The sequence below is a fragment of the Arvicola amphibius genome, chromosome 5 (assembly GCF_903992535.2).
Source record: "Arvicola amphibius chromosome 5, mArvAmp1.2, whole genome shotgun sequence".
Lineage (NCBI taxonomy): Eukaryota > Metazoa > Chordata > Mammalia > Rodentia > Cricetidae > Arvicola > Arvicola amphibius.
Window position 1 is genome coordinate 22,138,342 of NC_052051.1, and position 268,887 is coordinate 22,407,228.

At 45.6% G+C, this 268,887-nt stretch overlaps 9 protein-coding genes across 39 annotated transcripts; 5 read left to right on the plus strand and 4 right to left on the minus strand.

Moving 5' to 3' along the window:
- Positions 1 to 1,959: 1,959 nt before the first annotated feature.
- Positions 1,960 to 37,533, plus strand: Rbm39 (RNA binding motif protein 39). Of its 6 annotated transcripts, XM_038332160.1 has the most exons (18): positions 1,960 to 2,263; positions 2,901 to 2,964; positions 3,190 to 3,262; positions 4,736 to 4,785; positions 8,136 to 8,207; positions 9,255 to 9,449; positions 12,877 to 12,930; positions 17,459 to 17,576; positions 19,706 to 19,858; positions 21,039 to 21,176; positions 21,526 to 21,591; positions 24,832 to 25,036; positions 25,179 to 25,256; positions 30,815 to 30,865; positions 34,287 to 34,368; positions 35,379 to 35,484; positions 36,418 to 36,496; positions 36,592 to 37,533. In XM_038332160.1, the coding sequence occupies exons 8-18, from the start codon at positions 17,514 to 17,516 to the stop codon at positions 36,690 to 36,692; spliced, it is 1,122 nt and encodes a 373-aa protein (XP_038188088.1). In that variant the 5' UTR covers positions 1,960 to 2,263; positions 2,901 to 2,964; positions 3,190 to 3,262; positions 4,736 to 4,785; positions 8,136 to 8,207; positions 9,255 to 9,449; positions 12,877 to 12,930; positions 17,459 to 17,513; the 3' UTR covers positions 36,693 to 37,533. The 6 variants fall into 6 exon arrangements, with proteins under 6 accessions (XP_038188088.1, XP_038188087.1, XP_038188083.1 ...); XM_038332159.1 differs by having other exon boundaries at positions 3,190 to 4,785; XM_038332155.1 differs by lacking the exons at positions 3,190 to 3,262; positions 8,136 to 8,207 and adding an exon at positions 12,714 to 12,779.
- A 2,651-nt stretch (positions 37,534 to 40,184) lies between these two features.
- Positions 40,185 to 41,860, minus strand: Romo1 (reactive oxygen species modulator 1). The gene is made up of 3 exons (XM_038331596.1): positions 41,672 to 41,860; positions 41,363 to 41,493; positions 40,185 to 40,371 (listed from the first exon to the last, which is right to left on the minus strand). The coding sequence occupies exons 2-3, from the start codon at positions 41,491 to 41,493 to the stop codon at positions 40,263 to 40,265; spliced, it is 240 nt and encodes a 79-aa protein (XP_038187524.1). The 5' UTR covers positions 41,672 to 41,860; the 3' UTR covers positions 40,185 to 40,262.
- On the plus strand, positions 41,754 to 64,485 carry Nfs1 (NFS1 cysteine desulfurase). The gene is made up of 13 exons (XM_038331595.2): positions 41,754 to 41,928; positions 42,474 to 42,553; positions 44,726 to 44,842; positions 46,334 to 46,417; positions 52,191 to 52,343; positions 54,773 to 54,866; positions 55,661 to 55,795; positions 58,889 to 59,046; positions 59,789 to 59,894; positions 60,506 to 60,587; positions 61,231 to 61,314; positions 62,608 to 62,697; positions 63,956 to 64,485. Exons 1-13 carry the CDS (start codon positions 41,811 to 41,813, stop codon positions 64,017 to 64,019), a joined length of 1,365 nt encoding a protein of 454 aa, XP_038187523.1. The 5' UTR covers positions 41,754 to 41,810; the 3' UTR covers positions 64,020 to 64,485.
- A 13,050-nt stretch (positions 64,486 to 77,535) lies between these two features.
- On the plus strand, positions 77,536 to 118,105 carry Cpne1 (copine 1). Of its 23 annotated transcripts, none has more exons than XM_038331763.1 (17): positions 77,551 to 77,702; positions 85,227 to 85,308; positions 111,589 to 111,717; positions 111,800 to 111,995; positions 112,091 to 112,165; positions 112,242 to 112,313; positions 112,418 to 112,498; positions 112,654 to 112,743; positions 112,848 to 112,934; positions 113,056 to 113,142; positions 113,244 to 113,303; positions 113,386 to 113,519; positions 113,618 to 113,672; positions 114,769 to 114,820; positions 116,454 to 116,587; positions 116,720 to 116,956; positions 117,106 to 118,105. In XM_038331763.1, exons 3-17 carry the CDS (start codon positions 111,692 to 111,694, stop codon positions 117,244 to 117,246), a joined length of 1,527 nt encoding a protein of 508 aa, XP_038187691.1. In that variant the 5' UTR covers positions 77,551 to 77,702; positions 85,227 to 85,308; positions 111,589 to 111,691; the 3' UTR covers positions 117,247 to 118,105. The 23 variants fall into 23 exon arrangements, with proteins under 23 accessions (XP_038187679.1, XP_038187691.1, XP_038187685.1 ...); XM_038331757.1 differs by having other exon boundaries at positions 111,816 to 111,995; XM_038331758.1 differs by having other exon boundaries at positions 85,259 to 85,308; positions 111,816 to 111,995.
- Positions 118,106 to 121,332: 3,227 nt separating this feature from the next.
- Spag4 (sperm associated antigen 4) lies at positions 121,333 to 125,621 on the minus strand. The gene is made up of 12 exons (XM_038331014.1): positions 125,204 to 125,621; positions 124,694 to 124,798; positions 124,400 to 124,466; positions 124,213 to 124,274; positions 123,966 to 124,009; positions 123,710 to 123,735; positions 123,485 to 123,593; positions 123,208 to 123,283; positions 122,990 to 123,105; positions 122,439 to 122,606; positions 121,620 to 121,709; positions 121,333 to 121,515 (listed from the first exon to the last, which is right to left on the minus strand). Exons 1-12 carry the CDS (start codon positions 125,511 to 125,513, stop codon positions 121,360 to 121,362), a joined length of 1,329 nt encoding a protein of 442 aa, XP_038186942.1. The 5' UTR covers positions 125,514 to 125,621; the 3' UTR covers positions 121,333 to 121,359.
- A 10,551-nt stretch (positions 125,622 to 136,172) lies between these two features.
- Positions 136,173 to 169,944, plus strand: LOC119815466 (fer-1-like protein 4). The gene is made up of 45 exons (XM_038331598.1): positions 136,173 to 136,251; positions 136,502 to 136,557; positions 136,903 to 136,991; positions 137,071 to 137,170; positions 140,226 to 140,317; positions 140,470 to 140,511; positions 140,916 to 141,077; positions 141,522 to 141,582; positions 141,686 to 141,817; positions 142,060 to 142,122; positions 142,298 to 142,382; positions 142,625 to 142,784; positions 142,896 to 143,079; positions 143,855 to 144,041; positions 144,481 to 144,845; positions 145,164 to 145,272; positions 145,465 to 145,639; positions 145,736 to 145,856; positions 146,365 to 146,465; positions 150,776 to 150,863; positions 150,940 to 151,056; positions 152,642 to 152,794; positions 153,744 to 153,897; positions 154,016 to 154,140; positions 154,465 to 154,599; positions 154,847 to 155,020; positions 155,782 to 155,898; positions 155,994 to 156,155; positions 160,653 to 160,854; positions 160,979 to 161,037; positions 161,121 to 161,249; positions 162,047 to 162,086; positions 162,383 to 162,483; positions 162,560 to 162,694; positions 162,948 to 163,064; positions 164,036 to 164,163; positions 164,321 to 164,491; positions 165,110 to 165,264; positions 165,907 to 166,067; positions 166,521 to 166,606; positions 168,326 to 168,424; positions 168,565 to 168,806; positions 169,221 to 169,498; positions 169,573 to 169,673; positions 169,752 to 169,944. Exons 1-45 carry the CDS (start codon positions 136,173 to 136,175, stop codon positions 169,942 to 169,944), a joined length of 5,985 nt encoding a protein of 1,994 aa, XP_038187526.1.
- Positions 169,945 to 171,574: 1,630 nt separating this feature from the next.
- On the minus strand, positions 171,575 to 182,776 carry Ergic3 (ERGIC and golgi 3). 2 transcript variants are annotated; one of them, XM_038331605.1, is made up of 13 exons: positions 182,616 to 182,776; positions 182,410 to 182,480; positions 182,214 to 182,301; positions 181,887 to 182,006; positions 180,572 to 180,665; positions 179,242 to 179,407; positions 179,090 to 179,147; positions 173,759 to 173,790; positions 172,973 to 173,069; positions 172,822 to 172,886; positions 172,135 to 172,271; positions 172,000 to 172,055; positions 171,575 to 171,775 (listed from the first exon to the last, which is right to left on the minus strand). In XM_038331605.1, the coding sequence occupies exons 1-13, from the start codon at positions 182,701 to 182,703 to the stop codon at positions 171,696 to 171,698; spliced, it is 1,152 nt and encodes a 383-aa protein (XP_038187533.1). In that variant the 5' UTR covers positions 182,704 to 182,776; the 3' UTR covers positions 171,575 to 171,695. The 2 variants fall into 2 exon arrangements, with proteins under 2 accessions (XP_038187533.1, XP_038187531.1); XM_038331603.1 differs by having other exon boundaries at positions 181,878 to 182,006.
- An 8,301-nt stretch (positions 182,777 to 191,077) lies between these two features.
- Positions 191,078 to 237,888, minus strand: Cep250 (centrosomal protein 250). 3 transcript variants are annotated; one of them, XM_038330398.1, is made up of 33 exons: positions 237,781 to 237,875; positions 231,067 to 231,349; positions 229,655 to 229,711; positions 228,691 to 228,773; positions 228,231 to 228,396; positions 227,397 to 227,503; positions 226,920 to 227,171; positions 224,877 to 224,973; positions 223,663 to 223,770; positions 223,002 to 223,160; positions 222,389 to 222,567; positions 221,718 to 221,900; positions 219,604 to 219,748; positions 218,321 to 218,467; positions 217,370 to 217,600; positions 216,034 to 216,227; positions 215,703 to 215,830; positions 215,339 to 215,508; positions 212,856 to 213,023; positions 212,331 to 212,465; positions 210,833 to 210,955; positions 208,847 to 208,980; positions 206,488 to 206,626; positions 205,446 to 205,788; positions 204,056 to 204,177; positions 202,694 to 202,814; positions 201,338 to 201,459; positions 198,133 to 200,733; positions 195,183 to 195,296; positions 194,872 to 195,021; positions 194,440 to 194,541; positions 193,558 to 193,620; positions 191,078 to 191,730 (listed from the first exon to the last, which is right to left on the minus strand). In XM_038330398.1, exons 2-33 carry the CDS (start codon positions 231,247 to 231,249, stop codon positions 191,467 to 191,469), a joined length of 7,290 nt encoding a protein of 2,429 aa, XP_038186326.1. In that variant the 5' UTR covers positions 231,250 to 231,349; positions 237,781 to 237,875; the 3' UTR covers positions 191,078 to 191,466. The 3 variants fall into 3 exon arrangements, with proteins under 3 accessions (XP_038186326.1, XP_038186327.1, XP_038186328.1); XM_038330399.1 differs by lacking the exon at positions 231,067 to 231,349 and having other exon boundaries at positions 237,781 to 237,888; XM_038330400.1 differs by lacking the exon at positions 231,067 to 231,349 and having other exon boundaries at positions 228,231 to 228,401.
- Positions 237,889 to 251,545: 13,657 nt separating this feature from the next.
- Gdf5 (growth differentiation factor 5) lies at positions 251,546 to 255,037 on the plus strand. Its single transcript, XM_038332166.1, has 2 exons — positions 251,546 to 252,158; positions 254,163 to 255,037. The coding sequence occupies exons 1-2, from the start codon at positions 251,546 to 251,548 to the stop codon at positions 255,035 to 255,037; spliced, it is 1,488 nt and encodes a 495-aa protein (XP_038188094.1).
- Positions 255,038 to 268,887: the final 13,850 nt, after the last annotated feature.

The window sequence follows — 268,887 nt, forward strand, 5'->3', positions numbered from 1 at the left end:
AGATGGGATTAGGGCCCTTTATAGGGTAAGAAGCTGGGAAGTGTAGTCTTTCAGTAGGAGCTATGGGGATCTCAGTATTCTACCATATCTAAAAGAGAAAGCCTCTCTCCTTTTCTCTCTCTCTATGAGATAAGATTTCTCTGTGTAGTCCTGGCTGTTGCGGAGCTTGCTCTGTAGACCCCACTGGCCCCGAACTCACAGATATTCTCCTGCCTCTGCCTCCCAAGTGCTGGGCCTCTTTATGGTTACATGTCCTCTAGGTCTTATTTGAGATAGGGCCTTACTATGCAGCTCTGACTGGCCTGGATCTTCCGATATAGAATAGGCTGACCTCTTGCTCAGAAAGGTCCCCCTGCCTCTGTTTCTTTTATTTTTTTTCTTTGTTCAAGACACGGTTTCTCTGTTTAACAACTCTCTGTCCTGGAACTAGCTCTTGTAGACCAGGCTGGCTTCGAACTCACAGAGATCTGCCTGCCTCTGCTTCTCAAGTGCTGGAATTATAGACATGTTCCATCAGGCATGCTAGGCAAGCAATATGACAACTGAGTTACATTGCTAGCCCCTAGAAATTTTCTTTTCTTTTTTTCACTATGTATACAGTGTACTGCCTGCAAGCTAGAAGGCGGCATCAGATCTCGTTATAGATGGTTGTCAGCCACCCTTGATTGCTGAGAATTGAACTCGGGACCTCTGGAAGTGCCAGTGCTCTTAATCTCTCAGCCATCTCCAGCGTCCTCCTAGAAGTTATTAATGATTAAAATATTTTTCCAGCATTTCAATCATCATATCATTTATTTTTCATCCTACTAAGAGCCTTCATTCATTTCATGGTGAGATCACCTGGATAGACATTCCCTGATAAACCTAGAATTCATATATGAACATTTGCAGCCTTGGTCACTGTCATGCTTCCCCTTGCTACTAATTACATTCTCCCTCCTTCCTTATGAGGAGGAAATGGGATATATACCGAGAGCTTAATTTACTTGCCCAAGGTCAGCTACACCAATCAAGGTGTCACATTTTGAATCTTTTATATCGGGTAGGTTTCAGGGCTGGTTTGATATTTAATTTTATTTTAAACATTTTCTTTTCTATGAAAGGGGAAAAAAAATCTTACAATGACCTCGCAGTTTGTCCTCTGCGACAGTATCACCCCCCAAAAAATTGGAAAAAAAACAAACAAAAGCCTAATAAACAACAAAAGCGATAAATTAACACGTGCACAGCCAAAATCCTAGAGAAAAGAAGGGATACTTTTAAAGTAACAAGCAATAGTGACACATGGCTCGACTTCATGCAGGGAGGGAGTCGAGAGCTACACAGTGGTGAGGGAAATAGTTTCTTCTATAACCTAGCCCACCCTCAGTTTCTAAGGGTGTTCCGAAGCTTCACCATCGAGGACGCATCTAACCAGTGACACCGAATGACAAGGCAATCGTACTTTTTATTCTTCTCCCACTTCCCTTGCTTATTCTCGTCTGCACGCGTTTTCACCATCAGTGAATTTGGAAACGAACGTCTTACCCTACAGCCTTATGTACTATATAATAGATTGCCTTATGGCGACCTTGACAGCCATCTGGGTGGGAGGCGGGTGTCTGGGGAGGTCGATTGTGAGGGGTCGGGGGAGGGGACATTTACACCCCGCGAGGAGACGACACCAGCCGGGGTAGACCGCAAAGCTCCACTCAGCAAAGCATTCTTCTAAAGATTGACAGACAGTGCACCAACTGTCTTTGCCGTAGAGACGGCGTAGCATCGCGAGATTTCGATGCACCTCTGGTGGGGGAGGAGAGGAAAGGGGGATGGGCTCCTCTGTGGCGCAATCATTGCACGAGATTGGGCTACGGTCGCCGAAGCCGTCTTGAGATCTCGCGATATTTCGTTTTTTCCAGTCTGGAACGCTGGGCAGTTTCTCGCGAGAGCCCGTGCTGAGGCTCCGGGAGACCCCGGGTGTTTGTGTGTGTGTATGTGTGTTGGTGAATGAGTACGGAGGAGCAGCGGCCGCCATTTCACGGAGCGAGCCGACGCTGTCGCAGGGGTGGATCCTGAGCTGCCAAAGCCGCTGCCCTGCTCTCCCGCGCGGGCTCCTTTAATCCCATTGTTTCTTTTAGATTCGCTTGGGCCTAGGCGCCCTCGGGGCCCGATATTCGGGTTGGGCGGTACCGCGGCCTGGGCCTAGGGGCTTAACAGTAGCACCGGCGGCGGCGGCAGCGGCAGACTTCCCGAGCCGAGCACAGGCGCGCGAAAGCCCGCACAGGTACGCGGCTTCGCGGACTGCCGTGGTCCGCTTTCCGGGGTCGGGTGGGCCGAGGTACCGAGGGCAGCTTGCTGTGGCTTTGAGCCGCGCGCGGGGGTGGGAGGCTCCTCGACAAGGTCGGTCTCAGACCCGTGGCTGTCTGTGCCTTTCATTTCTGGCAAGCGCACCGTGGCTATTTTGGTGGTGGCAAGGCCCTCCTTGGGGACATCGGGCAGATAAAGATCTGTCCTTTCGAGGCCGGGGCTGGTCGCGACCTCCCAACATGGCGCCTGTCGAATGCTACCTTGGTACACAACCCCTCCCAACAGAGGGAGTTTCCCTTTGCCGCTAAAATGGCAGCGCGGGTTTTGTGCGGAAGGAAGCCCTCAGCCTCATACTCTCGGGTTCGGTTTCGGGAGTTCAGAGGCGGCTTTTTGAGATCAGACATTGGGTTCTGATCGTGTGTTTGATGAAAGAAGCGTTTTACGCTTGCTTAGCCGAATCAAAACTGTATTAATGCGCATCGCACAGTTTTAGTCATTGTAGGGCTTTTTAAGGACTTTCCTTACAATTTGAATTTTGTAGGCCGAGGAATTTTTTTTTTTTTAAAGAACAACTGGAAGTTGTTTACTTACAGGACTGTCTTGTTCTTCCCTAGGCGTGTAGAGAAAATGGCAGACGATATTGATATTGAAGCAATGCTTGAGGCCCCTTACAAGAAGGTGAGAAAAACATGCCAGTGAGCTTTAATATATTTCTTAATTTAGCATTATTCACGAAACTACTGCTGAAATGTAAACTAACCTTCCCGGAGCCCTCTTGATTATCTTATCAGAGATGCATTACATGTAACTTACAAAAGTAAATATATGCTATTGATGTAATAATATTGTGCAGTAGTTTCACTTCAGCGTGATGAATAAATGCCCATCTATCTCTCTTTGTAGACTTGCCTAACGATATCTCACCTCTACTCCCATGAATTCACCTTTGATTCCAGTGTGAACTGTCAATCATAAGGTAGTAATTGAGTGACTTATCGCTGTACCGTGGTCCCCTAGGTAAAATGACTCAACTAAGAATTAACCAGCTTCAGTTTGGTATAGCAAAAAAGGTGAATGTAGTGGTTGGGAAAATAGCAGGGGTCCAAGAATAAATTATAACCAGTCCATGACAAGTAAATCATCTTACAAGTCTTTAAAGAAGAAATGGGTGAGATTAAAAATTTATTTTATAATAATAGATATAAGGCTGGTGATAGTAAAACTTAAAACCAGGCAGGTGTTGATCTGCTTTTCAGTTAATAATTACTAAAATTCTTGGATCCCTGAATAGAAATTAGCACAAAAACAAAACAAACAAAAAAACAACAAAAGGCAAGAGGCAGTGTCACATATTAGAGTCACTTGATGACTGTTTTACTGCTCTCCATAGTATTTTGTTTTTAATTAGGCCCTACCATAGTATTTCACACTAAAAACTACCAAGGAATTATTTTGGTTAGTAGTGCAATATGACAGTCAGTATCACAGTAAAAGTAAACGCCCTTCATTCTTTCACCAGTTGGTGGTGAAAATAGCAGTATGCATGCATTATCACTGGTATCACAAACCTTAAGCTTTGTAACTCAGCAGATATACTACTATAGCTGATGTGTTCAAACTTTGAAATAAACATTGCGCATAAACCGTTTAAAAATAATACATTTGTTTTCGAGTGTAGCACGACCATGTGGTTCCTTTTGGATGAAATCTGATAGTTTTAATTTAAATAGTGTAATTTTGTAATGCTAGACTCTTGAAGATGTATTTTCTGATTTTAATGTTTCTTGTCGTAGTTTAACATGGATGTAATTCCATGTAAACAGGTATGGAAGTAGGAAATGTTTAGGCTGGACTGGTGAATTATTAATTAACTTTTCTTGGGTTCTTGGGAGTCAACATTACTAAAGCAGTGTGAATCCCTGTTTGCTTCAGGGCGAGATGTGTGACAGAGGTGGCATCAAGCTCTTACAGTCCCAACCCTCCAACGGAAATGGGCGAAGATCTCAGGAATGGCATCGGTCACAGGAAATCGATAGTGGCTGGCTGCTAGCATGGCCACTTGGGGCTTAGGCAGAAATAGAGCCATGGTACCGACAAGAGGGACAATAGCACATGGAATAAAACTCAATGACTTCATGTTTCATAGAAATCATATTTAACCACTTCAACATTGTAACTCTGGATAACTTATTTAATATCTAAACAATGTAAGAAAGTAAATATGTTAATGTGGAAAGATTTTAATTTGTTTCTTGATGACTTAATTATTAGCAACAAAGTGGTTAAACGTATACCATCTAAATTTTTTTTATAGCCTTCCATGTTAAACTAAATAAGTAATTAGTTTTAAAATTGTCTTGTATTTTCTTATTCCTATTCCCTTTACCCTTTGACAACTTGAAATGTTACCACTTCGTCCTCATGATGTTCTTCTATCAACCTTGCTTAGGATGAGAACAAGTTGAGCAGTGCTAACGGCCACGAAGAACGTAGCAAAAAGTAAGTTTGAACAAGGAACCTGGGAGGGTGGGTTTCTGAACTTCATGTGGTGGAAATCTTATGTTCTTTTGCCTAAAGCATCAAACTATGGTTTTCTTCGCTTCTTAGAATACTGGTCATACCTTTTGGGATGAGAAAGTCCTTCAGTACATAAAACTGTGGACTTTGCGATGTAGACTTCAGGATATGGTTTCAGAAACCTCTGGACACTTTGCCCTCCAAGGATCCCATGATTCTCTTGAGTTCTATAATGTTTTAAATTTGGTAACTTCGGCTTAATTTTTGGAGACGTGAAAATCATTGAATAAAAGAGTTAGTTACATTAGAACAAAGATATTATCAAAATAATATCTAAGACCATGGAAAATACTGTTTACCTTCATTCACTAAAGGAATTGGCTATGAATTATTTCTGCTCCTTGCTGCTTAAAGGCCCTTTTGGTAGTAATAAAGGGGCATGCTTAGTATTTCTTCGTAAGATATTTTTTTCTTCGTTGTTTTGAGCCTTTTTATCTCTAGTGTATCTAAGGAGATCGTTAAGAATATGTAGTTTATTTGGGTTAGGTGAGTAACCTGAAATAAGAACTTGAAACTACAGACAGCACAGAATATAGTACATGAAAAGGTATATTAACAGTTTAAACAGGATCCAATTTATAAAGTTGGAGCCTGTCAGCTGTTGTGAAATTACCATTTAGCTCCAAGATTAGTGATTCTTTATATCATATGGTCATGTTACATGCATTAAGTTGTTCTAGCCCATGTTTATGATACCATACTGAAATACTTTGTTGTCATGACCCCATAATACATAATGAAAATGATGGTAAAATAGCCACTTACTTGACTCTGTTGCTATTTTCCTCCTGTGAGCTCGGGGTGCTTCATAATATCTACTTAGTCATCCTTACAACGTTGTTAGGGTAGGTTGATATAATTTCATAAAATAGATGAGAAAATGGTTCAGTGTGGATCACTTAGGCTTTGCTAAGCCAAAGTTTTATAATCTTAGTATGGTAGTAAGGGATTAATTTTAATATGTTGGTTGGGTGTGATGATGCCGGCTTACAAGTACGTCCTTAAGGTGAGGCAGGCTGATCATAAATTCAATGCCAGCCTGGATTTCATAGTGAGACCCAGTAGAAAATGCAAAAATAAATTAATGCTAAGGAGAAACAGGTCTAATTTGTGGAAATCTTTTTTTCTTGTACAAGATTAGGTGGACTCAGTAATGTTCCCTCCTAGTCAAAAGTGAATACAGAGAGCAAGTTGACAGGGCTTATCCCATGCATTTTTAACCTTTGCAAAAGAAACAATTCCCTAAAGTCTTGGCTTTGCAATTTTATGTTGAAAAGAAAATACTGGAACAGGATTCTAACAATTTACAAAAATCACTCACTTTAGAAGTGACTTAGTAACTAAGATTTTTATCGTAACTGTGCAAAGGATGAGGACAAGCTTGAATGCAAATCTTTTCACTGTCTTTAATGTCACTTCTTCCCACTAATGTCTTAAGATTGTACTCTTTTAATCCTGTAACTAAACTCATTAAGATCACCAAGCTTTTTTTTTGTTTTGTTTTGTTTTGTTTTTGTTTTTCGAGACAGGGTTTCCCTGTAGTTCCTTGTAGTTTCTAGAGCCTGTCCTGGAACTAGCTCTTGTAGACCAGGCTGGCCTCGAACTCAGAGATCCGCCTGCCTCTGCCTCCCGAGTGCTGGGATTAAAGGCGTGCGCCACCACCGCCCGGCTCAAGATTACCAAGCTTTCATGAGGAATTTAAGCATTATGCACTCTATAAGAGATAGTTTTTGTTGTTTCTTGTTTTTTATCTGTTGTATGTACAGTCAGTTGGACAATTTAACATAACTGTTTTAAAGACTTTCCTAAACACTTCAATTAGTAATATCTTCAGATTTTTCAAGGCTTCTTTAAAGATGATTTAAATTAGGCAGTTGCCTAATTTATTCACAAATTTTTTTATATTTTGATTTGAAGGAATGTGCCATTTAAACTAATTGAACATAAGAAAACTTTAAACGCTGGGTGAAATGCAAAACAAGTATTTACTCATTTTAAGATAATTTGTGTTAACCTAAGGTAGATGTCATTTTTGTATGTTTCATGCTAAAACCCTATTGAATTGAGATAACTTGCTGATAAGGTAGAATAAGAAACTGCACATTGTGACAAAGTTAGCTAAGTATGTAAACTGTTTAAACAATTGTAGCTGACTTGTAATACTCACTGTATCATATCCTAGTAGTAAAGGGATAAAAATTGGAAATAACAACCGGTTTGCCTATTTTCTGAAGAATTATAACACTGAGTTTTTCAAGGCCTCCAGTAAACTCTTTAGGTACTTGAGGTTGCTCCTCATAGAAGTATTTTTTTTCTGTGACCAGTTTTGCAGTCTCAAATCAAACTTCATTTTGTTAACGTCTTTAAAGAATCATTTAGAAAAGGATAACAGTAAAATGGCACAGTTAAAATATATTGGCTACTGTGGTGTGGATTATCAAATTTTGGAATAAATGACTTTTCTATTTTTTTTCTTATTTTCCAGAATACTTTGCATTTAAAATTTAGATCTTCTTACATGGAAGAGGTCAAATCCAGTTATAGCAAAACACCTTTACAGCAGAGGCCATATAACCAAAAAGTCCAAAGGCCCAGTGGACCATTTACTTCAATGATGTTCAGTACAATTTCCACTGCCACTAAAGACTTGGGAAAGTCTCATTTAAGTTGTAACAGGATTTGACTATTAGTATGGATTTTTTTAAAACATTTCTTTAGTTGATAAATGTTCTATAGCAGTATCTTGGTTTCTTGTAACACTAGTCTTTTGTCTGGGCTTTTATATTGAAGATGGTATTTTCTGCTATCTTAGTATGTTGTCTATTTACCTATCTGGGGTTGCCTTCAGATGTGGTTGGGGATTAGCAAGACATTGAGTTAAAATTAGCTCTCTGATTTATGTATTTATATTTTAAGCTCCTTTGGCAAAATAAGATTGGGGACATATGAGAGGTAAATAGGCAGATTGACTCTGCTGTGGGCTGTCTTTGAGCAGAGCAAAAACTTACTGTCCTTTTTTTTTTTCAGGGGAATTGAATTTTTACCTTGTCCCCTAATTTATCGGTAGGACTTAGGTTTTTAGCCATTCCAGAATTCTCTACTTTTATGAAATAGTGTCAGAATTGAAACATCAAAGTTGGAATGTTAATTGTTGCCCTTCTGAGCATTGGAGTTGGTTTGACTTCTATATAAATAATGAGTGTAGCCTAATTTTCTGTCATGTGCTACCTAGCATATTTCTGACAGTCAGGTGGATTATCTTGAAATTTTAGACAAAGTTTCTGCCTCCTTGGAAAGCTCTACATCTCCTTGTGATTGGAGTGTGGGTTTCAAGATTCCAGAAGGTGGGTGTCTTCATTTTCTATTTTCAATGCACTCTAAGATAACCTGCTTACAGGTTCTCTGAGGCATACCTCAGTTGTTCTTCTGCTAACTTTGTTTTGATACAGATTCAATAGCTAATTAATTTTCCTAATGATGTAGAGTTGTCAAAATGTTCAGACTTGAAACCACTTAAAAATGGATATTTTGGTGGAATAAATTTATTTCAAAATGTCTTTCATTTACATTGAAATATCTGAAGGCACCTCTAATTTGGGTGATGATAGAGATACAGATTTCAAGGTTTAATTATTAAACCAGTGGGTGAAGTACCATGAGGAACACAGAAATGAGTGGAAAGATAACTAATGGACTTTTTTACTTTCCAAGGAAGGTCAAGTTGTTTTAATTTCCTACAGGCTTGTATAAACTAGCTTAATAGGGCATTTTCCATTTTCACTATAGCTTTAAGTAGAAAGCTTCTATGGTCACAATACTCTGGGGTTCTAAAAGTGAATTTTATTGCATTCTTAGTATCCTTTATCATTGTAGTTTTGCCCATGAAAACTAAAATGCTATGTATATGTTTTGGAAGTTCAAAATATGCTTACATGTACATGACTTGAACTAAATTGCTGTATGGAAAAATTTACGTGACAATTACTATTTCTTAAAAGTGAACATACTGTAACTTTTATTACTATAACTTATAGATTACAGTAATGCTTTGTGGTCTGTTATGGAAATGGCAGATAAATCATGTCTGAAGTTCAGGCTTGGTTTTCTACTTACCAGCAAGTCCTGTCTCTTGTTTCAAGCTTTAGCTGCCTCAGGAGATGATTGCAAATTCTTCCTCTTAAACCTGTTTCTCAATTCTTTGGCAGTCTTCATTTAACATGAAGCAAAGGTTGGGGTCTTATGTGCCTACCTAGGGATTGTTTTTCCTAAATATGATTTTTTATGCCTTTGTACAGTGTGGTAAAAATACAAAAGGATAAACATTTTGACCATAAAAGGAAGTATATATTAGTATTTAAATCAGCATGATAATGATACTTTTTCCCCCTCAGGAGAAAAAAAAGCAAGAGCCGAAGTCGTAGTCATGAGCGAAAGAGAAGCAAAAGTAAGGAACGCAAGCGAAGTAGAGATAGAGAAAGGAAAAAGAGCAAAAGCCGTGAACGAAAGCGAAGTAGAAGCAAAGAAAGGAGACGAAGCCGCTCACGAAGTCGAGATAGAAGATTCCGAGGCCGCTACAGAAGTCCCTAGTATGTAACTGTAATTAGGACTTTTGTTAACTCTGGTTAGATAAGTTAACTGGAGGAATATGAATTGTAAGATTCTGTTTTTCAATAACATTTAAAGTGAAGGATATTGACATTGAAGCTTAGTAAGGAGAAAATACAATATGGGAACTGATTTATAAAACTTCAAAATTTACAACTCTTTCTGACCAACTAGCAATAATTTGCTTGCCAGTCCAAATTAAAAGAAAGCATTTGAGTGCTTGGTAGAGGAAAACCTAAAGTGTGTGAGCTATTAGAACACAAAATACATATCTAAATAAGGTTCATGAAGAAAATTGTCTGTGACTGGGAAGTTGAAATCCTTTATCAATTTGTATTCTCAATTTTTAGTCTCATTACTCTTTTTTTTTTAGTCTCATTACTCTTAATTATTATTTGTATTTAAGCTTTGTAGATTGTTAAAGAAATTTGCATGCCTTGTTTAAGGAAATTTAAGATAATTTCATTATGACTGTTAAAAATTCACCTGGGGCAAAAAAACAGATGACTCACTAGTTAAGAGCACTGATTTGCTCTTCCAGAGGACCCAGTTTCAATTCCCAGCACGAAGCTACATGGCAGCTTACAACATCAGTTCTAGGGCTTGTGACACCCTCACATAGACATACATGCAGGCAAAGCACCAGGGTTGAGGATTTAGCTCAGTGGTAGAGCATTAAGTACAAGGTCCTGGGTTCAGTCCTCAGCTTCACAGGGTTGGGGAAGAAAAAATAACAGAAAAGACCAAAAATAACTAACAAGGTAACTGGCAGGCAAAGCACCAATGCACATAAGAAAGAAATTCACATATATTTGGGGGGAAAATTGCATTTATAAGCAAGTATTGAAACAATTACAGTCCTTACTTAAGGGTTACCTAAGTCCTAAATTCTTTAAGCACAGCTTTGTAAACTACTTTTATAGTGTTTATGTTTGTATGAGGTGCCCAATGCAAGTGAGTTTAAGTGTCAGTGTAGGCCACAAGCATTGAACCACACAACCTCTGGAGCTGGAGTTAGAGGTATTTGTGAGCTTAGAACTCAAAGACAGTCCACTGAATCAGTCAGTTCCTAAGCTTTTGTTAAGGAATAAACTTGGGCTTAAACTAATCATGATAATTGTCAACAATATATTCAGAATCCTGGATTTTGTAAGATACCGTATTAACTTAAGATCTTTGAGTAGTTTAGGTTCTGACTATTTCATTTATGAATTTAGTATGTGTTTCTGTGGATGCTTCCCATGTTTCTAGGTTCTTCCTCGTTAATTATTTTATAGACTTTACATGGTGATAATGGAGCCACAGTGTTAATTCTGGATAATATATCAACAATATTACTGTTATTTTCTCATGATTTGCTCCACATCCTTTACGTAAGATTGCTAATTGTCTCACTAGGACGAACTAAATGGGTCCAGCTACCTTTAAGATTAGGATACTGTTGTAGAGTATGGATGGGTGGGTGTGGCCTGTGCCTGAAACTTACCCTGGTGTATTTAAATTTTTCTTGTGTTGGGTTCCAGTTGAACTGTTGAATCTATAATTGGACTATTTTATTTATAACTAAGGCAGAAACCTAGTCAGGATGGGCAGAAGCAGATTTTGTGAATTCTAGGACAACCTGATTTACATAGTGAATTTCTAGGCCAGCCAAGGGTGCATAGTGATACCCCAAATCCACAATACCTTTTTGTATTAGTTGTAGTAGAAGAAAGAAAATAGCTTCTTAAATTACACTTTTTATCGGGCTGGAGAGATGGTTGACTGGTTAAGAGCACTGACTATTCTTCCAGGAAACTGGAGTTCAATTCCCAGCACCATATGGCAGCTCACAACTCTGTAACTCCAAGATCGGACACACTCACAAGGACATACTACCAGACAGAACACCAATGAACATGAAATAAAAATAAATTATAAAAGTTAAATTTATATACTTAAATGATCATTAATCATTCCAGTAACTGTCTTACTATTAGGGCTTAGTGAGGCTGAGGAGGAGGCTCACAGCCAAGGCACAGTCAAAATTGATGTGAATTCTAAGTATGAACCCTATTTTTAAAAAATTATATTTTTAACTTTAGAAGGGCCAGATCAATTTTACATGAAACTGCTTAGTTATAGGCTGACAAAGTTTTTATTAAAACTATCCAAGTATTGATGACAGGCCCTTTCATTATTTTACCCAATGCCTGATGGTCCTTTGAGGACTATAATTACACACTAAGGAACATGTATATACCTTATGAAACCTTGAGTAATCTTTACCTTTATAAAGGTACAAAAAAATACTTGTAATTTGAATGAGTTACAATGAAATCCTCTTATTACAATGTTTTACAATATTAGTATCAGGTTAAGGGGGACAGATAATGTTTTGATACTGTTGTTTTTGAATAAATAAAATTCTCAAAATTTTCTAATGAGTGAATTAGCATTAAATTTCTATTAAAAGTGTGAGGCCAGCCTGGTGTATAGAATGAGCTGCAGGAAAGCAAAAATTAACAAATAAAAATAAGAATATATCATAAGTATTTTCTACAATAAAAAAATATAGTACATTAAATGTGCTGATATTCTCTTTAAGAATTATTACATGAGCTGGGTGTGGTAGCTCACATGCTTTAATCCTTGAATTTGGAAGGGACAGGTGGACCTCAGTGTTTTTAGACCAGCCAGGTCTTCAGAGCGAGGTCCAGGCAATCCAGGATTGTTAACACAGAAACCCTGTCTCAAAAAACAAAAAAAATACTTTGTATGGCTACAATGGCTCAGTAATTCAACACTAATCTGATCACTACCAGAAGTTGAGTCAGGAGGAGCAAGTGTTCTAAGTCATTCTTCCCTACATAATGTGTGTTTTTTTCATAAAGAACTGCATGGTAAACTGATGCTGCAATAAGAGTTCAGAGGCAATTTTTACTCTATTTTTATATTTTAAAGACTCAATCTTTATGATTATATGAAAAACTAACCTAAAGTAGATGTGATGAATTTTTTAGAATGAAAAATTTTTGAGGCTGTAACTTATGTTCTTGGCACCTCTAACTGGTCCAGGATAGATAAATATATATAAGGGCTACAGGTCTGGGATAAAGTTACAGATTTTTCTAATTGTTTCCTCTTTATAATTGAGGTAGAAAAGAAGCTGCCTAATCATTGTTAGACTTGCTGGAGAGCCCATAAACTTGATCATAGCAAGACCCTAAACCTGTAACTAGTGTAATTTTGTGTTTTCTTTTTAGCTCCGGACCAAAATTTAACAGTGCCATCCGAGGAAAGATTGGGTTGCCTCATAGCATCAAATTAAGGTTTTTAAACATACTTCTGAATTGCTTAAATTGTTTTTTAAGGAACTAATGAGATATTACTTGTTAGGGTAACTTGTGAAACTTTTTAACCTTACAGCAGAAGACGTTCCCGAAGCAAAAGTCCATTCAGAAAAGACAAGAGCCCTGTGAGGTAACTGTTGGCTTTTTTTCTCCTTTTAAATTTGTTATAATGTTTTGTAAACAACCAGAAACCCCACTTTTTAAACTTATGTATGTGATGATTTTGATCATGTTAAGTCTTAACTTCCTTTTGCCGTATTGGTAGCTTAAAAACAATGATTATGAACTGTTGCTCTGGTTTCAGTATCTTGTATTTATGCATGCATGCATGTATGTATGCTTAAGATTACTTCTCTGGCTGGGCATGCCTTTTAATGCCAGCACTGGGGAGGCGGAAGCAGGAAGATCTCTGAGAGTTTGAGACCAGCCTGGTTTACAAGAGCTAGTTCCAGGACAGGCTCCAAAGCTACAGAGAAACCCTGTCTCGAAAAACAAAACAAAAAGACAAGGTTTTGCTGTAGTTTTATTTTTTTTTTAAGGGAAGATATTCCTTTGTAGCCCTTGCACACTTGGAACTATGTATATTAGGCCTCTAACTAAAAAGAGATCTACTTGCCACTGCCACTCTTACTGCTGGAATTGAAGGTGTGTGCCACCATGCCCAACTATGTATATAGTGTTATGCCTGCACACCAGAAGAGGGCACCAGACTTCATTATGTGGTTGCTGGGAATTAAACTCAGGACCTGTAGAACAACAGCCAATGCTCTTAACCTCTGAGTCATCTCTCCAGCCTAGTCCCCTTGTTTTTGTGAGACTGGTTTTCTGTGTTTAACATTCCTGACTGTCCTGGAACTCACTCTGTAGACCAGGCTTGCCTGGAACTCAACAGATACCCGCTTGTCTCTTGCCTCCTAAGTGCATGGGTAACCACTGCCCAGTTGATATTGTGGTGATCTTAATGATGTGTTTACTTGTAAGAAAAACTTTATTCTTTGAATCTTAGACATTTTTAAAAAATATTTTATTTATTTATTATGTATACAATATTCTGTCAGTGTGTATGCCTGCAGGCCAGAAGAGGGCATCAGATCTCATTTCAGATGGCTGTGAGCCTCCATGTGGTTGCTGGGAATTGAACTCAGGACCTTTGGAAGAGCAGGCAATGCTCTTAACCACTGAGCCATCTCTCCAGCACGAATCTTAGACATTTTTGACCCTAATGGGTTTGAAATTACTTGTTGGACTGGAAGTGTAGCACAATTGTAGAGTACTTGAATAGCAGGATTTCCATCTACAGTTTTACAAACAAAACTCTTCATTGATATCTCAGGTGAAATTCAAGTCTTTTTTTTTTTTTTGGTTTTTGTTTTTGTTCTTCGAGACAGGGTTTCTCTGTGGCTTTGGAGCCTGTCCTGGAACTAGCTCTGTAGACCAGGCTGGTCTCGAACTCACAGAGATCCGCCTCCCTCTGCCTTCCGAGTGCTGGGATTAAAGGCATGCGCCACCATCGCCGGGCTCAAGTCTTTTTTAAATTAGTGCTTCCTAGTAGTGTACTGAGTGAACAAAAACATGTTTATGTTATGTATAATTATTTTTTAAATATATTTTTAAATTGTTTGTGTGTGAATATGTCTGTCCCTAAGAGATAAGAGTGTTTGGTGTGAGTCATCCAACATGATACCCGGGAAACAAAATTAGGCCTTTTAGAGAAGAGAGTTAGCTCTTTAGACTAATAGCCTTAAGAATTATGATTTTGTTTGTTTTACAAGATAGGATTTTTTGTCCTCAGATTCACAGAGATCCTCCCTGTCTCTGCCTCTTGAGGCAAGCTTTGTTAGAGCACAAACAAAATATCAATTTCCCCTTTTTTGTCTAAAATAATAGTTTATAACTAATAAAAGAGAAACTATATACAATAAGTATAATAACTATACAATACATAATTCAGCAATGTCTAGTCCATTAGCAAATGACAAATTCAGAAAAAAAACTCTAAATGATTATACCTAATTCACTTCCATTTATATATTTATTTTCTTTTTGTCATGGGTATCAGGTCCCATGGAACTGTAGTTATAAAAAGTTGTGAGCTCCCATGTGTATCTTAACCACTGCCTCTCTCTTTCTATTCTAACTTCAATTACCAAAACTGTCTCAATGTTTTTCAGCCTTATATGCTTTACATCTGTTTATTGAATTTCTTGAATCTATAAGAAAAACTATAAATATAAAGTCTTCAACTCCATCAAAGACCTGAGAAGGAGCCAGGCAGTGGTGGCGCACGCCTTTAATCCCAGCACTCGGGAAGCAGAGGCAGGCAGATCTCTGGGAGTTTGAGACCAGCCTGGTCTACAAGAGCTAGCTCCAGGACAGGCTCTAAAGCTTCAGAGAAACCCTGTCTCAAAAAACCAAAAAAAAAAAAAAAAAAGACCTGAGAAGGAAATAATATTAACTAAGTAAGCTGGAAATGCGAGCATGTGACTCCCAAAAAGTGTGAGATCGGCCAAAACAACTGGCTGCATGGAACCTAAGGTTCCTGTGCAGCGTTAGGCTATCCATCTTTGGCCTACAGGCCTAGCATATCTGACAAACTTTCTGTTAAGTAACATATTTTAAATGTCTACAGAATGAGTTCTAGGACAGTTTTCTACTTTGAGGAAACTCAAAAAAAGTTCTTTAACACAATAACTAATACCTTTAATCGTAGCACTTCCAAGGTTAAGGAATAAATTAAATATACTTATAAGTTCAATACCACACTGCTTGACAGAGGTACTACTCAGGAAGGTTTGTATGGTGAAACCCTGTCACAACAAGTAAAGCAGTAAGAAAAACAAAACCTACTCCGTGTTGTGGTGATATATACATGCCTTTAATTCCAGTACTCTGGAGTTTAAGGCGAGCCTGGTATACAGAGCGAGTTCCAGGGCAGGCATCAAAGCTTACAAAGAGAAACCCAGTCTTGACAATCAGGAGGAAAAAAAAAGGAGTAAGACAATGAAAGTTATATTTGTTTTATTTTATTTTCTTATTTGAGAATTTTTATTCATAGCAGTTAAATTCAAAGGTGCTTTATTTTTAATTTTTTTCCAACGAATGTTAAATCTCTTTTCATATTTGTTTAGGTAATTTCCTTCTTTGTTTTTTTTTTTTTTACAAAGAGTTTCTGTATGTATCACTGACTCTTCTGAAACTTGCTTTGTAGACCAGGCTGCCCTGGAATTCAAGATCCACCACTGCCTCTGCATACTAGACGGCTGGGGTTAAAGGATTTCTGGCATATGTCTGATATCTTTTCAGATGTCTGATCAGCTGTTTAATGTGGAGAGATGACCACTTTAATAATTAAGAACAATTCTTTGATGTTCTAGTATTATGCATACAGTGATGAGAGGGATTATTTGGTCAATTGAAAAAAGACATTTTGAAATTTTGTGGACATTTGTCTACATATAGAGTGTATTAAAACTGTACTTGGAAACTGTGACAACTAATGAAAAGTTTATTCTTTAATATTTAGAAGTTAATTTCTTGTTTTCCTGCATGTATGTGTTATGTGAACTATGTGATTGGTGTTCTCCAGAGGTTGAGTTTTTTCTGTATAGTGTGGAACTGGAGTTGTGAACTACCAAAGCAAGGTCAGGTCAGCAAATACCCTAAAATGCTGAGCCATCTCACCAGCCCCCTTCTTCCCTTTCATTGCTTTTTGAAACAGGTTTTCTGTGTAGCTCAGGTTGCCCTGCAACTTGCTATGTAGAACAAATTGGCCTTGAATTCAGATTTTTGCTTGCCTCTGGTTCTCAAGTGCTGAAATTAAAGGCTTGGCAGTACAGGACAAACTCCTTTTTTATAATTTTATTAAAGGTTTACATTAAAAATTACTTCAGAACCCAGGACACATTTTAGTGTGTGGCACTATCTCCTGGAGAGCATAAATTTTAAAAAAAAAGGTGGAAGATTGCATTAAAGTTTCAATGCACTGCATTAACGTGAGAGTTTGATGCAAGTCTAGAATGCTTGAAAGTCTATAAGCTGAGAGCTTGTAAAAGGAAGGTGAGATTTTCGAGATGAGGGCATAGAAAGATGACTTAACTGAGAAAAGAAAGAGCCTAATCGTTAGAGAAGATAGTTGAGTTTCTGGTATTTACTTGCTAGCTTACAACTATTTGTAATTAAGACTTGAGGAATCTGATCTCCATTTGGGATGAATTTAGTATAATTGTATAGACCTCAGCACACCACTGAAGATATAGACAGGTAAAATTATTTTTAAAAAATTTGAACTGTCAGTGGTTGTGGCGCTTGCCTTTTCATCACAGCACTTGGGAAACAGGCAGGTGGATCTCTGCGTTTGAGTCCAGCCTGTTCTGCAGACTGAGTTCCAGGACAGGTAGGGGGACACAAAGAAACCCTATCTCAGGAAAAAAAAAAAAGTTTAAAGAAATCTTTGGCTAAAAACAGGAGTTTGAATCTGGCAAGTGGTGGCTCAGGCCTTTAATCCCAGCATGTGGGATCTCTTTGATTTCAGGGTTTTTAGGGTTACACAGAGAAACCCTGTCCTGAAAAACAACAAAAATGGTAGTTTGAGGGTAACTGTGATAAATGAGATCCTTTCTTCAACTAACTTTAGCATTAATTCTGTATTCTTTTCTTAGGGAACCTATTGATAACCTAACTCCTGAGGAGAGGGATGCAAGGACAGTTTTCTGCATGCAGCTGGCAGCAAGAATTCGACCAAGGGATTTGGAAGAGTTTTTCTCTACAGTAGGAAAGGTAACTCCTCATTTAAAGACTGCAAGTTGGTAGAAGTCAGGGGTTTTAACCATTTCCAGCATTATATGTGGGCGTTGTGACACACACCTTAAATACCAATGTGTAAGGAGAATTCAAGGAAAACTGGGGTTTCATTGGCGCTGTTGGCTCATTCTTTAATCCTGGCACTCAGGAGCCAAAGGCAGGTGAGTGAGTCCCAGGGCCTATATAGAGGGTATATAGAGTGAGTTTTAGGACAGCTAGGGCTACAGAGGGAAATCCTATCTCAAAAAAAAAAAAAAAAAAGAAAAAAGTGAGCGTGTGTATCTGTTTTGCAGAATGATGTCACAAATTATTTAATTTTCTGTTTTGTTACTGTCTTATTAAATACATAAATATATCTCCTGAGGTCATTTAGTGGTCTTTGCATATATATAATTTTAGGACTGACCACTTAGTACTGGTAACCAATTAGGTCTTCATTTGAAGAAGACTGATTGTCTTCCTTCTCCACCTTGTGCTGTCTTGTTTAGGCTGCTGTATTGACATTTCCTGAATGCAGCCTCCCTGCCAACATATAGAAAAAAATACCTCAGAGAATGTTATGGTCGTCTAGCTCCTAAAAATCTTTATTACACATCTCTTCCATGAGGGTCCCTGTACCTTGCATGTGTTGTAGATGTATCTTTTCAGCCTGAGCACCTTCATGATTTAGTGGTGCTTTTTGAAATGGTCTTAATTTGATGCCGAAAAAATAGATGAAAGGTGAGGTCTAGCAACCCTTAGTGTTACAATTAATTTAAGTAAGGATAAATATGTATGATGTGGTTTGACATCCTGGCAATATTAGGTTATTTTCTTACATCTTTGGCCTCAAAAAGCCTTAGACAGTTGAGTAGCTTTACAGTACACCAATGAATTCTTTCCTATTAAGTCAGCTGTGAGGTCAATTAGACTGTTGTTAGCTGGTAAACCTCAGTTATAAAGTTCCACATTGCACCTTTTGGGAAATCTTCTGTTGATCATCATTGTGTTTTGTAGGTATCACAGCAGGTTAGGACTATTGATTGCTTTTCTCCCTTGGCAGTTTGTATAAGCATCTTCCAGTACTATGAGAGCTAGTCCTCAGGGACGAGGCTTCCAGGTCAGTTCCAGCTGAATTCCTCCAAGTCCTATTTCCATACATTATGCTTGTGTCATTAGCAGTAGGGGCTTACCTGCACATTTTGGAGTGTAGCCAAGGAAAAAGGCAATAGGTAATTTTGTACTATAATAATAGTAAGTAATTATAGATTGCTATAATAATAGTAAGAAGCCACTTAAGTTTGGAAGACTTAGTGCCTGGGTATCTGGATATGTGGTTTTGTAAGCCAATTCTAGTTAGCTACTGTGCTGCTTTAGGTCATTCTCAGAATACATGTTCTTTATATATGGTTCTACTTTGTGATTTAAGCTATGAGTATATTAAATGGATTAATATGAAAATTTCATATGTAAAAATGAAAATACTAGGGGTTTTCTGGGTGTGATTGAATTATATAATTCAGTATATTATATAATTACTATAACCGTGGCTACTATTGAGATAAAGGTAGGAGTATGTTTGAGGTTAGAGTTTCAGGAAAATCTATCAAAACACCAGGTTCATTCTTAATCCTTTTGGGTTAAAGCACTTAACAACAACCTGATGACACTGAGTCCATCCCTGTAGTTCATGATGAAAGGAGAGAACAGGATGGCTAAAGTTGTCCTGTAACTTACACACTTTGACTCTATGTCCCAAAGATAACATAATAAATTATCCATTAATTATTTTAGGAGCAAGTCTTGGATAATGTGCCCCTATTGAGGTAAAAAGGCTGTAAGTTTTAACATAAGATGGGCGTAAACATTGAAATCCTATCCGATTTTCTTAGTGTTCTATTTAAAGAAACGTGTCCTGTCTATGGTACTGAAATTTAATCTTTGCACTCTGGAGACAGGTATGCAGAGTTTTGTGAATTTAAGGCCAGCTAGGTCTGCAAAACAAGTTTAAGCCCAAGGGACATAAATTGAGACAGTGTTTCTGATGAAATAGTCTTTTATGTGTTGAAATAATTACGTGGTTTTTTTTAATACAAAATAATTAATTGTACTTCTTTTTACTTTAGGTTCGAGATGTAAGGATGATTTCTGATAGAAATTCAAGACGTTCCAAAGGAATTGCCTATGTGGAATTTGTTGATGTTAGCTCAGTGCCTCTAGCAATTGGATTAACTGGCCAACGTGTTTTAGGAGTGCCAATTATAGTACAGGCATCACAGGTAATTTCTTAATTTTTAGAGGTTGGTCATTGAGCTGCGTGTTGTGTATGTAGCACATGCGGCAATGTCAGCACTTTACGAGGGTTAGGCAGGAGAATTGTCATCAATTTTACAGAGCCTAATATATGATTCTTTATTCACCAAACCTATAAAATGGAATCCTCACATTAGACATGAATATTGCACATGTAGGACAAAACATCCACAACACATAATGAAGTTTTGAAAGGTCCTAAAATAGATCAAATAGCAATTATTTACTTACACGAATTAATGACATGGTTCTTCAAACATCTTATTTCTAAATTAGCCATGGTTTGTGATGGATGACACATTCAATTCTCAGATAAATTGATCTTGGGGTTTGTCTGACAATGAGTAATGAATGTCTTCAAATATTCACTGCACCAATCAAAATTGTGAATTGCAACATTTAACACATCAGCTACTGTGCAAAATTGAGTGTCTTGGCATATACCTCCATGTCACAGTATTTGCATTACAGGCACACGTTTGAGTTCAATACGTCGTATCACCACCCTTCATTTTAATTTTGTGCCAGTAATGACATTTACAGTGTGGTTTAGCTATCACCGTCATCTTTCCGTCATATAATTTTATGGTCCCAGACAAACTTTTTTTTTTCCTTCCCCCCCCCCCCCCCCCCCCCCCCCCCCCGAGACAGGGTTTCCCTGTAGTTTCTAGAGTCTGTTCTGGAACTAGCTCTTGTAGACCAGGCTGGCCTTGAACTCAGAGATCCGCCTGCCTCTGCCTCCCGAGTGCTGGGATTACAGGCATGCACCACCGCCACCCGGCCCCAGACAAACCTTTTTACCTGTAATTTAGTTTCCCTTTTCCCTTGTGCTTGGCAAATTGTTTCTGCAGATTTTCTCTATTTTTGAGTTTGGGGTTCAGTTTTTCTTATTCATAGACTTTAACTTTTTTGGTTTTTTCGAGACAGGGTTTCTCTGTGGCTTTGGAGCCTGTCCTGGAACTAGCTCTTGTAGACCAGGCAGGTCTCGAACTCACAGAGATCCGCCTGCCTCTGCCTCCCGAGTGCTGGGATTAAAGGCGTGCGCCACCACCGCCCGGCGGACTTTAACTTTTTAATCTTTATTCTTTGTCATTGACAGTGCCTGCTTTATATTAGTGTTTGACCATGGGTTTCACTTACTTACAGGCAGAAAAAAATCGAGCTGCTGCAATGGCTAACAATTTACAAAAGGGAAGTGCTGGACCTATGAGGCTTTATGTGGGATCATTACACTTTAACATAACTGAAGATATGCTTCGGGGGATCTTTGAGCCTTTTGGAAGGGTAAATTTTAGTACTTTTTTCTATCACTCTACAGATAGTATTTCCCTGCCAAAGTGGACTAATTCTGAAGAATTCTTATTCTTGGAGAAGTAGGAAGTTAAAAAAGACAATATCTCCTGAGTAAATTGGGAGCATGGGGACCTGGCAGGAGGGTAGGAGGCATTGAGGGAAGCAGAGAAAAATGTAAAGTTCAATAAATATCAATAAAAAAAATTAAAACATTATTTGTAAAGAACACTTGTAATATCTTCATTACTTTGGAATCTGCGGGTAAGGATACAGTATATTCTAGATTATAAAAACTATATCTTATGGAACATTTTTGCCTATTTATGCCTTTAAATTTCAGATTGAAAGTATTCAACTCATGATGGATAGTGAAACAGGTCGATCTAAGGGATATGGATTCATTACAGTAAGTAGTTGTCTTACAATATTTGCTGTGTATATGGGGTAGGGATTGTTGTAAGTATAAAAGAATCATTTGTATACCTGCATTTCTTAGTATATTGATTCTGATTGTATTATGCCTGTTTTGATCTTTGCATGTAAGTGTCTAGTGTTGTCAGATACACAATATAACTTGAGTATATATCTGTTTACTTTTGAGAGCTGGTCCCTCATTGTTACCCTGGCTTCTAGATGTAGGCCAGGCTGGCCTCAGAATAACAGAACTCTGCCTCCTAAGTTAAAGGCACACACTACTGTGTCAGGTTCCTTATGGATATTCTTACTGGTTAAAATGAAGATCCATGAAAATTTTAACTCAACCAAGTTAATGGGTTTTCTTACTACTTTAGCTTCAAGCCCTAGAATTTAGATATAAGGTACCACATCATCAGTGCCTCCCCACGCCCCCCTTGGTTTTTTGAGGCACAGGTACTCAGGAGGCAGAGTAAGTTCCTGACTGGTCTGATTTAAAGAGTGACTACCAGGAAAGCCAGGACTATACAGAAAAACCCTTTCTTTTAATAACCATATGTATAATTAAATGTAGTTAATATGTTATGTATAGTTTATATTGAATATACCTTTTTAATGTTATAAGGTTAAATGATGACTATTCATGGTATATTTTATAAATATTTTGTTTTTATATGTATTGTGTATAACTATATATATTTTATTCAAGTTATATGCATTCATGTGAACCAGTACAATGGTAATAATATTGCTGAAGGGGAAAGTCCTTCAAGATAGGACATGGGTTTTCTGGGCGTGACAATGCAGACAAGTCTCAGGGCATTAAATGTGGCAATGCAGTAAAGCTCAAAGACATTGTGTGTGGAAAAACATGGCATAATCATGGAAGCCATGGAGAAATTAATGTCTGAATTTGTGATTCAGTTAAGTAGCCACACAATTTAATGAAGGTAAAGCCAGGCAAATGTGACTGGTGAAAGAAATTTCACGACGTGGTATTGACCTTGCTTATAAGTGGGCTGCATAAGCCTGGTTCTGTTTTTATAGACTCACCAGTTAAAATATGGTTGAAGGGAGAAATAAAATAACATGAAAGACTGAAAACAATCTATGCAATTTGAGAATACTTTTTCCTTTGTTTCCCGTAACATTAATGTGGTAAAATAATTTGGTCTATAGACTTTATTATATTGTTTTGTTTTTGTTCTTTCGAGACGAGGTTTCTCAGTAGCCACTACTTGATCTCTATTTACAGGCCAGACTGGCTCTAACTCAGAGAGATCCACCTCCCACTTCCTCCAGTATGATGGGATTAAAGGCTGCCCGGCCTGTTTGTTGTATTAAAACTGATTAAGTTCTTAACCTAGTCTATTAACTCACTTTTTAATTTTCTTTTTATATATTTTTTGTTTCGATGTGAAGTATCTGTGTAGCCTTATAACTCCCTTTATATCAGTCTGGCTTTAAAGTCATACACATGGTTCAGCCTAGCAAGAATTAGTTTTTTGTGTGGGGGGGTTGTTTTTGGTCTTTTGGTTTTTCAAGACGGTTTCTTCTGTAGCTTTTGGAGACTGTCCCGGAACTAGCTCTTGTAAGGCCAGGTTGGCCTTGAATTCACAGAAATCCGCCTGCCTTTGCCTCCCAAGTGCTGGGATAATGGCGTGCGCCACTGCTGCCCGGCAAGCATTAGTATTTTAAAGGCATGTGCCACCACATTGGTTTTTTGCCTCAGGCAATATTCCATTCCACTGTTAGGTGCCTCATAGTGGAATAAGACTCTATTTCCCAGGTGCTGGTGTTAAAAACATGTGCTATGATTTCTGGCAACATTTGTTTTTTCATTCATCGTTGTTGTTGTATGCCATTTGTGTGCTTGGGGAGGCAAAAGGGTGTAAAATCACCTGTAGTGGGAATTATTTGATAGCTTTTGAGTCTATCATGGACCTTGCTCTGTAGACCAGGCTCCCATCAAATTCACTAAGATCTCCTGCCTCTGCCTCCCATGTGCTGAGATTAAAGGCTTGCACCAAGGCAGCCCAGCCTAGAGTTGGCATTTTAGGTGGTTTAAAGCAACTCACTGGTGATGCAAGGAACTGGACTCAGGTCTTTTGGAAGAGTAGTAGCCAGCATTCTTAACTCTTAACCCCTGATCCACATCTCCAGCCCCTTACTACATTTCTTAGTAGGAAAATGCCTTTGAATAGTCCTTAAGGCCTTTAAAATCATGAGATGGAAATAAAAAACCTGTTTTAAATCTGTTTAGAAGAGGCAGGGTACAGTACATTGAAAATGAATCTGGAGACAAAAGGACAGATGTGAAGGAAAAGGCAGCTTTGATCCATTTACTAGGTGCCTTTACTTGTTCTCCAGTCCGGCAGATTCTTCTACAAGTTCAGATAGATTTCTTTATATGCTGGTACACACCTTCATTTCTATCCATTGGGAGGCTGGGGGGATGTCTCAAAGAATTGGAGGCCACCTTAATATACAGGCCTTTTATATATATATATATAGCGACACATTGCCTAAAGGTCAAAACAGCCTTAAAAATACGCTTTTATTTCTAGCTATCTTGCATTTTAATTTGCAAATGCTTAATTTTACACTATTTTTATATACTTGTACTTTGTCATTGTTTTATATTAAATTCATGAAGTTAGCCATGTGATGGTAGCATACACCTTACCTCCCCGCACTTAGGGGGCAGAGGCAGTCTCAGTGAGTTCAAGGACACCCTCATCTACAAAGTAAGTTCTAGAATAACGTTACAAAGAAACCCTGTCTCAAAAAAGAGGCAAAAATGTATTTATGAAGTTACGACTCAAGGCTGGAGAGATGGATCAGTAGTTAAGAGCTCTGACTGTTCTTCCAGAGAACACAGCTTGCAACTGTCTATTAACCATGTACGCAGAATAGAAATCGCTATGTATCTAAAAACCCTAATTAGTATGATTAAAAGTAAAACAAACATGAATGACTATTGACCTATAATCTTTAATACCTGTATAACTTACCGATTAAGACTTTAAGAATATTAAGCAATCATTACATAACTCTGCAGTAAGGAAGACAATGACCTGAAAATGTAAACAATGTATAAATATCTTTATTAGAGGTCACTCTCACACATTCATACATTCATGCAGTATGCCAGTGCACTTAAAGGTACTATTTTGTCTGTAGTGATATATTGCAAATTAATCAGTTGTAAATTTCCTGTCGTTTATTCTAGTTTTCTGATTCAGAATGTGCCAAAAAAGCTTTGGAACAGCTTAATGGATTTGAACTGGCTGGGAGACCAATGAAAGTTGGTCACGTTACTGAACGAACTGATGCTTCTAGTGCTAGTTCATTTCTGGACAGTGATGAACTTGAAAGGACTGGAATTGATTTGGGAACAACTGGTCGTCTCCAATTAATGGCTAGACTTGCAGAAGGTAAGTTTTGCGTAGTGTTACTGGTTTTGCAGACTAGAACCATTTTGCTTATGCCTCTGAATTTGGCACATAGTGTAAATTCCTCAAATTGGGTTTCTCTGCTGTAACCTTGGTAAGAACTTGAAGATTCATTCTTTTACAGGTACAGGTTTGCAGATTCCACCAGCAGCACAGCAAGCATTACAAATGAGTGGCTCTTTGGCATTTGGTGCTGTGGCAGGTAGGAATTGAATCTTTTCTAATTTGAAATCATTTGTTTTTCACCTAATTCGAAATTATGCCAAATTTTTTGCATTTCAAAGGACTAACTGAGAATTCAATTCATTAAGTACTTCTACCATCTTAATGGTTACAAAAAAAGTATAGCTTTAGTAAAATTGTATACTAACCAGAGTGCCCTGTGTGATTATGGAAGCATCTCAAGTGTAGTTCAAATTGTTACTGTTAAGTTTTAGAAACTATCCATTGTTAAGAGGAAGCTTAGATTTTTTTTGTTACTTGTTTGCTCTTTTGTTTCTATGATTAAATACCCTGACAAGAGCAACTTAGGGAAAGGGGTGTGTGTTGTGTGCTCACAGTCATCTAATAACCCCAGTACATTCAAGAGAGCTATGTCTTCTGAAGTTTCCAGGCCACAGTTACACATGATGCACAGACATACGAATGGAGGCAACAGTCTTATAAACACAGAACTTAAATATTTTTAAGAGATTAACATTTTTGTAAATCTAGAACATAGAGTCATCTTTGATTTTTTTTTTTTTTTTTTTGGATATCTCATGGATAGAACTGCATGCAATCTATAAAAAGGACCCAGTAATACAACTTTGGGAAAATAAGGCAGCATTACCATGATTTCCAGGCCAACTTGGGATGCAGAATCAGACCCTGTTTTAAACACAAATGTTTTACTGATTCTAATTAATTAAAAGTATGGTGATCTGCGGCTGGAGAGATGGCTCAGAGGTTAGGGACACTAGCACTGATCGCTTTTCCATTTGTGTGAGATCTGGTGCTCTCTTCTGTGCTGCAGACAGAACACTGCATACATAATCAATTAATTTTTTAATAAAAGAAGTATGGTAATTTGTGTTCAAAGTTTTATAGAAAGGAAGGCTGTGTAAGATTTTGATCTAGTAATAGTCTGAATTTACATAGAGACCTTCGTGCTAGCTTAGTGAATCTGCTTAGATACATAGCTATCTAACACATTTTAAATTGCTATTATAAGAAAAAGGATAAGGGTTGGTGTTGATACGCGCCTATGACTCCAGCACTCAGCAGGTGGAGCCAGGGAGATCTCTGTAAATTAGAGGACATCCAAAGCTGTTAACAGAGGTACTGTGTCTCAAAAATACAAACTCAGACTAAACAAAGCAACAAATAATAGGTCTGGGGCTTGAAATTGCTCCTTAGTTTAAGAACTCTTAGTGCTCTTTTAATGGATCTTAGTGTAATTCCCAATGAGAATCATCCTTCTCTAGGGGAATCAGAAACATTTCCTTTGTAGGTACCTACAGATATCTACCCATAGATTTATACATATAGAGATATTTAAAAATAATTTAAGAAATGAAGTTAGTGATCTTTGTCTTCAAAATTTTTATGCACTGTATTTATACAGCGCCAATATAATTATGAGAAGGGAAAAGTAATCATTGAGACATTTTGTATGTGCTGTCATACACTCCCAACAAGCTGCTTCTTTTTTTGGAATTTTCTTTTCCTTTTTTAAAGTATTTATTATGTGTACAGCATTCCTTCCAAGTGTGCCCGCAAGCCAGAAGGGGGCGCCAGGTCTCTAGGGCTGTGAGCCACCATGTGGTTGAGGGAATTGAACTCAGGACCTCTGGAACAGCAGTCAGTGCTCTTAACCACTGAACCATCTCTCCAGCCCCAAACTTTTTTTCCCCCACAAGACAGCGTGGGAACGCTGACACACAGACACAACACAAATGGGTCGCGGAACCGCTCTGTGACAGAATCACACATACCACGGACCCGGACTTCGAACTCGGGGCCTTGCTGGCGCCAACGCCGCGCGCTTAAGAGGGTGAGCTATCGCCCAGCTCACTTTTTTTTTTTTTTTTTTTAAATATTCGAGACATGGTTTCTCTGTAGCTTTTGGTTCCTTTCCTTGAACTAGCTCTTGTGTGCCAGGCTAACCTCGGAACTCACAGAGATCCGCCTGCTTATGCCTCCCGATTGCTGGGATTACAGGCGTGTGCCACCACCTCTTGGCTCCAACAGGTTTCTTTTTTTCTTTTCTTTTTTTTTTTTTTTTTTTTCTTTCGGTTTTTCGAGACAGGGTTTCTCTGTGGCTTTGGAGCCTGTCCTGGAACTAACTCTTGTAGACCAGGCTGGTCTCGAAGTCCCAGAGATCCGCCTGCCTCTGCCTCCCGAGTGCTGGGATTAAAGGCGTGCGCCACCACCGCCCGGCTCCAACAGGTTTCTTTTGCCTGTGTTTTTGCTCTTGAATTTTCAAACATCCATTGGTGATTTTTTTTTCCTATATTGAATTAATAGTCATATAACACTGTTGCTGTTGTCTTTCCTACTTCTCTTTTTCTCTCTCTTTTTTTTTTTTTTTTTTGAGATTCATTTATTATGTATTCAGTGCTTTGGCTGCATGTATGCCTATAAGCCATAAGACAGTACTAGATTTCATATTAGATGTTTGTGAGTGAGCCACCATATTATTATTGGGAATTGACTCAGGACTTATGAGCAGCCATAGCTCTTATCCTCTGAGCCATCACTTCAGCCCACCAAACTGCTTTCTGTAATTGAAGTTAAATTTCAGAAATGCCCTGGAGTATGAATGTTAGGATCATTGTAACTCTTCGGTATGGTTGTGTCCTGAGGATTTCTGTTCATTTCCCTTAAGCACAGGGTGCAACTCAATTGCCTGATACCCTACCTTCCACCACCTCTACTAGTCTTATCTGGAGGCAACCACATCCACGTGCCTGAAATTCAAATTGACTTTTTCACATAGATAATGATAAATAATTCTTTTGAAAAATAGTAGCTGACCAAATGTGGCAGTGCTCTCCCAGTATTTGAGAGGTAAAGCAAACTGGTTTACATAGTTAGCTCTTAGATAGCAGTAACTGTTTAGAAAGATCCTTTCACCAAAAATAAAAGAAAATGGTTACTTCGTTGCTTCCATTCTTTTAAGGCCACATTTTCATGTGAAAAATAATGTTCAATCATGGTTTGGGTATTCCACTAGAGCAGGGGTTCTAAACTTTTTTTATTTCATCCCTTTAATACAGTTTGTCATGTTGTGTTGACCTAAAAAACTACTTTTTTGCTACTTCATTTCATAACTAATTTTTTCTGAAATGAATTGTAAATAACTACTTTTTGTGATAGTCTTAGGTGACCCAATTAAAATGATTGTCACACTACTAAAGGGTTCTTTCTCAACCTGGTGGTTGAGGACAATTGCCCTAGAGAGACTAGTGAGTAGTGAAACTCACTCCTTTATAGGATCAATAATAGTGTTAGGTTTGGCAAGTTCTTCTCAGTCCTATAATCTTCATATCTTTAAGTGAAGTTAGGGTTGTTATGAGTAGCCTCTCTTCAGAAAATGAGTTCCATTCCACCTTTGAAGTATTGCTTATGATGTCCAGAAGTCTATCATCAACCCTCAGGATAATATGTCCTAGTGATTATTAGTAAAATTTATAAGTCCTATTTCTGGGTAAATAATACATTATTTTGACCCTGGAGGCAATCGAAAAACACATGTTGCAAAGACATAAAGCCAGGAAAAATTACTCATACATATTTAATGAGAATTCACTTTGTGGGGTGGGGAGGCAGGGAAGTTTCATTTTGTTTTAGTTGTGTTTACTTATTTTGAGGTGAGATACTTAATCCACTGCCCATGTGTGGTGGCCAGAGGCCCATTTATCTGTTCTTGCTGTATCTTTCCACCATATATGTCTTTCAGAGACCCACCTGAGGGAGTCAGGATAGTGGCCTTCCTATTTATGAATGACTTGATTTCTCTGTCTAACATTCCTAGCTGTCCTGGAATTAGCGCTTGTAGATCAGGCTGGACTCGAACTCAGAGATCTGCCTGCCTTTGTCACCCGAGTGCTGGGGTTCAAGGCATGTGTTACCACTGTGTGGCTCTCATGTATGTGTTAGCATTATATTTAGGTTATCATTATTGAGACAGGATGTTACTGGATATCTGGTGGCCTTAATTGTTAACCTGTATCCACCAACTCAGAGCTGTCCTACTTGGTACTTAATAGCATTAATCTCTTACCTATTCATTTTACCCATTTTTTGTGGGAAAGGCAGTTGTATTTAAAGTAACTGATACTGGTTCTACATTAATATTTCTGAGTTCACTTGATGTATATACATTTCATCCCTTGCTCATTGATATGCTAATTTTTAGCTCAAAGGGCCCAGCTGTTTTAACTCACTAAATATGTAGTTTAGATTTCCTTACATACTTTATTTATTCTGGTCTTTTTTAAAAATATTTATTTATTATGTATACCATATCCTATCTGTGTGTACGCCTGCAGGCCAGAAGAGGGTGCCAGACCTCATTACAGATGGTTGTGAGCCACCATGTGGTTGCTGGGAATTGGACTCAGGACCTTTGGAAGATCAGGCAATGCTCTTAACCTCTGAGCCATCTCTCCAGCCCCTTATTCTGGTCTTTTTGCATTCCAAATAAAACTTAGGGGTGTATTAGCTATGGTAGCTTTGCAGAGATAAATTCTCTGTCTCTTGTTTTTCTTTTTTGCTTAAGACAGGGTCTCTCTATGATGTAGCCCTGTCTGTGAGGAAATTTCTTATATAGATCACCCTGTGTTCAAGAAGCCCACGACCTGTCTCTCCTCTGCTATTGCTGGTTTTTTTTTTATTATTATTATTTATTTATTTATTTATTATGTATACAATACTCTGTATGTATGCCTTCTGGCTAGAAGAGGGCACCAGACCCCATTACAGATGGTTGTGAGCCACCATGTGGTTGCTGGGAATTGAACTCAGGACCTTTGGAAGAGCAGGCAGTGCTCTTAACCTCTGAGCCATCTCTCCAGCCCCTATTGCTGGTTTTTAATGGCTTGGACCACACCAGCTAACTGCACGAATTTCATTCCCAACTCATACAGACTTTCTGTACATGTCATATTTGTTTAAAGAGGTTTCCTGTGTTGAAACAATAATTTTCACTGTAGCTGATCAAATTGATAGCCTGTGCTAAGAATCAATGGCAGATTGAATCTGAGAAGCTCTTAGATAAGTTCCACATTGTTTCAATGATGTTTTTTTCAGTTAATGCAAAATTGGAAAATTAGTGAACTGGAGCATAGCTATTAAATGTGTTTATTGTTACACTTACAGTTCTAATAAAACTTTCTGAAATAGGCTGATTACTACTAGTAAAATAAGTCTTATTTTTCAAGTACTTGGAATTGAATTCTCAATCAGGGTTTTTAACATATTTTCTGGCTGGTATGCTTCCCTTTCCCCATTTCCCATTATTCCTAGCCGTGGTATCATAATTGGAACACATATGACAGGAAGACTGTACATTGGAGGAGAGGTGAATCATTTTCTAGGATAAGAAGTAAAAGGCCCCAAAGCCTAGTCAATGAGGAATGGGGAAGGAGGTTTTGCTGCCAGGTTTTGCTAAGTTTATTCTAATAAACCCTGCTGTTGAAGTCCTCTTTTATTAATACTTTCCTGACATTTACCCTGTTAGTTGAGGCTCTTCATTGTTCCTGCACTGAGCTGTAGAATTCTCTTTTGTTATAGATTTGCAAACACGACTTTCCCAACAGACTGAAGGTGAGTTACTTATTTTTAACTTTTTTTTTTCTTTGAAATATAACTAAGTGTACAAAGAAAATTTGTTATGCTTGCTTGGATATAATTTTGCCATGTAATATAAGCTAGAAAAATCTAACACTGAATTTATAGTTAAAAAAGATGTCTGTGGATATTTTTAAATTTGAATTGCTTGAATGTTTAAGGCGCGAGCTTTAGGATCTTTTTTTGACCTCCGGTAGAGGACAGGCAACACTCAGTCCTTGATTTTTATAAAAATAAGACTGATAACTCAGTATTTCTTTCATGGTTTATCTAAGTATAAAGGTTACCTAAAAGAAAGTGACATATTTTCAATATTTTAGCAGACAAGCCTCAGAACATGGAATATGGGTCTTTTAAAGTCAAAATTGTATGACGTTAGATGTTTTATATTGTTATACTGATGGTTTGTCCTACTCTTCAAAGCAAGCCATGACTGAGACTCAAAATTGTTCTAAATTACGTGCATATTGAAATGATGGCAAGTAGACAGGTTTCATGTCTTATTTATGAAACCTACTTAATGACAGAAAAAAAGCTTCTTAGTGTGCCACCATTAGAGTAACATGTTTATTGTTTTATAATGATCCCATTTGAAAAAACATCTTATTTTTAGATAAGTATTAAGTGTATTTTAAGTTTTTTTAGGCAAATGCCACATTTGTAGTTACTGTTTTTTAAATGATTAACAGCTTGATCGAATGAAAATTTGCTTTCTTTGTGCTTCTGCATGCTGCTTAGTTTAAGCCAGAATGATCCTTTTGTAATTTCCTTGATCTGTATTAATAATAATCACTAGTTCCCTTTAGGTGTTTTCTTGAAGCTTTTTAGTTATGCGTACATTTATTTTTTTATTTTAGTAGATATGTTTTCACTGTGTAGCTCTAGCTCTGACTCTTCTAGAACTATGTATGTAGAACAGGCTGGTCTAAAACTCGAGGTCTGCTTTGACTTTGCCTGCTAGAGCCTGGCATTTTTAATCATATACAGTTTTTGTATGTTTTGTTTTTCAAAACGGTTACATTTTAACAACCCTTGCTGTTCAGAAGCTCAACCATTCTGTCCTTAAACTCAAAATGCCTTTCTCTGCCTCTTGATTGCTTGGATTAAAGGCTTGCACCACCAGCACGTTTTGTTTTTAGATGTATTATTTTGGGTTTCTTGAGCAGTTGAACTTTTAAATCCCAAGCTACTCCAGGTAATATTTGTTCATAGTGGGATATACTAGGAAAAGGTTTCTGAATTCTCTAAAGAAAAATCTTTTTTTTTTCTTTAAAGGACATACTGAAGAAGAAAAAAAACACCCTTATCCCCCACCCAAGACAGGGCTTATCTGTGTCCTGGAAGTCGTCCCCTCTGTTTAACTGGCTGTCCTCAATGCATCTGCCTATCTCTACATTCTGAATTCTCAGATCAAAGGCTTTTACTTCCACCACCATGCCCATTTAACACTGAAAAACAGAAAGAAAAAGAGCTAATTGTCGTCTAGGCCTTTCCTTTTACAACCATCTCCATTCTTTCCCGTTGGTCATAATGCTTTCTGTAGTGTTAGGATTAAAAGAGTGGAATAACATGCCTATCATTACGCAGGCATTCTTTAAATAGATACCCTGCAACTGCTCAGTGGTGGTTCAGACCTTTAGTCCCAGAACACAGGTGACAGAGCCAGGTGGATCTCAATGAGTGAGTTCTAGGACAGCCAGGGCTACACAGAGAAACCCTGTCTCAAAAAACATAACCATAAAGCACAAAATTAACAGATTAATTTTTTTAATGTGCTATTTCATGAGTAGCTGTATTGTTCAGTGCAATTTGTCTGATACGTCCATAGAGATTGTTTCAGTTATCTCGATTTCTTAATACATTATTTTATCCGTAGCTGTTTGTTGTTAATGCATTGGAATGGGATTTGGTCAGATAATGTGATTACGGTGAGTTCTGTAACAGCTGCTATATCTTTGGTAATTCTATACAAACTGTAGGGACACAAGACCTTGTCTCAACAGAAAACCATAACCTAAGGAACTCCAAATAGAAACCATTGCAACAATTAACTACAGCTATGTATGTTACAATGTCCAATATATTCAAACATATTCCAGTCATTACCATACATGAGTTGTTCTTTTTTATTATTTTTCTATGACAAAGCATTTAAAATCTTACTTTATTATGACATTTTTCCTTGGATACTTTTTTCTTACCTTTTAAGAGTAATCATATTAAGGTTGATGCATTGAATAGAAAGATGTATCAGAAAGATTATTCCTTGACGTAGAGCACTTTAGGCACTTATTTCAAGACCCATGTTTGGATTCCAGAATCTACATGGTAATTCACAATAGTATGAAGCAAGTGTCAGATTATCTCATGTGGCCTTCTTACCTGTGAGGTAAACAGGTATCTAGAGCCCTTGCACATAGACAGTGAGTCTCATATACATACATATATTGTGCCTTTGGGACTCCTGAGATGGTTGTGTTCAGAGAATTTATTTTTATGCATAAATCTAAAATACATACATTGCTCTTTTTAAAAAACAAAATTATATCTAAAAACAAAGAGAAAGAGTATTAATTAGTGATTTCAAATAACACCATTTTGTATCACTAACGAATAAAATGAATCTTCTATTTAACTTTTTTTCTTTCCTGGGTTTATTAAGGTTTTTTGTTTTAGCATAATTAATTTAGAGTACATATCTGTCCTCAATCCCTCATAGGATTTGTTTGGCTGGTTTGGATTGAGAAAGGGTCTCTCTCTGGTATTGTAGTCCAGGCTATCCTAGAATTTGTTTTGTAGCCTAAGAGACCCTCCTGCCAGTTTCACAAGTGGTGGGATGTTACTACCACTAATGCCCTGTTTAAATATGGGTTGTTGTTTTTTTTTTTTTTTTTTTTTTTCTTAGAAACAGAATTTCATATTTTTCTGTCTAGCATAGAACTTGCTATGTTGGCCTGGGTTGCTTTGAACTTCTGATTCTCCTTCCTCAGGCCAAGATTATAGATGACTCGTTAGTGCTTATGTTACGGATTAAACCCAGAGCTTCGTGTCTCCTAGTACTTAGCTCCAAAACCAGCTCCTTAAATTTTTCAGAAAAATTTTTGCATCTGTACCAATCTTGTGTCTGGACTGTTTTGTCTGTCTCATTCTCTAAATAATAAATATTTATAGACATGTTACCTATTATAAGTTAAGCTAATGATTACTTAGTGTAGTCATGCTTACCTTAACTGTTGTGTTAAGGTTAAATGGTAAGATGAGCAAATGTCTTATGTTGAAGAAGCTGATTATAAAATATCTCCTCCACATTTAGATAGGGTTCATTTTTGTTTTTAGTTAATTGTCAAGGGATAGTACATGTTTTCCAGGAAGCTGATTTTTCTTCTTCTTTTTTTAGCCTCAGCTTTAGCTGCAGCTGCATCTGTTCAACCACTTGCAACACAGTGTTTCCAACTTTCTAATATGTTTAACCCTCAAACGTAAGTATGCTTAGAATAGGATACATTGCCATTCGTAGTATTTATTTTTTTTTTTTTTTTGTTTTTGTTTTTCTAGAGTTTTTTTTTTTCATGGCCATTCGTAGTATTTAATTAATTGAAAAAGTATTACATTTGAATAGTTGACATTGTTTTGCGCATGGACACATAGTTTGAAATTTAAAGCTGTGACAATAGTAAAATATCTCCAGCCCTTCACTACTACTTAGTTGTATGTGTGTGCATTGTCTTACCCTATGTGTTTTATGAAGGTACTAGATTTCCTGGTAAGCTGCTGTACATGTGCCAGGCATTGAATCCCGGTTCTCTGGGAGGACACATAGTGTTCTTGATCACTGAGTTCTTTCTCTAATCCCTCTTCGGAGCTCTCTTTAAAAAGGAGGTCTTCTTAATCTCTGAGCTGTCTACTCCATTTTTTACTATTAGGATTTTTTTTTTCCTGTACTGGTCATGAATATAAGTGAGGGCTTTTGCTGATGATGGAGATTACCAGTACTCTTTTTTACTCTAACAGGGACTCAGTTTGGTTTTTTGTTTGTTTTGGTTTTGTTTGTAGGAATGATCTTTCTATGGCACTTATAATCTGTTCAGGTTATGAACTTGTGATCCCTCCTTGCTTTGATTTTATCTTTGTGCAGTACCTTTTATTTTGAAATTTTTTATTCACGTTAGAAAATAACTTTTAAAACTTTTATTAATATATAGTGTTAATAATCAAATACTTAAGTGTTTAGATGCTAAAATTCAACTTTTGGTTTTATTTTGGGGGGGGGGAGTATTTATTTTGTTTTCCAGACAGGGTTTCTCTGTGGTATAGACTTGGCTGTCCTGGAACTTACTTTGTAGACCAGGCTGGCCTTGAACTCATTCGCCTGCCTGACAGTCATATGGAGGAAGACCTAATGAATTCCTTTCTGGATTCTTGACCATACGCAAAGATACCACTCTTGGTACTTAAATATAACTTCATTATGTTTTGTCCTTTCTTACAGAGAAGAAGAAGTTGGATGGGATACAGAGATTAAAGATGATGTGATTGAAGAATGTAATAAACATGGAGGAGTTATTCATATTTATGTTGACAAAAATTCAGCTCAGGTATATTAATACTTTGTGGGTTTTTTTGTTTGTTTTTTTGGTTTTCTATGCAGGGTTTTCCTTGAAGTTCTGGCTGCCTAGTATTCACTATGTATAGTTAGTCCCAGCCCAACTTCGAACTAAATGCTGGGACTACAGGCATCCCCCACCACTGCCGGGCCTTATTTTGATGCTTTGAAGTAAACAGTTTGCGTATTTTGTTGTTGTTGTTTTTCATCTTATTCTTGACCCAGTTAGTGCATCTCATAGCCATTGTATTTCAGTAGTTTTTGTTGTGTGTGTGTTTTTTTAATGCATTGTTAATGCATAGATTTTTGTTATTTGGGTTACCCTCCCATGTGATTGTGCTTATTGTAGGCACACAGTGTGCTTCCCTAGTGGTTATTCTTGAAAGGAACTTGTATGTGCTAACTAAATACACCCCCCCCAAAAGAAAGGCAAGATAAAAAGAAATTTTAATGAGAGTTGTGTTATATATCAGTTTGTTTACAGCGGTTACCGTGGTTGGAACTGCCCCAGCTTTCTTTTCTTTTCTTTTTGGGTTTTTTTTTTTTGTTTGTTTGTTTGTTGTTTTTTGCGAAACAGGGTTTCCCTGTAGTTTCTAGAGCCTGTCCTGGACCTAGCTCTTGTAGACCGGGCTGGCCTCGAACTCAGAGATCCACCTGCCTCTGCCACCTGAGTGCTGGGATTAAAGGCGTGCGCCACCACCACCCGGCTACCCCAGCTTTCTTATTCTTTATTTAAAAATAAAAGAGGGATTTGGGGGGAATAGAAAGATATTTAAATCACGTTTTCTGAAACATCTGAAGTATTTGGTCATAAGCTATTTGAATGAATATGAAAAATTAAATTAAGCACTAAGTTGCAAACGTCTTGAATAAACATGAGACCTGTGTTCTATACAGTTTTTATTTTTTGTTTTTCTATTTTCAGGGCAATGTGTATGTGAAGTGCCCATCTATTGCTGCAGCTATTGCTGCTGTCAATGCATTGCATGGCAGGTGGTTTGCTGGTGAGTTACTGCTACAAAGACTTTATGTTGGATATCTAGTGATTAAGTAAAGTTGTCTTACTCAACTTTGCTTTTTTTTTTTTTTTTGTCTACAGGTAAAATGATAACAGCAGCGTATGTACCTCTTCCAACTTATCACAACCTCTTTCCTGATTCTATGACAGCAACACAACTACTGGTTCCAAGTAGACGATGAAGGAAGATATAGTCCCTTATGTATATAGCTTTTTTTTCCTTGAATTCATCTTGAGTTATCTTTTATTTAGATAAAAATAAAGAGGCAAGGGTCTACTGTCATTTGTATTCAACTCCTGTTATCTTGAAAAATAAAAATGTTAACAGGAATGCAGTGTGCTCATTCTCCCTAAGTAGCAAATCCTACTTTATGCAAAGCTCTTTGCTTGTTCTGCCGTTTTAAAATGTCCGTGTAGAAAATTACATTAATGCTCTGTAGTATAGCTCTAGGGGATCAAATGTGCTTTCTGTATAAAGGCAGACAGGTAATGTTTTAATGTTTCAGAAGCCTAAGTTTTTACACAGCAGTTACATTTCACATTATTTCATGTATTTGGCTCCTTGGTTCAGGAAAGGTTTCTGGAATACACATTTAGTGTGTGAAAAATCTAGGCAGCTAAGGGCTGTTTAGCATCTCACCTTGATCATTTGGCAAGAAGGGGATTTCAAATTATATTTGTTGATGGTAACTTTTCAATTAATGTATCTGTAAAAGTTTCTTTGTAAATACTGTGTGTCGGTGTGTCTTGAGATTCCAAACAAAATGATCCCTGCATTTCCTGAAGATGGTTGATGTAACAGTTTGAGCAAAGCTGTCTGAGCAAGTGATAGGAAATGCAGAAATAGGTTTTGTCTGGTTGCATATAATCTTTGCTCTTTTTAAGCTCTGTGAGCTCTGAAATATATTTTTGGGTTACTTCAGTGTGTTTGACAAGACAGCTTGATATTTCTATCAAACAAATGACTTTCATATTGCAACAATCTTTGTAAGAACCACTCAAATAAAATTCTCTGAAAAAGGACACAAGAAATTTTTCGTTCTTCAAATGTTTGTTACAAACTTGAGAATAGGCTGCCGAGGTTTTATTTTGTTTTCAAATTAGTTTCTCTGCATTATAGTTTAGGTTTACCACTATTTGAAGGTGGTACTGTCTCAGCCTGTGGATTGTTGAGAGCTGGTAGATATGTGTATCAACACACGTAGCCTGGTATTAACTTTCTTCATTCTTAGTATATAGTATTCTTAGCAATAGTATTTCCTAGTGAGGGAAATACTTTTCAACATCTTGGGCTTCTTGTCAGTCACCAAGGTATGTCCCTTTTGTTGAAGAAAAGCTGACCCTTGCTGATGCTCTGGAACAGCATTAAAATTTGTAACTAGGGAAAACATCTATTATACTTCTATTTTATAGATTTGATTGAGTTCTGTATTTTTCTAAGTCCTATAGAAATATTTATGCTTTATGGGTTAGCTTTGAGCTCCAGTGCCACTTTGCTTTGAGCTCTTAGATGTTGTATCTTATGTATGTGAACCCTACCTTTTTTTTTTTTTTTTTTTTTTTTGGTTTTTCAAGACAGGGTTTCTCTGCAGCTTTTTTTTTTTTTTAGAGCCTGTCCTGGACCTAGCTCTTGTAGACCAGGCTGGCCTCGAACTCACAGAGATCCGCCTGCCTCTGCCTCCCGAGTGCTGGGATTAAAGGCGTGCGCCACCACCGCCCGGCGAACCCTACCATTTTTGAAGGGCTGACAACACTGTCTCAACTAGGCTTCAGTCACCACACTTCTCCAAATGCTGGAACAGTCTTTATTATTTTGGGCTTAGCTTCGATCCAGGGTTTATTTGGAACAGCCCAGGCTGTCCTGAGACATGCTTTGTAGATCAGGTAGGCCTCTAATTTAGAGGTCTGTGTGCCTCTACTTCCTGAGTTGCTGGGATTAAAGGCCTGTTTCACCACAACTAGCCTTTTTTATTTTTAGGCAGGGCCTCCTGTAGTCTTGTCTTGGAGCATCTAACCTGTTTTTAAAAATAATTTTAATGCTACATGATTATTTGCCAGCATATCTCACATGCACCACATACATGCTTGGTACCTGCGGAGGTCCTCTGAAATTGGGGTTATGGGTGCCTGTGATTCACAAATTATGATTTTTCGGGACCGAAGTCAGGGCTTGTTAGAAGAAATTTTTTTCCTATTTTATGTAAATTGGTGTTTTGCCTACATGAATGTCTGGGACTGTTTCAAATTCTCTTAAGTGGAATTAGTTAAAAGCTGTCATGTGGGTGATGGAAAATGAGCCTGGGTCCACAGAAGTCTTACCTCTGCAGCTCTACAGTAAGCATTCTTAAGCACTGAGCTCTCCTACCCATCTTTTCATTTTCACAATAGGCAGTATGAATTCCAATGAATTTTCATAGCATGCCAATTCCTTTAAAGGTTAACTATTGGATAGTATTGAATCTGCTCTTTTACAAGTTAATTAGTATAGCAAGATCATCCAAGCTTGCCAATCAACATCTTTAATTGTAGATAAGGGAATGGAAGTAAAAGTTTCTTGAATAAATATATTCAGAACCTTTTGAAGTGTCCATTCTGAGTGAAATCCTTTAGGTATTTAACTGCAATTTCCCTCTTCAATAAGAAATCTATAGATGTGAGTCTTAATTTACTTTTCCATGTGCCCTCAAAACACATTTTTATCAAGCAAGTTCTGTTTGAAATATAGTTGAAGAGTAATCAAAAATCCTTAAAAACAGTCAAATTGTAGTTTCTTCACAGTGGGGTTGTGCTAATAAGCAGAATTTTATGAGGCTACATAATTAAAATGTTCAATGTTGAATTGAGGCTGGTTAGGAGATGGTGTAGGCAGTCAAGAAAACTGTTCAGTCGTTTTCATATCAGAAATGAAGCTGTAAAGATAAAACTCAATTTTTTTGTTAATAGGTCATTTTGCTGTTACCTTCTTCAAATTGTATACTTCTTTGTGCCATCAAGGGATTAATGTTTATGATATTTAATGCACTAAGTACACTGAGCTAGGATCTGTGAGAGTATTTCTATCTCAAGACATTATTCATGTAGCTTTGGAGCCTATCCTGCAACTATGGTAATGTGGACTAGGCTGGTCTCTTATTTTTTTGGGGGGGGGGGGGGGCGTGGTTCCTGACAGGGTTTCTCTGGCTTTGGAGCCTGTCCTGGAACTAGCTTTGTAGACCAGGCTGGTCTCGAACTCACAGAGATCTTCCTGCCTCTGCCTCCCGAGTGCTGGGATTAAAGGCGTGAGACACCATCGCCTGGCCTAGGCTGGCCTCTTAACTCACAAAGATCACCTTCCTCTGCCTACCAAGTGTTGTCATTAAAAACATGCACCATCACTATCCAGTTGGGAAACATCTCATTAGCTCAAATTTAAACATTTTTTTAACCAGTCTATCTAGTAATGGCTGCTCCCATTTACAGAGTGCTGGGATTAAATTTATGCCAATGATTCTGGCTAAACATTTCAGTATTAGTTATGCACTTGCATGTATTCAAGGTACACCATGTGCCTGGAGAGTCTAGATGATCCCAGGAAACTCGAGTTAAGTAACCATGTGGACACTGACCTCAGTAATCTCTTAAATCCTGGGTATATGCTTTCAAATGCTATATCTGAAGTAAAAATAGGCTGAGACTGAGAAGAAAAAACTTTTATTGTACAAGGGTCGAAATGGATGGCAAAGTATAGATGTAGCCGGCAATCACTGCCCTGATTAGCATCGTATGCCCATTCCGATGGCCATGAATGTCCCAAAGGTGCCGCCACTCTGCATCATGGTTTTCCCAATGCCGCCCATCAGTTCCCGACCCCGCATTCCGATCCTGAAGAAGCAAACAAGAAGGGGTCATGTAGGAATAAAAATACAGGAAAGATCTGAATTAACTTCCTCTATAATCAGTGTTGAAGTAGGTCAAGCATTAAAAGCGACAATCCCTTTACCTTATTTGTCTTCCCCCCCCCCCCCCCCCCCCCCCCCGAGACAGGGTTTCTCTGTAGCTTTGGAGCCTGTCCTGGAGCTAGCTCTTGTAGACCAGGCTGGTCTCGAACTCACAGAGATCTGCCTGCCTCTGACTCTTGAGTACTGGGATTAAAGGCATGTGACACCACAGCCTGGCATGTTTTATTTTTTGAGACAGGGCTCTGTAATTTTGAAGTCTGTCCTGGCACATCTGTACACCAGGCTGGCCTTGAACTCACAGATTCTTCTGCCTCTGCCTCCAGACTGTTTGGATTGAATGTGTGAGCCTGGTTTGTCATTCTTAAAATGTTACTCTTCACCCCCCATGGAGGAAAAGTAGTAATAGCTGTGTAAATTGTAAAGCAGTCATCATTACATTTATAAACTTTGTAACTAAACTATTTAGCAAGACATTTAGCTAGTACCGAATAAATAGTAACATATATATGTACATTATCCCAATGTGGAGATGACCTTTAGAACAACAGTATTATTTCAGAGGTAGAGCACTAGATTACAGAAGTTTATCCGGCTTTATCTCTACAACTTATTCTGAGGATAGTAAAGCGGCTCAACACGCAGTTGGAAGTTAAAATGCCATGCAACAATAACTATTGACGAAAGTATGGAAAGCATACTAATATGATTGGTTTTTCAAAAGTACAGCTAAAGTACTGTCCTCGACTACAGCTGAGGAAACTCTGCCTCTAACTTGCTTAAAGTAACTGAACTACAAAGGAGTCAGAAATCCATTCTGACTCTAGAGCTCAGATCCCCAAGCACCGTGCTTCCAACCACAACCAAGTGTGCTCTCGCGTCCGAGGGATCCAGGAAGTCCCACCCGCGACGCTCACCTGAGACAGGAGAAGGTGCCGAACAGCGCCCCGGCCGCCATGCCCACGGCGCAACCCATGACAAAGCCCATCTTCACACGGTCGAAGCAGCTGGGCTGGGACTGCCCGTAGGGACCCACGGCCACCGGCATCTGGGTGAGAGGGCTAGGATAGTGAGGGCCCGGCCGCCAGTCGCGGCGTCACCCAGCGGCTCACGGAAGGGCTCCGCAGGACCCAGGCCCGAAGCCAGCCCGTAGCACGACCCCACCCCCGTCCTCGCGGTCACGGATCCCGTACGCGCGACGCCGGGTCGCTCCGGCCCCACCTCACCTCGTTCGCCGCCGCGTTCGCTCGACTCTACGTCTCACACCGAAAGCTAGGCGGAGGGCGCTCGCCGCCCGTCCGATCGCTTCCGGAGCGCGGGGCAGTTACTTCCGGGAGCATGGGCTGAAGACTTGAAGCGCTGTGGATGGTGGGCTCTACTGCTGCCAGCATGCTGCGAGCCACTTGGAGGCGGGCGGCACGGGCTGCTGCCGCTGCGGCCCGGCCGAGGTTCACGGCGCCCACCCGGGGATTGCGCCTGCGCGGTACGCTCCCCTTCCGTTTAGGGCCCTTCTCCCTGGTTGTCCGAACCGGTTGCGTTGTTGCTGCTACGCACTGCATTGGTGCGGAGCTTGCCTGCCGGGGATCCATGTCCCAGACTCTAAACCTTCCCGTTGCTTACACACACATTTTCTCGGTACGGCCCTTACATCCTGCCACGTCTGAACCGGGGTCTCATCTTTCAGATCTCTCCCGGCCAACTGTTAAAGATGTTAGTCGAGGCTCCTCCTGCCTTGACCCTATTAAAGGAACCTGCGCTTTTCATTTATAAGCGTTTTTGCTATTTAGAGCGTATCCCACTCCGCTGGATCGTTTGAAGATTGCTCCCTATTGCCGCCGGCGTCTCTTCAGGAATCCTGAGTCTATAACTTTCCTCGATGTCTTTTACCGCGCGTTGTTTTCTTTTCCTTTGACAGTCGACCTCAACCTTCCTTAATTCACCTTAATTCACTGTCTTTTGTCGTGTGTACCTTGTGTCCACGGTTGCATCGTTTCTCATTTTGCCCCTCCACTCTGTTGTCCGTTGTAGATAACGCTCTCCTTTCGGCTGTACCCTCAGAGGCAGTGCTGCGACCTCTCTATATGGATGTGCAGGCTACAACGCCTCTGGTAAGGACTAAGGGCTAGATTTCTGTAGGATTGAGAACCATTAAATGTGCTAGAAAAGGGAACCAGGATCAGGAGTTTCGGTTTTAGATCACTAGAAAAGGCTTTTTTGGTTTTTGTTTTGTTTTGTTTTTTAGCTATTGACCTTGGTGTTGTAGTAAACAGTGAATGTTCAGGCCTTGGAGCTAGAGTTGTGGCACCCGGAGTTTAAGAGAGCTCAAGGCCAGCCTGGACCACCTAGAGAGCTCAAGGCCAGCCTGGACCACATAGAGAGCTCAAACCTATGTAAAAGTAAAAAGGAAGGGAGGAAGCAGGAAAGAAAAAAAGAATGCAGACAAACACACACACACGTGGGCTCTGGAATTAGCAGGACTACCCTGTAATAACTGTGAATCTGGTCAAGTGTTAAGTGAACTGAAAACATACTAGTCTAACACATGGTGAGCATGAAATAAAAGAAGTCACTCACCTGGATATGTCACTCAGCACTTGCCTGGAATGCAGGAAGCCCTCGGTTCAGTCCCCAGCACCACATAAAACTGAATTACTGTAATCCCAGCACTGGGGAGGCAAAGGCAGGAAGATTAGAATCTTAGGTCATATTTGGCTACCTCATCTGTCCGAGACTAGTCAGGAATCCACGAGATCCCAATTTATTTCTTTTATCTTACAAGTAAGTGCCTATGTTTGTGTGTCGCATGTATGCAGTGCCTGTGGAGGCCAGAAGAGGGCGTTGGATCACCTAGAACTATACTTATATAGGCCCTTGTGAGCTGCTATGTGAATGCTAGAAATTGAACCCGGGTCCTCTGGAAGAGCAGCCATTGCTGCTGAAAGAACTTTGGAAGAGCAGCCATAGCTGAGTGGTTTCTCAGCTTTCTCTCTTGAATCTGAGACTCTTGTTTAAAAAAAAAAAAAAAGCCTAGTAATTTGGTGCTAAGTTGATATCCTGCTAGCTATGGCCCAGTCTCTTTTTTGGTTTGGTTTGGTTGGGTTTTTTGTTTTGTTTTATTTTTGTTTTTGTTGTTTTGGGTTTTTTGGTTTGGGTTTGGGTTTTTTATTTTTGTGGGGGGGTGAGGCGTTGATTTGGGGAGATAGAGTTTCTCTGTAACCGCTCTGGCTGTCCTGGAACTCACTTTATAGACCAGGCTGGTCTTGAACTCACAGTTCTGCCTCTGTCTTCTGAGTGCCAGAATTAAAGGCATGTGCCACTACACCCAGCCCAATTCCATTATGAATACAAATTTTCATCCATGTGTGCGGAAGGATATTTGCCTGATTCCATCAAATGCCAACTCTGGCTTTATTTATGTATTTATTATTTCCTGACATAGGATTTCTCTGTGTAGCCTTGTCTGTCCTAAAGCTTGATCTATGGACCAGGCTGGACTCAGAGATCTGCCTGCCTCTGCCTCATAAATGCAGGGATGAAAGGCATGTGCCATCACTGCTGTGATTTATTTATTTTTTTTTAAGACAAAGTCTCTTCAATGTCAGCCTGGTCTACAAAGCACATTCCAAGACAGCTAGGACTGTTATACAGAGAAACCCTGTCTCAAACAAACAGACAAGACAGTGTCTCACTGTGCAGCGGTCCTGACTTCCCTTGAACTCCCTTTGTAGATCAGGCTGACTTCAAACTCACAGAGATCCTGTTGCCTCTGCCTCTTGAGTTCTGGATTAAAAGTTTATGCTACCACACTGGCAAGTACACAGCCTTTTGTAACTCATTTCATGGCAGGAATGGCGTCATCTGTAGCAACAGTTGTAAGAACAGGACTGGGTGGGATGGGAATATAAATGGTGGAGCACTTGCTCAGCATGCGCCCAGCCTTTGGGATTAAAGGCCTGCACATCATACCCAGCAGCAGGATTACAAATTTAAAGCCAGATTGAACTACATAAGACCCTGTCTTTCAATCAATAAATAGAAGAAAAATTAAAGACAGCATTTGTAAACTGCTTGAGGGGTTGGTAGAGCAGTGGGATTTCAGGTGGTTTTGAAGTGGGGGTATTTCAGGTTAATACTTGATTCGTATGTGGGAGGGTGGAAGAAGCCAGGCAGCATCTGAAGGACTGGAAACATACCGAGCGAGGTGAGCAGTGATCAGTGGATGGAGCAGGTTCTGAGTTCACTATGGGCTCAAGAAGACTGACCGGTTCTCTTGTATTCAGGATCCCAGGGTACTCGATGCCATGCTCCCATACCTTGTGAACTACTACGGGAACCCACATTCTCGGACTCATGCGTATGGCTGGGAGAGCGAGGCAGCCATGGAACATGCTCGCCAGGTTAGCACAACAGACTGAGGCGTTTGGGAGTCAGGTTCGGTGGCCTGTGGGAGGCATTCTTTCTTAGGAAATGGTTTTATTTCTGAGAGATTCAGAGAATAGCTTTGGAGTTTGATTGCAGGTATTTAATTACTTCTCATTCACTAGGTAAAGTACCTCAGGCGAATCATCTCATTTCTCTAAGCCTTGAGATCCTCACCATCAAGTGGAAGGTGAAATGGTTCATACTTGTAAGGTTATAGGGTGAATTACATGAGACAGTGGTGGTAAAGGTTAACAGTCATCCGGAGCTCAAAAAGTACTTGATTCAGTAAATACATTTTAAAAATGCATTTCATAGCCGGGCGGTGGTGGCGCATGCCTTTAATCGCAGCATTTGGAAAGCGGAGATAGGCGGATCTCTGTGAGTTTGAGGCTAGCTGTGGCCTACAGAGTGAATTCCAGGACTGACCCCATAGCTACTGGAAAACCCTGTCTCAAAAAAGGAAACAAAACAAAAAACAAAAAGAGTACATTTCTTGGGACAGTGTGATGCCAGCATAGGTACTTTAACCTGGTGACTTAAGTTTTATCCCCCAAAACCCACATACTGTGGCATGAATGTCCCAAACCAAATTTACTATTAAAAATATTTATTTTTTTCATTTATGCATACGGATGTTTTGATTGTGTGTGTTTGTACTATGTATGAACCTGGTACCTGCAAAGGCCATTGGAGGCTGTCAGATCCCTGGGAACTGTAAGTTAACGATGGTTGTGAATCACCATATGGATGCTGGGAACGGAAACTGGGTCCTCTGGAAGAGCGGCAAGTAACTTGATGCCTGTGCCATTTTTTCCAGTTCTTCACTTGACATTTTGTTAGAATTTTTTTGTTGGTTTTGTTTTTGGGTTTTTTCCTTTTTTTTTTTTTTGGTTTTTCGAGACAGGGTTTCTCTGCAGCTTTTTTAGAGCCTGTCCTGGAACTAGCTCTTGTAGACCAGGCTGGCCTCGAACTCACAGAGATCCGCCTGCCTCTGCCTCCCGAGTGCTGGGATTAAAGGCGTGAGCCACCACCGCCCGGCTTGTTTTTGGTTTTTTTTGTAATAAGATCTGTGTAACAGCTCTGGCTGTCCTGGAACTCACTCTGTGGTCCAGGCTGGCCTCAAACTCATGGCCGCTATCTTACCTCAGTTTTCTAAGTGCTGGGATTTCAGGTGTGCACCATCATACCTGGTATATGTAGCACTGGGAATGAGCCCAGGGCTTCATAATATCAGGCAAGCACTCTACCGCCTGAGTTACATTTGCCATTCTCACTAGCCTGTCCTAGAATGGAGAAAGCTAGCATACTGGAGCTGTAACAGTCAGTTCCTTGTTTTGCCTGCGTCTGACCTGGTCGGCAGGTGGAACGCAGTAGAACGCGTGCTGCAGAACCCAGTTCTAGCTGTGTCTGCAGCCCCACTCCTGCCCCGCAACTCACGCTGTGTATCTTTGGCTCTTGGTTTACAGCAAGTAGCATCTCTGATCGGAGCAGATCCTCGAGAGATCATTTTTACTAGTGGAGCGACTGAGTCCAACAACATAGCGATTAAGGTAAGAGAAGGGGGTGAGAGCGTTGTATAGTGGAGTACTTCCAGCATGTGAGGCACATTTGGGAAGATGAGGGACAGGAGGAAACAGAAGGGAGACAGAAACTATCTATGAGCTTTCTTGAGTTTAGAGATTAGTGCTTCTCTATCATTTGGACTCATAGATGTATTTTTTTCCAACTACCCACTCATTCTTATTTCTTCTGCCTTTAAAAACAATTGTAGCCAGGCAATGGTAGCGCACACTTTTAATCCTAGTACTTGGCAGAGGCAGGCAGATCTATCTCTGTGAGTTTGATTCCATCTTCCTCTACAGAGCTAGTTCCAGGACAACTATGGCTGTTACACAAAGAAACCTTGTCACAAAAAAACCAAAAAAAGAAAAAAGAACTGTTTTGGAGTCATCAGACAACTTTGTAGAGCCTGAAATCTCCTTCCACCTTTTCTCAGGTTCTGAGTATCAAATTTAAGTCACTAGGCAAGTACCTTTGCCTCCTGAGGAGTCGTGCGAGCTGTTCTTCAGCCCTTTGCGTCTGTCTTGTCTTTTATCCTATTGGTCTGAGCTCAGTGTGGCAGTGGATAGAAAAGGAGGTAGCTCTTAGACCAGTAACTATTTGTTTTTTTAGATTGTTCGTCCTTTTAAAAAAAAAAAAAGTGGAATGCAGTAAGCGTCTTAGTTTCTGTTGCCATGGTAAAACACCGTGACTGAGGGCGGCTTGGAGGGAAGGTCCTTGATGAGGGGAAGTCAGGGAAAGAGCTCAGGGCAGGAACTGAAGTAGACGCCATGGAGGGGCGCTGCTTACAGCTTCTTCCCCCCAGCTCACTCAGCCTGCTTCTGGCCCAGGGGTAGCTCCACCCACAGTGTGTTAGGCCCTCCGCATTAATCATTAATAAAGCAAAGTGCCTCACAAATTAGCTACAGGCAGTCTGACGGAGGCATTTTTTTTTTTCAGTTAGGTTGCTGTTCTCAGGTGACTTTAGCTTGTTTTGGGTTGACAAAAGCTCGCAGGGATTAGTTCGCTCTCACTCACCTGATCAAGGCCACCAGCTTTCCCTTTTCTTTCTGATTAGATCTGTTTACAAAATTCCTCTGCATTTTGAGTACTTGTTGCTTTGGTATCTTCTGTGCCTTTCATTTGGCCTTGGTCTTTTGGTTTCAGTCTTTCTGGATTTGGGGCATGCAGATGCTTTGTGCAAGTGTCTCACTCTTTTTTTTGTTTGTTTTTTTGTTTTTCGAGACAGGGTTTCTCTGTGGCTTTGGAGCCTGTCCTGGAGCTAGCTCTGTAGACCAGGCTGGTCTCAAACTCACAGAGATCCTCCTGCCTCTGCCTCCCGAGTGCTGGGATTAAAGGCGTGCGCCACCACCGCCCAGCTAAGTGTCTCACTCTTAATAGTCGTAGTGATCTTTCATACAACGTAATGTAATCACGTTTTACTTAGATCTAGCAAATTTATTTGTCTATTTTTTTTTCTTATTTATTTAGTTTTTGGTGTTGGACAGCTAGACTCTCAAGCTTGCTAAAGTCAGCTGTATCACTTGTATTACTGCTACGTTTACTATTCGGATATCCTGCCTCTCTTTTTTAATTTTTTTTTTTTTTGACACTGTGTAGTTCTGGCTTACCCAGAACTTGCTTTGTAGACTAGGCTGGCCATGAACTCTGAGAGATCTGCCTGCTTCTGCATCCTGAGTGCTGGGATTAAAGGCATGTGCCACTGTACCAGGCTTTTCTGATATGAAAAAAGTGTTTTATTTTAACTTTGTGTGTCTGTGTGTGGGTATGTTCATGGGAATGCAGTGTCCTCAGAGGCCAGAGGCATTAGATCCTTCTGGAACAATTATAGATGATTGTGAGCCTCCCAGTATGTGTGTTGGGAGCCAAACTGAGTCTTCTACAGGAGTGGTATTCTCTCTTAACCACGAGCTATCTCTTCAGCCCTCATTTTCATCATTTTAAATTTTTTAGTTTTTGAAAAATAATTTGTGCACCTGATAATATTAATGTCTCTTTTTTAAGGATTTATTATTTTCTTAAAACTTTCTGTGGGGGGAGGTTTGGAGAGATGGCTCAATGGTTAAGAGCACTGACTGCTCTTTCAGAGGACTCATGTTCAATTCCCAGCACCCATATGACAGATCACAACTGTCTATAACTCTAGTTCCAGGGGAGCTAACACCCAATTAGAGCTTGGTGGTAGTGCTGCATGCCTTTAATCCCAACACTTGGAAGGCAGAGGCAGGTGGTTTAAGTCCAACCTTGTCTACAGAGTGAGTTCCAGGACTGCCAAGAGTACACAGAGAAGCCCTGTCTCAAATACAAAAAAACAAATTAAAAAGAAAAATTTTTATGTCTGAACATTTTCCTTCCATGTATGTCTGTGCACCCTGTGCATGCTTGCTGTCTAAGGTTTGTCAGAAGAGTGTTGGATCCCCTGGGACTGGAATTACAGATGGTTGTGAGCAGTCGTGTGATTCTAGGAATTGAACCAGGTCCTCTGCAAGAGCAAGTGCTCTTAGCTACCAGCCAACTTTCTAGCCCCTTATTTATCTTTCTAAAATATATTTTTATTTTATGTGTGTGGGTGTTTTTGCTTGCATGTATGTCTGTGTACCACAAGTGTGGCATGCCTCTGGAGGGCAGAGGAGGGTATTAGACCCCTTGGGACAAGAATTATAAATAGTTGTGAGCTACCATGCAGATGTTTGGAACTGCACCTAGGTTCTCTGGAAGGGCAGCCAGTTGAGACATGGTTTCTCTGGGTATCCTCTGTAGTATCCTAGAACTCGCTCTATAAACCAGGCTGGATTCGAACTCAGAAATCTATCTGCCTCTACCTCCTGAGTGGTGAGATTAAAGACTTCTGGCCCCAATTTTTATTTTTTGTGTATATAAGTGTTTTGTCTGCATGCATGACATGTGTGCCTGATACCTGTGGAAGCCAAAGAAAATGTTGGATCCCCTGGAACTGGAGTTAAAGATGGTTGTAAACTTCCAGGAAGGTGTTGAGAACTGAACAAGGGTCCTTTGCAAGAACACCAATTTCTCCATCCCTAAGATTTAAATTTTTTAAATTGATTTTTAAATCAGCATACCAAGTAATGGGTTTTTTTTTTTTTCAAGTAATGGGTTTTATTACGGCATTTTCTTTTTCTTTTTTAATATTTATTTTATTTTTTATGAATACAATATTCTGTGTGTGTGTGTGCCTGACCCCATTGCAGATGGTTGTGAGCCACCATGTGGTTGTTGGGAATTGAACTCAGGACCTTTGGAAGAGCAGGCAATGATCTTAACCTCTGAGCCATCTCTCTAGCCCCTTATTATGGCATTTTCATACACATATCCCACTTTACTGTAGTCTGTTTCTTCGTCTCCCGCGTTACCCTTCCTCCGTTACCCTGCTCCATCCTTGCTGGTCCCTTTGGCCATCCTCACAAGCTCTCCTTTCTCTTTCATGTCATCTGTATTTGCTACCTTTTCTTGCTCCCTTCCTCCCCTCGCCACCTAGATTGTCTCTCCAGCCGGGAGACGCTCAGTGGTTAGTGTACTTGTTGTGCAAGCTCAGAGCACAGGTAAATCGGGATAATAGTGTGTGTGCCTCACTGGGAGGTGAAGACAGGAGGCGCTCCAGGGGCTTGCAGGTCAGAACAAGCAGCAAAGAGGCCGTGCCTCCAGTAGAGTGGAAGGTGAGGACTGACACTAGAGGCCGTCCCAGGACTTCCAGACACACGTTCTTGTCCTCATGCCATGAGCATACACACGTCGTGAATCCAGACAGACACATATATACAAAGATCGCTTTTCCCTTTTCATGGCACCTTTTCTACCTTTGTGACTTAGAAACACACACACGTCTATATTCACACACACGCACGTGTAAATTCATATTCCACTTAAGAGAGAACATGTTATTTGTGTTTTTTAATTAATTGATTAATTTGAGTGTGTGCGTGCATGTGCCACAGTGCACATGTTGAGGTCAGAGAATAACTTGTGGTAGATGGTTCCATCATGGGCTCCAGGGATGAACTCAGGCTGCCTTATGGTGACTGCTCTTCCCTGCTGAACTGACTTACTGGCCCAGAATTTGTTTCTGTATTTGACTTATGTTTCTTAACATAATGATTTCTGATTTCATTCATTTTTCTGATAATGTCATTATTTTATTTTTCATTATGTCTGAATTAAATGCCATTGTGTATGTACCACATTTTCTTTATCTGTTCATCTGTTGATGGATATTTAGGCTGGTTCCATTTCTTAACTATTATAAATAAGTCAGCAAAACTGGGTTTGATGATACACAGCATTAATCCTAGCACTCAGGAGGCAGAGACAGGTGGATCTTTGTGAGTTCAAAGCCAGCCTGGTCTACAGAGCGAGTTCCAGGACAGGCTCCAAAGCTACACAGAGAAACTCTGTCTCGAAAAACAAAAACAAACAAAAATTCCTGAATGGTATTAGGGATTGAACCCTCAAACATACACTATTCAATAAGAACATCTCTCAAATAAAAACAGAAGAGACATCCAAACTTATCAGTGTTCATGTTGTAAAACAGATACATAAGAAACATGGAAAAGACTCCTCAACTATGGAATCAAATGGCACTGAAATAGCTTCAACACCAGAAGTGAAGATTTAAAGAACAATTTACTAGTGAAAGTCATCACCCTACATGGTCAGGCCATGGGGCAGCCTCGGGTGTCACCCTCATGAACACCAGCCGGATTGAGACAGGGTTTCTCATTGCATAGGCGCTCACTAGCTGAGCTGTTCCACCTGGCTGGTGGTCACTGGGGATCTCCTGTCTCTGCTTCCCCAGAAATGGGATGACAAGAAAGAACACTGGGCTCTAGGATAGAACCCAGCTCATTTATTTAAACTTCAAAAAAAAAAAAACCTTATTTATTTTTTAGTTTATGTGTATTTTGCCTACATGCTTATGTGTAGCACATACATGCCTCGTGCCCTCTGAGCCCCAGGAGGGTGTCGGGTGCCCTGTCAAGGACAGTAGTGAGTCACCAGTGGATGCTGAGTCCAGAATCCAGGTTCTCCGTAAGAGCCATCGCTCCATCCTCACAGGTCCTTATATCTTTAGCATGATCGAGGCCTTTTAGCAGACTCTCACAGAAAGACTTTTTTTTTTTTTTTTTTTTTTTTTTTTTTTGGTTTTTCGAGACAGGGTTTCCCTGTAGTTTCTAGAGCCTGTCCTGGAACTAGCTCTTGTAGACCAGGCTGGCCTTGAACTCAGAGATCCGCCTGCCTCTGCCTCCCAACAGAAAGACTTTTATAAATAGGATTCAGGGTAGGCAGTGGTAGTGCTTGCCTTTAATACCAGCACGCGGGAGTCAGAGACAGGTGGATCTCTGTGAGTTTGAGGCCAGTGTGGTCTATGGAGCGAGTTTTCTTTCTTTCTTTTTTTTTAAATTATTATTTTCCTCAAAGAAAACAAATTATCTTTTTTAATTTTACATACCTATTCCAGTTCCCACTCCCACCCCTCCTCTCATTCCATTTACCTACTCCCTGCCTGAACCCCCCCCTCCCAATCCACTCCTCAGAGAGGGTAAGGTATGTGCTTTGGGGAAGGTCCAAGGCCTATATCTAGGCACGGAGCTAGTTTTCTAGGACAGGCTCCAAAGCTACAGAGAAACCTGTCTCAGAAAACCCGTAACAACAACAAAACAAACAAACAAAAACCAAAACAAAAAATAAGATTCATATCATTGCTACCTCTGTATATTGTCCTTTTTGTAATTATCATTTTTTTAGGGAGTGGCAAGGTTCTACAGGTCACGGAAAAAGCACGTGGTCACCACCCAGACTGAACACAAATGTGTGCTGGATTCCTGCCGCTCACTGGAAGCTGAGGGCTTTCGGGTCACATACCTGCCAGTGCAGAAGAGTGGGATCATTGACTTAAAGGTAGGAGTCCTACGCTAGGCATGAGGGACAGAACTGGAGTAACCCTGTAAGTCTGTCTCCAGCCTTGGGTGGAGCCTCAAAGTTGAGCTAATGGTGAGAATGGAGCATGGAACAGACCTGCAGAGAAGGAGATTATGTTCTCTTGAGTGTGTACTGCTCTTCTCTGGAAAACTTGCCTCTCAGCTCTTTTGGTGATCCTGTTGTCTGAGAGCTACTGGACATGAGTGTAGGATGTCAGGGAGTCACACCACAGATGAGCTCTGGACATGAGTGTAGGATGTCAGGGAGTCACACCACAGATGAGCTCTGGACATGAGTGTAGGATGTCAGGGAGTCACACCACAGATGAGCTCTGGACATGAGTGTAGGATGTCAGGGAGTCACACCACAGATGAGCTCTGGACATGAGTGTAGGATGTCAGGGAGTCACACCACAGATGAGCTCTGGCCTCATCCTTCCCTGCACTGGTTATTTGTGTTGACCTATAAAGGAAGCATGGTGATTGGTGATGTGGCTCAGTGGTAGAATTTTTTTTTTTAACTTTTTTTAAAGCAGGGTTTCTCTGTGTGGCCCTGGCTGTTCTGGAACTAGTACTGTAGGCCAGGGTGACCTCGAAATCACAAAGATCTGCCTGCCTCTGCCTCCAGAGTGCTGGGTTTAAAGACACATGCCACCACCATCCGGCTAGAATTCTTGCACAATATGCACAGGCTGTAGGCTTGATCCCCACAACTGCAAAAACAAACACATTAGTGTAGATTAGATACAGGGGAATTTGCCCTTAAACTCAGCACTCTGGAGGCTCAGAGAAGAGGATCACCAGAGTTTGAGGTGACTAGACTCCAGAGTGAGCCCCGTCTACAAATAACAGGCTTGAATATGTGCTTCTGTCCTGTTTCCATGTCGTGTGCACGCCGTGGTCACACTGCTCTTACTGTAGCAGCTCGGTAGCAGCTTGAAAACGGGGTTTGTTTATTTGGTCTAGTTAAGATCTCATGTAAGCTTTAAGCTTTTTCTTTATTCTTTTTTTCTTTGAGACAGTGTCTTGAGAATCTCAGGCTGGCTTCAGGTGACCATGTAGCCATGGATGATTTTGAACTCCTGATCGTCTTGCCTCAACCTGTTAAGAGTTGGCATTATAATCATGGGCTACAATACCTACTCAACTAACCTTTCTTTTTTAAGATTTATTTTATGAGTGTGTAGGTGTTACAGATGGTTGTGAGCCATCGTGTGGATGCTGAGCCTTGGACTCGTGTCCTCTACAGCCGCATCAATTGCTATTGACCACTGGGCCATCTCTTCAGTCTAGTTTTCTTTTTTTTTTTTTTTAAGATTTATTTATTTATTTATTTATGTATACAGTATTCTGCCTGCATATATGCTTGCAGGCTAGAAGAGGGCACCAGATCTTATTACAGATGGTTGTGAGCCACCATGTGGTTGCTGGGAATTGAACTCAGGACCTTTGCAAGAGCAGGCAGTGCTCTTAACCACTGAGCCATCTCTCCAGCCCCATGTCTATAGTTTTCTATTTTATTAATTTGTTTATTTTTAGATTTTATATGTTTATTATGTATACAGTATTCTGCCTATATGCCGGAAGAGGGTATCAGATCTCATTATAGATGATTGTGAGCTACCATGTGATTTCTGGGAATTGAACTCAAATCCTCTGAAAGAGCATGAGATAGGGTTTCACTGCTGCCAAGGCTGGCATTGATCTCCTGTTCTTCCTGTCCCTACCTCCTAAGCTCTAGGATTATAGACATGTGTTACCATGCCCAGCCATTTTCTAACTTCTATTTTTTGTTGTTGTTTTTGTTTTTTGAGACATGGGTTTCTCTGTAGTTTTGGAGCCTGTCCTGAAACTCTCTCTGTAGACCAGGCTGGCCTCAAACTCACAGAGATCCGCCTGCCTCTGCCTTCTGAGTGCTGGGATTAAAGGTGTGCACCGCCACCACCCAGATAACTTCTACTTTTTGTGTATGGGTGTTTTGCCTGCATGCATATCTGTGTACCATCTGTGTGCCTGATGCCTGTGGAGGCTGGAAGAAAGTATTCAATCCCCTGGAACTGGAGTTACAGAGAGCTGTGATCCTCCATGGTGTGCTCGGAACTGGATGAGTCCTCTAGAGCAAAAGTGTTCTTCACTGCCGAGCCATGTCTCCAGTCCCTTGTGCTGTCATTTGTTGTTGTTCTTGGTTTTGTTTTGTTTTTTTTAAACTGATATTACTAGGGATTAAACTCAGTGCCTCCCACATGCTAGGCAAGCACTGAGCTACATCCCAAACCCCCTATTATTTAATATTTAAGTGTTCAGATAGGGTTATAGTGAAAGGCCCCTTTTCTAGACTTAAGGTTGTCTGCTTTCTTATTCATGTAGTTCTCTTGGCATCATATACACTCCTTACTCCTACCTTCTTAGGAACTAGAGGCTGCCATTCAGCCAGATACCAGCCTGGTATCAGTTATGACTGTGAACAATGAGATTGGAGTAAAGCAACCGATTGCAGAAATAGGTGAGTATAATGAATGGGTTGCCCTTACCATCCCTGGGGTCCACGTAAGGGCAGGGACAGACAGTTAGAAGATGACAGCCAAGCGGACCAGGGAAGAGCTTCTGTGCCGTGCTGACTGCATGCTAGATAACATGGCTACTAGTTGAGTCTTTAGGATGTAGTCGAGTGCCCTTCATGTTTGTGTTTTGTTTTGTTTTTTCAGGACAGGGTTTCTCTGTAGCTTTGGAGCCTGTCCTAGAACTTGCTTTGTAGACCAGGCTGGCCTCGAACTCACAGAGATCCACCTGCCTCCCAAATGCTGGGATTAAAGGTGTACACCACCACTATCCAGCCTGTTTTTCAATTTTATTTCATATTTTTGCCCCAAATAACAAAACAATAAGAAAAGACCATCTGTCCTTTTTCCCTTTAGAATGTTCTTTATCCCCATTTAGAGTTTACCTTGTAATCTCTATGCAAATTAGCAAAAATATCCACTAATCTTTCCTTCTTTTAAGTAAGAAAGGATTTAAAGGTGATATTGTATCCCCATAGTAAATGAGATGGTATGAAGGATCTTGGGCATCAACATAGCATGTGTGTTTGTGGTTTGTTATTTTGCCCTTGATCTATAGAGTCATAGAAGAGAGACTGGGAGTTGGCAGGTATCAGGCGAGGCACAGAGAGGGGAAAGGGGAGGTGGAAAGGCAGAGAGGGCTTACATATGCCTTAACAGTAGTCATTCATGGGACCTTGCAGGGCTGTTGCCAGCTTTACTTTCACTGTGCTATGGGTCTTTCTCTCTCATTCCTCAGGGAAGATTTGCAGTTCCAAAAAGGTGTATTTCCATACTGATGCAGCCCAGGCTGTTGGAAAGATCCCACTCGATGTCAACGATATGAAAATTGATCTCATGAGCATCAGCGGTCACAAACTCTATGGTCCTAAAGGTACCAGCCCCTGCCTCTTCCTTGAACTTCTCAGCAACCCCTTTGACCGACGCTCATCACAATCATTAGAGACTGTGATTGCTTTCCAAACAGGCTGTATATTCAGAATGGCCTGGAATGTGCAAGTATCATTCAGCAATAGCCCAAACACTTGCCTCTCCGTAGATGCTGTGTGCACAGTTGATCCCTCCACACTGTCCTTAAAAGGAATATAGATGATAATTTGCCTGAGGAAAACAGGATTCTGTTCATTCAATTTTCCCTAGACATCTGTAAGTAAAATAAGTAAAAACAACAGAACAGTTTCCATTAAATAGGCTGATATTCCTAGCTGCCCTACCATGCTGGCTACTAAGGGTTCCTACAGGATTCTAACTCATGGTCTTCTGAGCTGTTTTTGCAGACACCAACTTCTACTCCACTCCAAAATGCGGCTCGAGTGGGATCTCTTCTGTATCTACTCAGCCTCATCAGGGTCTTGTGATTTGGTCCCAGCTGCCTCTGAGTTTGCCTTCTTCCTTGCTCAGTGTCCTGAGTGCGGGGCTAGAGACGCATCTGCCATGCCATCCTTTGCGCAGCTGTTCTGTTGATTCTTAAGAACAGCCGTACTCTCCTCCCTCCACTCCTTTTTCTCTTTCTTTCTTTTTCTTTGGGATTAAAGGCATGTACTACCACCACCTGGCCCCTCTACTTCATTTTACCCAAATTATGTATGTTCTGATCTTGCTTTCTCACTTAACAAAACATCTTAAAATGAAATAAAATGTCAGATATGGAAATATAGTCCTCTAATTCCAATGTCCTGGATACAAGTAGATCTCTGTGTGTTCAAGGGCAGTCTGGTCTCCATAGTGAATTCCAGGCTAACCAGGTCTTTAGAATTAGACCCGTCTTTTTTTTTTTTCTTTTTTTCCCTCTTTTTTTTTTCAGTTTCTCAAGGCAGGGTTTCTCTGTGTAGCCCTGGCCATCCTGGAACTCTGATTCTGTAGACCAGGCTGGCCTCGAACTCACAGAGATCAGTCTTCCTCTGTCTCCCGAGTGCTGGGATTAAAGGCATACGCCACCACTGCCCGGTGAGAAAGTTTATTCTTGATTACCTATTCAGTTCTAGGTCACCTTAGAGTTCTTGAGACTCTGAAAATCAAACTGAAAGAAAAGGGAAAGTGTAGTGCAGAGTTGATAAGATCTTCCTCTCTTTCCTTCTCTTTCATCAGGATTTTGTACCTTTACCTAAGGCTGGCTCTGCCTTTCCAGTGCTGGTAATGTGGGCACATGCCACCAATCCTGATCTCACCAGATTCCTAACAATGTATTTTAGAGTTTTTACATGTCAGCATAAAAGAATGTCAGTCTTTCCTATAGCTGCTTGGTGTGTCATTGTATTGACATAGGATAAATTACATTATCCCAACAATTATTACTTAAGTTATTTGTTTTTTTTTTTAAGATTTATTTATTAGCTGGGCAGTGGTGGCACACGCCTTTAATCCCAGCACTCGGGAGGCAGAGGCAGGCGGATCTTTGTGAGTTCGAGCCTAGCCTGGTCTACAAGAGCTAGTTCCAGGACAGGCTCCCAAAGCTACAGAGAAACCCTGTCTTGAAAAACCAAAAAAAGATTTATTTATTTTATTTTTGTGTGTATGAGTGTTTTGCTTGAATGCATCTTAGTGTATTGTGTGGGTGCAATGGCATTGAATCCCCTGGAACTGGAGTTATAGCTGTGTGCGCTGCCATGGGGGGGGGGGTGTTGGGAACTGAACCTGGATCCTCTGCAAGAGCAACAAACCTTTGAGCCATCTCTCTAGCCGCTAGTGGGTGGTCATTGTCTCACCTGCTTCTCCTCATTCTTCTTCTTGAACTTTATTTTTTACATTTGGGTTTTGTGCATGTGTGATTATTTTTATTTTTAATTATATGTGTAGTCTGGTTTTTGCTCTTAAGAATAATCCTGGGGCCGGGCGGTGGTGGCGCACGCCTTTAATCCCAGCACTTGGGAGGCAGAGGCAGGCAGATCTCTGCGAGTTCGAGGCCAGCCTGGTCTACAAGAGCTAGTTCCAGGACAGGCTCTAAAACTACAGTGAAACCCTGTCTCGAAAAACCAAAAAAAAAAAAAAAAAAAAAAAAAAAGAATAATCCTGGGGCTGGAGAGATGGCTCAGCGGTTAAGAGCACTGGTTGCTCTTCCAGAACATCTGGGTTCAATTCTCAGCACCCACATGACAGCTCCTAACTGTCTGTAACTTCAGTTCCAGGGGATCTAACACTTTCTTTTTCTTTTGGTTTTTCGAGACAGGTTTCCCTGTAGTTTCTAGAGCCTGTCCTGGAACTAGCTCTTGTAGACCAGGCTGGCCTTGAACTCAGAAATCTGCCTGCCTCTGCCTCCCGAGTGCTGGGATTAAAGGCGTGCGCCACCACCGCCCGGCTAACACTTTCACAGACATACATGCAGGGAAAACATGAAGAGTCGTGAAATAAAAACAAATAAATTATTTAAAGGGGAAAAAAAGAATAATCCTGGGGCTGGAGAGATAGCTTAATGGTTAAGAGCACTGGCTGCTCGTCCAAAGGACCCTGGTTCAAGTCCCAGCACCCACATGGCAGTTCACACCTGTCTATATCTCTAGTTCCAGGGCTTCTGACCCCCTCACCCAGACATACCTGCAGGCAAAACACCAATTAACTTACATTTTTAAAAATTAATTAGAATAAAAAGAATCCTCTGTTGTGTGATAGGGAGTTGCTTAAAATAATCTTGGTTATTATTCCTGTGGTAACATAATTTATGTTAAATATTTTTGCTAAATAGTAGCTTTTTCCATTTTTTTTTCTTACTTTTTTTGTTTGTTTCTTTGATTTTTGAGACAAGGTTTCTTTGTGTAGCCCTGGCTGTCCTAGAACTTGCTCTGTAGACCAGGCTGGTCTCTGCCTCCTGAGTACTCGGATAAAAGGCGTGCACCACCACTGCCCAGCTCTTTTAATTTGTTTATTTAGGTAAAGTGAGCTGTAAAATTTGAAATAATATTTTAATTTCTTTAGAAAGTAATATTTTGTTTAATATGTGTCTCTCTTTTTTTCTAACAACTTCTTATTCAAGGGGTTGGTGCTATCTATATCCGGCGTAGGCCCCGGGTGCGTGTGGAGGCCCTACAGAGTGGCGGCGGGCAGGAGCGGGGTATGCGGTCTGGGACAGTGCCCACACCCTTGGTGGTGGGGCTGGGAGCTGCCTGTGAGTTGGCACAACAGGAGATGGAGGTAGGTACTGGAGAGAGCAGTAGTTCCCCCTCAGAATATCCCCTGGGCAGGAGCTCCCATTTAGAAACATCTCAGCGTTGCTGAGGCCAATCTCTGCTGGAAGAGGCGGTCTAAGGAAAGCCTGTCTTTGAGCCAGGTGTGGCATCTTTTCCTTGTAATCCTAGCTGCTTAGGAGCCTGAGGCAGGAGAATTTTCAGTTCAAGATTAGCCTGGACTCCGTAGCAAGACTCTGGATGAGAAGTGAAAGCAAAGGGCTGGGTCAGCAGTAGAGTGCTTCCCTGGGGTGCAAGGCTCAGTCCCCGTAAGGAAATCTGTGTGCATGGACACACGGTTAAATAAAACACCTGCCTTGGCAAGGTCCCGCAGCCCCTTGTTCTCAAGGAGGTGATTGAAAACCCACACATGCCCCTCTTGTACTTACCAGTCCATCTACAGGGTTTCTCTGTAGCTGTGGAGCTTGTAGACCAGGTTGGCCTCGAACTCAGAGATCCACCTGCCTCCTCCCGAGTGCTGGGATTAAAAGTGTGCACCACCACTGCCCGGCCAGCCCATCTTTCTCTGGGCTGTTGGAGCCTTGTGTTCAGCTCTCGCTCACCTTTTGAACACGCCTCCAATATATACCAAGCATTAGCAGGGCCTGTGTGGTGCACAGCCGTGCTGGGTAGAGAAGGGCTTCTGGAATTCCTTGTCGCTGAACTGGCTGGTGGGCACTGTACTTCCTTCTCTCCTGCCTGCTCTTTAGTACGACCACAAGAGAATCTCCAAGTTAGCAGAGCGGCTGGTACAGAAGATAATGAGCAGCCTTCCAGATGTGGTGATGAACGGGGACCCCAAACAGCACTACCCTGGTATGGATATGCCCTATCAATCTGTATTCTGTTTTCCTTCTTAAATTTTATTTATTATGTGTGCATGGGGGTTGCCTGCACAGTGCACTTGTGGAGGTCAGAGGGCAACTTTGTGGGGTCAGTTCTCTCATTCCACTCTTATATGGGTTAGAGAGATAGAACTCAGGTCATCAGGCTTGTGTAGCAAGGGTGTCACCTGCTGAGCCATCCTGGTGGCCCCTCCTCAGCCCCATTCTGGGTGTTTTTTTTGTTTTTTTTTTTTGGTTTTTCGAGACAGGGTTTCTTCTGTAGCTTTTGGAGCCTGTCCTGGAACTAGCTCTTGTAGCCCAGGTTGGCCTCGAAGTCACAGAGATCCGCCTGCCTCTGCCTCCCGAGTGCTGGGATTAAAGCTGTGCGCCACCGCCGCCCGGCTCTGGTTTTGTTTTTTAAAAATACTTTTTTTTTAGCTAAAAAAGTTTGTTTTGTTCGTTTGTTCTGTTCTGTTCTGTTTTTTGTCTGCACTCGCCTCTTTCACGCTAGGCACGTCTACCCCTGAGCTCTGTCTCCAGCTCTCAGGCTCCATGCTGGCAGAGGCTGAGACCCGAGCTATCATTGTGTTCTCTCTTCTCCAGGCTGTGTCAACCTCTCCTTTGCGTACGTGGAAGGGGAGAGTCTGCTGATGGCCCTCAAGGACGTCGCTTTGTCCTCAGGGAGGTGAGTTGAACCAGGTCGTTAGCTTGCCTGTTGAGTACCCTACATGTCACTGAGCTTCCTGACGGTGGTAAAGGTCACTTTTTAGCTACCAGCCATAGTCTGGCGTTCACCATTCTATCTGGTCTCTCTTGGAGGATTTTAAGACCTAGAATATGTATGTATCTTCTTTGTCTTGAGACAGGATCTCTCTATGTATCCCTGGCTGTCCTGAAACTCTCTGTGTAGACCAAGCTGTCCTCAGCCTCACATAGATACTCCTGCCTCTGCTTCCTGAGTGGTGGGATTAAAGGTGTGTGCCATTATGCCCGCCTAAAGATGTATGTGTCTTTACAGTGTTAAACAAACTGTTTGTAAGCCACCAGGGTTACACATTGTGTCTTCTGCTCTGGATGCAGAAGTTTCTCTGGCTCTTTTGTCAGATCAAGTGCATAGATCTGACGTGCTCTTTCACCTCTTGACAGTGTCCTTGCTCAAGAAAGTTATCTGCTATAGGTCCCAGAGGGGCTGGGTTTACATCCCAAGATGTACAGGGCATCATCAGGCCCCATGACATTCCTCTGTCCCTGTGGTGTGATTCCAGGGCCCTGGGAGGGGTGACCCTGGCTATGTCCTGTGGGCTAAAGGTTCATGTCTCCATCCTTAGTGCCTGCACTTCTGCATCGCTGGAACCCTCCTACGTCCTCAGAGCAATCGGCACTGACGAGGATTTAGCACACTCTTCTATCAGGTCCGTGCACCGCAGCTGCAGTGGGTGCCTGTGAGATAAGACATTGTCAGTGACAAAGGCCAGCCTTGAACTCTGTCCTCCATCTCCAGCTCCTGAGAGCTGAGATTACAAGTGTGTGCCCCCATGCCTGGTTTATGCATTTTGGAAAATCATACACGATAGGCAAGCATTCTTCCTCCTAAGCTATGCCCCTGACCCTTTCTTGAATATTGGTGAAGATGATGTCTGAGTCCCATGCTCAGATCCTCTGCCCACCAGGTCTGGAGTTAGTGTAGGAAACGTCTCAGTTGATTCTGATCCCCAGCTGTGCTCTAGGAAGCTTTTACCTAGAAGGTAGGTCTGTGCTCTTTTTTCCTCTTCTTTTGAGCCAGTAGCTTCCCCAGAGCCCAGCTGGTTTCCCACCCACTCTGCAGCTCGAGTATGACCTTGATTGTTCTGCCTCTGCCTCCCAAGCGCTGGAGTCACAGAAATCACCTCCACGCCTGTTTAATGAATCCCATGCCATTCATTAGCATACCAGAGCTGGCCCACTGTGAGCCCCGTCTCTCACCACTGGGGTACAAGGGATCTCCAAGACCCGATCACATGGATGGCCCTCTGCCAGTGTGACACAGATAGTGGCTGCAGAGCTGGCATGAGGGAGGGCATCTGCACGCAGGGCGTGAGAGGGACTCTCTAGTCCTGAGGAACAGAGCGGTAAAGATGAGTCAGAGCCCCTTCACTCTGGGTCCCAAGAGCACAGGTACTGGCTTTCCAGGTAATGGTGATTTTGGGCAGGGATTGTGTCTGGCTTAGCTATATTCCAAGTCTGGTTTTCAGGCTTATATGGACAAGGAAGGCTGTAACTGCTTACAAGGGCTGAAATGCGGGTTCCCAGTTCTGTGCTCGAACTGGTCAGAGGGTTACATATTCAATTAGCATCCTCCCCCCATCTTTTGCACAAAGAAAATCTACTCTGTCACTTGGACCACGGCCACTGTTAAGTATCACTCTTTTTTTTTTTTTTGGGTTTTCAAGACAGGGTTTCTCTGTAGCTTTGGAGCCTGTCCTGGAACTAGCTCTTATAGACCAGGATGGTCTTGAACTCACAGAGATCTACCTGCCTTTGCCTACCGAATGCAGGAATTGAACCCCAGACTTCTTGTGTGTTAGGCAAGCACTCTACCCACTGAACCAATGACATCCCTAGCTCTCTCTTTATCTGTTGTTTAGTAGGTCCTCAGTGAGTATTGGCCATAAAGAAAACCAAACCAACCCTGGGGTCAGGTAGAGAGCTCTTGTGTGTTCTCTTAGGTTCGGCATTGGCCGCTTCACTACTGAAGAGGAGGTGGACTACACTGTGGAGAAGTGCATTCATCATGTGAAACGCCTCCGGGATATGAGGTACGGGCTGCAGCAGACAGATGCTGCGGAGGAGCTGTACTGTCTCCTCTCTGTACGCCAGCTAGCTGCCGGAACCCAGGTTCAAGGAGGATGTAGATTTTACAAAAGAAGGAAGGAGAATTCCCTAGCTTCTTATTTTTCAGGGTTTTTTTTGTTTGTTTGTATTTTGAGACAGTGTTCCTTTGTATAGCCTTGGCTGTCCTGGAACTCTGTAGACCAGGCTGGCCTCAAACTCACAGGCATCAGACTCCCTCTGCCTCCTAAATGTTGGGATTAAGGATGTGCGACACCACCACCCGGATTGGAATGTTTTCAAATGCAGTCACAGTGCAGCCTTTAGTCCCAGAGGCAGGTGGATCTGTGTGAATTCAAGGTCAAGGTCAGCCTGGTCTAGTTCAGGATAGCCAGGACTGTTACACAGAAAAACCCTGTCTCAGAAAACAAAAAAACAAAATAAAATCCTAGGTTTTTATATATAGCACACAGATTGCTTGTCTAACATCAATAAAGGCCCTGGATTTGATCCCAATCATACAAATAACAAGGGAAGGGCTGGGGTTCAAAGCTAGGTGGCAGAGTGGTTGCCAAGAAAGCACAAAACCAAACCAGGAATCATGCATAGGTCTGTAATCACAGCCCTCAGGCTGCGGCAGGAAGATTATGAATGAAACCTTTTCTCAGAAAGAGAAACAAAGGATGGGCTTCAGTAAAACTGAAGAAAATTAACTGGGGAAACGGAAGCTGCAGAGTCCAATCGTTGGGTGTAGGGCTGTAACTCAGGAGAGGAGACCACTGAGTGTGGGTTTAATCTTCAGTGGCAAAAGCAAACAAAATTGCCGCTGTCACCGCTACCACCCTCAAACTCAATCTGGTTTTAAGAACATTATCCATTAGGGCACATCTGTCTTCCAAAATTTTGTAAATATTTTTTATTTTTTTCATAAAATGTAAATTTTACATAAAAATGGTATCCCTAATAAGCATACATATAAGCAACATTCTTAGCCACAGTCTTCTCGGTATCATTTCCTGTATAAGAGTGGTGCTCAGGCCTAATACCCAGACATTCTTTTGGGTTAAAGCCATGGGTGGTATCTTAAGTTAGGGAGAGGCTGGAAAAGGCTTGTTCGTCTCCTGTATTGGGGTTCACCAGGGCAAAGGCAGAGAAAACAAATTGTTGCTTAGGGCTTGAGTGCCTGTGTTGGCTGCTGCTTCTTGTCTGAGTCCTCACTCACTCAATGCCTCTTCTCTTTGGCAGTCCCCTCTGGGAGATGGTGCAGGATGGCATTGATCTCAAGAGCATCAAGTGGACCCAGCATTAGAAGAGTGGTTCCGTGACTTTGTGCTGACCTGGCTCTTCCTGCCTTACTGACCCGTGTACAACCAGGAACCTTGTTACATGCTGAGTGGTCCATGGTCAAACCAGAGTAGCGCTGTTGACTTTACCACAGAATGTTTTCAACTGAGAAATTCCAGGAAGTATCTTTCCTAGTCTCAACCTCTTCCTCCAAAGGAGTTCTTCTCTACTGTTGAGTGAGTGGAAGCCTGGAGATGCTGGCATGCTACTCCCCCTAGGCGTACCTGCTGTTGGGGAGGTAGCAGAACTGCAGAAGGCTCTGGATTCTGTGTCAGTGTGGATCGTCACTCTGCTCAGCTGGACTGGCACCAGTAGCAACTAGCATAAACAAACTTTATTTTAACCTTTTTTTGTGGCTTCAAAAGACATCTCTTTACATTGACTGCAGCCAAAACAAGTTTTATTAAAGGCTTGTTTGCTTTGTGTTCTCATCTTCCTTCCTTGCTTTTATTTTTTGTTTGTTTGTTTGTTTGTTTTTTGAGACAGGGTTTCTCTGTGTAACAGCCCTGGCTGTCCTGGAATTTTGTAGACAGGCTGTCCTCAAACTCACAGAGATCTGCCTGCCTCTGCCTCCCGAGTGCTGGGATTAAAGGTGTGCGCCACCACCGCCCAGCTCATCTTCCATTCTTTTGATTTAATGAAAATAGAAATATCCATTTGATTCTAATCATCTGTTTATTTCCTTAAAATATGTTAATTTGAAGATTGGAGAAATAAATCCCCCCCTCTTATTCTGTGAGTTTTTGAGACTCTGAGGGAGAGGAACTACTCTTGACAGCTGTGGACCCCTCCCCTGACCTGCATCCCGTGGATGGCTCATCCACTTGCATATCTTTTCTTGGATTTTCAGGACACACACTTCATTCTTGGTGTCGGGAATACATTGGTTAATAGGACCAGAAAGAACACTGCCCCGTGAGCTTTCACAGTAGAGGAGGGATGGGAAATCAGAAGTAAACAAAGGCTGTAACAGGTGTGACTGGGCTGTTCTGAGGAATGGCAGGAGAACTGTGGCAGTCCGTGTTCTAGGGAAGCTGTTCGGGGCTGTCCTAGGGTTTCTGTTACTGTGAAGAACCACCATGACCATGGCAACTCTTACAAAGAAAACATTTCATTGAAGTGGCTCGCTTACAGTTTCAGTGGTTCAGTCCATTCTTGACATGACAGGAAGCATGACGATGGGCAGGCAAGCATGGTGCTGGAGAGTTCTGGAGCTGAGCGTCCTGCATCAACTGAAAGCAGGAAGTGAATGCTATATTGGGGGTGGCTTGAGCTTCTGAGACCGCAAAGCCCATCTTCTAGTGACACACCTACTCCAACAAGGCCATGCCTCCTAATAGTGCCACTCCTGGTCAAGCTTGAGTCTATGAAGTCATTCCTGTTCAAACCACCACAGGGTCACATGTAAGCAAAATACTGTGAAGAGGGAGTGATAGCTCCTCAGAAAGGAACAGAAATAGCCTGAAATAGAAAACCCAAAGAATGCCGTGCAACTAGGGTAAATCATCTGTGTCTGAACTCAGGAGTAGATGTTCATAAACCCTAAAAAACAAAAGAAGGAATATGTGTTAGAATAGGGACCAGGTGGTGGTGGCGGTGATCCCAGCATTCAGGAGGCAGAGAGCCAGGCATTGTGAGTTTGAAACCAGCCTGACCTACAGAGCTAGTTCCAGAACAGCCAGGGCTACATAGAGAAACCCTGTCTTGAAAAACTAATATATAGTTTTTTATAGGGGCTGGTGAGGTGACTCAGCAGTTAAGAGCACTTGCTGTTGTTGCAGAGGACCCAGGTTCAAATCCCAGTGCCCACAGTTTACAAACATCTGTAACTCCAGTTCCATGAAAAAGTCTCTTAAAAACTGTTAGACTAGATTGCATGATTGTTTTTCCTGTAAATATAATGTTTATTCCCCCTTCTGTCATATTCCTGACTCTTTTACCAGCGTTACAAAAGGAAAAAGCAAGACCGAAATAATGAGAAACTAGAATCAGAGTCACTACTTTGTCAAGGGGGAAGCAAATCATCTAACAGCCATTAGCAAAGAGCACCCCAAGAAAAAGGCTGTGATATAAACAAGATTGCTAGAAAATTGCACCCATCCTTCTCATGCCTGTATAATGCGCTCCTGCATGGTGGAGAAACACATAGAACACTGTGGGAAGGGAAAATGTGTGTGATGGTAATTCTACCCGACTGCTGCGGAGTGGGGAGGACACATCTCTGGATCCTGGGGATGAGTACACTGTAATTTCTTTTTGGGATAGTGGATACTAGCAAAACTTTTGAAAATGTCTCTTAACAGGATTTCAAGCACGCCTTATAATCCCAGCACAAGGGAGGCAGAGGCAGGTGGATCTCTGTGAGTTCAAGGCAATCCTGATCTACATAGTGAGTTTCAGGACAGTCAGAGTTACACAGTGACTCTGTCTGTCTCATAAATGAATGAATGAATGATAAATAAATTAATTAAAAACATATCTTGGTAACAGTTGGATAGAAGCAATGTTCACTGCAGTGAGTCCACTCCCCTGGCAAGTCTCGCGTGAGAATATTCAGAAGATCTCTTAAACAACAAACCTATTTGTAGTGGTGGAGATGCTCTTCTGTCTGTGTGTGCATGGGACTGATAACCAGCCATTATCTTTGGAGGAAGTCCCAACGTTTTCTTATCTGACCTTCCTAAGTGTATGACCGCTTCTCTTTTTTACATTCTGACTCCATATTGCTCTTACCACCTTAAGTGCTACCATTAAGAGCAACCCCACATACATCATCGCTGTGGTCATCTGAAGCTCTCCACAGATGCCTCACGGTGTCTCTGGCCAAAAGTGAATGATGGAGGCCCTCGTCTCTGTCTGCTCAGTAGAGTTCGCCATCATCCTCCTGTTTAGTTTTCCCTTCTTCCCAAATCTGCTCATCCTTGAGAAGTGACTAATCAGTTTGGGTGTGGTGGCACACTAGGTCAGAGCATGCCCCAGAGACCAGGACTGACCAACTCAGCTGCCACCCAGGTCCACATCCAGGGCCTGGGGTTGGCCCACCCTAACATCTACCCCACGTATAACCCACTGGAGCGCATGAAGGGACTGGTCCTGGGGAATGATACTGAAAGGATCTTCATGACTTTGACAACAGCAGGATATTCAAGAGCCTTGGTAAAGGTCCCGTGGTGATGGTGTACCAGGAACCAGAGGCTTCCCATCAGACCAATGACTCATTGCAGTGAACATTGGCCAAATAAAACTGACTGGGCAAGAGTGTACTGAGTGGTACGCTAAGGCTCCCAGTATCACTAAGATGAACAGAGAGCTGTGGGAGAGTTGGGAATGGAGGAAGAGACAAGAGGTTTTTGTTTGTTTTGTTTTGTTTATTCGAGACAGGATTTCTCTCTGTAACAGTCCTAGCTGACCTGGAGCTAGCTCTTGTAGACCAGGCTGGTCTCGAACTCACAGAGATCTACCTGCCCCTGCCTCCCAAGTGCTGGGATTAAAGGCATGTGCCACATGGTCTGGCGAAGAGGATTTTTTGTTTGTTTTTGGTTTGATTTGATTTTTTTTTTTAATTTTCTTTTGGGTGGATGCTGCAAGGGGTGTAAGACAGATATAGGGGAACTGAGAAATGAGTGGAATTGGGGTAAATGATGTGAAATTCCCAAAGAATCAATAAAGGAATTATGTTAAACAAAAACCTCTTAGGAATTCCAGTGTGCACTGAAGACCAGCAAGTTCTCTAGAACCTCCCTGAGACTCTAGCCCCAGACTGAGCCTGCTAATGTTAATCCCACCAATCGAGAATAAGACCACCACCACAGTTTGAAGCCAAATTGGAAGCAAGTTTTAATTAAATACTGGCCAGGTGGATGGACTCTGGCCAGGTCCACACCTGGTTCCTGGGAAATGGCCTGGAATCACAGTTTGTAGAGGCTTAAGGAGGAAAACCCATGATTCGTTGCATTTCCCATCAGGTCCATTGCTGGGGCAAGCAGACATCCTGATGCACTGCCCTCCTGTGAACCTTCCGCCCACACGTGATTGAGCACATTGGTGCAGATGGATCAAGCACATTTGTTTAGAGAAAAGAAAAACAGGTGGCGTGTTATCTCCCATAAACAACAGCCTCCAGCATTTCAGGCGTTATCTGTTCTTGGGCAAGGGCCTTACAGATCAGAAGCATTTTGTTTCATAGATCTCTTAGGCATAATAATTAAAACTTAAAATGTAACTTTAGCTCTTACACTAAGACATTCAATTTCATGGATTCTTGGTTTTTCAGGGAGGTAGCATGAATTCTAGTTGGTCTTAATAATAAAAACCCAGAGTCAGAATAGGGGTTAATTAATGCTGAAGATCAGAGAAGCAGAGAGGCCAGCCACTAGAGATTTCTTTTACCTCTACCAGTGTTCAGACTGAAGGGTCTCCAGCAAACCTCAGACTGCATCTGTTTCCACCAAGCCTCAGACTTGCCTGAGCTCCTGTCTCCTTCCTCCTTATGTTCCTCTCCACCCAACCATATCACTCCTGTCTCTACCCGCCTAGTGCTGGGATTGAAGGCATGTGATCCCAACTGCTGGGATCACCTTTGTGTGAGCTATGTTTCTGTTTTAGACAGATTCAACCTCGTGAAGCCCGGGGTGACCTTGAAATAACAGAGATCCCTCTGGCTCTGGCTCTGGTTCTTGAGTGCTGGGATTAAAGGTGAGTGCCAACACCTTTAGTCTGGCTTCTAGTGGCTCAGCTCTGCACTCTGATTTTTAGGAAAGCTTTATTTTTTAAAACATAAAATATCACTACACAGAGAAAGTTACTGTACTAACTGGACCACAATCTGTGAGCAACTCTAATAAATCCCTCTTAATATATACATGTTCATTCTATTAGTTCTATTCCTTTATGAGAATGTTGCCTATTATAGAGACCTGTGTCAAAGCAAACAAGCAAATTAAACCTTTATAAGGTTAAGGATATATCTCAGTTGTAGAGCATTTTGGGCTCTGAGTTCAGTACCCAGTCCTGTAGAGAAAAAAAAAGAGGGGGGAGTCTTTTTATTTTGAGTGATTTTAATTGGGACATGAAGGTTATCACAGTACTCACAGCTCAGGGGCAGAGGCTGGCAATCTGAATTCAATGCCAACCTGGTCTACAGAGCAAGTTCTAAACCAGCCAGAACTACATGATGATACCTGTTATGCCCAGATCCCCCAAACCAACAAGGAGACCGAGTCTCATATGCAAAAGCAAAAAGCCTTTATTTTATACAAGTTTACAAACTTGGTCTCTCCACACGAACTGGAATAACTGGAGAGTCCCGAGCTCAGTTAGAGTTGGGTTTTTATAGTAGTAAAGGTGGAGGTGAGGGCTTTCTTCCTTCCTTTCTTTTTCTTTCTTTCTTTCTTTCTTTCTTTCTTTCTTTCTTTCTTTCTTTCTTTCTTTCTTTTTCAATATTTATTTTTATGTATGCAGTGTTCTGCCTGTATGTCTGTCTGCAGGCAAGAAGAGGGCACCAGATCCCATCATGGGTGGTAGTGAGCCACCATATGGTTAATGGGAACTGAACTCAGGACCTCTAGGAAGAACAGCCACTGCTCTTAACCCCTGAGCCATCTCTCCAGCCCCCTTAGGTGAGGGATTTTTAAGGTTCAGGACCCCTGATTGGCTGACATTTGTCTAGGGTGTCCTGGTGAGTGTGTGCTGGAGGGTGATCCTATCTACAGCGGTTGGAATGCTAGGCATTTCCTTTGGATGGTCTGTTCTTGGGTGGTGTTCAGGTAATCTCAGTTTATGATTCTTCCTGCAGCCAGGTTAAACTACTGTCTTACTCTGGCAGGTGATAATGTTTGGAAGTAAAGAACTTCCTTTGGGTGGTCTATTTCTATTTAGCTTATCCACGGCTGGCTCCTACCATACCTTGTCTCAGAACAACAGCAACAGAAACAGCTGGGTTGTGGTTGTGCAAGCCTTTAATACCAGCTATTGCAAAGCAAAGACAGGCAGATGTCAGTGGGTTCAAACCCAGCCTGGTTTACAAATTGAATTCCAGGCCAGCCAGGGCTACACTGTGAGTCTCTGTTTCAAACACCAGAACAAACTTTTTAAAATTTTATATAAAGCTATATGTGTGCACATGTGTGTGTGTGTGTGTGTGTGTGTGTGTGTGTGTATGTGTGTGGTTTAGCTAAGGTTCGCTTGTGGAGGTTAGAGGACAGTTTTGTAGAGTCAGTTCCTCTGGGTTCGTGATTGAACTCAGATCCAGGCTTTATGTACAGCTAGTGTTTTTACCTGCTAAACCATCTCACGGGCCCTGGTTCGCTATGTATGTATGTATGCATGTATGTATGTATGCATGTATGTACCTATCTATCTGTCTATTCTGTGATTAAAGGTGTGCACCACTGAAAGGAAAAGTATCATGGGGCTCAGGTTCCCCAAGACCAAGTTCTAAGACCAAAGGAGATTTATTTACCCCAGCGGGACAGAAGGCAGGGATAAGGAGATGAAGGAAGACCAAGAAGAGAAAGGGAACCAGGGAAAGGGGCCAGAGGTATTTGTCCCAGAGGACAAAGGATTGCCTCTGCAAAGAGAGGAGACAGAAGTAGCCCATAGGAAAATGGCAGTTTATAAAGGTACAAGAGGAAATCCCATGTTAGGATGAGGCATGTTAATTAGGTGCGCCAAAGGGGGATTTTGATTGCTGGAATTCAATACTTTGTTAGCTGGACTTGGTAGTCAGCCTCGCGGGGAGGGGTTGGCCAAATAAGGGAATGGACCTTGGGGGCTAGTTCATAGTAAGACAGGGAATTGGGGAGAAGGGCAAGGCCAGCCAAGCCATGTGCTCGAGTGAACCAGTGTCCCTTCGACCACTATCCACCACTATGTCTGGAGAGTGGTTGCTTCAGAATTTACTTGCATAAGATTTGACTTCATCTTCATGGTTGCAGACAAGCCCTTGACCAGCAGAACCATCCCCCACAACTCTCCTCTGGTTTTTTTTTTGTGTGTGTGTGTGAATATGTGTGGTGTTGTGTGTGTTTGTGTGTATTGTTTTGTTTTGTTTTTCGAGACAGGGTTTCTCTGTAACTTTGGAGCCTGTCCTAGAACTAGCTCTAGAGAGAGCTCTTGTAGACCAAGGCTGGTCTTTTTTTTTTTTAATATTTATTATGTATACAATATTCTGTCTGTGTGTATGTCTGCAGTCCAGAAGAGGGCACCAGACCTCATTACAGATGGTTGTGAGCCACCATGTGGTTGCCGGGAATTGAACTCAGGACCTTTGGAAGAGCAGGCAATGCTCTTAACCACTGAGACATCTCTCCAGCCTGACCAGGCTGGTTTTGAACTCAGAGAGATCCTCCTGCCTCCCAACTGCTGGGATTAAAGGCATGCACCACGACCGCCCAGCTCTCCTCTGGTTTTTAAAAGGAGATCTTGTTCTGTAGACGAGGATGGCCTCCAAGGTGCAACAGTCCTTTTTCTTGGGCTTTTCCCACAAGCTTGATTACATGAGTTTAGTTCCCAAAACCCAAGTCAAAAAGCCAGTGTGGTGGCTTAAGCCTTTCACCCCAGCACTGCAGAGGAGGAAAGAATAGGATCCCTTTGGCTTACAGACCAGCCAAAAAAGCAAAACTGGCAAACTCCTTCAGTGAACTGAGAGATTTGTCTTTAAAAATAAGGTAAAGAAGAACTAAGATACCTGATGCTATCTTCTGGCCTGCACACACATGAGCATATGCACACACACACACACACACACACACACACACGGTGTGGTGGGATATCTTAGTTGTAAAGTGACTACCTAAGTAAGCATGCCTGAAGTGCTGGGCTGAATCCCTATTCCCTTAGCATCTATAGCTATATATACACTATATATATAACTTATTAGTAGTTAATCACTTGCTATAATCGAACTTGTAGTCAAACTAGATATGTTTTCAAGGTCAAACAAAGATATATTTTAGATAGACAAGTCATCTTCAAACACTTCAGAGATCTATAGAATATGGCATTTAATATCTTTTAATAACCGAGGCTCTTCTTTATTTAAAGCATTATTAATTATACATGTTTTGCCTGTGTGTATGCTGCAGGCCAGAGGAGGCCACTACATCTCATTACAGGTGGCTGTGAGCCACCATGTGGTTGCTGGGAATTGAACTCAAGACGTCAGGAAGAGCAGCCTGTACTCTTAACCTCTGAGCCATCTCTCCAGCCCCCTAAATTGTTGTTGTTGTTCTTCTTCTTTTTATTTATTTATTTTTTGTTTGTTTTTCGAGACAGGGTTTCTCTGTAGCTTTGGAGAGCCTGTCCTGTCAACTATTGTAGACCAGGTTGGCTTCAAACTCACAGAGATCCATCTGCATCTGCCTCCTTAGTACTGGGATTAAAGGCATGTGCCACCACCGCCTGGCTAGGTTCTTACTTTTCTTGACAATAAGACATGTCTGTTCCTGGCAGCACCAATCTACTTTAGAGGAGATAATGGGCACTGAAGAAAATCTGCATGGAGTTTCCTTTCTCTGTAGCAATAGTAAACCACTGGGCAAGAAAATGCCCCAGCCTCAACTGCTAATATATGCTGTCCTGCCAGGTGGTGGTGGCGCACACTTTTAATCCCAGCACTCGGGAGGAAGAGACAGGTATATCTCTATGAGTTTGAGGCCAGCCTGGTCTACAAGAGCTATTTCCAGGACAGGACAGGCTCTAAAGCTGCAGAGAAACCTTATCTCAAACAAACAAACAAACAAACAAAAACTCAAAAACCAATATGCTGTCCGAGTTAGACTAGCAAGACACAAAATATCCTGCTTTACAGAAAAGTCTGTCAGATATTCTGGGCGTGTAGACCAAAGAAGGATGCCCCAACGTTGCAGAGGAACTTTTTGGTGACTGTCCATGCAGTCAGCTGTTTCTGTCATTACTCACATTTTTGGAAGTTGCTTGTTTGCACTTCCTTCTCACTCAGTTAATATTATTTCCTTCCTGGGTCTCTGAGGGAGTTGAAGATTAGATAGTTATAGTTAACCAGACGAAGAAAGCAGGTGATGAAAGAAAGTAAACTAGGGGGGCTGGAGAGATGGCTCAGTGGTTAAGAGCATTGCCTGCTCTTCCAAAGGTCCTGAGTTCAATTCCCAGCAACCACATGGTGGCTCACAACCATCTGTAATGAGGTCTGGTGCCCTCTTCTGGACTGCAGACATACATGCAGACAGACTATTGTATACATAATAAATAAATATTTTAAAAAAGAAAGTAAATTAGGTATAACACTTTGGATTTACCAAGATAGGATAGATATGGAATATTTTCTCTGAATTTGTCAAATACAAATGGACTAGACATGGTTGATGTTTTTATTGCCTGTATAATTTTAGACAAAAAGAGGAAGTATAGTGGCATTTCAATAAATAAAGCCTTATTTATTTATTGAAACTTAGGATCTGAGAGTAAAATAATCTCACTGTCAGCCTTATAGACCAGGTAATGGTAAAATACATCTTTAATCTCAGTAGTCACACTTGTTGCCATGGAAACTGGACGTTGCATGCCTTTAATCATGGTGGTGCACGCCTTTTATCGCAACTCTAGAGAGGATTATAAAACAGGAGGAAACAGCTCTCAACACACAATCTCATTCTAAGATTCCTGGAGGCAGGATCGCCATTTTGCTTCATTGTACACACATAAATACACACACACACACACACACACACACACACACACACACACACATATATATATATATATATATATATATATATATATGCTAGGTTTTGTTTCATTTTTTTTTTTTTTTGATGCAGGTCTGGCTGACATGGAACTTGCTATGTAGACCAAGCCTCTGCCTCCATGAGTGGTGTGTTTGGTATAAAGATGCACACATACATATGTATATGGAATGTGCAGCTTTATAGCTTTTATAATGCAGCTGTTATTTCAGTTTGCCAGTATAGGCGCATTTTGCCTAACGATGGGGTTGTGAGAATTTGGACTTGGATTTTTTTTTTGTTTTGTTTTTGGTTTTTTTTTGGTTTTTCGAGACAGGGTTTCTCTGTAGCATTAGAGGGATTTTTGTTTGTTTATTTGTTTGTTTTGTATTTTGAGTTTCTCTGTGTAGCTCTGGCTATTCGGAAACTCACTATGTAGACTGGGCAGGCCTCTGCCTCCTAAATACTGGGATTAAAGGGTGGTGTGCCTACAACACCCAATTTAGGCTCTGATTTTGTTAGTACATTGATGTTTCTCTTTCTGAGTGAAGACTAGATCCAAGACAGCAAGATTTTCATTAGTGTGTAGGATACAGGGCTGAGAATATAGCTCTGTGGCAGAATTTAGCACATGAAACCCAGTTCTTTTCATTTTTTTGTTTTGTTTTTGTTTTTTTGAGACAGGGTTTCTCTGCAGCTTTAGCGCCTGTCCTGGAGCTAGCTCTTGTAGACCAGGCTGGTCTCGAACTCTTTTCATTTTTTTAAAGACTTATTTAGGGCTGGAGAGATGGCTCAGTGGTTAAGAGCACTGCCTGCTCTTCCAAAGGTCCCAGCAACCACGTGGTGGCTCACAACCATCTGTAATGAAATCTGATTCCCTCTTCTGGCCTGCAGGCATACATGCAGGCAGAACATTGCATGTATAATAAACAAACAAACAAACAAACAAATCTTTTTTAAAAAGATTGATTCATTTACTATGTATACAGTGTATATATAATACACTTTTCGTTTTTTAAAAATGTATTTATTTCTTATTATGTATACAGTGTTCTGCCTGCATGCATGCCTCCAGGCCAGAAGAGGGCACCAAATCTCATTACAGATGGTGGTGAGCTGGCATGAGATTTCTGGGAATTGAACTCAGAACCTTTGGAAGATCAGGCAGTGCCATCTGAGCCCTCTCTCCAGCCTCCAGTCCCCAGCTTTTAAAGAAAAGATAGAAAGTACAAAGTTGGGTGTATCCATACATATCTTAACCCTAACACTTGGGAGTTTGAGGAAAAGGGATCAGAAATCCAAGGACATCTTGGACTGCATAGTTCCAGGCCAGCCTGAACTGCAGGAGATCCTGTGTCAAAAGAATTCAACACCCCACCCCCAAAAAAGAAGAAAAAAATATAGGATACAGTTAGGGAGAAGGGAAGTGAGTGATGAGGGTTGATGAGGACTATATCCATAGTAATCTGAGAAGAGTTTTTTTCTTTTTTTAAAAATTTACTTATTTATTATATATACAACATTCTTTCCATGTATGCCTGCATGCCAGAAGAGGGCACCAGATCTCATTACAGATGTTTGTGAGCCACCATGTGGTTGCTGGGAATTGAACTCAGGACCTCTGGAAGAGCAGCCAGTGCTCTTAACCTCTGACCCATCCTCTCCAGCCCAAGTTTTTTTTTTCTGTTACCAGATAATATTAAGATATATTTTGTGGGGGTTGGATAAATGGCTCAGTGGCTAAGAACAGTGGCTGCTCTTCCAGAGGACCCAGGTTCTGTTCCCAGCACCCCCATGGCAGCTCACAGCTATTTGTAACTCCAGTTCCAGGGATGTGACATCCTCACACAGGCATACATTTCGGCAAAAACACCAATCAATGCATATAAAAATAAAAAAAATTAAATTATTTTTTAAAAAGATGTATTTTATGGATAAATTAATCAAAGATTCCTGAACTGAAACTTCATTCACTTTTGTTTGTTTTGAAGCAAGGTCTCATGTAGCCCAGGATGGCCTCAGACTTCCTGTGCAATGGATGACAGGCATGAGAGAGAAAAGTGTTACGTTTTCACTTGTTTTGTGTGTGCGCACTTGTGTGTGCACCTTCCCGCCACAGTATATGTACGTCAGTCAGAGGACAGCTAGAAGGAATTGGTTCTCCCTCCACAAGGTTCCTAGGGATTAAACTCTGGTCATCAGCCTTTGCAGCAGGAGTCTCTCACCAGTTCTCCTGCCTCATCTCCTACATAATGGAGTCACAGGTGAGCACCACTACATCTAGTTATTTGGTGTCTGTGGCAAACCTAGAGCTTCGTGCAAGCTAGTCATGCATGCTACCATCTGCTAGATCCCCAGTCCCAGAAAAGATAATCTTTTTTTTTTTTTTTTTTTTTTTTTTTTTTTTTTTTTTTTTGGTTTTTTTTGAGACAGGCTTTCTCTGTAGTTTTGGAGCCTGTCTTGGAACTAGATCTTGTAGACCAGGCTGTCCTTGAACTCACAGAGATCTGCCTGCCTCTGCCTCCCGAGTGCTGGGATTAAAGGCCTGTGTCGCCACCGCCCAGCCAGAAAAATCTTAATACATAGCCCTGGCACTCTCTTTGTAGACTAGGGTGGCTTTGAACTTACAGACACACCTGCCTGCCTCTGCCTCTGATGTGCTGTGATTAAGGGTATGAGCCACCACACCTAGCCTCATATATATTTATATTCTTGAGACAGGGTCTGGGGCAACCCAGGACTACCTGTATAATCATATCACTGGGGATTATCTGGGCCACCATATTAAAAAAATAAGTTGAAATTTTTTTGTTTTTGTTTTTCGAGAAAGGGTTTTTCTGTGTAATAGCCTTGACTCTCCTGGTACTCTTTGTAGATCAGGCTGGCCTTGAATTCATAGTGATTCTGTCTCTGTCTCCTAAGTGCTGTGATTCAGAGTTGCAGCATCACGCTTGGTGGTCGAAATAATTTTTTTAAGTTTTTTATATTTGTTTAATTATGTATACAGTGTTGTGTCTGCATGTATACCTGCAGGCTAAAAGAGGACACCAGATTTCATTGAGGACGGTTGTGAGCCACCATGTGGTTGCTGGGAATTGAACTCAGGACTTCTGGAAGAGCAGCCTGTGTTCTTAACCACCACTGAGCCATCTCTCCAGCCCTTGAAATAATTTTTAACTTCTTTTTAGATTTATTTTATTTTTGTTAATGTCTGTGTGAGAAGGCATGTGCACACAAGTGCAGGAGCCCTGGGAGGTCAGAGGAAGGCCTCAGATCTTCTGTGCCTGGAGTTATAGGTGGGTTGTGAGCGTCCCAATGGGGCTCATCAAACTCAACTCCTCTGGAAGAGCATAAGAGCGCTCTTCACCACTGGGCCTTCTCTCCTGCCCCAAGGCCTAATATTTTCAATAGTTAAAACAAACAAACAAACAAACAAACAACAACAAAAACCCTCAAGCTTTTGTCGGCAGAGTCCCTAATTAAAGTTACAATTTTAGTCCGTTTCATCCAAGACAGTTCTGCAATGTAGGCACTGTTCCGCTTATTTCACAATGCTCAAAGAACTAAGGCAGTCTGCACAAAGCCCTGCAAAGAACCTTAAACACTAGCTTCAGGCCTGGCTAGGGAGCAAACGCCGCCACGGGAGATTAAAAGGCCCCCTTCACCACAACAACCTGAAGCGTCCGAGGTTTCCCCTACCCCCCCCCCAAAAAAAAAAACCTCAGCGCGCCTGCGTCTCCCACCGCGACGTCTGCGGCGCCCCGCCCACTCCTGGAACGCGGAGCGGCCGAGCGGGCGGGCGGCCATTTTGTGAGGCGGCATCGGAGGTGCTTGGCTGCAGTGGGCTCCGGGAAGCCGTTCGGGCTGGGGCTATCGGCCGCGGGGCTGAGGCACTCGCACGGGGGGTAACTCGGGTCTGGGTTCTGGTGCCGCGCAAGCTCTCCCCGGTAAGACTCCCGCAGCCCCGGAACGGGCGGGGCTGTGCGGGGCTCGAGCCGCCTCCTTGGTGCCCCGGGGCGGGGCCTTCCCAGGCCTCGGAGCCCGCGGCCGCGAGCGCCCTACACAAAGGGGTCTCTCCGAGGCTGCGGGGGTCCCGGGGTGCCGCTCACACTCTGTGGCCTCCGAGGATGCGAGAGGTGGAGCCGGCGTGCCGAAGTGGGGGACGTGGCGGTAGCGGGGACGCCCCGGTGGTCTTGAGAGGGCAATCGGCCAGCCCTGGGTGGCCCCGCGGCCTGCCACCCGGGCGAGGGGGGGGGGGTGCGATGAAAACGCCTGCACGCAGGATGAGAAGGTTTTCTGGGCTTCAAACGGGGCCGAGGTTTTAACTCCCGCCTCTGCTCCGAAGTAAAGAGGTTCCAGTGGCCTACGGCCAGCAAAAGGGGACTACGTTAGGGTCACCTAGGGGGGAAGCGCTCCTGGAAGGCCGGGAACCGGTCTCCTTCAGGACTTGAAGGTGCAGGGGCTTGCAGCGAACTGCTTCCTACGTCCAGCGCTGACTTGGGGCCTCCTAGGGAGTGTAGGGGATTCTGGAGCCGCCCCGTAGCTAAGGAGGAGGGGGTGAAGTCAAGAGAATTGTAGCAAGCATGGCAGGTCCTTGGTCCTCAAATAGGGAAGGGGCTGTTACCTGCTGCACCTTCCCTGCACCTTTGGGGAGGAGCCACAGCGAGGAGGAAGAGTGGCTGCCTTAGCTGTCTGGAGGTTGGTGGCGCTAGTTTGCAGCCTCGTGAAATAGGTGGGGGAAGGCCTTTTAGGAGCTGCAGGTTAGTGATGGGGGAGGGATAGAGTAAGGTAACGGGTTTGGGTGCCCGTTGGTAAGCGAGTGGGCTCGTGTGTGCATTTTATAGTGAAAAGTTTAAAGGACTCCTGTGTGTTCTACTCAGGGTTAATTCAGTGCAAAAGATTAATTCGTTCTGGTAGAAAGTGTATGTAGAGAATTCCAGGCTGTGTTGCAGCATTCTGAGTCCTAAAGCCTTCTTGACGCCTAGAGTCGCAGATGACTGTGTGTGTGCAGTTGGCAGGAATCGTCTTAATGGTCTTTAAGATTAAGTTGATGTCAGTCTTCATAATCTGGCGGGAAAAACTAGGATGGCAACTGAAGGGAGAGATTGAGTGGATTTCCTTCAGGCTTCTTGGATATGAAATGTAATTTTTGATGAATTTCAGTCTTAATAAAAATTGTTCGGGACCTTGGTAACCAGCGTATACTGCAAGTGTTAAAGAGCATTTGCAGTTGGAAAAAGTTCTACGAAAATATTTATTAAAATTAATAGAAATATAAAACTGATGTACTTGTTTTTAATATTTGTAATTTTTGTCGAGATGGAGACTTTTGGATTTGGCGGAAAGTGATTGTGTTTGGACATTTTTCTAAGGATATTAAAAGTTGGAAGAACTGTTCACATAACTATCTTAATGCAATTTTTGAAGGAAATGTTTGTGTTTAGGTGAGTTCACAAGGCTTAGTGTGTATTGGGTAGTTTATCAAAATGTGTTGCATTTTTATATCACCTTATGCTTGATTAAATGTTGGTCTGGGTTGTAATGCATAATTTCAATTTTATGTTCAAATCTGTCAGGTGAATATGTGATGCTTTAGAAACCACTGGTTATTGTTCTAGGCTTTTAGCAATACTCTCTAGGCTTCTTTTACTCTTTTGTGACATGTTGAATGTTTTGATTGACTGCATATTGAAAGTTTTGGACTTCTTGGTACTATTTTTAGGGATAAAAACTTCATTTTTATACTTGTGCTTTATACCGTGGGTCAGATACTAGAATCCAGTGCCAGCATTGATATAGTCTTATTCCGGTTTGCAGAAAGTCACGCCATTGTTTGATTTGTGGAAGTTTGATTGTTTTTTGTTTGTTCCTCATTGGCGATAGAATCTTGTTAGGTAGCTTAGGCTGACATTGAACTATTAAGCGTCTGGAGTCACTGGGACAGTAGTTGGGTGGCAATATTTAGTTTGAATAAATGATTTCTTCTGAAAATGTTAGTAATTAATTACACAATGTATACTCTTTGAAATCTCTCCCTAAAAATGCAGTGTCCAGTTTAATATCTAACTCATAACTTTTAGTTTTTAATTGTATGGGTGTTTTGCCTACATGTATGTCTTATGTTTCATGTTCATGCCTGCTGAACTCAGAGGCTATAAGAGCTGGTGCCAGATCCCGTGGAACTGGAGTTATAGATGGTTGCTGGGAATTGCACGTAGGTCCTTTGGAAAAGCAGCCTGTTCGGTCTCACCAGGCCTAGTCTACTTCTTTATTCTTAATGAATAAAACTCATAGAAATGAATGCTTGCTTAAAGTCTTAGGTTAGAGACTACACAGAAAAAAGAATTTCACTTAGTAGTTCTAGCGGTTTCACTACCAACCACCTATGTACCCTTTGGTTTGCTGAATTTTAAGTTTAAAGTCACAGTGGAAGTAGATGTGGTTAGTTAGGCTAGAAGCAATATTTTTGTTTTGAAATATAAATGAATTAAAAAGGACGTTTTTTGTTGGTATCAATAATAACAATATTAAAATCTTTTTGCCAGGAGGGACATCTTATTTCAAATGTCTTGATTTACTGCCTCTGAGTACTAAATAGGAAGTTCATGTGAAAATTTAGTATTGTACATTTTTATCAGTATCAGAAGATTGTATTAATAAGAATGGTCCCAGGATCTACAATGTGTTTTATTTGGTGATGGGGACAAACTCCAAGAGATGAAGTGTGGTTTCATGGTGTCTATGATGTGATTACACTGCTGATAACATTGTGCCCATTGTAATAGAAATTTTGTTGCTGGTCTCTGAGGTGAATATTTCAGGGGTTATTGGGATTTTTCTTTCTTTTGGATCTTAAGTATGTAGCTGCTTTACCCTGATTCCTGTAAAGATTGATGTCTGATGAAGAGTGGAAAAGCTGTAGTTTTAGTTTATACCTTTATAAACTTTTAGTTTATATTTTAGGAATGGAAATGTTTGCTGATGGACATTTTACCTTGAAGTTTCAAATAATTGGCATAGTTGGTAAATAAAGTTTATTTTGTCAAGCCGGGAAGTGATGGCACATGTCTTTAATCCCAGCCCTTGGGAGGCAGAAGCAGGTGGATTTCTGTGAGTTCGAGGCCAGCCCGGTCTACAAGAGCTAGTTCCAGGACAGGCACCAAAGCTACAGAGAAACCTTTCTCGAAAAAAAAAAGTTTATCTTTTCATAATATGCAAATGCTTATATTTATGTTTGTATCTGGTATTGACGCAACATCTGTTAGGAAATGAAGTGAAACAAGTGATACACTAAAGCTTGTTTTAGGTCTTAAACTATGTCAACGAGTCATTGGCAAACTGGGGTCAGTTTTCTTTTTGCCTATCCCTATACTTTATATGTATATAAAAATGTATATGTGGGACTGGAGAGATGGCTCAGTGGTTAAGAGCATTGCCTGCTCTTCCAAAGGTCCCGAGTTCAATTCCCAGCAACCACATGGTGGCTCACAACCATCTGTAATGGGGTCTGGTGCCCTCTTCTGGGCTGCAGACATATACACAGACAGAATAGTGTATACATAATAAATAATAAAAAAATGTGTATAAGAGTCTCTCTGTGTAGTCCAGACCAACCTCAAACTCTCAGTCTTTTCCACCTCCTAAGTGCCAGCATTGCATATGCACATTGTCTAGCTATGACACCTATTTTTATTTATCTTTTTTTGAGACAGGGTCACACAGTGTGGCCCTGGCTGTCCTGGAACTTCTGTAGACAAGGCTGGCTTCGAACTCTAGACATCCACCTGGCTCTGTCTCCGAGCTTTGGGATCAAAGGCACATACTGCCACATATGGTCTAATACTTTTTTTTGCATAAAATTTTTTTACTCATGTGCTTCCAAAGTTTACCAGAGTTTCAGGTGAGTAGGATAGATTTTTTTTTTTTTAGTTTCGGATCTTGTGTTCAATTAGGCACTAGCTGACATTTTAGCACATAGAAATAAGCAGACTCTTAGAAAACGGTGCTACCTCTGTTGTTTGTGGTCTTGGGGCTGGAGAGATAGTTCAGCGCTCTCTCTCTCTCTCTCTCTCTCTCTCTCTCTCTCTCTCTATATATATATATATATATATATATATATATATATATATATATATATTTCCAAAAGACCAGGGTCAATTCCCAGAACTTAAATGGTAACCCAGAGCCATATGTACCACCAGTTCCAGAGGATATGGCACCCTCTTCTGGTCTCTGCCAGTATTTTGTTCATGTGATGTAGGTATGTCTATACACATAAAATAATAGAAATAATTTTTTGAACTGATAAAAATAACTGGTCTTTACAAAGTGAGGAGTTGAAACAAAAGTGCCGCAGTTTTCAGTTTCCATTTGCCCTGTGAAGGACAAGCTGTGATAAAAAAGGTTCTGCAGTTTGTTATTTAGCCCTGTGGACAGTGTGGCGCACACCTTTCATCCCAGCACTCAGGAGGCAGAGGCAGGTGGAGCTCTGTGCGATTTGCGATTGAAGGCAGCCTGGTCTATAAAGTGAGTTCCAGGACTAAAAAAAAAAAAGCCCTGATGTGTATAATTCTCCTTGGTATATAGGGATGCTTCCGATATTGTGGAACTTGGATTACACAAATTGAACTACACATTTGCTGAGATCAGATGGGCTTTCAGCATTTCTTGATGTAATAAGAATTTTTCTTATTAAATTCTTGGAACCTTGTAGATATAGGGCCTTCCCTTTGGGCATAACTGGCTGACCTAAATTTATCCTTCTCTGGGTAGACATGGGATGTCTTGTGTCTGAAAGGGGAAAAAAAACATTAGAAACCTCAGTTCCCTACTATGTGGAAGATATGCCCCAGGCGCTCATACCTTGTGTTTTGTTCCTATTTTCTCCCCCCCCCCCCTCTTTTTGAGACAGGATTCTCATTATATCGTGATATTGTGCCTGGACTTGAATTCCCTATGCAGTCTATGCTGGCTTTGAACGCAGGATCCTAGCACTCTGTGGGCAGAGACAGGTGGATCTCTGTTTGAGGCCATCCTGGTCTACAGAGTGATCCAGGACATGCTCCACAGCCACACAGAGAAACCCTGTTTCCAAACCCCCCCCCCCTTTTTTTTTAATTTGTTTTTTTGGTGATAAAAATTACTACTATGGCTTACTTAATCTCAAATAATTTAGCAGTATCATTCAGATAAGTAGTTTTGTTGGTAATCTTAGTATGAGAGAATGGGTGGGGTTTTCTTATTCTCTGAAGTTAAAGATGGCTGTTTGAAACTGTGGTTCAGTGTATAAATCTGGAAGCATGAGGATCCTAGAGTTCATGTGCTCCTATGGGGAGATGGGTGGTAGAGACAGTCCTGGGAAGTTCACAGACCAGCTAGCCTGAAGTATTGCAGCTGAAAAAAAAAAGCCATTTCTCAAGGTGGAAGGCAAGTACTGAAACCCAAGATCTTTTGACACCCCCCAGACAGGGTTTCTCTGTGTAGCCCTGGCTGTCCTGGGACTAATTTACTCTGCTTCCCAAGTGCTGGGATTAAATGCGTGCACCACCACCGCCCAGCAGATTTTTTTAGCACTATTTTAAAAAATGGTGCACATGCTTTATAATTCCAGCATGGGATACAGGGTGAGACCTTTCCCCAAAACAGACTTTCAGTGGGTCTTGGTGGCACATACCTGTAATCTAGCACTTCAGTGGAGACAGGAGGATCAGCTACTTACTGAGTTTGAGACTAGGTTGAAGTAACTGAGACTTGTCCCCAAAACAAAATGAACAACTAGTGTATTCGAGCCAGAAGGATCACCAGTCTGATTTAAAAAGTAAAATAAAATAATAGGGCTGATAAGATGACTCAATTTATTTCCAAGCCTGATGATCTGAGTTCCAGCCCCAGGACCCACATGGTAGAAGGTGAGAACCAATTTTCAGAGTTGTGTAATTTTCACATGTGCACATATGTGCACACACATTAATGAATACTTACATACAGTAAATTGAGAAATTTGAAATGTTGAACTGAGAATAGAGCTCAGTGGTAGAGGGCTTGCCTAAAATATATTAGGTTTTATTCAGTCGAGGACTGCTTTCACCCTCTCCCCTCCAAAAAAGGTTAATTAAAAATATATTTTAAAATGATCCTCTTAAATATAATTAGGGGGCTGAAAAGAGGGCTCAGCACTGATTGCTCTTCTAGAGGATCTGGGTTTGATTTCCAGCACCCGAATAGCGGCTTACAGCTGTGTTTAGCACCAGTCTCGAAACCTGAAGCCCTCTTCTGGCCTCTAGGTGCCAGGCTTGCACATGGTGCACAGACATAAATACATAAGTACAGCCATACACATAAAAACATTGAATTAAAGAAGTACAGTCAATTGGTTGTATGTATTATTTGTGAATTGTTAGTAGCTTCACTAGTTTGGAAGAAATTATTCTGAAAGATAAGTACCCTTGGGGCTGGAGAGATGGCTCAGAGGTTAAGAGCATTGCCTGCTCTTCTAAAGGTCCTGAGTTCAATTCCCAGCAACCACATGGTGGCTCATAACCATCTATAATGGGGTCTGGTGCCCTCTTCTGGCCTGCAGGCAGGCATACACACAGACAGAATATTGTATACATAATAAATAAATATTTTAAAAAAAGATAAGTACCCTTCTACCCTGTCTGTGCTTTGAAAAGTCTTATTGTATTATTATATACTATGACATCTGCTGGAGAAATATTTTTGAGACGGAGTTGCTGTTGGCTTAGGTTGCACTTAGAACTCAGTATGTAGCCCAGGTTAGTCTCAGACTTAGTAGTGTTTTAGTCCTGCCTCCTGATGCTGAGGTTACAGATATGCTTTAGACAATTTTTTAAACAAGGTTTTTTGGAATTATGTTGAAAGAAATCTCATGTGTTGAATATAGTGGAATCAGTGCTCAGAGACAGAACTTGTATTTCAGTTGTTTTGTGTGATCTGTGATATTTTGATGCAAAGGTAATATATTTGAAAGAGTAATTGCAGTGGTTTCTGTGAGTATCCCTGACCTGATGACAGTTTGTCCAGGAATTGCTCTGTGTAAATTTGTGCTTTTTCATCAGATGTTGGATGAAAACTTAGGAAAATAAGTTGAGGTTGAACATATTAATAGACTTATGGAATTTTTCTGAATTATGAACATTAAGTGATAAAAAGCGATTACCATTTGAAGCTGAGCTTTAGTACTATTTTTATATTTATTTTTTGGCTATATGGCATATTTATATAAATACCTGATGACATAGTCTTGATAGAATGGTTCTTAGACTTGGAAGCAGTATCAAGTTAAAAATGTGTGAGTTTGGTATCTCTTTCCTAAAAAAAAAACCTATACATTCTTAGGCAGTACTCCAATGGTTTCATACTTACTCTCCTTCATAATGTACAGTTCAGTGTGGCCTGTGCGTGTTTTGTTTCCTGCATTGATTTTTGCCTCCATTTATTCTCTATTGCAGTCTAAAAGTTGGTTTTAATTGGTTGCCCACAGGATTGACTTGGCCTCTACTTCTTAAGAAAATACATCTCTTGTTTTACAAGGTAAGAGATTTTAAATAGGCTTATTTTATAGAAAATAAAATGAGATATCTTATTAAGAAATAAGAAAGTAGATGTAGTAACCTGTGTGCTTGTGTGTGTATGTGTGTGTTTACTTAGCAGCATATCTGAGGGAGAGGGTGGAATGAGTATTTGCTTCCTCTGAGAGTCTGTTTTATTTACATGGATGCATTTCTTATTACTAGACAGTAAGCTTCGCGCCCTCCCCTGTAGCATTATAGGTGGATGGTAAATACAATGCTTCTTGGTATGGTTATTAATATTCCCTAGAAATACAGGTATAGCTGTTAGGTGATAGTTTACAGAGTATGAATTTTAAACCTTAGCAATTGAATTTAACTTTTTGTTGAAGGGAACAAGCTAGACTCAAGTTTAGGTTAAAGTTTCCTGTCCTGCAGAGTAACAGATGCCACTTCATGCTTTTCAAAACCTAACAATGTTTCTTATCAGATAGCTTTACGAGCAAGTCTTGTACTCTGCTTGGTTTGATTCTCCAGCCCTTTTCCAGCTGGCAATTTTAGGCAGGTTATTAATAATTGAAATGTTTTTGTGGATGCATTGTACCGAAGACTTATTAATTAATCTCTTAATATGGTTTAGAAATTTACTGTGAATGTCTTTTAGGCTTGTGTTTAATCTGTGTTCTTGGGACCATCTCAAGTTCTCATCTTATTCTTTAATTGCAAACTGAAGTATCTGTTTCTCAGGTTTTGAATACCCAACTTCTGTATGATGTTTTCCCCATAGAAAGTGATGGAACATTTTATTTTGAAATTAAACAGAGTCCCATCACAATTTGCACTTAAATGTTTCATACTCAGTAAGAAATGTGAACTTGACTCAATTATTTGGAAGTGATCTGATAAACTTTCATATTGCCTACTAAATAGATAATCGAGAAAGTCTATTAGTGATATTTATTTCTTTTTTAGTTGTGTGTGTGCGCTTGCGTGTGCTGGTGCTCGCAGTGACACATAAGTGGAAGTCATAGGACAGCTTGCCAGAGTCAGTTGTCTCTTTCTACCATGTAGATCCCAGGGATCAAACTCAGGTTTTTACTCCCCGAGCCATATTACCAGCCCTCTTGTTAACTCTTGAGGTCCATACCTGAAAAGCTTTACTCACCCACCCGTTTTCAATGCTTTGTGATGGTCTTACAGAATATTTTCTCTCTGCTAGTCTATCATTCTTGATTAAATTCGAAGATTGCTTTTTATCTTTGTATAATTGTGTGAGAACTAGGGGAATAAGTCAGTTGGGGAAGTATTTGCTTAGCAAGCACAACTTGCTTAAATTCCCAGTATCACATAAACTGGGTATTAGGTAGCACATCCCAGCAATGAGGAGATGAAGGTAGGGGGATCCAGAAGTTCAGGGTCATCTGTTTATACAGCCAGTGTAAGAGACCCTATCTCAAAAAAGGAAGTCATACTTGCGTAGTCAAAGAGATGAGAGACCAGACAAACCAGTAAGCACGTTAAGGCAGAATTTGTCATCATTTCCTTGTGTCCTAAGATGCAAAGGTCAGTGACTCTTGACTGTCTACAAATAGAATGTGATTCTAAATATCTCATTTGATTATGTTTATTTGAGTTTTGAAATTTCTTCAGATATAGTAAACAGCGAGGTGGATTTTTTTGGTTTTGGTTGTTCAGAAAGTTTTAAAATAGGACATATAACCAGGAATGATGGTATACCTTTTGATCCCAGCACCTAGGAGGTAGAGGCAGAGGCAGGTGGATCTCTGTGAGATGGAGGACAGCCTGGTCTCCTTAAGGAGTTCCAGGTTTTCTGAGGCTACCTAGTAAGACCATATCTCAAAGTAAACAGAGAATATAAGAAGTGAGTGTGTGTGTGTAGAAACAAATAGGAGAAAAAACTATCTAAACCAAAGAATATATTTCTATTTTGTATAGTAATTATAATATTGTGATTCAATTAGATTTTATTACATTAAATTAGGGTTTGTACATTGAAGAATTACTTCCATTGGTTTGCATAAGCCTTAGAACTTATAGCAGGCAACCTTGTCCTTTCTAATGTTCTTACATGAGAAGTAATTAAACTAGATTTCATACAATTAAAATTTGCCTGAGGTCCCAGAACCAGTTTAGTAGGATTATATTTAAAACATGATTGATCACATTAGTTTGAAATTATCATTTTTCTAATCCCCAAATTTTGATTCCCATCCTTTTACTAAAGTAGAAAACATTAAAGCTTAAATGCAACCAGGCAGTAGTGGTGCATGCCTTTAATCCCAACATTCTAGAGGCAGAGGCAGGCAGATCTCTATGAGTTTGAGGCCAGCCTGTCTACAGAGTGAGTTCCAGGAGAGCTCCCAAAGCTACACAGAGAAACCCTGTCTTGAAAAACAAAACAAAACTAAAAAAACCAAAATATTGAAATGCTAATGCTACCAGGAGCCACAATGGCAACAGGAACAATCAGTCAATAAATGTTGAATGGAAAGAGGGACTGCTTTTGGTCCTAGGCCCCACTGCTAGCTTACACCTGAAATAGTCACACAGAAACTGTATTCATTTAAACGCTGCCTGGCCCATTAGTTTTAGCCTCTTATTGGCTAACTCTCACATCTTGATTCAACCCATATCTAGTAATCTATAACACCATGAGGTCGTCGCTTACTGGGAAAGATTCTAACCAGTGTCAGTCTCAGGCAGGAGCTTCATGGAGTCTCATTGTCTGTCCTTCATCCCAGCATTCACTTCTGTCTACTTGCCTACCTAGTGCTGCCCTATCAAAAGGCCAAGGCAGTTTCTTTATTCAGCCAATGAAAGCAACACATAGAAGAACCTCCTACACCAAATAAATATTTGAAAATCTTGAAACCAGATTCAAACTTGGGTGAAACTTTTAAAAATTATTTAAATAAAAATTTTTAAAAAGATTTAAATTACGTATGTCTTTGGCTTTGTACACATGAGTGCAGGTACTTGTGCAAGCCAGATGAATGAGAGCTCCTGGGGCTGAAGTTAAAAAGCAGCTATTCCTCCTTGGAACTGAACTCTGGTTCCTTAGAAGAGCAGTTTGAGCTGCTCAGCTATCTTTCTACCCCTATTTTAAATTTTTATTTTTATTTCCTATGTATGAATGGTTGCCTACGTATATGTATAAGCATCTGGAAAGGCCAGAAGAAGGAGATGAAACCCCTGAACTATGTGTTTGTGAGCTACTATACTACATAGATGCTGGGAATTAAACTTGGGTCCTTTGTAGGAACAAGTGATCTTAACCACTGAACCATCTCTCCAGTACCCTTATTATTATTTTGAAGCAGTTTCATGTAGCTCAGGCTGACCTTAAATTGGCTGTTTAGCCAAGTAGTCAAGTATGACTTTAAACCGATCCTCTTGTGACCAACTCCCATGCTATGATTGCAGGTATATGCCTCCATACTCAGTACCCGGTTAATGAGGTGATGGGACTGAACCAAAATCCTCATGGATGCCAAGCAAGCACTCTACCAACTAAGCTACATTTCCAGCCCATATTGTTACTACACTATTTTTTTTTTAATTTTTTATTTATTTATTTATTTATTTATTTATTTATTTATTTATTTTGGCTACAGTATCTCACTATTTAGCTCTGACTGTCCTGGAACTCACTGTAGACCAAGCTGGCCTCAGACTTAACAGATATCTGCTTGCCTCTGACTCCTGGATGCTAGGATTAAAAGTGTAGGACACCATAGCCAAATTTGTCTGCCTCTGCCTTCCAAGTGCTGCCCTATTACTATTAGTAAAGAATTATTTTATGTATATGAATATTTTGTTATGTATATATGTATACCGCATGTTCTGGTGCTCATGGAGGACAGAAGCAAGCATCAGATCTCCTGGAACTGAGTTAGATGTGGTTGTGAGGGTGCTGGGCCTCATTTTCTCTGCAAGAGCAGTGAGCACTCTTAACTGCTGATCCATTTCTCCAGCTGAACCTCATTATTATTATTTTAACAATTATTTACTTGTGCATGTGTGTCTAAGTTGATTCTCTCCCTTAATTCATCTCCTGGGGATGGAACTCAAGTCGTCAGTATTGGCAGCAAGCTGAGCCATCTCACTGAGCCCCTTTCCTATCCTCCTTTTATTTATTTTTTTGAGTCAGGTTTTGCTAGGAGATCAGTGAGTAACAAGAGATTCAATAGGAGTTGTTAAGTTGGGTCAGAGGCCCTAGTCGTGAATTGTACATTAATATGTAATCTATGATATTGCTTTGGGATTCAAGATCCTCTTGCCTCAACCTCTCAAGTACTGAGATAATTGCATTCACCACCATACTGAGCTTTTGGGAAATTGGGGATGGATCCCAGAACTTTATGAGTGCTAGGCAAACATTCTACCAACTGATTTTTTTTTTTTTTTTTTTTTTTTTTTTGTTTCTCTGAAACTGAATCTCACTATGAAGCCCCTCACTGGCCTGAAACTCTTATGTAGAGCAGAATGGCTTCAATCTCACAGAAATCTACTTCCCAAATGCTGGGATTAAAGGCAGATCCATCTGTCTGGTCCTAGGTGTTTGTTCGTTTGTTTTTTGGTTTTTCGAGACAGGGTTTCTCTGTGGCTTTAAAGCCTGTCCTGGAACTAGCTCTTGTAGACCAGGCTGGCCTCGAACTCACGGAGATCCGCCTGCCTCTGCCTCCCGAGTGCTGGGATTAAAGGCGTGCGCCACCACCGCCCGGCTTGTTCGTTTGTTTTTTAAAGATTTAAAGTTTTTTTTTGGTTTTTCGAGGCAGGGTTTCTTGGTAGCTATGGAGCCAGTCCTGGAACTCACTCTGTAGAATCAAATTAGCTTCAAACTCACAGAGGTCCTCCTGCTTCTGCCTTCTGAGTACTAGGATTAAAGGCATGTGCCACCACTGCCTGGCTTAAAATTGTTCAATGCAAAATTTGGTAGAATCACTGAACCTGAGATTTGGTTAAGTAGCCATGGTGAATACTGGTGTGATAGGTTCCACTTTATGGTAATAAATATAGGTTAACTCAGATTTTGGCTATTATATTTAGTATTTCTTTGGATTCTTAATATGTATTAACTTTGCTTATAGTAAATCCAGATAGTGTTTGTGCATGCATGCACACATGTATGTGTGTGTACACATGCACATATATAAGCCTGTATGTACAGGTAATTGCTGAAAGATAATGTTAGGTTTGTGCATGCATGCACACATGTATGTGTGTGTACACGTGCACATATATAAGCCTGTATGTACAGGTAATTGCTGAAAGATAATGTTAGGTACTCCATTGTTCCTTGCCTTATTCTTTTACTATACCTGGAACTAGACTGACAGTTGGGGATTCTAGGCAGTTTCAAATGTATACAGCCATACTTTGTGGATGCCGGGCTAGAACTCATCATGTTCTTAGAATTGTACGTACAGAAAGTGCTCTCTTACCCATTGAATAATCTCTGCAACCCCAGATAGTTCTTTGTTTTAATAAATATAAAACAAATTCAGGGGGCTGGAGAGATGGCTCAGTGGTTAAGAACACTGGCTGTTCTTCCAAAGGTCCTGAGTTCAATTCCCAGCAACCACATAGTGGCTCACAACCATCTGTAATGAGATCTGGCACCCTGCTCTGGAGGTACTGTTAGGTACATGGAGGCAGAATGTTGTATACATAATAAATAAATCTTAAAAAAAAACAAATTCAGTGTTTTACTACGAAATATGGAATCTGTTATCATTTGTGATTTCTGGTGTTAAGGATTGAACTCAAGGCCTTGTGAATGCTTTTCACATTTGAGATACGAACCTATTTTATTGTTAGGTGTTTGTAATCCAGGAACATTCCAGTTTTCTGTTTCTTTTGGGTTTGGAGATTGAGCCTTAAAGTTCTGATAACTATGAAATTGTAATGTTTTAAAGGAAGAGGCTAAATCAGTTTTAAGTATTAATTTTTGATGCATCCTTTGTATGATTTCCCCTCATAGATTTTTATGCATTTCTTCTAAATCTCACTGAAAGTTTAGTGCTCTGAATAATGTTTATGGTGACTTTATAGTTTTTTTGAATCTTTTGAGTCTTGGACTTGAGCCTCTTTATTGCAATTGTTCAAGATCTTTCAATGATTTAAATTAGAGACATTGTGATAGCTTGAGGGAATGTTTGTGGGATAATATGGTAGCTGGTCATTCTTGCAACTAAAAACTTTGTATAATAAAAAGGAGTCTGACATGGCCGTTGCCTTTTCTCATCTGCAGGTGTGTGTGGTTTCAGCGCAGCATGGCTGTGGTCATCCGCTTGCAAGGTCTCCCAATTGTGGCGGGGACCATGGACATTCGCCACTTCTTCTCTGGATTGACCATCCCTGATGGGGGCGTGCATATTGTAGGGGGTGAACTGGGTGAGGCTTTCATCGTTTTTGCCACTGATGAAGATGCAAGGCTTGGTATGATGCGCACAGGTGGTACAATTAAAGGGTCAAAAGTAACACTGTTATTGAGTAGTAAAACAGAAATGCAGAATATGATTGAACTGAGTCGTAGGCGTTTTGAAACTGCCAACTTAGATATACCACCAGCAAATGCTAGTAGATCAGGACCACCACCTAGCTCAGGGATGAGCAGCAGGGTAAACTTGCCAGCAACAGCACCCAACTTTAATAATCCTTCGCCAAGTGTAGTTACTGCTACCACTTCTGTTCATGAGAGCAGCAAAAACATACAGACATTTTCCACAGCCAGCATAGGAACTGCTCCTCCAAGTATGGGGACTTCGTTTGGGAGTCCAACATTCAGCTCGACCATTCCGAGTACAGCTTCTCCAATGAACACGGTCCCACCACCACCAATTCCTCCAATCCCAGCGATGCCATCTTTGCCACCGCTGCCATCCATTCCCCCAATACCAGTTCCTCCTCCAGTACCAACATTGCCTCCTGTGCCTCCTGTGCCTCCCATTCCCCCAGTCCCTTCTGTGCCACCTATTAACCCATTGCCACCCATGTCAGGCATGCCACCCTTGAATCCACCACCTGTGGCACCTCTACCTACTGGAATGAATGGCTCTGGAGCACCTATGAGTCTGAACAATAATCTGAACCCTGTGTTTCTGGGTCCATTAAATCCTGTTAACCCTATCCAGATGAACTCTCAAAGCAGCGTGAAGTCACTTCCCATCAACCCCGATGATCTGTATGTGAGTGTGCATGGAATGCCCTTTTCTGCGATGGAAAATGATGTCAGAGAGTTTTTCCACGGGCTTCGAGTTGATGCAGTACATTTGTTAAAAGATCACGTAGGTCGAAATAATGGGAATGGATTGGTTAAGTTTCTCTCACCTCAAGATACATTTGAAGCTTTGAAACGGAACAGAATGCTGATGATACAACGCTATGTGGAAGTCAGTCCTGCCACAGAGAGACAGTGGGTAGCTGCTGGAGGTCATATCACTTTTAAACAAAGTATGGGGTCTTCTGGACAAGCCCATCCCCCTCCACAGACACTTCCAAGGTCAAAATCGCCCAGTGGGCAGAAAAGGTCACGGTCAAGATCACCACATGAGGCTGGCTTTTGTGTTTACTTAAAAGGGCTACCATTTGAAGCAGAAAACAAACATGTCATTGATTTTTTTAAGAAGTTGGATATTGTGGAAGATAGTATTTATATAGCTTATGGACCCAATGGGAAAGCGACTGGTGAAGGCTTTGTTGAATTCAGGAATGATGCTGACTATAAGGCTGCACTGTGCCGTCATAAACAATACATGGGCAATCGCTTTATCCAAGTTCATCCAATTACTAAGAAAGGTATGCTAGAAAAGATAGATATGATTCGAAAACGACTTCAAAACTTCAGCTATGACCAGAGGGAAATAGTGTTAAATCCGGAGGGGGATGTCAATTCTGCCAAAGTCTGTGCCCATATAACAAACATTCCATTCAGCATTACCAAGATGGACGTTCTTCAGTTCCTAGAAGGAATCCCAGTGGATGAGAATGCTGTACATGTTCTTGTTGATAACAATGGGCAAGGTCTAGGGCAAGCACTGGTTCAGTTTAAAACAGAAGATGATGCTCGTAAATCTGAACACTTACACCGTAAAAAGCTGAATGGGAGAGAAGCTTTTGTTCATATAGTTACCCTAGAAGATATGCGAGAGATTGAGAAAAATCCCCCAGCCCAAGGAAAAAAGGGCTTAAAGATTCCTGTTCCAGGTAATCCTGCAGTTCCAGTGATGCCTAGTACAGGGATGCCTGCTGCTGGAATTCCCACTGCTGGAATACCCGGTGCTGGGATACCTGGTGCCGGAATGCCAGGTGCTGGAATGCCAGGTGCTGGAATGCCTAATGCGGGTATGCCCACTGCTGGAATGCCTGGTGCTGGGATGCCCAGCGCTGGAATACCTGGTGCCGGAATACCTGGTGCCGGAATACCCGGTCCCGCAATGCCCGGTCCAGCAATGCCCGGTCCAGCAATACCCGGTCCCGCAATGCCTGGTCCTGCAATGCCTGGTCCCGCAATACCCGGTCCCGCAATACCTGGTGCCGCAATACCTGGTCCTGCTATGCCCGGTGCTGGCATTCCCACTGCAGGAGGAGAAGAGCATGTCTTCTTGACTGTAGGATCGAAGGAGGCCAATAATGGGCCGCCATTTAACTTCCCTGGTAATTTTGGTGGGCCAAATGCCTTTGGACCACCACTTCCCCCTCCAGGATTAGGAGGTGCTTTTGGTGATGTTAGGCCTGTTATGCCTTCAGTTGGAAACAGTGGTTTGCCTGGCCTAGGACTGGAAGTTCCAGGTTTTGGAGGTGCACCAAATAATTTAAGTGGGCCGTCAGGATTTGGGGGGATCCCTCAGAATTTTGGAAATGGCCCTGGTAGTTTAAGTGCTCCTCCAGGTTTTGGAAGTGGACCCCCTGGTCTTGGAAACGTTCCTGGGCATTTGAGTGGGCCTCCAGCGTTTGGGCCTGGGCCTGGGCCTGGCCCAATACATATTGGGGGTCCCCCTGGCTTTGCAGCTAGCTCTGGAAAACCAGGACCTACAATAATTAAGGTGCAGAACATGCCCTTTACTGTTTCTATTGATGAAATTTTAGATTTCTTTTATGGTTATCAGGTAATCCCAGGTTCAGTATGTTTAAAATACAATGAAAAAGGTATGCCTACAGGTGAAGCCATGGTGGCCTTTGAATCGCGGGATGAAGCCACTGCTGCGGTCATTGACTTGAATGATAGGCCTATAGGTTCGAGAAAGGTAAAGCTTGTTTTAGGGTAGCCGTTAACATCAGTTCTTTAGGGTATATCTTGATGTTGCTGTGATTAATGCATCCAGATTGTTTTCCTAGTATTTCCAGGTTAGAACCTGTGGATTGTTTCTATTGCAGATAGATTGGTTTCTATAACACAGAGCATTGGTTGGCTGTTTACAGCCCACAGAATAAACATTGCAGTTTGTTACAGTAAAGCTATCTGGAGGGAACACCAAAAATAATTTGGGCATACCAGTAGAAACCATTTCTAAAACTTGTTGATCATATAAAGCTTATCAAGGAATCTAGATTGGCTTCTTTTATACCACATGGAATGAAGAAGATAGAAACAAGAGTAGAGCTCATGGAGGGTGCTCTTGCCAGTTGCTGACAACTAGAAGTTGGCTACTTTTGCAATTTGATTTAAAGTTGGGCATACTTGCTTTGTTATAGGGTCAAAGCTTTGTCTACAACCTACATTTTCTTTTAAAATTGAATAAAGTCTCTGTATCTGGATTCATTGTATGTACCTTTATTGCTTCTTGAGGGTTCTTGCTGTATAGATAGTCCTGCTTCAGATGTTGCCGCTATTTGCCTAATTGACTCACTTGTAATGAGTACAACGACTTCGTTGGTTTTTAATTAATTTCGAATATAAAAACTCCACACTTGGTTTGTGCTATATAACCCTGAACTTTGATTTCTAATGTCACACTTATGATTGTGTGGAATGACTTTTACCATAAAAATAAACTATGGAGTCCTCTACTGGCCTTTTTTGGTTTGACCGCTAAGTTTTATTAGTTTAGTAAGTTTAAAATTGTTTATATTGTTTGGATGGTAAGGGAAACCAGAAACTACTTTAGTAATCAGTGTTTAGGTGTTTGATTTGAAGTCCTTATTGTGATGGACTAATTTAGCAAATTGCTTTTGTCCCAATATTAGGTGACATTTGGAACAAAGGGGTCCATAAGAAAGAGCAGCCTATCTTGGAATTTAAAACTGAAGTTGAAGTTGGTAGTTTGTTAGCATTAGTGTTGTAGAATGTAAGATCCCTAAGGTGGACCGTAGGTTGGTGTGTGCTTAATTCTGTCAGCTTGGAGGCTTTTGGTGTAGTTGTTCGATCATGAGCCTGTTCACAAATATTCTTTATGCAGAGCACAGCTTTCAGAGGAGAGAACTGAGATGACTCCTTGCGTTTTCATTTTCTTTCCTTTTGGCAATCAGGGCACCAAAGTAGGGGATCACATAGACGTTGGTTGTCTAAATGTCCTTTTCATAAAAGTATTTGGTTCATCACATCTTATTCATTGACACTTAAGGCTCTCTAGGGGTTTTTCTTTATTTAAAATGCTTGAAAACTTATATTAACATAACATACAGAATTGAAGTTTAATGAATAATCATGGAAAATAAATTTAATCTTTCACAGACCTTGCTTTGGTTTGAAACACATCAACATTATTTACAAGTCTGCATTTGCTTTTAAAAAGAGACATTTCTTGTATATACATATATGTATATGTACACACACATATACATATATATCACACACATAAACCTATATGTCTGTCTATATGTAGTGCCTTTGTGGTGTTCTAGGGTAGTGGAACACTGAAATACAGTTTCGTCGTTAACGCTCAAGTTAAGAGTGGCAACAGTCCCTTGTGTGATTAAAGTGTGGAAAACCTATTCACTGCTATAGTCTTGGAGGGTGATAGTATGGAGTTTTTGTTTAGGGAATGGATTATGCAGACTTTGAAAAGAAGTGGCTGCATTGTGAATCACTTAGTAACTCACAGATACAATTTGACAGATAGATAACTGCCTCAAAAAGCAATATGTTTATATGTGATGTTTTTTGTTAAGTAATCATTTCTCATTCCAAAGACAGAATGTGAACACTTCAGAACTACTTGGGGCATCATCTTATTTCAACTCTGGTTATTTTCTCCATTGGAAAGCTGACTATCTTTTAGAAAAATTGGTTGTTGGAAGGTGACAATCTTTTATTCTTTCTCACAATTTATTTTGGTTGTATATTCCTACACATTTATTAAATATTTCATACACTCAATTGCACCTATTGTTATTTCTACATCTTAGATAAATGCTAAAAAGAAACTTGGATCTCACTGTTCATTAAATAAATTAAGAAAATAGTATTGGTATAGAAATTAGAAAACTGTGTTCTGCATTCGCTTGGGTCACAACAGTGCTTGTTGTGAAATGTAATTAAATGCTTTGCCCTCTGGAACTTCAATTTTTGTATCTTATGAGATTATTAACAGACCTAACTGATAAGTATATTGTTTTATCTTGTTCTGGGCATTGAAGTTTCAGTTTTTGTTTTAATAACCATGAAAATGTGTTTTATGAAACTTATTTATACCTCTCAACAGACAGATTTTCTCCAGAACTAGGTTTGGTATAGACTTGAATTTACATAATCTTTTCGTTTGTATGGCATGAAGGCTTTGTAAAGCTCTGCTCAAAGAGTGTTTGTAAACACTACCCAGGTATTCTCAATTTCACGTGTAAATTCTATTGTCTGTTTTCGGTGACTTTGATATTAATGGACGAGAATCTTTTTCATTAGGTTTGTTTTTTTCCTGAGTTCTATTGGTGTTTGTTTTTTTTTTCTTTTAAAGGATTAGCAAAATCTACAAATGTATTTTATAAATAAGCAAATTTGTAAATCTTCTTGAACTTCAGTGACAGATTTAGTTCATAAGCATAATTTGGAGGTGTTTTTTGTGATTATACTAGTTTGGATGTACAATTATTAGTGGCTGTTTTGGGTTTTGTTTTAATCCAACAGTTCCTGCATTAGGAAATATCAAACTTACTGATAGTAATACTCGGTATAGTTAAGGTCAGGTCAGTCTTGACCTGTTTGATGATAGGAGTTTGTGTATATATGGAAGTAAGCAAGCTCACCCATTTGGGGTGAAAATGGTCACCTTGCACAAAAATAAGGAAACACAAAAGCTTACTCAATCTCCATTTTGATGGATCTGTGATTGTACAAGTTTGTGAAAATAAAATACACTCAGTTTAAAAGCACTGGAAAAATGAGTTAAGAATGTGTAAAAAGACTCCTAGTCCATTTTGGGAAGAGATTCTGGTGGTGATCACTTTGAGTACTTTTCCCATTCACAATTGCCATGTGTAAATTTTTTCCTTCAGCTGTTTTATTGGCAGTTCTGTAGTCCAATTTAGAAACCAGTGCAGCCGAGAGGCTGTCATTGTGACACACCATGCCAGCACCTACTACTGTGGCATCGTTTAGCAGTTTTTCACTTATAAAGAAGAAGTCTTGGATACTGTTCAATAAACTTGTCACAAAATAAAGGCTGATGCTTTTAATGCTTTAACTGCACAAAGTACGTCTTTGAGCTGTAATACCGCTTTTTGGATTTTTGTGTTTAACAAATGACATATTTGTGCCTTTGGAAATGTGGATTTGGTTATTTTAGAGGTAAAAATTGTTGTGTGTTCTTGTCTAATGCTGAAGTATGGGAAGAAGAGGATGCCTTGGGATGGCAGGGAGGAAACTTGGTTCTAGGTCAAATCTGTGGTATCAGAATTTCATTTTATTGTGTGTGCTTTGCTAGCTAATGGCTTCGTTATGTGGATTTGGAAAACTTGAGGACCAGATACTCCTCACCAGGAGTCTCCAAGGGGTCTATGAACTCTCATTTTTAAATAATGGTTGCAATGGAAAAGTAAAAGAAATTCTCGGAGTAGATTCTTAATTTCACCTACTTAAAGCTTTGCTTTTGTATTTCTTTGTGGTGGGTTTAAAGCGGGGAAGAAAAGGGAGCCAAATCACTTGCTGCTTCGTGACATCGCTGTTCTGAGTTTCGTCCCTTTCATATTTGTTCAACTTACAGGAATTAGTAATGGAAGTTGTCATAGACGGCTGGTTTATTTTTTTAAAGGATGGGTTAGAGTTGCAAAAGCTAGTGGGCTGTTCCCTGCAACCAAAGTTCTTGGATAATACTTGTAATTTTTATCTTTATTACATAAGACTTTAGCTTGTATTTGAATTTTCTGTTGTTTAAGAAAGTCTGAGCAGACAGCCTACCACTGAGCTACAGTGTCCCACTTTAGATGAGCTTAGACTAATACATAATCCCAGGTAGCAACTGACTATTACAGAGCTAGGGTATCATTATACTGCGTAGGCTAACTTAGATGGGTTAAAGCACTCTTCGACCTCAGCTTTTGGAGTAACTGGACAACAGACATAGGCCACCTTGTCTGAGTCTTAAAAACTGATCAATGTTGAGTAAGCATTTGAAAGATGAAAGGGATCAGCCACCCCTACATACACAGTGTAGCTTTACCATCTGAAAGGGGTGGGCTCAGGAGAGGTCACTTCTGTAATTGTTTTCTGTTCTCTAACATTTTACACAAAAAAGCAAATCAGTTATGTGTATGTATGCCCAGCACTACTCTTCCCAAAATAGATTTTAGAAGACATGATAGGATCTAAATTTAGATCCTTTTTGGGATGGGGGCAAAGTTTCTCTGACTGTCCTGGAACTCTGTTTTATAGACCAGACTGGCCTCAAACTTAGAGATTACCCCCTGCCTCTGCCTCCCGAGTACTGGCATTAAAGTGTGTGCTACCACTCCTGGCTAAAGATTTTATTTTTTTTCATATAAATTCTGAAAGCTCATGAAGGCTTACTGTAAGATAGTTTGAAGAGTACTGTAATAGTACCTTTGCAGTAGGCACAGTTCAGTGAAGATCCTTATGTTCAGCAACATAAGTAAGTTCATCTATTAAATGGTAATTCTTAGTGTGTTCTTCTGGACTTATTTGTGGTGTTTTGAGCTACGTTGTATGTCTGAAAGTCTCAAAAGCATTAAGTATGGCTTTTCTGGATCAGCATAAGTCACAAACAATCGAGACAACATACTATTAAATATCAGCTTTGCTACTGAAGAGTCCAGGAGAAATGATCCTGATGTATGCAGTCCAGCCCCAGGTACAGGACAACACTTCAAAAACACTGAGGCTGTGTATTAGGGGAGAGAATCTCATTAACCAAGTTCTTTGATTTCTCTTGAGCTCCGGGACCTCTCTCCAAAGAAAGTCAGGACATAAAATTTAGCAGATGAGTTGTAGAGAAGTGGTGAATGGCAAGGCTGATATTGCTCCCCAGCTCCCTGTCAGACATCTACACTCTGGCCTAGGGAACAGTTAATTTTTGAGTCTCTTTCTCCTAAACTGAAAGGAGGAAGAACAAGTAGAGGCCTAGCAGCAGCCTAGCTCACCCACTGGCTGCCGTGATATTTCGGTCTTTCCCGGCACCTCCGGGTTTTCTTTTCCTACTCACATAGTAGATCATCTGGAGACCAGGTGAGGAGTCTCAGTAGAATGTAGTTTCCTGACAAGTAGAGAGTATTTACTTTGAACTTTTGATTGCTAAGGATGGTTATATGTGACCAAACAGTAACCACGTTGTGCTGCTACATACTAGCTGTTAAGTGGTTCACACTTAAGAAAGGCTAGTTGTTATACATGCTTCTAATCCCAGCACTCTGGATCAGCCTGGTTTACATAGTGACTTCAAACCAGGTAGGGCTACATAGTGCGACCTCATTTCAAGGGAGAAAAGAAAAAAAAATGGAGTCTTCTACATAACAAATTATTTGGCTACTGATTGCCTAAGGTCTTGCTCCTTTCTGAATTAGACCTCTCTCCCTTTTGCCACAATGATAGGTTGCAAATGGGGCCAGGTGGCTGACACAGCATCTGTTACTCCCTTCAGCCTTATGATCTATGGGACCGTCAATGCCTCTTGGCTATAAATTTGCTCAGGTGGCTATTTGCTACAGTAGATTCCTCTTTGTTCCTTTGATGGTGGAACTCAATTTCATATACTTAGATTTTCATGTAGCAATAGCTTGACCATATGTCATCCTAACACATTTTTGGGCCGTTGTGTGCTGAATGCAACAGGTCTTAATGGTGGGAAGACAAACAGAAAAATGCCTGTTTCTTAAGAGATTAGATTCTTAAATGCATACATATAAGTGCTTAGTCATACTTGGAACTGAATGTACCATAGGAACTGTGTAAAGGCTTTCCTGGCCAGTTCATAAAGATGGTCAGACAGTTAACACATGTGAAAATAATTTGTGGTTATACTATAGCTTCCACATTGGAAATTTTAGTTTTCCAGACAGGCGTTTTAGAGAAGAATCCTTAAGAACCTCCATATATTCCACCCAAGTGAATTGCTCCAGTGAGGAGTATGGAAACATGCTCTTCTTTGGTTTGCTGTGCTGCTCAACTTGTATGCACACTGGTGAGGCAGTGGTTTTTGGCAGTGCCCTTGTGATGCTCAGAGATGGTCTTGTATTACCTCACAACACCCCATGTATAACAGGCATTGAATATGTTATGTTGTAGCAGGGTAGGTTAGAGACAGAAATGACTACCGTTGAAGGTAGCTGCTGCAAGTCTCCTTTCTGAAGTGAATTTTACCACATGTTTGTTTGCCTTAGTGTTTACGTTTGCTGTTTCAAATTCACCCTTTGAGATCCTGTGAATGTGGGGTCCAGCAAATCCCCTGTTCCTGTTCCAGTAAAAAGGAGATTGTGGTGGATGCCCTTTGCCCCTATGTATAAGGCTAGTTAATAAAAGGCCATGGAGAAGAGGCCTTGGAGACACAATAGGAAGATTTTAGTAGTTACCTTGATCTAAGATTGGACTGAATTACAGGATGTGAATAGTGATATAGAACGGGACAGAGGAATCCCCTTTGGTACCATCAGTTCTTGTGATCCATGGCAAATGTGTCCTTTGGCCTCTGTTTATAAAAGGGGATTTAGATTACCTTGTCCAGTTATATAAGCGTCTATGAGTCTGTGAACCCAGCTACTCCATTTCTTTTGAAATCTGTTTCAGTTTGGCCCTAAAGAGAAGATAAAAGCATGGAACTAAAGTGATTTTGATTTAGCCTCTTTGTGACTCTTCCCTTTTCTGTGTGGTGGAAGCGCTATGTTGTCATTTAAGTTGTGAGTGCTCCATGAGCAAACAAGGAGCAGAAGTGCTACACCAAGACTCAGAGGCACACTTACTTATTTGTGAGCACTAAAGGAGAAAATACATGGTAGGCATCTCACCAAATGGGGGACCCTTATTGGTCACTAAGCCCCTAGAGGTACTGTCACGACTCCCATTTATTTATTATTGTTTTTTTAAAAATATTTATTATGTATACCGTATTCTCAGTATTCTATCTGCATGTATGCCTGCAAACCAGAAGAGGGCATCAGATCTCATTACAGATGGTTGTGAGCCACCATGTGGTTGCTGGGAATTGAACTCAGGACCTTTGGAAGAAGCCAGTGCTCTTAACCACTGAGCCATCTCTCCAGCCCCCTATTGTTTGTTTTTTGAGACAAGGTTTCTCTGTAGCTTTGGAGCTTAATCCTGGAACTAGCTCTTGCAGACCAGGCTGGCCTTGAACTCACAGAGATCCTGCCTCTGCCTCCCAAGTGTTGGGATTAAAGGCGCGGGCCACCACTCCCATTTTATAGATAGGGAAATCTAAGCAAAAAAAAAAAAAAAGGAGACTTAACTTGCCTGAGGCCCTACTGCTAGTTCTGTTTGGATAGAGGTTTTTCAATTTACTTTGTAGGCCGAGCTGGCTATAAAATAATCTTCCTCAGTGTTGGGATTACAGGTATGAACTTTGAACCTGTCTAACTATGAGTGGAATTTTCATGGATGCTCGATTACTTCATAGACAGCAAGTGTTGCCTATTTCTCCCGGATCTGTGGGAGGGGGACTGAAGTTGCTAGCAGTATGATGTGCCCCCAATCGGAAGGAGCCTCCCTTAATGCTCCATGATTTTAGTTCCCTAACTCCAAGTAAGCATGGAGAAACAAAAGCGCTACCTGCTAGCTGGTCCTCAGGTACTGACCAGGCAGGTTTTTTGAAGTGAGCAGATGAAGTTTGGTATAGGATGTGTTCAGAGTCTCTGGGTGAAGAGGAACTCAATGATAAGGTAGTTGAGTTCCTCCATAGCCAGTTCTCTCAGCTAGGCCTTATTTTTCTGTGAATGGTCTGGCACAGGTGAGATGTTGTTTGACTTTGGGGTAGTCATCACTGGTTTTTGAGTTGGATGAGTTTCTTTCAGACTTTTTTGGTCATCCCAGTACAAGGTGGGAAACTGCTGAATTTCCCCACTTAGGTTTTCTGTGTGGCACATAGGTTTCTTAGAAATACATGCTTCAAAAGGAATCTCACTTTAGAATTTTAATTTGTGAACAGTTTTACTAGTCCTAAGTCACATACAACTCAAGAATGCCACTTTATAGTAAGGATGAGGCACACCATTAATAACAGCACACGAGAGACTGAGGCAAGAGGGATCTAGAATAATAGGGCAGCCTGCTCTACAGACTGTCTTAAAAAGAAATTATTTGGTTCAGTTTGTGACCTATGAGAAATGTCTTTGGAGCTGCTGATTTAAATTTGGAGAATCCTGAAATAAGAGTTGCAGGGGTAAGGAAACAGCTGTCTTCTCCATATCCCTTGAGGATGTGAGAAGGGAAGAAAAGTGGTGGTGGGTATAGTCATGTTTGGTTGGTTCACGGGGATGGGCTATTCAGCGGGTGGTGGTGCTTCCTTTGGGAGCCTCTGGAGGATTTCCTGATTGGCCTCCAAAACTCGATCCAGCATCTGTGAGCTGCTCCATCTTGCCAAGGTAGGCAACAGAGGTGTGAGCTTGACTGAGTTGTCTGAAGGAAAATGCTGCTGCCGCTCACACTGACCTGCTTGTAGCCGCTGCCACCTGTACCATGACCTTGGAAGGAAGATAGGGATTGCAGGGTTGCCTGGTTAAGCTCTTGGGTTTGAAGAGGCTCATGTAACTCTTGAGCTTAAAGGACTCAGAAGTGAGTTTTAGCCGTCTGGTGCTTAGTTGCAGTAGAACCCAGGAGGAAAAAGTCTGTTCTTGGGTTTATGAAAAGCAGCTGGAGCCTGCTAATACAAGGAAAAGAACGTCATTAAAAAATGAAGGGCACATGATTTTTGTATTTGTGAAGAGACTCCCTATTTAGAGTGGTATGCAGAGAACTTGTCTCCCAAGGAAAAAACAGTTGAGTCTTAAGCATTTAGTCTTTCCTTAAACCTACCAGGCCCACCTGCTCACATAATCCTAGTCCACTACAGAGATGCCAGCTACACTCAAGTGTTTTGAGTTTCCGTTGTCTATAGGTTTGTGATGCTTAGCCAAGATATACTAGCAGAATTTGTGGCCTATAATTAAGCATTTGGGAGGTAGAGGTAGATAGATATGGGCCAACTTTGGCTTTCTTGTAAGTTAGAGGCCATTGTGGGGTATATCAGACCCTGCTGCATAAAGTTTTACAGTAGGCAAGGAGGTGGAGAGCCATCGGAAGAATGCAGTTGCCCATTGTAGGTTAGATACAGTTCCTCCAAAGAAGTTGAAGTGTTGCTGTTGGGGAGCTTGGAAAGATGGTGGTGGCTATCATGCTGATAATTCCAGCACAGGTCGTAAGTACTGTATATTAGGAAACTAGCACACATAGAACTAGTTCCCAACCCCCTTACAGCTGAGGAACCTAAGGTTTGATCATTTTGCCCAAACTATATAGGTAGGACACAATCTGGTACAATAGCGTCTGATGGGTAGGAAGAGGTGAGAACTATTCACTGTTGGGAGGTCCATACTTTTGTCTCTATCAGATTGGTAGTGAATATAAAAATGTCCTTTTCTCCCCCAGGAGAGAAGGGAGTTTTACTCTAATCCAGAAAGTTCTAGGCTAGGCACGAAAGCTCACACCTTTAATCCCAATCCTTGGGAAGCAAAGGCAGGAGGCTCTGCAAGTGTGAGGTTACAGGCTAGTCGGGGCCACACAATGAGATCCTGTCTCAAAAAACTAAGTTGTGAGGAGGACTTAGGAGTCCAAATATTTGTGTTCTAATCCTCCCTTAACCACAAGGCCACAGCCAAATCCTGCCTCTTCTCTGCCTGGGGTCACAATGTGGGTTAGATGGTCATGATGCTGCAAATATAAAAGTGAGATAGAGGTTTCATTTGTGTTGAGACACATTCTCTTTATGTGAGCCCAGGGTGGACTCAGACCTTCAATCCTCCTGCCTCTTCTGAACTTCAGTCATGCACTGCTTGGAGAATGCTGCCTTAAGTGAAGACATAGAACTGTACAGGGCTTAGAAAGCTCTGAGGCCTGCAGTGGGAGTAGAAAATATCAAAGAGTAAAAAGGAATGAGACCCCCTAGTGACCATGAACAAGGCAGAGAAAGATGGTGGGAGCTCTACCTTCTAGGTGTTCCCATCTGTAGCTCTGTACTAGTCCACTGGAAAGAGGAGAGCTGTCAGGGATCAGAAAACTCACCTCTCCTTCGATGGCTTTAGCATCAGACAGGTGAATTTAATTTCTGAAGGCCCTTGGCTTATCCTATAATTGAGCAGATCTAGGAAGCATAAGCCAAACCTCTTAAATAATAAACTCTCTTATTTTCCCGTACCAATTTACCTCACTGCAGTGTTTAAGGGGGTTGAAACGAAAGTCTGTGGTTGAAAATGTCACTATATGAAACGAGTCTGGGTAAAGTATGTAGCTGTTGACGGGCATGGTGGCAAGGCTGTAATCTCAGCACGCTGAAGCCAAAAGCAGGAAGATAGTGAATTTGAGGTCAACCTAACCCATCTGAAAAGATGCTCTCTCAAAACAAGTTCTGTGTAGTTGTTTAGGAATAATAAACCATGGTCAAATGCACCAGGAATTTTAACCACAGATTCCCAAACAGACTTAGAAGACTTGAAAAATTAATAACCCCATCAGTTACAGATAATTTAAAGGAAATTTGGCTCAAAAAGTATACTAGCTATCTGTTGGTTTGTGGTTTTCTCCTGTAATCCCAGTGCTTGAGATGAAGAATTGATAGTTGAGGCCAGGAAGGGCCACATAAATCATGTTGGATGGAGGCTGGCGAAGCAGCTTAGAGGAAGAGTGCTTGTGTTGTGTGTACAAGGCTCTGAGTTTTTGTTTCCCTATTCCTGAGACAGCCTCATGACCCAAGGTGACTGTAAACTAGTTTTCTGTCCTCTGCTCCCACATGATGGGATGGTAGACATGATTCTCAGTGAAAACTGCAAATTCTTTTTTTTAAATTCATTTATTTTATATACAACATTCCTTCAGAAGAGGGCACCAGATCTCATTACAGATGGCTGTGAGCTACCATGTGGTTGCTGGGAATTGAACTCAGGACCTTTGGAAGAGCAGTCAGTGCTCTTAACCTCTGAGCTATTTCTCCAGCCCAAAACTGCAAATTCTTAAGTTTTTTTTTCTTTTTTCTTTTTTTTTTTTAAAATATTTATTTATTATGTATACAATAGTCTGTCTGTGTGCATGCCTGCAGCCCAGAAGAGGGCACCAGTCCCCATTACAGATGGTTGTGAGCCACCATGTGGTTGCTGGGAATTGAACTCAGGACCTTTGGAAGAGCAGGCAGTGCTCTTAACCTCTGAGCCATCTCTCCAGCCCAAGTTTTTTTTTCTTTTTCTTTTTTTCTACACAGCAATATTCCAATAAGAAAGAAAAGGGCATGTCTGTGAGAAGAAAAAAATAAAAATAGACAATCTTGGTTGCACAGGAAGCCCTGATGTTGAGACTGGAAGCAAGGCCAACTTAGTAACGTCACAGAGTTAAGCCCTATATGCTCCTTTGCACACAGTGGGCCCACGGTAACAAGGCTGGAATTAAGTGCAGACCCTTTGTGACCCAAGTGACCCTCTTCCTGGAGTTGCATGGTTTTTCTCAGTCAGTGCCCACTTCTCCCCAGGGAGGAAGAAGGACAGCAAAGATTAGGTTTTGCCTCTTCTTTTTTCTTTTTCATTTATTTTCCAAGATAGGGTTTCTCTGTGTAGCTTTCACTGTCCTGGAACTCACTTTGTAAACCAGGCTGGTCTTAAAGTCACATAATCCTTCTGCCTCTGCCAACACTCAGCAGTGCTGTTATTAAAGATGTGTGCCATGACCTTCGGCAGTTTTTGCCTATTTTAAAATTAATGAATAAAATCAATATATTTTATCCTCCAGATTTATCCAGATTTCAGTTATTAATAATTTGTTTTGTGCTGATTGATTTTTTTATAAACATAACTATCCATCATATTGATGCTAGCAGTGTTTCAAGTTTTAGGTTATAATAAGTAGAGCTGCTCTGAGCATTTTTAATCAAGCTTTGGACACAATGCTTTAATTTCTTCTGGGTTAGAACCTGCCAGTGGAATTGCACTTGGACAGGTATATATTTGACTTTCTGACAAACTTACCAGGCTGTTTCCCAGGGTGGCACATTTAATACTTTCACCATTTCCAAGAATCTTACATCCTTTGCCAACATTTAGCCTCGTTGGTCTTATATTTAGCCACTGATGGGTTTGTAACTATCCCATTGTAGGTTTTTTTTTGTCTTTTGTTTGGTTTTGGTTTTTTTGAGACATGGTTTCTCTGTGCAGCTCTGGCTGTCTTAGAACTAGCTCTGTAGACCAGGTTGGCCTTGAACTCACAGAGATCTGCCTGCCTCTGCTTCTGCCTCCCAAGTGCTGGGATAAAGGCTTGTGCCATCACTGCCTGGCCCCATTGTTTTATTTTGCATTTCTATAGTCATTTACAGTGTGGATCATTTCATAAGCTTATTTCTTATTTATGTTTTATAAAACATCTTCAGAACTTTTGCCTGTTTATTTAAATTGGTTTTCATTAAGGTAGAATTTTAGGAGCTGTGTATTGAAATTTTGTCTTATGGTTTGGTTTTTGTTTTAGTTTATTTTTAGTGTTGGGGGTTGAAACCAGAGATGTGTGTACAGTAGGCAAAACTCTGAGCTCATCACTAGGCAGCATCTTAGCCCTCCATGCTAAAATTTCACAATTCAGTTATTAAAAGCAGGAAGGGGAAGGTTTATTGCTATATATTAATTCAAATGAAAGGGGCCTGAAGTTAGGAGTTCCCATTGGTTCATCAGATAGCCAAGCAGCAGCTTTATGCATTGAGTACTAGTTCGGGGCAAATAGAGATGCTTTGTGATAGTTTGGAGGTGCCCACAATTGAATGGAAGGGGAGCGAAAGACAGTTCTCCTGCTGTTGTTTCAGCAATAATGCAGTTAGTGAATATTCACTGAGTGTCTAGTACCAGTAGGTGCCAGAGATACAAACAAAGTAGGCAGGGTTCCTGCTCTTACACAGTTTGCTGTCCAGGATAGAAACATGGCACAAAGGCCCTGAGATGGAGAATAGAATTGACACTGTGGATGTGGATTAGGAAGGGCAGCCCTGTAGGAACACGCTTGGGTGGCTAGATGCCTATTTACACATGGATTAAATCCCTGTGGGTCAGGGACCAAACTCAGGTATGTTGGCAAGCACCTTCACCCACTATGCATCTTGCCAGCCATGAATGTTGGTGGTTTGTGCATGTGTTTGCAGTGCCTGTGGAGGCCAGAAGAGGGCGCTGGAGTCTTTGAAGCAGGAGTCACAGGTGTCTGTGTGAACTGCCTGTGTGAACAGCGTAGGTCCTGGGAACTGAACTCTGGCCCTCTGGAAACACAAAGGGCTCTTAACCGGTGAGCCATCTCTCTTGTTCTTAAACTTAGGGTTTTTATATTAAATGATTTTATGTTGAATGTATTGGGAAGCTATCTCAGAGAAATGCCACTGTCTGGTTTTCATTTGGCTAATAAACACAAGTGGCTGTGTGGTTGCAGAAAGGCTGATAAGGAAACCACTACACTTAGCCAAAGATGATGACATTCTATGGGGCTAGAATTCCTAAGGGCAGTCACGTCAGACCAGAGCTGTGCATGAGAAGATGTTCATTAGGATATTGGTTCTCACGTTCTGTCTGTCCTAAAGGTGGGAGCTAAGGGAAGTGGCTAAGAAAGGCCTTAGAATTTGAGCTAGAGAGTGTAGGGTTAACTCTCCTGCACTACTACTCAACCCTATAGCAATTCTCCCTCAGGAGTAGAACAAAATAGTTGCTAGAGAATTTGGTGTTGAATCTAACGGCCATTGGCAGTTATACTGGGTTTGTTGTTGTTGACTGCAGAAATTGGCTAAGTGAGGCAGAACCAAAGAGGAGACACCTGTGAGGGTAAGAAATGTGATGGCTTGAAGTTCCTGAGCTGAAATAAAAGTATTGGGCTTAGAATTAGCGATACTCAAGGTTTGTTGGGGTTGGGTGTAAAGCTAATAAGCGCCTTCAAATGTTTAACATCAAGAACTATACAGAAGTGTATAGGTTATAATAACCCAGGCATGGTGACGCATGTCTATAATCCAAGCACTTACAAGGGAAAATAGGAGGATCTAGAATTTAAGGTCATTCTCACCTGCAAGTCCATTGGAGGCCAGCCTGGATTACATGAGACCGTGTCTCAAAATATAGAAGGGGGAGGGGAGAGTGTGCATACTGCTGTTTGCCTGTGTATATTACTATGTGTGAGTATTCCGATCTATTGAATATGCACTTCCCTGAGGAACATATGTTTCAAAGTGGGTTATACTCTTGCTGGCTTGATAATCTAGTGCTTTTTGTTGATGCAGACAGATGGTTCTTTTTGGTTGAGCCGCCATTCAGCATTCCTGTGTGTTTGGTAGTGAACCCGGCCTACCTGTACGGTTCAGCGTTCCTGTGTGTTTGGTAGTGAGCCTGGCACCACCTGGCTGATGTGCCTTTGTATTACCTTGAGTTTTGGGGTCTCTGTGGTGTTAACACAACAGTGAAATGAGTAACGAACACTGCTTCCGAGAACCTGAGGCGGCAGACAAGGAATTCAGATTACTGTGTGGTACAAAGCTGTGGTCTGTTGAACCCCTAAGGGAAAACTGGAAGTCTGCAGCCTCTTGCAGTAGCAACCTTAGAACGCTGGACCTGCCGATGAGAGTAGTTGCGGCTACCAACTGCTTCCAGACCTTAATCTCACAGCCAGATGGAATGTGGAGCCTGGGGAAGCAGGAGGCCTACCGGGTGGGAATGAGAGCACACACACTTGGCTTAGTTCACTACAGACTTTTGGATGGAGAGTAGTGGGATTTTCATCATTCATTTGAGCTCAAGTGCTGTGGGTGACTAAAAATAACCAATGTGGATATTCTGGGTGGGAGACTAAAGCTGGAGATGTAGCTCAGCAGCAGATGATTGCCTGGCATGCACAGGGCCCAGTCAGTTCCAATACCATAAAACAATGAACTGAAGACTTGGGGACCAACGTGAGATGATGCAGGTTGGGAGGAGGGGTGTGGAGGCTGGAGACATCCGAGGAAGTACTGCTAGGTAGGAAGCTGTGCTGCTGAAGCAAGTCCTGTGGGGAATTGTGTACAGCTGATATAGACGGTGCGTGTTGCCTGTGGATCATCATGGGCTATAGGAGGGACCACACTGTAGTCGCTCTGGCGATCCATGCAAGGTGGTGATGGAGGAGTAGATGGACTGGAGAGGTTTGGGCTGCTTGGATTTGGAGACAAGAGGCCAGTCAGTCTGAGACTTGGTTCTGGAAATGGCCTTTTGGGTTTCGTGCAACAAGCATATCTAGGTGCTTAGGATAGAGCAGTACACAAACAGATAAATTCTCCTTCGCACAGTTTACATTTGAGCGCTAGAGACTGACCATATAACTAAAATATGTCTAGTAAGTTGGGTACTAGTGTGACATTAGTGATGGAGCCTGTGATGTGTCCGTGGCGGGAAGGCTGGAATTTAGAGTGGGAAGACTCCCTACGTCACAGATGTGATGGCAAGTAGGAACCCCACAGAAGAGGGAACAGTCATGTGGCTGATAAAAACAGTATCCGGTGGGCCTGAGGAAGACAAAGGCCAGAACGAGCAAGCAGCATTGACAGCTCAGGTTAGATCATCCATCAGACCAGTGTGCAGCAAGTTCTACAAATGGTGGTTTAGAGTGTGACGTCAGGGAGGATTTTGTTGTTGACATTTTTATTTTAAATTACTGTATATGTGTCTATGGATTAAATGTATGGGCCAGAGGCTGGAGTTGTGGGCAGGTGTGAGCCACCCAGCATGGGTGCTGGGAATTGAACTCAGGTCCTCTACAAGAGCAAAGTATTCTCTTAACTGCTGAGGCACTTCTCAAGCTCTTTTGTTTGCTTTTGAATCAGGATCTCATGTAACCCAGGATGGCTTCCTACTCACTGTGTAGCTCAGGCTGACCTGGAACTCTTGTTCCTTCTGTTTGGTCTCCCGGAGATAGAATTACAGTGTGAGTCACAACTTTGCATTTTTTGTCTGTTTGAGTTTTGAGACAGGGCTTCACTTTGTAGCCATGGGTAGCCTGGAACTCTATGCTTTCTAAGGTGGCCCTTGGACTTAGAGAAGTCCTGCTTCTGCTCCCTGGGTGCTGTGATGACAGGCTGTGCCGCTATTCCTTCCATGACTGTTTTGTCTGGGTAAATTTGGTTGCTATATTAATAGCCTTCTGGGGTGGAGATGGGAAGCGGAAGTAGGGGTGGCACAGGTGACCAGCTAAAGAGACTATTGCTAGTTCTGGGCAATGGAAATAGCGGTTTAGACTGGATCGTGACATGGAGATGGCGAGGAGTAGACGTGAGCAGCTGCTTCGAGATTAGAAGTCAATGGAGGGGATCATTATCTGCAGAGGGTTTTGGGGAGCAGTATCTAGGTACTGACCCCACTGGAGGCTGTTGGGATTGAAATGCGGCCTAATTCTGACCTCAGGTCAGGCGCTAAGACCACAGATTGATTATGCTCTGCAGTGGTTAAGGCTCGATTCCAGGTCTGCACAGCTTTGTTGACATTAAAGCCACTTAGAATAAGGGTTAATTTGGAGCTAGAGTTTATGTCCCATGCTGTTGAACTTACTTAGGGTTCAGGGGTGTTGAAGCTGCCTGTGTAAAACCTGAGGTTTTCTCAGGCTGGGAATTAGAGTTAATGAAAGATGGAAGAGGCCCTGATGTCTGACCCAGCTCTTTTCCCCCAGATGGCCCACTGTGTGACCTTGGTTCAGCTGTCCATTTCCTGTGACCATCTCATTGACAAGGACATCGGCTCCAAATCTGACCCACTCTGTGTCCTTTTACAAGATGTGGGAGGGGGCACCTGGGCTGAGGTAAGATGGATCTTGAAGGTTAAGGTCATTGAGGGAGGGCAGGAGTATGTTTGGGGGTAACAGGTTTGTAACTGATGCTTAGTGGCCTCTTCTCACAGCTTTGCCGGACTGAGCGAGTCCGGAACTGCTCAAGCCCTGCGTTCTCCAAGACTCTGCAGGTTGAGTACCACTTTGAGACTGTCCAGAAGCTACGCTTTGGAATCTATGACATAGACAACAAGACACCAGAGCTGGGGGACGATGACTTCCTAGGGGGAGCTGAGTGTTCCCTAGGTCAGGTACGTAGGCAGGGCCAGGGAGCCCGGGTGTGCCAGCCAAGCAGGACCTCAGCCTGTCTGAGGTGCTGAAGCCTCTCTCACCTCATTTTTCCCAGATTGTGTCCAGTCGGACTCTGACTCTCCCCTTGATGTTGAAGCCAGGGAAGCCTGCCGGGCGGGGAACCATTACAGTAAGGAATAAACCCTGGATGGGGAGCAGCTTATGGAATGAATAATTCATGAGGTGATATTGTCCTCCCTACCTAGGTTTCAGCCCAGGAGGTAAAGGACAGCCGTGTAGTAACCATGGAGGTGGAAGCTAGGAACCTGGATAAGAAGGTGTGTCTGGAAAGAGGACCTGGGGATCCAAGAACTAAGGGGCTGAGGGCTGACACTGGCTGTCTTCCTGAGTCCTATAACTGGGGTCTGTTTGGCATCGGCAGGACTTCCTAGGAAAATCTGATCCATTCTTGGAGTTCTTCCGCCAAGGTGATGGAAAGTGGCACCTGGCATACAGATCTGAGGTGTGACTCCTGATATCGGTTGGGCTGGCATAGGAGAGAATCTCCAGGGTTTGTGATTAGCAGGCTTGGGAGCTGAGGGAGAAAGACTTCTGATGGGTAGGAGAGGGTGGGAGATCTTCATGGGCCAGGCCAGAGCTCATTACCCTCTACCCCAGGTAATCAAGAACAACCTGAACCCTACTTGGAAGCGCTTCTCAGTTCCTCTTCAGCATTTCTGTGGTGGGGACCCCGACACACCCATCCAGGTGAGGAGTTTACCTTAATAGACAGATGGAACAGATCCTGGGAAGGGACTTCTTGCTTGCCCTGTGTCTCTTTTATATACAGATCTCCCACCCCCACCCCCCAGGTACGCTGCTCAGACTATGACAGTGACGGGTCACATGATCTCATTGGTACCTTCCACACCACCTTGGCCCAACTTCAAGCAGTCCCAGTGAGTGTTGCCTGTTGACAGTGCCTCAGTGCCTAGACAGCTGCTGCCCAGAGGAAAGTCTGGAGAGTTCAGCTTCGGACCTTGGCTGACGATGCTGTGGCGGTTTCCTGTTTCTTACCAGGCTGAATTTGAATGTATCCACCCTGAGAAGCAGCAGAAAAAGAAAAGCTACAAGAACTCTGGAATTGTCTATGTCAAGACTTGCCAGGTAAGATGATAGACCATGTGACCCAGGCTCTGAGTTCTGAGTCTTGGACTCCATGATGCTAGCCCCTATTAGCCACAGCTTAACCCTGGTTTCATCTGCAGGTAGAAACAGAGTATTCCTTCCTGGACTATGTGATGGGAGGCTGCCAGATCAACTTTACTGTAAGTAAAGTTTGCATCCTGGGGCAGGTGAACGGGCCTTAGACTGAGGTAGTCTTTGCCTCCGTTCTTGCTCTCTTTCCAGGTGGGCGTGGACTTCACTGGCTCCAATGGAGACCCGTCCTCACCTGACTCCCTGCACTATCTGAGCCCATCAGGAGTCAATGAGTATCTGACAGCACTGTGGAGTGTGGGCAGTGTGGTTCAAGACTACGACTCGTGAGTTCCGGTTCTGGCTCCTCCCATGCCCTTTACGCATTTCAGCCTCCAGACTCAAAACCCTCACTGCCTCTTTTCTACTTCCCTGTCCTCCACAGAGACAAGCTGTTTCCAGCATTTGGATTTGGGGCCCAGGTACCCCCTAACTGGCAGGTAAGCCCTCTTTTTTTTCTCTATTCTTTTTTATATCAAGATCCTAACTTGAGAGTCTGTGGTAAATTTATGTATTGCTTGGTATCTAGCTTCAAGGAGAGATCCAGGGGTCCGTTCTTACAGGCAGGTACACAGCAAGTGCAGGGCCAGATTGCTTCTGTGGGACTCCTGCCATAGAGCTGGATGCCCTTGTTTGGATTTTGTAGTTTTGGGGCTTGAACCACGGGTGGGCCTTAAACATTCTAAACATGTACTCTATTGCACTTGGGTCGCTCAAGAGTATGCTATTTCTTGGCACAGAAGGGGCTGGGGTACCCGGAGAGATGGCCCAGCTGTTGAATCCTTGTTCTTCCAGAGGACCAAAGTTCAGTTCCTAACACCCACATTTACCTGTAACTCAACTTCAAAGGGCACCCAATTGCATTTTTCTAATGGCTTTGGGTATACACACAAACACACACAAATATAAATAAAAAATAAAATCTTAGCTGGGCATGGTAGTGTAGACCTTTATTTAGTCCCAGGGCTCAGGTGACAGAGGCAGGCCAATCTCTGTGAGTTCAAGGCCAGTCTGGTCTTCATAGTGAGTTCCAGAATAGCCAGAGATACACAGTGAAACCCTGTCTTCAAACAAAAACAAATAACATCTTTGCTGGGTGTTGTGACTCATCTTTTATCTCAGAATTTGGGAGGCAGGTGGCTCGGAGTTCAAGACCAGCCTGGTCTATATAGGCCCTATGAGGGGCTAAAACATGTTGTGTGTTGGGGGTGGGGTGATGACACTCGGGTTGCTAAAATGCAGGGGAGGTAGAAAAAGTCTCTTTCTTTTCTTTTTATTTTTTTTTTGGTGTGTGTTTGTTTGTTTGTTCAGGTTGATCTAAGTATATAGAGATCCTGGCACTCCTGTGCTGGGATTAAAAGTGTGCACTCCTATACTCAGCCTTTTTTGTTTTTCTCTTTTTCTGAAATAGGTCTCACTGTATACTTCAGGCTGGTTTAAAATTGAAACCTTCTAGTCTTAGTCTTAATCTCCTGTGGGTTAATAGTGGAGGTTTGTGACCACACCTGGCTGAGTCATTTTCATTCCTGTCCTCAGGTCTCACATGAATTTGCCTTGAACTTCAATCCCAGTAGTCCCTACTGCGCAGGTAATCCCCCATTCCACCCCTGAGGAGTGAGCTTCTGTGGGTAGAGAAGACTGGGAGAGAGGAGTGGAGGTTAGAACTAGCCCGGTGGAGTCAATTCACCTTATTACTGAGATGATTTGGGGCAAGTTCTTACCGATGTGTGCTTTGGTTTTAAAATATAAGTAAAATTTTATGTGCCTACTGGCAAAGCCCTATATTCCCAGCTACTCGGGAGGCTGCGGCAAGAGAATCAAAAGTTCAAAGCCTGCCTGGGCAACTTGGTCTCCAATGAAAGCATGGAAAAAGCCTGGGTAGCCTACCATTGACCTGACTGTGCTAAGGATAGAGTCCAGAGCCTTATGTATACGAGTAAGCACTCTACCACCAGCCACATTCCTAGTTTAGGGAGATGTTTTATGTGAATGTCCCAAGTTTTTTCATAAAGACCCAAAATCTGGGGCTGGAGAGATGGCTCAGCAGTTAAGAGCACTGACTGCTCTTCCAGAGGACCTGAGTTCAATTCCCAGCACCCACATGGCAGCTCACAGTTGTCTGTAACTCCAGTTCCAGGGGATCTGACATCCTCACATCAAAACCCCAATGCACATAAATAAATCTTCAAAAAAATGTATCTAAAAAAAAGATCCAAGATTTGGGTCTTCCCAGCACTTCCATGAGAGCACCTAGTTAACTTGAAAAATTTGACTTGACCTCATCTGATCATCTTACTTATGTTTATTATTCTTTTTTGAGACAGGGTTTCTCTGTAGCTTTGGAACCTGTCCTGGAACTAGATCTTATCGACCAGGCTGGTCTCAAAGTCACAGAGATCCACCTGCCTCTGCCTCCCAAACTACTTTTTTTTTTCCTCTTCTTGAGACAGTATCTCTCTGTACCCTGGCTGGGATGGCCTAGAGCTATGTAAGCTAGCCTCAAATTTGTGACCCAAGCCAGGCATGTCACTAGGCTTGCACACCAAGCTCCTTTACCTGCCGAGTGAGCCCTCTTGCTGGCTCTCTTGACACTCATAGTAATCTTCAGTTCCAAAGTACTAACACAACCAGGCTAAACTACTTCCCCAGTTCAGAAAATAACTGTTTTTTTTTTTGTTTGTTTGTTTTTTTTTTTTTTTTTTTTTTGGTTTTTCGAGACAGGGTTTCTCTGCAGCTTTAGAGCCTGTCCTGGAGCTAGCTCTTGTAGACCAGGCTGGTCTCGAACTCACAGAGATCCGCCTGCCTCTGCCTCCCAAGTGCTGGGATTAAAGGCGTGTGCCACCACCGCCCGGCCCTGTTTTGTTTTTTTAAGTCAGTTTCTTTGTGTAGCCCTGACTGTCCTGGAGCTCACCCTGTAGACCAGGCTGGACTCCAACTCAAGATTCACCTGTTTCTGCCTCCCTGGGGCTGGGTTCAAAGGTGTGCACCACCACCGCCCAGTCAGACAATAACTCTCATTTGGGGAGCTAATTAATTCAAGTATTCTACCAAGTCCTCTTCACCCTTTAGTTTCATCTGTTGGATAGAGCTGTCCTGGTTGGCAAGGATGACACACTTCCAGGTTTCTACATCTGGGCCTAGACGGGAAGATTTCAGGTCTGACTTAATCCTATGAGGTCTAAGGTCTACAACTTCATAGAATTTTCTAATGTTCCTCGTAGGCATCCAGGGTATTGTAGATGCCTACCGTCAAGCATTGCCCCAAGTTCGTCTCTATGGCCCTACCAACTTTGCACCCATCATCAACCACGTGGCTAGGTTTGCAGCCCAGGCTGCACAACAGAGGACTGCCTCGGTAAGAGCGAGCTGTGGGTAGCTGTGGCACCAGGGTGGCGAGGAGTGTGTAATGAGGGCATCTAGTCAGGGACTGTGTGCCTGGGAGGGCTTGGGGAAGAGAATTTGCCTCAGTTTATTATCTTGTCTCTAGCAATACTTCGTGCTATTGCTTTTGACTGATGGCGCTGTGACAGACGTGGAGGCCACATGCGAGGCTGTGGTGCAAGCCTCACAGCTGCCCATGTCCGTGATCATTGTGGGCGTGGGCGGTGCTGACTTTGAGGTCATGGAACAACTGGATGCTGATGGTGGCCCTCTTCGTACACGCCGTGGAGAAGCAGCTGCTCGTGACATAGTGCAGTTTGTGCCTTATCGACGATTTCAGAATGTGAGTAGGGGAGGAATTTGCAGGGTGGTGAAAGTGGGGTTGAGGCCCGGTAAATAAAGCCTTTTCATCAAAGTCTGGCAAGGTTGAATTTTGGGTAAGATGTAGAGACTTACAGGCTCTCATTGACTTTGTCTTTCTTCTCCTGACAGGCTCCACGGGAGACATTAGCACAGACTGTACTTGCAGAAGTACCTACTCAGCTGGTTTCCTACTTCAGAGCCCAAGGTTGGGCCCCATTGAAGGCACCTCCAGCTCTAGCCAAGGGCCCTGCACAGCCCCCCCAGGCATAGGTTCCCTTGGAGAATAGGCTATGGTCAGTCTATTTCAGCCTTTAGCCCACTCAGTCCTTTAGGTGGACCAACCCTGCACATTTTTCCCACTTTATAGCTGATACATTTATACTTGCTTCTGCTATTGCTGCTCTTGACCAATCTACCTTCCCTGGACCCATCTCATTCAGGAAAGACTAGTATAAAGATCACCCCTTTCTCGGGGTTACACACTGGTATACTTTGCTTACTTTGATCCGAGTCTTTGTTGACCTTGGCCTTGTTGAGTGAAAGTCTGATAACCCTATCCAAGCAATTGGGTCTAATCACCCCAGAGACAAACTTTGAAAACCAAAGTTGGTATATAAAGTAAGCATGTGGTTGTCCCGTCTTCTGGGTGTAGCTGAGCTGGGAACATGGACGAGATGGACGGTGTTGGAGGTGGCGAAGCTGAGAGTGAGGGCGACTAGACCTCCTGTTGTTTGGGGACTCGTGTCACCAGGCTGGCCTGTCCCTACAGCCTCTCACCTCCATCTCCCGAGTGCTAGGATTATAAGCTTAATAGCTTTTTATATTATTCGAGATTTAACATATTTATTTTGTAAAAACTTCATAGGAGGGACACGTCTTAACCACATTGCCCAGGCTGACTTCAGACTCTTTGGACTCAAGAGATCCTCCTTCCTTAGCTTATGGAGTAGATGAAACTATGGTACATTTGGTGCCTGGTTTAGAAAAACCAGGAACTTTTAAGTGCAGAATTAAAATTTCACTCAATCTGCCAGTCAGTCATGGTTGTGTACAACTTGAATCCCAGCACCCAGGAAGCAGAGGTATTTTAAAATTTGTTTTCTAATCTAAGTAAAACATTGTTTAAAAACTGGGTGTGGTGACATATACATTTAATCCCAGCACTCAGGAGGCAGAGGCAGGTGGATCTTTTGAGTTTGAGGTCAGCTTGTTCTACAGAGCAAGTTCCAGGACAGTAAGAGAAACCCTGTGTCCAAAAAAAAAAAAAAAAAAAAAAGGAAAAAATGGTTTCGAATCTCTGTGAGTTCGAGACCAGCCTGGTCTACAAGAGCTAGTTCCAGGACAGGCTCCAAAGCTACAGAGAAACCCTGTCTCGAAAAACCAAAAAAAAAAAAAAAAAAAATGGTTTCGAATATCAATATCACATAAAAATAGTTGCCTGGGCAAGTGGTGCACACCTTTAAACTCAGCGCTCGCGAGGCAGTGGTACTCGAATCTTTTTGAGTTGAGGCCAACCTGGTCTACAAAGCGAGCTCCAGGACTGTTACAGAGAAACCCTCTCTCTGGGCAAGGGAGGGGGGAGATAATGGGAACAGTGATTGGTGGCTCATGGCTGTAATGTCAAAATTGGAAGTCAGGGGCAGGTGGATGGCTGTGGGTTTGATGTGGACTCATACTATACTATGAGTTTCAGATCAGACAAAAAACCTTAAAATAACACATATACTATTTGTATCTGGTTTGCAGGACGCCTTGTCTCCTTTTCCAAGTCTGTGTTAGTCACCTTCCCCAGATCTCACATTTTTAGCTTGAATTTATTTCCATCCCTACATATGGCTAGGTATTATTCCTACGCTGACTTTACTCGCAGTAGCCTCTTCATGGGCTATGTGTGTCAGAGTCTTCATTCTGTTGTTCTTTTCAGCATGTCCAAAGTATTTTCCCCTCAACTGTTACTGTTTCATATTTTTATATACAATATGAAAGTTTTATTTTTATATATGCTAATCTGCTTTTAATAAATGTATTCGTTTATCAATAAATACTCCCTCAGTGGCTACTTTTGTTTTGTTTTTTGGTGCTGGGAATTGTGCCTAGAGCCTAAATCATGCTAGAGTTGGGCTCTACCACTTAGCTTATCTTTGGTAGGAGCTGTAGAGTTAAGGACATCTTCTGCTACGTAAGACCCTGTTTAAGCTGGGTGGTGGTGGCACACGCCTTTAATCCCAGCACTTGGGAGGCAGAGGCAGGTGGATCTCTGTGAGTTTGAGGCCAGCCTGGTCTACAAGAGCTAGCTCCAGGACAGGCTCCAAAGCTACAGAGAAACCCTGTCTCAAAAAAACAAAACAAAAAACAAAAAAAAAAAAGGACCCTGTTTTAAAAAAAAAAAACATAGAGAACCTTGTAAGATTGCTCATTGGATTAAGTGCTTGCTGTGCAAGCCTAACAACCTGAATTCTATTTATAGGATCCATGTAAAGGTGGAAGGAGAAAATTAACTCTACAAAGTTTTCCTCAGACCTCCATACTAGAGTGGTATGCACACCCAACATACATGTATGAAAAGTATGAACAGAAGCTTAATGAGGTGGTTCATATCTACAGTCCTAGCACTGGAGTGCCTGAGGCAGGAGTATTGCCTTGAACTTTATGAATTTTATGCTATCCTGGGCTACATAGTGAGTTCTAGACCAGCCTTAGATTGGGAGGAAAATGTATGAAAAGTCTTAAGGATTTTGCTTCCTGTGGTTAAACTGTCCTCTGTGTGTACTGAGAACTGAAACCAGGGCCATGGGTCTTGCAGACTAGGCAAACTGATGCTCTGCTAGCTCTGTCAGTCCACCTGTCCCTGCCTCCCAAGTGCTGAATTAGAGGTGTGCACTACCATGCCCAGTCTGGGTGTTTCTCTTTTCAACAGTCTATGTAGCACTGAATCAACTGGGCTCAAACTCATAGAAATCCTCCTATTTTTGCCTCCTGAGTGCCAAAATTAAAGGCATCTGGGCACCACCATGGCCAGTTCTTAGTTCTATCTGTAACCTTCATTTTAATTTGTTTCTAGTACATTTATTTTGTATGTTCCATGGTACACATGGATGTCAAAAACCAACTGTGGGGCTTGGCTAGCTGTTATGGGTCCCAGAGACCGAATCCAGGTCCTAAGGCTTGGTGGCAAGCCCCTTTCATCCACTTGAGTCATCCTAATGACCCTTAATTGTTTTTATTACATTTAAAATTTTTGTGTGAAAGTGCTACAGCATATGGAGGTCATAGGGTAACTTTGTGGAGTTCTCTTCTTCCACCATGTGGGCCCCAGGGATTAAGTTCTGATTGCCAGACGTGGTGGGCTTCCCTTGCTGAGACATCTCACCAGCCCTAACCTTAGCTTTTGTTGTTTAACTTTTGAGCGTTTTGCCTGCTTGAGTGTACACATGTACCTCGTGCCTGAGAATGCTCTAAGAGGAACCACCTTCCCTAGAACTGGAGTTACATTAGGTAGCAAGCCACCGTGTGGTTGCTGCGAATCAAACTCAGGTTCTCTGGAAGGGTAGCCAGTGCTCTTATCCACTGAGCCATCTCTCCAGCCCCCAAACCTTAGTTTTTCAGAATACTTGGTATGGGCACATATGTCTTCCAATGACAAAATACATCACCCTAATTTAAATAGGTGGATAAGTGTTCTGCCTCACCTGTCAGTAGGAAGGATCCCAACAGCCAAGATAAATAATGCTGCTCTTTGCTCATGCGAGTCTCTTTTCTCCACCCTTAGGAACTCTAATTATTTGACTGCCTGTTTGCACTTACCCACCACCCTGGCCAGTTCTTTTAGCCATTACAGTGAAGACTGTTAGATCTGATGAACATCAATCACATGACCTACACCTAAGGTCCTAGAACTGACCAGCTGCATGAAGGATACCAAGCATAGGTCAGCTTTGCTCAAAAGGTTTCCTAGAAATTTCCAGATCTTAGCTTTCCAGTGTTTGCCAGAGGAGAGTTTCCCTCTAAATCTATATGTAACAAGAACTGAGGACATTTCCAGGAATTAGGGGTAGGGACTGAGCATAAGATGGCTCCAGCTGCCGAGAGCTCTGCAGTTGGAGACGGAGCCTCTTGAGGGAGGCCCCGAGTAGGAGTGGAGCGAGTTGCTGCCTGAGTTTCCTTCCCTGTGGAGGATCAAGCTGATCGTGTACAGTGCGGAATGTCCACAGCACTGTCTCTTGCACATGGCAGACACTGTAGGCATCACCTGCTGCTACTGTGTGACTCTGGACCATACTGACCTGCCATAGGCAACCAGGGCTTGCCCCCAAAGGTGACCTCCCAGCACTGATGCACTTTTCTTTAGCACAAATCTCAATTCTCCTCCAAACATCAGCATTTTTAATTGGGTCCCCCAGTGACCCCTGTGGCATTGTCTGCCCACTCTGAGATCCGCACACCGTGGGCACGGACTCGATATAAGCATGTGAAACGGGGATGGCCCCAGTTGCTTCGAATCTGAATCTTCACCTTGGGGAAGGCTGATGGAGGGTCATTCTGGGGAGACAAACGGATCATGCCAACAACTGCTATCAAGACTGTTCTTCCCACCAATGTCCACTACCCCATCTTAGCGCTCTCACCCCTGGAGGTAAACACACCTGTAGGTGGAAAGTTTGAATTTCAGATTTCTGCACATCAAAGATGAATTTTCCCAAGAACACTTCTGTCTGATCATCAGCGTGGAGCCCCTGGAGGGGAAAGAGTGTATGAGGGAACAGTGAGGTACAGAGGAAGCAGGGGACAGCTTTGTTCAGCGTCATCTACACATCCAGCTACCTGTGCTCTGGTTCATGCTCTAACATAGCATGTGTAGTGTGGAATGTAACAGCCAGGATAGCCTAGCACCAGGGATGCTAAGCCAGGAGTTAGTTTTAAGGTCAACCTGGGCTGCACAGAAGGCCCTGTTTTAAGCAAATCAACCAGGCTACTAGAAAGTTGTTAGCAGGGCAGGAAAGATGGCTCTTGCCAAGGACCCAGCTTGAGTTCCCAGCACCCACATGGCTGCTCCCAGTTCTTATCTCCAGTTCAGAGAATCTACCACTATCTTCTGACTTTCTGGGGCACTAGGCATGCATGTGATGCACATACTTACATACAGGCAAAACCACTCGTACTTAAATCTTTTTTAAGAAGTAATGTGATTGAGCTTGTAATCACTCCTTTTACAGCACGATCATTCCCTTTAGATGGGAGGAAACAACAGTACTTCATAGGTTTTGCAGAAGCAATGAATATGTATAGAGCTTTGAAAGCCAAGCCTACTTCCTGTCTGGATATGGTGATGCTCATTACAGCCTGTAGCAGCCGTGTGTGTCCAGTTTACAGATGAGCAAACAATGACATGCACTGGCAATAGTTCTCACCAGTCTAGGGTTTCCTAAGCAGACGCTCCACCTCCTGGTCCCTGCCCCACTCACAAAGACTGCAAAGTCCCGGGGTGCACTGCTGGCTCCTCCAGTGTGTGCCACGGTGGGTGGAGGATGCTGTAGGGTGATGTCACTTAGCTGCACATGACCTGGCAGTCGGATCACCACCTGACCTTGGTCACCTTCAAAGGCCCAGCAGTTTCCAGGGAACACATCTGGCTGCAGGGGTTTGGACAGACCATCAGAACACATGACAAACCTGAGACCAGACAGTACTGGGAACTGGAGGAAATTGAGCTGCAGAGCAAGACCCTGTCCTAGGGCTGCTGCTCAGCCCAGAGCTCTGCCTTCTTCTGCTCTGGTTCTTGCCTATCCACGTGAGGCAATGCTGAGTCCCCAGCACTTAAGAGTTCTCTTCAGTTTAACGCCATCCTTGGCTTGGCAGGAACCTTCCCACACCCATGCCAGCCCCTGCCCCGAGTGGGGCACCTTCTGAAGCCAAACTGACCTCAGCTCCAGTCCTCTCTCCACCAAGTTGATTTTTGCCCTCTCCCGGCTCTTGCCCATTGGCACCATCCCCAGCACCCTGGTCCCAGGCCCACCTCCAGTATGACTGAGGGTGGGCGAGCATAGTTCCAGAAGCTCAAGCGATTCCAGAAGTAGGCAGTGTTGGTGTCTTCATAGTCACTGGATGTCTTCTCCAGGTCGATAGAGGCTCCTGGGCGGGCAGAAGTCACTTTTTTAGGGACTCCCAGGCTTTCTCATCAACACAATTATCTAGGTCCCAGAGTCTGCTTCTTTCCATGTATCTACGTCTTACCCACAGAGCTCAGTGCATAGTCGGGTTTCTGCACGAAGTCCTCATTCAGCCTCTGGAACACAAGCTTGGCCACTCTCTAAAGGCAGAGGGTGGAACAGGAGGGTTGCAGGCTAGTTTACAGTGGCCCTGCTTCTCAGTAACCCAATATTCAGAGGCCTTAAAGGCCTTGGGAAAGAGTCCCCACAGTGGGTATCTGGGGTGAAGATTTGTCTCAGGACATAGGATGTGCCAGTTCCAACCGCAGCCCTGCCCCCGAGTCCCCGTGGAGGGGACTCACCTCACTGTGGGCTGCTCGCACGCTGGACACCTCCTTGTGAAGTTTATTCAGCTCCTTCTGCAGCTGCTGGAGCTGCTGGCTCTGGGAGTGCACGCGCTGGTGGTATTGGCTGGATTGGGGAGGCAGGTGCCATGAGTTAGCTACCCATCCCTGTGCATGCCTTTCTGAAGGCCCCCAAAGAGATTTGCAGAGCTGCCCAGCTCCCACCCCAACTCCCTCTTTCACCTTAGAGTCAGCAACTCCTTAGGCTCCTGTTGAGGGAGGGGCGAATAAGCAACCTTCTTCTCCCAAGTCAGCAAGGTGTGGCTAGACTCCCAGGACCTCCCTTTTTGAGAATTACTACCCTTTCTACCCTTTCCCTCCCATTCTGGGTTGGCCTCTGGGGATTGTGCTCAATGCTTCCTACACTGCCCCTCCCAGCAGCCCAGTGATGCCCTCCTCACAACCTCCACCCCGCCTGGAGACAGTCTCTCCAACTCACATTCTCCAAAGTGGGGACCAGGTACAGGAGACCCCACCAGAATACTAGAAAAAGAGAACGGGGCATCTGCTGATATAAGGGAACCAGGAGGAAAGCAAGGGAGTTTGGGGCTGGGGCTGTAGAAGGACTGACAGTGAGACGAGACCAAGCGGGGTCACTAGAGTGGGCCGAGGGGCACAGGGACATGTGAGCTTAATTTGGCTGCAAACCTGCAGAGCTGGGGCCCCAGGGAGTCGAAGCTCCTCACCTGCCAGAAAGATGCTCAGGAGCGAAAAAGAACCGAACAGGAAGCGGATGGAGCAGACTTCCCTGAAGAACCAGGATGGAAGCCTGAGACCCTAACCCAGCCTAGCCTCGACCCCAGGGTTCTAGCCTTGGTGGGGCCCAGCCCTGCTGCCCTTCCCTGAGCCATCCCTGCCCATTCTTCCTCTGACCTGTACACACTGACCAGCGCGTCTCCTACCACTGATAACAATATGCTCAGCACCTGAAAGAGGAGGCCTGGGGACGGGGACAGGAGAAACCTCTCAGAGATGGCAAGCTGTGTGGGTGAGGTGGTGCAGGTTCAGAAAGGCTCGGGAAGGGCCAGGGGCAAGGTCCTGGGGCTCAGGAGGTGAGGGTGGGCTGGGAAAACGAGCCGAGGCTGGACACTTGGGCTCGGGCTTGGGCAGGAGAACTGGGGTTCCGAGTGCCAGGTTTGAGAGAATGGGGGCTGTCCTGGCTCGTACTCAGGAAGCTCTTGGACACCTGCGTGGGGGGCATCTCCTGCCTCAGATCCAGGGCCGGGAGTAGGTTGAGCTGCTCCTCCAAGACTGCAGGAGATTCACCCGGTTCTGCGGGAGCCCAGGGCTCCATTGAGGTCTTGGGCACCGCAGTCCCGCACTTCCCCCGGGGCCCGGGCGCAGGCTCTTGAACCTAGTGCTAAAAAGCTGGGCAGCCTCTCTAACAGGCCTCAGTCCCGCCGCACCCCCATGCCTGAGTCTCGCTGCGGCGGGAGTCGGGTCCAGGTTGCCACTCACGCCGGCGCTGCGGTGCCTCCTCAGCCATGCCCAGTCACAGGATCGCCTCCGCCCCCTCCCGGGACCGGCCATGGCACCGTGCCCCGCCCCTCAGGGACTCGCGTGGAGCGCGCCCACATCAGGGGCGAGATCGGAACTGCACCCTGGTCCGCGCCGGGCCCCGCCCCGCCCCGCGAGCCCGCCCCGCCCTCTCGACCCCGGGATCGACCCCGCCCGCACCCGAGGCCCCGCCCCTCACGGTTGCCGCGCCACAGGCGGTCTGGCCATTGTGGCTCCGAGGCGCAGGCTTCGGCCGAGAGCTTCCTGCCCAGGTGTCTCCTCCTGGCACTCCTGGGTTTATGGCGGGCTCACCACAGCTCGAGCCCCGGGCCCTTCTGCCCTCGGGCTGCTCGAGCTCCGGCCCAGCGGACCGGCGCCCATTGCTGTCCCCCGAAGTCACGCTGTGGGAACTACTGCTGTTCTCGCTGTATATGTCGGGTGCGGGATTGGGAGAGGATGCGGCCGAGCCTGAGCGGGGGCTCCGCCGCATCCTGCCCTGGGGCTTCCCAGGGGAAACTGAAGTCGCCGCAGCCAAAGCCCTCGTTCCTCCCTCCGCTGCCGCGCGCCACGGGGTCAGATCCTGCCTGAGCCCCGAGCGGCGCGGCCGACTCTGCTGCGCGCTGCTGCCCGCTGCTGCCCGCTGCTGCCGTCACAGAGGAGCCGTGTCACACAGCCGCGTGACGTCACTGGGAGCCGAGCGGGCGCCGGCTTTTTTTTTTTTTTTTTTTTTTTTTTTATGGCTTCGTGTAGTGGGGCGGACGTTGATGTCTGCTATCTTACATCTCTCCACCTTCTGTTTTGACATAGGGTCTCTTTTAGTGAACCCGGGCTCACCATTTTTTTTTAAGCCAGGGCCTGCAAGACCCCATGGTTCCTCTTTTTTTAAAAAAACAAAAAAAATTATTATGTATACAACATTCTCTCTGTGTGTATGCCTGCAGGCCAGAAGAGGGCACCAGACCCCATTACAGATGGTTGTGAGCCACCATGTGGTTGCTGGGAATTGAACTCAGGACCTCCGGAAGAACAGTCAGTGCTCTTAACCTCTGAGCCATCTCTCCAGCCCCCCATGGTTCCTCTTGTGTCTGCTCCCCCAGAACTTTTGATTGCAGGCATGGGGATAGCAACTCCGACACTCATGTTTAGGCAACAAGCCATGTCAGGCCAGGCAGTGGCTGCACACGCCTTTAATCCCAGCACTTGAGAGGCAGAGGCAGGCGAATCTCTGTGAGTTCGAGGCCAGCCTGGTCTACAAGAGCTAGTTCCAGGACAGGCTCCAAAGCTACAGAGAAACCCTGTTGGGGGGGCAACCATGTCAGCCCCTTCCCTTTGTTTTTTGAGCCAAACCAGCAAGTCCTAAGGACTGTGCTGTGTTCACCTCCCCAGATTTACAGACAGGCCCCTGAGCTCTGGCCTAGCTTTTTGCTGAGTGCTAAGTCTCTGCACTTGGGTCCTCAGGCCTCTACAGTAAGCACTTCGTTGACTGTGCCATCTCTGCAATCCTTTGTGAATTTTGAACATGAGTCTTGACTATATCTCTGGCTGGCCTGGTACTGGCTATGTAGCCCAAGATGACCCCAAATCAGGAGGCTAATACTCCTGACTCGGTCTCCCAAGTGCCTGAATTACAGGCATTTCATTATCTCCATCATTTCCAGCTACAGTGTTAACTTCTGAGGATTTTTGTTTGTTTTTTGAGACAAGTTTTCTCTGTGTAACCCTGACTGTCCTTGAACTCTGTCTGTTGTCTAGGACTCAGAGTTCCACCTGCCTCTGCCTCCAGAGTGCAAGATTCATGACGTGTCACCACCACTAGCAAGAGTGGGGATTTTATACACACACATACACACATATATATATATATATATATATATATATATATATATATATATATATATATATATATAATGTTTTGTTCACTCCTATATCCTCCAGCACCTAGATAGGTCTAGCCTATAATGAGTGCCCAGTATTTAGGAATATTTAGTAAATATTAAGAAGGAGCAGAGCATCACTCAACACATTAAAAAATTACTATGTTGGGGCTGGAGAGATGGCTCAGAGGTTGGGAGCATTGCCTGCTCTTCCAAAGGTCCTGAGTTCAATTCCCAGCAACCACATGGTGGCTCACAACCATCTGTAGTGGGGTCTGGTGCCCTCTTCTGGCCTGCAGGAATACACACAGACAGAATATTGTATACATAATAAATAAATAAATTTAAAAATTACTATGTTTTAATCACCTGTCTTTATTTTTTTTAAAGATTTATTTATTCATTATGTATACAGCATTCTGCCTTGATGTATGCCCGCACACCAGAGGAGGGCGCCAGATCTCAGTACAGATGGTTGTGAGCCACCATGTGGTTGCTGGGAATTGAACTCAGGACCTTTGGAAGAGCAGCCAGTGCTCTTAACCTCTGAGCCATCTCTCCAGCCCTGTCTTTATTTTTTAAACAATCTCACTGTGCAGTCAAAGCTGGTCTAGTGCTCAGATCTGTGCTCTCTCTCTGTCTCTCTCTCTGTCTCTCTCTCTCTCTCTCTCTCTCGTGTGTGTGTGTGTGTGTGTGTGTGTGTGTGTGTGTGTGTGACCCAGGAATCAAATTCAGGTCTTCAGGCTTGGCAGCAAGTGCCTTTGCCCACTGAGCCATCTTGCTGTTCTAGAATGTACATTTTAAACAATTACATGCTCTATCCTAATTAAGGTCCACACTAGGAAAAGTAATAGAGTGCTATCTGCACCATTTACACAAGGCGTCCAACAGGTCCAGAGAGGGTTTTAAAAGGATTTACTTCACTGAGACCATGTTGCTAGCACAGGACTTTAATCCTAGCATGATAGGGGCAGAAGTGGGAGGATCTCTCAGTTCTGAATTCAAGGACAATCTGGTCTACATAAGGAGCCTCAGGACAGCCAGGGCTATATAGTGATACCCTGTCTCAAAGACAAAAACAAAACAAAACAACAAAAAACCCACAACAACAAAAACAGAATTCTAAAATCCTGCATCCCAGTCCAATATTTTTTGTCAGCCACATCACATCTTACTTAGAATGTTAGCCAGCTTGTGGAAGTTCTTAGAGAGGCTGAGGTAGGAAGACAGTCTAATATGTTTAGCTGTGGTCCAGCTCAAAGGAGGTGCATGTACCAGACTAGAGAGGTGATGCTAATATGCTTGATTAGATTCCACAGAGCCCTGGAGGAAAGAGGAGGATCAAGGATTCTGATCTCAGACATGCAATCCCCATCTGATCCTGCCCTGTACTCTGTTTTGAGAGCTCCTTTGAGTTCCAGTTTATCTGACAGAGGTGAGCCCCTCCTTAGTGTGAAAGTATTGTGACATCTAACTTGACTCTTAAAAAGAGAGCAACCTTGGACCACCTTGACCGACAATACAAAGGGAGGTTTTCCATGCTCGGCACTGGAGTTTTTGGTAGTCTTTGGATCTTGAGAGAAGCTTATTACCCCATGTGGCATAACTCCATATATATATACATACACACACACATATATAGTTCACTTTTTTGAGGGAATTTTCAAGACAGGATTTCTCTGTTTAACAACCCTAGCTGTCCTGGAACTAGTGCTGCAGACCAGGCTGGCCTCAAACTCACAGGGATCCTTCTGTCTCTGTCTCCTTAGTGCTGGGATTAAAGACGTGCACCACTACCACCCGGCTGTACACTTTATTTTTGAGACAGGGTCTCACATTGTAGCTCTGGCTGGCCTGGAGCCTGTTATATATACCAGGACGGCCGCACACTCCACAGAGATCCAACCCTCTTCTACCTCCTGAGTACTGGGATTAAAGTGTGCACCACCACCAACCAGCTGGGCTGAACTGCAAAGACAAAGTAGAGAGAACAAACTGGAAATGGGGCAAGGCTCTAAATTCTCAAAGCTTGGCTTGAAGTGACATACTTCTTCCAACAAGACCACACCTCCTAAGCCTCCACAAACAGTGCCATCAACTCTGCACTCAGTGTGTAAAGCTGAGGTATGGGGAGTGTTTCTCATTCAAGCAATAATAAGCTATTGCTGTGTCCTGGTATAGGAGGTCCTTCTGTCTGTGTGTTGTTTTCATTAATGAATAAAGAAACTGCCTTGGCCTGTTGATAGGGCAGAACTTAGGTAGGCGGGGAAGAGGGAACTGAATGCTGGGAGAAAGGAGGCAGAGTCAGAGAACCGTCATGGAGCTGCCAGAGATAGGACGCTGTGAACTTTGCTGGTAAGCCACTGCTACATGGCAATACACAGGTGAATAGAAATGGGTTAGATTAATATGTAAGAATTAGCCAATAAGAAGTTAGAGCTAATGGGCCAAGCAGTGATTTAATGAATACAGTTTCTGTGTGATGATTTCAGTAGTAAGTTAGCTGGGTGGCTGGGATGAACAAGCAGCTCTCTCCTCCCTGCGACAGTGGCCCTCGGTTGCCTCCCAGAACTTGAAGGTAAGATTCTATTGCTGCAAACACCATATGCTTTGCATGCAGAACTTGGAAGAATCGAGCTGTAACTTTCCCAGAAGGCCCCTCCTTACAGCCTAGCTCTCATAGTATCACAGTTATTATATGGGGAGATGGGATGTAACAATCAATATATCTACTTTTACAGTCTATCCATCTGTAAAGCCAATGAACCCGAACAATGACCAGCTGGTGAAATGTTCCCAATAGCACAGTAGCAGCACTATTATCTCAAGGGTCACCAATAGCTATTCAATTGGACTGAAGGCCGGCTCAGTAGGAGGGAGTTCATGTCAGGTGTAAACGTGGCCAACTCTATGTGGCTGAAGGGGTTATAGACCCTAGAGGGGAATCTAAGGTTACCATTCTTCTCAGTCAACAAAGTTTCTAATTGTATTCTAAGTGCTGATACCCGTAGGGAAGTGCAGCTCTCACTCCTCGCCAAAGCAGCTTCTTTTTGCAGCACACAGAGGCTACCACAGAGATCCACAACTGGCCAAAATCCAGAGAATGAGTGACAATGTATTGTCAGCCCCAAGGTTATATCTGTGTCGGGGACACAGAGGTCCTTGTGCTCACAGGTAAGCAGTAAGGGAACCAGGAATGTTTTTTTTTTAAATATTTATTTATTTATTATGTATACAATATTCTGTCTGTGTTTATGTCTGCAGGCCAGAAGAGGGCACCAGACCCCATTACAGATGGTTGTGAGCCACCATGTGGTTGCTGGGAACTGAACTCAGGACCTTTGGAAGAGCAGGCAATGCTCTTAACTTCTGAGCCATCTCTCCAGCCCCCGGGAACCAGGAATGTTAAACGTGGGGTTGTCTCTCAAAGGAAGAGATGTATAACCTGCTTCCCACCCAGAAGACTGGGACTGGGTGTGCTTTATAGCCTGGTGACTTTTGTGGTCTCTGTATGGCTAGGTCACTCCTGACTCCTCCAGACTCTTGTGTTTGTCTCAGTCATCTTCCCTAAACCCTTCTCTTGAGCATTGTTTCTCAGTCAATAGAACCCTTCTTTACAGAAGAGGCCACATGTACTTTACAAAGAGTGTTGATGTAGTCAAGCCTTAAGATTTATTGTATGCATGGGATGAAGTAATTATCATGAGGAATCTTTTTTCAAAATTGTGCTGTGCTGAAATACGCCTAAAGTAAACTGCCCAGGGTGAGACTCTAGAAGTTTGAACTAACTACTGAGTCGTGTTGAACCAGACTCCCTCTTGCCTCACTTGGGTGACACTCTGCTGGCCATGGGGGGTCACAGAGACCCCCACACATCTACAATGCAACCCCTAACACCCAAGGCTTAGGAAACCTGGGAAGAAGGATCAGGAGGATTGTAAGAGCCAGAGATGCTTTGAAATCTTAACATTGTTAAATCTTAACAATATGGTCACCTCAACAAGGCCCACGTAATAACACCAGACATGCCAACCTGGTTAGGGGAATTTCATAAGGCTCCACCTCTAGATGAAGCACTACGGGCAAACAGTGGCTGCTGAGAGAGGGAGAATCAAATTTCCAGAGGCAAACATACTGATAGGTTATCCCAAGAGGTCAACACATGTACATAAGAGCTACACCAAATGGGCTCGGTAGAATGTGTGTGTGTGCACATGCAATAATAATCATAGAAGAGGTCATGACTTTGAGAGGGAATGATGGGGCACAGGACGAGTTGGAGGGGAAGGGGTGTTAGAAATGCTATAAATCCACATATGAAATTCTCAAAAAGATTAAGTTAAAAGCAACCTTTCTTGCCAAGTATGGAGTTCCATGGTGGTTGTTTAGCTTTTTTGTTTGTTTTGAGTGGTTTTTAGGTTTTAGGGACAGGATCTCCTGTAGCCCAGGTTTGCCTCAAACTCACTATGTAATGGTGACCTTGAACCTCCCATCCTTCTGCCTCCATCTCCTAAATTCTGAGGTTAGAGTAATTTGGGATTAAACCTATGGCCTCCTTCATGCTAGGCAAGTATTCTACTACCTGAGCTACATCCCCAGTTCTTCCTAATGCCATTAGTGGGACATAAAAGCAGACACAAGGAGGAGCCATGTTATGGAGCTTGAAGGTGTATAATGAGACCCAGTTCTTCGGATGGCCCAGTCTTATCTATTATTGCTGCCCTGTCATTCCTTGCATTTCAGTCAAGCTGACCAAATTACCAGTCCTAGGACACACCATTCTTTCCCACTGCCTAATGCTGGCCATGGCTCCCAGTTTCTGTCTCAGATCCTGTTTTAAAGACTCCCTCTTCAGCAAAGGGCTTCTGTCCTTCCTCCTCAGAGATTCCCCAGTCCCGACTCTTGCCTACTGTGAAAGTAACTGTGGTATGTTCTTTTCAGGCATAGAGGCACATCTATTTCACCTTTCCTTGCCTGCATCTCTCCACGTGTGAGAACTCAACAAAAGTCCTGCACATAGGAAGTAATTAAAAGGAATAATTGGGCCGGGCGGTGGTGGTGCACGCCTTTAATCCCAGCACTCGGGAGGCAGAGGCAGGCGGATCTCTGAGTTCAAGGCCAGCCTGGTCTACAGAGCAAGTTCCAGGGCAGCCAGAGCTATGCAGAGAAATCCTGTCTCAAGAAACAAAACAGCCAGCTTGGTCTACAGAGCAAGTTCCAGGACAGGCTCCAACGCTACAGAGAAACTCTGTCTTGAAAAATCAAACAAACAAACAAAAAAAGGAAAGAAATAATTGGGCCAGGGAGATGGACCAGTGAGGAAAAGCTTCTTGCCAAGCCTGACCAATGACCTGCGTTTGATTGCCAGGCCCCACGTGGTAGAAGAAGAACACTCACTCCTGCAGGCTGTCTTCTGACCTACACATGCATGCCTTCTGGTTAAGATGCACAAAGTACAACTACTATGTGTAGGCTAGGGATGCGTTCAACCTCTCACTAATTCGACAGATGTAACACCGGGGAAAAGGGGTTCATCCAGACAGTGTATTTTTGTTCTTTTTGAAAGTAGGTCTCACTGTGTAGCTCAAGTTGACCTTGAATGAGAAATTCTCCTGCTTCAGTCTCCCAACTATTGGAATTACAACTGTGTGCTCCCGTGCTTGGCCCCAGCCACAGTGTTTTTCAGGTCTGCTGTATGTGCTGTATCTGTAGGTAGACTCTGGGAACCCAGGACAGAAGAAAGGTTTGAGCTAGGTATGGTGGCACACACCTTTAATACTAGCATGAGGGAGGCAGAAGCAGGTGGATACTTTTGTTTGTTTGTTTTTGCTTTTTGTTTTTATTTTTTTATATTTTATTTTTCCAGACAGGGTTTCTTATAGTTTTGGATCATGTCCTGGAACCCACTCTGTAGATCAGGTTGGCCTCGAACTCACAGAGATCCATCTGCCTCTGCCTTTCAAGAGCTGGGATTAAAGGCATGTGCCACTACCTCCTGGCACAGGTGGATATCTGAATTAAAGGCTAGCCTGATTATATAGTGAATTCCAGGACAGCCAGGGTTATACAGAGAAACTCTGTCTCAACCCTCCCCCACAAAAAACAAAATAAAAACAAACAAAAAATTTTTTATTTATTTATGTCAACCTGACACAAACTAGGGTCATCTTAGAAGAAGGAACTGCAATTGAGAAAATGTCCCAGTCACACTGGCCTGTAAGCAAGCCTGTGGGGCATTTTCTTGATTAAAGATTGATTTAGAAGGATCATATGAGAAGAAGGATCCTCAGCTGAGAAAATTCCCACATAAGATCTGGGTGTAGGCAGGTCTACAGGTGTGTTTGTACCTGTACGGTGTCTTAATTAGTGACTGACAGGAGAGACCAGCCTGTTGTGGGCGAGGACAACCCTGGACTGGTGGTCCTAGGTCCTATTAAAAAAACGAAGAAAAACAGGCTTAGCCGGAACTTCCATGGCCTCTGCATGAAGCTCCAGCCTCAGGTTCCTACCCAGTTTGAGTTCCTGCCCTGGTTTCCCTCAAGAGACCCCAACATTTTGGGGATGCCAATACCATGGGACGACCATCAAGGGCAGCAGCAGTTATGGAGTGGTGACTTAGGATATGAAAGTCAAATAAACCCTTACCTCCCCAAGTTGCTTTGTGTCAAGGTGGTTCATAACAGCAGTTAGCCCTAACAAAGACAGAAACTGGTACTGTGGACTGGGGTATTGCTTTGACAGTCCTGACCATGTGTTTTTCGGAGGACTGTGGAATAACTTTGGAACACTGTTCTAAAACAGCCATTGGGTGTTCAGAAGTGGATGAATAGTTCTATAGGAACTTGGAAGATAGGAATTTGAGAGGAATACAGATAATGGAGACCTGGCTTATGACGTTCCAGAGGGAAGTTTGAGAGTCACTTAAAGATTCTATTGTGGGGCTGGAGAGATGGCTCAGTGGTTAAGAGCACCACCTGCTCTTCCAAAGGTCCTGAGTTCAATTCCCAGCAACCACATGGTGGCTCATAACCATCTGTAATGAGATCTGGTGCTCTCTTCTGGCGGGCGGGCATATATGGAGGCAGAATGTTGTATACATAATAAATAAATAAATCTAAAAAAAAGATTCTATTGTGGCCATTGCATACTTTGAATTAAGACTCCGTGGTGTCTGGTGAGCTAGGGATGAAGAACTGACTGTGATTAACAAAAGTTTCCAAAACCTCTAATAGGAAAACATTGCTTTCCTGTGACAATTGACATTGGTCGGCTGGAACTGAGAAATTAGAAGAGACCAGCATCACTGAGGTGAAATCTGGGAATTATTTCTGCAGGGTCAACACATAAGAAGTGTTCTAGGAGGAGCCCAGGTTATGTCTCATGCTGGCAGCTGAACTTGGTTATTTGTAAGAGTCTCTCAGGTGGTAGTGATTTCAAAGGCTTGAAGGAGTCGTGGAGAGCAGCTGTGAGGCCAGGAATGCTCACTGGTGAAGGTACAGCCTCAGTAGCAGACCCAGGGTTGAAGGGGTCAAAGAGAGAAATTGAAACTTGGTACCATGAAGAGAGCATAAAAGAGGTTATTGGTGAAAGTACAGTTCAGTTGCAGCAAGAGACCCCAACAACATGGTATTGGGATGCCAGTACCATGGGACGACCACCAAGGGTAGCAGCAGTTATGGAGTGGAGCCTGCCTGAGCCTACAAGACAAACTACGTGTGCTGTGGCAAGCTCTTTGGAGGAACCCAGAAGATTGTGAGTGAGTTCCAGAAGTCTGATTTTGCTTTTTCAGATTGTGACTGTGCCCTGGTTTTTCCTTCTTGAAGTGAGGAAGTGTTCAATTTATTTTTTATTTTATAGTAGCCCACAGTTGAGGGACTTTGAATTTTTAAAGGGGGTTTTGAGTTTTATAGAGACTTGATTTTTAGAGACTGATATTTTAAAAAGGACTTGATGTGGGAGGTGATATATGCTGTGAATATGTTTTATTGCCATTGGTTAATAAAGAAGCTGCTTTCGGCCAATGGTTTAGCAGAGTAAAGCCAGGCTGAAAGAGATATATAGAGAGAGTAGGCAGAGCCATGGAGAAGCAATGTACCTGCTGAAGATGGACATGCCCAAACCTTGCCGGTAAGTCACAGCCATGTGGTGATACACAGATTAATAGTTATGGGTTAATTTATGATGTAAGAGCTAGCTGGAAATACGCTTAAGCTATTGGCCAAATAGTATTGCAATTAATATAGTTTTAGTGTGATTATTTCATGGTCTTGGAGGTTGGGAATGAACAAGCAGTCTCCCCCTACAAGGCCTGAATTTTTAAAGTGTTTGAATTTATAGAGACTGTGAGCTGTGAGACTTTTAGCCAGGCAGTGGTAGCATAGTCTTTAATCCCAGCACTTGAGAGGTAGAGGCAGGAAGATCTCTGTGAGTTCAAGGCCAACCTGGTCTACAGAGTGAGTTCCAGGACAGTGAGAGTTATACAGAGAAACCCTGTCTCAAAAAATCCTCCCAAAACAGACAAAAACCTATGAGACTTAAATTTCCAATATATATTTTATATTGTGTTACTTATTAATATGAGATCTTGGGGATGAACAAAAATTATTATTAAATATTATTGTAATAGTGTGTCAAGTTGACAAGGGGTCTATCGTTCTGACTAGTTTTATGTCAACTTGATAAAGCTAAAGTCGTATGAGAGTAGGAAGCCTCAATTGAGAAAGTGCCTCTGTAAGATTGGGGTTGAGGCAAACCTGTTGGGAATTTTCTTAATTACTCCCCAGATTGCTTTTGGTAATGGTGTTTCATCACAGCAATGATAACCCTAAGACATTGCCCCAGTTACTTATGGTCATGGCATTTTATCACAGCCACAGACAGAAAACCAAGGCAATGCTCTTGAAGCTTCATAGGCTAGCAGGGACCACCCTACGATTCCCGTTTTCTTCATCCGTACCCTATCCCAGGTCCCATCCCATAAAGATGAGATACAGACTGAAGCTCCTTGCCATCCTGCAGATGGTACAGGCAGAGTTCTGTGCTGACCACAGGGACCTTATCCCTACCCCCAGCCCTCAATCCTTCCCACCCATGACCTCCTGCCCTACCTCTCGGAGTCTTAGTGCTTCCCCACCCATGACCTCCAGGCCTGCCCCCTGTGTGTTTGACTAAAGGGAAGGGATTGCTGAACCTGCTGGGTGAGCCCAGTGAGTCATGGACAACACAGGTGGGCAGAAGGGCAGGCTGGTAGACCGAGAGCCAGAGGCTCGGCGGCCATGGCTCTAACCGTGTGCGTGAGGCACATAGCAGGGCTGCCGGGCATCCATGACCGACAAGTGAAGCTCTGCTTTCGGGGTGAGACTTGCATGGATGGTCTGAGGGTTTTTAGAATTGGGGAGCCTTGCATTTTCATTCCCTAGACTCCAACTTAAATCTTTGCTATCCCTATCACCTGTCTCCCTCCTCCCTGGCTTCGACTTCTTTCCCTATTTTCTACTTTTCTTTAAGCGTGAGTGAGGAACTAGACACTGGCCCATGGGTGGATGAGGTAAATGATTTGTGTCTATGGAGGGGCTGATAAATAACTAGTTTCATTTTTGAGCAGGCTTTACCCAGAAAACAAGGAAAATCCACTGTGGCCGAGAAGCAGATGTTGGTGAGGTCTGTATAGCCAGTTCCTAGCTGGAAAGAAGACAGTATTTTTTGGGGGGGGGGCACCATACTGGGGCACAAGGGGCTTGGAAAGTGTGGTCTCCAGAAATGGTGTGAATCTCAGACTTGAAAGATCTGACCTGGTTTGAGATGTCAGTCTCAACACTAGTGGGATTAATTCTTGATTACCAGCGAGTCCCAAATCAGCCCTAGACTGAAGTCAACTCCATGTTGGATGGGGGTTGTTCCAGCTTGGGAGATCAATTCTAGAGGTAGCCTCATGTTTGGACTGTTGGGAATAGACTCTGTGAGGGTCAGCCCAGCATTCGGTTATGAGTGTCTCTCTGTCCCCAGCTGTTTCGCTGGCCCCACTATGGATCTCCACTGGCTGGGGAGAGTCTGTCTGTACAGGTGGTCAACTGTAGCCGCGTGTTCAGCCCCAGGTAAGCAGAGCTGGAGGAAGCCAGGGAGTGGCTGGTGTCACCACCTGGTTCACTCTTCTGCTCTGTGCCATTCTTCTAGGCCCCTTGGGACCCTGGTGATCTCCCTGCAGCAGCTGCAAAGTGCTGGGCACTTGGTGCTGAGGGAAGCCCTAGTGGACGAGAAACTCCGGGTGTCCCCAGTAAGTGCCACCAGCCCACCATCAGCAAGCCTGGGACTTCTCCAGATAGAGGGTTCAATTTAACTGAGGGGAAAACTTGAGCCAGACACCAGGGGCAACAAGCACCCCAGCCTAGGCTCCCTTCCGGTAGCCCCTGCCTGAGTCCTACATGGGCCAGAAGCAGGCTGCTTCTGAGTCCCAGAGGGTGTGGTGAGTGTATTGTTGCTCCTTGGGTAGGGGTAGACTCACTTTTTTTCTTATGGACGATGATGTGCCCAGTAGGATTCTCCTGGTATTTCATGGAAGGTTGCCTATCCTTAGAAGAGGTAGACCTGGCTTCAAATCTCAGATCTGCCACTTCCCACTGGAGAGCTTAGAAGGGTTCAGCACCTCTAAGCTGTTTCCACATTTACGTAACGAAGAGCCAGACTTACGTTTTTATTATTTTTTTTTTAAATTCAATCATTGGTTAAATTCAAGGATGATAAGCAATAGGGATTCAACAGTAAGCAAAACCAAATAGAGATTTGCTTTCTTGAAGCTCAGTAGCTGAACCAAGGGGGTCTAGCACTGAGCAAGCATCCATGTAGGCAGAAGTGAATTTGCTGTTGGTGAGTGTTACAGAAGGGCTGGTAAGTGTAGCACGGATTCTAAATTTATTTTTTTTTTGTTTTGGTTTTTGGTTTTTTGAGACAGGGTTTCTCTGTAGCTTTGGAGCCTGTCCTGGAACTAGCTCTTGCATGTGCCACCACTGCCCAGCAATTCTAATTATTCTTAATTATAAAAACTCGGAGTCAGATATCAGGGTCTGAAAGTTGAAAGAGCAGCAGCAGAGCAGCAGAGCAGCCAGCCACTAGAGTTCTTAGCTCTACCAATGCTCAGACCAAAGTGGTGATCCTGTCTCTAGGACTCCTCAGACTGACTGCTGCCTCTGTGAAACCTCAGACTGCATGCTCAGACTGAATCCTCAAACAATATCTCTCTCTACAAAACCTCAGATAGCATCTGAACTGTGTCTCCTTCTGCCTTACATTCCTCTCTCCACCCAGCCTGTCTCTACCTCCCTAGGGCTGGGATTAAAGGCATTTGATCCCAAGTGCTGGGGTCACCTCTGTGTGAGCTCTGTTTCTCTTTTAGACAGATTTAATCTCGTGGGCCCAGGGTGGCCTTGAACTCACAGAGATCCAATTGCCTCTGTCTCCTGAGTGCTGGGATTAAAGGTGTGTGCCACCACTGCCTGGTCTCTAGTGGCTTAGCTCTGCACTTTAATCTTCAGGCAAGCTTTATTTATTAGATTACAAACAAAATATCACTACAGATAAGAATCTATGAGAGTATAACCAGTTTGTGACCTAGATGGGGAGGTCAGAAGAGTTTCTCTGGGGAAACAATGCTTGAGTTCAGAACTGAAGGTTATAAGTGCTAACTAGGTAGTAATGAGAAAGTTCAGAAAGAGAAGCCTGGTTATGTAAAATCCGTGTGTGCTGATGGGGCATAGTTGGGGTGCTGAGCAGGACAGAAACCTAGAATGAGATGGAGCTGCAAAAGTTGTCAGGGACCAGCCATGCAGAGCTGTGAAGGCCAGGAACAGAGAAAGAATAGGCTCAAGAGGTAACTTGCACATTGAAATTGAATTTTGTTGCTGTTTATTAAGTGTTTGTTTTACAGTTTCCAGGCTTAGATTTGTTTGTTTTCAGTGCTGCTGAGTCAAATACCCAAGCCTTTCTGAATGCTTGGCAAGTTCTCTACCAACTGAGCTGGGTCCTCAGCCGTCAGTCCCATTCACTTAATTAATTTTTCATTGATAACTGAGCGAGGTGGTGCACACCCTTAATCCCAGCAGAGGCAGAGGCAGGTGGATCTCTCTGAGCTCCAGGCCAGCTTGGTTTACATAGTGACTTCCAGACCACACTAAAACGTTGTCTCAAAAATTATTTTAAGCATTATTTTTAAGATTAATTTACTCATGTATTTTGTGAGTGCCCTGTCTACATGTATACCTGCATGCTAGAAGAGGGAATCAGATCCCATTATAGAGGCTTATGAGTCACCGTGTTTGTCCTGGGAATTGAACCTACGTCCTCTGGAAGAGCAACCAGTGCTCTTAACAGATGAACCATCTCTCTAGTCCCTTAAATATTTATTTATTTAGTTTATTTAGTTAGTTATTTTGGTTTTCTGAGACAGGGTTTCTCTGTATAGCCCTGGTTGTCCTGGAACTCACTCTGTAGACTAGGCTGGCCTCTGAACCCAGAGATCCAACTGCCTCTGCTTCTTGAGTGCTGGGATTAAAGGTGTGCGCCACTACCACCCAATCAAACATTATTTTTTTATGTGTGAGTGAGCATATGTGTAGAAGTTAAAAGACACCTTCTAGGAGTCAGGTCTCCTCCTCCCCATGCAGGTGCTGGGCATCAAACTCAGGTTGTCAGGCTTGCCAGCAAGCATCCTTGAACCTACTAAGCCGTCTCCCCAGCCCATTGCCCTGAGTTCTCAAGAAGGTTGTGGATATTTTTTTTTTTTTCGAGACAGGGTTTCTCTGTGGCTTGGAGCCTGTCCTGGTACTAGCTCTTGTAGACCAGGCTGGTCTCGAACTCACAGAGATCCGCCTGCCTCTGCCTCCCGAGTGCTGGGATTAAAGGTGTGGATATTTTTTAAATAATATTCTTTATGAATTCTATGAGAACTTAATACATTGTATTTTGATCATATTCATTCCCAGCTCTTCCCATATGTCTCCTGTCCACCCTCACCCCCTTTCCCACCCCACTGTGGGTTTTCTTCTTTTTTTATTTTCATTCCCTGACAATAGTTCAGTTTGCGTTGCCCAACTACTCTTAGGAGCAGGGCCTGCCTTGGAGTGTAGCTGACCTACCAGCTGACTCCACCTCTTCTAGCAGCTACCAAATGCAGAAGATTGGGAATGCTGTCATTGTCGATAGTCAGAGAGGGACACATTACTGCAGACATTGCCTAAAGGGTCTCTATTTGCAGAGGGCGTGTAAGGCATTGTCCTGGTACTCTCACAGCCCCATGTCAGGTTGAGGGGACCCACAGGCCACCCTATCTCTTTCAGATCCAGGTGGAGCTTGACTTAAAGTATCAGCCCCCTGAAGGAGCTGCTGGAACCTGGGCAGAGGAGGACTTTGGGACACCCATTCGAGACAGGTAATCTTCTAGAAACTTAAGAAACTGGCCCTGAAGAGACAAAAGGAGCATTCACCTCCTCTCTGGGTCCGCTGGGCACTGTGACCCTGAGCGGGTTCTCACCAGGTTACCCTTTAGCAGTCAGGTCTCACCCTCTCCGTTTCTCCTCCCAGCTCAGAACTGATCATCCCCAATGTGGGCTTCCAGGAGTCGGAGTAAGTATGTGGGAGTTGATTGCGAGCCACAGGGGTTAAGAACCAGTAACACAGAGTTAGTTCCAGGGTCTGAGATTTAATTATAAGGTCAGAGGTCAATACTTGCAGTAGATTTAGGTTCTGAAATTAGAATGATATGATAGCATATACCTTTAATCCCAGGCAGATCTCTGTGAGTTCAAGGCCAGCCCGGTCTACAAAGGGAGTTCCAAAACTGCCAGGGCTGTTACACAAAGAAATCCTATCTCAAGAAGAGAAAAGAAAAGAAAAGAATTAGTCCCAGAATAAGTGTGTATGGGTGGTCAATCTGAAGGTCAAAGGTCAATCCCAAAATAAGCAAAAACAAGGGATGCCCAGCAACAGGTGACAGGCTAGGCATGACCTCTGAGGGCTTTTCCCATTAGGCCCGGGGACGCCCGGCTGGAGCGTCGGGCAGTGGCTCTGGGCCGGAAGCTAGCTCGAAGCCTAGGAACACAGGATGACGGAGAGAATGAGGAGCTGGAGCTGGAGCTGGAGGACGAGCCTGACGTGGAGGTTTCTGGGGTGGTGTTCAGCCCCCTCAGAAGGTAAAGTGTTCTCATGCCCTGTCCCCACACACTTAAGGCCACACCCATCCACTCCAGGGTGTGGGGGGGAAGGTGGATACTCTGGCATCAAGGGTCATTCCCTTATAAGCCCAGACACAGTGATAGTCAAAGTCAGTGATAGTGGCTCACACCAGTTTGTAAAGAAATTTGATTAGGATAGGTTTTGTCAGTATGAGAGCTCTTAGAACAGCGTTGGCACCTAGCAGATCTCAACCAACTTTGTCTGAGCAAACAAACGGGTTCAGAGCTCCAAGACTGAGTCAAACTCTGGATGTAGGCCTGAGATGAAGGCAAAGCAGAGCAATCTGAGAGGACTTAGACTCCAAAAGCTCATGGTGCAGAGCCCACATGCCAGCAGCAGGCAACTGCGTGTGTAGGCAGGTGAGGAAGCTGAAGTAACATTGACCCTACGCTTCTCTACAGCCGCACCCGGGACCTGCCCCGTGGGGATCCCTTCCAGGTGTGCAGAGCCCAGGACTTCCAGGTATGGCTATTCAGTCATCTTCTAAGCCTCGTGGAACCTCCCAGGGTGCCTCCCTTGTCCAGGCAGGTCTCACTCTCCTCCCTCTTTTGCATTCCTTACCTAGGTCGGGGTCACCGTACTTGAGGCCCAGAAACTGGTGGGAGTCAATATTAACCCCTATGTGGCTGTGCGCGTGGGGGATCAGCACCGAGTGACCACAACACAGCGTGGAACCAATTGCCCCTTCTACAACGAGGTAAGCACGATCAAGGAAGAGGGCAGGCCTGAGAGAACGGGAAGGGGGGGGTGATCCAGACAGACCTCGTCCCTGGAGATGTTGGGGCCTGGATGCAAAGACGCGCGGTTCTGTGAATGAAGAGTGTGCAGGCACCTCTTAGGAAAGGGACCGCATTTCTTTGCACGATTTCGGGGCCAGCTGAATGAGCCCAGCACACCTAACCTTCTCTCCCTTCTTTTTCCTCACCTCACTGAACCCAGTACTTCTTGTTCGAATTTCATAAGACTCGGCCCCACCTACAAGACTTGCTGCTGGAGATCACTGTGAGTGGGAAAGAGAGCTATGTCAAGAAAGGGACAATGCCCAGCTGAGTACGTTGGTGGCTGAGGCAGGAAGAGCACCATGAGTTCAAAGCCCTGCCAGGGCTATAGAGTGAGACTCAGCGAAGGGGCAGGGAGTAAGGGACCAAAGCACCAGGACTAACACCTCTCTCCCCAGGCTTTCCACTCGCAGACCCTCCCATTTATGGCCACCAGGATAGGCACCTTCAGGATGGATCTGGGCGTGGCCTTCGACCAGCCAGGTATTGAGCCCTCCTATCACTCAACTCATTCTCACGCACGAAGACTCCAGAAACTGAACTCTGGTCACTCACCCGTGCTGTTGCTAGTGCAGTAACTTCTGAGACAGCCATGTCTTGTGAAGGCTGGCTTTTCTTGTACTCAGGCTGTTCTCTCTAGGGAGACAGGCTGCTTCTACCCAAACCCCAGCCATTGTCCAGTGTCCTGAAAGGACTCACTCCTTGTTCTATCCCTCTGTCCTTAGACGGGCACTTCCATCAAAAGTGGGCTCCTCTGCATGACCCCCGTGACACCCGCTCAGGGACCAAGGGTTTCGTCAAGATCACCTTGTCTGTGAGGGCACGTGGGGACCTTCCCCTTCCACTGCCACCCTCATGCCCGGGGACCAGTTCAGATATTGAGAAGTGAGCTGGGGTGCGGTGGGAATGGATAACTGGACGAGGCCTGGCCTGGTTGGGGGGAGTCAGAGGAGCAGAGGGGTTCCAGCTTTACTCCTCAGCGTGGGCTCTTCCTAGGAATCTACTCCTGCCCCGTGGGGTGCCGGCTGAGAGGCCATGGGCTCGCCTGCGGGTACGCGTGTACCGTGCAGAGGGTCTTCCCACAGTGCGCACGGGGCTGCTAGGCAGTCTAGCCCGCGCCCTGCATGACCAGCACGTCCTCCTGGACCCCTATGTGCGGGTGAGCTTCCTGGGACAGCAGGTAAGTCACTCCTGTTCCCCTATGCCACACCTCGAGTTTTTTTAAAAAAATATTTATTTGTTAAAGATATCTTCATTTGCTGGGTGGTAGTGGTGCATGCCTTTAATCCCAGCACTTGGGAGGCAGAGACAAGCCGATCTCTGAGTTCAAGGCCAGCCTGGTCTACAGGGCTAGTTTCAGGATAGGCACCAAAGCTACAGAGAAACCCTGTTTTGAAAAAAAGAAAGAAAGAAAGAAAGAAAGAAAGAAAGAAAGAAAGAAAGAAAGAAAGAAAGAAAAAAGAAGAGATATCTTTATTTATTCATTTCGAGACACAGTTTTGCTATGTAGCCCTACCTGGCCTGGAATTCAGAGATCCACTTGGTAGGATTACAGGCATGCACCACAGCGCCTGGCTATTTTTATTCTTAATTATGTGCATGCAGGACTATCTTTGTGGTATTCTGTGCACTTTAGTACAGGTGCCCACGAAGGCCTGAAGAGGGTGTCAGACCCCTGCAGCTGGAGTCACAGATGGTTGTGAACTGCTCCATGTGTAGACTAGGAACCCAAAACAAACAAACGAACAAAAAACCGCTCCCTGGAAAAGCAGTCGCTCTTAACTTTATAATTTGTTCTGTGTTTATGTGTGGGTGCGCTGAGTGCCGTGCACACGTATGGAGGTCAGAGAATAACCTGCAGGGACAACCGTATAGGACCTGGGGACCAAACTCAGGTCATTACAGAACCATCTTCTGGGACCCTCACTGGCCCTCTCTACCCGACTTTCCTTCAGGGTGAGACTTCGGTGCGTGGAGAGGAGGCGGCGCCTGAGTGGAACGAACAGTTGAGCTTTATGGAACTCTTCCCGCCACTAACGCGCGGCCTTCGCCTGCAGCTGCGTGACGACGCGCCGCTCCTGGATGTGGCACTCGCCACGCACGTGCTGGACCTGAGGCAGATCTCGAACTCTGGCCGCGCGGGTGAGCATGACTGGCCCGTGTGGGGCACCGTCTGCCCTAGCTCACATCAGCCCCTCAGAACAAAGACCATCCTTAAAACACAGGCGCCCTAGGCGTTCAGCCACTCCCCAGAAGGAACTATTCTAAGCCAGGCTCTCCTTCCGACCATGACCCCGCCCCTGGTTCTACAAGCTTAAACACAGTGGCTTGCTGTGTAAGGACCACTCTGAAATCTGAGGCTTCAATATCCACCATCCAGCACCCCAATTACCACATCAGTAGTTCCGCCCCAGACTCAGCTCTCCCTAAAGCCCAGAGAGGTCCTCAGTCTGCTACTGTTTGTCACAGGTCCGTTCCCTTCTCTTCCCCTCCCCCGCCTGGAGGATACAAGGGTGTACCGTCCAGAGTAGTCTCCATTTACCCTGTGCTCCCCTCCAAAACCTGTTCTTGTCCCCCACAGCGGGGTTTAAGCCCACTTTCGGTCCAGCCTGGGTGCCCCTCTATGGCTCGCTCCCCAGTGGCAGGCTCCGGGATGGTCTTCAAAGTCTCAACGAAGGCATTGGGGAAGGCATTTGGTTCCGGGGCCGACTTCTGGTAGCTGTGTCCATGGAGGTGTTGGAAGGCAGAGTTGAACCTAAGTCCCCCCAGACCACACAGGGGTCCAGATTGTCCCGACTCACTGGAAAGAAGAAAAAAAAGAAAACCAAGCAGGATCAGACACCGGCGGCCGTTCGGCAGCCTGTGGATGCCAGCGCCAGTGGGGATGCACCTGAGATTCTGAGAGCAATGGAGGTGGAGGTGGAGGAGTTGCTGCCTCTGCCAGAGGTGGGGGTTGGTGGTGGTGACTCTCAGCTCTGGGCCCGTAAATCCCCTTCTGAGCATTAGACATCATGATGCTGTTTCCAATTTGAGAACGTGGATATGAATTTAGTGTTTGTGCACATGTGTGCTGATGTGTATATAGAGGGAGTGGGCCAGGGAGAATCAGTCCCCTAGATCAATGTATGGGGGAGCTACTGGAGCCAAGGGGGAGGTAAGACACTCCAAGAACCCCCGGGGCCTTAGTTGGTATCTTTCTGTGGGCATTGTGAAGAACAGACTGCTCCTTGGGAGGGCGGTAGCTGATCTAATTCTCTTTCCTAGAATGCCCTAGCATCCTGTGAAGATTTCCTGCTTTTTGCAGTGGTCTTTGAGGCCACCATGATTGATCCTTCGCTGGCCAAGCAGCCCATCAGCTTGGAGATTTCCATTGGTGTGTGACCTAGTTGGGCACTGAAGGTCATGGGATTGAGAGTGGGACCTCTTGTTTTAGACTTTAGGCCACAGGAGGAATGGTCAACTTCAGGGATAGTGGTGGGTTCTGCTCTTACTGAGGGAGAGGCTGCGGAGGAATGCATCTAACCCACAGCCTGACGTTCTGACCTTTGATCCTCTGTGGGGCCAGGTCGTGCAGGACGCAGAGAGGAGCAATTGGGCCAAAGGTCAAGGACTGACGGAACTCAAGATAGCACACTGGAAGTTCAGCCTCTCCTAGGATCTGAGGACAGAGGGTCAGGGCAGGAAGAGGAAGAGTTGCTGGGGACACCGGCTCAGTGGCCTGAGCCTGTGGATGGCAATGGGTGAGTGATCTGAGTGACTGGTGGTCAGAGGGTATAGACAAGCCCCCAAGCACTCAGGATGTCCCCAAACTCCTCCCTTCTCTCTGTTTGGCCCAGGCCATACCTCTGCTTGCCTCTGCGTCACCGAAAGCCTTGTCTACATGTATGGAGCCGCTGGGAGGATTACACTTGGCGTCTGCATTGCAGCAACAGTGTGCGCAAAGTAGCGGAGAGGCTGGTGAGAGCAAGGTGGCCCCCAAAGGGAAAGGCCCAGCCACAGACACCAGAGACTCAGCTTTTGAAGGCTCCAAAATAGACACAAATTGGGTGGAGCTCATACCTTGTTGATGTAGGACCAGGAAATGGGTAGACCAGGCTCAGTGTTCCTAGGCAAACTGAGGGGAACAAAATTGTGGGAGCTTGGGGCTGGAGAGATGGCTCAGCGGTTAAGAGCACTGACAGCTCTTCCAGAGGACCTGGGTTCAATTCCCAGCACCCACATGGCAGCTCACAACTGTCTGAAGATGCAGTTCCATGAGATCTGACACCTTCACACCATTGCACATAAAATAAAGTTAAATAAATCATTAAAAAAATTAAAAAAAAATTGTGGGAGCTTGGAGAGGGGTGGGTTGAGTGATGGGTGGGAGTGGAGACAGAAGGGCTAGAGAAACCGACCAGTGGTATGAATGGGTGGGGTATGGGCCAGGGACCCTCAAGACTGACTTCTGCTGGAACCCACACAGGACCAGGGCCTGCGGGAGGTTGAGAAGATGCAGCGCAGGTCAGGGCTGGGTGCCTGCACACGACTCAAGCAGACTCTGGAAGAGCTGGTGGCTGGGAGCAGGTGAGCTGAGCTGAGTCAGTCCCGGGAACTGCCGATCCCTGGCCAGTTTCGGGATGGGCAAGAGACTCAAGGTGGCTGTCTAGACCAACGGTAGTTTCAAGCAGCATTTACCCAGCACCTACAGAAGAAAGAGAATGAGAAATGTCCGTATCAATGGAACGTGATAGAGATCACGGGGTGTTGGGCTCTTATAGGCTTATAAGGCTTCTTCCCTCTCCTATGTCCTGAGAAAGGAAAACCTTACCCTCCTCCATCCAGCCTATACCTGGCCAGCTTCTGCACCCATTTGTTGGTCCTTCCTGATTCATTGCTTCCCCAGTTGCCCCTCTGTGATGCTGATTTAATCTTCCTTCACCTCCTGCATAACTAGTTCTGCTGCCATCCGACTCTCCTGAATCCTTAACTAGTCCATTCCCAGTTTGACCAGTTGTTGCTCTAACCACATGAACAAGTTCTAGTCGTTTTCACCTTTTACCCATACTGCTATGAATTTGATAACCTGCCCCAGACACTTGAGTCCCTATCTGACACTTTTCTCAAGAGTTTTCTCTTCATTCAGCAAACACTTGTGGCATTTGCTATGTCATTGCAGTGACCATGGTTTCTTCTCTGGGTACAGGAGAGAGCCACTGAGGGTCTTTAAATTCTAATTTATAACTTTAGAAAGGATGAGTGGGAGAGAGAATGTGTGAGAGAAGAGAGGATTGCTAAAGAAGGCATTGTAATAGTTTAGGAGATAGGGGATGAGCTGAACCGTGCAATGGAAATGAAGTAAACAGATTCAAAGGAGGCTGGGCATGCAGCTCACTTGCCCGGCATGCACAGAACCCCGGGTTCAATCCCCAGCACTGCAGAAACCAGGCATGGTGGTGCATGTTTGTAACCCCAGCACTTGGGAGGTAGAGGCAGGAGGATCAGAAGTTCAAGGTCAGCCTCAGTTTGAGACCAGTGTCACACAAGATCATTGTCTATAGAAAAAAAAAAAACATAAACAGCCAAGGGTTCACAGTTGGCATTGCAGAGCATGTCTAGATGTACAAGAGGAAAAAAATGTGTTCAGTCACAGATCTTAGTCCAGTATCTGTGACTTTTCTCACTGCTGTGAAAACATATTTCTCCAAAATAACTTAAAGAAGAATTTATTTTGGGAGTACAGTTTTGGGGGTATAATTCATTGCAGCAGGGAAGGCATTCTAGCAAGAACAGGACACAGGTGACCACGCTGCATCTACAGTCAGGAAGCAGGGGCGACAAACGCATGGGGCTCAGCTCACCTTCTCCATTTTATTTGACCCAGGACCTCAGCCCATGAGACAGTGCTACCCACAGTTCTAGTGGGTCATTCCAGATAAGTTTACCCAACCTAAACTGGACAGTGGTGGTGCACACCTTAATCCCAGCACTTGGGAGGCAGAAACAGGAGATCTCTGTGAGTTCAAAGCCAGCCTGGACTTCAGTGCTAATTTCAGGAAAGCCAGGGCTATACAGAGAAACTCTGTCTTGAAAAAAAAAGTGGGGGGGGGGGGTGGAGAGATGATTTTGAGTTTAAGAGCACTGACTGCAAATGAACCTGAGTTCAGTTCCCAGCACCCATATGGCAGCTTACAACTGTCTGTAATGCCAGTTTCATGGGACCCAACACTCCCACACAAAAATATACATGCAGGCAAAACACTAATGTTCATAAAATAAATTTAAAATTAGAAAAAGAAAAATTTTAAAAAGGCATGTTTACATTGAGATTGTTTACAAAGTACATCTGTCCTCTTTCATAAAGATAGATACTGCTGGCTCAGAGAGAGTGCCCAAGATTTTGGATCTAGGGAGATTGACTGGGATAAACATGCCTGCAGGTATCAGGATTGGCCTGGCCCTAAGATAACATAGAAGTGACTTGGGCTGTTGTAAAGTACAAGTAACATCTTTCATGAGGGTGGGTTTTAAGGCTTACAAGCAATGCTCAAGGTCTTGGGGGGGGGGGTAAACGGCTGGGATAAGTAAAATATAAATTCTGGGAGATACAGACAGAGCCTGGCTCATCAGACAGCGAAGGATCACCAGACTGTAAACTACAGCTGAGAACCTCATTCCACTGAGAGATAAGTGATGTGTTTGACTTTCCCCGGCTTCCCCAGAGCTTATCTGTGTGCACAAAGATGTGTTACTCTCTACGTAATTTATGGAGCAGCAAAGAGGCCAGTGTGACTCTGGTTGTCCTTCATTGGGCAAGGCATGTTTAATGAGGATGGAGATAATGGACCAGATGTGCCGAACCTTTTAGGCCATTATTAGAGTTTGGTGTTTTGCCCTTAGATGAGAAGCAGGAGTAGAACAAAATAGATGGAAGACAGTTGACAGCATTTTGGGTGCTTCTGAGAATGTTCTGTGGTGTGAGGGTGAGAACAGCAGCTGTGCAGTGAGGAAGTGACGGCCTGAGTGGGAAATGATGACCACTTAGCCTGGGTGATCCTGCAGGAAGATGGGAGAAGTGGTCAGATGCCGGATGCTAGTGTAAACGACCATATTACATGCATGTAGTGCTGGACATTAAATTCGGCCTCATTCATGCTAAACATGTGCTCTATTGCTGAGTCATATACCCATCCTGATTCTGGATTTTTTTTTTTCTGAGGCAAGTTCTCTCTGTGATGTAAATATTACAGCCCTGGATGGAAAGGTATCCTGGCAGTTGGAAGCAAAGGAATACCTGCAAGTGTTACAGCTCAGAAGGGAAAGGTATCCTGGTAGTCTGAAGCCAAGGATTACCTACAGCCCTGTCCCAGTGGGAGACGGTTTCCCCAGCAAAATTTTACAATCCTGGCTCCAGGAAAGGTTTCCCTAATGCAAGTGTAACAACTCTGCTCCAGCTGGGTTGTCACAGTTCTGCTCTGCTGTCTCAGCTTCCCCCGAGTATAACAATTCTTCCCCGCAGTACAACAATACTGCTCCAGCAAGGGAAAGTTTCCCCAGCCGAAGCGTTACAGATCTGCTCTGCTCCAGGAAAAGTTGTCAGAGCTCGGTGTGCTAAGGGAGTTTCATGGCAGGAATGTATCAGTTCTGCTCTGCTCCAGATGCAAGAGCTGCTACATCTCTGCTCCTCTTGGGGAAAGTTGTTACCACAAGCCTTAGCAAAAGATTTATTTGGATGGAGGAATCCAGAAGAGTGGCTGCCTCTGCCAGGGTGGAAAAGGGCAGCCCCAAACTGAGCTGATACAGGGCATATACATGATTTCTTAGGGGTAGACTTTTTTTTTTTTTTCGAGACAGGGTTTCTCTGGATCTTTGGAGCCTGTCCTGGAACTAGCTCTTGTAGACCAGGCTGGCCTCGAACTCACAGAGATTCACCTGCCTCTGCCTTCTGAGTGCTGGGATTAAAGGTGTGCACCACCATCTCCTGGCACTGGTTCTGGATTTTTAAGAAAGAATGTAAATGATTTGCTGATAGATTAAGGTAAAATATGACAGAGCAATTGAAAGTTTGGCTTCTATGTGTTTTTAAAAAAATACCCTTAATTACATTTTTTTAAAAAAAGATTTTATTTTTAATTGTATGCATTTGTATGTATGTGTGCATACATGTGCATTCATACCATGCTAGGATAAGGAATTTAGAGGACAATTTGTAGGAGTTGATTTCTCATATTGTTAGGCTTGGCAGCCAGTGTCCTTTCCCCCTGCGCCATCTCAACAGCACAGTTTTGATGTGTATTGGTTGGAGGAGGTCATTGGAAATCATGCATTTTGTGTGGTGGTATTAATGGTATGTGCTCTTTTTTTTTTTTTTTTTTTTTTTGGAGACAGGGTCTCACTATGTAGCCCTGGCTATTCTGGAACTCTCTATGTAGAGCAGGCTGGCCTCAGACCCACAGAGATCCATGTATTTCTGCCTCCCAAGTGCTAAGATTAAAGGTGTCATATACCACCTCACCTGGAAGTCCAGTTATCTTCTAGATAGGCTGGTGGAGACTAAAGGCATTCTTCTCTGACTTAGTGCGGGTATAGGACTCTCCCAGAAGGTAAACAAGTAGAGCCTAATACTGTAGGCCTTGCTTGGGTGGAGGGGCAGGACTGGTGAACATTTCTAACTAGCACACAGAGGGTAGGCATGCTAGGATCCATGGCCATAACTGAAGTAGCCAGGGCAGCAGAAGTTAAATGTTGGCTGCTGCAGGGTTCAAAACCCAGCCTATGCTTGGTGCATTTGGGCGCGAGACTCTCTGAGGAAGGCCTGTAAGAGTCAGGAAATAGGAGGCACTTCCTGAGGGAAGTGATTCTGGCGTCCTGATCTTGTCCCTGGCTTCTCTCTGCAGACAGTTTTGCCTCGGTGCTGAGCGCAGAACGATGACTCGACCTAACGCCCTGGATCGATGCCGAGGGAAACTACTGTCACACAGCCTGGTACAGGCTGGGGACGGGAAGGAAGTAGGGCACCTAGCTGAGTTCTTCAACTCATATTCTCTTCCTGCCCTTCCAGAATCTGATAGCAAAGCAAGGATTGCAGCTTTTACGGGGCCTGAGGCAGAGCAACATGCAAAGGAAGGTAACCCTGGCCAAGAAGCTCCTGGCAAAACTGCATTTCCTGACTCAGGAGGTGAGGTCCTTGCCCACCGTACTATCCTACTCTACATTTACCCCCAAATCCTCAGTTCTGGAGACCTTTGGGCATATGGAGCAGTTGTCTTTTGGATGGTACCATTTTATGTTGCCTGCTTCATGTGGAAGTCAGGGGTGACGAAGTGAGAGATCAGCCAGGATCTGTTTGAAGGACAGTTGGCTAACTTGCCATGGGTGTGACCTCCTTTGTTTGGTACAGTGGCTAGCTGGGATGGATGAGGAGAAATAGTGCTTTGGGACACTTTCTGCGCCGAGCACCTGCTTGAGTTATCCCTTTGGGCGGGGTCTGCGCCATCAACAGGCAGATAATAGAGGCTGACTTCCAGCCGTCATGGCACAGCCGGTTAAGCAGCAGTAGGAATTCCAAGCACATTTGATAGCTGGAGTTTGGTGTGATAGAGAGGATGGATGGCCACATGTGCAAATGCCCAGAGCTGGGAGACCTGGGCAGGTGGAACCCAGCACAGGAGGGAGGAGAGGAGAGGAATATCACTAAACTGAATCTTAGAGCAAAATTAATCTTTCTTCCCTTCCATCTTCCGCTTTCCCTCCTTCCCTCTTCTCCTTCCCTCTCTCCATCCTTCCCTCCCTGTCTTTCCTTCCCTCCCTCTTTCCTTCCCTCCCTCTTTCTCTCCTTCCTTCCCACCCTCTTTCCTTTCCTTCTTTGCCCCATGATAAGCATGCTTTACCACTGAGTCACACCCCTGTCCCGTCTTTAAAATTTGTAATGAAAACTTCCGTTTATCAAATGACATTTCATGACATGAATATGCATTCTATCTAGTTTCATTGTTTTTTTTAAAGTTTATTAATTTTACATGTATGAATCCTTTGCTTGTGTGTATGTTTTTGCACCATGGTCATGCTTGGTGTCTGTGGTCAGAAGAGGGCATCAGATCCCCTGGAACTGGAGCTACAGATGCATGTGAGCCAGCATGTGGGTGCTGGAGACAGAATCCAGGTCCTCAGCACTGAGCCAGCTCACCAGTCGTAGCTTTGTTGTTATGTGTTGTATTATTTTGTTTTCTTTGCGGTTATCGGGAGCTGGACCCTCAGTTGGAAATGGGGAGTTCGTGTCCAGTGGGTGCTGAGTTTCTGCTTTGTGAGATGAGAGCTCTGAAGATGCATGGCTGTCAGCACAACTGTGAATGCCCTTTTTTTTTTTTTTTTTTTTTTTTTTTTTTTTTTGGTTTTTCGAGACAGGGTTTCTCTGTAGCTTTGGAGCCTGTCCTGGAGCTAGCTCTTGTAGACCAGGCTGGTCTCGAACTCACAGAGATCCGCCTGCCTCTGCCTCCCGAGTGCTGGGATTAAAGGCGTGCGCCACCACAGCCCGGCATGAATGCCCTTAACACCGTTGAACTGTAGACTTCAAAATGATGTGGGCAGAATGCAGAATGCTGTGTGGGGACATTAGATGGTCTTAGGGTCTGAGGTGCTTCCAGGAGGAGCAGTCAAGGAGCAAGTGACCACAGGACCCAGGGGTTCAGGAAAGTCAGGCCATTTGAACTACCCATACAGCCTAAGCTTCAGGCCCAGGGGATAACCCTGCCCTCCACTTGCAGCCACAGCCGCCCCTCCCGGATGTGCTGGTCTGGATGTTCAGTGGCCAACGCCGTGTGGCCTACGCCCGCATCGCTGCTCAGGATGTGCTGTTCTCCGTGGTCGAGGAGGAGCGAGGCCGGGACTGTGGGAAGATCCAGAGCCTTCTACTCACAGTGAGGCGGGTCTGGGGTGGAGGTGCTGGTGACAGAGTGGGGGTCATAAGCAGGTCAGGACATCAGAGGTGGTGGCCTGTGGCTCCCAACCAGGAGCTCCCTGACTGTTTCCAACTTTCCAAAAGAACAAAAGGAGGTTATGGCTTTGTCCAGGTCAGCTGAACAGCAAACTTATCTGCCCTTGGCCTGTGCTGGCCCTTTGGCTAACAAGGCTGACAAACAGACAGGGTTATGGAGAAGGAGAGTGACCATTCTTGTAAGCAAAACTGGATTGCAGATAGAAAATTTCTAAATGAGCTATGTCTGGAAAAGATACTCAAACAGGTTTCTAGTGATGAGAAGCTGTGACCTGCATATGTAAACTGTCTTTTCATTTCCCAGCCACACAGAATAACCACACAAAAACTATATTAATTACAACTCTGTTTGGCCGATGGCTCAGGCGTATTTCTAGCTAGCTCTTACATCTTAAATTAACCCGTTTCTATTATTTTATATTTTACCACGAGGCTCATGGTTTGTCACCTCTTGCTTCTTAAATGGTTACATGGTGTCTCTCTAACTCTGCCTTCTTTCTCCTTGCATTCAGTTTAGTTTTCCCACCTATCTATATTCTGCCCTACCATAGGCCAAGGCAGATTCTTTATTAACCAATGGTAATAAAATATATTCATAGCATACAGAGGGGGAATCCTACATCAGTGACCTTTGGAGTAAAGGACAGAGAATTTAAATGTGTTGAGGACAAAGGAGAGAGGAAAGATTAAGAATCTGGGGTTAGAGCTGCGGGTATAGGAAGTAGGGTAGTGTGAGGTGTGTGTTGGGATGGAGGGAATGAAGAAAGATAGAAACAGAGGGCCTGTTTCCTGTACTGGGGAGCTTGGGTACCATTTGGCAGAGAGATCTGGGGCATGCTTTGGGAGGCTCAACATGCCTCCATCCCGCACAGGCACCTGGGGCCGCCCCTGGGGAGGTCTGTGCCAAGCTGGAGCTCTTCCTTTGGCTGGGACTGGCCAAGCAAGCCAAGGCCTGCACCTCTGAGCTGCCCCCAGGTCTTCTGCCTGAACCCTCAGCTGGGCTGCCTCGCAGCCTCTACCGAGATGGTGAGTATAGGGCCAGGGGACAGTCAGCCTTGCTATTTGTCCTTGATGGGGGCTCATGAGTTGGGAAACTCCAGGGGTCCCCTGAACAAGCATGGCCCCTTCCTTCTCCTCATCCCAGACTTTAGCTACTTCCAGCTGAGGGCTCACCTGTACCAGGCCCGGGGCGTGTTGGCAGCAGATGACAGTGGCCTCTCGGACCCCTTTGCACGTGTCCTCATCTCTACCCAGTGCCAGACCACACGGGTGAGGGCCAGGCTGGGGCACAGACAGAGGGGGAACACTCTTATCCAAGGCCCTAAGTTTCTTTTTCCATTTTGGGTGTCCAGCACAGGGTACTAGATAGGACCAGGTTCTGACTTAGACAGTGGAGAGCAGGAAACCATTGTTTCCTGGGATTGACATTAGGGCTAGGGCAGAAGGATGGCAGATGGCCCCCGGGAGACACCAGAGCTGGACACCCATGCCTTCGGTAGCAAACAGTTAAAGTATCTCTTCGACTGTCCGCTGGCGTGTGTAGGGAGTCCCCTTCTGATCTGCCTTTACCTCTTTTTCTGCATGGCTCTCAAGGTCTTGGAGCAGACGCTGAGCCCCCTGTGGGATGAACTCTTGGTGTTTGACCAGCTGATTGTGGATGGCAGGCGGGAACACTTGCAGGAGGAGCCTCCGCTAGTGATCATCAACGTCTTTGACCATAACAAGTTTGTAAGTGTGTCCCCTCCCTGCACCCCATTTCCAGCCTCTTCGTCCCTACCGTCTTGATGCCTCCCCTTTAACTTCTGAGCATCTCATCCCCCAACATTTATTTTTGAGATAGGGTATCACTATGTAGTCCTAGCTGTCCTGAAATTCATAGAAGTTACCATCTTTGTTTCCTAAGGGCTGGGGTTAAAGATGTAGCCACCACAACCAGCTATATCGCCTTTATTTCTTCACTGCTTTGCTCCCACAGGGCCCTTCTGTGTTCCTGGGCAGGGCACTTGCAGCCCCCAGGGTAAAGTTGATAGAGGACCCATATCAGCACCCGGAGCTACAGTTCTTCCCGCTGAGGAAGGGATTACAGACCGCTGGAGAAGTCATCGCTACCTTTGAACTCATTGAACTGGACTACAGTGGCCACTTTGAGGTTAGAATACTCTGGCCTGGCTAGCAGGATGTACACATTCTTATTCATTAGGGCATGCAGTCTCAGGGTGTCCCAAGGGTAACCGTCTAGTCTCTTTCCCAAGAGAATGTGTCTCTAGGGTTCTCTTGGGGTGACCTCATTGTATACCCTGACCCCACAATTATAGATGGACATATCCAAGGCTTATCTTGCCAGGATTCTGCCCCTAGAGAATCCAGACTGCTGTTCATCCTGGGTTTATCCATCGTGAACACCTCGGGCTCCCACACCACTTTCTGTACACACATCTGCTTTCTGGGAAATCCTTCCTATACATCCAGCCTTGTCGGGCTGCCCTGCATTTCTGCTTCACAGAGACTGTCTCAGCGAGGGTTTCCGATGCTGTGAAGAGACACCATGACCATGGCAGCTCTTATAAAGGAAAACATTTCATGGGGTGCCTTACAGTTTCAGAGGGGTAGTCCATTATCATCATGGTGAGGCATAGCTGTGCGCAGGCAGACGTGGTGCTGGAGCTGAGAGTCCTTACTTCTTGACTCATAGGCAACAGGAAGTGAACTGTTTTGCTGGGTGTAGCTTGAACACAGAAGACCTCAGAGCCCACTCTCACAGTGACACACTTCCTCCAACAGCAAGGCCACACCTCTCATTAGTGCCATTCTCTTTAGGGGCTATTTTTTTTTTAACCCACCACAGAAACCCATTCCTAAGCCTAGGCTTTCTCTGTTTTGACGTGAATTCTGATTTATTTTTTCTTATAGCCCTCAGTGCCTAGTGATGTGGAGCCCCAGGATCTGTCATCCTTACTTCAGCCCATCTCTGGACACCTGGCCCTGCCTCCACATGTACACCCTGTACTCAGGGAGTTCCGTATTGAGGTAAAGACAAGCACGCAAGGCCTCTTCTCCCGTCCCCCATCCTGGAGGCCCCATGTCAGCTTCAAGCCCTTGAGTCTCCCCCTTCCCAACCTTAGGTGCTGTTCTGGGGTCTGCGAGGCCTGGGTCGTGTGCACCTGTTTGAAGTGGAAAGGCCCCAGGTTGTTCTAGAAGTGGCCGGGAGACGCGTAGAGTCTGAAGTTCTGGCCAGCTACCGCGAGAACCCCAACTTCACAGAACTTGTCCAGCACGTGACAGTGGTGAGGAGGGGCGGGACACGGGCCGTGGGCAGAGGCGTGGAGCAGGCAGTGGGTAGTGAGGTCCAGGTGAGGAGGGGCGGGACACGGGCCGTGGGCAGAGGCGTGGAGCAGGCAGTGGGTAGTGAGGTCCATGTGAGGAGGGGTGGGACACGGGCCGTGGGCAGAGGCGTGGAGCAGGCAGTGGGTAGTGAGGTCCAGGTGAGGAGGGGGCGGACACGGGCCGTGGGCAGAGGCGTGGAGCAGGCAGTGGGTAGTGAGGTCCAGGTGAGGAGGGGCGGGACACGGGCCGTGGGCAGAGGCGTGGAGCAGGCAGTGGGTAGTGAGGTCCAGGTGAGGAGGGGCCGGGACACGGGCCGTGGGCAGAGGCGTGGAGCAGGCAGTGGGTAGTGAGGTCCAGATGGCTATGCTACACTGATTCAGGAGCAGCGTTCTCCATTAAAGACTAACTGTTTGGGCATCTTATCTGCAACTGTTCAGCTTCGCTGCTATAGGGAAACAGCAACAGACAGAGTAGAAATGGCCACGACTGTGTTCTGATAAAACCTACAAAAGCTGGCAGTGGGAGCCATAAACACGGCTCTGCTTCCCTGACCTCTGGATTAACCTGTAGACGGGCAGCATTCTCTTGGCTCTGTTGAATGGAAGGTATTAGCCAGAGTCCTAAATGATAAATAAGAGAAAATCCCTCTAGTCTCTGAAACACAGGCATGAGAAGGGAAATACAGTCTAGGGCTTCGGAGACGGCTCAGCCACTAAGAGCCAGCGCTGATCTTCCAGAGGAAACGGGTCCCTAGCAGCCACATCAGGTGCAGCTCCAGGGGTCTCTGACACCGCTGGCCTCTCTGGGCACCTGTCTTGTGTACATGCCCCACAAAGACACACATGTACACACGCACATAGTTTAAAATAAAATAAATATTTAAAGCATGAAAAATATGGTACATTTAAAAAAATGATTTAGTGTAATGATTTTTGAGGGGTGGGTGCTGGAGTCAGAACCTTCTACGTGGAGACTAGCACCCCACACTGGACCGTCCCTCACATGGAGACTAGCACCCCACACTGGACCATCCCTCACGTGGAGACTAGCACCTCACACTGGACCGTCCCTCACGTGGAGACTAGCACCCCACACTGGACCATCCCTCACGTGGAGACTAGCTCACCACTGAACTGTTCCTCACGTGGAGACTAGCTCCCCACTGGACTGTTTCTCACCCTTGTGTAGTTCCAGTTATGACTGGTGGGTTTGGGGGTCAAATTCTGGCAATACAATTTAGGGTCTCATCAAATTTGTCCTTTTGGTTGTTTTTTATTTTGAGACATGGTAGCCCTGACTGACCTGGAACTCACAATGTGGCCAGGCAGGCCTCAAACACTGCCTCCTGAGTGCTGGGATTAAATATGTCTGCTACCATGTGCAGACAAATTATTTATATTATTCTATCCCCTTTTTACTTATTTACTGTTTGAGCCAAGATCTCACTATGCAGCCCAGGCTGGCCTGAAACTTTAGATCTTCTTACTGTAGCCTTTTGAGTGCTGGGATTACAGTTGTGAGCTCATGCTTAGGTCCAGAGCAGTATTTTCCTCCACTTCTGTCCTCTCCTCCCCTTCACTCCCCTCTCAGGTGGAGGTCAGAAGACAACTTTGTGAGTCAGTTCCCCCCTTTCCACCTTTGCATGGGTCTCAGCCCTCAGTTCCCCCCTTTCCACCTTTGCATGGGTCTCAGCCCTCGTGGATGCACAGCAACTGCTCTTTGCCCACTGAGCTGTTTTCCAGCACTCTAGCTTTTTGATACCCCCCATACTGGCTCCATAGAGGCTGGGTAGAGGCTGTGCCCATTTGCACGCCTACCTGCATTAAGGGTTTCTCTTTCCCCACATCCTTGCCAGAATTTCTTACTTCTTTTTTTTAACGCATTACATTTTAAAATTGTGTTTGTGTTCTCATGTGTGCATTGTGGATGCACACATGTGGGACATGTGGGCATCCCTTCTTCCTTCAACCATGTGGACAGTAGGCATAGGATGTTGAACACTTTAAAAAAAATATTTATTGTGAGGCTGCAGAGATGGCTAATCAGTTACGAGCACTGACTGCTCTTTCAGAGGACCTGGGTTCAGCAACTGATTAGGACTCCAGTTCTAGGGAATCCAGTGCCCTCTTCTGGCCTTTTTGGGCACTGCATGTGCATGCTACACAGACATACATTCTGACAAAATCGCCATTCACATTTCTGTTGTTGGCCATTTGTTTTCTTCTTCTTCGGAGGAGGAGGAGGAGGAGGAGGAGGAGGAGGCGGAGGAGGAGGAGGAGGAGGAGGAGGAGAAGGAGAAGGAGAAGGGAGAAGGAGAAGGAGAAGGAGAGGAGAAGAAGAAGGAGAAGAAGAGAAGAGAAGAAGAAGGAAGAGGAAGGAGGAGGAGGAAGGAGGAGGAGGAGGGGAGGAGGAGAGGAGGAGGAGGGGAGGAGGGAGGGGAGGAGGAGAGGAGAGGAGGAGGAGGAGTAGGAGAAGGAGAGGGAGAAGGAGAAGGCGATACCAAGAATATGGCGGCTGAGATAGAAGAAGGGTAGTTTTCAGTCCTTCTTCCGTCTTCTTCTTCTTCTTCTTCTTCTTCTTCTTCTTCTTCTTCTTCTTCTTCTTCTTCTTCTTCTCCTTCTTCTTCCTTCTTCTTCCTTCTTCCTTCTTCCTTCTTCTGCTTCTGCTCCTGCTTCTTCTGCTGCTGCTCCTGCTTCTGCTGCTGCTGCTCCTGCTTCTGCTGCTTCTTCTGCTGCTTCTTCTGCTGCTGCTGCTGCTTCTGCTGCTCCTGCTGCTCCTGCTGCTGCTTCTGCTGCTTCTGCTGCTTCTGCTGCTGCTTCTGCTGCTGCTTCTGCTTCTTTTCTTCTTTTAAATCTTTGCAAGCTATCTACTCAAGATGGGGGTTAATATCTAGGAAATATAAATATAACTGCAAAAATTAAAAATACAACCAAACAGTCAATCCTGTTCCTGATATTTAGTGGCAAAGACCCACTATGTAACTCAAGCTGACCTCAAACTTGTCATGCATCCCATGACTCCCAAATACTGGAATTACAGCTGTGTGCCACCACACCTTGGGCATCAAAGACCCTAGTTAATACTGTCGCCTTATGTCCCAAATGATGCGTTTATTGGAACATACACATTCAGACTATACTAAGGGGCTCCCTTTCATTCTTTATTCCAAGGCTTAAGTGGGGCAGCACACACTTTCCCGTTGTGCATCTGAAATGAGTTACTCTCCTGTTGAGCGCAGTGGTCTGTAGATAAATCAGTTGGGCAAACCTGCTTCACAGCGAGTCTCACACCTCCTGAACAAACCTTCTGTCATTTTCTATCTAGTTATTCTGCCCATTATCAACATAAGGGTATTGCGATCTCCAGCTGTTATCTGTGTCCCTCCAGCTCTGTCTCTGCTCCTTCTCAGCTCCAAGGACTGGACCCTCTGAATTGTACTCACTAGACGTGTGCAGCACTGCTTGGCCACCCCTGCCCCAGCCTCGTCTGTCACTTTTTACTGAGTTCTGTTGTTTGGTACATCTTTGTTTACAGTTGTTTTAGCTCCCAGTTTGCCACTGTAGAATGACACTTTGTCTCCAGTAATTATTTTGTTCCTCAGCCCATTGATGACATAGATATTCCCTCACTGAGACGCTCTTCCTGGGTGGTTCTAGGTTGTACCAGTTGAGAAAAAGTCACGAGTGTGGATACTGATTTTTCTTTTTTCTTTTTTGACCTAGCTCTTGTAGACCAGGTTGACCTCAAACTCAGAGATCCGCCTGCCTCCCAAGTGCACCACCACTGCTCAACTGGATACTGATTTTTTATAATTCAGATTGTTTTTCATTTTTAGGACATAGTGGCATACTTCTATAATCCCTGGACTTAGAAGGCAGAAACAGGAGAATCACAGCAACTCTGAAGCTAGCGTGGTCTACATAGCAAGTTCCAGGCCAGCCAAGGCTACATAGCATCTTACTAAAAACTTTTTAAAAACTAATAATAATTTAATTCCAGGGAAAGGTAGAAGCTTTTCTCTGATGTAGCTCTATTTTTCCTCCTCTTTGTGTATAATGAGCCAGTGATCTAACTAGTAGTATAATCACTGTCTTTGTGTCCTCTTTGGGTGCCAGGGACAGTTAGGCAATCACTTGGTCAAAGTCCATACATTTTTTAATGGTTCTGACTCTATAAATCTGCAGGTTGAGCATTCATCCTCTAAGAAAAATGCTAACCTGTGTTTCTGGTCACACTTCATAGGTGACAAAGTCCCTTCATATCAGCTGTGTCACTGTACTTAGAACAGTCCGTGAGTCCAGGGCTGTGTCCCCTCTTCAGCTGGGGCACAGAGTCAGAAGGTCACAGTGACTGATAGTGTGGCAGAGCCCAGAATGCCCTCTTCCCCACCTACTCTGAGCTCCTTTTCTCCTTCCTGGGGCTGGGGCTGGGAATCACTTCCTGTTTTCCTGTCCTAGGACTTGCCAGAACAGTCATACCTGCAGCCCCCACTCAGCATCCTGGTGATTGAGCGCCGGGCCTTTGGCCGGACTGTCCTTGTGGGTTCCCATATTGTCCCCAACATGCTGCAGTTCACACTCCAGGGTCATGAGGATCCCCCTGAGGAGGAGGAGGAACCAGAGGAGGATACAAGAGACCTGGTGCCAAAGGGACCTCAAGGTTAGGAGCCACAGATAGAAGCCCCTCTGGGTCCTGGTAGAGATGGCTCCAGTGGAACACCCAGTGGGGCTTGGAGTCTGATGTCTACTGGCCTAAACTCATGGGCTCTCTTCCCTGCTCCCAGGAGAGAAGAATCGAGACCCCTTCGGGGCTGAAGCAGGACTCTCCAGCCGGATCCTGAAGGTGATGGGATTCCCGAGGCTGGAGAGAGGTGTTAGGGTCTGTGGTGGTACTGGCTGAGAGCAGCAAGGTCCTCTCTACCTCAGGCTCCTCTGAAGAAGCTCACCTTAGGGCTCCTGGGTCAAGGCCCCGAGCTGGAGGAGGACATCCCAGAGCCAGAAGAGATGGACTGGTGGTCCAAGTACTACGCCTCACTGCAGGAGCTCCCGGGGCAGGTGGGTGGAGCAGGGCCCTGGCAGGAACAGAGGGGCAAAAGACAGGGAGTCTCATCCAGCAGCCCCTGTGTGCTCCAGAGCTCTTCTCATCCAGCAGCCCCTGTGTGCTCCAGAGCTCTTGGTTGCAGCCATCTTTTCTCCTCTTTCGCATAATTTCAGTAGTTAAACATTAGTACTTCTGCCTCCCAGAACAAAATAGAACATGAACCCAGCATGCTGGTGCACATCCTTAATCCCTGTATTCCATCTCTGTGAGTTCGAGGCCAGCCTGGTCTACATAGCAAGTTCCAGGCCAGGCAGGGACACAAAGTGAGACCTGTCTCAAAAACAAACAAACGAGAAAATGAGTACAGAATTCTAGCTCTTAAGCACACACCTGTCTAGCGAGCACCTGGGGGGTGGTAACAGAAGGGTCAGGAGTTCAAAGCCAGCTTATACCAACATGAGACTCTGTCTCAACTTCAAAAAAATTTTTTTAGTAATAGCCACATTTAAAAAAAGGAAACATGAGAATAATTTTAACAATGTTTTATTAACATATATGAAATATGCTTACAACCAGTAATTATCATAAAAATTAATAATAAGCTATTTTACATTCTCCCAGTAAGTCTGGTGTGTGGTGTGTAGACTGACCTCATTTCAAGGGCTCAGTGACCCTAAGTGGGTGGCGGTAACTGACTACAACAGCACAGGACTAGACAGTAAAGGCCACTTTAACAAAGAAGTGGCTGCGTAGCTGGAGGGAGGGTGGGCCAAGGAGGGGAGGGGATCTCTGACCTGCCTTTTGATTTCAGTCCAACTTCCATGAGGATGAGATGGACACTGGGGACCCAGGTGAGAGATGCGACTTTTTGCTCTTGCTCTACCCCCATTCCTACATTCTCTCTCTCTCTCTCTCTCTCTCTCTCTCTCTCTCTCTCTCTCTCTCTCTCTCTCTCTGTCTCTCTCTCCACCCCGAGATGTTTTCTCTGTGTAGCTTTGTAGCCTGTCCTGGAACTCGCTCTGTAGACCAGGCTGACCTCGAACTCACAGAGACCCACCTGCCTCTGCCTCCTGAGTGCTGGGATTAAAGGCATGCGCCACCACCGCCCTGGCTATCCCCACAGTTCTTACCTCGCTGCTGTTTTCAGATGGCACCCACCTCATTTCTGCAGACAGGGAGGCCCAGGAGCAGGGGAGAACTGATACCAAAGTTTCTGGACCTCGGAAAAAAGCAATCGCCACCTTGAAGGTGACAGGGTGTTGGGAAGAAGGGTGCCCCTTGGATTTGGGGTACAGAGTTGTCACTGAGACCCCTCACCTTTCAGATCTACAACAGCTCCTTAGAGGAGGAGTTCAACCACTTCGAAGACTGGCTGAATGTGTTCCCCCTGTACAAAGGGCAAGGCGGCCAGGCTGGAGATGGAGAGGAAGGATCTGGACACTTTGTGGGCAAGTTCAAGGTATACTTTGGGGAAGAAAGGGAGGCTGAGAAGGGACTGGAAAAGCTTACAGGCTGGAGAGGTGACTCCTCAGTTAACACTGGCTGCTCTTGCTGAGGACCAGGGTTCCATTCCCAGCACCACAGGGTGCTTCCCTAACTCCAGTTCTGGGGAATCTGACACCCTCTTCTGACCTCAGGGACCAAGCTCACATACGTACATGCAGGCAAAGCACGCACACATAAATCTAATGTAATTGTCTCCCCTAACTCAGGGCTCCTTCCTCATTTACCCTGAGTCAGAGGCAGCATCTTTCTCTGAGCCTCAGATCTCCAGGGGGATCCCCCAGAACCGGCCCATCAAGCTTCTGGTTAGAGTGTATGTCGTGAAGGTGAGTGTCCTCAGTCCCTGGCTCATCTCCATGGCAACAGAGGTAGGCCGGCTCCTTCAGGTTACCTCTTCTCCCTCAAAAAGCTTGTCTGTGGCAAGACTTGTACACATCTTTGGTCTAGGGACCGGGCTGCAGAAAGCTGTAGTGTGGGATCCCCAATCCCAGAATGCCCTTTGGTCAAATGCCCTGTAACTCTTTCCATTGTATGACTGTCATGCAGACAGCCAGGGCCCTGGAAGTTTCTTTAAAAAGTCTTGGGAAGAAACAGGGAGCAGGCAGGTTTCTGTCCCTCTGTCCCTCTCTCCCTGTCACTGGAGCAGATGCTATGACCTGACTTAGGGATTCTAAGACATCATTGGAAGAGACATCTGCGTCATCATCTGACCCTCCTGACTGTGTTGGCTAGCAATATGGTAGACAGGGTGCTCTGAGATAAATGCCTTTGTAATGTCTAGACATGTTCGACGTCTTTTTAATGAACACAAAGCTCTGACGAAAGGGTAATTTCCCTTTTCGTTGAGCGAGGAGGCTATAGTTTCAAGACAACCACGGGCCGCAGCTCAACACTGTTTGTCCACACCTGAACCTTGACCTTGGGTTCTTAGAGTCTGAGCAAAGGAAGGGCTGGAAACCGGGCCCTGCATGAAGCAGGACCTCCTTAAAAGCCACTGAGAGACAGCTCGCCCGCGGGAAAGAGAAGCCATTTCAGGGAAACAGGGTCTTCCTGGGGAATGTGTCTTTAGTGTGACCCCACATCAATTTAAGACTGAGATTTATATTATCTGTTTAATTCAGAAAACTCAGTTCTGAGAGCTGAAATTTGGCTCAGTACACTTGAGCCTTGGGGGATCATCCCAGCACTAGGCAGAGGAAACAGCAATTTTAGGATCCTGTGATCAGGTCCGACAAGGGCTTCGGTTTCAAGGATGCTATCTCTCCTGACTCCACTGGATTTCAATTCTACCCCCTAGGCTACCAACCTGACTCCTGCGGACCCCAACGGCAAGGCAGACCCCTATGTGGTGGTGAGCGCTGGCAAGGAACACCGGGACACTAAGGAACGCTACATCCCCAAGCAACTCCACCCCATCTTTGGAGAGTGAGGCTGGACCCTGGACTTGAGAGTGGGGGGTCTGGGGCTCCACAGGTTCTTGCCCAGGCTGCTGACTTGGTGATGGTGGGGAACTGGACACCGCTACCTCAGGTCCTCCTGGAGGGTGTGGAGCTGTCCTTAGCCACTTTTCTTATCTGCCTAGGGTCCTGGAGTTGAACGTCTCCCTTCCAGCCGAGCCAGAGCTGACTGTGTCCATATTTGATCATGACCTCGTGGGCTCTGATGACCTCATTGGGGAGACTCACATTGACCTGGAAAATAGATTCTATAGCCACCACAGAGCCAACTGTGGGCTGGCCTCCCAGTATGATGTGTGAGTCTGGCAGGGCCCATTCCTGAAGCAAACCCATTCAAGTTCATATTTCTCTTTAGAATGTGTTTAATCTTATTATATTTTGAATGTTTGAGTATATTCACGTGTAATATCTGGGGACACGTGTTCCACAACAACGTGAGGGTCTGAGGACAGACTTGGGTGTTACTCTTCTCCGTCCATCTTGGGAGGGAGGGTCTCATCACTGTGTGAGCCAGGCTACCTGGCTCATGAGCTTGCAGCGTCTCCTGTCTTCACATCTCCCATAGGAGCGCTGGGATTACGAATACTTGCCCTACATGTCAACTTTTATGTGGGCTGTGGGGATTTGAACTCAGGTCCTCATGTTTATGCAACAAGCCCTTTACATGCTGAACAATCACATCTCCCCAGCTGTCACAGCCCTGTTCTTATATCAAGCTACAGTCCTTACAGAAGGGAAACTTCTCCCACCCCTTGCAAGTTGTCTCAGCTCAGTAGCCAAGACTTGAGCTTGGGTACTGGGGTTTTGGTACTAAGTCATGTGACCTCTTTGAGCCCCATTTCCTCCTCATTGCCTCTGTACCCACTGTGCCCACACACTGCTCTAGCTCATGCATTGTCCTCTTCTGCCTGCAGGGATGGGTACAATGCCTGGCGCGATGCCTTCCGGCCTTCACAGATTCTGGCGGGGTTATGCCAGCGCTGTGGCCTCCCTGCCCCAGAATACCGAGCTGGGGCTGTCAAGGTGGGCAACAGAGTCTTCCTGACAACGTCCGAGGCCCTGCCTTCAGGTACCAGACCCTCTCTGCTGGGCAGGCCACAGAGAGTACAAGGGAGACAGACAAAGACAAAGGATACAACAGGTGCCAGGCTAGTATGCCCAGGAGAGCCCACTGATGGCAGCAGGCACAGGGATGTTTGTGAGTTTGTCTGAGTAAGGACGCAGTTCCTCGATGCAGGGAGAAAATGATCTTAGGTAGTAAACCCCTCAGCGCATAGGATACAGAGATCTATACAGTCTGTGGCTATGGAATTGAGCTCAGACTTCAGGTGGCTGGTGGGCTGGTCTCTAAACAGGGTCTGAGCAATCATGACGGCTGGCTTTTCACAGGTGGTAGCTGTAGCAGCAGCACCCCCTCCAGTGCTTGCCTTCTGTGAATGGTGGACTTGTTCTCCCAGGCCACAGGCTATTTTGGGGGGTGTGGGGATGGGGGTTGGGAACATAGCTGTTAAGGAGGTCTCTACATAGCTCTGTCTGTTCCTGGAACTCATTATGTATGCCAGGCTTGCCTCAAACTCCTGGAGATCCTCCTGCCTCTGCTGGGATTGAAGGTGTGAGCCGCCCTGCCCGGCAGAGGCCACAGGCTTTACTGAGTGTAGCATTAGTCTCGGCTGAGCTGAGGAGGTCCCAGGTCCACATCTCCCTCTTTCAGATGGCAGAGATCCCAAGGTGAGAAACGAGGCTTCTGAAGAGGCTCAAGCATTGCTCGTGCTGCAGCGTTGGCAGGAGATGCCAGGACTCGGGATCCAGCTGGTACCCGAACATGTGGAAACACGGCCCCTGTACCATCCCCGTAGCCCAGGGCTGCTGCAGGTGAAGGGCCTGACTCCCTGAGACTCCTCCCCTGACCCCGGACCCTTTTCCCAAGCCCTCTACCCACACTCTACACTGCTGCTGACCCTGGCTCCTAGTGTCAGTGAGAACCTGTCATGGGCTGTACACCCTATCTCCAATTCGGGTCCCACAGGGTCCCCAGCCCTGAGCCAACGAGGGTCAGGCCTCCATCCTCACTCACTAAGGTTTGGGCCTCAAGACCCATCCTACTCTTGACCTCGGTTTTCTCACCCTGAACCCAAACCTAGTCTTGGCTGTGGGACCCCCATTTCAGACTCTACCTTCATTTAAATACCCCAAATCTGCCCAGTCTGTCCAGTAACTCCTGCCCCTGGCTCTTCTCCCCCTGGGGACAGGGCAGCCACCAGAATCAAGGCTGTAGGGGAAGGGGTTCTTCTAGCAAGACCCTGCAGCCTGGTTTTGTGCTCTTAGGGATCCCTTCATATGTGGATTGACATTTTCCCCAGTGACGTGCCTGCCCCACCCCCAGTTGACATCAAGCCTAGGCAGCCAATCAGGTGAGAGAATTTTGACCTTTTTACTCTCTGAAAATCTGAGCACCCACTGAGCCAAGACTTCTGACTTAGGCTCAAGGGCAGGGGAGTGAGTGGTGTCTGAATCTTTCAGTACACCCTTTTCCTGTCCCTGCTAGCCCAAGCTAGCCCCGAGTGCAGTTCTGTGAGGGTGTCGTCACTCAGACACTGGTCCAGATGCCTGGCGACTGTCAGCCGTGTGCTTTTCCACCTCGGGCTCTGCTGTTCTTGGTGTCCCTCTCGGGGATTTTTTTTTTCCTTTTTTCTTTTCACATGCATGGCTCTTTTGCCTGCGTGTATGTACGGCTGTGTATCGCATTCAAGCTTAGGGCCTGCAGAGGTCAGTAGATGGCGCCAGATCCCTTTAAACTGGAGCCACAGATGGTTGTAAGCCACATTGTGGATCCCAGGAACTGAACCTGAGTCCTGTGGAAGAGTTACAAGTGCTCTTTTTACTGAGTCATCTCTACAGCCATTCAGAGAGCCTTTTGCAGTCTAGAACAAGGTAGCTTCTGAGAGTGTCAGGTTCATCTCTTACCAGCCAGGTCTTTTGAGCAGAAATAACACCCAATCCTATTAGACAAAAGCCGAGAGCCACTTCCTATTGTCTGCTGGGGGTTAGATGCTCCTCTCTGAAGCTGTCACCATGGGCAAGGCTGGAATACCACAGATTGGCCAGTTCTGGGTGGTCCTCCCAAACCTAGAGTCGGGTAGACGCCTATCTCACTAGAACCATATAGACTGAAGCGTGGTTGGGCAGAGTCAGAGGGGAAACAGGTATGGTAGTGTATGCCTGTATTACTTGAACTCAGAAGGCAGAGGCAGGAGGGTCAGGAGTTCGAAAGGCAGCCTCTGTTTCATAGAGAGGTCCAGGCTAGCCTGAGCTACACGAGACCCCCATCTGAACAAAACGAAACCAGAGAATCAATAAATGAAGGGAAAAAGAGATGTCCAGGCAACCCCATGATGGCATGGGGCCGTGCCGGGGAAGAACCAGGATGTTCCAGCACTTTTCTGCTGGTTCTCGTCCCTTCCATCTCTGGTTGTCTTTTCTACTCAGACTTTTCAGTACCCAGAACTTTGGATGGCATGTCTTGTGACTTGCCGTGGCTCTAACCCTGCAGCTGGTAGATGCTGACCCACTCAAGGTTTCAGGCTCCTGACTCCAAATGTTTAGGGAGCAGAACTCGCCTGGTGCTGCCTTTGCTGTAGTGGGCCGTGGTCAGTGACATCTGACCCAGTTCCCTTCTGTTTGCCCAGCACTCCCTCCACTTCTTGTCTTTCACTCTTGTAGCCCCAGCAGGTCCTTAACCAGGTGAGCAGCTGTGGATGGCCTTTGAACTCTCTCGATCCTCCTGCCTCTCCCCCTCCATAGCTGGGATTACAGGCATGTACCACTTGCCATGTATGTGTGCTAGAGACGGAATTCAGGACTTCATGCGTACTAGGCAAGCACTCTACCAACTGAACAATGATCAAAGATTTTTCTGGCCATTGTGGTTTGGAGACAAGGTTTCATGTAGCCTCAGAGATGAACTTGAGCTGTAATGCTCCTGCTGCCACCTCTGGAGCAGCTGGGATTACAGTCCTGTGTGCCACCACCTCAGTCTAAGAGTCACCGGGGAACCAAACCAGGGGCTGTCGTGTGTTAGGCCGGACACTCCCAGGGCCCTTCTCAACAGTCAGAAACCACTGTGTCCCCAGTTACGAGCTCAGAGTTGTCATCTGGAACACGGAAGATGTGGTTCTGGATGACGTGAATCCGCTCACAGGAGAGATGTCGAGCGACATCTATGTGAAAAGGTAGGCTGGCCCAACGGTTGTCCTAAGGGAACTATAAATGGGAACCCTGTGTCCAGGCCCTCTGTGCTCCAGAGCTGAGTTCTGGGTACGGCCCCAACCCCAATGCCATCTTGCCCTGGGCTGTGTCCTTCCTCACCCAGCTGGGTAAAGGGGCTGGAGCATGACAAACAGGAGACAGACGTCCACTTCAACTCCCTGACTGGAGAGGGCAACTTCAATTGGCGCTTCGTGTTTCGCTTTGACTACCTGCCTACAGAGCGGGAGGTGAGCGTCCGGCGCAAGCCCGGACCCTTCGCCCTGGAGGAGGCTGAGTTCCGACAGCCAGCTGTGCTGGTGATGCAGGTTTGGGACTACGACCGCATCTCTGCCAACGACTTCCTTGGTACTTAGCTTCCCTAGCCTCAAACCTACATTTGATTTGTCCTCGTTTTCCTTGCCTCCACTGTTTCTTCTCTGTCCCTTGGTTCCTACTTCGACCCAACTTTGAGTCCTGTGATTTTAGACTCCAGGCTTGAACCATTGCTTTCTACCTGACCATGGTGTTCAGAGAGCATTATGTAGTAACCTCCTTTCTACTCAAGTCTTTCCCCCGGATCCTTCTAGAGTCACTCTGGATTCCCATTGTGGCCTTTGATCCTTGCTTTGGCAGTATGGTCCCTAGGTTGGGACCTGACAGGCTGGTAGCTGACGGGTTAGCTGTGGCCTGACCACGGTATTTTCCCTTTTGGTACTTGGCAACACTCAGGTGCTGCCTCTTTGACCCCTCACCCTAACCTTGTGAGTTGTGCTCTCACAGGCTCCCTGGAGTTGCAGCTACCAGACATGGTGAGGGGGGCCCGGGACCCTGAGCACTGTTCTGTTCGACTAGCCCTTGGTGGGGCTGGGCCGAGGTGCAATCTGTTTCGCTGTCGTCGATTGCGGGGCTGGTGGCCGGTAGTGAAGATGAAGGAAGTGGAAGATGTGGAGCGAGAGGCCCGAGAGGCTCAGGGTCGCAAGAAACGGAAAAGGAGGAGGAAGGGACGGCCAGAGGACCTGGAGTTCACAGACACTGGTGGCAATGTCTACATCCTCACGGTGCGTAGTGTAGTGGCTAAGGCCTGGCTCAGGGCTGGACTGTGTCCACTGACGGCCTCACCATCTCCTTCTAGGGGAAGGTTGAGGCGGAATTTGAACTGCTGACTGTGGAGGAGGCAGAGAACCGGCCAGTTGGGAAGGGAAGAAAAGAGCCCGAGCCTCTGGAGAAGCCCAAGTAAGTAGCGCGAGCTTGGGGAGGTGGGGCCGCTGGCAGGGGTTTCCTGGTCATGTGACTCCACCCTTCCCCCAACAGCCGCCCCAAAACCTCTTTCAACTGGTTCGTGAACCCCCTGAAAACTTTCGTCTTCTTCATCTGGCGCCGGTACTGGCGCATCCTGGTGCTGCTGCTGCTGCTGGCGCTCATCACTGTCTTTCTCCTCCTCGTCTTCTACACCATCCCTGGGCAGATCAGCGAGGTCATCTTCAGCCCCATCCACAAACACTAGTCCAAGGGATCAGGGAGGCACCTCAGGGTGCCAGTCTTTCAACCCTGCTCCGGAGGTCCTTTCTTCCAACGTGAGCTCTAGGGTCCAGTACTTGAGTTTAATAAACCTCACTGCAGACCCGGTTTTTGTGGGTGGTAAAGGTCAACCGCTCTCAGGGATTTCTAGAAAGCACAGGGATGAAAGACGCCCACATGCGACCCCGGGGAAGAACAAGCCCTAACGGCTGAGTGGATTGTCATCTGGATCAGCCCCACAGCAGCCTGCTTTGTATTCCTGCCGGAGGCTGGGTTCCTCTCAGTCTCCTCATGGTGCTGCCTTCCATGACATCTAAGCCTTTTGTTCCGTTAACTTTTTGCCAACCCCAAGAGCAAGGATGCCTACTAAAGCTTATATATATATATATATATATATATATATATATATATATATATATATATATATATATATATATATATATATATATATATATATATATATATATATATATATATATATATATATATATATATATATATATATAAAAGAAGAAAGAAATCTCAACTCAAATTGGCTTAAGCAAAAAAGGGAAATTATTCGTTTGGTTGGCTGGCTTCAGGTAGCTTGTTACAGGTCTTAGAGGTATCACTGGCTGTTACTGCCTCCTAGCTTAGCCCTGCTGCCCCTAGAGGGCAGTTTATGATAGGCAGCCCCCTGTAACTGCAGATAACTGTGCAGCTCCCTGCCTCCCTCCTCCAGAGGCTGGCTTACCAAGGGTGCTAGTAGCTGGCATACTCAGATGGTGACTTTCCTAAGAGCATGGGGTAGGCCAATATTGCTCCTGAACCACAGACTGAAAGGATGGGTGTGGGTTACCAGAAGGACCCCAAGTTAACAAGGGAAATGGTCCCGGGTCATCACCCCCGGCTGCTTGGTGATAAACAACACTCGACAATCAAATCACCTGGCCCTCAGGCTCCGCCAGGCTCCGCTGTCATTGCTGCACTTGGCTTCCTGCCAGTTTTGGGGGAAACATGAGCTGATGAGCTGCCTGCAGCCCACTGTCTTGGCTCCCTGGGCCGTGGAGCACTGAGGCCTCTGGATCACGATTCTCAACACAGAGATAAGAAGCCCTGGTTAGGTCCTGAGCTAAGGGTCTGGTGCTGGTTGTGCTCCAGAACGGCAGTGCAGCTTCCTCCGCCTCGCTTCAGTGTTGTTCCTGTAAGGACTCCGTAAAGGTCTACGTTAATCTCTCAGTGCCGAGACACTACGGAGCTCGGCGGAGAGCAGAATCATCGATGGAGCAGAACCACATGGCCGAGTCCAGGCTGTGGGAAGTACCCTCTGCTTCAGCCGTCCATCACTGCACAAGGGACACTCTAGCCTGGACTCGGAGCTCTGGGATAGTGGCACTGGTGTCTTCTACTTCACAAGCCATAGTTGCTCCAAGATATTTACCCTAGAAAGATCTATCTGGTCACAGAAGAAAAGGGACTAAGGACATGGCTGTGAAGCCATATTAAACATGATGCACGTGTGGGACTCCCAAAGAGCTGGCCCCAGCCTGTCAGTCATGATGGACTTCCATATATGACCACAAGGAGGGGCTGTTGTAGGTTTCAGCCAGATCCCAAGAACCACACTGAGACCAACATTACTATCACAATATTTATCACCCTGGGCTGACTCTGGAGAGGAGGCACAGGGGGCAGGGAAAGAGGCTGGGGAATAATCACAGGGGGACAGAGGAAAGGAACGACAGGGAAGGATGGGGACTACGTTGTCTTCCCTAGATCGATTTTCTTCTGGATGGCTCGAGTAGAGTGGTAGATGAGGGAGTCGATGAGTCCAGCCACTGCGGGAGAGACCACGGCTAGCACTGGACCCCACAATGTGGACGCCTGCACTGTCATCTAATGGGCTAGGCTAGCATTTTCCTTGGCCCTTAAGGTACCCTCTTCCCCAACCAAAGCCTGGGACATTGCTGAGGATGTCACTCAGCAGGGGAACAACTGCCCCAATTCACAGCACTGGGAAGCTTGGGGCCCCCACTGCCCAAACAGGCATCTTGGGACTTACCCGTAAACATGCCCCCAATGATGGCGCACACACCCGTTAGGAAGTGGGTGAAGGACCTGCAGGGAAACAGGGGGGCGTGGTCGGCACCCGACCCCCACAGCCCAGACCTTAGCTGTCCCCACGCCCTACCCTCACCTGTGCTTTTCCGTCAGCTTCACCATCATGGGGGAGAGTTCATAGAGCACAAAGACCCCTGGCAGGCCCTGGTCCCCCAGCAGCCCGTTAGCAACCTTCTCATGCCTGGTCACAGAGAACTGGTTTGTCCTCAGCACCTTTGGGAAAGAGAAGCAGAGGCAGAGTGAAGTTACAAGCTGACTCAGGGCCGTGCTGAGCCTTGTCAGGCCGGGACTGTATGAAGGGACAGAAGCAGCTTCCCGTTGGTAACCAGCATCGCAAGGCCTGCGGGCCATGGCCATCCTGGTTTTCCTTTCGGTCACCGTCTTATGGTTTTTACCTGTCCTCCCTCCAACTGAGGGATGCTTTCAGGTGGACCAGGGATGAGAAGAAACTCTTGCAGGCAGTACCCTGAGGCTGAGACTCACTTCCTTGCCCCTCAGCCCTGTCATGCCACTCCACAGACCACAGACCAAGCAGGCCCAGGGAGGCTTGGCCAAGCCCCAGGCCAGCACAGACAATGGGGGTCAGTAGGTACCCAAGGACTGTCTGCAGGCAGTGTGGGAAGCAGGAAGACCAAATAGTGTCTGTCCTGTGTCTCCAGTGAGGGCTAGCCTCGGCTTTGCGTCCGTCACACGGGAATGAGAGCACTACCTCACTGCCAGGCTGGAGGAACCACGAAGCTGGACAGCTCTGCCCGCGACTCACCTCCCCATCCACCTTCATGTACACCGTGGGCACCACCTTCACGAAGTACTGGAACATCATGGAGGCTGGGAGGAGAAAGCACGGGGCATAGGTGCCAGGCAGGGCTTTGGTGACCGGGGGGGGGGGGGGGGGCTACCTCCCAGGACGGTACCTTGGGGTGCAGTGACATTGGTGTGGTCCAGGGGGTTCACGATGCCTGGGTAGTCCTCCCCGAATGACAGGTGCTTGATGTAGTGGGTCATGTTGATCTGCAAGCAACACCAGTGTCTGAGGCCTGACAGCACGCAACCCACGCACAACTGTCCAGACTAGCAGAGAGGGCTGCCTGAGCCCGTCAGCACAGCTGGGCAGAGGAGAGGGTGAAGGGAGGGGCTGCATAGCAGAGGCCATGGCTGTAATGGAAGAAATGCCTACACCAGGCATCTGTTTTTACTGAGGGCTCCCTCCTCAGCCCACAGGTTCCTGGGCTAGAGGGCTTAAGATGGAGCTTCACAGCCACCGAGGGCACGGCAGGCACTGGTCCTGCCCAGATGCTTCAAGGGATGAAGGCCTAAGCCAGAAGCCCCCATTTGCCAGCTTTCTTGAGGGACAGTTAGAAATATAAATCTGGCTGTGTCACACCCCTGGTTAAGGTGAGCCAACAGCTGCCCTCTCTGCTAAAAGGGCAGACTCCTTAGTGTGGCTCCAGTCCCAGGGTCTCTGGCCCTGCCAACTGTGCCAGTCTTGGCCATCTAAATCCACCCTGGTGGTTTCCTAGAAATGTCACACTTCATCCTGGCTTCACTCCGAGCTTCCTTCTGTTGAGGATGCACCTGTCCAACTATCTCTGCCCTCGGTCTGCACACCAGCAGAACAGAGTGATTTCTCCCCATTTCAGACATGAGCAGAGCCCAGTCTCCATGCCATCCGCCCTCCATGGTTTCCGCCTGGTACGTACATTGTCAAGGCCAAAGCTCTGCAAGTCATGAACTAGGAAAGAAGAAGAAAGAGTCACCAGCAGGCAGGTCCAGGTTCCTGGCTACTCCTGAGTCTTGGCCGTCCTCCTCCCTGTGGGGTATGGCGCACCTAGCTCCTCTCTGACCCCTGTCACCCACAGCCTGGTACCTCTGGTCCTGCTTCAGCACAGCTGGCCAGGGCCTGCCTGGATCTGAGTGAGAATTCAGAGCCTCCCACTGGGGTGGACAGGAACACAGATCTCTCTCCCAGAACAAACAGGGAGCTCCAGGCACTGACTCCAAGCTGGGTTTTATTTCAGGAAACAAAACCCATGGGCAGCTCTCCCTAACCAGAGTTAATGACAAATCCCGGGACTCCCTTGCTCTACCCTCAAAATTCCCCAAAGGGAGTCTCATGGGTTCCCTGAATCAGCAATTTCTTCCCTCCTTCTAGTCCCAACTGCCCGCTGTAAGGAACCTCACATCAAAGGCTCATCCTAGGGGTGAGTCACCCAGCAGCCAGGTCAGAGAAGGCTCAATCCCAGACCCATCCAAATCTCCCTCCCATTCCAAGAGGGCATTCGGCCTTAGAAGTAGGGGGAGGGCCTCCCTGGGGGCAGGGCCACTTACTCTCCACAGCATGAACTGCAGCATGGGGGAGGGGGGAGGGGAGGAGAGAGGAGGAAGAGAACAGAGATTCAGAGCTTCACAGTGAGATCTATGGAGCGAGACCCATGGAAAGAGGGAGGACAGATAGTTCTGCTTTGGCAAGAGGGTCTAGCCCCAGCTAAAAAGCTTCTTCCAGGGCCAAAAAGGCATAAAGGGCTTAAGTACAAAAATAGCCAGCCTGAGAGCCTCCCAGCTGTGTGGCCTGGGCAAGGCACCTGTCCGTGTTCTCTGCAAAGGGCTGTCCTGAGGATCTAAAGGAGGTGGCTACTGGTCAGCCTCACGAGATTGTGGTATACCACCCCTCATCCGTCACCCTGCAATCAGCAAGGATCTTAGAAGTACTGCGGACTCATGCAGATGCCCGGCCATAGGCCACTGCAGCTTTTGTATGAGCATCCTTGTATTCAGAGTCAGCTGCCCTGGGGCTCATGACTGAAGACAGACCTAAGCAGAGGTGCTGCTGCCCACCAGCCCCACCTCCCAAGTGTCCACAAGGCCTGGAGCCCACAGCTTTACACAATGACACGGATGTCTTCCTAGAGTCTCAGGAAATCCACTCAGCAAACTCCAGAGTAAAGGTGGGGCGGGGATTCTAGAGCCTGCAGGGTCCTCCAGGCCACCTACCTCTCCACGTGCCTTTCCCCCACTGCAAGGCACAGACTACGCAAGAAACTGTAGGACCCCACGCCTGCTCAGTCACATGGAGCAGCTCAGGACCACCAGGTCCTGCTCGTCCTCTGGACCCCTCGTACCCGGTAGCTGTCCCCTAATGTGATCCTAACTCCCACCTCACCCACAACCCGCCAGGTAGCAGAGACACTTGACTCAGCTTCCACTAGACCCTTCACTCTTCTGCCTTACCCATGGCCTGACTTTCTCATCCAGGCACCAGCTCCATGCTGTCGTCTCAGTTACTACTTGGTCTCCCATACTATCCCCTCTGTGACCAGAAGAGTGGTGGTCCTTCTAGCTCCTTACTGCCATTTTCAGATCGCTGTCCCCTAATCTTCTAAAAGTCCCTGCTTGTTAAACATGAAATTCTACCAGGCACCCCCAGGACAGTTTTAGCAACTAGCTGTCCATCCTTTATGGTACCCAAGTCACATACACAACGAGCTTTCCAACATCCTACCCTCCCAGTTCCTAGACGGCCCTCCAAGACCACCAGTTGTTGGTCATTCCCAGTAGCTACACGCTCTCTAGCTGCAACCACAGTGCCCATGCTCCGACTCCCGGCTTGCTAACTTCTTCCTCTTTCTCCCCTCCCTCCCTTCAGTACCCCATCCTTCGCCTCTATAGCAAAGACCTGTGGTAGTCTGTTGTACGTCATGCTTCCTCACTGGCTTCCACTCCGCCCCCAAACCCCAAGTCCTCGCTTTCTTCCCACAGCCCAGCTCTACAATGGCCTCTTCATATACTTCTGACTCCCTTGTCTTTGTAACAGAGAGCAACACCAAACCCAGAAAGCCCAACAGGTGTTGCCTCTCTCTGATCTCCAGCACGCCATCCCCCTTCTCCTCAGCCTTCAGCTAATGACCTTGCATCCTATGCTAGAGAAGCCAGAAGAGACACTGCATGAGCTCTGATTGCCCTGCTACCCTGCCATGTCTGGAGCCCGCTCCCCTGTCAGAGCCAGCCTTTTTCCAGAGCTGCTGCGGCACAGACGATGGTGCTCGTCTCTAGCATCACTTCTGCCCTTTCCACAGGTGACATCCAGCACATGAGCCATGCCTGGACGTACTGTCCTCCTCAGCTGTGTCCCCACTCCCTAGTCACAGGTCTGCTGTCACCCTCTACACCAGTCATTCTCAACTTGGGGTTTACGATCCCTTCTGGGGCTGAACGACCCTTTCACAGGGGTCACCTAAAACCATTAGAAACCACAGATAGGAGGCTGGAGAGATGGCTCAGCGGTTAAGAGCTTTGCCTGCTCTTCAAAAGGTCCTGAGTTCAATTCCCAGCAACCACATGGTGGCTCACAACCATATGTAATGAGGTCTGGTGCCCTCTTCTGGCCTGCAGGCATATACACAGATTATTGTATACATAATGAATAAATATTTTTTAAAAAAAGAAACCACAGATATTAAGCCGGACGGTGGTGGCGTATGCCTTTAACCCTAGCACTCGGGAGGTAGAGGCAGGTGAATCTGAGTTTTAGGCCAGCCTGGTCTACAAGAGCTAGTTCCAGGACAACTAGGGCTACAGAGAAACCCTGTCTCGAAAAATTAAAACAACACCAACAACAACAAAACCAAACAAAACCAAAAACAGATATATTCATAACAATAGCAAATGACAGTTAGGAAGTAGCAACAAAAATAATTTTATGATTAGGGAACTGTATTAAATACGGGGAACTGTATTAAAGGGTCACAGCACTAGGAAGGTTGAGAACCAGTGTTCTAGACTGACAATGGCAACTATGACATTTATCTGCAGCTTTGATTTCAAGCACCTGGTGCTCTAGCACCATCCTCAAACACTTCTCCGCATTTCTAGCTGTAGCCGTGTTCTGGCAGGGCTCCCGCGACCACTACACTAACATCCTACCTTCGGCTTTTGCTCGGCATCCGGAAACACCCACCCTCTGCTCTCAGGATGCCGCATTCCTTGCTCAAGCTCCCATCTCACCAGCCATCCTTACAGTTTCCTCCTCAGCCCCCACACCGCTGGCCTCTAATGCAAGAGACTGGTGGTACTCAGCCCTGAGTTCCCTTCTCCAACAAACTTCACCGGCACAGGGAATTCATGGAGTCCCGTAGCCTTAAATCTGTGAGAGGCTCAACGTCTGTCTCCTGGCAAACGCTTACTTCATATCCCGAGGGCCTACGGGATGAAAATCCTATTGGTCTGAAGTGTCAGAAGCTGAGTATCTGTACTCACACCTTCAAACCAGCGCACCCGCCCTGAGTCCTCCTCATCTCCTAAATGGTCATTCTAATCGCTATACAGAGCCTTACTTGTGTCTCCTAAAAGGTAGTTCCAGTCTTCCCACTACTTGAGCATGAGCTCTGAAGTTATCTTGGCCTCCTTTGTCCTTCTCTGTCACATCTATCAGCTGCTTCTGCGCTCTACCTGTAACATCTAGAACCCAGTTCTTCTCCAGCTCCACCACCACCGCTCGCTCCGCCAGGACTGGTCACTGCGGACCTCCTCACTGACCTCTCCTGTCCTGTCCTCTCCCCTCCAGCCTTGCACACGCCATCAAGTGCTGCCTACCACGTGCCTTCATCTTTCTCTTCTGGAGACAAGGTCTTGCTATGTAGACCTTGTAGCCTATAGATCCAGGCTGTCTTGGAACTCAGAGATCACCCTGCCTCTGCTTTTGAGTGTTGAGATCAAAGGTTCTCACCACTATGCTTGACTTTACTTTTAAGGAGAAATTAGATCACACCTCCCTGAAAGCCCTCCCTGGCGTCTCACACAGCACAGAAGCCTGGGGCCTCTTGTGCTACGAGGGTGTCCTCACCCTGTAGTCAAGCATGCTCTTCCGCTCACTCTGTTCCCGGCCACCCTTTCTTACTGCTCCTGGCACCTGCCAAGCGCACTCAGGCCTTCAGGGCCTATGGTTGCTCTTCTCTCTCCTTGCTATGCTCCTCTGGCCATCTGCCCTGTGGCTGCTTCCCTGTGCTCAGGTGTAACCCCAGTCTTTCCTAAGTCACCATGGCTACAACGGCAGACACACTGTCCCTCAGTTCTCTCTAGTCTGCCTTGTTTTCATCCACATTATTGTTTACTTGTTTATTTCAGACCAGGTCTCACTATGTAGTCCTGGCTAGCCCAAAACTAACCATGTACACCAGGCTGGTCTCAAACTCAGAGATCTGTCTGTCTCTGCCTCCCAACTTCTAGAATTAAAGGTGAGCACCACCATGCTTGACTTGGTCCACACTACTTTTTCCTTGTGGCTTTTCAAGACAGGGTTTCTCTTGAAAAACCTGGAAGAGCAGGTGGTGCCCTGGCTGTCCTGGGAATTTCTCTGTTAAACAGGCAAAGCAAAGTTTGGCCACATTACTTAATAGCAGAAGATATATCATGAATTTTATAATTGTTTCCTTTTTTTGTGAAGAGAGGGTGCTGAAGCAGGGTCTTATGTAGCTAAGGCTAGCCTCAAATGTGCTCTGTAAGTGATGATGACCTTGAACTGCCCCTTCTGTCTCTACCTCCCAAGTGCTGAGATTACAGGTATGTGGACCATCCCCAGATGTCTGTGTGAATGTTATGACTGCAGGGACTTTATGGACTGCTGTATTTTTCTATCTAGACTAACATATGGTACCCAGGGGGTGATGACCAGATATCTAAGGAACACATGCATAAACACAGCTCAATGTACGGAACCTGATTTCCAATCTGGCTTTGCATAACCAAAGCCTCATCCAGTTACCTGACTGGGGAGGGGCGTCTACCAATTAACCTGGGCTCTGTGCTACCACCCCACTCCTGCACCACACAGGCTAGGGGTCAAATCCACGGCTTCATGCATGACAGGCGAGCTCTCTACCGACTGAGCATAGCCCTGCCCCTGAACTACTCACAACTGTGCTAAACTGCTCTCCCACTCTGGTTCAAAGCTAAAGAACACTGGCCTAGCGAGGGGCACGCCAACCTGCACAAGGGGACCCGACAGCTAGACACCCAGCTGGTTCTGGACCACTCACCGTGCACATGGGACTGTTGGAAGCTCTTCCCAGGGGCAAAGTGGAAATTTCCAGCCACCTGTAGGGGACATTTCCTCTCATTCTCCACTTCAACTGTGGAGTCCTCCCAGCCTGGCTCAGCCCAGCCACCTCGCCTTTTTCCCTCCTGGTACCTTGTTGACTTCCAAGAAGCCATACACCTGGCAGCCTTCATTCTTCTGCTCCTGCATCTTCTGGCTGAAGCCTTCTCGTCGACACTGCTCGATAGTGTCTGGGTTCTTGAAGGCCCAGCCTCGACGGCGGTACGCTTCCCGCACATCCTCACAACTGTTACAGCACCTGCAGGGAAGGAGGAGGGATGAGAGCGAGGCCAGGCTGGCACTCTGGGAAGGAAAGCCCCAACAGCTGTCTGCTGCCGAGGCTCTATCAGCCTCCTCCCTGATCACCAAGCCTCGCTGTCTCCTCAGTGTGAACAGAACGTTCAGAGCACACCCCTGTGCTGCTTGGGGGTGTGACCTGTCGTAGGAGAAAAGGTAGTGATGGTCACACTCTACTGTGGATGTCCTTAATGCCAGTGCACTGTCACACAGAGATGGTTAAAATGCAAACTTTCAGCTCCATGTACCACTACTATCATTATTGTCTCTGTGTGTGGGGGCCTGTGGATTCCAGGGCCTTGTGCTTGTTTGCCACTGACTGTAACACAAGCCTTACTTCCCCCAATTTCTTCCCTTTAAAAAAAAAAAAATCAAGTCGGGTGGCGGTGGCACATGCCTTTAATCCCAGTACTTGGGAGGCAGAGGCAGGCGGATCTCTGTGAGTTCGAGACCAGCCTGGTCTACAAGAGCTAGTTCCAGGACAGTCTTGAAAAACCACGGAGAAACCCTGACTTGAAAAACCAAAAAAAAAAGGGGGGGGGGGGGCTGGAGAGATGGCTCAGTGTTTAAGAGCACCACCTGCTCTTCCAAAGGTCCTGAGTTCAATTCCCAGCAACCACATGGTGGCTCACAACCATCTGTAATGAGATCTGGTGCCCTCTTCTGGCAGAGTACTGAGAATACTGTATACATAATTAATAAATAAATCTTTAAAAAAAAAGTCAGGGCTGGGGAAACCACACAGCTGTTAGCACATATCAGAGACTTAATAGCATAGCTTTGGCCTTGTACTTCAGGGCTTTACCTATAACATACACTCGATCCTTACGTGACCACTGCAAGGAACGTGTTCCTATCCTCCTTTATTAACAGATGGAGAAGTGATATGGCCTATCCTGAGGACAAGGACTGAGATGCTCGCAGCTGGACTCCAGAGTCTCCCTCTCCAGATTCCTGCCGAGGTCTGCAGCCATCTATCAGGCCAGGCCTGCTTATTAGCCATCATCATTTGAACCAGGATCAGCGACAGGGCACACACCCTACCCCCTCTAAACTCTCGGTCCGTCTCTCCAGGCCGAGCAGAAAGACTGACGAGAACCCCCTCCCTGCCCGGGGCTCTGCTCACTTGATATCTTCTGATTCAGCCCCGTAGCAGCTCTCACAGCGGTTGGGGTCCAGCGAGTCTGGGTCAAACACTGTCACCTCGGCTTTCCCAAGTTCTGAGGAGAGGGCAGAGGCAAAAGCACAAACAACATGAGTAGACATAGTGACATCACGAGTCCCTTGTTCACTGGGGTGGGAAAAACCAAACGAAAACCAAATCTAATATTCATACAACACGTACGACGGTCAGGAGTTCAGCGCTTTACATACACCGAGCGCTAATAAGGAACAGGTAGGACTCAGCTAGCACAGCTGCTACAGGTAACGCTACCAAGCCTCACTGCATTCCTATAAGATTGTGAAAATGGCGCACACCTTTAATCCCAGCACTCAGGAGGCAGAGGCAAGTGATCTCTGTGAGTTCAAGAAAAAAAAAAAAAAAGAAAGAAAAAGGAAATGGACCTGGGGGCAATGGAGACAGCTGCTTAGAAATAGGAAGTGAAAGCGAGTTAGCGCCACAAGGTCTTTCACACACATTACTGGTGACCCCCAACTTATGACGGGGCTTACATATGGATAAACTATCATATCCTGAAAAAATGCACTTAATCCATCTAAGATCCTGAATGCCATAGCTTAATCTAGCCCGCCTAAGACATGCTCAGATACATACACAGCTTACAGCTGGGCAAACCCATCTGGCACAGAGACTATTTCCTAACAAAGTACTAAGTATTGCAAATAACCTCCTGACTCCTTTACTGAAAGAGGAGCAGGAAGGTTGTATGGATGCTTTCACACCCTCACAAAGCCAGAACATCGTAAGTGGGGAACCGTCCGCCCGCATCTGAGCCTTTCTCTCTTGTATGGGGTACTACAGTTTACTATTTTATTGCTGATGCTCAGAGACCACATGCAGGACGGCGCGGGATCTGAACCTAGGAAATCCTACTTGAGAACTTAAACTCTTAACCTTAGGCCACGTGCACTGCAAAGGGGGAAAGCCCTTCAGCCAGTGCATTGGGAAAGCAAACCCATGACAAGCTTCTATCTATGGAAGACCCCTGCTCAATCTTGAGGGTATGATAACCAAGTAAAGTGTTCTGCTCTTAACCACCGAGCCATCTCTCCAGTCCCTAAGGTATTTCACTCAATGTGCTGATACAAGGAACATGGATTCAACCGAGTCTTGACTCTTACTAGCTGAAGAACCCTAGGCAAGCCAGTTGACTTCTGTCTAATGTGTCACTGAGCCTGCAACGGTCCACTTCTGGATGACGGTGTGAGCGTGTGCAGCTCTAGGATTGGAGACCTGCCCCCCCCCCCACCTTGGTTACCATGACGTTCTGCCTCTGAGCTCACGGGGATTCCATCCTTGTCTAGTCGTTTTTTGAACAGGTTGTGCTCCACGTCCAGCTGCTGCTCCCCGGCCACATCCATGGCATCGATGCTCAGATCTTGAAAGCGAGAGGTACTATGTGTGACTTCAGGGACCTGGAGATCGGAGCTCTGATAGGAAAGACGTATCTCGTGGAAGAACTGAACTAGGGGCATGAGGATGACCTGGCATCCATTCCGGGATCTAAGGCCAGAGGTGTAAATCTGGACGCCCACCTGGTACACCCAGGAAGGAGTCCAACTCCCACCCACAATCAGGTACTCACAAGCACAGGGCATGTGCGGGAAAAGAACATCGATGTTGATCTTCAGTTTATCTCCCCGAGACTTGTCCACATAAAGCTCAGGATGCACCTGCAGCGACACCCTCTCGGTCAAATTCGGCCTCACCCCCTACCCCGCTTTAAGGGTCCTACCCTTAGAACGCCAAGCCCCGCCCACGTTCTAGGGCACGCCCCTTACCTCAGTGGTGAGATAATACTGCAACTCGGACAGGAACAGCAGGAGCATGAGAAGGCCACTGACTATGGTCACTGCAGGGCGGGAGCGAGATTTGGAATGGCCTGTGTCCCACCCCTCAGCCTCCAGCAGGCCAGGGAGAGTCCGGGAGCCCGGGCCAAACGCAGAGACAGCTCCCTCCCCACCACCCCTCCCGCTCCGGGACCTACCCGTGGCGCCCCCGCAGGTCTTGACCCGGAAGTCCTCCAGAGTCTTGGGGTAGGCATCGAACTGCTTCAGCTTCCCCAGCGCCTCCATGGGGACCGCCCGGAAAGGGGACACTAGCCGGCCCGCCCCTTTAGCCTCCCGCTTCCGGCCTGGGGTCTGGGCCACGCCCCTCGCTGTCTCGCGCAGACGCGGCAGTGCCTACGAGGGCGCCACCCTTACCCGCCTTCTTACTGGCTGTCTGGCCTGTGGGCGATGTCCCGCTCCCTGGCGAGGATTGGGCAGGGCCGGGAAAAGAGAGGGCGGAGCTTGAGCGACAGCCCCAGTGCTAAGTGCTTCTCGTCGGACCTTAGGACCTGCTAGGACAGCGCTACTGACAATTCTCCTACAGTAGCTGCAGCAGCATCAGTTCGATTTGGTTCCAAGTACAAATAATTGTCCCCCGCCGACCGTATCGGAAAGTCCAAAAGTGGCTCCGAGGTGTTTCCAATGCGGTTAAGGCTCGAGAATCTCCGCCCTGAGAAGTGGCGAGTTGGCTCAGCGGGTGAAGGCGCTTGCTGCCAATCCTGACCACCTGAGTTTGATCCCCAAGACCCACATGATTCCTGCAAAATGTCCTCCTGATCTCCACACGAATGCCGTGGCACTCCTGTGGCCGCACACAAATAAATATATATATATATATATATATATATATATATATATATATATATATATATATATATTTTTTTTAAATTATTTTTAAAAGAAAGTGGGAGTTAGCTTTTATTTTTCTCAAGCGCAAATTGATCAATAATGGAACCCAGTTCTACTGGACCTCAAAGTACCCTGGGTTCCTAACTCAAAAGCTCCTCAGCGTTACTCCCAGTGCTTTCTGGGTTAACCCAAATCATTGTATAGAACGTGGGCGTTCACCAACCCTTTCCACCCCTCCAGGACTAGGCTATAGAGTGGAGAGTGAGCAAGCCCTTATTTGCATTCTCTTGTGACCCATTGGCTGTAGAGGAATGACTTCGGCTTAATCCAGCTATGCCGACTAAAACGAAGTGGTCCTGAGTTTTATTTTGAAATAGGGTCTCCTTGTGCTGTCCAGGCTGGCCCAGAACTCATGGACACCACACGTCTCAGCCTCACAGCATCTCATGGGAGGTTTTTGTTTTGAAGGTTTATTTTTGTGTACGTGTACCTGCATATGAAGCAGGTAATAGCAGAGTGCATTGGATCCCTACTGGACTTAGGGGCAGTTGGGAGCCACCCAGTGTGTGTGCCAGGGACTGAACCAGGGTCCTCTGAAAGAGCAACAAGCACTCCAGGGTCAACCACGCTGAGCTCTTTCTTAAGCCCTGAGCTTAAAGGTTTTGATTTAGAATTCCTGCTTTGAGTCATAAATCTCACTTTAGGAATCCCACGTTATGCTGTTGAGTGGTTATATGCCCATAATAGTGAATAGTTTCCCTTCCACCTAAAGATTTTTTCAAAGTTTTTTTTTTCTTTCTCGAGAAGGGGTTTCCTTGTGTAGCCCTGGCTGTCCTGGAATTTACTTTGTAGACTAGGCTAGCCTCAAATTCAGAGATTCACCTGCCTCTGTCTCTAAAGTACTGGGATTAAAGGCATGAGCCACCACTGTCCAGCAAAGTTTATTTTATTTTAGACAAGGTCTCACTGTGTAGCCTTAGCTGGTTTTGTATTCATAGAGATTTGCTTGCCTTTTCCTCCCAGGAGCTGTGATTAAAAGCATGAACTGCCATACCAAGCTCTAAATGTTTTTATTAGCATATAGTGGTTATCCACAATAATAGGTTTCATTATAATATCTTCATACATATATATATATATAATGTATTTCTATCATACATGCACACACACAAGTGTACCCAGTTAGTCATCCTCATTTAGCCTCTATCCTCTCCCATAATCCCCTTCACTCTCCTGTCTTTTTTTGTGTGTTCGTGTGATCTGCCACGTACAAAGATCTCTCTGCTTCCCCCACCAACCGTTATCTGCATATAAATCCTCGGGTGGTGACTAGCCCAATCTTTCAGAGATTTTGTGCAGATAATTTGAGCTGTTATGAGATCAAGAGTGCAGCTACCATGCCATGCCAGGAATTCAGAATTCCACACTGCTTCCCTTCTTCTTGTAGATCTTACATTCTCTCAACTCCATCTTCCAAAATGTTCCCCGAGCCTTGAAGGGTGTGATATGGCTGCCCCATTCATGGCTGGGTAGCAACAGTCATTTATTCTTCATGCTTTGGTCAGTTATGCGTCTGCAGTGTACATGCCCCCCAGTACTGCACAAAGTACCTCCTTGACTAATGCTGGTCGCTGAGCTATCCTAGGCATAGGGTTTTTTTAAGTACTTATTTATTTATTATGTATACAATATTCTGTCTGTGTGCATGCCTGCAGACCAGAAGAAGGCACCAGACCCCATTACAGATGGTTGCGAGCCACCATGTGGTTGCTGGGAATTGAACTCAGGACCTTTGGAAGAGCAGGCAATGCTCTTAACCTCTGAGCCATCTCTCCAGCCCCCCCCCCAAAGGGTTTATTTTGTATTTTAAGGTTTACCAGGCCATTCACAGTGCCTGAGCTGGGAGGGCTGCAAGTCTGAGGTCAGCCTAGGCTATGGAGGAAGACCTTGTTTTTAAAACAAAGAGAAAACTGAAACAAAGGCCAGTCATGGTAATGCTTGTAATCCCAGCACTTAGAAGGTAGCGGCAGGAGGATGAGGATTTCAAGGCAGTTCAAGGTCAGCCTGGGCTCTGAGAACCCATCTCAAAACAAACCAAAGATGTGCCAGGTAGTAAAGGTATGCATGAGTTCATGAGGTTGCTCAGAGGCAAAACCCTGGAGCCAAACTGAATGCGTCTAGATAGAGTTCTATAAATGTAAATTCTCAGGTCTCACTCTCGGAAAAATGGAATACAAAACCTTTTCGACCTGAGTTTGATCCTTAGAACCTGCATTAAAAAAAGGTGGGTGCAGGATCTTGAGAGTTGATCCAGTAGTCAAGAGCATGGCTCCTTTTTCAGACAACCTGGGGATCAGCTCCCAAACCCACATGGTGTCCCTCAACCGTCAGTACCTCAGTTTCAGGGAATCTGACACTTTCTCCTGGCCTTAACAGGTACTGCATACACAAACACACATGTAGGCAACACACCCATACACATAAACCTTTGTGGGAAGAGCTCCATGCCGGGGCCTGGCAGCTGATTCACAAGCACAGAAGCTGAATGATATCCTCTGGCTGCCAGAAACTTTCTGGAGATGGATGTGAGAAAGTTACAGACCACGTGTCTTCAAGCTGAGCTCGGGTCCTCAGGCTTGTGTGGCAAGTGCTTTTACCCACTGAGCCAGCTCTTTTGGTTATAATTTTTGAGACAGGATGTACCATGGCTGGTCTGGACCTCCGTATGTAGACCAGACTGGTCTCAAACTCACAGAGATCTGCCTGTTGCTGTCTCCCAAGTGCTGGGATTAAAAGCTACACCAACCTGCCAGACTGTAGTAGGCTTTTAATGAAGGGAGACAAATTTAACATTCTTGTCTAGAAGAGGAAGTACACTGTTTTGTTTTTATATGTATTTATACATATATATGATATTTGGGTCTTGTTTGCTTAAGTACTAGTGTTAAAAACAACTACATTGTAATGGAAATCAAGTTTAACATATTGGTTTTTGATGGAGGACTCTCATTGGTTAATAAAGAAACTGCCTTGGCTTTTTGATAGGGCAGGATTTAGATAGGTGGAGTAGACAAAACAGAATGCTGGGAAGGAGGGAAGTTAGTCAGATGCCTCAAGCAGTCGTCATGACTCTCCTCTCCGAGATGGATGCAGGCTAGAATCTTCCCGGTAAGCCACCCCTCGTGTTACCCACACATTACTAAATATGGGTTAAAGCAAAATGTGAGAATTAGCTATTAAGAGGCTGAAACTAATGGGCCAGGCAGTGTTTAAATGAATACAGTTTGTGTGTTGTTATTTCGGGGTATAAGCTAGCCAGGTGGTTGGGAGCCAGGCAGGAAGCGGCCCACTGCTCCTCACTACAGGTTTTGAATGGAGAATTGGGGTTTCTTGCTTTTCTTTTACGTCAATAATTCTGGCTATTCTGAGCAAATGGCAATGTTCTGCAGGGCTGGTGAGATGACTCAGTTGGTAGATGAGCTTATCACTAAGGCTGACAATTCCTAGGACCCACATGGTGGAAGGCAAGAGCAGACTCCTGCAGGTTGCCCTGTGGTTACTGCACACATGCACCATGGCATGTATGTCACCCCCCACGCACACACACACTAAAGACATAAGCACAAAACAATGTAAACATCCCTTCTCCAGTTACTTCCTTTGTTAGGGAAAAGATTTTGATACCATAGTATGAGTATATATGTATTATTAGGGGCTACAGAGGTGTCATAAATCTAGAAAAAGTGAAATAGAGGAAGTGTCATAATGCTATCAATACTTTGTGTGTTTATTTAAAAAAAATTAAAGGAGAGAGTAAGAATTTTGGAGAATCACACCAAAACCATAGCAATGGGGGATGGTGGGTCATTTATCAACAGAACAGTCTTGCAAGGCTTGGTGGCTAGGGAAAACTGGAAGTTCAGCCTTGGACTTGCTCGGTGAGAGATCTCAGACATCTGAGTGGAAGAGAGCTGAGGACAGAGGAAGGGGCTGGAGATGTCCCCAGGCTGCAGGACAAGTGGTCACAATGTGGACTTTGTGATGTTGTGGTCTAACTGTGGTGGCACTGACAGCCAGGCTTCCCTTCTGCAGAGAGCACTCAGCAGAAAACTATGCTCTCTCTGTCTGTTCCAACATCTTCCCTCTAGGCCCAGTCAGAGTGCTCCCCGGGGGGGGGGAGGGCAGGAAAATGGACAGGAGGGGAAGGTGATGCTGGAGCCAGCGTGAAGAAATGCTGGCGTTGTCCATGGCCTCAGCCCCATGTCCTTCCAGGAGGAGAAGCCAGTCTGCTGCCTGCCACATGAGCCCTTGTCTGGAGTCATGGAGTACTGCTGGCTCTTCTGGGGGCTCCCTACCTGGACTGGACACATGAATCAGCACCCCAGCAGGAATGAACATACATGGTACCATGACACTGTAACTGGCTGTGCTTCAAATTTGGGGAGTGTGGCTGTCCTTCAAGGACCCCCAACTGTTCCAGATGCCACCATGCGGTTGGAGGATGGACCTAGTTTGAGGCATGTTATGAGAAGACTGTGGGGTACCTGAGGAGGACCAAGCTCTCTGGTGGCTGGTCAGTGGACATCACTGGGCCTTGAGCTGTTCACTTCCCTCCCCAGGCCCAGTTCATCCCCCATTCTTTGGCTTCTGTGTGCTTCTCCTCTCTCCAATCTTGACCCCTGGGCTCACCCCACCCCCACCCCCAGAACTTATGGCTGGTGCTAGAACCCTAACTTCTTCTTCTGCTGTTACAAGGACATGAGCTCAGTAAGCGAGCTTGGAAAAGTGTGGAAGAAGCTATTCGAAGTGATTCCCAGGCTCCCCGTGCACCTTTTTGATTTCCTCTGTGTGCCCTGTGTCATGCTGTGTCATGTCTGGTCTCAGCAATACCAACCAATTCTACATGGATTTCACGTAGGTACTGAGGAGAAGGTAGTAGGCCCGGTCAGGCTTGCCCCAGGTTCTGTCAGTTTCTGTCATTGTTCCCAGGATGAGTCAGGACACCACCCGCATCTCTGAGGAAGGTGTAAGGAGCCAAAGCCCAGGACCCTTCACCTGTCCCAGGAATACCAGGGTTCCTGGAGGCAGCAGGGGTTCCCGGATCTTGCTGACCCAAGTGATAAGGTATGGAGATAGGCTGGACATTCTCAACATGGAGGTACAAGGAGTTCTTGAGGAGTAGGGAGGAATGTGGGGATCTCTGCTGCCTTGCTGGGCACATCTAAGGGATTTTCTTAAGTCTCACGATCTTTCTAGAATTTCACCTTCTCCAGTTCTTTCTCAACTGTAGATTTTGGGAGATGGTCTGATTTCCTCAGAGGCACGAGACAGGATAAGGTACAGAGGATGCGGCTCTGATCTGCAGTGGGCAGGGACTCAGGCTAGCCAGGGCACAACTATAACATGGGCACTAGCTGGATAGCCAGGGTGAGTGGCCAGTGCTGGAACTCACGGTCTGGTCTACATGGTCAGCATGATCTCATTGCATTACCTGATTTCTTCAGCATGGAGGACAAAGTTCTGTGTGCACACTCAATCCCTCTGCCTTCCTCTCCTGTTCTGCACTCTGATTTTTAAAAACTATTTTCTGTGTATGAGTGTTTGACTGCATGTGTGAGTGCGTGTGTGTGTGTGTGTGTGCACCATGTGCATGCCTGCTGCCCTCAGAGGTCAGAAGAGGGAGCTGGATTCCTTGGAAATGGAGTTACGGGTGGTCCTGAGTCACTGTGTGGGGGCTGAGAAGCAAACACAGGTCCTCTGCAAGAACAACCAATGCTCTTAACCCCTGAATTACCTCTCCAGCCCCTCCCTACAGAGTTTCCCAGTGCTCCAGCTGCCTTTGGCCTTTTCAAGGTCCTTCCCTCTTTCTGGAGTCCCCTTCCTAGGGCACAACAGGGATCAGCTAGCTGATGCTCTCTTTGAGGTCTGGGCTAAGTCTATGAGAGTGATTATCACCCCGTGTCTTCCCTAGAAGGGAAGTTCTATTCTCTCAGTTCTAGAAACAGCCTGTCACTAGATGACGAAAGGGAACGAGGACTAAAGGACAGGACTCAGCCTGCTGACGTGCACATCCCACTCTCACGTGCTAGGCCTCCCTCTCTGGATTTGAATCTGAACAGCAAAGTCAGTGGTTCCATTATGGTAATCAGCCCAAAGCCCCCCCCCCACCCAAGGTCCTTCCTGCATGTGTGCAGGTGTGTGCATGGACAGGCACTCACATGTGAAGGAGCATGTATGTGTGTATGGACACTCACACACACAGACATGAAGAGTATGAAGGAGCATGTGTGCAGGTGTGTGTATGGACAGGCACTCACATGTAGGCCTTCACTGTCAAGAATACAAAGCGTGTGAGCCCATGCACAGCGTGCTCAGCTCAAGCACAGAACACTGGTGGTGGGGGAAGCTTTGTTAACCAATCACCTCTAAGAAGTGGAACCTAGTTAAGGCGTGGCTACCTGGAGCCCAGGAAGAAAAACTGGGAGGGACCAGGTGCTCGTTATCTCTGGGTGATTCCTGCAGGACACAGCGGAGCTTGGACTTCCCATTCTCGTGGTGTGAGTTTCCCTTTATAATAAGTAAAAATATAATTGTTTATCTCCAAGCTGGCCTGGTTATTTCACGAATCAAGTTAACATTTACACACTGGGGACAAGAGAACTTCTGTCAGGGCTGGTGATGCCAAGGTTTGATGGCAGAGCTCACATCCAGCACCCTGTCTTGGGTTCTATCCCCAACACTCAAGAAAGAAAAAGAAAAAGGGAAGAGGAGGGGGCTTAGGCTGTGAGGATGCCACCAACAATGGTCTTAGGTCTGTGAGCTCTAGCTTGTATCCACCAGTGACAGGTTTGGCCAGTCTATGCTGACTGGCTTGACACATGGTTGGACTCAGAGGCCAAGTCATTTCCAGCTGATGTGCCCAGGGATCGACACAGAGGGTGTTCAGGTGGACAACCATGAGTTACAGGGAGCAAAGCCAGATGCACTTCTCAAACCATGACTTTAGACAAAAGTCAAAAAGCTTGATTTTGGTAAGGAAACTTGGTAGATGCTTACTGTCTGGGTTGCAGCTAGAAGCCTGCTGTAATCCGGTTCTAACCTTGGTCCCACCCTCTGCCACAGATTGACACAGATAGACCAGCCCCACCCGTGTGCTCAGCAGCACTCTCGGGTGCCTCCCTCATTCCCTCGGGATTTCCACAGGACTTCTGCTCATATGCAGGGCTGTTTCTAAACCGTTAATGTGTTACCTGGTTCTCCTTTCATTGTTTACATGTACATGCACATGTATGGGCATGCATGTGCTATTGCACATGTGTGGAGGTGAGAGGGCAACTTTCCCTCCCATCGTGTAGGACAGGACAGAACTCAGGTTGTCAGGCTTGGCAGCAAGTGCCAAGCATCTCACCAGACTTGTTACATGGTTCTCATCAGTCACCCTTGAGGCTGGACCAGGCTTGGCTTTTGTAACCTTTCCAGCTAGACAGAATCTCATGCAGTATGTTTCTTCCCCGTCCCCCGCCCCCAATCCGCCCGAGACAGGTTTTCTCTGTGTTGCTTTGGAGTCTGTCCTAGAACTAGCTCTTGTAGACCCGGCTGATCTCAAACTCACAGAGATCCGCCTGCCTCTGCCTCCCTGGGATTAAAGGTGTGCGCCACCACTGCTTGGTGCAGTATGTTTCTTAATTCCCTTGATGTCCTGCTTCTGCCCAGCTACAGAAGTGGAGACAAAAAAAAAAAAAAAGAAGTGGAGACAGCATCCCAGGACAGATGCAGAGACCTGAAATTTATTGGTGAAGGGGAAGATGGGGAGCCAAGAAGGCAGTGAACATCCACATGCTGCTGGTGCCAATGGGGCCTCAGACTTAGTACAGACTGTGGTTGCTTCAACAGGGAAAGACAACAGATGCCCATGGGCAGGGCAAGGCACTTCTTGGGTAACAGTAAGTTAGCAAGCAAATGTGATTTGCCTCATTCCCATTGAGCTGCAACCCCCTCCCAGCCTGGAGGCTTCCCATTTTCTTCCTGGGACTATCAGCTGACCTGGGCCTCCTAGCTGGGTAACAGAGACCCGCAGCTGTTGCAGGGAGCTGTGACCCCCTCTGCAGTCCTCTGATGTGCGCCCTCTGGCTGGCCTGTGCTTTGCCCTGGCTGTGGCTGCTACCTGGGGGTAGTGTGAACAGTGTCCAGACTGGGATGTAGCAGGGCTGGCCCTGGGGATGTCAGACTCTGACTCAGGGACTCATCCAGCTTCCGGGTCTCAGCCTCCAGAACAGTGGCCTCGGGGGCCTGGGCCACTGTGAGGAGGGAGTGAGACAGGCTGTGATGGAGGCCTGCTAGCTCACGGCTGGTCTGCACCGATCGTGCAATGTACTCCTGCCTCTGCTTCCGCTCCAATGCCAGCTGGGCTCGCAGCAGGGCTACCTAGTGGACAGGAAAACCAAGGAGAGCAGTTGAAGGCTCTGAAGCTGTCCTAGCCCTTCTGCTCTGTGCTCTTGCAGCTCCACACTGGAACCAACTCTATACGTATATGAATCTCAGAATCAGGCTCTGGTGTTAGGAGAAGGGTCCCATGGACTCCAAATCAAGTGATTCTCAATGCTGACTCTACAGTTATGATGGCTGGTTTAATGTCAACACAATCTAGCACCTGAGAAGATCTCAGTGAGGGGCTGCGTACATCAGGGTGGCCTGTGACACGTCTGTAAGGGACTGCCTTACCTACATAAACAACGTGGGACGACCCCGCTCATGCTGGTGGTACCATTCCCTGGCTATGGTCCTGCACTGTAGTGAGCTAAGCAGCAGGCATGCATGTAGTCACCCTCGGCTGCTGACTGAGACGCCACTAGCTGCTTTGACTTCCAGCAGCCTCTACTACCCTGCTACAATGGACTACAATGGACTGGTACCTGGACTTGAGAGCTAAAACAAACCCTTTTCCTGTCCATTGCTTTACCAGGGTTTTATTGATGAGCTAGGACAACAGATGACATGGGGCGCTACAAGCATAATTAAACTCAACGACTTATTTTCTTTAATTTTAAAAAGATTTACTTAAAAAAAAGTGTATGACTGTTTTGCCCGCACATATGTAGGCACACCATGTGTGCCTGGTGCCTACAGGTCAGAAAAGGGCATCAGATCCCCTGGAATCGGAGTTGTGGATGGTTGTGAGCTATCATGTTGGTGATGGGAGCTGAACATAGATCCTCTGCAAGAACACAAGCGCTCTTAACCGCTGAGCCACCTCTCCAGCCCCTCACTAACATCACTCAAGGGAAATTTACATTTGCTCAAATACCCAGAGTTTTAATTTTGATGATTTCAATAATGTGTGTGCTCAGGCATTACCACAACCTAATCAACACATTGAACACTTGGATCAGGCACAAGTTCCATCACATCTTTGGGAGGAAACATTCCAACTTAACTAGAATGGGCGAGGCCCAGTATCAGTTATTTCCAAAACTCCTCCCCCATGTGGCTCTAAGATACTGCCAAGGTTGAGAATCTCCAACTAAACTTCCCACACCTCAGACGGGAACGGTGAGATGGCAGACACGGTGAGAGACTGGACTCTCAGGACCATCCAGAACTAAGGTGAGGGGAGGGCCTTAGAGGGCAGCTCTGAGGGACACACCGGGAAAAAGCAAGTCCCAAGGCCTCTTGTCTCAGACTCTGAGTCAGGGCTTCACAGAAATGTAACAGACTACAGAGCACAGCCCTGGTCCAGCTGGACTCAGCCTGCCGACAGTAAGTACTGATTTTGAGAGAGGCTCAGGAATCCTATCTATCTCTTCATTATTCCTAGGTGGGGTAGGAGAAGGGTGTGGAGAGGAGGAGGGAGGAGAAAGAGGGATGTGGGACCTTTAGGTGAGGCATAGGGGGCAGGAGGCGTTAGTTTCCTGGATGTGGCAGCTTGCCTGACTGTGTCTGAGTCCCTCTGCTACTGTCTAAGTCCTGCCTGCCTACAGCCAAGGGCCAGGCCTCAATGCTTCCTGTCCTGTTCTGCCCTGGACTCTCTGTGTCTCCTCTCCCTCTGTGAGGACGGACCCGGAGGCTGCCCCAGACTTTCCACCACCCTGCAGGGGGGGCTGAGACTGGAGCACATTTGTCTACTATGGAGATAAAGTTCTCTGGGGCCAAAGATTCTCCCTCTCTGCTGGAAATACACAGAATACACAAAACTCGCTGCCTGAGTACAGTGAAGGAAAGGGGGAATAGAAGATGGATCCTTCCAGAACATACCTCTCTCTGAAGCTCAACCATATGCATGCTATCTGAGGAACCCCTCTGACCTCCTCTTCCATCCTGAGGGAGATAAAAACGGACCTGTCAGAATGAGCTGTCTGCTCTGGAGTTTCCACAGCACCCACCTCTGTCCCTGGCCCAAGGCCAGCGAGGCTTCCAGGGGCCTATCTGTTGAGCAGGAAGTGCTGAACTCATCCCACTCCCGGGAGGTGGCGACACCCTGAGGGCCAGGAATACCTGAACTGAAGCACAAGGGGCATGGCTCCAGGCCAAGGGGAGGCCCTAGAGGGCCCATGGCAGCAGCATGGGCAGCATCTTCTGTGAGGAACCTTTTTATTTAACATTAAGGATTCACGATGGATCTGTTTTGTGGCAGCCTTGGGATGAAGGCGAAGAGAGTATCTGCCCTTGGGAAATGTTCATTAAAAGTGGGGTGAAGCTGGAGATGTTCAGGACAAGAAGCAGTTCCTCTGCCCAAGCTGATAGGAACAGCGTACCCTTCCCTGAAAATGGGCTCTGTACCAGGGCATATCAGAACCCTAACGTTGTAAACTTAGAACTAAGGGGCTCTTAGATGTGAAGCTGTGGTCAAAGCCCTGGGCTTGAAAGACGACACAGCCACTGGGACACTGGGGACTCTGGGTAACCGGGGAACCTGAGGCACTACTCTGAACCCACTGTCCCTGACTGCAGTTACCCACTGATGTCAGACCTCCTCCTAAGGCCAGGACAGACTGAGGGTGGAGTCAAGCCGGGGGTGGGGGGCGCTCTCAAGATTGGAGTGGCTGTCTCTACGTCTATACTGGCCTGGGATATGCACTACAGAGGGTTGAGTCTCTATAGGGGCAGGAAGAAAGAGGCAGGTGAGAAGCAGGTAACCTGCTGTGTGGGGGATGAAGCCATCGCTTCTCTCATCTCCAGTGACCCTGCTCGGGATGCACGCATGGACTCCTTCTTCAGCTTCCTCCGTTCTCGCTCCACCTGCCAATACGCAAAGGAGAAACACATCTTGATTTGGAGCCAGAACATGTGCAGGAGTGAGTGCGGAGAGCTGAGAGCCATGGGCAGTGAGACTCCTGGGCTGGGGGCATAAGGTAGGATACACAGAAGTGCTCCCAGTACAGAGGCCGGCCAGCTCTCGGGCTGGCTGTGCGGGTTGTTGGTGAGCTGTCCCCGCAGTCACAGCTCATCTGCTCTCCACATGACCAGCAGGCTTCACAGACAAACACGGCTGAAATTTAATAAAACTCAGAAACGGGCACAAGGAATGGAGATTTGGGGCCCCAGAGAGGGACTGCCAAAGTTCCTGACCTGCTCCAATGCAGTCCGCAGCTGCGTGTTGTGGTGTTGCAGATTGCTCCGGTCAAACTCCAGCTGCGCCACTGCTTGCTGCAGACGCTCCAGCCTTTGTGTCCATTGCTCCTTCTCCTCCGCCCCAGGACTAGGCTCAGCCACAGCTACCTGCAGGGCAGACCCAGGATGCTCATCCGGGCAGCCAGACAGACAGGGAGAAGGGATGGAGGGCAAGGGGACCAATTTGTCAGCTGGGGTTCAGAGACCCATTCCTAAAGGAGGGGACAAGCTGCTGACGGGCTCCTCCTACGCCACTGGGCCCAGCTCACCTCTCCAGGCTGTGTGTCTTGTCCACCTTTGGGCCCCTGGTCTGCTCTGCTGTCTGAGCGTGGACCACATGATTGCTGCTCCTCCAGAGCCTGTCTGCTGAGCACCAACTCCTCCTGAGGTACAGAGCCAAGGACAAAAATCATTCTATGCCAAACCCATATGCAAAATTGTCTACTCCTCTACCCTCTTCATAAACGGACCATGTTCAAGACGGGAGACAGATCTGGGAGTGTGTGTGTTTATGTGTGGTGTGAGTGTGTGTTGTGTGTGTGACAAGCTCACAGGGAAAGGAAGAACCACATGGTCTAACCCTGAGCCCTCCTCAGATTATCAGAGCTAACCACTTCAACCAGATGTCTGACTTTGCCGTTTTTCATCTATAAAACGGACATAGTATCGGTTCCTCCGAGGGCAGTGAAAACTGAGAACAATGGAACCTGGCATGTAAAAATGTTTAAATATGGAAAATGTTAAAGAGAACTTGCTGCTTTTCCAGAGGACCCAAATTTGGTTCCCAGCACCCACATGGCATAGCTCACAATTGTCTCTAACTCTAGCTCCACAGACTCCAATGCCCTCTTCTTCTGGCCTCCATAGGCACATACACACACCTACACACACACACACCACACACACACACACACACACACCTACGGCACACACTCACAAACACACTCACATAGCACACACTCATACAGATGTGCACAAACACATTAACAACAACAGCCAGGCAGTGTGGGCCCACACCTTCAGCTCCAGCACTCAGAAGGCAAAGGTAGACAGAGCTCTGTGAGGTCAAGGCCAGCCTGGTCTACAGAGTGAGTTCCAGGACAGCCAGGACCACACAGAGAAACCCCGTTTCAAAAAGTGAAAAAACAAAACCAATCAACGACAAAAGTGTAACCACAACAGAGAGCGGCCTCTCAAGACGCTTCTGCAGTGCTTGGGGCTGAGGAGCAGGCAGAGTGCCTCTGCTCCTGGCCCTTGTTATGTTATTGAGAGGACACTTGGTAACCTAAGAATGTGGCTAGGACATATCCTCATGTCTCCTTTCTGCCATGCTGCAGGATGGGCCCTGAAACAGGATGAGTTCCAAGGTCAATAAGATGGCTTAGTGGGTGAAGACGCTTGTCACTAAACCTGACGACCTGTGTTCAATCCCAGGAACCCAACAGCGAAAGGAGAGAAGAAACTCTTGCAAGCTGTCCTCTGACCTCTACACATGGGCTGCAGCACACACATACCTTCAGATAGATGAATGTTAAAAAGCACCTGCCACACGCAGTCTCACTGAAACCACCGTTCCCTATGCAGCCATTAGAAATGCAGGCTTGATGCCAGGTGGTGGCTGCACGCCTTTAATCCCAGCACTCGGGAGGCAGAGGCAGGCAGATCTCTGTGAGTTCGAGGCCAGCCTGGGCTACAGAGTAAGTTCCAGGACAGCCAGAGCTGTTACACAGAAAAACCCTGTCTTGAAAAGAAAGGATGGACGGATGGAAGGAAGGAAGGGAGGAAGGAAGGAAGGAAGGAAGGAAGGAAGGAAGGAAGGAAGGAAGGAAGGAGCAAAACCAAAACTAAACCAAAAAGAAAAAAGAAAAAGAGAAATGCAGACTTGAAAGGTGAAAACCTGGCCATGCAAACAGCCAGTAAATTACAGAACCTATTTCAAATCCAGGAACCCAACCTCCAAATTTGTCAGCGTAATTCCTTCTTCACATACTACCCTTCCACCAGGGCAGAGTTTCACGAGTTCCCAGAAGATGAGGAGGCCCCAGGAGTTGTGTGTCTGAGTAAGAGAATTTGTTTACTGCTCTGAGGTTCAACAGCTCAAAATACAGAATGAGTTTCCTCAGAAAAGCGGATTAAGTTTGTCTTGAGAAAGAAACTACGTCTATTTCAGCAGGGAAACCAGCTCTCCCCATAGCTCATGCTACTGCCAGACTTGGAGCTGGGGGTCTCGGGCTCCATGCTAGGGAATGATGATAACTAAGGCACGGAGCTCAACCTGCAGTTAAATGTTACATCCTCGAGTCCTGTAAACAGTGGTCTAGATCTTTTAATGCTACAATCCTCACAGCCGGACGGTGTTGGCGCACGCCTTTAATCTCAGCACTCGGGAGGCAGAGGCAGGCTGATTTCTGTGAGTTCAAGGCCAGCCTGGTCTACAAGAGCTAGTTCCAGGGCAGGCAACAAAGCAACACAGAGAAACCCTGTCTCAAAAAACAAACAAAAAAAGACTGTTTCTCACATGGTGACCTCCAACCATAAACTGATTTTTCTTCTTTTTTTTTTTTGTGCAAATCCCAAAGAACATAACCTGATTTTTGTTGCTATTTCAAAACTGTAATTTTGTTACTGTTATGAATCGTAGCATCTGATATTTCTGATGGTCTAAGGCAACCCTGTGAAAGGGTCGTTTTATCCCAAAGGGGTCTGGACCCACAGGTTGAGAAGCACTGTCTATAATCAGCTCACCCTTCCTATGACAGGCCCAGCTCCACACTCTGCAGTCGCTCATGTCATTCTGCAGCTACAGGCCCTGCGCTGGGCTGCCTGCTGCAATGTCCCCCCGTGTGTCCCCTCGGTGCCTCGCTCTACTTTCAAACCGAGTTCACCCTCCTCAGTCCCGCTTTTCTTCATCTTCGTGGGCTGCTCCTGTACTGTGCCTGGCTAGTTCCCTTTCAGTCCCTTCCAACTTAACCTTAAATACCACTTTTACCAGAAAGCCATTTGGTGCCACCCTTGGGAAGCCTGGGTGTCCTTGAAGCGCGCTCAGAGCACACTGGCAATTCCTTTATCCGGCATGGACCTCACTGATCATCTGTTCTGCTAGCTGAGGTATAGAAGGGACACCACCTCATTCTCTCAGTCTGAGGTACCACAGGCAGGCAAGCCCTTGCTCTCAGCTAACGGACTCTGTCCCCTGCCTGTCTCTCCACACTGACTCACCTGTAGCCGTTGTTGTTCTGACTCCCTCTCTAGGACAGAGGCTTGTAGGAACATGGCTATCTCCTGCAGACTGCTGATGCTGGCCTTGCTCTGGGCCAGGGACAGTGCCAAGTTCTGAGCCTTCTCCCTCCATTCGATCTCCCTGGCTTCTGTCTGCCTCAGGGCATTCTGCAGCCGCTCCAGCTCCTGTTGCGCTGGGGGCGACTGTGCAGCTGGCTTCTCTACTGGGAAGGCTCTGAGGCTTGGGGAAGAAGCGTCCAGACTCTGCCTTTGCTGGGCCTCCCTCAGCATCAAAATTTCTTCTTCCTTTTGGGCTAGAGTCAGCTGTAGTTCCCTTAGGCTTTCCACAATGTCCCCTGTCTCCTCTTCTCTCTCTCGTTCCAGACCTTGCTTCTCTTGGATCCCATTTTCTTGACTTCTCTGGGCCAGAGCCTTTTCCAGCAGCCGCCCCTGCTCCTCCTGCTGCCTCAGCTCTTCTTCCTTCTGGGAAAGGGCCTGTTGGAGCTGCTGCATAACCTCTTGGTGTTGGAGAGCCTGGGCCTGGATCTCACCTTCTCGCTTCCTCAGGGCCTCTTCCAGCTGCCGGGCACGTGCCTGGCAGGTGTCCAGGGTAGCTTGCAAGGTGGTAGTGCTGGCCTCCAGAGTGCAGCTCAATTCAGCCTGCTCAAGGAGTCTCTGCTCTTTGTCCTGCAGGGCAGCCTGGGTCTTGCTGAGGGCTTCCTGCAGAGCCTCTGCCTGACCCCAGGCAGCCTCCTCCTGATGGCGGGAATACTGATTTTCTGCTCGCAGAGCTGCTAGCTCTTGTTCTTGTTCCTTAAGTGTGGCCTGGACCTGCAGCCAGTTGTCCTTCAGGGTCCTGGCTTCTACCTCATGCTCCTGTGCCTGTTCAGCACACCGCTGTTGAAGGGCCAGCACAGCCTTCTCGTGCTCCAGAGACTCAGCCCTTAGGTCTCCCAGCACCTCCTCCAGGGCCCGCACCTGCCGTCCCTCGGCTGCCAGCTCTTCCTGGAGCCTTTGCACCTGTTCCCTGTGATCCTCGAGCTCCCCCTGGCGCTCCTTCAGTGTCACGTGGGCCTGATCCAGAGACGCCTGCAGAGCACCTGCCTTTTGCTTCAGGCTTTCCTCCTGGGCCCGGGTCTGCTGCTGTTCTTGCCGAAGGGCCTCCAGTTCTTGGTCCTTCTGGGTCAGAGCTCTCTGAGCCTCCTCCAGCTGACCCTGAAGTGTCTCCTCTTTCAGCTCCCCTTGGTCCTTGGTTTCCTGGAGGTGCCGCTGCAGGCTCGCTATCTCCTGTTCTCGGTGGGTCAGGAGCAGGCTAGTCTCGCCCATCTTCCTGTGCAGGCCTTCGAGTTGCTGCTCCAGCTGGCCCGTGTGTCCCTGCAGTTGCTGGATGCGCTCGTGCTGGCACTCCACCTCCTTCTCCTTATCACGCAGAATCAGCTTCAAGTGCTCCAGGCTCCCACGCTGGGCTTTACTAGGGCTCTTCCCATCGTCTGCCCGCTCCTGCATCAGCTGCCGCTGGGAGGCCAGCTCCTGCCCGCGTTCTCTCAAAGAATGCTTGATCTGTTCCAGGTCCTCCTCCAAGATCTTGGTCTGCAGCGTCCTCTGATCTTCCAGAACCTGGATCCTCTCCTTCTGCAGCATCAGCTCCTGGCTCTTCCTCTCTAGATCTTGAGTCAGTTGCTCTTTCTGTTTCTGCAGTTCCTTAATCTGCTGGCGCTGAGCCTTCACCTCCTGGTCCCTCTCCTGTAGCTCTCTTGCCAGATGGGTGCCGTGGTTCTCCAGATCATGGAGCTTGGTGCTCTGTGCCTGCAGCTCCTGGCTCTTTTCTTCCAGGTCCAGGGTGAGGTGGGTTAGAGCCACCCTCTGCATTTCTCTCTGGTCCTCCAGCTCCGCAATCACTTGCTGCTGGCCCTCCACTTTGTGATGGCTTTCCTCCAGTTCCAGGGCCAGGCATTCCAGTGTCACCAGCTGCTTTTTCAGATCCTGAATCTGCCCCCTCTGGGACTCAATCACTTGAGCCTTCTTCTCCAGTTCCAGGAGATGATGCTCCAAGACACCCCTCTGGGTCTCCCGATCTTTCTCCAGTTCTCTGATCTGGTCCCGCTGCAGGCACAGCTTCTGCTCCCGCTCCTGGACGGCCATGGGCAGGTGCTCTAACACCGACCTGCACTTCTCCAGCTCCTGAATCTGCTCTTGTTGCAGGTCTACCTCTTGACTTCGCTGCTTCAGGTCCAGGGAGAGCAGTTCCAGAGCCGCCTTCTGCATTTCTCGCTGCTTCTCCAGGTCCTGGATTTCAGCCTGCAATGTCTCCACCTCCCGTTCTCTGTTAGACAGGGTCTGGGCCAGCAGGGCTAGATTCTCCTGCAAAGCTTTCCCCTGGGCCACTTTTAGCTCGCCCTGCTCTTGCAAAGCCTGGGCTCTCTCCCGCTCACTCTCGACCTCCTCGTTTTTCAGTTTCAGTGCTGAGCGAGCCGTTCGCAGATCTTCTTCCAGGACACCGGCTGCACTTGCCTGAGCCCGGGCTTCTGTGACACATGTTTGCAGATGTTCAACCTGGGCAGTCAGCTTCTCCTTGGATGCCTGAAGCAACTCTCGCTCATTCTGGAAACAAGAGGCAAAATGCTTTAAGACAAGATGATTTCCTTTTTAATTTTGGTCTTTTGAGACAGGGTTTCTCGGTGTAGACCAGGCTATCCTGGAATTCATTTTGTAGACCAGGCTGGCCTCGAACTCAGAGATCTGCCTGCCTATGTGCTTGCATCTAAGATGTGTGCCACCACTGCCTGGCCAAGATTATTTTCTTGATACTGTCACTCTGATACTGGCCTCTTATTTTATGTCACCATCAGTGACCAGGCCTTAGCAAGGACTGAGCGATGTGTTCCACTTAAGCAGATCCTATACAGGAGTGTCCCTACCATCTTCCAGGGCTCCTCTGTGTCCGGGGGAGAAAGCCTGGTGCAAAGAGCTTTCTAGACCCCGATCTTCCAGATCAAGGAATAAGAGTTTAATCTTAATTCAGAAAAAGTAATTAGATGAAGGTTCACTATGACCTTCATAATGGGAAGGTGGGAGGCGTGAGGGAACCTTGAGACTTGCTGAAGGAAGCCAGGCATATGAGCACAGGCCAAGGTGGGTCTGAGAGGCAGGATCGTGAACTCTAAACACAACTCCTGAGGCACTCTTCCCCAGATTAGCACTTTACCTGAGCTTCCATTTTCTGCAGCTCCGCCTGTCGCAGGCGACTCTGTAAGGATGCCACAGTCTCATGCAAGTCTCTCAGCTCAGACTCCAGGGAGCTCTGCTTCCCTTCCCACTTGGATTTCTCTTTGAAAAGAACAGAGGTGCTGGAGTCAGGTGCATGGTCGCAGGTGGTGTAGACCAGATGGAGGACAGCAATCAGAATCCCAGGGGAACACGGCCAAGGAGGAGAAAATGACACCCAGTGTCCTGTGCCTTTGCCTGTCTATCCGCAGCTGCTTCCAGCCTCGCACCCGTGTCAGCTGTGAGCGCTGGCACAGCACGGCCTGCCTACTGTCCTACACTTCCTATCCTCAACACCCAGGGGTCCTCAGATCCGTTCTCTAGACATGAGAGGCAGTGGTCATGACAGCAGCGGCCACTTCTAATCCCAAATCATATGAGTTTGTAGGTGGTTCCTAGAGGCGTTCGAGTCTGAAGACACCCGAGAGTCAGCTGTGTGTACAGACCTCAGAGAACCCTAAAAAGGCTCACCTCTTTCCTTCTGCAATAGGACTTCAAAAGGGAACGGTCTTGAGGCTCCTTTCCTTTCCAGGTGGTACCCACCCCTCCAAGTCCTTGGCAGAGGGACAGGACAGCATATTCTTCCCGATTCCCCTGCCTGGCCTTTCTCACAGTACGTAAGTTATTCTCACAATAATCCTTTAGTCCTCAAAGGCTAATTTTGAGGGCATAATGGGAAATAATAAAAATAAGAAACATGCTCTAAAAAAGCTGCAGAGAAACCCTGTCTCGAAAAACCAGAAAAAAAAAAAGAAAAAAAAAAAAGAAACATGGATAAATGATGAGAAACATAATTTTATGGTCTGATAGTTCTGGCCCAGGGTCACCAGGATTTTATCCTTGAAAAGAAAAAAATCTTTGCATGGGCTGAGATGGCTCAGAAGGGAAAAGCTCTCACTTCTACACATGACTACTTGGGCAGGATGCCTGGGGCACCTGTGAGGTAGAAGAGAGCTGGGTTCCACAAACTGCCCTCTGACCTCCACGTGTGCCATGGCGCGCGTGCACACACACACACACACACACACACACACACAGTAAATGCAATTTTAAAAACTAAAAAGCAAAACCAAAAACAATTCCTTGCAGAGACTAACAGCGGCCGAAGCAGCAACTTCTATCAGATTTCCAGATCTATTCCTTCTAACTCTTTTTTTCCAGGACGCCCACAAAGGCCAAGCAAAGGGGAACTAGAGTTGAAGAGGCTCACCGCCCCTCACAGGTGCCTTAGCTTGTCTCCCGTCCCTGTCCCCACCTGCTCTTGCCTCCTGTCAGCCTGCTGCCCTGAGCATCTCACCTTCCCGGCTCTGGGAGAGCTGTCTTTGCAGGTCCTGCAACTCTGAGTGGACCTGGCTCTTCTGGGCCTCCGTATCAGCCAGGTGCTGTGTCAGCTTCAGGATCTGGTCCCTCAGGTCATCCTGGGAAAGGAAGGGTGGGGTTGAGCTCCTGCTCTGTAGAGCTCAAACTGTTCATACTCTGCAGTCTCTGCCACCATGACCCTACTCTCTAAACCAGTTCTCACGCTTGCTAAGGCTGTGACTCTTAAATATAGTTCCTCTTGTTATGGTGATCCCCAAGCATAAAATTATTTTGTTGCTACTTTATAACTGTAATTTTGCTACTGTTATAAATTGTAACATAAATATCTGCTATACGACCCCTGTAAAAGGGTCGTTCAACACCCAAAAAGGTTGTGACCCACAGGTTGAGAACCACTGCTCAAAACCCTTCTGCATTTAGTTCCCTGAAGGGGGGGGGCGAACCTGAGGGGCACCCCCTGGGCCTATGTTTTTATTGTTATTTCAGACAGTCTCACGTAGCCTGGGCTGATCTTAAAGTAACCACAAAGTCTAGGCTTGTCTTGAACACATGATCATCCTCCTGTCTCAGCCTCCTGAATGCTGGGACCACAGGCCTGTGCCACCACGCCTGGATTATTTCTTTTGAAGCAACTGCTCAGTGTTCTATTCCAGGCCACGCCTTCTCTCTTAGGAACCCCTCACAGTTCAGAGCACGGTCACCTCTCCCCTGACATACTCTAGCCATGTGTGAGCTGGACCTTCTGTCGGCTGCATGTCAGAGTGAAGCCTGGGCTCCCCATGGAGGGCTTCTTGAAGGCAGGCTGGGTCTTTACATTCTGTATCAGCAGCTCTGAGTGGCTGGTGCACAGGCAGCTCTCAGTACTGACTAGCAGGCACAGTAAGGTGGAGTTAGCTCAGTCTTAAGTCTAGAATGTTCTTGTAAACGGTGACTTCAAATTCCAATGCTCCCAGCTTACCTGACTTCTCAGAGGACTTGGTACTAAGCATAAATTCTTGGACAAGAAATGATACAAAATAAAGCTCATGTGTTGTGTTGAAGGATTTACAGTGCGGAGGGCTCCTTCAAGACCCCCACTCCCAGCAGTGGGGTGTGGAGTGTTGTGTGATGGCAGAGGCGGCAGGGGAAGGGAAGCACGATCCGCCCACTTTCCAAGGGAAAACAAGGCTCCAGAAACCCAGCTGCTTCAGTTACGTCTGTCGGGCAGTAAGCGATAGGCGTAGTGACAGAGGCAGAGCTCAGGATGAGCACCCTCTGACCCATCTTTCTCCATGTTACCAGTCTGCTTGAGCATCTCAGGGGAAGTCAAGAAAAGGAAGGAGGAAAGCAGAGGACATACCCGGGCCTGCTGAGCCTTCCACAGGTCTTGATGAAGCTTCTCGAGAGCCAATGCTACAGCCTCAGCTGACAGGGCGGTCAGGAGGGGCCCTCTCTTAAAGAGTCTCCTAGCTCCATTCTGTTCTGAGGAAAGAGGAAAATACTTCTTACCTGACTGCCAAAATAAGAGGCAGTCGTTCCTCCCCAGACAGGGCCTTCCTGCTGGCTTCCCTCTCTTCAAAGCATCCCTTTTAGGTGGTTCATTTGTACACTTTCCATTAGCCCAGTGGCTCTTAACTTTCCTGATGCTGCAACCATTTAATACAGTTCCTCACCTTGTGGTGACAGCAACCATACAATTGGTTCGTTGCTACTTCATAACTATAATTTTACTACTGTTATGAACTGTGATGTAAATATTTGATATGCAGGATGTCTGGTATTTGACCCCAGTGAAAGGTCATTCAACCCCCACAGGCCGGGAACTGCTGTGTTAGATAATGCTGGCTGTTAGCTGCTATGCTTTCAAGTGCAAGCTGAATTTTTTTTTTTTTTTTTTTTTTTTTTGGTTTTTTTGAGACAGGGTTTCCCTGTAGTTTCTAGAGCCTGTCCTGGAGCTAGCTCTTTTTTTTTTTTTTTTTAAATATTCATTTATTTATTATGGATACAATATTCTGTTTGCATATATGCCTGCTAGAAGAGGGCACCAGACCTCATTACAGATGGTTGTGAGCCACCATGTGGTTGCTGGGAATCAAACTCCGGTCCTTTGGAAGAGCATGCAATGCTCTTAACCACTGAGCCATCTCTCCAGCCCCTGGAGCTAGCTCTTGTAGACCAGGCTGGCCTCGAACTCAGAGATCCGCCTGCCTCTGCCTCCCGAGTGCTGGGATTAAAGGCGTGCGCCACCACCGCCCGGCAAGCTGAAAATTTTTTATCATGTTTTTAAGACAGGATTTATGGAGCCCAGGCTAGCCTGAAATTTACTATGTAATCGAGGATGACTTTGCACTCTTAATCCTCCTATTCCAACCCCAACCCGAGCAGGTACCACCACGCCCAGCAACTCATTATGTAGCTCAGACTGGGAGCACTTAGAATCCTACAGAGCTCTGTGTGCTAAGGTTCCAGGCAGGCACCCCACATTTGGCCTACCTCTTTATGTTTATAATCCTAGAAAAATTCTAAGGTAGGACTGACTTTTAACACTTCCATTTTATAGTCAAGGAAAATCAAGTTCAGTGAAGTTGAGTGCTTTGCCTGCTACCAGACAGACAGGGACTCAGGCTACCTGGAAGCAGCTGCAGCGTCTGCTGCCTTAGCCTCGATGCTATTTTACAAGAGGAGCTACATTCCCTTCCTTTCTCCCAGGCTTCGGCCCACAAGACTTAGCTGTCATCTGGCTTCCTCACCTTTCTCAGGGCCCCACAGGGAAGGAGCAGAGTCGCCCCCGCCACTCAGCTCAGGCCGGCTCTCACATGCAGACCCCAGGGCCTGCTGCAGAACAGAGTAGAGGCTAGCCAGCTGGGCCTGGGCCTGCTTCTCTGGCTGCCGTTCTGCAGCCAGCACCTCCAGCTGGCTCTCAGTGCTGCGCAGCTGCAGCTGCAGTTGGGTTGCCTTGGCCTCCTGGGCCCACAAAGAAGAACGCAGCTGCTGCTCTGTGATGCGTGAGGCCTCCAGCTCCTCCAGCAGCTGTGCTTCCCGGGCTACGAAGTCCGCCTCCTTTTCCTTCACCTCCTGCCTCAGCAGTCCCACCTGCCAGAGGAAGTAGACTCCCTGAGTGAGCAAGTGGCACCCTTTCCTCAATCGTCCCGCACTTGACCCCGGATGGGGAGGAGTCCATTGGGCCCAGCTCTGCAGCAGGTAGCAAGGGCCCTAAAATGAGTAGTTCTGACAACTGGGGGTGACCAACACTTGACACAAGGGCTCAGGCTATACTAACAGGCCCTGGCCATGTTCCCAGGCAAACAGATATGCCAGCCCCTGCAGCGATTATAACTCTGCACTGAGACCTCAACACGGGCTAGTCAGACTGCATGACGGCAGGCCCGAGTCCCTTCTCTCTCCTTCCCACTTCCCTCTCTCCGCCAGGCTCAGGTCTGGGTCTCAGTGAGCAAATTGAGAACAGACGTCATCTTGCTGGTGTTTACCCGATCCGGGTGGGGTATTTGTTGATGCACTCTAAGTCCCTCCTGCTGCATTTTACCACCAGATAAAGCACATCTGCAAGTGACTGTGCAAGAATTCCGCCTACTTGGGCACTCTGGGAACGCTCTGTTCAGGATGTCAGGCTCCCCACAGAGGACATAGCTCATCTGTAGGTCAGGTTCCCACCTGGCCTGCCCAGCCTCACTTTTCCCCTACTGGTAGGGACGCTGAGGTCCCTAGCCTATCCTGTTCTTAGGACAAAAACGATTCACCCAGCCCCTGTAAGAGCAGGGCTCAGTGGGGCACCTGTACACTGAGCTCTCTCTGCCCTTCCTGGGCCTCCTGTATGTCCTGGCGCAGGGAACTCAGCTCCTGCTGTCGAACAGAGTCGGCTTCTTGTAAAACCAGGAGCCTTCCTTCCTTTTCCACCAGCGACAGCGCCAGGCTGAAAACACAGGTTGGAGAGGTAGGGGTGAGAGCATGCTTCACCCGACCGTTCAAGTCAGGGCATTGCTTGTTAAACAGAAACAGCAATGCTTACTGGAGGGTCGGTAAGAACTACTGTCTATTTAACACCTATTGAGGGCTCTACAGGCTCCTAGGAACTTCATACATATGAGGACTCATTTCAGCTCAAATTTACTCTTCTCTGATAAATTATACACACATATACGCACATACTTCAAATTCACTATATTCCCAATTCCCATCCCTCTGTGCTCCCAATTCCCCACCCAATCATCTCTCTCTATCCCCTGGCTCTGGGAATGGCTTTTTATTTACAGTCACAGCATGGAAGCCAGGACCATTCCAGTTTTCTCTTCATCCTACCCACATCCAATCTATAACTGTATATAATTAGATTAAGTCAATAATCTATCTTAAGATCCTCTCTTCTTCCCTTCCCTTCTACTCTCATTTGGGCACCTACACCAGCCTCCTGACTTGTTTTTAGGACGCAGTTGTCACTATCAAAGAGATCCACCCCTTCTCAGACCCCTGTGGCACCGAGTGTATGCAGCCTCCCATTCTGAATGGGCTCATGCCACTCCATGTTTCAGTCTCTTCCAACACATCAGAAATCAGACTACGTTGATTTCCTTACTTGAAATCCTTACAGTTTCTTACTAAATGTAACCTACAAGCTCCTTCCCATGGACTTTAGCAAAAATGGCCGTACCACACTGTGGCTTCACCAAACACTGAATGCTTGCATTTGCCTCAGGCCTTCTGCTCTTCCTGAACAGAACTCTCTTCGATTGCTTCTGTTTGTTTACTTTCTGTGTGTGTTGAGGGGGCATATGGAGGTCAAAGAACAACCCTCAGGAGTGGGTCCTCTCCTTCCATCATGTGGCTCCTGTAGACAGGACTCAGGTGGCAGGCTTGACAGCAAGCATCCTTACCAGCTGAACTATCTCACCGGCCCTAGTATTCAATTTATTTATTTATTTTTTTGTTTAAGATTGGGTTTCTCTGTGTGAACTCACTTTGTACCGTGGCCAGCCTCAGAGACCTGCCTGCCTCTGCCTCGTGTGTGGCTGAAGCTGTGCATCACCATGTCTGGGTTCACATTTAGTTCAAATGCAACTTCCAGGGAAGGATTTTTCCATATACCTTTCTAAAGCAGTTTTCTCTCTCTTTCTAGTAGCACCTTATCTCTTTCCTCCATACCATATGTAATAATCTGTAACAATTTGTTTAAAAAATTGTTCGATTAAAAATTTCCCCACAGGTGGGAATGCAAGCTGGTACAACCCCTTTGGATGTCAGTGTGGCGATTTCTCAGAAAATTAGGAAACAACCTTCCTCAAGACCCAATAATGCCACTTTTGGGTATATATCCAAAGGATGCTCAATCGTGCCACAAGGACATGTGCTCAACTATGTTCACAGCAGCTTTGTTTGTCATAGCCAGAACCTGGAAACAACCTAAATGCCCCTCGACCGAAGAATGGATAAGGAAAATGTGGTACATTTACACAATGAAGTACTACACAGCAGAAAAATATAATAACATCTTGAATTTTGCAGGAAAATGGATGGAGCTAGAAAACATTATTTTCAGTGAGGTAACCCAGACACAGAAAGACAATTATCACATGTATTCACTCATAGGTGGTTTTTAAACATAAAGCAAAGAAAGCCAGCCTACAAACCACAACCCCAGAGAACTTAGACAACAATGCGGACACTAAGAGAGACTTACATAGATCTAATCTACATGGGAAGTAGAAAGTAGACAAAGACAAGATCTGAGTAAATTGGGAGCATGGGGACCTTGGGGGAGGATTGAAGTGGGGAGGGGAGAGACAGGGAGGGGAGCAGAGAAAAATGTAGAGCTCAATAAACATACATACACATACATACATACATATACACACACACACACACACACATTATACTGCCCAGGAAAAAAATTTCTCCACAGAACATAACCTCTATTGGGGTAGGGTCCACATTGTCATAAGACAATGGTGCATGAAAGGTCTTCTCTAAACATGTATAAAATAAAACAAGTGTAAGATTTAACGCAGAGACCATGTCCACTCTCAACGGCTCCAAGTGTAGCCAGAGTGAGACATGGGAGGTAACCTTGTGCAGAAGAGCCAATGCCACTGTGACTACCGTGTGGAAGGCAAGCCACCCCTCTGGCTTTCCAGCCTACCTGGCTTTTTCTCTCTCCAGTTCCTTCTGAATCCGGCTACACTCCTGAGCTTCTTGCACCTTCTCTTGCATCTCCTGTCTCACCAGTCTGTGGGAGTCATCCTGGGTTACCAGCTGAGACTTCAAGTCCTCTACCTGGAAGGTTATGAGCAGGAGGCTGAGATGGCAAAGCCCAGGGGGCCAGCTGGGAAGATGCTTCCACCTAGGGCTTTAGGCTCCTACACCACACTAGTCAGTGGCCTGTTTCCACATTCTGGAGGTTTCACTGGTCCCTACATTACCTTGTTTTCCTTTTACATTTACTGTGTATGCAAACACTCAAACACATGCCACGACATTGTGGAGGTCAGTAGACAATTGGTAGGAGTTGGTTCTGAACTATCTAACTGCACACACACACACACACACACACACACACACACCATTCTTTTCCTTTCCTTTTTTTTTTTTTTTTTTAAAAAAAGACAGGATTTCTCTTCATAGTCTGGCTGTCCTGGAACTTGCTCTGTAGATCAGATTGTCCTCAAACTCAGAGATATGCCTACCTTTGCCCCCTGAGTGCTGGGATCAAAGGTGCCACCAACACCAGGCTTCAAACCCTGTTCTTAATCATTCTCTTCTCCCAAACCCTTCAGCCTGTTTGTCTCCACAGCCTTATAAATGCTATATAAATGCAGACACAAATAAGAATCTTGGCTGAACACAACTATACCAAAAGGCAAAGTGATGGGCACGACCACAGTGACCATACACATACATACACTTTTTTTAAAAATAAAAACTCAGGGGCTGGAGAGATGGCTCAGTGGTTAAGAGCCTTGACTGCTCTTCCAGGGGTCCTGAGTTCAATTCCCAGCAACCACATGGTGGCTCACAACCATCTGTAATGAGATCTGGTGCCCTCTTCTGGCCTGCAGGCAGGATACTGTATACATAAATAAATAAATCTTAAAAAAAAAATAAAATAAAAAAAAAAAAAAACCCAGAACATCCTCTGCTATTGGACTCAGAGAAGCAAAAGTCATGTGGTAATACAGGTTTCGGTGAGGACAGGAAGGAAAGCTGACACTGGCTTGTCTGAGAAGTCTGCTTATGATCACTCCAGACAAAGATAACAGTAGTCCCAGTATCCTCTAACATCTCCTCTGGATATCCTAGTTTGCAGAACTTTATATAAACTGTTAAATATAGCAGTATCTTTGCTCTGTAAATATGGTGTGTGTGTGCACTTATGAATGCAAATGTGTGTGTGTATGGAGGTAGAGGTTAATGTGAGTCTTCCTCTATCATTCCCACCCTTCTTTTTAGAGGCCAGGTTTTCCTCTTCCTAAACCTGATGTTTACTTTCGGCAGACTAGCTGGTAGGTGGGTTCCAGGGAACCCCGTCTCTGCCTCCTCAGCCCTAGTATTTTCAGCACATGCCACGGACCCAGCTTTTCACATGGGGGGTGGGAATCTGAACTCAGACCCCTATGTATGTGCGGCAGGCACTATATCAACTGAGCCAGCTTCCTAGCCTGTTCTTGTTTTAGAGACAGAAACCCACGATGAAGTTTGGGTTGACTTCATACTCAACAGTCCTCCTGCCTCAGCCTCTTAAGTGCTGGGATTAAACTATACAGTATTTGACTATAACTTATTCACATTCTCCCATACATTTTAAATAATCTCCATATTACTTATCATATTGAATACAATGTAAACAGTACCTAACATAATGTAAACACTATGTAAACAGTTGTTATACATTACTTAGTGAATAAGAAAAGGTCTATACATTTACAATACAATGTCCTCCCAATATTTTCAGTTGGCTGTTGGTAGAATCTGTGGATAAGGAGTGCTAATAATTCAATCCCAGAACTCTGAGAGGCACATGCTCAGCTCTGAACACCCTTCAACTATGCACTTATTTCTGTAGCCTGTCCTTGTCCTCCAGGGGTTGGCTGTGGTGGGAAGGGCTGTGGGGCAGGTAGAAAGGACGGACCTGCTTCTGCAGATCTACCCTGTCCTTCTGGAAGGCAGCACACTCCTCCCTGTGCTGCTTGGCAGCCTCCTTCAGCTCCTGCTGTGCTCCCTGGAGCTGGGTCTGCAGCATGCTGGTGGCCTCCTGCAGAGGAGAAAGGTTCAGTGAGTGCAGAAAGCTTCCACAGGAGCTGGCTCCCCAGATCTGCGGTGTTGAACACTGTTTGTTCCTACTGAGTTGGCAAAGCTGAGGCAGGAACTAGCAATGCAGTTTCCCCCTCTATTCTCACACCCTATTTCTCCTTCCACATGACTGCATGCGCTCAGTCAACCTTTTGGACAGCCCAAGTTTGTGACTGATGCTAACCCAGACCCCCTAATAGCCTCCTGAACAAACCCCTCCTTCCATTTGATTGCATACACACGTGCACATACTTCCACTCAGTCAAGAACTGTATTAAAAGATACCCTGGCTAGGCATGGTGGCACATGCCTTTAATGCCAGCACTAGGGAAGCAGAGGAAGATGGCAGATACATAATACAGAGACCATGCCTCAAAAAGATATTCTAGGCTGGCATTGTAATTTAGTAGCTGAACATTTGCCCAATATGTACAAGGCTCCAGGTTTGATCCCCAGAACTACAGAAAGATAATGATAATAAAAGAATAAATACTTAAATATGTATATAGAAATACATAAAATGATGTATCACGGGGATTGGAGAAATGGTCACTGGTTAAGAGCACTTTGCTCTTGCAGAATACCCAGGTTAAATTCCCAGTACCCACATGGAGGCTCATAACTCTCTGTAACTCCAGTTACAGGGGATCTGACATTCTCTTCTGGCCTCTACAAGTACCAGGCATGCACATGGTATATATACATACATGCAAGTACAACACTCATACACATAACATAAAAATAAATAAATCTTAAAAAAAAAAAATCAAGTGTTCTCCCTACTCTTAAAAAAAAGAATCAAGTGTTCTCCCTGCTCTTAAGATACCAGTCACCAGTTTTCCACTGGCCTCAAAACAAAACCCGAGCTCCTGCTATGGCTAGAGAGGCCCCTCTCATCCCCTCCCCTCTCTCCTGTACTATCCCCGAGTTTATCCACTAGAGCCATGCACCTCTTTTTGTCCTTGACTTTCCCAAGCCCCTTTCTGTCTATTACAGGGCCCTATGACAGTGAAATCGTGTGCATATTGTGTCCTTCAAAAACTACCCTCAGTGGGTGCAGGTGCTTGCTGCTAAGTGCAGTAGCCTGAGGTCAATGCCAGGGTCCTATATGGTGGAAGGAAGGAACCAACTCCTACATGCATGTCGTGCCACATGCACACACATATACACATACACACAGAACAACAACAACAAAAAAAACACAACTAAAACTGCCTCCTCCTAGCAAGCCCTGAGGTTCGATCCTTAACAATACATAAAACTGGGTCTTGTGGTTCACACCCGTAATCCTGGCGTTTAGGAGGAGGCAGGACCAGACCCTGGAACACCTTCCATACCTGCTCCTGTAACTTCTGAACCTTCATGTCCTGCCTCAGCCTCTCCAACTGCTGAGTAGCATCTGCCAACTCCTTCTGCGTCTGCAGCAGCGTCTCCAGGAGGGACACTCTCTCCTTCTCTGTTTCCAGCTGCATCTGTGGACAGGCAGGAAGGGCAAGGGTTTCATGGCTCCGGATTATCATGCTGACCCGGGAGGCCATAAGCCTATCACACCTGCTCCAAGTTCTTCCAACAAATAGGATGGTGGCTCAGAGCAAAGGAAAGTCTAAGACCATTAATGTAGAACCAGGAAGTGCCAAGATTGCCACTGGTTTGCAAGCACACAGGATGTGGTAAACGTTGGGCCTCCCTCAGGAAGTATGACATACTGCCTGCTGCAGCTAACTGCTATGAGCCCACTCATGAGCAGCGCAGCGGTAGCTACACCCTCTTCAGGAAGCCCCAGCGAAGCCTGCCGTTAGGAACGGGAAAGTGGTAAGACTGGGGGAACCACAGGTGGCGATCCTAATACTCCAGCTGCTTACTTGGTACAGGGTGCTGTCAGCCTGGGTTCGCTCCTCTTCCCTCTGGGCGCGGAGAGCTTCAGTTTCTGTCTGTTGCTCTCTCAACCTCGCTTCCAGCTCTGTTCTCTCCCTTTCTAGGGTCTCCAGGGTCTTATCCAGCTCCTGCTGAAGCAAGGAGCACTCTTTCTCCTGACCATGTGAAGGAAGTACAGTTAGAAGCATAGGGTGAGCAGAGGAGGCAGGAGAGCTTGTTTGGAGTTCAAATCTCTGCACTGCCTCATGTGACTTAGGGATAGCTGTCAGCCTGCTAAACATTTCTGAAGGGAGGTTTGGTGATCCCTAACTTATCTGTCTCACTAAAACTGAAGGGTCAAGTGAGATTTGTGTTTTAAAAAATGATGTATAGGCCAGACAGTGGTGGCACACGCCTTTAATCCCAGGATTCAGGAGGCAGAGGTAGGTGGGTCTCTGTGAGTTCAAGGTCAGTTTGGTCTACAAAGTGAGTTCCAGGACAGCCAGGCTGTCCCACAGATAATTCCTGTTCTCAAAAAACAAAACAAAAACAAAAAAGTAGAACAGTAGTATAGAAAGAATGTCAATCACAGGACCATCATAAATGACAAACCTTACATTTGGGTTCAAAAAGCCAGCTGCAAACATATATGAAAGATGAACTTTAATGGTAACAAATGTTTAAAAAATCTAGAACAAAATTAAGCTATTTGCTCCATTCTGTGATGTCAAAACAAGAAGTAGTAGTCTATCACTGTTGGTTAGACTATGACCAGAATATTTTGTTATTCAAGTTGCCACATTCTGGGCCAGCAAGATGGCTCAGAAAGTAAAAGAACTGGCTGCATCCGTTTGAGGACTCGAATCCCACCCTCAGAATCCACAGTGGAAGGAGAACCAACTTTCAAAGCCATCAAGTGCTAGTAATCCCTAAACTAGACGTTTGCCCTCAGGAGCCCCAACCTCCTTCATGCTGGGATTTTTAACTGGCTTGATCTTGTAGGTGCTGGGAACCAAACATGGATCCACTGGAAGAACAGGACCTGCCTCCTGGGTTCTGGATTACAGGCATGCTCTAAGTACCACGTATGGCTTTTGACTATTGGTTACTTGTTTTTAAGTATTTATTTTTATGTGTGTGTGTGTATGCCACAGAAGTGTGTGTGCGCAGGGGCCGGGGAAGGCTTTAGGACCTCTAGAGCTGGCTTTCAGACGACCGTGAATCACCTGAAGTGGGTGCTAGGAACCTCTCTAGCCCCTTGACTATGGCTTTAAGGCAGGTTTGTTGGCAAGATTGGCCCACTTCTAGAATTATGTGCCTAGATGACAGTGGGCACCTGAAAACAATTGTTGAACAGTGTCCACAAGGCTCCTCTGCTAAGAACCAGACATAAGACCCACTAAAAACTCCAAAGTAAAAGATATTGTAAACCTCTCATGAGCTAATGGCCTCAGTTTCCCTGGAAGGACTAACTGTCATGGTGGTCCCTTCTCTTTTCCTTTCCACACTTAGATAATCCCCCCTCTGACTGTCTGGCTTTACAATCTTCCTGATGATTAAAAGGTAGATTGCTCTCTTACAACTTTTTTTTTAATTTAAATATAATTTTCTTAAAATTTTATTTATTGATTATATATACAGTGTTCTGCCTATATGCCATAACCGGGCACCAGATCTCACTATACGTGCTTGTGAGCCACCATGTAGCTGAACTCAGGACCTCTGGAAGAGCAGCAGAGATCTTAACCTCTGAGCCATCTCTCTAGCCCAAACTTAAATAAAGTTTTAGAGCAGGCCTCTCTAGGTAATTCTGTCCTGGAACTCACTCTGTGGAGCAGGCTGGCCTCAAACTCAGAGATCCACCTTCCTCTGCCTCCCCAGTGCTGGGATTAAAGGCATGCTCCATCACTTCTGGAAGTCTCTTTGTGTTTTGAAAAAGGGTATCCCTTGGTAACACAGATAGCCTTGAACCCAGAAACCCACAAGCCTCCTGCCTCCTGAATGCTGGGATTATAGTTGGGCTCTGCTATGGCTGTTTCCATGGTCCACGCTTAATTCTTTATACATACCAAGCAAGCACACAAGCAACACACACACACACACACACACACACACACAGAGAGAGAGAGAGAGAGAGAGAGAGAGAGAGAGAGAGAGAGAGAGAGAGAGAACTTACAAATACATGACTCACTCTATGCCAAGAACTAGTCTTAGTATTTTTCAGGTTAATTTACTTAATAGCTAGAAGCTGTTCAAGTCTGAGGCCCGCTAGGCCACGAGGAGGTACCCTGTCTCAGACAACAGAGGCTGAGACAGTAGAGCCCGAGACAGGCATTCTGGGATTGAGGATTCTAAAACTGGATTTTATACTTTGGTGATCAAATTTCATTATTCTAAGCTGAAGTAACTGGACTAAGAGGCAGCAGACGGCAGACTCACTGAAAGGGGGCCGTGTCTGCCTCTCCTATCCCCAACCACATCCGTCACCTACCCATTTCTCTTGGAGCCTGTTCACCTCCTCCTCGTGGGACACCTTCTGTCGCTCCAGAGCTGCCTGCCCCTCTTGCTCAGCTTGGGCCAGCTGCCTGGCTGCTGCATCCTGCTCCTGCTCTGCCCGGCTCCTCTCAGCATCCAGTTCCAGTTTCAGGCACTTCACCTCCCCTAGGATGCCAGGCAAGACCACCTCTGAGCCTCTGCCGCACGCCGTGTACCTAACAATACTGTCCCTGCCCACCCAAATCATGAGCAACTTCCATCTCAGACTCCCCGAGTCTGGTTGGAGAAAGCTCCCATTGCCTTCCTGGCTGATAACATCGCCATGGAAAACAGCGTGTTCCATCCCAGTGGGCCCTCACCTTGAATGACTTCCTTGGCTTGAGTAATAGTTTGAATCTGGATCTCCAGTTGCCCCTTGGTGACCTCGATCACAGAATTTTGCTGTTGGGCTTCAAAGAGATTGCTCTCCAGCTGTTCCTTGGCTGACCTGAGATTTGGGAATCAGGAAGAGTTCTAACCCATCAAGCCCCTTACCCTTTCTTAGGAGGGACTGGAGTAGTACAGGCTACAAGAAGTTATGGGGGCAACTGCATGTCTACCGCTCACTGAGAATTCCTACTCTTAGGACACAGAGCTCTGCTTAGCCTTGCAAAGCTATCTGTGCTTGCCTGAGCTAAGTGTGGACCCTACCTGAGCCCCAGAACTTGTTCAGCGAGGTCATGTCGGTCCCGCTCCACAGCCTGCAGGCGCACCTCAAGAGCTGCCCTCTCCCGTACCAGGGCCTCCTTCTCCAGGACTGCTCTAGCAAGTGTTTCTTCCTGTCGCTCCGCATCCTGATGCAGCTGCTCTAGCTGGGCTGTAGCTGCTTCTTGCTGGTGATGCACCTGAGGAAAACGATGAGCCTCAGAGTGAGGCAGAACCCCAGGGCTGCTGCCAGCAGGTCAGCGCGAGGGGTCTTTGAAGATTCTGGACTCAGCACTGAACATTGCTGACTCACGAATAACTGGTGTTTGTTTATTTCCTTGATCAGGAGGCCTAGGGCAAAAAAGATGCTCTCCTATGAGTGAGACTCTGTGCTGGGGACATCAGGACCCATATATACACCAAGAACCTGATTAATATCTGAGAAGGGACTCTTAAGAAAGGATTATGTTCAAGTATTAGGACAATGAGAGGTTTGGTAGGAAAAGCAAGACTGTCATTGACCTTTATTGTCAGTTTGGTGATTTAGAACCACCTAGGAGGGGGCTGGAGAGATGGCTCAGTGGTTAAGAGAATTGACTTCTCTTCCAGAGGACCTGGGTTCAATTCCCAGAACCCACTTGGCAGCTCACAACCATCTGTAACTCCAGAAATATAAGTGCATGACCGCCATAGACTCACCTAGGAGACACACCTCTGGGTGTGACTGTGAAGGCGTTAATAGAGGGAAAACCACCTGAATATGGATAGCACCATCCCATGGGCTGGAGTCCCAGACTCAATTAAAAGGGCAACAGGAAGAAGTCCAGCAGACACTTCATTTCCCCTTTTCTGCCTCCTGGTGACTAAGATGCAAGCAAGTAGCTACCAAAAATCCTGGCCACCACATAGACATCTGCTGGCATGCTTTCCCACTAGGGAGGGACATATCCCCACAAACTGTGAGTCAAAAACAAAACCAAACCAAAAACAACAAAACAAAGCAATAGGTAGACCCTGTTTCAAAAAACCAACCAAAGAAAAAGACAGAGAGACACAGCCTTAGCTGGACATAGTAGCTAATAATCTTAGCACTCAGGAGGCAGAGGCAGGTGGACACTGCAACCTGCCTAATCTACATAATGAACTCCAGGCCAGTAAGGACTACAGAGTTAGACTCTGTCTCAAAAGACGAAAATAACCAAGTAAACAACAGAGGCTGGCCTTTAAGGATAGCAAACAAATAATTACAGCATGAGAACTGTAGCTGTCTGAGCCAAGTATGAAGACTATGGGAAGACCATGCAGGAATCGACAGTACACTGACAACACGTTGTCCTCTCACCTCGCTTAACTTCTCTTTAAGTTCTTCCTTTTCTTCTCGGACACTCTTCAGTTCTGCCTGTAGTTCAGTCCTGGTCTCCTCCGCCTTCTGCAGCTGAGCCTGCAGCTGAGTTTTCTCCTCCCACAGGGCATCCCTGCGCCTTTCTGCCTCTTCCAGGTCCACCCGCAGAGCACTTCTCAGGCGCTCGGCCGCCTCCACTCTGCCGCACACAGACTGGTTCTCCTGCTCCAACTACTGGCCAGAAAGAGAAGGGAGTGCAGCACACCAAAGCTAAGTGGATACAGTTCGCTCCCCTGGCAGCTCTGCGGCAGAAACCACCCTGCAGCTGAACACAAGAGTGCTTTTAAGAGAAGGGGAGACCCAGCCATTTGATCTGGTGTTTATATTCTAGGCACCAGACGGGCCTGATGCTGGGATAGAGATCGAAAAGGTAAACTCTCGCTTCCAAAGAATTCAGAGTAACACCAGGTGGCGGTACAAGCCCGTGATCCTAGCACTTGGGAAGTGATGGAGGATCAGAACAGCCTTGGTAGCATGAAACATGTTCTCAAAAAATAAGACACCCAGAATAATGACATTTCTGGGTCTCAGGAGAACGGGAAACAAGAAGTTTTCCCTACCAAAATGAGAGGTTAAATTTTTAACCAACAGGTGATTTGGGGGCACTTGGGCTAGTCAGCAAATCTGCCTCGCCCAATAGGATTGAACACTTCATCTTGTTTCCGAGGCCCTGAACCCTTTCTGCTGCAGGTACAGAGGAGGGTCCACAGGTCCAACCTTTTGCTCTCCTCTGCACTCTACATGTCCCTTCTGCTCATTTCAGCTCCATTTGGGAGCTCACCTGCCTTCGCCTAATCCACTGAGACCGCTCCGCCCTATTATGGCATCAGCTGCTAATGGCTAATCATCAGGTAAGGCCCAGCCCCTCCTGGGAATCAAATCTTTGCTCACCTGGAGAAGCTGCTGGTTCAGTCCCACTTTATCTAAAGCCAAAGCCTCATTTAAGGCCCCAAGCTTGGCAGCCGCAGCTCTAAGATCAGCTACCTCTGCCTTCAGGCTGTTCTCGGAAGCTGACAGATCTGCAATGGACAGTTCTGCCTGAAAACAAAAGGGTAGTGCCTTCTGCTTTGAGTTTTCACATAACAGTAAAACATGCACACTCCCAATACCTGCTTTCATTTGTAAAGTATCATCCCATCTCTTCCCTTCCATTCCAAGCAAGGTATCCATCCATCTATCCATCCATCCATGAGAAAGGCACTCACAGCACAGAAACAAAGAAAGGTGTGCAAACTACAATTGTCCCAACAATACAGAAAGTGTAAGCACAACTGAGAACTCAAAGGAGGCATTCATTCAGCTTGGGAGAGCAGAAAATGCTTGGGACAAAAGAACAGTGACAGAGATGGTGCTTGGAAGTCAAGGTGACAGAAACGTGTATCCAGTGTATTAGTCATGAAGGAAGGGGACCCGAGAATGCAGCTGATGCTTTGTGCAAGAGCAAAGGATACCTGGAGTGGGGTGAGGGCTTGCACAGGTAGGCCAGAAATAGTTGAAGCAGATGGCAAAGGATGTTGAATGTGGTGGTAGAGTTGAGAAGCCATTGATTTTTTAAAAAGACATTTTTTTTTTAAATTAATGAATTTAGGTTTTTTTTTTTTTTTTTTTTTTGGTTGTTTTTTCAAGACAGGCTTTCTCTGTGTAGCTTTGGAGCCTGTCCTGGAACTCACTCTGTAGACCAGGCTGGCCTCGAACTCACAGAGATCCAAATGTCTTTACCTTCTGAGTGCTGGGATTAAAGGAGTGAGCCACCACCACCCTGCTAAAAACTTATATTTTTAAATCATGTATGTGTGTGTGTGTGTGTGTGTTTTCTTGTGAATGAATAAATGTACAAATATGAGTGCTATGTCCATGACGTTGAGGACATCAGAGTCTCTCCTGGAGTGACAGGCAGTTGTGAGCACCTGATGTGGGTGTTGGGAAGTAGACTCAGGTCCTCTGCAAGAGCAGTATGTACCTCCAGCCCGCATGGGGCAACTTTAAGAGACTCAACCAGATTTATACTTTAGAAAACTCACTGAATTTCATGTAGAGGGCATGTTGGGAGGGAGAGCACCCAGAAGCACACTAGCAATTAAAGGGAAATATATGAAGATCTGAAGTCTGAAGGGTGAAGAATGAGCCATCCAGCCCCTCTACTGGGAACACGACTTCCAAGTGAGAACACATACCCTGGCCAAGGCTGCAGTCACTTCCACTCGCTCTTGCCTCAGTAACTCTTCTTCTAGGCGGCTTGACTCCAGGGCTTCTCGAAGAGTGATCAGCTCACTGAGTGATTCTGACTGTTTGGCTTCCATGCTCACCAGTGTCTCCTGACTAAGAAGGAAGGAGAGGGAGCTAGGGAGTGTTTGGGAGTGTTTGTGTCCCAACAGGACATGGGAGTCTAATTATTTTTTCTATTAAAAATGTGGAATTGGGCTGGAAGATGGCTCAGTGGTTAAGAGCATTGCCTGCTCTTCCAAAGGTCCTGAGTTCAATTCCCAGCAACCACATGGTGGCTCACAACCATCTGTAATGAGGCTGCTGCCCTCTTCTGGCCTGTAGACATACACACAGACAGAATATTGTATATATAATAAATAAATAAATAAATAAATATTTAAAAATGTGGAATTATCTTCTAAAAACTAATAAGGAAAGCTCTCTATGACACAGCAAGTGAGAAGAGCAAAGCGCACAGCAGTGTTAATGCACTGCCTGTTGTGCAAACGTGAGGGAGCACACTGTCTGCACGAAGTGGACTGGACATGAATCGACTGAGATGGTGACCAACAGAAGGCAGGAAAGGAGGATGGAGCGACAAGATGAAGGAGACCTCCCTATGTGCATCTTCTTAAATAGGGGGGATTTTTGTTGTTTATTGTGACAGGGTCTTGCTCTGCAGCCCAAGCTCTGAATTCAGAGCAATCTTCTTGTCTCAGTCTCCCAAGTGTGGGGATTGCAGATGTGAGCCAACATACCCTGGTATTTTTTAAACAGCTTTGACTTTTGACTTGTCTAACTATATATCGAGTCAGATAGATTACATTTTTTTGTTGTTGTTTTTGAGACAGGGTTTCTTTGTAGCTTTGGAGCCTGTCCTAGAACTCACTCTGTAGACCAGGTTGCCTTCGAAGTCACAGAGATCTACCTGTCTCTCCCTCCCGAGTGCTGGGATTCAAAGCATGCGCCACCACTGCCCAGCGACAGACCACATTTTAAACACATATGTACCTGTGTGGATTGTCTGCTGTGCCCTCAGTGCAGAACATACGACATGACCCTACCCTTTGGCAGACCTTCGAGCTTCCTCAAGCGTCCACTGTTTATTAACTAGACACATGGAATAAGGTGCAGGAAGGGACCATGCCAAGGAACGAGCTGCTACCAGGGCTCTGCTGGCATTAAAAAGTGAGTTCATGGTTGGCCAGGACTATAGAATGAGACCCTGTCTCAAACAAACAAGAAATTAATTAAATTTACTTGTGTGTGCAGAGGGAACCACAATACACATGTGGAGGTCAAAGGACAATCTATGGGGTCAGTGGACTGAACTGTGAGCCATCTTGACAGCTTATGCTAGCATTTTGTGAAGAATTGCCCATCTTCCCAATAACTCTTCAAATATCATCTCCATTTTGCCAAGAGACTAATAAATCCTGGCGGCAAAGCCATAATCTGCACCAAGCCTCTGTCCTGCTCTACAGTTCCTTTTGACAGCATCACCTAGCGGACTTTACAGGTTAGCTGGGGGGCACGACCCTGGCTTCCCTTTCTGAGCAGTGACTTTCCTATCACTTCCCAGTGGTCTTACCTCTTCCTTCACAGCCAGCTAACTCTGAACACGCCACAAAACTCCTATTCCTTTTCTTTGCTATATTCTGTCCCCTTGGTCCTTTTTCCTACAAATTAAAACAGGTCAAGGCCCCACTCAAAGTCTACCCCTCCTCCATAAAGTTGCCCCAGTCTCCATATTAACTATTGCTCCTGTGCTTCCAAAACACCAAGCTCGAGCTCTCGTGCGGCCGCATGTCTTCTAGCTTTCATGTTGCAGCTGTCCGCCTGTCTGACTCCTCATTAGAGTTCAAGATCCTCGAGATCATGGCCAGCATTTTTACTCGTTTTTGTAGCCTCACAGCCCTATATCCCTACAGGGACTCAGTAACGTCTGGATGACTTTCTACCTCAGCTCCCTACAAAGGAGGAAGCAGTGAGCTAACGTGAACCATGTGCACTCTACTTCCTAAGAGAGAGGGATGGAGTAAGGAAGGCCAGGCCCTGGTGACAGGGGCCCAGTCACACTCACAGACGTTCCCTCTCGCGGACAGCCATAATCAGCTCCTCCTGCTGCTCCTGCTTCTCCCCCTGAGCAGAGTCCCCCTGCAGCTGCAGCTCCACGTTGGCTCTCCGCAGTCGCCATGCTTCCTGCTCCAGCACTTCCAGCTGCTGCTGCAGCTCTGCCCTGGCCTTCTGCAGCAGTTCTCGCTCCCTGAAATACAGATCGGAGATGCTCAGGCCTGGGGACCAAAGATCCTCGTGGAAAAAGACCTTGTAGAGCAAAAGGTGAGAGAAGTTTGTTTCTTTTCAACATTTATAAAGATATATAATACTTTTTTCAAGCAGAAAACCATTTATTATATTATTTTAAAGACCCAACACAAAGGGTTTTCCCATAGGAAATAGAATAAAAACCAAAGCAGCCTTAAGCATCATTCATGGATCCAGGGACAAAGACAGGGCAGTGCTGGGTAAGTGGCTAAATGAGGACTAGAACCAGACACTTAAGAACTAAGAATGCAGTTCAGTCATAAGAGTGCTTTCCTAACAAGACTAAGGTTCTGGGTTTGATTCCCAGCCCTGCAAAACCATAAGTAAAACCAGACATGGAATAAAATAAAATTACAAAGGCTTTGCTTTCCTTTAAAACAAAAGCAAAACCAGACATGAAAGGGAGGAAGAAGCAGCCTGCTCACTCACTTGCTGAGAGAGTCCACCTCTCCCTGAAGGTCCACAGTCTGCCCTGCCAGAGCATCCCGCTCTCCAGTGAGCTTGTGCAGCTTTGCTCTCAGGGCTTTGCCCTCCTCCTCCCACTGATTGTGCTGCTGCTGCAAGAAGCTCATCGTCTCCTGGCAGCCTGAAAGCTGCTGCCTGAGGTCCTGTGAAAGGAGAGCCACAGAAACGGGATGCAGAGCAAAAAGCCAACACCAAATGAATGACTCCAAGGCAAGGGGACTGGAAACAGTAACAACAGCCAGCTGAGAAGAGAAATGTGGCCAGCTGAGATGTCAAAGAACCAAGGGTTCCTGGGCTCTGTGGCTCCAGAGTCGTGGAGACCACCATCTTCAGACATAGTAGCATAAGGGACAGCAAGGGCTGCTTGGAGTTGGGGACATTTACACTCTCCCAGGACTCTGCTTAGTAGCACTCAAAGATCATACACGCAATTGGTGTGGAGAATACAGACACCTGTAGGTCACAGGCACCACTGGGCAGAGAAATTATGAGTGCCAGCTGAAAGGGATACTCCAGGCTCGAGAGATGCCCGGGGCACCCGTCCCTGGTGCTGAGGAGCAGCTCTGGAGCTTCTCACCTGTACAGCCTGCCGTCTCCGAGTTAGCACCGAGTGCACCAGAGTAAGAGCCTTGTCTGGGTCCTGGGGCTCAAACGGGGAGAAGCCACTACAGTCCAACTGCAATGAGCCCTCATGATCTGAGCTTTGGGTCATAGTGTCCTCTTCTTCCACTGAGGCCTGAAATGCAACCAAGTGTCATCAAGAGACTTGCACTACAGAGCTGAGGAACCTGAAGGTTTCCTTTGCAGGTCCTATTCCTGAGGCAGGAACCCTAAGAGCAAAAAATGACTGGTCTCTTCAATTCTTCATGTTTGGTCATCCAAGCAATAAGACTACAATCGTCTATGGGCAATACGTGAGGGGGAGGGGAAGAAAATGCTGTTGCAATGACAAAGACAGAATTCAGCCTATGGCCTAAGAACCAGAACAAGCAACAAGATAGAGGACCTGTCCACTACACAGGGTCAGGACATGAATGCTTACCTATACTCGGGGTACCCTGAGAGAACTTATCCTACATGATGACCCTCAAACCAAACCTCAGTCTAGAAATCAAGGCAGCAGAGAGGACACGGAGGAGGGGGCACTGTCCGGGTGCAGAGGACACGGAGAAGGGAGCACTGTCCAGGTGTAGAGAGGGCACGGGGAAGGGGGCACTGTCTAGTTACAGGACACTCACGAGCGCCTGGGTTATAGCCTTGATCACATGCTGCAGAGACAGCTTTTCCTCTTGAGCACTCCTACTGAGAGAGGCCTCATGCTCCATTAACTCTGCATGGTTTGTCTCCTGGTAAAGGAACAGAAGAGAGTCTGAGAGCCAAACCCTGCAAAGAGAATTCACCATTCTTGTCCACAAATCCATCAAGACATATTCTGTCTATTTCGTCAACCACACTTTCCCAAAGTCTGAAAACAATGTGATATGGCAATAAAAGGCTCAGAATAAATGATCAGAAATCTAAATGACTAACAAGATTAAAGTTCTTGTTCTATCAGCAGTAAATACTACAACAGCCTTGAAAACCAGAACTCTGCACTCTGACATCACTCATTCTAAGTACTTGAGTCCTGTGGATGTCTGTATTGGCAAATTCCTTAAAAAGGAATTAAAGGGGCACAAGTCCGCCTTCTAGTGGACTCCAACACAGATGAGACGAGGGGAACACATGTGGACAGGGGTTCTGAGCTGCCACAAGTCAATGACCAGAAAACGTGCCGAGATGAAAGGCAACACGGAATCGAGTCAGGGACTCTGCCATCCCATGGTGGAGAAGCACTTCTGTGACATCCTGACAGAGGTTTAAGTCAGTGAGCACAACCACACTCTTTCATAAGACACACAGCGCTCCAGTGAAGTTCCAGCTTGAGCCAAAACCTACGACCTCACCTGCAACTTCCACCACTGGTGATGGCTCTACCCTGGAAAACATTAATGGCTTTCCGCCATCGACTCTACTTTCAGACATGTGAAGGCAGTAAGCCTATCTTCCTCATACCCTTTCTGCTCCAGGGTAAGCAGTCTCCCATGTGACTTGGTTTTTCAGCTCTCCACAGATCCCTTCCTTGATACCTTGCTCATTCCCACCCCTTCAGCTTTCCTTAGGGTCTCATGTAGCTCACTCTGGCCTCAAATTCACTATGACAAGTCTCTCTCAGACAGGACACATTTCATATCTATGCCATTGTGTTTCCCCAGGATTACAGTCAAGATATGGACAGTTGTTTTACTCAACAGGAAAATGAATGAGTTAACTAATTTTCAGATTTGGCCGAAGTTCACTTTCCAGCTCTGGAGGAGTCACCAAGGACATCTAACGGGCGCCATTCACTACTGTCCACAAGGACAAGGAACCTGTCATCCCATCAGCTCCTTTGCGACCCAGGATCACATACCAGGATCTCCATCGTCTCTCTCAGACCCTTCACCATCTTCTCATAATCTTCATTCTGCTTCTGAGACTGGGTCAGCAGAGCAGAGAGCTCTGTCACTCTAAGGAAAGAAGCACAGCACTGTCTCCTGGATAGCCCAAGGACACGGACAAAGTCACACAATAACACACCTCAGCCCCACACGGACACTCCCACTGCAGCTCCCAGAATCCCTTGGGTATGCCCAGTCCTTTGTACTCCCTGAATAACATATGACTCTAGAGTTTTGATCTGGTGGGGAAAGCCAAAAGCCACTCAGACACATGCAGGGATTTACCACATCTCAAGACTGGAACACGCGTTTGTGGGCCCGAGAGCTGAAGGAAAGCCCTGGCCTAGGCCCTTCCAGGCCTTGCTTGATTGTGAAGTCAAGCACCCTGAAGCCAATAAGAACATCAGAATTGCCACCACAGGGGACAGTCCCAAGGTCCCTCCAGCCCAAGGTTTTGACTCTGACAGATGACTTGGGAGACAGCAGCTGTATCATTCAACAGCGCCTCTCAGAGCTTTGGGAACAGGGTTACACACATGCCTTCCTTTCCTCTCTTGTTTTTGTTTCTATGTAGCCCAGTCCTGCCTGAAATTCTCTATGTAGTCTAGGATAATCCTGAACTAGAAATCCTCCTGCCTCAGCCTCCTGAGTACTAGGATCGTAGGCATGAGCCATGATATCTGGCTAACAAATCTTTCTTAATGTTACCTAGGAGTCTTTATTTATCTATTCATTCACTCATTTATTTATTTACTTTGGAAGCAAGCTCTCACTACATAGCCCTGTCTGGCCTAGAATTTGCTGTGTAGACCAGGCTGACCATGAACTCAGAGAGTTCAAGCCATTTTATAACTCTAAAGAGCTGGGATTAAAAGTGACAACTACCAGTCAGGCAGTAGTGGCACATGCCTTTAATCCCAGAACTCAGGAGGAAGAGGCAGGCAGATCTCTGAGTTCAAGGCCAGCCTGGTCTATAGAGTGAGTTCCAGGACAGCCAGGGCTACACAGAGAAACCCTTTCTTGGGCCCAAAAAATAAATAAATAAATAAATAAATAAATAAATAAATAAATGTAATGACTACCACACCTGGCTAAAGGAAAATTTTAAACCTTAATAATTTTATTATGAATCACCTCTGTGGGCCTAGATCACTGTACTGTCTTTTATTTAAATATTATATCATTCAACAAATAATTATCTATTATATGAGAGATAAAGTACAAAACATTAAAGATACAAACTTAGTAAGAAATGATCTTTGTTCTTAATGTTTCCAAAAGCAAAAAGAAAACACAATTGTCCCCAGCTTATGTACACACCAATTTATGTCCCACCAATAGATAGGGACAGAACCCTAGGCAGGACACACAGACTCTGCCTTGATAGTCAGTGGGACTTTGCTCATGTCTTCCCTTATTATTTTAAAAATCCCAACTTATTAAAATAGCCAAGGTGGGATATAGCTCAATGGTAGAGTGTTTGATATGCAAGGCCCCCGAGTTCAATCCCCAACACAAGAAAGACAACTAAGCTACCCACCCTCCACCACCAAAAGAAGGGAGGGATACAAAGAAACAAAGGAATTCAAGAGATACAGTAAGATTAGTTCTGTAACAGGTAAGTCAAAAAACTCTCAGAACTAAAAGCTACTGAAGTCAGACAAGTCACAGGAGAGGGGCAAGGCAGAGGGAAGAAGGGAGGCATCCCAGCCTCAGGCCGGACACGGGGAGACATGGGGAGACAGAAGTGTGGAGGAGCCTGGCTGCGAGGAGACGCTGTCGGCAGAGAACAGCTAGCAGCACAAACTCTCTGGAGAGGGACTGAGCTGCAAGGCAGCTGGGGGGACAGTAGCAGACCCCAACTGAGACACTGGGTTCCTAACCAGACTCAGAGGTCACATTTCCTTCCCCTCTCAGGGTGGGTGTGTCCTTGACATCTTTTCTGCCCACCCACAACTCTCTAGGGAGTCAGCTTTCCCTCAGTGAATTCCTCCTGGGACCACGTGCCACCTTACCGGTCCCGGAGCTCAGCCTTCTCCAGATCCCCTTGGCTCTTGAGCTGTCTCAGCTCCTGGCTCTTCTCGTGGGCTTCCTTCTCCAGCGCCTGGGTCTTAGCTACTAGCAGCAGCAGCTGGGCCGGCTCACTCTCCTCGGTTCTCCCAGAGCCACTGGATTCACGAGACTGAGCTCTCACGGTCATGCGCAGACAACAGGTCAGCAGGGACCCTGAAAGCCTGGCGTGTTCAGCCTTTAGCTCTGTCAGATCTCTGAGCACAGGAAGGAACACTGAAGACTCCAAGGAAGCAAGGGAGAGAGCTGGGCCAAAAGGCCCAGGAAGCCTAAGGGGCAGGTCTGAGAGGGTCATCTGTATCTAGTAACAGCAGCTCTCCCTCTTAGCCCACGCCTACTGCCCCCAGATCCTCTTCTACAGAGCTTGCTGCCTTAGGTCCAGCTCAGCAGGGGCGAACCTCTCTTCTCATCCCCATACTGACCTGTCAGTAGCTGACTTCATTTTCAGGAAGTGTCGTCGGAAGGTCACCACCTCACGCCACAGACTGAGCAGACGGCCATGTTCACCTTTCAAATAGCCCTTGAAGAACTGTGTTCAGAAACCCAAGTCATACCCAAGGGCAGGGGACCTTTGCAGCAACACAAGAGTCCTAGATTCTTTATGGCTGCTGCGTGAAGGTGACGGAAAGGAAGGCCTTCGAGGAGACAGCTTATGAATGGGTGTCTACATTCAGGCTACACCGAAGGGCTTGCTAAAGTTGGCAGTGAGGTTCAAGAGGTCAAAGGCCCTGTGTGAAAAGTGGCCTTCCACTTGGCAAGAACAGAAAAGGACATGCAGTGACGGCTTGGCAAAGGGAGTTAATACCATCCGCGGGAGAATTGGGTATCTAATACATGTAAATCACCCAGACCCAGCACCCAGCAAGGGTTCAAGAAACATTTGCTGTCTATAGCTGCAATTGAAAAATTTCCCAAGGTCCATAACTATGTTTTCTCCTCCATTTAATCCAGCAGCTACCTTCTTAGCATCTAGCTAGGCAGACCTCCAGACAAAGGCAATCAGTAAGTTTTCAGATTCATTTGAAAGCTAGGCTACTCGCGTTTGCAAGAGCTGAGTGTTCTGCTACCTGCCAGCAAAGCCCAGACCAGGCAGAACTAGGAAGAAAGCTGAAACAGGGCACAGCTGTCAGCCTGGACAGGCTAAGCAGAGGCTGGAACAATGACAGATCAGTTTCCACCCAGGTCCAAGGGTTAACCCTTTCCAGTGCTGCCCAGAATAGCACCCAGAGTGCACACACCACTCCTGTTTCTCGTACCTCCTGCTCCATCCGCCACTGGCTCTCCTTCCTCATTAGCTCGTCCCGGGCCCGACTCCAGTCCACTGTCAATTTCTCCACATCTTCCTGAAGGGCCTTATTCACCACATCGGCTTTCTCCATGTGCAGCCGAAGCTCCGTGTTCACTTCCACTAGACTCTCACACCTGCACTGGGAATCGAGAGGAGCAAGGATGAAATAAAGGTCTGGTCCTACCCTCGCGCCTGGGAGTAAGACGGTGAACACAACTTTCCATCCCCGGGAATCAGAGGACTAGAATCCTGTTTGCCCTCAGAACACAAGGTTCCCAAGCGTCCTCTCCTTCCCTCCCTCCCTCTCTTTTTGCTTTCTGCCTGTCCTACTACCCACATGAACCACCACGCCCAGCATTTCCCACCACATGGGCAGCCTTTCCACCCTCTGCACCATCAGTCAGCTCAGGAAGGCTGGGGTCCATCACCTCTGCTGCTCCTCCTCCAGCCGGACCAGCAGCTGTTCCAGGTTTGGCTCTTCTGCACCTTCCCACCGCTGAGGGATCAGTCCCTTAGGAGACAGAGACAGGCCTTAGAATACCACACAAAAACATCACCCAGGACAATTCCCTGATGCCTCCTTTGACAGCAGCCCACTTCCTTTCTTATTCTTTCTCTTGGGAGCAGTTTGCTTCTTTTCTCAGTCACTATCATGAAAGCAAACACACTGCGCTCCTTTCCCCAGAGTGAGCCAACCCCAGCCCTAAAAGATGGCATTAGTGCAAACGGCACCTAACCTGAGGAGCGTAAGCTGCATGTTTCACTATGGCCCTAACTTCTAGTCCACTGATTTGGATCTCGGGAAGTCACTCATCATCTCCAGACCACAAATCGAAGGTGTCGTCATTCTTCTCAGAGAGTCTGCAAGCCCCGTGACACAACAATACAAAATGCCTAGTGGTGCCCTGGCCTGCACAGAAGGTGCTCAACACATTCTGGTTTTCCTTCTTCTGAGAAGTTTTCTAGGGGGAATGAGGAGATGCCAAGAAAGCTGGAACAGAGAGTGGCATAAGGGTCTTTCAAAGCCAGTCCTACCCAGAGAACAAACAAATCCCTCTACTGCAGGCACACTTAGAGGCATGCAGAGGCGTGCATCTTCCTAACGTATAAACACTGACACCTGCTGGATGAAAAATGAATTTCCCTTATGAGTCTATATGCCCATTCAACTATGTTAAGTCCCCAGAATCTGCATTTATAAAAGGAAAACCATGAGACGGAATTTCTCAGGCCAAGGATCTCTAGAAGACCTTATTGATAGCTCTTCCTAGCTAAAGACAAAGGAACTCCTACCAAACACCCTGTATAACTCCAGCCTTCCTTAGTGGCTTATAAAGCTAAGCAAGTATATTCTAAGGGTTCAGGGGAAGACCAGAACTCAATCTCACTTACTCCGGTGGCTTCTAGGCGCTTCTCCAGCTCTTGACACCAGCTCCGGTACTGTAAAACCTAAAGCAAAAAGAGCACGTGTATAAACAACACAAGCCAAAGGCTCCAGGGTTCGTGGGCAAATCTGCTGTGAACACAGGAAGCAGGTGGTGACGGTTAAGTAAGGTCACAGCATCTTAACAGTATTTAGCTGAGTGTTTAAATAATACTTTCTGGGGAGGTGGCTAGGTGGGGAAGCACTTGCTGTGCAAGCATCCTAAACGCCTGAACTCAGATTCCCGGAACTTAAGTACAGCCAGATGTGGTAGTGTGTGTTTATAGGCCATCACTCCTATGGCAAGACAGGAGGCAGAGACAGGAGCATCCCCAGAGCTCACTGGATAGCTCACCTGAGGTAAACTGTGGCAAACAAAGAGACCCACTCTCAGCAGGGTAGAAGCAAGGTGGACACCTGAAGATGGCCCCCTGACCTCGACCAGTGTCAGGTGTGTGCATGCTTGCACTTTCCCAATTACTGTTCTTTTAGAGGACCCAAATTTGGTTCCCAGCACCCAGCACCATGCATGGCTCACAACTCCAGCCCCCAAGGGCATCAACACACACGATACACGCTTACACAGACATATGCATACAATACACAAAATAGTGATAGACAAGGATACTCAACAGTGACCCCCTATTTCCATATTCTCACAGTTTACAAGCACCTGTGCACATGTGTAAGCATGTGCGCACACACATATTTTCTATATGCCTTGTATATTGAGTTTGGGCTTAAGTTCTAGACTAGCAGTTCTCATCCTGTGGGTCGTGACCCCGTGAGAGTCGAACAGCCCTTTCACAAAGGTCACCTAAGACCATCAGAAAACACAGATATGCCGGGCGGTGATGGCGCACGCCTTTAATCCTAGCACTCGGGAGGCAGAGGCAGGCAGATCTCTGAGTTCGAGACCAGCCTGGTCTACAAGAGCTAGTTCCAGGACAGGCTCCAAAACCACAGAGAAACCCTGTCTCGAAAAATCAAAAAAAAAAAAAAAAACCCACAGATATTTGCAAAAATACAGTTATGAAGTAGCATAAAAAAGTTTATGGTTGGGGTCGCCACAACACGAGGAGCTGTATTAAAAGGGTTTCAGCATTAGGAAGGCTGAGGGCCACTGCTCTAGTCCAAGAGAACAAGCCTAGACAACTAATTATTGTGAATGTCTTATTGAAAGGAACACAAACCACACTTCCTGGCATAGTGTGACCATCAAAGGAGAGGCTATGGTTGAAAGGTGATCTGGGCTCTCCTCACAGGATGTCTGGTCCATTCCCCTCCATGGTCTCTCCCTCATCCGGCCCTCACCCCACTCTAGCATTCAACTCGGGGCGGGGCTTTTGTTTTCCCTTCTCCAGAGGGGCAGCTGCCTCACCTTGGCTTGCAGCTTTCTCACAAGGGTCGCTTGCCTCTTCTGGGCATCTTGGGAGTTCTTCAGCTTCCTCCAGGAGGCAGCCTGGTTCTCTGCCATCTGCTGCTGCAGTGCCAGCACCTGCTCCTCTAGCACCAGCTGCAACGGCTGGGGCTTCATGTTCAACCTGGGGCTTCCTGTCTCCATGCGAGCATCAGAGAACAGACTCACAGTTCCTATGTGGCTACAGATTGCTTGCAGCAGGGAGTCTAACCATTGATCTATGTGTCTTAAATCTCCTCTTGAGCTAGAGACCAAAACATACAAGAAAATCGAAAAGGCTAGGTTTCTCAAATTTACTCAGCAAACATTAAGTGGGGTGAATCTGGCTGAATGAAGTAAATAAGTTCCTTTATTACAGGACTCCTCAGAACTTCCTTTTTAAATATTTATTTATTTTTATGTGTGTTGAGTGTTTTGCCAGAATGCACTTATATGCATCATGTGTGGTCTTGGTACCTGAAGAGGCCAAAAAGAACATCAAATACCCAGGAACTGGAGTTACAGATGGTTGTAAGCTACCATGTGGATACTGGGAACTAAACCTGTGTCCTCTGCAAGATCAGCAAGTGCTCTTAACCAACGAGCCACCTCTCCGGTCCCCTCTTCAGAACTTTGAAAAGACTAGGATGGACCGTACCCTCTAAGAGGAGCTATGACAGAGGACTCCCGCTTCCAGGTGTGCCTTTGGGACATGGCAATAAACTAAGAGCCCCAGCTATGTCGCTACACCCTCTGTCCGGCACATGACCCACAGCAATCTGTGGGATCAATCACGAAGGTGCTGTCAGTTTGGAAGAGGCGATGACACAACAATTAAATTCAATGTGGCATGTGCCAAATCTTCTTCATGTACCAGAATATGATCCACGTCATGGCTCAGTCTACCTCCTACCTGCCCACCCAGATGAAGCCTTGAAGACATCAAATTTTTGACAGCTATACATGTGTATGTGCGCACATGCACACTCACAGTCTCTTGCTCACATACACATTCAACTGTATTCAAAAATAGGTGTTTTAATATCTACATTACCTTTTGAGACAGGCTTTCTCTGAGCAGCCCTGGTTGTACTCCTGGAACTCCTCTGCAGACCAGGCTGGCCTTGAACCTTGAGATCCAACTGCCTCTGTCTCCCAAGTGCTGGGATTAAAGGAGTGCACCACCACTGTCCGCCATCTTTACCATCAGCATTTGTCTGTCTTTGCTACCGAAGTGTGAGTGTCTCAACAGTAACAACTGTCCAATTCATTTTAGTCACACTAAATTGTCAGTAATACACACTAAAGAAATGTGTATGGGCCTCACTCTTGGCAGACCTCAACCTTAGTCCAGAGGTTATAAATTTAGTGACCTACAAGCTCTCTCTTTTTTTTCTTCTTCTTCTTCTTTTTTCTTTTATTTTTAGATAGGGTTTCATATAGCCCAGGTTGGCCTGAAACTTGTAGGTAGCTAAGGATGACTTCAAACTCCCAAGTCTCCTACCTCTACCTCCCGGCTGTTATAATTATAGATGTGTGCTACCATTCCATAAAAATTAAAAAAATTCAAAAACAGATGCCAACATTCATGATTGAAAGGATGCACACACAATATGCCTTTCTGGCTCTTCTGAATAACCAGGCTACTAACAAACAAGGCAGTGACCCGAGACCTCCTGCCTCTCTATCATCTAAAGACCAAGGGTTCCAGGGCTCAGCCCTAAGTCTCTATAAACTCACTTCCTAGGTAGCACTGACGACTATCGACTGTCTCCATTAGCAAAATTGGTGAGTTCTGCGTTCAAGTACAAGACCCTAACTCAACATATAAGGTGGAATAAGATCAGGAGAGACACTCAATATTAATCTCTGCTCCTGTACAGTGAACATGGATATACACTTGCACACACACTACACACATAAAACAAGATCAGAAAAAGAAAACAAAATCCCACCAAACTACTATCCTCACCACTACCACCACCGAAAATGAGAGGGAGCCTAAGCTGGCTGTGGTACAGCCCGGACAGTCAGGAGGTCAAGCAGAAGGATCTGGCGGTTAAAGTCATTTTGAGTTATACAGTGAGTTCAAGGTTAGCCTGGTTACATCAAATCAAGTCTAAAATTAAAAAGTGAAACCAACTTTTCTCTTTGAGTGCAGTATGACTAAAGTAGAAACGACTAACGCTAGACAGTGGCTCAGCAGCCAAGAGCACCCGATGCTCTTGTAGAGGACCAGCGTTCAGGTCTCAGCCCCCAGATGGTGGCTTACAACCATCTGTAACTCCAGCGCCAGGGGCTCTGACACCCTTTTCTGACTTCTGAGGGCATACTTGTAATGTGCATACATACGTGCAGGCAAAACATCCATACACATAAAATAATAAAATAAATCTTTAAAAAGTGTTTAAGTAGGGGCTGGAGAGATGGCTCAGAGGTTAAGAGCACTGCCTGCTCTTCCAAAGGTCCTGAGTTCAATTCTCAGCAACCACATGGTGGCTTACAACCATCTGTAATGGGGTCTGGTGCCCTCTTCTGGCCTGAAGGCATACACACAGACAGAATATTGTATACATAATAAATAAATAAATATTTTTTTAAAAGTGTCTAAGTAGTGCTGGGTAGTTGTAGTGCACGCCTTTAATCCCAGAACTTGGGAGGCAGAGGCAGGTGGATCCGTTTGAGTTCGAGGCCAGCTTGGTCTACAAGAGCTAGTTCTGGGACAGGCTCCAAAGCTACAGCAAAACCCTGTCTCGAAAACCAACCAACCAACTAAACAAACAAAAGAATGTTTAAGTAGAAATGCCTTCTGAGACGAGGTCACAGAAGGCACTGCGGCTTGTTGCTCGCTTACTCTTCTGAACAACCTCTCTGGAGAAACACCTGCTCTGTCCTGAGGACAGACAAGTACCTCTGAGGAGGCCCAGGAGAAAGCACTGGGACTTCTGCCAACAGCCTTGTGAGTGAGGCATCTTGGAAGCAGATTTTCCAACCTCTGGTTGAAGCCTCAGATTACTGTCAACCTTGCCTGTGTCTCCTAAGCCAGGAACAGCAGCTAATCTGCTCCAACTTCCGACCCACAGTGGCTGTGTGAGACTGTAAACAACTGCCCCTTAATACCAAACCCCGGATAATTCCTTGTACGGCTGTGTAACTGGAGCACGGCCAAAGCTTCCTCGGTGCTCGTGATACCTCCTAAAGTCTGTTTTGTTTTGTTTTTCCTCAACAGAACATTTACAGGATCCTTTTAAAAACACAACAGGGCTGTTGAGGTGTCTCGGAGAGTAAAAGTACTTGCTACCATCCTGACGGCCTGAATTCAGTCCACAGAACCCAGAGTGGAAGGAGAGAATTGCCCCATAAAGTTGTTCTCTAACCTCTACCCAAGAACTGCAGCACACGCTTGCACACACACATGCACACCAAATAAAACAAACAAACAAAACATAAGCAGCAAGGCATGGTGGGACATGCCTAAAATCCTGGCACTTGTGAAGCTGAGGCGGAAGGAGTGCTCAAAGTTAGAGTCTTCCATGGACTATGTAGTAAGTTTGAAGGCAACTTGGGCTACACATAGACCCCCGTCTCAAAAAACAAAACCTAAATAACAGCTAACTACAGTTGAAGAAGATCTTTATAATCATCCGTAGAGTCCTAACTGACCCATCTTAGCCAAATGAATTCATCCTCTCTCACCTCCCCTTGGCCATGCCTCCGACCACATAGCCAGCCATCCTCATGTGCTTAGAACACAGCAGGAGCCACGCTCACGTATGATCCACATGATTTGCTCTAACCAGGTCTCCGATCAACTGTCACCTTTTTAGTAAGCTGTGTCATGTATAGTGACACCACTCCTAGACATAAGCACTGGCAATTCTACTTACCATGTCTAGCGGCCTCTAATTATTATGTGCAACGACTTACTAAAATGTAAACCCCGCCAGTACAATACTGTTTTCTCTTTGCTTGAGACGGTGTCTTGCTACAGTGGCTCAGGCTGACCTAGAACTCGTGAATCTAGCTTCTGCCTTCCAAGTACTTAGATTACAAATGTGTACCATCACCCCAGCTAATATCACTTTACTAAATGCTGTATTCCAAGCTCCTAAAATAGATCTGGTGTGTATGAAGTGCCCAATAAATCTGACTGGCTGATAGATAACATTAAGTAACATGATCCTTGTGATCAGTAATAGTTTTACAAAGTGTTGGCAGTTCCATAACCATTCATAAAGCAAAAGTAAGATCATGTACAGTGTGTACAGTGTTTAACTCTTAAAATAATCAGCTGCAACCTTCATTATCCAAAAAAACCCACAAACACCAAAAACAAAAAAACCTTAGCGGTATAGGATTACTGTTTCAGCTGGGCAGTGGTGGCTCATCCTTTAATGCCAGCACTTGGGAGGCAGAGGCAGGAGCATCTTTGAGAGTTTGAGATCAGCCTGGCCACAAAATGAGTTTCAGGACAGTCAGAGCTGTGATACAAAGAAATCTTGTCTTGAAAAAAAATTACTATAATCATTTTACAATCAAGAAAACTAAGATTCAGGGCTCCACAGTTAGGAACACTTGCTCTTGAAGAGCTGGGCTCCATTCTTAACACTCACTAGTGACTAACAACCATCTGCAAGTCTAGCTCCAGAGGGCTGGGGGCCTCTTCTGACACCTGATGGCACCAGGCACACAGATGGTGCGCATACATACATGTAGGCAAAGCACTCATATGTACAACATAAAAATAAATAAAATCCTAAAGAAGAAGAAAAAAAGAAAGAACGGAGAAAAACTAGCATTTAAAAAATGTTAGTGTGAGCGGAATATTGTAGCCCATGTCTTTAATCTCAGCACTCATGAGGCAGAAACAGGTGGATTTCTGAGTTTGAGGCCAGTCTGGTCTACAGAGTGAGTTCCAGGACAGCCAGGGATACATGGAGAGACTCTGTCTCAAAAAACAAACAAACAAACAACAAAGCAAAGCAAAACAAAACAAAATATGGAAGTATGAAGGAGATGGTTCTTTGGTTAAGAGCCATGTTGCTCTTGCGGGGGTTCCAGATCCAGTTCTCATCACCCACTCTGGGCAGCTGCCAGCTGCCTCTAACTCCAGCTCGATCTAAGGCCTCTGGTTCATGTGTCCCACACAGACAAAATTAAAAGTGAATATGTTTTTTAGATGGAAAGTGAAATGGTAGCATGGCTCAGCAGGGAGGAGGGCGGCCTGATGATTCGAGTGTGACTCCCATGAAGGTGGAAGGAGGCCCCAACTCCACAAAGCTGTCTTCTAGCCTCCGTGTGTACACCAGGGCACAACTCCACCTTCACACACACACACACGCACGCGCGCACACACACACACACACACACACACACACACTTTTTTTAAGGAAGAAACACAACTAGTTAGTAGCAAAGTAGAAACCAAATTCTAATCTGATTCCAAATTCTACGCTCATCTCATTAGCTGTCAAAGCCAAAAATTAAAATCACAGCACCGCGGAGCATTTCTCAATGGGGTGTGCACAAGTAATGGCATCCATGCCTAAAGTTTTTGAGGTAGAAGGAGCAAAATACAGTAGAATGTTCCTGGAAGAACACGGGCTGTACGTATATCAGTAGGACAACCAGATCTCGTCTTGATTATTTTTGTTATGAATTCTATCGATCTGGTAAGATCAACTCTCCTTTATAAGCCTTCTCAGCGTCTGGCCTTGGACGTCCAAGACCTGAAATCTCAGCTTCTAAGAAGGCCAAGACAAGACGACATCAAGTTCAAATCAAGCCTTGGTAAATTGGCAAGACCTTGTCTCAAAATAAAAAGAGTAAAAAAAGGGCTTGGATTAGCTCAGTGGCAGAACACTCATCAGCACCCATAAGACCCTGGGTCCAATTCCCATTACAAAAGCCCTTTTAGTAAAATGTGAATTGTAACCCTGGCCTCCCTATCTCACAGGTTAATGTAAAAACAGCAACTCAAAGATAATCTAGTTAAGTCATCTATCATATACATTGGCAGATTCTAGCTCTAACTTGATTTATGAGGGCTTATTTCTTCATTCATAAAATGTGACCCTATGGAACCCACATCGTAGATCGCTGCGTGGATTAACGGGGCCTTTGCAGGTGACGCATTCAGCAGAGCTGTCATCTTGTGACCATTCAGTAACTTTACTACTACTATCATCGTGGGACACGGAGCTGAAAAAAGACATGACTGCTAATAAACAATCCCCGAACATGAGCCAGGGGAAGAACACTGACTTGAGCAAAGATGGCAAAACCCAAGAATCGAGATTAGCTGAGCCTGGAGCAGGCCTCTGGGAAAGATTCTGAAGAAGTGAGGAAGTGGTCTTCGAGCTGGGTCCTGAGGAATTAGAAATCTGAGAGGGAGCAGCGGACTGGGACCGGACTATCAAGGGGTAGATCACGTGCAAAGCCCTAGGGGCACAGGGCTCTGGGAAGCTCGGGGGGGAGCACGAAGTGAAATCTGCTGGGGGCGCTGCGTCTCAGCCGGTTAGCCCTGGCTACGGCTGTGGGCCACCCTGAGGTGCAGTTCTCCGGAGCTGTGGCTGCAGCAGGAAGCTTAGGCAGGCAGGCCCGGACCCCTGCCCAGCCGCTGCCCAGGCGAGATGCCGGCGGGCGCCCGGGCTCTGGACCGTTAGACTCGGCACCTCCCGCCTGCCCCAGACCCACCTCTGCAGCGCCGGTTCCCGGGAATCCCCAAATGCTCCTCAGCAACCACAGAAGCGAAACAGCAGCCCGCAGGCCAGGCCCGGGGCGGCCCTCAGCCCGGCGGCCAGGCCCCGCCCCCCAAACTCCCGCCCTTTCTTGGGGGACCGCCCAGCGGAGCCGAGCGCCCTGGGCCGGCACGCCGAGGCTGCGCCTCTCGCCATATTAGGTACTGGCAGCCAACTTCCTAGAGAGCCTCAAAAGGAAAAGGAGATATAGTGAGACACACGATCGCTCTCCAGAAATAGACACGCCACAGTCTCTAAATTCTAGCACTGAACGTTCAGAGGGGGAGAAGAAACACTCGCTCTCCGACTTCCGCCCGCAGCTTCAGAGTTAAGTAACGCGCACGCGTAAAACCAAGAGCTAGGTGCACCTGCGCACTATTGCACTAACAGAGCCAAGACCAGTGACTGCGTGAGAGGGTCTAGCTGTGGTTAAATCGGGGCAAGCGACTCAACTTTCCATCTTTCCGGGTCCTCCACGCAGCCTCGGGCAACACAACATCCACAAACAACTAAGGGTCATTTGGAATACTCCGTGTTCCACAAGGCTTTGCACAGTATTGCTTTGTTGGAACGGTTTAAATGCCTGGAGGGCTGCGGTTTGTCCAGTTATGATTACCTCTAGACGACTGTTTTCTGCTGTAAACGGGGAGTTATTTTCATAATATGTTGTACATACATTATTAACGAATTTTTTGTTTGTTTTTTGTTTTTCGAGACAGGGCTTCTCTGTAGCTTTGGAGCCTGTCCTGGAACTAGCTCTTGTAGACCAGGCTGCTCTCGAATTCACAGAGATCCGTCTGCCTCTGCCTCCCGAGTGCTAGGATTAAAGGCGTGCGGCACCACCACCCGACATTAACGCATTTTCTTAGCGTAGAAATTCCATTTGTCTGACTTCTGGTTGTCTCTAGTTTTAGTAGAGACAGAGGACCAAAAAAAAAAAAAAAAAAAAAAAAAAAAAAAAAAAAAAAAAAAAAAAAGAAAAAAAAAGAAAAAGAAAAATGAAAACAAACCAGATAATTTTTCTCTATGGGCACTACATGAGACTGACCTTGAGGATACAGGGCCCTTCTTGAGCATCTCTGACCCTAGCATCCAGTACAAGGGCTGGCACAAAACCGATACCCAGCAAGTGTTGAGAGAACCAGTGTATAAACTGTGTGTACCCAAGAGAAGTCAGCTGGGTGATGGTGGCACGCGCTTAATTCCAGCATTTAGGAAGCAGAGGCAGGCAGATCTCCGAGTTGGAGGTCAGCCTGGTCTACAGAGTTCCAGGACAGCCAGGGCTACACAGAGAAACCCTGTCTTGAAAACCAGAGAGAGGGGCTGGAGAAATGGCCCAGCAGTTAAGAGCACTGACTGCTCTTCCAGAGGACCCGGGTTCAATTTCCAGCACACCCACATGTTTCCCCGGGGCCACCTGAGAGTATTGTCATCCATTAAACTTGGGCATCTTTTAATTCGGTCTGATTTGGTCTGACTGGGATTATTTGCGTCGGTGGAGAGGTTTGTTGGCTAAGAAAATATTTAACAAACACTTGTCAGACTATATGAGAAACACTCAGAATAACTTGCACTCATAACTTCATGAAGCTTAAATTTCATAGGGGAAAAGTATGAAAATAGTAAGTCAACATATAAAAAAATGGAATTACTATAAAAGAAACAAAGAACCATGATGGAAAATATTCCTTTATCTGTGAGCCATTTTGTTGCCCTCTAAAAGGGTTCTTGGTATTTTTGTTTTATGCTTGTTTCTACTTGGACATTTCTGTTCTTTTTTTTTTTTAAATGTATACAGGGTTCTTCCTGCATGTATACCTGCTCGCCAGAAGAGGGCGCCAGAAGAGGGCACACCAGATCTCATTATAAATGGTTGTGAGCCACCCCTGTGGTTGCTAGGAATTGAACTCAGGACCTCTGGAAGAGCAGCCAGTGCTCTTAGCCTCTAAGCCATCTTTCCAGCCCGTCCACTAGGGTTCTTATATGTAATGTTGAAGGTAGAATTTACTTGCCTGTGTATTTTTAAGTTATTTTATGTGCGTGCATGTGTGCATATTGTGGTGTTTGTTTAGAGGTCAGAGCACAGCTTTCCTGGGGTTCATTCTCTCATTCTTCTTGCTGAGACAGAGTCTCTTGTGTCTCTACTGCTGTACAGTGTATTGTGGGCTCTCTGGCTGGGAGCTTGTCAGTGATTCCCGTCTCCTCTTCCTAGCTTTCTGCAGAGTGCTGAGATTGCATACTCAGTACATCCAGCTCTTTGTGGGTTCCAGGGATTGAATTTAAGTCATCGTGCTAAGTGGCATGCGCTTTTACCCATTGAGCTGTCTCATCAGCCTGCTTGTTTTATTGTTTATACATAGTCTTAGTATGTAGTTCAAGCTGACCTTAAGGTCATGATCTTCCTGCCTCAGCTTCTTCCCAAGTGCTGGGATTACAGGCTTGCATCACCATGCCTGATTTGAGAGACAGAATCCTCAGAATCCCTGGCCATATGGTGCTCTGGTTAGTGCCTATCTGCAACACTCTTGGTTTCCATCTTCGTGGTTGGTTCCGGGATCCCTGCCGTCTGTGGGTGTGTAAACAGACTCACCAGTTGCCCTGATCCCAGGAGTCTGACTGGTTCATTTTCACCTCCCCAAGGAAGTTCACAGACCAGGTTACCGATGGTGACACTTGCCCTGACTTATACAATGGGTACACTTCAACCAAATGTACTCCTCCTCACTTCCCCATCTCTTTCTCCCCCATGCCACTAGGAATCACAGACATCCTGACTGCCAGCTTCTGCTATGAAACCTCCTTTCCTCTGAGACCTATGAGAAGTGAGACCTCTCACTCTGCATAGTGTGCCTGAGCTCTCTTTAGAGCCCTGCTATACTGCTGTCTATCTGTCCATGGCGTAGATAGATAACTCTTGTATTAAATCTCTTACTTCCAAAGGATGATCTACCTCGGAGTTCTCCTTGTATTCTAGACCTGAATGCTTTCAGAGTTTAGATGAAGGGAGGTAAGACAGCAGGAGGATGGTAGAAATGGGAGATAAAAATGGAATATTCAGCAAGAATCTGAGGTTCCTGAGTTCAAGAATTGCAAGAAGCTGAATATGGTGACTTTGGGGTCAGTCTGAGATACACAATATCCTTTCTCAAATAAACCAAAGGGTAAGAAAGTTTCCAGGTGCCTAACTTTTACCCCTGAGGCTTTAAGAGCTTGGGGAGGGGTAGGATTTTTTTTTTTGTCTTTCTTTAAAACACTGTGTCAACTATATAGACTCTTCTCCAGCTTGGGATCCTCTTGTCTCATAGGACTATGCCAGGATAATTTGATTTTTTTTGTTGTTAAGGGTGTGCACATGCATGTGTGCCTATGTACATATACTACCCGCATGTAGTACCCTTGAAAGCCAGAAGAGGGCACCAGATCAGTTAAAGAATTAGTCAATAGGAGCTTGGGCAGCACTCAGGTCCTTTGAAAGAACAGTAAGTGTTCTTAACCATAGAGTCATCTCTCTGCCCCCCTCTCCTCCCACTTCTCCCTTTCTTCCTTCCCCCTCTTTTCTTTTTCTTTTTTTAAATAAAGTAAATACTTTTAAAAAATATTTTTTATTTATTATGTATACAGTATTCTGTGTGTCTGCCTGCAGGCCAGAAGAGGGCACCAGACCCCATTACAGATGGTTGTGAGCCACCATGTGGTTGCTGGGAATTGAACTCAGGACCTTTGGAAGAGCAGGCAATGCTCTTAACTGCTGAGCCATCTCTCCAGCCCCCCCCCCCCCTTTTCTTTTGAGACAAGGTCTTATATAGCCTGCTGTGCACTGGCTTTGAATAACTTACGCATGTGTGTGTACATGGTTGTGGGTGGGGGATCAAGTGTTAAGCTGCATATGGAGGACACGGAACAATTTGTTGGAGTCAGTTCTCTCTTTCCACATTTATTCAGGTTTTTGGGAATCAAATTCAAGTTATTGGGCCGGGCGGTGGTGGCGCACGCCTTTAATCCCAGCACTCGGGAGGCAGAGGCAGGCGGATCTCTGTGAGTTCGAGGCCAGCCTGGTCTACAAGAGCTAGTTCCAGGACAGGCTCCAAAAGCCACAGAGAAACCCTGTCTCGAAAAACCAAAAAAAAAAAAAAAAAAAAAAAAATCAAGTTATCGGGTGTAGTATGGATTCTAATTGGTCTTAATAATAAAAACTCAGGGGCTGGAGAGATGGCTCAGAGGTTAAGAGCATTGCCTGCTCTTCCAAAGGTCCTGAGTTCAACTCCCAGCAACCACATGGTGGCTTACAACCATCTGTAATAGGGTCTGGTGCCCTCTTCTGGCCTGCAGGCATACACACAGACAGAATATTGTATACATAATGAACAAATAAATAAATATTAAAAAAAAATAATAAAAACTCAGAGTCAGATATTAGGGGGTGAAAGCTGAGAGATCAGAGAAGCAGTGCAGACAGCCACTAGGGGGACCTTTTACCTCTATCGCATCCTCAGACGGAAGGGGTAATCCTGTCTCTATACATCCTCAGACCGCATGCTCGGATGAGCTCCTGTCTCCTCCCAGCCGTGTCACCCCCCCCCCCCCGTCTCCACCTCCCTAGGGCTGGGATTAAAGGCACATGATCCCAATTGCTGGGATCATTTTTGTGTGAGCTCTGTTTCTCTTTTAGACAGATTTAATGTCCTGTAGCCCAGGGTGGCCTTGAATTTACAGAGATCCGTCTGCCTCTATCTCTCAAGTACTGGGATTAAAGGTGTGTACCACCATTGCCTGGCCTCCATGGCTAAATAGTGGCTTAGGTCTGCACTCTTCAGGCAAGCTTTATTTGTTAGATTACAAACGAAGTATCACGGCAATCAGGCTTGCTCAGCAAGTGCTTTTACTAAGCACTAAGCCATCTCAGAGCTCCCCAGCTATCACTCTTGACATTGTATTTGACCTATCCTATTGCTTTTTTTTTAAAAAAAAGATTTATTTATTTATTATGTATACAACATTCTTCCTCCTGCATGTATGCCTGCACACCAGAAGAGGGTACCAGATTTCATCATAGATGATTGTGAGCCACCATGTTGTTGCTGGAAATTGAACCAGGACCTCTGGAAGAGCAGCCAGTGCTCCTAATCTCTGAGACATCTCTCCAGCCCAAAATGTGTAGCCCAGGCTGGCCTCGAACTCGTGATCCTCCTGCCTCTGCCTCCTTCAGCAAATCCTACCGGCATGTGCCACCACAACCGGCATGCTTTGTTTTAAATAGTTTCTTGCTGCATTTGCAACTGCTGTGAGCCTTTCTTAAGTAAGAAGTCAAGAACCACAGGGTGTGGTAATATACAACTTTGATCCCAGCACTTAGGAGACAGAGTTAGACAAATTGCTGGAAACCTGATACCAGCCTGGTCTACATGGCAAGCTCCAGAGCATCCAGGGCTACACACCAGTTTGTGTGGTGATAGAGATTGTGCTGGATTGTTTTATATCAAATTGACACAAGCTAAAATCCTCTTGGAGGAGGGCACCTCAATTAAGAAAATGCTTCCAACTGGGTGGTGGTGGTGCATACCTTTAATCTCAGCACTGTGGAAGCAAAGGCAGGTGGACCTCTGTAAGTTTGAGGCCAGCCTGGTCCACAAAGCGAGTTCCAGGACACACAGAGAAACTCTGTCTTAAAAAAAAATGCCAAGACTATATGAACACAGGCCCCAGATTCTGACCCCTCTGACCACTGATAACATGTGTGATGTCGCCGCATGCACCCCACACCACACTTCCTTTTCTTCCTCCTGTCCTTCCTTCCTTTATTATTTTCTTGTTTTTGTTTTTGAGACAGGTTTTCTTTGTGTAGCCCTGGCTACTATCCTGGAACTTCCTAAATGTAGACCAGGCTGACCTTGAACTCAGAGATCCACCTGCCTTTGACTCCTGAATACTGGGATTAAAGGCATATACCATATACCACCATGTTCAGCCATACTTCCTTTTTAATATGTATATATGTGTGTGTGTGTCTATGTGGTGTGTACATGTTTAAATGCATAAGCCTGAGGAGTCAAGAAAAGGGTGTCAGATCCTCTGGAGCTGGAGTTATAGGTACTTATGAACTACCCCATGTTGTTGCTGGGAACTGAATGCAGGTCTTTTGGGAGGACAGTACTCATTCCTAACTGCTGAGTTATTTCTCCACCCCCCAAAAATATTTTATTATTTTTGTCATATAATATTACCAAACTGAGGGACAGTGAGATTAAATAATTTAACCGAGGGCCAGATAGATGGCTCAGATGTTAAGAGCACTGACTGTTCTTCCAGAGGTTCTGAGTTCAATTCCCAGCAGCCACATGGTGGTTCACAACCATCTGTAATGAGATCTGGTGCCCTCTTCTGGCATACAAGCCTATATGCGAGCAGAACACTGTATTCATAATAAGTAAAGAAATAAATCTTTTAAAAGATTATAACAATAATTTAATTGAGATCATACAGTTGGTGAATGGAGGCGCTGGGGTTTATTTGAAAGTTGGTAGCTTCATATTAGTTATTATGTGACGTCCTGCCTAAAATCCTCCACTAGATTCTCCAGTGAACTACAAATAAAACGGAGCTCACTGCTGATGGCTTACAAAGTCACCCTGATATGGTTCTGACATGTCTGACTCGCTCTCCCACGTGACTCACCCCCTGGCTGCGTCTGCCTCAGCAACACCAGCTTTCCTCAGTTTCTTACTTGTGCCCAGCACAGCCCTACCTTGGGGCCTTGGCATTTTCTGCACTCTGCATCTGGAATGGTCACCTCCCAGGCCTCAGTAGGCCTCACAGTACCTGGGTCTCTGCTGAAACGCAACCTTTCAGCGAGACTCTCCTTGCCAGAGCAGACAGGATCTCAACTGTTTTATTTCCTGCCCAGCGCTTAGGATCCCCCCCCCCCAGACTGTGCATTCATTTGTCTCATTCACCAGAATTTGAACGTAGACTTTGATGCCTTGTTCATTGCTATGTAGCCGGTGCTCGTAATTAAGCAAATAGACGGATGAACACACAAAGCCGGTCAGGTGGTGAGTGGCGGACCTGGGACACAAGCTGTGCTCTCCCGTCCCCAGTCCATCTCTCAGCTACAGGGCTGTGCTGGTTTAACTCGAGCTCTCAGGAGGCTGAGAACATAAGGAATATGAAATGCCTTTGAAACTTCCGAAGCCTAAAACAAGGGATTATTATTCTTCAGTTCGCCCTTTGCCTGTCTAGTAATACTTTGGCTTACTGGCTTTATAAGGATGTTTTGTGAGGTGCCAATGAGATAATGGATGGGGAAATATTTAAAGACGTTAAAGGCTTTGCATAGTGGAAGGGCCTGTAAAGATTATTTCCATGCCAGTGGCTTCCCAAGGCTCCCATCCTCTACCTTGGGTTTGACATTAATATTGCTGACAGGAATGGGGGAGGGAGGGAGCCACAGGGGACCCAGAGACTCTGTGTCCCAGTAATTAAACATGTCGGGACTGAAGCGTAGCCAGCAGCAGCATCTGGTTGCAATTACCAGAGGGGACCAAAGTGATTAGTCACCTTTATAGTAAGAGCCAGGCAGGAACTCTGGGCTCCTCCCTGGAGAGGGCCTTCCATCCACATTCAGAGGTTTTGTTTTTTTTTTTTTCCCTTGCTCCTACCCAACTCCTGGGATTCTCCTGGTCCTCAGACAATATCCCCTGTCGGAGACTCCTGCATGTCCTCCAAGTTACAGACCCCTGGGTGAGTCCTTGGCTGTAAGCTGAATTCCCTACCACACCACCTTATCACTTATGATCACATTCATTCTAGAGCAAGATTCTAGGCAGAACGTGTTGGGAAGGCCCCCAAAACGGCTCAGTGGATAAAGATGCTGCTGCCAATCTGAAGATCTGCGTTTGATCCTGGAGACCCTCGTGGTGGAAGGAGAGAGCGTGCTCCCTCAGGTTGTCCTCTGACCTCCGTCCACCACTACATACAAACAGAAAGGAAAGTTTAAGCTAGACCTTGATCCCAGTGCTCAGGAGGCAGAGACCAATGGATCTTTGCGAGATGAACTGGACTACGTAGTGAGTTCTAGGGTAGCCAGCGCTACATAGTGAGATCTGGTCTCAAAAAATAAAAAAGAAAGAAAGGAAGGAAGGAAGGAAGGAAGGAAGGAAGGAAGGAAGGAAGGAAGGAAGGAAAAGAAAAAAAGAGAGAAATAAGAATTTTAACTGTAGTTTTAAAATATTGGGGAAGGGATGGGTGCAATCTCAGTATGTAGGGAACAGAAGCAGGAGAAGCAAGAGTTCAAGTTTGTCAGGTAGGGGTGCACATCTTTAATCCTAGCACTCCAGAGGCAGAGGCAGGTAGATTTCCAAGTTTAAGGCTAACCTGGTCTACAGAGTGACTTCCAGGACAGCCCGGGCTACACAGAGAAACTCTGTCTTGGAAAAAAACAAAACAAAACAAAACAAAACAAGCCAGGTGGTGGTGGCACATGCCTTTAGTCCCAGAACTCAGGAGGCAGAGGCAGGCAGATCTCTGTGAGTTCGAGGCCAGCCTGGTCTACAAGAGCTAGTTCTGGGACAGGTTCCAAAGCCTGCCTCAATAAACAAAACAAAACAAAAAAAAATAAACAACAACAAAAAAACCACACACACATACACAAAAACAAAACCAACCAACAAACAGAAAATCTGGGACTGTACTTCAAAAGTAACTTGGGGTAGTGAGACAACTTGGGGGGCAGTGAAGGAGCTTGCCACAAAAGCTTGACCTAAATTCAATCCTGAACCCAAGTAAAGGCCAAAGGAGAACAGGGGTTCCACAAACAACTTGTGTGTGGTGGGGCTCGTGTGCCCTCGCATGCACATACATAATACACCGACTAAGTTTTAAAGTTGGGCTGAAGAGGTGGCTCAGCAGTTAGAAGCACTTACTGCTTTTGGAGTGACCCCGAGTTCAGTTCTCCGCACCTACATCAGTCTCACAGTTGCCTACAAACTGAGCTCCAGGGAAGCCAGTGCCCTCTTCCGGGCTCTAATGGCACCAAACACGCATGCACGCGTGTGCGAACACACGAAGAAATAATTTTTAAAAAGTAATTTATTTACCTGTAAAACAAAGGAAGGAAGCTAAAAGGACCTTTAGCAAAAGTTGTTCAGAGTGGGGCATGGTTGTGAAGTAAGGTTTTTGTTTTTGTTTTGTTTTGTTTTGATTTTTGTTTGTTTGTTTGGTTGGTTTTGGTTTTGGTCAGTGTTTCTCTATAGCTTTGGAACCTGTCCTGGAATTTGCTCTGTAGACCAGGCTGGCCTTGAACTCACAGAGATCTGCCTGCCTCTGCCTCCCGAGTGCTGGGATTAAAGGTGTGTGCCACCACTGCCTGGTGTGAAGTTTTAAAAAGTAATGGAAGACAAAGGCCAGTGTTTGTTGGAGAAAATGTCCTCAGAAGGGGTAGCTGTTATTAACATTTATTGGAGTTTTTAAAAATTGTATAGTAAGCTCCCAAAGTCCAGTTGAAGAGTTGGAGGAGTGGGAATACAAGCAAAGAGGTCAAGACCAGGATGAGGACACCCACTGAAACACCTGACCTGAGCTAATGGGAGTTTACCAACTCTGGCCTGACAGGGAAGGAACCAGCATAGGACCAAACTAGGCCCTCTGAATGTAGGTGACAGTTTCATGGCTGGGGCAGACTGTGGGGCCACTGGCAGTGAGACCAGGCTTTATCCCTACTGCTTGTACTGGCTTTTTGGAACCCATTCTTTCTGGATGGATACCTTGCTCAGCCTAGACATAGTGGGGAGGGCCTTGATCCTGCCTCAAAGCAATGTGCTAGACTTTGTTGACTTCCCAAGGGAAACCTTACCCTCTCTGAAGAGTAGATAGGGGTGAAGTGGGGGGAGGAGTGGGAACTGAAATTGGTATGTAAAATGAGAAAAGATAGTTTTGTTTGTTTTTAGGTTGCGTAGTATTTATTTTGGGTGTGTGTGCTTGTGCTCAGAGAAGTGTGAGACAGCTCCTGAGATCTGGATCTGTTCTCCCCTCTTCTGTGGGATCTGGGGATCAAACTCAGGTTGTCAGCTTGGTGGCAGGCACCTTTAACCCACTGAGCCAACTCTCCAGCCATCTTCTCAGGTTTTTAATAGTTCATTCCATGTTCACCCACAAGAGCTCTTGTGGGACAGCCCTGTCATTATTACTCCCGTTCTGAGCGGCAGGGTCTTTGGAAGGCTCTAGATCACATAATGCACGAATAGCAGAGCCACCATGATTCCAATCCGGGTCTGTCTGCAGAACCCTCAATCTTCATCAAATCACATATCAGGTGTCTGCATTGACTCATTCATCCAGTGAAGAGAGCTTAGAGAATACTTAGTAGGTGGCAAGACAGCGTCTCTCCCTTTTAGGGACTCGAAGTCCAGGAGAAAAGGCAGGATACAGCAAGACAAATAGCACATGCCTTCTCTTACATTAGCATCTAGATTTATCCATATGGCCTGAAAGTAGAAGAAAGACCAGTGGCTGCTACTGGGAGGGTGAAGGGACCGATGGGGAGACGTGGGAACAGGAAGCTAAAGAGGGTGGGGGGAGGGACGCGAACATCGTATTGTTTCCTTTCCTATGCAGAAGTTATATATTTAAATATAAAGAGAGATAACGGGAAAGTAGACAGGGTATGTGGCTGGAAGAAGGGTTCTAGGGGGAGGTGATAGGAGAGTGAACTTGACCAAAGTGTAATAATATGCATATATGAAAATACCATAATGAAACCCATTAATTATTCTAATTCTTAAAAAGAAATAATAGAAAAGAAAATGATGGTGTTTCTTTAAAAGGACCATTTTGCGAGTCATTCATACAACACACACTAGGAATCTGCTATGTGCTGGGCTCTGTGCCAAGCCCTGGGAATAATTGAAAGACAAATATGGTACAGTGTAGTTATAATCTAATGGGATAGACAGATATGTACATAAATTATGATAGGCATAAGGAATTCAGTTAAAACAAAACTATGAAAAAAAGCACACAGACTGGAAAAACTGACCTGCGTTGGAGATGGGGCAAAGGCTAAGCCTGGGTAGATTTGAACTTGGAGAGCAGCAGGCATGTGATAGCTGTTGGGAAGCTTCGTGCCTTTCCTGGGGAGTAAAGGATGGCTTTGTGTAGCAGCTGGCACATGGGTCGGCTCTTGTTCTGTGGGCAGGCTTTAGGTAGGGGCGGGGTTGGGATGGAGAGAGCCTGGAGACCAAGAAGTCACTTCTAAGGGAATTGTAGCAGGTAAAAGAGTGAGGAGGACGGGGACAGGGGACAGAGACTGTCAGAGAAGATGCCAGAGAGGACCGTAAAAGAAGACAAGTCAGAAGCAAAGACTAGAGAGATGGGCCTGGGTGGCCTGAGGGACTGTAGCAAGTTCAAGCTGTCCTCCTAACTCCCTGAGGAGAGCGAGTGGTGCCTCATCCTTTGAAGACGGCCTCTTCAGACCTAGGAGCTATCAGTGGCCGGGAGTGGCAGAGTCAGTGAACCAGAAACAACATTGTGAGAGAAGAGTGCTTTCTGCTCTTGGGAGGACAGAATTCTGCTCCCAGCACCCATGTCAGGGTGGCTCACAGCTGCCAGTCACTCCAGCTCCAGAAGCTGAAATAGCCATTTCTGGTCTCCTCTGGCACCCTCTTTCCACACACATACAGAAACAAAATAAATATTTTAAAAAGGAAAAAAGTTTTGCAGCCACTCAGAGATTCAGAGTGAAAACTTTGTTTGCTGTTGTCCTGGTGAGGGCTTTGTGCACGCTAACCATGCCCCGTGGTATAACTACTGAGTTATATGCCTAGTCTCCAGCAGAGAGTTTCTAGAAATCAACTTTAGCATATGAACGGATCTGTTAGGTCAGCTCCAAGAGTGGAGGATTAATAAGGATGGCTAGAGTAGGTGGTACAGGGCTATAATCCCGTGCTGTAACCAAGGAGGTAGAGGTAGGAGGATCAGGACTTCAAGGGCAGTCTCAGCTAACATTGCAAGTCCAAGGCCAGCTTTCACTGCAGGAGACTCTCTCTCAAGAAAAGGAAAGGAAGAGACTCTGGACTCGGGGGGCAGGGGGTCTGCAGCAGAGAGTCTGCCTATTATGCTTGAGAGGCCTGTGACTTTATCCCTATCACCAGTACACTCAGTGCGTGAATATTCCACGTGAAGCTGCTCCCCCTTCTCCATGACCCTGAGTAAGTTGCTCATGGCTCTACAACACAGGTTCTCCAAAGAACCCGTTTATGTACTTTAGTAAGGTACTTTATGGAAACCCCTTGAAGCTAGGTGGTGACATATGCCTGTAATCTCAGGGTCTGGTAGGTGTAGGATCAGGAGTTCAAGGCCAGCCTTGGATACATAGTGAATCTGAGGCCAGCTTGGGTTACATGAGACCTTATCTAAAGAAGAGGAAAAGAAAGGAGAGGGGCACTCTGGAGTTGAGCAGGGATTCAATTTTCTAAGCGGCCCATGAGAACTTGCTCTCCTAACTTCCTGCAGGGGTCGCTGCTGCCTTAGGCTGGGGCTGCCGCCTCTGGTCTCAGCCAACTTCTAAGAAAACTGGCGGTCTTTGCCTGGGCAAGGGCTGAGTACACACACCCTGGACCTGTTTTCAGCCAAGGGGCTACGGGATGGCAGTGCTTAGCCAATGGCATTTGGTGGAGGTGGTAGAGTGGGCACTGTTTTTTTTCTTTTCTTTTTCTGTTTCTGGGTCACAAGTTTATTAAAATAAAAGAAACTGTGGGTAAATGCTGCCATCTGTGCTGCCCCCCAACACACACACACACACACACACACACACACACACACACACACACACACACCGGGTCCCAGACTCGACAGAGGGATTGAAACTGTTTTACAGACAACTCCTAGGACGAGGACTTCACTGAAAACCTAGCTCACATGCGCAGTGCCTGCAGATCACTGCAACTCGCTCCTCAGCATCTCTGCTCAGGATGGAGGGGTGGGCTGCTCAGGGAGGTGGAGGTGAAGACCCCTGAGTCTGCTCTGGGATGGGGAGGCCCCCTAAGCCTGAGTCCCGCTGTGGGGCTCTGAGCCAAGAGCCCCCGTGAGCCGTGGCCTCCGAAGGGCAGCGGTGATTTTTTTCACATAAATATATCGCACTTAAATGAATTTAGACAGCATGACATCAGAGAGTAATTAAATTGGTTTGGGTTGGAATTCCGTTTCCAATTCCTGAGTTCAGGTTTGTAAAAGATTTTTCGGAGCACCTGCAGGTTTGTGTGTGTGTGTGTGTGTGTGTGTGTGTGTGTGTGTGTGTGTGTAAGTATTTTCACTGGAAAGGATTCAAAATTAGAGGGAAAAAAAACTGGAGCGCACAGGCAGCATTACGCCATTCTTCCTTCTTGGAAAAATCCCTCAGCCTTATACAAGCCTCCTTCAAGCCCTCAGTCAGTTGTGCGGGAGAAAGGGGGCGGTCGGCTTTCTCCTTTCAAGAACGAGTTATTTTCAGCTGCTGACTGGAGACGGTGCACGTCTGGATACGGGAGCATTTCCACTATGGGACTGGATACAGACACACGCCCGGCGGACTTCAAGACGCTCAGACTGAGGAGAAAGCCCTGCCTGCTGCTGCTACTGCTGCTGCCGCCGCCACTGCTCCAGAAGACCCACTCCTTCCGTGGTTTTTCCTGCCAAGCCAGAGACACCTTTGCTGCCTTTCTCTGTGGTGTCAGTCAGCGGTTGGCCAGAGGATGAGACTCCCCAAACTCCTTACTTTTTTGCTTTGGCACCTGGCTTGGCTGGACCTGGAATTGATCTGCACTGTGTTGGGTGCCCCCGACTTAGGCCAGAGACCCCCAGGGGCCAGGCCAGGGTTGGCCAAAGCAGAGGCCAAGGAGAGGCCACCCTTGGCCCGGAACATCTTTAGGCCAGGGGGTCACAGCTATGGTGGGGGGGCCACCAATGCCAGGGCAAAGGGAAGCTCTGGGCAGACACAGGCCAAGAAGGATGAGCCCAGAAAAATGCCCCCCAGATCAGGTGGGCCTGAAACCAAGTCAGGACCCCCTCCCCAGACTAGGCAGCCTGCAGCACGGACTGTAACCCCAAAAGGACAGCTTCCTGGGGGCAAAGCATCCTCAAAAACAGGATCTGCCCCCAGCTCCTTCCTGCTGAAGAAGACCAGGGAGCCTGGGACCCCTCGAGAGCCCAAGGAGCCGTTCCGCCCACCCCCCATCACACCCCATGAATACATGCTCTCGCTGTACAGGACGCTGTCCGATGCTGACAGAAAGGGACGCAACAGCAGCGTGAAGTTGGAGGCTGGCCTGGCCAACACCATCACCAGCTTTATTGACAAAGGGCAAGGTGAGGGGGTGGGGTGGCAGGGAGGGGCATTTGTACAGACCCAGGACCTCCAAAGTCCTGAAGTGTGCAGGTGGGGTCAGTGTGTAGCTCCAGCCTAGGTGGGAGTCTGGAGTTTATATATACCAAGTGCAGTACCAGGAGCACCTAGGGATCATCATGCCCAGCTTCTGCAAGGTGCAGAATAGGCACGGGAGTACAGAGAGGAGCTAAGATCTGCAGCTGGAAACTAGACTCCAAGATCCGCTCTTGATCACACTTTGGTGTGGGTTGCAATACTAAAGTTTCTACTCTCCAGGTTTTCCTCAGATAGCAGAGAGAACGCAACTTTTGGTCCCTGTGAGTCTTCAACTCTACCCTCAAAGAGGGGGCAAAGGGTAGGATATGTGAAGACCCAAAGCGTATCTATCATCTTGGAGTCGCAGCTGACCTAGGGACTAACTCACACTGTGACCCTAGAAGTCCCTTCTTCCCTGGGGTCTGTTTTCCTGTATGTCTACTGCATGGGCATTGGCTTGGGTGATGTCCGAGCCCTGTGAATGCGAAAGCCTCGCGTCTTATCCTAATAAAACCTGGGAGAACACTCGTCTCCCTTGCTTCTCCGGAGGTCTGCCCACCTAGTGTTACAGGCTCAACGCTTCCTCTCAACTTGCTGTGTGTTCTCAGCAAATCCCTTCCCTTCGTAGAGCCTCAGATTCACACAGTGCAGAGCTAGCTGGGCCGCTGGCAGTTAGTGAGGTGTCTTGCAGTTCAGAGGCTCCGGTTCTGAGTCCTGGGACTTTGGCTGGCAGGGTGGGGGAGGGGCCAGAGAGTGGGAGAGGCTCCTCATTAGAGCTGGTCTGTAGGGGAATGACAGGGGGTGGGGGAGGTACAGAGGCAGCAGGTCTGGCAGAGGTGGGGGAGGTGGCCTGGCTGCCTGCCCAGCCAGGGAAAGCTGTGACCCCTCTAGGGCTCATAAAATAAGTCCTTGTGTCCCCCCCAGCACTAAGGGGACTTGGGGAGGGGGAGATGGAGAGTTTAAAGGCCTAATTAGTTACTTTCTAGAGCAATATTTGAATATTCCCTAATGGCATATTGGCATTTAGGAAGGAGGGCATGCTGATTCAGAGACACCACTGAGTTTCTCTCTCTCTCTCTCTCTCTCTCTCTCTCTCTCTCTCTCTCTCTCACACACACACACACACACAGAGAGAGAGAGAGAGAGAGAGAGGGAGAGAGAGAGAGGGAGGGAGCGAGAGAGAGAGAGAGAGAGAGACAGGAGCCTGGTAAATGAATCACATACATGCATACACATATATAACATTATTTTTCAAGTATTCATAGAAGCCCTACTGTACTTACTTATGCCAATAGCATATGTATTACCTTATACTCACTCATGAGCACACACACACACACACACACACACACACACACACACACTGGAACACTCATGCACACAAAATTGTTAGGCTGGGAAGTAGGGAAGTTGAGTTTCAGATTGGCCTTGCTATTAATTTGCTGTGTTATCTACATCAATTTATTCCCCAGCTCTGTGCCTCGCCCACCCGTACAAGAACGCTAAGATCCTTAAGGTGGAAGAAGCTCAGAGAGGAGTGTTGAAGTTCTAGGCTACAGTTTTCTTTCCATGTCCCCTTAGCTAGATGACATTGAATGAGTCCCCTCAATTATTCGGTGCTTCAGGCTCCTCCTCTGTCTTACATGTGGGAGATCATCACGCTGGCTCGTGGATGGGGTAGGCACTGGTAGAAGGCAGTTCTAGGCTATGACTCTAATATATATATATCATCAGCACGCAGCAGGGACGCTCAGATCATACAAAGCGCCACACCTACCTCCATTTGGAAAAGGGCTCTTGGTGATTTGGGTGTTGGCTTTGGCCATAGTGGGGAAGAGGTTAAAGAAATCTCTTTTGAGTGGGAGAGAGTTAGGTACTCCCTGAAGGCCCATAGGTGGCAGGCTGTCGCGGGGAAGTGACAGACATTGACTGCTGGCTGTTTTCTCCAGATGATCGAGGCCCTGTGGTCAGGAAGCAGAGGTACGTGTTTGACATCAGTGCTCTGGAGAAGGATGGGCTGTTGGGGGCTGAACTGCGGATCTTACGGAAGAAGCCCTTGGACATGGCCAAGCCAGCGGTCCCCAGTAGCGGGCGGGCTGCCCAGCTGAAGCTGTCCAGCTGCCCCAGCGGCCGGCAGCCGGCAGCCTTGCTGGATGTGCGCTCCGTGCCAGGCCTGGATGGGTCTGGCTGGGAGGTGTTCGACATCTGGAAACTCTTCCGAAATTTTAAGAACTCAGCGCAGCTGTGCCTGGAGCTGGAGGCCTGGGAACGGGGCCGGGCTGTGGACCTCCGTGGCCTGGGCTTTGAACGCGCTGCCCGACAGGTCCACGAGAAGGCCCTGTTCCTGGTATTTGGTCGTACGAAGAAACGGGACCTGTTCTTTAATGAGATTAAGGCCCGTTCTGGCCAGGATGACAAGACTGTGTATGAATACCTGTTTAGCCAGAGGCGGAAACGGCGGGCCCCACTGGCCAACCGCCAGGGCAAACGACCCAGCAAGAACCTCAAGGCTCGTTGTAGTCGGAAAGCTTTGCATGTCAACTTCAAGGACATGGGCTGGGACGACTGGATCATTGCGCCCCTTGAGTATGAGGCCTTCCATTGCGAAGGACTGTGTGAGTTCCCCCTGCGCTCCCACTTGGAGCCCACAAACCATGCGGTCATCCAGACCCTTATGAATTCTATGGACCCTGAGTCCACACCACCCACCTGTTGTGTGCCCACACGGCTGAGTCCCATTAGCATCCTCTTCATTGACTCCGCCAACAATGTGGTGTATAAACAGTACGAGGACATGGTGGTAGAATCTTGTGGCTGCAGGTAGCAGCACTGGCCCTCTGTCTAACAGGGTGGCACATCCGGAGAGAACCCCTCCACATGCCCCCGGATTCACAGCGGGGTTGTGAAGCTGCAGCCGGAAGTATCCTGAAAGCCTGCATGAAAGGGGATTTCAGCAGGCCTTCTCTCTGGGTGTGGTCTGGGCTAACGAGTCCCCCACCTGAGGATTCCTGCCCTTCTGCTCCTCTGACAGGCAGCGATGGGGCCCAAAGAACAGACTGAGTGGGACTGAGACCCAGGAAATGAGGCTCCGTCTCCATCTCTCCTGCCTGGGCCTCCTCCGTCTTCAGACTCTCCAGAGGAGCTGGTGCTATCCTAAGCCCTGCATGGGACAGTCACAGTGCTATCCCCTCCTTGAGTCATCTTTGTACCTGTGACTTTCCACCCTTAGGGCAGAGGAGATGCTCACTGTCCGGGCTGGTCGATCAGGGGACATGGGTAGGGATGAAGTGTAGGGTGAAGAGTATGAGCCTTTTAGACTGTTAGACTAAAATGTACATTGATGAGATAAAAAGCTGAATCCTCATTCCTAACGTTGTGGCAGATTTCTTGTTTACTCCAGGGGACCCAGACCCCTTAAAGAGTTGCTGACCCTGAGCGTGAAGGTAGGTTGCCTCAGGTAAAAACTGTTTCTCTGGCTTGGACCCCACCCCCACGCCTGGGAACTGAAGCAGACCAGGGCAGAGAGTACAGCTGGTCAGGGCCAGTGCTCACCTCTTACCCCATTCCTGATCCTTCCAAAGGCCTATTGGTCCCCAGCTCCTTCCGTTCCATTGGGGCCTAGCAGAAAACAAGAGTTTTACATTCCTTAGTGAGTTCGCTGTCTCCAGAATGAAGCCTTAGGAGAGGGAAGGAGCTTGATTGCCTTTAAACTGGTCTCCACCTCGTTCACCAGCACCTGCCCAATCCAGGCTCCCTCTGCTTCCAGAATCACAGAGTTGACTGAGTCTCACTTTACTCCCCCGCCCGCCAAGGGTCTCCTTCCTATGGCGGCATCTCCTTTCTGCCATTGACCATTGTTCTGGCATGGTCCGGCATGGTCTGGCTTGGGACCTCACTGCTGCTCTCTTGCTCTGTGTGACCGACTGCAGCGCTTCGCTGTTCCCGCAGCTCCTCCCTTTACATTCTACAAGTACATAACTACACACGAATCAGCCACCTCCCTGCTGACCTCAGACAGACAATGCCAGGCCCAGCCCCACAGTGCTTTCTGCTTGGAACTTGGCCCACAGTAAATGCTCACTTCCTTCCTTTTGCTAGAATCTTTGGGGAGGCGTGGGACGTGAACTTTCCGAGAGGACAGTCCGCTGGTAGGGAAATTGAGGCACCTGGATCCCAGAGTGGAGGGCTCAAGGCCAGATTCTACCTGGCTAAAGAGAGACACAAGAGTCAGGAGACTCTGGTTCCCACCCAGAGGGCCTCAAAATTTTCCCCACCTCTCTCCAGCTGGGTCTTTGATTCCCAGGGCTGCCAGCCAAAGCTGTCTCAAGAGTAGGGATCCCTGCCCAACAATGGGCAGGTCTTGTGTCCTTTCCCTTTGGGTTGTCAGGACCTGAAGCAAGAGCCCAGTGCAGGGGGCAGCCTTCGTTTGAGCTGCCTCCTTGGTTTGGAGGCCATTACCTGTCCCAGAGGGGCCAGACTAAGTCTGGAACTGAGTTCTCTCTGGCTTGGCTTCGTTGTGCTTGGCTGGTAGTGAGCCCAGGAGCTCTGGAAGTAAACAAAAGAGCTGCCACAGCAGACAGAGGCCTGGTGTGTGAGAGGAGAACGAGCCCAGAGGAAGGTGCCAGTGAGGCCAAGGAGACGGCAGTGGATACAGAGAGAGCAGTGTAGGAACGAGGTGGCTAGAACCCACAGGCAGAGACAGCACGAAGGGGTCACAGGTGGCACTGGCCACTCTCAAGTACTTATTTCCTGGGTTGTGTATCTTTTGTTTCTTGAAAAGTTCTCCGTGCCTTAGTGCCAGCGGAGGGTAATCCGACTCACAGAGCTCATCCTGTTGAAGGACTCAGCTTTGAGTGAATGGTCACAGTGCTGGCTGGACACCCCAGCTTTCTTTCTCACCCCCGCCCTGGAGCTCTTTTTCTCGAAGGAACAATCCAGACTTTGCAGCCTCTACATTCAGCTCTAGGGATCCAGTCTGGCCACCAGGAGTGGCAAGAATCCTTCTGTCTCAACCTTCAGATCAGGGCAATTGCCTCTTTGGAGAGCTCTCCTCCCCAGCACCACACTGCCCACAGCCACAGGAAGCTGCATTCCTATGTACTGTATTTTTGCTCAAAGAGTAGAGAACTTTCTGGGCTCAGGCGATAACCATACAGTGTGAGGACCTGAGTTTTGATTCCCAGCACCCACATAAAAATCAGACAACAGCCGGGTGGTGGTGGCGCACACCTTTAATCCCAGCACTCGGGAGGCAGAGGCAGGCGGATCTCTGAGTTCGAGGCCAGCCTCGTCTACAAGAGCTAGTTCCAGGACAGGCTCCAGAAACTACAGGGAAACCCTGTCTCGAAAAACCAAAAAAAACCAAAAACCAAGCCGGGCGGTGGTGGCGCACGCCTTTAATCCCAGCACTCGGGAGGCAGAGGCAGGTGGATCTCTGAGTTCGAGGCCAGCCTGGTCTACAAGAGCTAGTTCCAGGACAGGCTCTAGAAACTACAGGGAAACCCTGTCTCGAAAAAACCAAAAAAAAAAAAAAAAAAAAAAACCAAAAACCAAAAATCAGACAACAGCAGTACCGTAATCCCAGTGTGGCATTGGCCACCCCAAGTATTTATTCCCTGGGTTGTAATCCCTCTGCTTGAGAGGCAGAGATAGCAGATCCCTGGAGTTTGCTGGCCAGCCAGCCTAGCCAAATCTTTGAGCTCCAGGTTCAGTGTGGGAGACCCTATCTCAAAACACAAGGTGGAGAGCAGTTGAAGAAGACATCTGACGTCAACCCGTGGCCTCTACATGAATACACATAATACACATGCACACACACACACACGTACATGTGCACTTGGACACAAAGACATACCCCTCCCCCTCCACAAAAAACAACATAGGGCTTCTATTCTACTCCATAGTCCCCCAGCTCTGAAGGGTTCAAAAATTTGTGTAGTTTCAAACTTCAGTTTTGTCTTCTGTCAGTTATAGGCCTTGGGGACTGCAGAAAGGACTCAGCAGTTTGGAGTGCTTGCTGCCCTTGCTGAGGACCAGAGTTCAGTTCCCAGCACACACCTCAGGTGGTAATAAGCACCTGTGATTCCGGCTCCAGGGGATATGAAGGCCTCTTCTGGCCTCTGTGGGTACCCTCATACATGATTGAGATGCATATAATGAGTGTGCATGCACACGCACGTGCATACGAATGAAAATACATTTTAAGAAAAAGTTACAGGCTTTGAACAAGAAATGGGTACTGCCGTGTGACCAGGCTGCCCTACTGCCGTGTAGCCAGGCTGCCCCATGACTCACTATGTATCCGAGGCTGGTCCTTAGCCTTCTGAGATTGCAGGTATGTACCACTTGACTCGACTTGGTTCCTTATTTGAGAAAGGAGAGAAGCAAATGGCAAAAAGAGGGAAATGAAGTAGAAAGGGAGGCGGTAAACATCATATTGATTAATATTGATTACCTATTTCATGAAGCGATCTGTGAGAACACGAAAGACACTCAACCTAGTAGAGTGAATGGCGCGAAGATGGCACTCAGTAAGCACTAGCTGCTGTCTTCATTGTCACTCAGACTGCCCTAATAATAAGTAGTATGAGGACTAGGTGTGTGTGGGAGCTCCCCCCTCTCCCAAGTGGCAGCTGTGTGTATAGTCCTCACAGTGCGGCACTGGCTGTCCTCGAACTTTCGATGTTGACCAGGATGGCCATGACCTCACAGAGGGCCACCTACTTGCCTCTGCCTCCCTAGTGCTGGGATTAAAGGTGTGCACCACCACATCTAGCTCCTAAGAGGACCATTGACTTCTGTTTTTTTTTTTTTTACTCAGAGTGGCAACCACATGTCTCCTGCAGATCTCCTCATTCCTATACCCACTCTTCTGGGCCCCTGAGTCCACTGACCCCTGTCTTGGCTAGCAATGGAGTCACCTCCCTGGCTTGACTCCCTGGCCCCAAAACTATCTCCTTAGGGACACACCATGCTGTTCGTTCCTTGGGAAAAATAGCGGAGCAGAGTTTAGGGCAGGAAACATGAGAGGCCCAGAGGGGAGGAAAGAAGGGAGGCTTCCAGCACTCTGCTCCTGATAGCTGGGCCCTTTCCACATCCTGTGTCCCAGGGTCACAACAGGAGGAACAGCTTCTCCAGGGCTGGGACACATAACCTTGGGAAGACTCACAGCTCTCATTCTGACTCAGCTGGCTCTCCTGATTTGAACACACATGTAAGGAAGCACAGTAGGGCTGGGCTGGTCACACAAGTGGGAATCGGCTAGTTCCAGCCCTGGTTCTCCCACTTTCCAGCTAAGTGGTCCAGGCTAAGTTAGTTAACCTCTCCAAGCCTCAGTTTCCTTGACTGTAAACAAAAATGGACAATATAAAAGTTATAAATCTGGGGCTGAGAGATGACTCAGTTGTTAAAAGCACTTGCTGTTCTTGTAGAAGGCCTGTGTTTGACTCCCAGTACCCACACAGCAGCTCACAACCATCCGTAACTCCAGGTCCAGAGGAGCCAGCATCCTCTCTGGTCTCTGTGGGCACCATCCATGTGCCATACATGCCTAACACAAGGAAACACTCAGACACATGAAATAAAAACATATAAATTATTGGGCAGTGGTGGTGCATGCCTTTAATTCTAGCACTTGGAAGGCAGAGGCAGGCGAACCTCTGTGAGTTTAAGGCCAGCCTAATATACAAAGTGAGTTCCAGGACAGCTAGGACTGTTGCACAGAAAAATCCTATCTTAATGTTGCACAGAAAAATACTATCTTGAAAAACCAATATATAAATATAAAGGTCTTGAAAAATTATAAACCCTTAGATTCAGAATATGAGGGTATTCAGAAATTTCATCAATGAATGACTCTTTGATCTAGTCATTCATTCATTGATTAATGAACAGTTGGTGAAGGTCTAATCAGGCACAGACTCTGTACTGATTGTTAAGAAAATGATAGAAGTATTGCATGTGTTTACCAAAGGCTTGCCATGTGCCAGGTCCTTGTACTTAACTCTTTATGGGAAGTTTCATACTTATAATGTTCTTAAGGTTCATGCATGAGCGAAAAAGAAAACAAAGAACCTAAATCATGTTGGGATAAGGAAGGCTTGATGAGAGTAGATGAAATAGAAAAGGAAAAAAGCTCTATCCATTTAAATCCATGATGCCAACTCCATCAGTAAGTATGGGATATGAAAAGTATAATTTCACCATCTTCAGATGGGAAGAACACGACATTGTAGGTGGCTGTGAAGGCTATGGAATTGATGGAATGTAATATGGCTGCCTGAATGCTATAACAAGTATGATATAAGAACTTCAGGACTGGGACAGTAGTTCATAGTTCAGAGGTATACTGGCTTGTCTAGCATGTGCAAGACTCTGGGACTGTACCCTAATCCTGCAAGAAGAAAGAAAAAATAAAAGTGGAAAAAGTGCTTATTACATGAATATGTCACTATACCTGGTTTTGTTTTAGAGACTTTTGTTTTTTGTTCTGTTTTTTTTGTTGTTGTTGTTGGTTTTTTATTGATTTTTATTGACCTTTACATTTTTCTCTGCTCCCCTCCCTGCCTTCCCCCTCCCCTTCAACTCTTCCCAAGGTCCCCATGCTCCCAGTTTACTCAGGAGACCTTGTCTTTTTCTACTTTCTACTTTCCATGTAGATTAGATCTATATAAGTTTCTCTTAGTGTCTGCATTGTTGTCTAAGTTCTCTGGGATTGTGATTTGTAGGCTGGTTTTCTTTGCTTTATGTTTAAAAACCACCTATGAGTAAGTATATGTGATAATTGTCTTTCTGTGTCTGGGTTACCTCACTCAAAATAATGTTTTCTAGCTCCATCCATTTTCCTGCAAAATTCAAGATGTTATTATTTTCTTCTGCTGTGTAATACTCCATTGTGTAAATGTACCACATTTTCCTTATCTATTCTTTGATCAGGGGACATTTAGGTTGTTTCCAGGTTCTGGCTATGACAAATAAAGCTTCTATGAACATAGCTGAGCACATGTTCTTGTGGCACAATTGAGCATCCTTTGGATATATACCCAAAAGTGGTATTATTGGGTCTTGAGGAAGGTTGTTTCCTAATTTTCTGAGAAATCGCCACACTGACATCCAAAGGGGTTGTAGCAGCTTGCATTCCCACCAGCAATTCAGAAGTGTTCCCTTTTCCACACAACCTCTCCAGCATAAGTTGTCATCAGTGTTTTTGATCTGAACCATTCTTTCAGGTATAAGATGGAATCTCAGAGTTGTTTTGATTTGCATTTCTCTGATGACTAAGGATGTTGAACATTCCTTAAGTGTCTTTCAGCCATTTTAGATTCCTCTGTTGAGTGTTCTCTGTTTAGGTCTGTACTCCATTTTTTTTATTGGATTATGTGTTCTTTTGGTGTCCAGTTTCTTGAGTTCTTTGTATATTTTGGAAATCATACCTCTGTCTGATGTGGGGTTAGTGAAGATCTTTTCCCATTCTGTAGGCTGTTGTTTTGTCTTGATGACCATGTCTTTTGCTTTACAGGAGCTTTTCAGTTTCAGGAGGTCCCATTTATTAATTGTTTCTCTCAGTGTCTGTGCTGCTGGGGTTATATTTAGGAAGTGGTCTCCTGTGCCAATGTGTTCAAGTGTACTTCCCACTTTCTCTTCTATAAGGTTCAGTGTGGCTGGCTTTATGTTAAAGTCTTTGATCCATTTGAACTTGAGTTTTGTGCATGGTGATAGATATGGGTCTATTTTCATTCTTCTACATGTTGATATCCAGTTATGCCAGCACCACTTGTTAAATATGCTTTCTTTTTTCCATTTGATATTTTTTGCTTCCTTGTCAAAAATCAGGTGTTCGAAGATGTGTGGATTGATATCTGGGTCTTCTATTTGCTTCCATTGGTCCTCCTGTCTGTTATTATGCCAATACCAGGCTGTTTTCAGTACTGTAGCTCTGTAGTAGAGTTTGAAGTCAGGGATTGTGATGCCCCCAGAAGTTCTTTTTTTTTTTTTTTTTCAGAAGTTCTTTTATTGTACGGGATTGTTTTGGCTATCCTGGGTTTTTTGCTTTTCCATATGAAGCCGAGTACCATTCTTTTGAGATCTGTGAAGAATTTTTCTGGGATTTTGATGGGCATTGCATTGAATCTGTGAGACTTTTGTTGTAGTAGAGGCCGCTTATTTGTTTCCCGGTCTCCCAGACTCCCCAAATACAGATACTGTATTAATTAAATCACTGCTTGGCCTATTACTTCTAACTTCTTACTGGCTAGCTGTTACATATTAATTTAACCCATTTCCATTATTTTATATTTTACCATGAGGTTCATGGCCTACTGGCAAGGTTCTGGCATTTCTGTCTCTGGTGGCAACTCCATGGCTTCTCCTCACTCCGCTTTCCTTCTCCCAACATTCAGTTTAGTTTTCCCAACTATCTCTTCTCTGCTCTATCAGGCCAAGCTAGTTTTTTTATTCATTAACCAATAATAGCAATACATATACAGAAGGAACTCCCACACCATTTCCCATTTTTTGTTTAAATAAAAAGGACGGTTTTAACTTTAATATAGTAAAATTACATAAACCAAACAGGTATCAAGCAAGAATTACAGATATAATTTATATCTATTTTATCTTTTTTTTTTTTGGTTTTTCGAGACAGGGTTTCTCTGTGGCTTTGGAGCCTGTCCTAGAACTAGCTCTTGTAGACCAGGCTGGTCTCGAACTCACAGAGATCTGCCTGCCTCTGCCTCCCGAGTGCTGGGATTAAAGGTTTGTGCCACCATCGCCCGGCTATCTATGTTATCTTTTATCATATCTAAGGAAACCTATAACTATTTATTCTTCAACTCCATCAAAGACTCGAGAAGGATATATTACCTAAGTAAACAGGAAATGCAGTGTCAGCAACTTCAAAAACTCTAGAATTGACAGAGACATCTCACTGCCTGGACAGTCACCCAAAGTTCTTCTGTACTGTTGGGGCATCCATCTTGAGCCTATTGGTCCATAGTATCCAGCAGACTTTTCCATGAAGCAGGAAATTTCAGACAGTTCTGCCTATATTGGCATTTTGCCAGTCACTTTATTCTGTATCCTGCAGAATGTCTAGCAGAGTCTTTCATGAAGCAGGAACCCTGAAAGATCATCTCACTTTTAGGCAAGTTTAGTAGTCATTTTCTGTGAGTCCTGCACGTCCAGTTCACACAGCATACCATCAAGCAATCCAGGCAAGAGCAGTTTCTTGTCCAAATGGCTAGCCAACTCTATAAGAAGCCTCCTTGATGCCCATCTTTTCTAAACTTTTTTAGAGACAGTGTTTCATTGTGTTTCTCTGGTTGACCTGGAACTCACTATGAAGATCAGGATGGCCTCAAACTCACAGATACCTGCTCGCTTCTGTGTTGTGTGATATTTTGATTGCATTCTGACAATAAAGTTTGCTTTGAATCAGAGGGTGGAGCTACATACTAGCTAATCAAAATTTACCATAGAGATTTTGGAGGATTGAGGATAGATAGACAGACAGAATGTTGTAGGGTTTAGAGAGGATCCCAGTCTTTCTGGATGGAGGAATGGAAGAGATAGGAGGTCATTGCTCTCTTCTCCACTGCTTCTCTGATCATTCAGGTTCTTATCCCGATATCTGACTCCCAATTTTTTATTGATAAAGAATAATTAGGTAAGCACAATATCTGACATCCAACATGGGGTTCAAACCCATGGCCCTGAGATTAAGAGTCTCATGGTCTACCAACTGAGCTGGCCAACTTTCCTTTTTAATTAGACAAAAAGAGGGAAATGCTGTGGAATAATTTTTTTGTACATTGTAAATGTATTGCTCTCATTGATTTAACAAAGGGATAACTGACCAATGGCTAAGCATAAAGAGGTTAGACAGGAGTGCTAGACTAAGAGAATGCTAGGAAGAAGAAGGGTAGAAGTAGCCAGGAATATGGGAAGATGTACTTTCCATGCTGAAAAAAGGTACCATCACATGGTAGAGCATAGATAAAAAATATGGGTTATGGGGGCTGGAGAGATGGTTTAGCAGTTAGGAGCACTGACTACTCTTCCAGAGGACCCTGGTTCAATTCTCAGCACCCACATGGCAGCTAACAACGGTCTGTAACTCCAAGATCTGACACCCTCACACAGAAATACATGAAGGCAAAACACCAAAGCAAATAAAGTAAAAATATATTATGGGAGAAATATGGGTTAATTTAATATGTAAGAGCTAGTTAGTAACAAGCCTAAGCTATCAGCCAAGGATTTACAATTAATAAGAAGTCTCCATGGGGATGGAGAGATGGCTCAGTGGTTAAGGGCATTAACTACTCTCCCAGAGACCTGGGTTTATTTCCCAGCACCTACATGGCAGCTCACAACTGCCTGTAACTCTAGTCCCAGAGAATCTGAAACCTTCATACCAAATGCACATAAAATAAAGTTAAATAAATATTTTAAAAAGTCTCTGATGGTTATTTAGGAGCTGACTGACGGGAGAGAGCTAACTGGAAGAAGACAGAATATTCCATCTATGCTTTTGCCTCCTGAATGCTGGGATTAAAGGCATGCACCACCATACCCAGCTGATTTTCTGACTTCTTGACTTAAGTCATTACAGGATGAACAGAGAAGGATGTTATAGTGAAAGGTCTAGAAATAATTTCTTAAGAGATTGAGTGGAAGGAACTAGAGCTATAAGGATGGGGAAGGAGGGTGAGAAGAGCAGCAGCATGAGGAAACATCATTACATCCTTTAGGAGCCGAAGGACGTGCATAGGTTGAAGAGATGCCATCAGGATATCAGTCCAGAGGCTAGAACAACGCTCTAAGAGGTGCATATCTCATTGTTGTTGGGGGGGACCAATCATGATGCTAAATCCCTGCATCCTCAATTCTCACAGTTACCCTATGGCACAACTGCCATACCTTCATCCTATAGGTGAGCTATTGTAGTACATCCTTCCCTAGGCAGATCTTGGAATGCTTTTCTCTTTTAAAGCTTATGAATTGTTTACTGTAGTGTGGAGCTGCGGGCCAGCTTCCCACCGCCCAGCTCCCAGCCACCGGCTAGCTTTATCCGAAATAATTACACGGAAACTGTATTCTTTTAAACACTGCCTGGCCCATTAATTTCAGCCTCTTACTCACATCTTGACTAACCCATATCTAATAATCTTTGTAACACCACAAATGGTGTCTTACCGGGAAAGATTCAGCATGTCTGAACTGGCGGCTGGCTCCATCGCATCTCTCTCTCTGAGGAGAGGCAAGGCAGTCTGCCTAACTTAAGAGAGGCGTGGCATCTGACTGAGCCATCTACCTCACTTCCTTCTTCCTGTTCTGTCTACTCCACCCACCTAAGGGCCGGTCTATCAGATGGGCCAGGCAGTTTCTTTATTAATTATCCAATGAAATCATCAGATAGATAGAAGACACACCTACATCAGTTTACTTCTGAAAAATTCTTATGGGTGTATGCTCATCATACAGGATATGGTGTTTTATACAGACATTTTAATACAAGTATATAATGAACTTTGAGCATATTAGTCTATCCCCTGGTGTGTGTGTGTGTGTGTGTGTGTGGTTTTGTTTTTGAGACAAGATTTCACACTGTAGTAGTTCAGACTGACCTTGAACTCAGCAAGCACCCTGCATCAGCATGCTTGGGGATGGGATAATAATCATGTGCCCTAACACCTGGCTTAAAAGACTGAAGACAAAAGATAGTTAAGTACCAATCCTCTGTGGTTGTGAAGAGCGTGTATATTCCTTGGAAAACGGGATTGGAGTAGAGGGGCTTTGGGTGAAGACAGATTGGCAGAACAAGAAAAGGAAAGAGACTGGGCATGCTGAGGTGAATGACATGCTGGGAGCTGATGGGAGACACTAGCTGAGGGACCAGGTGAACAATGGTTAATGACTTACAAAGTGGAGAAGGCAGATTCGTCATGCTAAGCCTTTTAACTTAAAACTGGGATTGGCTGCACATGTGTAACCTAAAGATTATGAATGCAGAGGCACCCTCCTGCTCACCTGAGTCCAGGAGACCAGTGTAGTGGCCATGTCTCAAAAAAACAAAACAAAACAAAGCAAAACAAAAAACAAAAAAACCCTACTATTGGAGAGATGGGGTGTATCCCCGGTTTACGGCTTGCCTAGCATTTGCCAAACCCTGAATTAGATTCTCATTCCCACACAAACCAAACCATGTCTACTAAACTGGTACATTTTCTAAGAGAAAAAAAATATATATCTATACATACAAAAGACCTGGAAGAATGGCCTGGGTAAGGTGGCTGGGGAGTTAGCACAGACCTGAATTTGGACTTGAGCATCCATGTGAAAACCAATCATACACAGTCTCCACTGGAGCATTTTAGTCAGCCAATCTAGCCAAATTAGCAATCTTCAGGTTCAGTTAAAGAACCTGTCTAGAGCTGGAGAGATGGCTCAGAGGTTAAGAGCACTGATTGTTCTTCCAGAGGTCCTGAGTTCAATTCTCAGCAACGATATGGTGGTTCACAACCATCTATAATGAGATCTGATACCTAATTCTGGCTTGCAGGTAAACATGCATACAGATGATTACATACATAATAAATAAATGAATTGAAGAGAGAGAGAGAGAGAGAGAGAGAGAGAGAGAGAGAGAGAGAGAGAGAGGGAGAGAGAGAGGGAGAGAGAGACTTGGTGGTGATGGTGCATACCTTTAATCCCAGCACCAGGGAGGCAATGGCAGAAGGATCTCTGTGAGCTTGAGAACGGCCTGGTCTACATAGACAATTCTAGGAGAGCCAGGGCTACACAGAGAGACCCTGTCTCGAAAAACAAACAAACCAACACTACAGTGAGGCCAGTAGGATAGTTTAGTGCATATAAAGCATTTACTGTACAGTCCTAGCAACAGGAGTTCTGTCCCTGAAACCCACATAAAGACGGAAGGTGAGACCAGGCAGTACCCTCTCACCTCCACACATATTCTGTGGCACACGTGTCTACATACACAGGTACACAGGAGATACTGATTGATTAAAAACTGCAAAATAAGGTGGAGGATTGAGGAAGACATCTGATTTCCACCTATGGCTTCCATATGCATATGCACATACACACACACACACACACACACACACACACATGCACACACATACGCACACATCTAAGAACTCAGCAAACTAAGAATCATCATCTCTTAACCAGGCATGGAAGTTCACGCCTTTTTTTTTTTTTTTTTTTTTTTTTTTTTTTTTTTTTTTTTGGTTTTTCGAGACAGGGTTTCTCTGTGGCTTTGGAGCCTGTCCTGGAACTAGCTCTTGTAGACCAGGCTGGCCTCGAACTCACAGAGATCCGCCTGCCTCTGCCTCCCGAGTGCTGGGATTAAAGGCGTGTGCCACCACCGCCTGGCAGAAGTTCACGCCTTTAATCCCAGCACTTGGAAGCAGAGGCAGGTGGACCTCTGTGAGTTCTCAGCCAGTTTGATCTACAGAGCGAGTTCCACGACAGCCAGGGTTAACAGAGAGACTTTGAGGAAAAATAATCAATATTTTTAATCTGATAAACATTGTGTATACACACACACATACACACACACACACACACACACACACACACACACACTACCTGACCAACCAACCAATAGACACCAATGGGCAAAGGATGATTTTTGAGAATTGTCATTTCTCCCCCAAAAGATATGTAATTGGTCATAGGCTTATGGGAAAAATACTTCATATTAATCATCAGGGAAGTGTAAATTGAAACCACAATGAGATATCACATCTATGAGACTAGCTGTTATAACTGTGTTGAGGGAAGTGGAGAGAAGGAAACACTTGCAATACTGTAGGTAGGAATATAAGTTACAATAGCCACTTGAGGAGACAAAATGGAAGACCCCCCACAAAAACTTTTATTTTCAAAGTTTTTTTTTAATATTTATTTACTTATTTATTTTGCCAGATGTGGAGGCAGTCGGGAGGCAGAGTTAGTTGGTTCTCAGTGAGTTCCAGGCCTGCCACAGCTACATAGTGAGACCTGCTCCAAAAACCAAAGCAAATTTGCGGGGCTGGGCACAGTGTCACAGCCTGTAATCCTAGCACTTGGGAGGCAGAGGCGGGGGAGGGTCAGGACTTCAAGACCAGCCTCGGGTATGGAGAGCCTGAGGTCAGCCTGGGCTACAAGAAATTTTGTTTAAAAGGAAAAAAAAAGTATCATCCTGGATCCCATTTATATGTCACTTACTCAGATAGGCTTTTCCTGGCTAAGTTGGCCAAGTATTTGCACGTATTATTGTTTTTACTAGCTATTTATCAGTTTTTATTTTTCTCAGGAGTTGCCTGGACAAACCTACCCGTACTCATGAGAGCCACAGCGTTGCTAGGCACTGGACGGTGTCCAGTACATACGGAACACTCAGTGGCTCTTTATTGATTGGGTGGAGAGGAAGTGCTTGAACCGCTAGCTCTTCGCCTCCCGTGTCTATTCATTTACTAATTCTGCCCCCACACCCCAGATAGGGTTTCTCTGAGTAGCCCCTATGAGGACCAGGCTGACCCCCGAACTCAGAGATCCGCTAGCCTCTGCCTCCCAAGTGCTAGGATAAAAGGCGTGGGCCACCACCGCCAGGCTATTCTTTCACTAATTCTTTCCTATCAATATTCAAAGACGCTTCTTTTAATT

Bases quoted from the DNA above. Each gene is read 5' to 3' on its own strand.
- Cep250 (XM_038330398.1), bottom strand. From the start codon at position 231,249: ATGGAGACAGGAAGCCCCAGGTTGAACATGAAGCCCCAGCCGTTGCAG. The intron at 221,901-222,388 runs GTGAGTGAGCAG...TCTGTATTTCAG, and splicing joins GAGGTGGACTCTCTCAGCAA to GGAGCGAGAACTGCTGCAGA. The intron at 218,468-219,603 runs GTATGTGTTCTC...TTTTGTTTTCAG, and splicing joins TGACTGCAGCCTTGGCCAGG to GCAGAACTGTCCATTGCAGA.
- Ergic3 (XM_038331603.1), bottom strand. From the start codon at position 182,703: ATGGAGGCGCTGGGGAAGCTGAAGCAGTTCGATGCCTACCCCAAGACT. The intron at 180,666-181,877 runs GTGGGGGGGGGG...CCCTCTCCTCAG, and splicing joins AGAACGTCATGGTAACCAAG to AACTTGGGAAAGCCGAGGTG. The intron at 172,272-172,821 runs GTGAGTCGCGGG...TCTTTCCCAAAG, and splicing joins ACATGAAGGTGGATGGGGAG to GTGCTGAGGACAAACCAGTT.
- Nfs1 (XM_038331595.2), top strand. From the start codon at position 41,811: ATGGTGGGCTCTACTGCTGCCAGCATGCTGCGAGCCACTTGGAGGCGG. The intron at 41,929-42,473 runs GTACGCTCCCCT...TGTCCGTTGTAG, and splicing joins CCGGGGATTGCGCCTGCGCG to ATAACGCTCTCCTTTCGGCT. The intron at 44,843-46,333 runs GTTAGCACAACA...CTTGGTTTACAG, and splicing joins CCATGGAACATGCTCGCCAG to CAAGTAGCATCTCTGATCGG.
- Romo1 (XM_038331596.1), bottom strand. From the start codon at position 41,493: ATGCCGGTGGCCGTGGGTCCCTACGGGCAGTCCCAGCCCAGCTGCTTC. The intron at 40,372-41,362 runs GTGAGCGTCGCG...TTGCTTCTTCAG, and splicing joins GGCACCTTCTCCTGTCTCAG to GATCGGAATGCGGGGTCGGG.
- Cpne1 (XM_038331751.2), top strand. From the start codon at position 91,583: ATGGCTGTGGTCATCCGCTTGCAAGGTCTCCCAATTGTGGCGGGGACC.
- Gdf5 (XM_038332166.1), top strand. From the start codon at position 251,546: ATGAGACTCCCCAAACTCCTTACTTTTTTGCTTTGGCACCTGGCTTGG. The intron at 252,159-254,162 runs GTGAGGGGGTGG...TGTTTTCTCCAG, and splicing joins CTTTATTGACAAAGGGCAAG to ATGATCGAGGCCCTGTGGTC.
- LOC119815466 (XM_038331598.1), top strand. From the start codon at position 136,173: ATGGCTCTAACCGTGTGCGTGAGGCACATAGCAGGGCTGCCGGGCATC. The intron at 164,164-164,320 runs GTGAGGCTGGAC...TTATCTGCCTAG, and splicing joins CTCCACCCCATCTTTGGAGA to GGTCCTGGAGTTGAACGTCT. The intron at 164,492-165,109 runs GTGAGTCTGGCA...TTCTGCCTGCAG, and splicing joins CTGGCCTCCCAGTATGATGT to GGATGGGTACAATGCCTGGC.
- Rbm39 (XM_038332155.1), top strand. From the start codon at position 2,914: ATGGCAGACGATATTGATATTGAAGCAATGCTTGAGGCCCCTTACAAG. The intron at 25,037-25,178 runs GTAAGTTTTGCG...ATTCTTTTACAG, and splicing joins AATGGCTAGACTTGCAGAAG to GTACAGGTTTGCAGATTCCA. The intron at 35,485-36,417 runs GTATATTAATAC...TTCTATTTTCAG, and splicing joins TTGACAAAAATTCAGCTCAG to GGCAATGTGTATGTGAAGTG.
- Spag4 (XM_038331014.1), bottom strand. From the start codon at position 125,513: ATGCGGCGGAGCCCCCGCTCAGGCTCGGCCGCATCCTCTCCCAATCCC. The intron at 124,467-124,693 runs GTACGAGCCAGG...CCCCGTCCCCAG, and splicing joins GGTGTCCAAGAGCTTCCTGA to GCCTCCTCTTTCAGGTGCTG. The intron at 124,275-124,399 runs GTCAGAGGAAGA...CTGGTTCTTCAG, and splicing joins GCGCTGGTCAGTGTGTACAG to GGAAGTCTGCTCCATCCGCT.